The sequence below is a fragment of the Anas acuta genome, chromosome 10 (assembly GCF_963932015.1).
Source record: "Anas acuta chromosome 10, bAnaAcu1.1, whole genome shotgun sequence".
Classification (NCBI taxonomy): domain Eukaryota; kingdom Metazoa; phylum Chordata; class Aves; order Anseriformes; family Anatidae; genus Anas; species Anas acuta.
Window position 1 is genome coordinate 21,213,069 of NC_088988.1, and position 288,358 is coordinate 21,501,426.

Sequence of the window (288,358 nt, forward strand, 5' to 3'; positions counted from 1 at the left end):
ACCAAGATGACTGAAAAGAGTTTGAGACTGAGACCATGAAAAATAAACAGAGACCTTATAGTTACTATTTGTATATTGCTATTATTTAAAAAGTTTAGACAAAGTATATATTTTGCAAGTATTTACTTCAAGATAGCATCTTTGCTGATGTAGCTTCTAAATTTTCTAAAGACTATGCATTACTCTTTTAAATTAAGCCTATAATGTTTACCATAAAACTTATGCCACAGACATTCTGTACATATTTACAATAGTTACAAAGCAATTTTGTATAAACTTCTTACAAAAATATCAACATTCTGAACATATTGTGCTCAATACAACTGTCTCATCTCTACTACTCAGGGATAGTTGCCTTACCCAAATTTAATTTGATTTCATGTGTCCTTCAACTTGAAAGCAATGAAAATGAAAAATATGAAAAGAACTTTGTGAATTAAGAAGCTTTTCAAATTAATGTAAAAGTGTAAAATCTAAATCTGTTTTTGTTGTACAATCATACTTACAAGGAGAATGAAATCTTTAACTTAGTCTATCTTTAATTATAACAAAGATGAATAACAGAACACACAGAGACCGTTACTTATTATCAACCCAGTATTTTTAATCCAAACATGTCAGATCCTGGCATATTTTGATTGGATAAAGGAGGGTGAGAGTTCAATGTCTTCAAGAGTGTTTCAGTTCAGATAACTTGTTAATTAAACTATGACAAATACCTGTTATTTGTGGAAACTAAGATTTAAAGAAACAATGTCGACAAAAGATAATCACATTTCTACAGAAAGACCCCAATTAATACAGTAGGAAAAAGATGCAACAAGCTCCTACTTTTATTACTACTACATTTTGAATTGTGAACACTGTGCAGTTTCAGCTGTTGTTTTTTTTTTTTTTTCCTTTTTTTTTTTTTTTTAATGAAATGTATTTTGGTAGCTGTTAAGAAGATTGTGAGGTTGTATGCCTACATTTTCCCTCTAGAATTTTCTTGAAAAGGAGATCTTATTAAAATCTTTGTATTATTTAACTGCAGGATAGTGAAATGAAAATCCTAACTCTAAAACCAAGGTAGTTAAATAGCAGGAGAGGTAGAATTAATCTTGTTCTGCCTTACCACCAGCAGTCCATTATTCTTACCAGCTGGTTTACTTCACACACTCAGAACTGAACTGACAGATCCAGTTTCTGAAGTTGTCATTAGAGCTTCTCTACTGGAAAGTCAGGACCAGTTTTAAGCCTTGAGTTCTTTCCACATAAGCTGTTTTTACCTAGAGACCTCTCATCTTTAGACTCAAAGTTGTGTACTTGCTGAGCACAGCCTAAAACCCAACTGGGCCTGCACTCAGCACCAATATCCATGCACCTTCCTTAGCCCAGCTGTCTTTGCAACTTTACATTGTGCATGTAGACCCAAGCCTGTAAGTGCTAGTCATCTTCCAGTGCCTTTTCCAAATCTCTCAAAATTCCCTCCTTCCCAATATATGAGAGGACAGGTCACATGACTAGGAAGAAGAAAAGAGAAAGCAGTGACCTTTCTCATGGCATACATGTAAGAGAAGTTGCAACACCAGCTGTAGCAGCAGCAAAGCAGGTCTTTTGCACAGGTGTTTTTGGCACAACTAGCATATTTCTGCCACTCGGTATAACACCCTTCATCCCACCCTTAGCTGAGTCAGAAAGGCAAGATAATGGAAGACAGCGCTTTAAAGAGTTGATGTGTAGGTGTAGGGTGGGAAGTGCACAAAGTGTACAAAGATTTAGATTAGAATATTTATTTGAGGTAACAAGGGATGATCCTTATGGGTCCCTTTCAACTTGGGATATTCTATGACTTCTGAAGGTCATCTAGCACAACCCTTCTGTTCAAATCACCCGTCAGCTTTTAAGCAGACCTTGTTATTTAAGCTCCATTTCATTCACTGTACCTGTCAAAATATATATATATATATTCAAAAGAAGCAGTGGCTGAAGAATCATCCTTTCAGTATATTACTGACTGGGCAGAAAGAGACTAGATTGCTTTGGACCTCTGTCAGGAGATACGTAGGACTAGATTTGGGGCTCTGGATCAGGTTAAAGTCACAGACTGTAGGATAAGGTTTGAGATTTCCTAAAGCTTCATACAATAAAACAGAGCTTAAACAGTGAATCCAAACACGGTAACAAAATAAATAAAGACAGAGGAAATAATGCTTATTGAAAGCAGGGAAAAATCCATCTCTTGAACAAGTATTTTTTATTGGCCAGTATTTCAAATGCATATCCTACTCCTACCGAACAATGCACAATCATTAACAAAGCTACAATATGTGGAAGGAAGCAAACTTGCAAAAAGTTCCTACAATTTTATAAGGTACCCCCAAGTTCAACTGTAAACCCATCCATGTCAACACACTTCAAGTCACTTTCTGGGACCAAATGTTAGATTTCACTTGTCATCACTTAGCTGTGAACCACTGTTGAAACTCATTATTCACTTGACTTTCCATATGAAATATCTCAAATTCACAGCATGTAAAATTTTTGGCATGCAGCTTCTAAGGTTGTCCCTGACATGCAGAGTATGCTTTACAACTCTATCTTCATGCTAACTTAAATTACAAAAATCTTCTTGTCAGTTCTCTGCAGGTTATGCTTGGTAACATTAGCATTGATTTCTCGCTTAGGACCCAAAATATGGGTGTGGGGGGGAGTAGGTTTCTTGTTTTAACAACGGGTGTTTTTCATTTGTAAGTTTTGCTGAAAGTATCATCTGAAAGAATAAATTATTTCTTGAAGCACACATTGTGCTGCCTGGCTTGGCATCAGCCTGCACTGGAATGCTTATAAACTTATTATACAGGCAAAGGGCAGGCAGGACAGGTGAATTATGTAAAATGGGAGCCGAAAGGTAAACACCAATTATTTTGAGACAGCCTAAAACCAAATCAGCTGCACTGTGCTGTCAGAAGTGACCACGCATTGCTGTGGGGCTTCGCGCTGGTCGGAAATGTAAGACAAAAATATTAACGGAGCACCGATCTAAGCCCCTACAGCCTTTGCAAGAGGCCGGTGGCGCTGTGTGTGGAGAAGGTGACAGGGACACCACAGCACCCCAAGCCGGGCTTGGTGCAGGCTGACGGCAGGGAGAAGCTGGGCCGCGCCGCGCGGGCTGGAGGCGGCCCGAGGGTGGCCCGGGCCCGTCTCCATGGCAACGGCGAGGAGGCGGTGGCACGGCAACAGCGACCACCCGCCGGTCACCTGACCCGCGCCCGCCGGTCACGTGATATGATCTCCATCGACGCCATCTTGAAGCGGTGTCCGAAGGTGAGGACTTTTTAAATTTTCTTTTATTGGGTTTCTCTTTAAATTACCCCAAAACCTGTCCTTGGCGCTGCCGGCGCGAGCGGAGAGCGGCCCAGGAGCAGCAGCCGGCAGGGAGGGTTCGGGGAGCGGCGGCGTGCGGGTGGGCCCTGGACCAGCGCGTGGAGCCGAGCCCATGTGCTGAGCCTCCCCCGGGGAGCTCGCCGGCTGCTGCCCGCTGCCTCTTCCTCCTCCTCTTCTTCTTCCTTCGTCTTCTATTCTTCCTCCTCCTCCTCTTGCTCCCTCCTACCCGTTCTGGGCCGCGTCCGGTACCTGCGCGCTGCCGCGCGGGGACCGCGCGGGGCTTGGCGGCACCTCGGGGGGAAAGGAAGGGAAGGGGCAGCCCCTCTTTGCTCTCCCCGTTCCTCCACGGGGTCTCGGCTCCGAGCCGCAGGTCATGGGCTGGGGCTGCTGCCTGTCACATCGTCCCATCCCGTCCCCTTGAGGCCGGGGACCCGCGCTGCTTGGGGTAGGCATTGGGGTTCCGCGCTGGCCGTCTCTCTATAACAGAGCAGCGGTCTGCGTTAAACCTGCGCTAAACGGGGAGCGCATAACTTAACTAATGTGCATGTGTGTGCTGTAATTGCACAGCTGATAACACGCATCAGCTATAAGTATCAACAATCGGTGCATCTGAACGTACTCTGTTTTCTGCTTCGACATAGCAGTGTTAAATGGCAGTGCCTTTCATTTGTGGGCTTCCCTCTTAGTTCCTATGCTGCTTTCAAATGAAACAGGTAAGGAAAATATTTGCCTGCTTTGCATTACTTATAAAGGATTAAAATTACTAAGTTTGATTTAACGTAGTGCCATGTTCCTATAATTTTCTCTAAATGACTCTGAAAATATTTCAGCTTGATGTTATTCCTTGAAGGGCTTCATGTGATGGCAAGTCTGCGTTCAGGGGGAAGAAGCACATTTATTTACTTGTTACAATATTATTAAACGTGTTGTAGTCACTATGAAACAAACAGCTAAATATTTTTCTATAGCTAAATAGGATGGTTTTCAAACAATAGATAAGCGAAGTAAAAGAAGTGGTTGAATGGAAGGTCAGTCAGTATTAACTTTGCTATTGACATGTCACCCACTTGCTACTGCAACATCTTTTATGTATAATTGGAAATATATGAATGGGCTGTAAGTTTTCCTAGCCACATAGACACGAGTTAGTCATTCAATCTACTGTACCAAGCAGGCAATAGAAATTGAATCTGAAAATGCATGTCAAGGCATCTGTTTTATATTAAAAAGTTAAATAGCTGGATATTTCAGTTTAATAGTAACTGAACGCACATAACATTGATTCCTGTTAGTAAGATAATACTGAACTTAAATTAAATAAGCAGGTTATTTGGTATACTCATATGTAAAGTGATACTATCTTGTTTTAAATAGATTTATTTTTTAATTTGTATTTCCCCTAGTTGATTTACAATGGCAGTACAATATTGATAATTCTTAATCTGCTTACATGTATCCAGTTAAAGTCATAAGGCCTTAAGTTGTTTTCTTTTCTAATTATCATGAATCCAATTACCTTAATGGCTTCTTTTATTTTTATTTTTCAATTTTAATTTAGACTTCTGCCATTAACTGGTAAATATTCTTGAAACTAACACAGCAAAATACTAACACTGAAGACAGTAGTCTTGTCTCTCCTAATAATTCAGAATTGAATAATATTTTTGGATGTTCATCTAAAATACATAAGCATATCAAGTGTGAATGATATTAACATTGCTTACATTGATAATTATGATGCTTCTGTAATAGATTGCTTCAATTGGACAGATCCAACTGGGAATTAAATACTAAAAACTCTCAGAATCCATACATATTGGAACAATTATTTCAAGGAAATGTTCCAAATGTATTTCTCAGTGTGAATCTGCGTTTTCCAACAGGTACTGAACTTTTCAATTATAACAGACTCTGTAGATAACCTGAGTAGTAAGGTGAATGGCAAATAAATATAACTTGACTTATTCCTGCTTTGAATTCTTCTATAGATCAAAATTATGACATATGTTTTTGAAATGAAAGAAAAAAGTACAGTGGCCTTAAGCCTGACAAATTTTTATAATCCTGCAAATATTATCTGCACATAAATTAAACAATCAGTAGCTCTACCAAATCCATGTGGAAAATAAATCTGAGTTATTCTGAATGAGTACCTTCTGGGATTTGTTTCCGCTTTAAAGAAATTCTTAAATTTCTATCTATAATTCCTATTTTAGTACAGAAATGCTATAACAACCTGATTTTTATTGGTGGAAATATTTAACTGCTATTGTGGAATAATTACATGTTATTATATATGCTTATTTTCTTGATAGATCAAAAATAATCTGTATATGTGTTCAGACCTTTAATGTACTGCTTACCTTAAAAATGTTAAAATTATATTAAAATATTAGAGTAAGCAATGTATTATGCTTACATTTGAAAAGATGAGGAAGAAATAGTATCATAAAGTCCCATATGTTTTCTAACTAGTGTGTTTTAAGTAAAAATCTGAAAAATAAGAAAGGCATGTCTTAAGTAAACATCACTGGCTGTATCAAATAATAAGAAATTCTAATTCTATTTCTTTGCTATATTCAATTAAAACAGAAATTGTATGGTCTTGTGTCCAGTAGTAACAGATTTATTTAAAAATCAGAACACCTGCAGTGCTTTACAATAAATGCATTTCTTACAGTTTGTATTTAAGTTCCAGTAAGTGTGATTATTTTTTTTTTATCTTCAGAACATACAGTAACTGAAAGGTGCTTCATTTATATCACATGTGTTGCCTCAGCAAATAAGCCTGCACATCTTCTGCTGACACTGGGCAATCCCATGAAATCTTCCAGTGTTAAAACAAAAATCCAAAATTTCCCCAACGTTGTTGCATCTCCTGCAATGCAAAAATGTAAATACGTTTCTTACGTTTCTCTAAACAACATTTTGAAGTAGTGCCACATGTGGCAATAGATCCATGCTGCGGTTGCCTCTTTGAGAGGGCCACCCCACCTGACCATGCAGGCATGGCTGAGGCTTAAACCTGCCCTGAAGCATTATCATGGCGCTTCTGTCTTTCTTCCTTACACTGCCTATGGGCAAAGTAAGGCCAGTGGTGCTTTTTATTCCTAGTAGACTCCTGCCAGAGTCAAATTATCTAGAAATACATTCTCATTTTTAAATTACAGCTGTATACTACATCCACAAGTCCCCTCTTTTTTTTTTTTTTGTGGGCCTTTTGGACCAGTTCTGGAAGTTCTGCTTTGGCCAACATACCTTTCTTGAAAAAAAAAAAATAATTATTCCAACTTTTTTTTTTAATTTAAGGATAACTGATAAAAGAAATACCTGTCATCTCTCGATGTTCTACATTTTAAATACAGTATTAAATGGGTATTTAATATACTTCTTTTTTTTTGTGTGTGTATATATATATAGGAACCTGAATAGGTTATTTTCAGGCATTTTTTCAGAAGTAAATTCCACTGAAATTCACTGTCCAGCACCCCCATCTCTACCCCACAACTTTGCCCACATCACAAAGTATCCTTTCATGTACATTTATACGTATTGGCTAATTAGAAGCACTATACACATCTTCAACACTACCACATTATTGCCTGTGGTTTATGGTTAGATATGTTTAAAGAAAGTGTAAGTGGAAATACTATCTTTAGCTTTCCCTCAAAACAAACAAAAAAATGTATATATTGATTTTTCCTACAATTAAGGAACTATAGGAAAAGCTACAATTAGTAGCTTTTCTAGAAAATTACACTTTTAAGTATGCTTTGACATTTGAATAGTCTTTAATACAGTCAAAGCAAAGTGACTAATGTAACTACATACCAGAATTACTTATTTGTACCAACTTTTCAAGGGAAAAAATGCTTATTTTTGTAAATTATGTTGATGTAAATTGACATTTGTTTTAGGAGACATCAGTATATCAGAGTGAGTACATCAGGAATACATTTTCATACTGTATCATGAGTTTTACTTATAAATGTGCCAGTTACTATTGATTGGTTTATTTAAGTGTCTAGCATTCAAATGGGTAGTCCTTGTAAAGAAAAACAATATTTGTAACAATACTAATCAGCTTATGCTTGAAAAATATTTATCTTGCCAATATACAACTTGGAGGCATGCAGTTAGAGGCTGTCCTGGAAGTACTCTGTCCAGATATTTTGAACAGTATCTATACTATCTACATAGTCCTCAAAATATTTGGCTATTTAAATAGCCATTCTGAAAGTTTTTATGAAGTTGGTGGCTTTGGGCTTCCACATTTAGTAGATAAATACTACTGGTTTGTGTTTTTATTATTTTATTAATTTTAATATTTTATAAAACACTTTATCCTAGATATTATGGAAGAAGGAAGAAATGTTGCAGTACTGATGCCAAGTATTGGAGAACAGGAAGCTGTACTGATTTCTGAAACAGTCATTGGCCCAACACTGCAAGCCAGTGAAGATCAGAGGAAATGTAAAACTGATCCGCTAATCCATGTTATCCAGAAGCTAAGCAAAATAGTTGAAAGTGAGAAGTCACAAAGATGCCTTTTAATAGGGAAAAAACGTTCCCATCCTAATGCTTCTGCACAGTCCTTTGAAACGGATGATCTTTGTGAAATCCCAGCTAAAGCAATTGAGTTCTCTGTTATTGCTACTAAGAAGACTGAAGAGTTACAAGCTGATTGTTTTGTGACTGAATGTCTTCCACAAAGCAAAAAGAAGGTGACATGCTACCAGTGTAGTCTATGTAAGTTTCTATCACCTTCTCTCTTAATGCTACAAGAACATATAAAACAACATGGGCAGAAAAATGAAGTGATATTAATGTGCTCAGAATGTCATTTTGCTTCTAAAAACCAAGAAGAACTTGAATCTCACTTCCAAAACTACCACGAGAATGGTAGTAAAATGCAGACAAAAGTACAGCAATGTGTAAATGTCTCGAGTTCATTTTTGCAAGGGCCAGTGGAAAGAAGTGTCAAATCAGGGACTGATCAGACAGGAAATGTGGAATGTAAAGATATAACTCAGTCTACTCATATACCTGAAATGGGTAGGAGGAAATGGTATACTTACGAGCAGTATGGCATGTACCGGTGTTTAATCTGTCGGTACACCTGTGGTCAGCAACGAATGTTGAAAACTCACTCTTGGAAGCATGCAGGTGAAGTTGATTGTTCCTATCCTATCTTTGAGGAAGAAAATGAAACTGCCAACTTGTCAGAGATGGTTGTAACTCATACACCTCACAGCATGGATGCAGTTGTTCTTTCTTTGGAAAATAATGAACTAGATATCCATGGTGAACCTACTCTTCAACTTCAGATTTGCAATTCTGAGCAACTGTCATGTAAATCACCAGTAGGAACAAATGTAAAAGAAGAGATGATAAATCGGTCTGTAGTGCATTCTCCTACTACAGAGGTTTTAGAGGAGACTGTATCAGATACAGAACAGGATAATTTGGTAACTGATAGCCTACTTTCATCAGCACAGAAAATCATTAATTGTAGTCCAAATACAAAGGGTCATGTTAACGTAATAGTCGAACGTTTGCCAGGTGCTGAAGAAAGTGTCTTACAAAAGCCTTTCTTGATAAACACTGACATTGAAACAGAAAAAAAAATAATCTCAGAAGCATCCCATGTTACCGGTGAAGAACCTGATGAAGTTTATCATTCAGATGAAATCCAAGAAGTAATAATAGGATGGAATAATACCGAGAAGAAAGAGAATGAATTAAGCCCTATTAGAAATGTAGCAACTGATGAAAATGCACCTCCTGTACGAAGAAGGACAAATTCTGAGTCTTTACGACTACACTCATTAGCTGCAGAAGCTCTTGTTACAATGCCTATCAGAGCTGCAGAACTAACAAGGTCTAGCTTTAGGACTTTGACTGGGGAAGACACTGTGGTTGCAGATACGGGGCAGGGAGAGGCTAATGGCCTGTGCATGGCTCATTCTAAATTGGTATCCTCGCATAAGAATCCTTCAGAGGAGTTTAGTGGCTTAAACCAAAATGAATGTGCAATAGTTGAGATACAGAACGAAAGGCCAGAGTTATCAGAAACACCAATTAAAATGGGCATTAGTATGTCACTACTCACTGTCATTGAAAAACTGAAGGAGAGGACAGATCAAAATGCTTCTGATGATGACATTCTGAAAGAATTACAAGACAATGCACAATGCCAAAATGCAAATGATGCAAATATTCCAGGAAGTAACCTAGTAGAATATATACCCAGTGCAGATCGGCCCTACCGCTGTCGCCTCTGCCATTACAGCAGTGGTAATAAGGGCTACATAAAACAACACTTAAGAGTTCATCGTCAGAGGCAGCCCTATCAGTGTCCTATCTGTGAACACATTGCTGACAATAGTAAGGATTTAGAGAGCCACATGATCAACCATTGCAAAACAAGAATGTATCAGTGCAAACAATGCAAAGAATCCTTTCATTATAAGGTAAAGTTGTTTCCTGTACCTGTCTATAATTGCTAAATAACCTGTTTGTCTACTTTTTTTTTTATAATTGGTGATCCCTCTTTCTATCTTGATTCAGTCTGATATCCTGGTTTCATTGTCATTACAATTGAAGGTTATTGCTAGCAGTACTTTCTGAATATACCATTCAGCTATAATTACTCTGCCTTACCCAATGAAATAAACTTGCTTCTTCACATAAGTTATTTTCATGAGAACCATCTTATGAACATCTTAATATCCTGTTGTTCTGCTAACCTGTAGCAACTAAAAAAGTGGAAGCATCAGAGAACTTAATAGCAGAAATTTTAAGAGAATGCTCAGATGCACCCACTAGTTGTGAGTGTGAGCAAAAGCAATAGTAATTGGGGGTAACAGGAGAAACTGCAAAACAGATTATTTTTTAAATTTCTTTTTCTGTTTTTGCTTTAGGCTGGATGTTCTGTAGAACAGAGCTGAAAGATGAGTTGCCATAGCAGAATACTGTACTTGGGCCTTTTTTTATTGTCTCCATTTTAAGCATTGATACTGATGGTGTGTGTGTTCCTCTGTACTCAATTCAGTAGTTACAAATAAAGAATAGATAACAACAGTACCCAGTCTTAAAACTGAAACTCTTTTAGGCAGCGATAGTGCAAATTTTCCTGTATTTCCTGTTGTCTGGTCTTAGTTTGAAAAACTACACTGGTTGGGTAGAAAAAGGCTTTCTCTCCCTCTTCCTCCCCAGGCAAGTAGAAACCACAACACATTCTTAAGTCACAAGGCAAAAAGAAAATGGAGCCATTTTTACACAAGCCATCCTCTAACCTCTAATCTTATATTGCTTTTGGAGTATAATAATTCTGGAGGAAGAACTGTTTGCCACTTGTACATGAGAATGTAGAAGATGGAAAGAAGGAAGAAGGGGGAAGAAGGAAATAGGGAAAAGAAAAAGCTTGAAAATAAAAAAGTCAACATGACACATTACAGTTACAGATAACATGTAATGTATATAGTCATTTTTCTAATGAACAGTTTTTTTAATTAACAAAAATCACAATCATATGAGTCATTTTCATAAATCCTATCTGTTATTAATTAATGTTATGTATTTTGTTTTGTTTCCAGTAAAACTGAGGGATAATCTGTATATATGCTAACATATGTTTAATAACAGTTGTCATTAAAAGTTGAGTAGCAATGTCATAAATTTCTGAAGTCACCAGTGAATGTTTGTAGTATGTATTTAAACACGGGCAATTGTTTTTTTCAGAGCCAACTGCGAAATCATGAGAGAGAACAACACAGTCTTCCAGATATCTTTTCAACAGCCACATCTAACAAACTAACTGTTTCAAATGACATAGATGAAAGAGAAGGTACTGTTTATATTGTCACTTAAAACTACAAAAAATCATTCATAAAATGACTTGTTTGCTATACTTGCAGGCTTACTGTTTTTAAGGTCCTTTTCAGGCCAAAATGTTTTCACATCTATCCCTAACCTAAATGCGCGGCCTTTTCAGTGTGCAAACTTACCTAAATGATCAGTTTTGAGATCTCGTACTCACAGTTGTTAGTAGGTAAGACATTCTTTGCACATTTAATCAGATCCTCTATTTCTTCTTTTTGAAAAACAATTTAAATATTTACAGATAATAATTGTTATGGAGTATTATTTTGCATTTTTAAGAAAAACAATCCTTTTTATCTTTCTTCAGCAGCTATAGTATTTTCTAAATTTCCTAGAGTAAACAAAATAAAGCCCTTTTTTTTTTTAAACTCATTGTGGTTACACGCTTTTCTATCAGCATATACATACAATACAGTCTATTCTGCTATTAGAAGTTTTTTTAATTACGGTAATGTCCAAAATGAGTTTTAGTCCTGGAGAGGCAAATGTAGAACATTTAAAAAATGCAAGCTATATATGTAATAGTCACTAGGGTAACCAAAGGTATGCATTTCTAAAACGTTTGTATCTGCTTATAATCTGCTTATAATTTAACAGTATTCTTAAGAAAAACAAACCTGATGTGTAAAGGTAGTGAAATAGGAAGAAAATAGCTAATCCCTGAAGTTAAGGGAAATGTGATCCTAAAATCCTTTCAGTGCTCTTGGAGGCCCAGTATCTAATATTATAACTTCAATGCATCCTCTTTTCTGGTGAGATAAAGCTCCTGAAAATATTTACAAAGCTTCTATTGGCAGAACTGTAGATTTTTTTGTACTTAGCAATTTTAGAGTATTGTTGAAAAATGCTAGTAATTATATCACCTCTGAACAACTGTGAGATAAAATATTTCACATTTTGTGTTCATAGTTCTTTTCTGTCCTAACTATCTCTTGTTTGTTTATATAGCAAAATGTGTACTATAATAGTACTTAGATTGCAGTTGAAATATCTGGGTTCTACTCTCACCTCGTTGACGTTAGCACAGCTACTTGTGAAGAAAGGTACTAAGTAGCATGAGCCAGGTAGACGGTTTGAACCATTAATAGTTTGTCCAAAGCAACATGGTACACGTCAGAATAAAGTGAGATCCTTAACTCCTGACTGATTCTTAACTCTTGTTCTGTTAGTTCACACTGCCTCTTGTTTTGGCTTTCAACATACGTGATGGGAAATTAAAAATTCATTGCCTCACTAGCCTCAGGTAGAATGACCCTTCCTGGCTCCTTTTTGCTCTCATCAATGCAGAAGACATTAAGACATTTAAATATTTAAATTTGGGAAATTGTTCTGTAGTGCTTATTATATCCAGAAGACCTAAGCTTCAGATAGCCATCTGAATTCCAGGGGAGCAGAAAAAAACGCTGGGGAGGGTCTGCTGGTAGTGAGAACATTAAGTTTTGTGTTTTATTTTTCTTCAGAAGAAATAGCATAGTAAGAGAAATGATAGGAAAAACATTGTGAGTTTAGCTGGTTACAAATATATGGTAGCACAGCTTGGATTAGTAGTTCTGACACTGTTTTGACTATTTTAAACCAAGATTTTTTAAAGATGACCTAATAAAGCAGTAAGCACTTTGAGATGCCTGAATCATATCAGACTTGTGAATACTGTACCTTTCGAGCTAAAGTCCTAAGGTGACTGAAAATCAACATAGCTAGCTGCTTTTGAAAGTACTACATTTTAAAAGGCGTTGTTAGATGCTATATCCTGACCTGGTAATATAACTTCCACAAAGGAGGAACCTCTGTTTGTGAAAACTGTCTGCCTTCAATGTAGTTATTTCAGAGTTTGTTTTTTTTTCAAGTATTTATTGCTCATTACTGTCTTAGAAGTGTTACATCCAGGCACCTTAATTAAATGTTTACCCCACATGAAATTCAGTAATGGTGATTTGAATGAAAACAGTTTTCCTTTTAAACTTTTATTAACTCGTGCTTTGGAATGCTTAAATTATTTCAGAACCAATTTATAATCAAATTGCAACACCACTGCAGTACAGCAATCTCTTGTCAAACAGATGTCATCCCTGTAAAGCAACACAGAACAAAGAAGTTTATGGCATAGCATCTGTTTATGTGAAAGATGCCTGAGCTGGAACAGTTCCATTTCTTGTTTATGAAATAGTTAGTCCTAAAAGTCTCTTTATTCATCATGGTTGTACTATAAATTAAAAGAGAACATTATGAGACTGGATATGATTGGATTGTAAATGTCTAATAATGAGGGAATAGGGTAATAAGCAGAATTACAGGAGCACCTGTTACTGCTGTGAGAATAAAGATCTGTCATTCCATGTTCACTTTAAGAGACCTGATGTCCTCAATCCAGAAAGCAAAAAACTCCCACAACCTCAAGAAATAAGCTGCTGAAGGAGGCAGGGGACATGACTGCTATTTCACTGCAGCTAGAGATTATATGATGTGTTACATAATTCATGTGCATTTTGTTGAAAGGCTAAATCTAATGTAATGATTGATATAAATAATTGCTCTTAAGTTACTAAGTCACTGGGTGGTTAGCCTCTTAAAGCTATGCAATAGATAATATGCTTGCGTAACATTAAAAATCTCATTAGATACTGTTTGTTTTAAGCAGCCTGCCGAATAAAACACCAAATTCATAATATAAAATACGTTTAGAAAAGGTTTATTCTAAAGTTGTAGAATTTAAGAAGGAAAACCCGTTCCGATAGAGCATGCAATAGACCAGCCTTCACAAAACCCATGCTCTACCAAAGATCTGTAGTCCAGTGTCTTTGTGTTCATTTGCACTCTGCATAAATGTATATTCATAAATGAATAACTACAGAAATGTAAAATCTGATGTCTACAAGGGTGAAATTAAGATTATTTTTTTTAATTTGAATTAAAGATTTTTTAACAGTAGTAACTTTTAAAAAGCTATATGAGCATGTAGTAGGAAAAAATCTGATGTATTTTGCTTTAAGAACTTTAAGTTTGAACTGCAAATGGCTTGACTGTTCAGTCAGCGAACAAGAATTTGATGTAAAGTTGAAATGAACTCAAGCACCTACCTTACTTGCTCTTCGAAAAGGAAAAATCTAAAACCTTCAAATAGTGAAGAGGTTAGATGCAGAAAGCAAGACCTTAGATTTTAATTAAATGTTTCTTTTGGCAGTAGTCAAAGTAGTTTTGATTTAAGCAGCTCCAGATTGTTATTCCTTTGTGTATCTGCGGTTAACGTCATTTGAAGAGTGTATGAAAGCTGCTGTATGATGGGCTGGAGTGGGAAAATGACCTGCATAAAAAATACCATCCCTCCTCTTAAATGTTCATATTTAAACCCAGATCAGTTACATTATTCAGTGAGGGAGCAGGAATAGGGCTGTTAAAGTCTACAGAGTCACATCCCAAAAATGTTCAAACTGTGCACTTGCAAGCACAGATTTTCCTATGTTAAATTAGTCATTAGCCTTTGTCTCTGCAACCATTAATTTTTCAAGAGTCTCTTTTATTCTGGAAGGAGAAACAATTTTTGTTGCTATTGCTTTTCAGTAATTTGGTGATGTTCCAAATTATTTCTTTATACATCTGGTCAGTGTTTTGTTTTGGTTTGGTTTTTTTTGGTGGTTTGATTTTTGTTGTTTGTTTTGGTTTTGGAGGGTTTTTTTAGATAATCTCAGATCCTTCTGAAAATGGCTGTGAATATAGTGAGACTACAGTTAAAAACTTCTCTTTTCTCATTGCCCACCTTCTCATGATTTGATTCATTCTAAAAAACTGTGAAAAGTGATGGGTTCAGCAGCTCCCACATTTTTTCACCTTTTGCTGTAACTCAGGATTTTGACCCAACTGAAAGAAGGGAAGAGTTCATAGAATGTGTCTTGCTAAAATTTTAGTAATTCCAGTAGAAGGTAGGGCAAATGCAGAACAGCATGGTAAATAGAATGTACCTTTATTATCTCTGTCTATTGCCAGTTTGCTCCAGATACTAAAGTATTACTTTGAAGTGTTAATTCATGTTTCATAACTCAGCTGTGCTGAAATTATCATCTGAGAACTGACAATGCTGGATTCAACTGTTGAAAATGTCATGTTTTTTCATATAGGAAATAAGTCTTCACTTCAGAAACTGTACAGATGTGATGTATGTGACTACACAAGTACAACTTATGTTGGTGTACGAAATCACAGACGAATTCATAACTCTGATAAGCCCTATAGGTAAGAGTCTCAATTATTGCTAACTAATGCTAGGCTCTTAGTCTGCTTGTTTTAATGCAATTTTGAATATATATTAAAGAATCTCAGTACTATAATTTTACTGCAAATTTGAAGGAGCCTTGCTTTCTGTTTGACTCAACCCTGTGTAATTAAAATTTCCTAGTGTCTCCAGGATGCATTGTATGTGAAAACTGCTGGTTTTCAGTTTCAAGCATCCAGATGTGGAAAGGGAAATAATTATCTTGTAATATTGAACTTTGGCCAACAGCAATAATTTATTTAGCACTCATTAAATACATCATTTTATTTTGGATTTACCTTATTTCAAAGTGTTCTCCATTGTGATATTGCTGCTTTTAAAGCTTTGTTTCAAAGCAGCAAGGTAAACAGCAAGATTCACATTCCTTAATGAAGGAAGGAGGAGGAGTCAAGGTACATCCATAAAGTCTTGGCTCCTACAGTTCAGCAAATTGCTGCCCTTTGCCCTGTCCCCTTACCTTTTTTACAGGTTTCAAACAATATTAATACATTTAGGATCAAATTTTATAGCTTTTGTAGATGGATGTTACATGGATTTACAGAAAAATTGGATATCTAGAATTACTCTTAGTACTATAGGTTCTCAGAAGAAAAAGCAAATCATGCATTTTTCTGTATGATTCTGGTTGCTTTATACATGTAAATTCCTGCCATTTCAGTCTGTGCTCATTCATCTCTGGATCTCTGTCCCTCTCTAGTGGATAGGAATAGATCTGAGTTAATACAATTTTTGAGCTAATAAAGTTCTGTCTTTTTAATGCAAATTCTGGAAACTCATCTTAACGCATTGAAATGCTTAACTGAGCCAGTAGCTTTCTCTTTTAGCTAAAAAAAAAAAAGGACATGTTTTAATTTATGCATTATAACAATATCCATTATCACTAGCAAAAATTTGCAGGATATTTTCTCGGAAAGTAAGTGTGGAATACAAATAGATATTTTTTTTCTTCTCCAAATCTTCCCTATTTCCATTATTTTTAACTTTGTTCTGTTGGAACAGCAGATACTGTAGTATCATGGTATTTGGTAGTTTTCTGAGTTGGTGTTAGCCCACCCTGTTTGATTTAGGAATCTTTGAAAATTTTCCATTGATGATACAGACTGCTGCTTACTAAATTTAAGCCTACAGATCCAGCTTGCTTTTCTTATTATTTATGCATGAATCCTTTAGATACATCTGCAGACCTTGTAGGATACTCAAGACACAGCTTAAAAACTGTAAAGATTCAGTATTTATGGTATTTTTTTTCTTTTGGAAGATGTATTCTTCAAGCCTTTCTGCTTGATCAGATAGCGACCTAAGTACATTGTAGTGATTTTCACACTCATAAAGGTATTTTATTATTTGTTTAACAAAAATTGCTGGAAATTAAACTGTATAGCCTCTAATGATTCATTTGTATTGATTTGATACCTTCTGGACATTAATACTGCACAATTAAATCCTTTCAAAAATAAAGTTAGGAACTTCTAGATAAATATCCTGTAATCTCAACCTTTTTCACCCTATAGACCAGACTTAGTAAATGTTGGACGTTTTACCTTTTCAAAAAAGAGACAATTAAAAATCCTGATAAATATGCAAAGGTTTAGCTGATCTTGATGGCTTCCATTAGATCTGTTATGTGGTACTATATTTATGCGTATCTTAGTATTTTGTGTAATATTCTGTGGTCCAAATCCAGGGATCTCAATCTAGGATCTCATCTATATTGTTTTTAGACAACGATACCATGAAAAAAGTCATAAATAAATAAATAAATAAAAATTTAGACAGCATGATGCAACTCACTTGTCTTAGGGCACTTGAATCTAAACATGTTGATCTTGTCCCTGACTTTTACTTCAGCTATAATGCTCTGAAACTTAGATGTTTTATTACTTAATAGATAGTTTGGCATTTAAAATGTCATGAGAAATGCCTGTTGCATTAAGCAGAATACATATTCTTAAGGAACAAGACTCGCTTCTAAGTACATTGTGTCCCCTATAGCTTTTATGGCCATATTGTGCCTTTGCGTAACATAGCCAAGCAATCTACATCACAGCTATTGTAAGTGCATCCCTTACAGATCATGAGGCATACCAGCTTTAGTAGAGGTGCACAAGGTAGATGTAAGGATGGACCATGGTCAGTATTCATGGTGATTCTAGCTCGGATTCTAGTCGGAGTCTTCTTTGGAGTGCATGGTCCAAAAATTGAAAGATGTCATCACTTGAACTTCTGTAAATATTGTTAGCCTTTAATTGTAGTCTTTCCAGATACCTTTGCTTTCTCTTAAATTATATTTCTGGAAGTGTTAGTAGTTAATTGTCAGATTAGTTTACTTGTTGTTGTCTCTTTAGATGTCGAGTATGTGACTTCGCCACCACAAATATGAATAGTTTGAAATGTCATATGAGGCGCCACCCCCAGGAGCATCAGGCAGTGCAGCTAATGGAACAGTACAAGTATGTAACAGCTCTCATTTAGCAAAAAGCTATGATAGTACTGTTTTGGTTGTGTTAAGATATAAAGCAGAGTTTAGATTATATTCTTTTCCCTTCTATATTCATTCTTTGTTCCAGTGACTTTTTTTTTATTGAGAGGGAGAGAGAAAAGGAAAGAGATTTGATGTGGTGTTCCCAGGTGATATGTATGCTAGCTAATTAAATAGGTCCATGGCATCCCTCTGGTACAATATTCCGCTCTCTTTCCAAAATGGGGTGGTTGCATATAAAATATGTATTACAAGAGGCTTCTGGACCGTGTTAATTGCCAAAGCATGGCTGGAATTGTTGAGGAGAATGTATGTGCCAAAACCATGCCTGAGGCACTTCTAACACTGTAACAATACAGATTGTTAAATTCGAGCACCCAGGAATGTTCTCTGGCTTTGTTTAATATCCTAATCTAAGCACAGCCTTAGTATATACACATTTGTTAGAATCCAGATTGGAATCACACTGCCCTAGTTAAGAATGAGTATGAATAGTCATTGTTTAACTGGTGAGTGTAGTTTTTAGTCTGTCCATCTATGTTTATATACATAGAAAATTAATGAACTTCAAAAAAAGAGACTGTCATTAAAAAGGGTTAAGTCACTCAACTGTTGCTTCATTCACTGTGTACCAATCCACTGACCAAGCTGTGCTAGTAGTGCAGAAAAATTATATATCATCATATAATAAAAGACTAGTTGAATACATGCGCATACAGAATTAAGATTATTTTTTGACTCTTGTGTTTTGCAAAAATTCATTGTGACCTAATTTTATCTGTAATGTTAAGGTCTGCTTTTTATTTTTAACAATGGCATTGTTTTGAAAAAGTCTTATTTGAAATACTAAGATTCTCAATCTGAGGACGAGCTTGCCTATTTTTGAAAACATCAATTTTCTTTACAAGGCTCCAAATTAGAAGGAAGAGGAAAAAAATAGAGTAGCACATTACAAAACACGTAATAGAGACAAGTGAGCTAGAAAGTCATGCCTGTTCCCCAGCAGGACAGAATTATGTCACTACATAAGGAAGGAAGTCTACCATTGTAATTTTTAAACGCTGTTTTATGCAGGCCTTCTTGTGTTTCCAGGTCCTATTTCTGAAGAAGCCTTTCTTAGAAATTTACAAAAATTTACTAGTATAGTAGTAATTTTAATAGACTTATCATAATACAACTTATCAGGGGATCCCATTGCTCGGGTAGAAATCATTTCATTCTTATTGACAAATGAATGAGATAGACTGAGATGCATTCCTAGCTATAATTTGTTATAAACAGTTCGCCTTCAGTATCTAGAAAAATTGATCCTAGTCTTCTTCATGTGATTTGAAAAGCTTCCTAAGTAGCTAAGCAAAGCAGCTTTCTTGTCCAAAAGATGATGAGCTACCACATCTTTACCCTGAGTACTGTTCAGCTCCAGAGTGATGATATACGGTATTACTCATCTCCTTCATGCTCAGATAACTAATTTATCATCTCAGAAAACACTTGTTAAAAAAATAAACTCCTTTGTTGTATGTTCATGTATGAGAAAAGTCCTGTGGGATTTGATCAGTCATATTATTTGTCTGTAAATATACAGTATGTCTATGTAAATGGAATTTATTTTTCAATGCTTTTGAACTATCCAATCAAATTCTAGCAGAGGAAGAAACATTTTGTGTTCAGTTCTGAATTGTGCTGTGTATTTATCTGAGTGTCATAGAATTCGCAACTGTTTTTAGAAAAGGGATTGGACTATTGGGAGAAAGAGAGAAAGAAGTACCAAAGTATTACCTTTATTAAAGGTAATGGTGGACAGTCAGCTGAATATGAGCCAGCAGTGTGCTCAGGTGGCCAAGAAGGCCAACAGCATCCTGGCTTGTATCAGAAACACTGTGACCAGCAGGGCTAGGGAAGTGATCATCCCCCTGTACTCGGCTCTGGTGAGGCCACACCTCGAGTACTGTGTTCAGTTTTGGGCCCCTCGCTACAAGAAGGACATCGAGGCGCTTGAACGGGTCCAGAGAAGGGCGACGAAGCTGGTGAGGGGTCTGGAGAACAAGTCCTACGAGGAGCGGCTGAGGGAGCCGGGCTTGTTCAGCCTGGAGAAAAGGAGGCTCAGGGGCGACCTTATTGCTCTCTACAGGTATCTCAAAGGAGGCTGTAGTAAGGTGGGGGTTGGCCTGTTCTCCCACGTGCCTGGTGACAGGACGAGGGGGAATGGGCTTAAGTTGCGCCAGGGGAGTTTTAGGTTAGATGTTAGGAAGAACTACTTTACCGAAAGGGTTGTTAGACATTGGAACAGGCTGCCCAGGGAAGTGGTGGAGTCACCGTCCCTGGAAGTCTTTAAAAGACGTTGAGATGTAGAGCTTAGGGATATAGTTTAGTGGGGACTGTTAGCGTTAGGTCAGAGGTTGGACTCGATGATCTTGAGGTCTCTTCCAACCTAGAAATTCTGTGATTCTGTAAACATTCTCAGTTGCATTTAATTAAGTATGGGCTAAAATCTTCTTCCTACAAGAGATAATTGGGATTGCATACATAAAGGCCTTACTTCCTAAATACTAGGAGTATAAATTAAATTTAATGGGACAACTACCTCTCAAACTTGAAAAGCATTTCTCAAACCATTTTTCTTGAAAAGATTAAGCGTAGCTTAATAATTAGGATTATTTAGGCCGTGTTTTTGTCCATCCGTTCCCCCCCCCCCTTCAGAATTTTATGTATAAAATTCAAACTTGGTTGAAGAACAAGTCAGTATTTCTTCACTGTGTAAGTCAGTGTTTTATAGGGAAATAAAAGATTTAGCCTTCTACTACCTTGAGCTGCTGGAAAACTCTATGGACAAAATTACCAGTCTCAATCTGTGATCGTTTTCTAAACCTGGCTGGACACTGTGTGGGGAACTGCTCTAGCTGATCCTGCTTGAACAGCTGGGTTGGACTTGGTAACCTCAAGAGGTCCCTTCCACTTTCAGTGATTCTGTGATCCTCAAATAAACTACTATATGCTACAGCAAAAAAGGCTTTATTAGTTCAGTTAAAATTAGCACTGCTAATTATACAGCACCTGCTTGGTTCAGAACAATGTCAAAGAGAGCTCCCCACCTGGCTGCCAGATACCACACAGACATCTCCATGTTTCTGAACTATTGCATATTTGCAGTATTTAAACAGTTTTATCAGGCCAAACATAAGATTTCAATTAAATTATTTAAGAAGTCAGAAGAGCCAATTTTAAGTTCTCAGACTGTATAAATAGTCTTAAATTTTGGAATAACGATTTTACAAACTTTTTTGACCTAGTTACAAAACTGAACAGGGCGACTAAGAAGAGGATTGACTTGTGTCTTGCTGTTTACTCGTCGTTTTGGAAGAAGCAGTGAATTAGTACAATAGTAAAACTTAACTTTTAAATTCATCTCTTCCCCACATCTTTTCTCTAGATGTTCTCTCTGTGGATATGTATGTAGCCATCCTCCATCCCTGAAGTCTCACATGTGGAAACATGCAAGTGACCAAAACTATAACTATGAACAAGTGAACAAGGCTATTAATGATGCAATTTTGCAAAGTAGCAGGTATGTCTTACCTATTTTCAAGTCCTATTATCTAGAATTTTCAAAGGAGCCACCTCTAATCCAAAGTACAATTCCTGTCAAAAAGCAACAGCTGTATGTTTTGATAGTTGTTTCTTTTATTATTTCAGGTTTCAAGGACAGCTTCCTGACAAAACCTTGTTGGAAGGCACAGATGAAAGTACAGTACCTATACTAGGAAGTTCAGACAACCTGGTGTCTTTTACAGAGTCTATTAACCAGACTAATAATGAAATGTCAGGTTCTGATGAAAATGAAAAACCTAACTTGATGAATACCTCAGGTGGTTTAGAAAAGAACTCCACTCTACCCCATCTTGGCACAGAATACTGTGTTCTTCTCTTCTGCTGCTGCATTTGTGGTTTTGAGTCTACCAACAAAGAAAATTTGCTGGATCATATGAAAGAACATGAGGGTGAAATCATAAACATCATCCTAAATAAGGACAACAGCACAAATCAGAGCACAAACTAGGTGAAGCATTAAGTTGAAGAGGGGGTTTCCTAAAGTGATATTTTCTATCTTCACTAATTTTGCCTGAGAAACTTGGTAAAGAGAAGAATTGCAAGCAAAACTTGCCGATTTCCCATTCTAAGTCCTTGTTTCAATAAGAATTCAAATTTTTAACTAGGGACCGATTAATCATTTTAGAGATAAATATCAGGAGTAGGGAATAGAATGATCCATTTTAACCTGTTATTTCTCTGTATGGTGCCAAGAACGTGGGATTGTTGTTTTTCTTCTTTCCTTTTACTGTCTGGTACTAGTCAGTAATAATGACTTAGTACAGTATATTAAAACCTAAAGGCATGAAAGCTTTGTTGCTTCCCAAATAGTTACGCAAAAATATTTTTACCCTCTTTTTTGAAGATGGCAACTTACCAAATACAAATTTTACAACAGGATTTCATCAAACTCAGCCTGAATTCTGGAAGGTAGAAAGAGGGGAGATAAGGGCATGTGTGTGCTTGCATATGTATTCCCAATCTGTTGTATGTGTATTCCCAATCTGTTTTTAAGACCTTACAAACTCCAGGTTGTCTTTCAAAAAAGAGTGGTATCCTATCTGTTGATTTGAAGCACCAGGAACTGAGTAAACTAGAAGCATTTTGCTAATAATTGTCTCTAATTGGATCCTAACTATAAGCTGGTATCTTTTAATTGATGGTATGTAAAAGATTCTTCATAATAATGGCCTGCTGTTTCTTAAAGGCTTTCTTAACACATTCAGCAGAACTATTTAAGAAAAATAAATAAATAATAATTAAAAACAAATTTAAACTAAACCTGCAAAACAAATCACCTCATATGTCACTCTCAACTTGTGGTGATTGCAGTACCTAGGAGCACCATTTTTTATGAGAACAAGGTACTAACATTAATTGCCACAAAGATATTTTTAAATCTATATAGATTCCTAAGGATGCAGATAACGAAGGAAAGGGATTTTGAGGAACGTCTACATGTTCTGGAGTTCCTTGAAAGTTGCACCGGCTGTCTAAATAATCCCATTTGTGTGGCAGGGTTTAATTGTAGATATAATTCACAGAAGGATAAAGTAATCATAGCAATGTTCCTATAGAAAGTTATATTTCAAAAAATAAAATATGGAAACCATATTTTAAGCAAAATCATCAAAAACAGTCACTTGTAGAATAAATTTTACTAGTGTATATAATCCAGGCTCATAAGGGGAATTAGGGATTACTTTGTTTTCTAAAAAACATATAGAAATCTCTCCCTTGTAAAGCACCGTAAAACTACAGTGCTTTCTTTTTGTGTGTTAACAGCAGTTTGCAAAAGAGAACATTCATCAACATCTCAGTTGGAAATATATACAGGCTAATTACCTTGCAACTTTCTTAAGGTCATTCATAAAGTTGGCTACTTAAAATTATTTGAGATACAGGCTTCAATCTAGAGAAGCAGTAGCACTTCTAAAAGAAACCCTGTTGTAACCTGATTTAAGCTATCTAGTGTGTCTGTTTATTTCTGCTTTTAAAGAATGGCAGTTGCACGGATGCATACCTTGTTCCTGACATGGGAATGCAGTTACCTGATTTTTTAGAAGCTCATTTCTTAAAAAATGACTTACTCTTAGAAAAACAGTGTTTTACATTTATTTCATATTTATACATTTCTGCTAGCAGAAATGAGCTAGAACAGTAAGTCTAAGAAGGTGGTATGTGTAGCATACAGTCTGTTGTGCATTGCTGACTGTAAGTGGCAAACAAGTCAGGTTACTACTTTATGAAGCAGCACAAAATCTAAATGCCAGTGTAAAAGGCACTACATTCCACGTACATTCAGCAATTTTTGTTGTTAAGTGGTTTCCTTAACTTGTTCAAGTTAAATATCTGTAGTTTTTTTATATATAAAATTGGTATCAGAAAGTACACATTTTACTTTAAAATTGATATAATGTCAAAGCATTTGTGTCATATTTGAGATATTTTAAATACAGATTTGTAATATTTTCAGTTAAAAGTTATTTTTAATATTTCTACAGATAGATTTTTCATTTGATGAACAAGATTTATTCACATCTCAAAATCAGTTAGAGATAGTAAACTTCTAATGGGATATTCATACTGTCTTATTGACACCAGTATTTTATGTATAGATACAGAATTCAATATAGAATTCATGCAAAAGTAGTAAACTATTTGCAGTATATCTGATCTTCTTCATTCAGAGATCCTATTTGTTGAAAAATTAAAGGTAGGAAGAGATCCAAGGTAATGTTAAACTACCAGCCAGCATTCACAGAAACAGTATTTTGCCACTTTCCTTATTTTTGCATAAAGGGATAATTATTTTAACATTGTTCTGCTAGTGAAAGAAAAAAAGGTGAAAAACTTGCATTCATAAGCTAAAAAGAAGATGGCAGCAAACCAAGACTTAAAAAGCAAGTAGCTTTCAATCAAAGTTAAGAATTCTGGTGTACATGTTTGCAATATTCAATATAATGCACCGAGACTGACTATAATGGGATTCTTAAGCAGGATGTATCTATTTACATTTGCTCTTTGCCATCTCGTTGCTTTTTTTCTGCTTTGACCATGTGTTACCATAAAATAGTATAAAGTTAGTTGCCTCTAAAAACTGTTATCAGTCCTATCAAATGCCAACAAATAATTCTTTCCCATATGCACAGAGGTATATTTAACTGTCTCCCTGCTGCTTGCCATTAGTTACCCACTCACAGTTCTCATGGCCTTTATCAGAAGTTCTGCATGTGAAGTAATTATAGGCTTAGTTTCTGAAAGTAAAGTATTTCTCAGGTTATCTGCTTTAGAAAGTGTATGGTTGGCTTGGTTGCATGTTATGTAAGGGTTTTTCAAGCACATTTCAAAGTCACCAACTCTGCAGTCTCCCCCTTTCATATTTTCAGATCTTCTGTCACAGCACTATGAGCTGATCAGCTATTTCACTTGCTGTTTGTTTTATTAAGAGTTTGATCCATTATATGAACTGTAACTTGCAGCTTTGATTTTAAAGGCCTATACTTCTATTAAAGAGAAAACTTCCTTTATACTAGACAATACAGATAAATAGGTGCGTATTTCATCTTTCTGATTTATGCTTGGAGTGGGATTCAGTCAGTTATTGTATTTTCCTCTTTCAGAAGCACTTATTTAATCATTTTAAAAAATGTACGGTTGGTGCTGAAAGTAACGTTTAAGATATATTTAATAGAAATTTACATTTGCATTTGATATTCATGGACATGGGTACATGTATTTTTTTAAGAAAAGGTATTGTAACACTATGGCACTACTTTTATAGCCAAAGTACAAAAAATTTAGAAAACTGACATGTAAAGACTGCAGTTAATTCTGATACTGTATCTTATTAAATAGGATGACTTCCATTTTATAAAATTACCCAGCACATTAAGCTGCATGCCTTAAGCTCTCTCTAGGATTGTGTTCCTGATAGATGACTGTTCGGAACTATGAAGCAAAGTCTGTAGTACTACTTTAACTACCTTCTGAAATACTGTACAATGTTAGAATAATTTATTTTGCTTTACAGGAGTTTGTCACGTATTGACTTTAATAATGTATTTTGGTAATAAACTTTTTTTGTTAAACACTTCAGTCACTTTTATTTGACCTGTATGAAATAAGGTTATGAATACGGAAAACAGAGACAAGAACCAGTGTTTAGAGATGGGAATCTGTTTACATCAAAAAGTACTTGAAATACTTCACTGCCATTTCACACTCTTGTATCAAGATATTAGTTAACAATATTAATACAAGTTTTGTAAAAGTAATGGTAGTGATGAAATAGACTATTAAAACAAGTTCTGAATACAAGGAAGTATACAAGGAACTATGCAGTTACATTGGAACAATGCTGAAGGACAGAGCTGTCTTCAAAATTCACAGTGAAGCTAGTGGGACTTTTGTCCCTAATTTCAATGGTGTGAAAGCCTTACACAGCTTTTTTTCAAGTGATGGATTCATGCTTATCCATCATGTAAGCTAAATCTTGCAACGTAATTTTATATACACGCTACATTTCTTGGCCTTGCTGGAGCTTTGCTTCCCATCTTTTTCCAAAAATGGAACCAAAACTTTAAATAAAAAAAAAGTTCTAACTGCTGCTGCTGGCCAAGGAGAGAAAGTACCACCAGAGTGCCCATTCCTGGTATTAGCTGGCTTACACTAAAATAGGTTATTTTCTTTCACTTTATTATTGCTCTTACGGCCCTGGGCCAAATACGTTACAGTGCAAAAACTGGAACTTAATACAACAGAAGAGCCTCAGTAGAAGATACTGGGGGGAAAATAACCTCAGCAGAATTTATTTCCCCCCTAAGCATCCTGCTCCTGCGATCCTGCAGGTTTCCCCTGACCCATTTGCCGTGTTTTACACAAGAAACGCGTGGCTGCATTAGGTCAGTACGGGCAGCACCATCCAAACCGCCGCCTTCCCCCTGAGGAGCCCTGCGGCCAGTCGCTACCGGCAGCGCCCAGGACGTGCAACTTGGGCTGTAGGCGTCCCAAAACCGAGTTCTGGCGGCCTTGCCCCCGCGGCGGCTCTCACTCGGGGCCCGCAGGCTGACGAGGGCCCCACGGCGGGGCTCTTCCCCTCGCGGGCCTCCCCCATCCCGGCTCGCTCCTTGCCGCCCAGCCCTGCTCCCCCCGGCTCCGCTCCGCCCGTCGGAGCCGAACAGCTCGCACCGCGGCCGCCCCGCGGCCACCCCCACGCCCGCCCCTTCCCCTCCTCACGGCGGGGCCCTGGCGGTTCCGCGCAGCCGGAGCCGGCTCCAGGAGCAGCTACCGCCGCTCTACAGCAACCCTCGGCCCTCGCAGCGCCGGCAGGTAGCGGCCTCGCCGGCGGTGGGGGGGAGGCGGTGGGGAACCGGTGACGGGCCCAAGCGGGGCAGGAGCCGATCCCCAGGCCGCGCAGGCCGCAGCGCGCAGCCCGTTCCGGGGGGGAGCTGCGGCCCCAGGCCCGGCCCTCCTGCCTCCTTTGCCCAGCCCCGGGGCCGCTTCATCCCTCGGCCTGCCCGCAGCCGCCACCGAGCGGCCTCGCCCCGACCTCCCCTGACTGAGCCCCGGACCCGGCCGCAGGCCCTGCCCCGCCTCGTCTGTCCTCACCTCCGCAGGCCACTGTGGGGTCGGAGGCGGGACTGTCCCATTCCTTCCCTGAGCTTCTGGCTTCCTCGGGCGTACCTGGCAGAAAAGGCATTCATCCCGGCACAGGACGTTTTGAAGAAAGCCTGGCGGTGGGAAAGACCGTGGTTGCAATGACCATCTTGCCCCCTATTACGTTATTGTTGGATTTTATACAAACAAGCTACTTACAAACCGATACATGCTCACATAGTTCCCTCCACGTGCATGTTGTTTGGTGTGTGTGTATGTTTTTCCCCCCAGGAGTAAGGAAAAGAGTTGAAACTAATTCATTGCAAAAGCTTTAAAACCACAAACAGCATGCAGCTGAGGCATATTTCTTAGAGCAGCTCCATTATCACTCACTCACACCAGTGGTAACACAAGTACCCCTGTCTGCACTCTGGGAATGGTAATGTGCCTGCATTCAGGACTGGACATTGTTGATTTTCAATTGCAGAGTAGCAGGGTAAAGCAATTTTACTTCTGGCCTGCTCTCACAGAACAGAGAGAACTGTGAATTAATAAGAGAATGACTAGCTGTTTTTTTTTTTGTTTGTTTGTTTGTTTTTTAACATTTTCAAATTTTACAAGGCTTTGACAGTACAAAACATCAAAGATTTTTTAATGCAGTTGCTGTAGTCTTTTATAGTGCATGTTCTTTGGCAACGTGTCTGGATCTTATGGCCCACTGTGGGGGGATTTCCTGAAAGCCAGGATTTAAACAAATGGTTCTCTATTCTAGGTACCCAACTAAAACAGCTTAAAGAACATTTTTTTCTGTGAAGGGCTGACATTTCATACTGTTCAAAGAAGTGGAGCCTGATAGGCATTTTGAGTCAAGGACCCAAAAAGTGAGTGCATTCAAAGCTATGATCCGTTCTAAAACCTTGTCAGGAGTATGGAAAATTATGAATTTCATGAGTAGATTTAGGGTAATGTTTCCTATACTTTCAACTCAGGTAATTTAAGGTCTCTGATGGCATAAAATATGTTTCTGTTTTCAGACATTTCATACAGTATTAAATGAGTGTTGGGTAGGAAGATGCATTGCTTGTATGTTTCCATTTAGGAGTCAGACTAAAGAATAATGAATTAAAGTGACTGTCATCATGACAACTGTAAGACAGAGAAGGGGTGGAAGAGTCACAGAAGGAGCTGAAGATCAGCCTTCAGAAGAGAAGAATGTGAAGTCTGATGGGAATGTTCTGTCTGGTAGGTAATGATTAGGACATTATGACTTTGTACTAGTGTTCAGCATCTGGTATCTGTCTTAGACACAGGTTAGAAATAGGTAAGTACCTGTCCTGGTTTCAGTTAGAACAGAATTAATTTTCTTCCTAGTAGCTGGTGGAATGCTGTGTTTTGGCTTAGGATGAGAAGAGTGCTGATAACACCCCGATGCTTTAATTGTTGCAGAGCAGTGCTTATACTAAGCCAAGGACATCTCAGCCTTTTGCTCTGTCCTGCCAACGGGCAGGCTGGGGGTGCAGTAAGAGCTGGGAGGGGACAGACCCAGGACAGGTGACCCAAACTAGCCAAAGGGGTATTCCATACCATCTGACGTCATGCTAAACAATATATAGGGGTGGCTAGCCGGGGGGAGGGGGCCGGACTGCTCGGGGTTAGGCTGGGCATCGGTCAGCGAGTGGTGAGCAATTGCATTGTGCATCACTTGTTTGTACATATTATTATTATTTCCCTATTATCACCATTGTATTATTATTGTTATTATTGTTATTATTATTTTGTTATTATTATTTTCCTGTCTTATTAAACTGTCTTTATCTCAACTCACGGGCTTCACTTTCCATTTCTCTTCCCCGTCCCAGAGAGGGAGGGGGGAGGGTGAGCGAACGGCTGCGTGGTGTTTAACTGCCGGCCGGGTTAAACCACGACAGTACCGAATAAATTTTCATACTTGAATATCTATTACCAAAATTAGTTGGATGAGAGAGAGCATGCAGATTACTGCATGGCAATCTCACTCCATTTTAAAACTCTAATTTATTCGGTAAAAACATTTTTTTTCTGTTTACTAATGGTGGTGCATTGTCAGATTTCTTATAGTTGTCATCCGTTTTTAAAGGAATCACAGTTCAAATCATTGGTAACATAAAAAGATTTGAAAACCTCTAATTGATCGTACTTAAATATAAGCAGATTGCATATGAAATATTACTTGAACTAGAAACCCTTGCTTTTTGGCTGCAGGACAGACTGGCTAGCTAAGTTTAAAAAAGCAGGCAGATATATTAAGAAGTTTGAAGATTTGATATCTTTGTGATCTAACAGTCATCCTCTACAGCTTTGATTTAGAAAAGATGCCCTTGAGGATATTCCAATTTGGATTTACAAATTAGATATGATATATATCTAGATTTATGTAGAGTTGTGGTGTTCTTAAACTATAACTACATTTTCCAAGTAAGGCACACTTTATTTCATTTTGCATGTACTTGAATTGCTATGAGCAAAGAAAAAACGTAACTTTATAAAGAGCTCTCAAAACCCTGTGTCCTGATGCCAGAATGTAACCTGTACTAGCACAGGCAGTGTATCAATGCGTTTCCAAAATTCATTAAAATTGAATCGTGTGCTTCACAGTTACACAGTCAAATATTTCTCTTCCAAGATCATACAGGTGGAAAGCTGTGGAACATACTTTCAATAACTCTTGGTGGAATTGTTGCCATTGGTGTTGGACTTCTTACTTCTTTTTATGTTGCTACGCTGCATGAAAATGACCTGTGGTTTTCCAATATTAAGGTAACAGTCATCAATCATTTCATCAATCAGTGCTTTTGTAGAGCTTTAATAAGAATGTTAGTTGAAGTTTCATTTATTTATCTGTCTTGTAACTTGCTCAAAAACATAGAATATTTCAGGTTTTTTTTTTTAATTTGTTATGTAAAATCAGAAGTTGTGCTTCCCTCCCCACGATATTTTAAGTACTCAAGTCATTTCTGTAAATACCTTTCACCACTTTTTTTCGTCTAAATGCATTGTTATACAGCTGTGTGTGCCATTATTCTGCTGCCTGAGGGACAGCAATGGTTCTTCCAAGCACTGGTCATCAAGAAGAGAGTTTTAACAATCTGCTGTGTGTTGCTTTATAAACATATCTTGTAGCAAAAGCAATCCAAAACTACCACCACCAAAAAAACAAAACAACAGTTAAAAATAATACACAAGATCCTGGCACACAGTTCTTTAATTATATTTAAGCTGTGATCCTGTAATACAATTTGGGCACAGTCCCTTACTATTCAATACTGATCTTATATAAGACTATTCTAAATGCGCAAACCTCAAAATACATTTCAGACAATTATCAATGTAAAACACTCTAGGGGAATTTTTATTCCCAAGATCCAGAACTGACTATTTTTCTTCCCAGAATCATTGCATGGGAAAATAATACAGCTTTACGCACATCTAAATTTAACCAGAGAAAAGAAACAGGTGAGTAATTTTTCTTTGAAAATGCCTAAGATTGGTAGGCTCTGTTAGGTCTCCATGTATTACGTTATTCAAATATCTGTATTTAACTGGAACACTTGTATTGCAATATCATTCTTTCCTATAATAGGCACTTATCCTGTCCAAGACACATTTACATATTGAAAATAAAAATAGTTGGTACTTACTGAAGCAGTTACTGCTGTATTATACATATAATAGAGTTTTGTACCTGCTGTCATCTTTCTCTGAATGTAGAGATATATCGTATATTATATACGTATTAGGTGCACCTCAGATTTACCTTGTCCTTCCAAAAACAGGTATTGATGAATTCCACAGGTATTTTGAAGTACAAATATAAATGTCTACAAGTCCATGTCTGAACATTGTTTTCTTTTCTATTGAACTGATACACAGGGACACAGCACACTAAGAGAAGCAAGTCTGTAGTTGCAATTAAGTTGCCCCCCCAGTGGATGAAATGACCATTTTATTTGATCATTAAGTACAGAATGCCATTAGATTTCAGAACTGGAAAACACCCTAACCATATAGATATATTTTTAGTCTGTTGTCTTTGTAGCTCTCATTCCATCCTAAGGAATCGATGTGATATCTAGTAACATCGGAGTACGTTGAACAATTTTAGCTAATTTGATGGAAATATTCTTAGAAGTATTAAATTCATCTACCAACAGGTTAACTGAGAAAAACATACAGATACTCTTACTGAAGGTAAGAGGTAAGAAGGTATCTTAGTAAGATACTCTTACTATAATATGAGGTCAAAGATGTTAACTCCGCCAGAGAATCTGGGAGCCCCCAGGGCTAATTTTAAGCTGACAGCAACAGGAAAAACTTTAATGGGGTTTCATATACGTGTATCATTAGAGATAAAATAACCAGTTGTAACACAGAGCCAAAATCAGACAGGCTTTATACATACTGCTTTTTGGAGCAGTGAAAAGCAGTATGTATTCATGTTTGTATGAATATGTATGTATTATTCAGTGAAAATAGTCTATTTATGTTTTGCATGTGCACATTCTCAACTTACATTGGTTCTAAGGATATCTTTTCATGTAGAAGACTACCATTATACTTTGATCAGACAAATGCAATTTAGTTTTGTAAATGCTTACTTTCCAAGAAGGATTCAAAGATATTTCGAAAGACTTGTTCTTACATGATGTATTATAGGTTGAAAACAAACAGGTAGCAACCCCTGCAGTTTATTTGCAAATACAAAGAATGTTGAGAATGATACGAGTCTGATAACATCTGCAGTTGTCTGCCAGGCCAGAGTTTGAACGTGCTTTCACTTTGGTTAACACAAAGCTTTCTAAGGTTTTAACATTAACTTAAATATAGGCAAGACTAATTTTCATGCCAGTATGCACATCTCAGTATCCATATTTTATACACATTTTTCTTGCCAGTATACCTATTTTATGGTGAGAAGTCAGACTAGCAAGATAAGAAATCTAAGCTGTATGAGATCCTCGCAATTTTTTTTTTGAAAATAAATGAAATTTTTTTTTCATCTAACATTTTATAGTTTAGCCAAAGCATAAATATTTGCCTATCTTAAGCAAATATGAGAATTTTGAAAGATTTTTGGCTAAAAATTTGGACTTTTGGACTAATCTATACAGAAGCTTTTACATATACTGCTTAGGTAGAAAGGTAGATTTTTTTTTCTGAATTTAGACTACATTGATGCATGAACATCATAATTGCTTAGTTACAGAATTACACATTTTGCCAATTGTATTCAGCCCTAAAGACTAGAAGTAAAAATGACTTCATTGTGTGAAGTCATGAATTGTAACTTCAGTGTAATTGAAGTAACAACTTGTGTGTGCACTTGTAGTGATTGACTTTCTGTAATTTCAATTACAGTCAACAGAAAGCTGCTTCAGTTTTGGGTATTTTCCAGCACTGGTTCACCGGACTACCAAGAACTGTGGTCTGTGCTTGTTATACTGTTTTGTATTATTTTAAACATGGCCTTCAACAGTGTAGTGATTTCAGCTGGTTCAGTATGTGTGAGTCTTATTCCTAGTTGCTAATAAATATGCCTGCTATTACAAATTTGCCATCGTCATTGGAGAAGGCTATAATATTGTTTCTTTGTCAGAAAAACTGAAAAAGCAGATTTTGAAGAGCCGTTTATGCTATGAAAGTGGTGCATGACTGGTATTTTTTTTTTTTTTACTATTTTACTATCCCAAGACCTCCTGAAAAAAAATGCAGAAAAAAATTAGAATGGAAAATACCATGTCACATAATCAGAAGAGGTGTTTTCATGCACTTCTGCCAGGGATCACAGAAGATTACAATGACGTATCTTGGTCAAGCTATTTGAAGAAAAAAAGCTTGAATCTCTCATATGCATCAAAACAATAAACATTTCTCTTTGTGATGGTACAAGCCGAAACAGGTTTCTTAGCCAAAAAGCCTTTCTCAATTTTCTGGCAAGTCTATTTCCAGTATTTTTCAGCAATTCTGATTTTTGATTGGGTTTATTGATTGCTTCTCAAGTGTAGTGTCATTTTGGAAACATGCTGTTCTACAGAAATTAAAAAGGGTGGGAATTGCATCACCTTTCCTGTCAGCTGTTGTATTGCTTGTTCAAATGCAAACTCAGAAGAAATCTTGAACAGGCCAAGGCCACACAACAAATTAATGCTCTAACACAAACAGTTAAACATTCAGAGCTTTCATTTGTTCTTCATCCCCTCTGAGTAAGCATTTAGGTGACTGCTGTTTCCTTTACCTTGAATAAAGTTGCTGCTTGTAAGAAACCAGGAATAAAAATATCAAGCTTCAAATCTTTCAGACATACAGCATAAAAAGCCTAGGATTCTTTCTCTGAGTGCCTCTATTTTACCTCTTTACATTCTGAATATAAAATAAAGACGAGAAAAAGTGGAGAAACTGGCAGCTAGATAATTAGAACTTCCCAAAGTGAATATGTAAGCCATAAACAGGGGGAGGGCACTCCAAAACTTTTGTGGTATTTTTCCAAAGAAGTATCAATTGAGTGGCTGTTGGGTGCTTTTATTCCAGATCAAAAATCATCTGAGTAGGAGCCATGCCATCCTAACAGATGGGCATAAGGTTAACCAGGCAACAGACCATGTACGTGGATTAAATACGTTTGCTGAAGGCATGATTTGCAACCAGAAACGATGACAGCAGCCATCTGTATTGAGTTGCCACTTATACAGTTGAGGAGATTTTCAAATCTTAAATGGAACAGCTAAAGGATGTTTTCAGTAACACAAATTGTGCTTTAGTTTTGTCAAAAGGTAAAACAAATTAGAGCTTTGCTAGTGTTCTTTATTTGTAGAAAAGCTCAACTCAGACTTTGGCTGATTGTTCAGTATCTGGGATGACTCAGTTAGGGATCTTAAGGAAATTTGACTTCCAGAATTTTGTACTGCTCTAGAGAGGAAGAGTCCTTTGTATTTTGTTTTGAATGGTTAATACTATTAGACTACAATTGCATAAATAGAAATCATATGCCATACAATACTGGAGGATTTTTTTATAACAGTGATAACTTTGTTGAACACATACAAATTGAATATACAATAAGGCAAGTGTGCTTTTATAATGCTTACCCGTAAGTCCATATGTTTTTATTGTCATGGAATACTAGAAAAAGTATAAGTTGCTGTAGAACTGGAAAAATACTGCACGTGAATAAAACAGATGTTATCTTAGCATGAAACAGATGTAAAACTCACTAGTGTTTGTCTCATAAAGTATAGAATTTGGTTGAATACAGCTGGTGCCAGGATTACAATTTAATCACGTTTGAATGCATTTTTGCTAATTAGATCCCCCTCTGTGACTCTGCTCTCCCCCTTAATAAATTCCAAATGTTAACATTTCTTCTTCTTTTTTTTTTTTTAAAAAACACTTTGAATCATCTGCTTTTTGGTATTTTGGTATTAGAAGACTTCAGTAGTGATGAATTTGAAAATAGAGCTCATTCAAAATCCAGCATTCTCATTTTGCTAAGTACGTAGCTTTTAGTATGTAGTGCCAATATCAGTTTCTTCTGATGGTATTATAATTTGTATGCTGCAGAGCATCTGGAGAGTTTAATTGTGGACTTATTTTGAATCAGATGCGTTTTTATCTGTTGATTTTTCTCAGACCAGAACTAATATTGATTTATTCTGTCAATAGTTAACTTCAATAAAACATGTGTTTTGGTTTAAGATATGGTGTACTGGGCAGTAGAGAAAGGAGGAGCATGATTATGATTATTATTATTAACCCCATTTTTTTTATTATTATTTTTAACCCCATTATGGGTTCTGTGCCAGCAGAAGAGATGAGACTGTTTAAGAGAGGTGAAGGTCTTGAAATTCTGTGCAAGGTTGCTTTAACCAGAATGGCATTCATAAAAATATCAGAATCATATCATTCTGTTACTTCAGTAATTTTGTAAAAAACAAACAAAACATGAATTAATAAGGTTATCTTTAGAAATCTCACCAAAATTTCTTAATGTATGACTTCCTTACACCGCATATGGGGACCTCATTGGATTGCAAATTGGGATATTAACCTTTACTAATTAACTGCTTAACAGAGATAATTGAAGGAATGTGTTTATCAAAACTACTACAAAGATCACTACTAAGAAAATAATTTTGTATAAGATGCCTATTATTTCTCATCAAATTGGCTGTTCATGCAGTCTTATCTTGGTTAAATGTGGTCATCCAAGGCTCTGATTTTGTTTTAAATTTCATTAGGTCTTCATAACTAATAAGTTAACAGAAGGAAACAAATGCCTAAGCCTGTCTGAGAGCAGTTTTTTATCTAGGAGAGCTTTCACAGTTCACTAGACCTCACCTGCTTTAGCATCAGCTAATAAAAAGGTAGAGTTTGAAATGCACATAATTTAGATAATATAAACATTTTTGGATTAAAAAATAACTCTACCTGTGCCTAAAAACAAGTAGATAATCTTTTTTTTTTTTTTTAACGTATATTTTAAGTGTGAGAGTAATGATTAGCTGGCTTATTGCAAGAAACAGCTTTTAGGAAAATGGGCAGCAGATTACCCTGCCAGTTGAAATCTCAGAGTTGGGATAATGATGTAGTCCCAAGTATAGCACATTGATTTAATCAAGCCTTAAGGTGGCAAAACCATGGAGCACTACAGTGTAACCACATCTGGAAGAAAAGTTTAAATGCATGGAGCACGCATATGCAGTTTTAAAGTCCACCCCTTGGCCACTGCACCTATCTAAACACTGAATAATTCAAAAATAGTAAAAGATCCAAAATGTTTCAGAACTGCATATCAGAACCACCAAAGGCACATACATTTCTATAGTTAACAGAAGCATCAACACCTCAGCCCTTTTGCCTCTCACCCTAAGTTGTTCGTGTATTTTATTTAAACTAAGTTGCATAGAATACATAAATCCAAAGACTCAAACTACTGAATAGGCCGGTTCCCCCATTGTAGACAGAATTAGAATTTCATGTTTTTATTTATACTGAAATTTGAAATAAATTTTCTATTTTAAAATTGACTCTTTAGTAATTGTTATTTGGATGAGTATCTGATGAAATTAATTAGATCAGAATATTAGAAGTTTACTTACATAGGCAAGTTTAACATAATTGGTACCAAAATTCACTAGTTACCGTATCCATTGGGTTGACTTGATGGAAAAACATGGCAGCTTCATTTGACTGCAAAAAGCAAATAGAAAGTGAATTTATTATTGAACTTTAACTTGCAGGAAGTTGAAAGAGAAATTTCATTCAGAACAGAATGCGGACTTTATTACTCCTACTACAAACAGATGATTCAGGCTGCTTCCATCCAGCAAGGTATTGTAAACTGTAAAGTAAGTTTTCCTTTGTGTTGCCAGCTGACTGTTTTTAACATTTTTTCAAATATAGTTGAAGACAAGGAATACCATAACTGTGAAAGATGGTGTAACAGTTGTACTGGAGACATATTTGTTCTGTTCATCCACCAAGGAGCCACTAAGTTATGGATGTAATCAGTTTCACAGTGATATATTGGTTTCTGTCCCACACCTTCACCTTCAGAGGAAGGCAATGTCTTTGGGAGACAGCTTTCATATTTGTTCAGATTTCAGCCTTGTTGGTTTATTCAGTTTATTACTCTTATTTTTACTCTTCTCTTCTTGTTCAACTTAAACGATGAATTATTTGCGGGAAGGGACAATTTCTTGTTGTATGCCTATACAGTAAGTGACACAATGGCAGTTTTCAAAAGCAAACCATATACAATGACAGGGTTTTCTGTGATAGTGTCGTGTTTTCTAGATACTTAAATGTTGCTCCCTATCAATTTTCCTTATACTACATTTGTCAATAGTAACATCACCTGTGTTCAAAGTAGTGACAAGAATGGTTCGCAAGATCTAGTACATACCACTAACTCTATACTAGGAATATAAGTGTAAAAATAAATGTTTTATGTATTACTAAATATATAGTACTTGAATTAGCACTCTAAGTCACATTCTCAGCAGGGAAGCTGAGGACATCAGAAGGTCATAGTGATTTAGAGGTAATGTAATCTGAATCCTTGGCTCAACATATGCAGTTTTTGGTGAAAGATCCTAAAATACCTTTGAAAAAGTTATTCACTGTTCAAATGAAGATGGAGGGGGGAAAATGACCATCTCCTATTTCAATTTCTCTTTATCATTAAGGTTTACATGGTTTAGTATATGACAATAAAACTGAATCTGTGAGGACAATTAACATACTTGAAAGAATGAATGTTTACCAGGAGGTGTTTCTCAGCATTCTGTATAGGATTCTTCCAATTCAGGTAGGCATTTATTTATGGCTTTAGATTGTAAGTGCATTATGAAGTTTGCCCAGTGAATCATAGCTCCCCTTTTCAGTTATTTTCTAATTAGAAATATTTCTGATACCTTTTTAATTTATCAAAGCAAAACTTCATATATATTAAGTATAATCCTCTCCCCAAGTGTTTTATGTCAACATCAGTGTTCTTGTGTTTTACAGCAATACCTAGAGCCTGTTTATTTTTATATCTACACTTTGTTTGGACTTCAGGCAGTATATGTCTTTGCTCTGTATGTAACAAGCTGGCTTCTTAGTGGAACATGGCTTTCAGGGTTATTGGCAGCTTGCTGGTATATTACAAACAGGTAAGTGAGATTCAGTATTCAGTCTTCCAAAAATTTTTACCTCATGTCAAAGGTAGAGCATTAAACCTTCAAATGCATGATTAATTAGAAGAAAAAATAAGGTCTCTCTCCAGATTAGACACAAAATGGAAAAAATAATAGAAAATAATTAGAAAACAATCAAAAATGGGTTGAAGATGCAGAAGTTTCAAGAAATTGGAGTAAAAAAATTGTGTAAATTAGTCTCTGAAAATGGACTACAAATCTCAGATATGCCTGGATCTCCAGATGATATGTCCTGTATTTTCCAGCCTAGGGTCCCTTAGATGTTAAAGACATCTGCTAATATGCCCTTTAGGTCTCACCTTAGTATCCACCCACCAGAGATTATAAACAACCTAAGATCATCTTTTTATCAGTTGATTTCTCCATTCAGAGAGAAACATGGAGGAACTGGCTTTACATCAGCACTAAGCTGCTGGAATGAAGCTAAGACTAGTGACATAGACTGTTCTGTGTTGATGTTTTTTTTTTAACTTTTAATTGAGATTTTGTAATGACTGCCTATTGGAGAGCTTGTACTAATTCCTGTAACGTACCTTTTATGTTAGAATATTCAAAACATTACCTCAAGCTTCTGACCAGTCTAGTGGTTTTCAAATCCAATGCATTGGGATCACATTGAAGAACTTGATGTCTTAATATTCTGATATGCGCTTTACAGAAACCAAAAGACAAAGTGTAATTACCTGTAGCTTAAATTCCACATGCTGGACTCCAGAGGTGTTTTTCGGGGAGAGGGGTTGATTTTTTCATTTTTGAATTACTCAAGCTGTGTTTCAGAAGTAAGATTTAATCCATACTATATTCTTTTTCTCACAGTAAGTAAAGTTAAAGCACAGCAGCTGAGGTACAGAAACAGCTTGCAGATTTGCAGGACCTTCATAATGATATTTTTTCTAGAACCAGGCATGTTAAGTTTAGAGTCTTCATTTCTAAAACACCACAAAACATGCCTGTCATTGCAGCCTCTCTGTCACCCAAGTTAGTGTTCTGTTTGTTTTAAATTTATGAAACTGTTTGTTTTGTATAGAATAGATACTACAAGAGTAGAATTCACCATTCCCTTAAGAGAAAACTGGGCACTACCATTCTTTGCGGTTCAGATTGCAGCCATCACATATCTACTCAGAACGCATTTGCAGCCAGCTCAAGAAGTGAGTATTTCTTAAAAGTATGACACAGCAAAACTAGTATCAGAAAACTGTCTCTAAAACTTAGGAGAAAATACTTAAAAAGCATTTATAGCACTGGAGATATATATGTGTACACACACACACACACACAAATTGCTTACAAAGATTAAAATATCCTTTAGATTTAGTTGGAAAACAAACATATATATGCTCAGCATTGAAAAAAATATGCTGAAACTTTTAGCTTTAAAATTAAGCTCTATAGTGTACAAAACAGCAGCACAGGAGACAGGAAAAAAGCTTGTTGAAACTCAAGTAATAAAGCTTTTCCTTTGCTTTCATTTGTATTACAAAAATAGGAGGTTGTGCCAATCTGCAGCAATAAAAGTAAGTTGATGATAAACTCTGACAAACAGTCATTACTCCTCAATTTGTTCAAGTCAACTACTATTTATAGCATAATAAATCACATCGCATGTCAATCTATGGGCTGAACATATCTGAAAACTCACCATTTTCTTGCAGCTATTGTGAAGCAAATTAACTCAATCACAGCTGAAACCAGAACATATTACAGTGATAAAATACAGGTGTAAATACAAGAGCTTGAGGTCTAAAAATACTATCTTACAAGCAGTTACTGCAGAGAGCATGTATTAGCAATTTTAAAAATTAATTTAAAATAAATTAAATCCCTGATTTTTTTTCTGATGAAGGAAAATAAAGTTTAATAAAACTTTTTTCCACCCTCCCAGAGACTGACACTTCTCGCTGTATTCATAGCAACCTTCCTCTTTAGCTTGACTTGGCAATTTAATCAGTTTATGATGCTGATACAAGCATTGGCGTTATTCATACTGGACTGCTTTGATATGCTTCCCACAGCGAAGGTAAGAACCAAACTTTTCTCTTTTCCATCATCAAGCTATGGAAGCATTGCATGTATGCCTTTCAGCTTTTGAATAATCATAGTGCATATATTTTAAGTGGGAAAAGTGAACAATCAAATTTCTCATTTTTTTTAGCTGATTTTATTTCACTTCATGTATTCACTCCAGTTAATTTTAGTCTAGTTTTGTTTAGACACAACTATATTTTGACATTACTAAGGCAGTGCTTTTAAACACCATCTCAACAGTTATCTAGTACCACAGCTTGAGCATGTCCTCTGGAAGTGACTAGGAAAAAAAAAAAAAGGCACAAGAAATCTTTGCCTGAGCTGAAGTCATAACAGGCTCAACCATTCTGCATCCTTGTTTGAAAGTTAGGTTGTAGGCACTGTACCACAAAAGAGGAAAATAGACTGGAGGGCTCAAAAGAAGCAGTTAGATTTCATGCATTGAAATTCACCATGAAATAACAACATTATCACTGTTGCTAAACAGAAGGAGCTGAAAAGTCAAACAAATGTCACTAGGAAATTAAGGGATCATGTACTGTCAATCTTCAGAAATGGAAGCACATTGTAGAAGATGAAAACATTGAACTCAATATCAGTGTGAAATTCTACTGAGATTAAATCTAAATTTTTCATTATGTGTTCAAATGTAACCTGAGGTTAGCAATTAATGTGACTAATTAGCTACCTTAATGTTTGGCAATCACAGAATGTTAGGGATTAGAAGGAACCTTGAAAGATCATCTAGTCCAATCCCCCCCAGTTATACTATAATGGACTTATTGCACCACTTATTCCATGTTAATTTTTCAAAAGCGCTACTTAACACTACTGGAGTTTGATGGTCATTTGGTACTGACTTTGGCCACTGCAGTAGTACAAGACTAAACTTCACTTTTTGTAAGGTAAAATTTGTGTTTTGGTACAACTGTATCAGAACAGTTCTGTATTGTTTGAAAAGACATAAATGAAGTTACACAGAAATCAGATGTTTAATTGCTATACTGCACTGTGCTGTATGTCTTTGGTTGTAAAGACATTACAGAGGCTACAGATACAGTTTTATGACTAAAGAAAATAGATAACATAAATCAAAAAAAATTAGTTAGATAAATTCTAACTAATTAATATTTTCCTCACTCTGCAAGTGTTTAACTTGTCCAATTTATGACAGCATCAGATTTTCTTAGGAAAGGTATAAAATACTAAATCTATTTCAAGACATAAATATAGGAAGAGTATAGTAATGGATTTAGGTGTGATGATATAGCGCAAGACAACATATTTTTTGTAAAAGTAATTGATGTTGAAATAAATTATAAAACATATTCTAAGAAAAGCAGCTGACTAAAATTTTGTAGGCATAAAAGTATCATTATTTTTACAGGTTACACGGCTCTATATCATCCAAATTTCTGGATTACTGCTAGTCTGTGTCCTACAGTTTTTTAATTCTATGATTCTTGGATCATTACTTATAAGCTTTAATGCTTCTGTCTTGATAGCAAGAACAATCCAGGTATGTACTGAAATATGTTTGAAGTATATATCACAATATAATCTATATATATATTACACATTATGTATTATAAATGAAAAATTTGTGTGCATTACAGTCTTAAATTACTAATACAAATTACAGGAATTACTTTAGAGTAGAGGAACAAAAATATTGCGTGAACAAATAATGAATTCAGTTACACTAACTACAGTGTAACTGAGCACATTGAACACCATAATTCTGTGATTGCTATTAACATATGATTGTGCAAGCTTCAGTTTTGATCCTGCAAAAAAATTGCATAAATGGACTACACTTGTTTCAGCAGGACTCGTCTTAGGTTTACAGATCTGCCTCTAGCAAAATATTCTATGAGATCTAGATATATGTTAAATTCAGTTTACAGAAATCTATTGTTTCTTTCAAAGATTAGGATTTTTTCCTCTATTTGCAGTTCTTTTTTTTTCCTATTACTAGCATTGTTGATTGCCTCTAACCAGGATATATGAACCTGTAGAGTCTTTCCTGCTCTCTCTCACTATTGTGACTTTTTAAAATCAGGACTGTTTTTGTTTTTTTTTTTGGTTTGGTTTTATAGTTAATGTCTGCACCTAATGCAAGTTGTCTGTGAGCATGAGAAGTTCAGTTCTTGGATCTGGAGCTTTGACCTGGAAAATTGGTCAAAATCACATCAACTGATAGTTTTAGTCAGAATACACTTTTAATTTGACTCTCCACCTAAATGTGGCAAAAGGCACATAATGCTACTGAACCTGGATCACAACTGCAGTTTCTCTGGGTGCCAGTAATTGTGTAAATATTGCTTTTGGTGCCACCTCTAAATGAAGGCTATTTGGCTAGTTAAATAACTGTGCCAAAAAAATATGCTGGAGAGTTCTTTATGATGCTGTCCCTTCGGTTTCAGGGAAGAAATGTATCTTGTTTCTGGATACTTGGTTATGATGGAATATTTGCTTACAAGAGCCTAATACATATCCTGATAAAAGGCCTAACAAATAAGTGGTTTCAAATAGTCTTTGTTGGTTTTGTTCCAAATATATACGAATCCTGAATATTTTAAATATTGAAATACTAATATTTTCTTCTCTCTAGAAAAACTTAAAGAAGGGCAACTTATTTAATAGGCTTGGGAAACTTATCCTCCATGTATTATTAGTCTCAAGCTTGACTCTTCTAGTAAATAAATTCATTAAGGTAAGGAAATATTTTTTTAACACAGTAATACTACAAAATTTAATTTTGTAATATTGAAAGGTACTTGAGATCATCTACAATAATACCTTTAAATAAAAATTGCAAAGATATCACTGCATTTCTAAGAATAGGTTTCAGAAATTAAAAGATTGCTTTGCTAATCTTTTTGGTATACTTTAAAACATACAATCTTAAAACTCTTAACATAAAACTACAGGTGAACTTCAAGTTATGAATGTGTATTTGAATATGTAGTGTTAATTTATAAAAAATAGATTTATACTGCATTATGGTACTGCTGAGCATTTGCAAAATTTCATTTAATTCACTTTTCAGTGGATGCAATTAAAATAAATGCTTGCTGTAAAACTGATGTAGACTATTCCGTACTTTTATTTACTTCTTGTGCATCAAGAGATCTGCACAATAGTACAGACAGAAGCAGTTTTTTGCTTTTCAAGAGATTGTAAAACTGACATTAAAACTTAGTACATATCTAATATAAAATACCATGGTAAGATGTAATAAGTCATTGAAGTAAAACTTAAAGCTAAAACCAACCTGTCATGGGTAAAATTTATCTGTAAATAAGAAACCAATATATGTATTTTGAAAGGTAAATAACTTGTCCTTTGAATCACAGCACCAAATTACAGAGTGCTTTGCAATCAAATAAGCACTCGTTCTATCTCAGTAAGCCTGTGTGCTTCATAGTTTAATTTCAAAAGTAAAAAACAAGTTTACTAGGTGAAGCTTAATTTTTCAGTACTTAGAAATATTGATTGCTTTTTTTTTTTATTATTATTTCCTTTTGTAGAAAAGTCTTAATCTTGAATCAGATGAACATATATTCAAATTCCTGAAAGCAAAATTTGGATTCGGGTCAACAAGGTATGAGTTAGCTGCAATTTTACTTTTTGTTGTAAAGCTCCAATAACTGAAGTCTGCAGGTTGTTGCTTATTTAAAATCTTAGTAATGAATCATGAATTTTTACCATGTTTATGTCAGACTTTTTTTTTCCCATAAAAAGCTATACAACTGTGGCTGTATAATTGCTTGGAAAAAAGGAAACTTTGGTCCTTTTTGATATCAAGTTATGAAATACACGATGACAAGTATTATTCTTTTTTCTTTAGAGATTTTGATGCTAACCTCTATCTTTGTGAAGAAGCTTTTGGTTTACTACCATTAAATACTTTTTCAAGACTCTCGGATACATTACTTTTTTACGTCTACGTATTCAGTCTCTTCCCTTTGACAGTAGCAGCTCTCATTGTTGCCTTTCGGAACCTCAGGTAAAATATGTTTTAAAAATAATTCCCCCTTTTTTTTTAAATCAGTTTTCTTCAGCAGGCCAAGAAACTGACAGTTGAATGCAGCAGCATACATTACGACTTTCCACATGTGCTAAGGAAACAATAGGATGTACTACATAGAGATCAGGCAGAATAAGAGATTTCCTATTAAAGCTAAAAATACAATCAGTGTAACAGGTCTGAACAAAGAAATAATCTCCGCAAGATTCTTCCCAGTTCTTTTGTTTGCTGTTGAAGTTCTGCAGTATATACAGAGTTGTTTGTTGGTTAGGCTTTTTTTTTTCCTTCTGGTGAAAGGAGGAGAAAGTGTGCTTTTTTATTTTTTTTAACATACGTGTTAGTTTCTATAGTTCATCTCATTTTCCCTGTGTAAGGTACTCAAAGATTTCCCGGATGGGTGTCCTCAAGCTGCCCAGATAGGAACTAACATACTCTGACCTGAACTGTTGCAATCTGTGTAAAGAGGTGGCAAGAACGGTAGATTGCAACTGTCCATCACCTGCCACCAGGTAATTTAGATTAGTTCCTGTAGCTAAGGTGTAGGATTTGGAGGAATTTACAGAACAGTAGAAGAAAATTAGTACTAAATACAAATTTAAATTTATTTTAGTTTTTAAAGTAAATGATTAATTATAGACTACTCTGTTTTACATTTATACTGTGGGCAAAAGTTAGAAGGAATGATAGGAAACCTGATTAACCAAAAATTAAGGAGTATTATATTACTAATATCAATCACTGTAGGCTTTATGGAAAATAAGAAAAAGGTGTGAAGGGCAAAGGGGAGTGAGACAGGGTCTGGCACATAATGATTCTAAAACTATGATATGGTGATTGTGCAGTCCTCTATGAGGCATTTTGGTGGCATTCAGATGACATATTGAAAAACTAATTGCAGTAGTCAATTTTTAAAAACTAACAAAAGACTCTACAGCTATTTATTACTGTAACCCTTAATGTAATCTAAGACTTCACTGCAGTTTTTAATACTGACCCAGTTGTGTCAACTACCCCCTCAAAACAAACAAACAAACAGGGAAAACCCCCACATGCATTTAAGCAGCTTCTTTTTTGACCAGACCTCTATGAACATTCACAAAACTGGCCACATTAGACAATAACAAGTTCTTCAGCACTTCCTTTCTGTAAGCTTACTTTTCTGTAGATGGACTAAATTCTACAGTTTAAGTAGCATCCAGGTATACCAACAGAGAACCACAAAACACAGTAAAGTTTTTTACTGTCATCAAAAGCCTTGTGAATCCTGTGGGAGTAGCTGCTTCAAGCAATAGACCAAGTTGTTCAGCTATACCTTTCTGTAAATAATTGTGTCTCATTCTCAACGTATTTAAACCCACTGCACATGCAGAAAACCAAACATGAAAATGTTGCTCTATCAAGTTGGTGCTATCAGGCTTACTTATATCGCAGATGTAATACAAGATTGTGGACTGATAGCAACAGTATTGCTCTTTTGCATCAGGATTAAATGTGCTTTTTTTAAAATACTGCCAACTACTATATGATGTGTGTAACAGAACTTAATATAACACTTTGTTTCTTGTGTTCAATCAGTGGTTCAAATCAAGTTCAGGAAAAAGCAGAATATACAATAACACTGAAGCCTGATGCTGCTTACAACTTAATTCACACAGTTCTTTTTGGGTGTCTGGCATTAAGCACAATGAGGTACAACATTTTTTTGTTGTTATTCTTGTTGTTATTATTTTAAAGGTTTTTGTAGACAATATATTTTAGTAAGAGTGTAAAATGCTGACCATAACCTGATAGCGCCATGAATCTTCTTTTCTCTCCCTGGTGTATCACCTCCTCTTGACTGAGACATTTCCCCAAATTCTGCCAAAAACTATTGTTTGGAATTTGGGGAGCAGATATGTTTTCAAGAGCACATACCAAAGTGTAATGCTGATCTTTCATTAAATTACTTAAGAGTCCTGAAAGTCCAAGAAAACTGTGTTCAAAATGTCTGTAATATAACTGCTCTCATCAGTACAGCTTAGCAGAGTTCCAGATGATAAGCAAAAAAATTGTGTGCATTCTTTCAGAATGAAGTACCTGTGGACGTCCCACATGTGTGTATTTGCATCTTTTGGCCTGTGTAGTACAGAAGTATGGCGACTAATCCTGAAATGTGTTCATCTCTACACATCACAGCGGGTTGGCACTATACTTACTGGATTTCATGAAGTTAATTTTTGCTTCATAGCTAAGTCAATCAAGACTCAAAGCTATAAATATTGTTTGTAGTCCTCTTAAAATAGTTATTTCTGAAGTATATTTGTATAAGCTTATCAAGTAAAATACATTTTCCAGTATTTTATATATTAAACAATTCCATTTGAATACACTAGATGGCAATATTGATGTAGCTGTGAAAAATAACTACAATTTTACTAAAAAAAAGTCTTAATCACAATAATAAGAAAGCAGCAGTCTGAAGAGAACTTTAGAGTCTGTTAAACTCAACTGTACAGTGTTTTATCTTGGTAGAAGATTGATTAAAGAGATATAAATCCATCATTTTGTGGTAGAAGTATAAGGGCTTTACTTCAAAACAAAATGAGAATATGAACTTAAAATTCAAAATGTGTAAATTCTACCACATAAGCATGTAATATATATCAATATATTGAAAATGAAGTATAAAAAAGATGTATCATCAGAATAACCTTTTTTTTTTGGGGATTTCTTTTAGACACAAATGATTAAATATTCCATACCAATAATTACATTGCTATACATTTCATATAAGGTAAGTATTTTTCTCTCTCAGTGTTTTGGCCTTTTTTAATTGCATGGGATTTTCATTTTTTACTAAGGAGATGTTGTCTGTACATAATTGCATAGAAAGTTTTAAAAAAAAAGTGAATACACCTTTATTCATAAGATATTACATTATAATACATTATAATATATTCATAAGATATTACATTATAATATATTACATTATTCATAAGATATTACATTACTCATTTGATCCAAAGGATTGTTCATAGATACAAATGTTTGACTGCATTTATATGCATAAATTAGCAGGTATGATTTATTTGCCTTACTTACTGGAAATTTGTTTTGATTTTAACTAAGTTGCAGATAGTATGCAGATAAGATGCAGATTGTAAAATTGTATGATGATGTAGGAGTAGAAATAATCAAAACATTCTCTACTGCAGTGCCTCCTCTGACATTTTAAAATACAGAACAGACCAAAAAAACATAAATAACAGGCTAAAATAATAACTTTTACAAGTTTATTAGTCTGTCAGTCTGTCACAGCAGTGAGAATTATATCATTAAATTAATGGGCATATCATCCTTTTAATCTGCATTTGCAAAGAAAAAAAGTCAGAAGGCACTTGGTTGCAGACATTTTTTCTGCAAGACCTAGTATGAGATGAGACTATTTCTGTTAAATAATTACCTTCAGAGAAACTCCAGGTGAATTTGCGTTATTAAAGTTAAAAAGGTAGTAGTAAAGTGTAACAGTTAAGAAAGTTGCTAAGAGTTCACTCCAGAAGTATGTTCTTTGCTCCTCCACTTTAATAAAATGAAACAAAAAGTCAAAAAAAAAAAAAAAGGAAAAAGTTTATTTAGCAAAGTTACACTGATGAATTCTACTTAAATTTTCCTGTTACTCTGCTAGAGGATTTTCTAGGATTTTTTTCATTGGTGTGCTAGCTGAGAAGGAAGTTTTCTATCATGTTTTCCCTTTTTATCATCTCTGAAAATAATCAAAATAATGCCATTTCTTTTGACGCGGGTGATGCTAAGAGCATAACATTCTAATGACTTAATGTGACAGATTAGCCTGAAATACTTTTCCTCCTACTCTCCATGAAGAGATACAAAGTTCCTGAATCTGTCAGATTCAATTCTAAAGTCAACAAAAATCAATGATTTTCATATGCTTTAGATCAGTTGTAGTTGTGCTCAGTCTGTCTGAAAAGCCTTATTTTTTGTGTTTCTTCTAAATATAGGAAATCATTTTTATTGACATTAAAAATTAAATTTTTCAGAAGTGCTCAGTGGGAATAAAAATATACATCAACCTAGTATTTTTTTCTTTCAGAAGTCCTTTCTTCCAAGCACAGAGGAATATATGATATATTTGTGCTTTGTGGGGGAAAAAAAAAACAAAAACACTAATAGTGAGCTTTCAGGAAGGAAGCCTAGCTGACAGGTAAAACTTGTCACCAGATTCCCTGTCAATGACTGGAATAAATATTCTTAGAGAGAGTGATCCAGAAACTATCCATCAGTTCTTTGAGAAAGTATTTATTTATTATTCTTCCAGAACCTTTAAATGAAAACTGATGGAGCAAGGAGTATTTGATAAGACTTACTCATCTTTCTCCTTTCCAGTTAAGAATTAATCTGTTCATGCACAGTAACTTCTCAGATGCACAAATATCCTACATATTCACCACAAAGTTTAACTGGCCATCACAGCTTGTTTTCTTGTGCTAGTAGTGTCTGTAAATTTGTACTACGTTACCTGCTATACATACATTTGTCAGAAGAGCCCTTCAGTGCCATTTCTCAAAATAGGAGTTTTATGGGATTATTGACCTAATCCTAAATAAGCTAATGAAAGCCTCTTTTGAGGCTTGCGGTTACCAGAGTCCCAAATACATCACTTGAACAATAATTTATTCAGATACAGATTCAGCTAAAATGCTAGCTGTCTTTCAGGCTTCATATAAAAGTACTGTAATATCTCTGTGCGTTCTTTAGCTGTGTCACAGGTAAACACGTGGATATAATGCAGTACTAAATATTCTCCGTATTTCACTTCATATTTTTATAGATAGATTTTGGTTGTATCAGTGTCCACTGCATTTAACTTCTCAACAGAGTAATACCCATCAAATTGTGTTTGCAATGGGCATTCCAAGCTTTCAAAACATTTGGCTACCTGGGATAGTTCAGCAGTGAAGAAAGGAATTTTTGTTCTCTTATTTGATTCTAAAGTCTCATTTCACAACTGCTTAATTTATTTACCAATCTCTTGGGGGATCTTCAGAAGAGCGGAAATATGTTACAATACTATAGTACTTTCCAAAACACTACTAAGGCTGTGATTCTGCCACAACTGTCTTTTAGACGTTTCTCAATCTACCAGTCAGTATTACTTTAACAAATGTACCAAATGAACAGTTAAGCTAATAAGTGTCTTAATTGACCCAACTATATCTCCTGCTCACCAGCCCTCCTACATAAATACACTTGTAGTAAAAGAATGCATATTTTTGCTAAGTACCTCAGCAGCATCACATTCAAATTCCTCATGAACCCTTGGATGGAAGTTATCTAAATTGGATGATTTATGTTTTTTTAGATCATCAAGAGGTTTTTTGTATACTTTTTTCCAGTGACATTTCACTTTGCAAGCCAGCAATGCTTATTATCTAAGCAAACAGGTCTGGAATAGGTTTCACCACAATGTCCTCTGTAGTAAAGACAGATGTAAAACTATCAATCATTAACACTGTCATCATGTTTCTTAACTGCTCCCTTTTGCCCTTGAATATTCTCTAGCTTGAACAAGAAACCCTTCAAATAAATCTCTGTTCTGTTAGTTTGGTGGGTTGGTTGTTTCTTTTTTTGGTCAGCTTTCAAACATCTGTTTCAGTCCTTCTCATTTCCTTCCTCCAACTTTGATTTATGTACTGTCTTCAGTAAGTTTTAAAATGTTTTCCCCAGATGGGAAGTTACCATTCACTAATACTCTCCTTTTTTCCTTTAGTGGTTCTCTTAAACTTCTGAAATGCCATTAAAGGCATCCATAGCACATGTAATGATTTTAACTTCTGATACACATCTCCTACCTCTTTGCATTTAGTTGTAAGTTGCTTTTCTAACATTATTGTCAGGTTCTGGTACCTTTCCTTCTCCTGTAGTCATTGACATTATTTAATGGCTTGCCTGTTGTGTAGTGAACTGTTACATGATGACTCTTTTTCTTGTTCTTTTTTCTTAAAGCTTGCCCTGTCAAGAAATAACTTAAAATATTCCTATTCATTCTATAGTCCAGGGAAAGGAAATGGCTCATGTGTAAAGCAGATACAATGCACAACAATCACATCTGGTGACAACTTGTGGTTTCCCACAAGTATCAAGATACAAATTGATCTTAAACTATAACAGTTCTGAAAAACTCTCACCAGAACCACTCACTCCAGTGAGTTTTCCAGAGCTCTGAGAAAAGTTCCTGAAGCTTACCACAACATGTTATTAAGTTCCTTTTGGTCATCTAGCAAGAGCTATGTATCTATATAACTTTGAAACTGTGTATTTATGTCATAAGAACAGTCACACATCCTTCATAAGGGTAGATATGCTTAACTCTTGCAATCAATGAGCTGGACGAGATCAATTACCAACTGAGAGGAACATCCAGAAGTTGTTTTGTTCATTCTGTCTTCAGTTTATTTTCTTTTCATTGTAGTTCTGGCCAGGAATAATGGATGAACTGTCAGAGCTGAGAGAATTCTATGACCCAGACACTGTGGAGCTGATGAATTGGATTAAGTAAGAGGATTTTTTCTCTATTTAAGTTAAATGCTATTTATGTAAATCTAGTGTTCTTAGTTATAGTCCTCTGTTTTATTTGTCACAGGTCATGAGTGATCTCTGGTGACCCACAGAGATAGTTTCAGATGAATGGGGTATTTAGAGGTTAGCATATTAACAGCTGTGGTGGACAGCAATAGGCGAAGGCCCCCCAGTCTGCTTTTGTCTTCTGGTTCAGTATCATGCTACTGCACTGCATGTGTGCCAAGAAAGCTGTTGATTCCATTTGCTCCTGTAAGCACACAGTTTTCCCAACTGAAAGAGTCATTTTGGAGGTGTCAAGCTTCTTCCATCATACCATGTCTACCTCTTTACATTAGTAGTTCTTTGTATTGAAACAATTTTCTTTTGATTTCCCAGTCCTCCACCCATTCCCACACCCTTTCCGTTTTCTTTAAGAAAAAAATAGAATGTTTATAATTGTAAAAAACTGGCATATACAGTTGTAGGGCCAGGAAAGCTGTACCCTACAGTATGTTTCTTGACCTTTAAAATAGTGGAATTACTTACTAGAATGAATCCTAGCATACGTTCCATACTGTAAATAAAATATTTGTAATTGAACTTGACAAAGCTAAACACAAGTACAAAGTCTGTTTCAAGAGTGTGAGAATCATTTCAACCCCAACTCATCACTTCTGCTTTCTCACAAAGTATAGGAAAGTACTTTTTTGATTAAAACAGTTTAGAACACTCCAAGTAGACGATCTGATAAAAAGGGCCGAATAGGACATTCTCTGGAGGATTGTGAATTTAAGAGATATATTCTATTAACATACAGTTAACCACCGAAATCTTCCAGATTAAGTTCAGGTTAATATAGAGATAGTCCTGGGATTTTTATTTATTTGGAACATTTTTCAAAATCAGTTTCATGGTCTGGAGGAGACTATTCTAGGCCTATTACATTTAGCACTGACATAGTATTTCCTTGAAACCCTCTATCGTGTTTTCATATGCAGTGAATTTCAGGGAAGCCAGTCACCCAGCCCATTCTACCCATAGCAGCATATTTGTACTCCATAATCTTGTATTTTTAATCCATAAACCAGAAGGAGTAATTTAGAAGTAAAATGCATTACAAGGCTTCCCTGACTTATTTTGAAAGCAGACCATGTTTTTTCCATCATTTAGAATCTCTGCAGCCATATTGACACATTTTTGTGACTAATGTTTACCAGCCAGTTCAATTTAGCACTACTGTTTTATTAAAAGATTGTAAATGTCTGATAGTTCAGGTCTCCCGTGTACAATATATGGAGGTACATATAGATTTATACATAAAATATGCATGTGGAGTTATTCCCAGTCATGAACTGGATTTGACTTGATCCAATGCAAATAATTTTTCATATGTTCTTAGTGCTGAAAATGCTAAACCGGTGCTTGTCCTCTTTTCATGTTATGACAGACAATTAGAGGTAAATTTTCTATTTGGGATTTATTTTGTTTAGACATATTATTCATACAAAGCAGAGTTAATTATTAGTGACTTAAATACAAGCCAACAAAAAATAATGGTAAGTTTCTAAAAGTGAGACTGATTTTCTTCAGTTTTGATGCCTAAGAAGAGTATTTTATGATACTGACACTTGATAACTCTGCTACAATTAATGATCTGTCAAGGTTGGTATCAGGAACTAATCATTCATTACTAAAACTCAGCATAAGGTGCTCTAATTTGTCACATATAGCATTGAATTAGGAATAACTCATCTGTGTTTTAGTCTCTCCACATCTCTTGATCTGCTTAGATCTAAATGCATACTAACTTGGCCAAATATACAAATATATAGTCTGAATCATAGCCAACTATTAGTCTGTCCACTATGAAGGGTCTCAGGTGTATTAACTCCTTCCCTTACTAACATTAGCATAACGTTTTCAGGAAGATATACTGGTTTATATCTTTAAAATAAAGTGCCTGCATAGTATCAGACTGCATCTATTCTAGAGCACAATTTTTGACATAATGAGCTTGCATATCCCAGTCTTGTTGTTTCCTACCCTCCACCTCATTTTTCTAGTTAGTAAAGAAAAAAAAAAGAGGTCAAGGAGGTCCTACCAGTAACACAGGGATAGTTCATAGCATTGTTCCCAGATGGGAGGTATATTAAAATTCTTAGTTTTGGTCTTTCTCCCTAAGACAACAGGAACAACATGCTCATTTGTGAGATGGGGAAGAGTATCAGTAGAATGAGCAAATAAGTAGCGTGAACTTCCCTACTCTGTTTTCTTCTGGTAAGTGTTTAAGAAGCAATGTCTTCTGCCTTTAAGGGGGAAAGCTGTCTAGAACTATGGCATATTTTATCAACAGTTAATAAAAATCATAGGAAAGGTGGTTTGTTTGTTTGTTTGTTTTTGTTTTGTTAATTTAAGAAATCTCAGACAACAGCCAAAATAGAGGGGAAGTTAACTGAGACTAAGATTTGGCAGAGCTTAGTTGTGTGTCAAATGGATTTGATTCAGACATGGGGATCAATCGGGCAAATTTTATTTTAGTAGAGACCCCCCCAGATTTTGAAAGTGCAGCTAAGGGTACAAAAATAGAATGCCCATGATTTGATAGGAGTTATTTTATCCAGTAATTTGTATTAACAGTTATATTTTAATTTCAAGCCAGCTATAAATTTTAACTCTTCACTCTGACTTACCTACATGCCTGATTTTCAAGGGTAATCATACTGAAATCAACACATATTCCAGACTTTAAGGGCAATATTACACTTGTTTAAATTACTCTTTCCTGAAATTCTTGGGCATATCCTTTGCTATTGCCTCTGATTTGCCTGTAAAATTCAGGCACAAACTTGGTAGTGCCTGAGAACGATGTTTATCCCAGCAGTGTAGGTGCACTCCTTTATGTGAACAATATGTGCATGCAAGAAATTGAGGCTGGAACTAACAAAAATGCATCTTGTTGCTCTTTCTTTGTGGCTGTCATCTTCTGTTATTTTCTATCTTTCCAAATGAGAGGAGAGGGAAAACCATGATAGTCTCATTGCGTATGTTTTACTGCCTACCAGTTTCAGCTATATTTTAATAGAGCATTCTGCAATTAAAAATACCTTTGTTTTCAAGAAAAAGAAGATTCTGGATTGGCATGATTGAGAAGCTCTTTTCAGAATTTCCTTTTCTCAAGTCCCTTTGCTTTGTTTATTCATCTCACAGCCAAGTGCACCCAAGTGCTAAGAAAGGAATAATCTGAGATTTGCCTATTTTATACCTTTGAAAGCTGACTACTGAGTTTACTTTCAGTAAATAGAAATAGCTGTTTTTCTTTATAATGATATAACTGTGATTACATTTGCCATTTCATTAGGGCTTCCTTAAAACAAACTTGCAATAATTCTGTAGCAGCTTATTAACAGAAAGAATTACTACAACTTTTAGAGTCTGTGCAAGTTGAGCATAGACCTGTAATTCCTGTGAAGCCCTTTTCTTTTTAATGAGTTATTCTTTAGTATTTACATAATTCTCTACATTCTTAAATTTAGGTAAAGAAAAGCTTCACGCGTTATACTGTAGTGGTTAGTTTATGCCTTAGTTGAGCTGTAATTAACTTGTTGAAGTGTTAGAGCTTCAAAAATAAATGAAATTATTTGTTCAAAATGCCATCAAGTCTGCTTGAAATGACATTTAAATTACATAATGTAAATCAGTTTGACCTTTAAGTCCTTGTCATTATTTAGTGACATTTCATACAGAATAAATTGTTTGCAGGTTGGGCAGTGTGGTATGGAGCTTGGCGGAAAGCTATGGAAACAAATTATCCTTTCATTTTATACTTAATTTGTTCAGACATTTGTAAAAATTGCTTCATTTTTCTATAATAGAGAAGTGTCATTCAGTGGTTTGAAGCACATTTGCTGCCTTGGATACAGACCACAGCATTTAGTGACTGACGTAGGTAACAAGTATTAGAGAGGGATGCTTGCATGAAATGTAGAAATTACCCTGTACCTGAAAAATATTAGTTAATTGTTATGTCCCCGTCTAGTGGTTGTTTCAGAAGATAAAAGCTCAGTAGCAACTACCAGTTAAAGTTCTTTGAGATATAACTAGAGCTTAGAATCACATGAAGGTCACACTGGTTGTTGGCCTGAGAACTGTTGGAGCTGGCCCGGGTAGAATATGGGCAGTGGTACGTGTAGGTCTTCAGACACGTAAATCTGAGTCTTGGGGAAACATCTACCTTCACCTGGAATACCTTGTTCCCAATTCCATCCAGGACCAAGGCCTACAGCCAATTTTTTGGAAACCAAGAGAAGATCATTGGATTGCTTTTAAAATACAGCAGGAGGGAAAATGGTCAAAGCTCTTTACGCCCAATAAATAAAGAATGCACTGAACTGTATTTCACCCCTCCTGGGCAAGAGGTATTACTCTTAGAAACGGGAATTGAGCCTTGTGCATCTTCTACATTTTGGACAAGCATTTTAACCAGTGAGTAATTAAAAAAGGAAACTGTCGCCATTTCCTGAAGATTTCTTTTGTAAGAAAAGAGGCTGTAGGCTGCTTTTGTTTGCTTATGAGTTAGTTGTGTTTTTTGTTTTTTTTTTTTTTTAAAAAAAAAGTTTGATTCTGCAAGTTTGCTCTTGGGCACTTCAGGAATCAGAGGTGCCAAATTGCCTGGATGAGGTCAAGTCAGGAGATAAGTATTGCTGAGCTATAAAACTTGAACTAATCTGGAACTGAAACAGACTTCTCACAGTAACACAGACGTATTGAAAGCGTTCAGAATCATCATTTTCTATTTAGGTGTCTTAAGCTCTCTGAAGTTCCCATGTGAACTTAGTCCACGTGTTTTCAGCTTAGTCTAAAGAACTGTGCTTTCTTGCAGATGAAACGATGAATCTTAGCTGACAGCCTGTCAGTACCATTACATTTACATAATATTCTAAGATGAATTGATTTCTTTTAATAAAACATTTACTTCATGACACCTAATGACTTTCAATGTTTTAAGTAAAAGAAATTTTAAAGGAGATAAAATATTTGCAGAATTCCAAGTGAAGCTACTGAAGAACTAGTAAATCAGTAAAGTTAAATTATTGTATTAAATTATCATATCATTATTATCATATCTCTGCCCGTCCCATATGAGATCAACATAGCAATGCAAGAATCTGTAGGAAGGGTTTGTAGTTATTAATTCATTGATAAGCAATATCTTACAAAGCAATAGTAAAAGTTAATACTTGTCTCAACATTTTCAAGCCTATCATTGAGCATGAAGATGACTGAGTTTGTAGCTGCAATTTCAAAAGGCTCCCTAAGCACACCCTGAAGTGTCACACTTCTTTGACTACCATAGGTGCCATGCATGCATGCATTTGAATTTTAGGCATCTATTCATGTTTCCTCAATTTAAAATTAATTGGCTTAGTGTATGCTTCTTTCTGTTGTTTTAATCTCTTCCTAGAACATCCCTTAGTTATATACCCACTAAGGGCTAGAAACCAGTTAAGCAATTGGCATACTATCACCACTTTTATTAGCCTTAAATTATAGTAGCCTCTCTGGCATATTTAACACTTTTCTTCTACTGTGTCTTAATATATTTAGGTTCTAAACTTGTAGGGGGAGTATGGGCAAAACAGTGCTTTCCTGGGGAGGTGTTTAAACAATCCCAAAACACCAGGACTTATTTAGGTAACAATTCTAGGCATTGGTTTTGATTTTCAGATGAGATCACCGTATCACTAATCCTTTGTATTTCTGTCTGGCCTCTTCCTCCATGCTGCATCCCCCTGATCCTGCAACAGGAACCATGCTTTTTGCAACTAGGGTGACTTTCCTCATAACTTCTCTCCCACAATTGTGGGAAGTGTGCCCAGGTTGAAGAACTGCTCAGACAGGTAGCGGTGCTCCGGGACGAGGTGAACAGGCTCAGGAGCATCAGGGAATCAGAGATGGAAATTGACTGGTGGAGGTGCACTCTACCCTCTGTGAGGCAGGCTCACGAGCCTGCCACAGCACAGGCGTCTCCTGTTATGCAGAAGACGGAGGTTCCCTCCTCCTGCCAGGCAGCGGGAGGAGACCTAGATCAAGGGGGGAAATGGAGGCAGGTGCCTATTCGGGGTGGTAGGCGAGCCCTCTCTCTGCACACCTCACCTTCTCATCTACCCTTAAACAATCGATATGAAGGACTACAACAAGACAGTCTGAATGACAAAGTAGATAAAAACCCATCCCCGTTGGAGGGGGCACCTAAGACAAGGCGACCTACGCGTCACATTGCCACATCATCCTTCAAAAAAGAAAGAAGGGCTATTGTTATGGGGGGCTCCCTTCTGAAAGGGACAGAGGGACCGATATGCCGACCGGACCCAACCCGCAGAGAAGTCTGTTGCCTCCCTGGGGCTCGGGTGAGAGACTTTGCCAAGAAAGTCAAGCGCCTGGTACGGCCCACTGACTACTACCCGCTACTGGTCTTTCAGGCTGGTAGCGATGAAGTAGCAACGAGAAGTCCGAAGGCAATCAAAAGAGACTTTAGGGATTTGGGGCGACTACTTAGAGGATCAGGGGCGCAGGTTGTGTTTGCCTCTGTCCTTCCAATAGGGGGGATCGAAGCTGAAAGGCGTGCTGTTCACATAAACTCGTGGCTTCGAGACTGGTGTGACTGGCAGAACTTTGGGTTCTTTGATCACGGGAAGGTCTATGCTACACCGGGCCTGATGGCACCGGATGGGATGCACCTCTCTCGGAGAGGGGTAAGGATCTTTGGTCAGAAGTTGGCAGGGCTGATAGATAGGGCTTTAAACTAGAGTCGAAGGGGGAAGGGGCTAAAACCAGGCACGCCGGTGAAGACCTAAGGGATGGTACGCTAGAATCAGAGAGGCTATGTGCCAGTGAGGTCCTTCGGTCAGATCCACAAGGTGCTGAGTGTAAGGAGACGCACCTGAAGTGCTTCTACATGAACGCACGCAGTATGAGGAATAAAATGGATGAGCTAGAAGTCCTGGCCCAGTCCCGCAACTACAACATCACTGGCATAAGCGAAACCTGGTGGGATGAGTCCTGTGACTGGGGTGTTGTGATAGATGGTTACAGGCTCTTCAGGAGGGACAGGCAGGGTAGGCGAGGTGGTGGGGTGGCGATGTATGTGAAGCAGGGGCTGGACTGTGTGGAACTTCAGGTCGGTGATGGCAAAGTTGAGAGCCTCTGGGTAAGGGTCAAGGGACAAACGAATAAAGGGGATGTCGTTGTGGGAGTCTATTACAGACTGCCTGGCCAGGACGATAGCACCGATAAATTATTCTTTACAGAACTAAGAGAGGCCTCGAGATTAACTCCCCTTGTCCTTATGGGGGACTTCAACTTGCCTGACGTTAACTGGGAGTGCCACACGGCTGACACGAGCAAGTCCAGGAGGTTCATGAAGCACCCAGATGATAACTTCTTGGTGCAGGTGCTAACGGAGCCAACTAGGAAAGGTGCCCTCCTAGACCTATTGCTAGAAAACAGAGAGGGTCTGGTGGGAGATGTGGTGATTGGTGGCCGCCTCGGTCATAGCGACCATGAAGTGGTTGAGTTCAAAATTTACGGTGACAGAAGGAAAAGTGCCACCAACACCTCATCCCTGGATATGGGGAAAGCGGACTTCAGGCTGCTCAGGGAACTAGTCAGCAAGGTCCCCTGGGAAACTGCTCTTGAAGGCCTCAATGTCCACCAGTGCTGGTCATTCTTTAAGCGATGCCTCCTAGAAGCACAAGATCAGGCAATTCGTAAATATCGCAAGTCAGGCAGGCGGGGCAGCAGGCCGGCGTGGCTGACCAGGAACATTCTGATGGAGATTAGGCGGAAACAGAGAGTGTTTCGCTACTGGAAGGAGGGCCAGGTGTCCTGGAAAGAATACAGGGATGCTGTTCGTGTTTGTAGGGAGAAAATTCGTGTGGCTAAAGCACACCTAGAGTTGAAGCTGGCTGTGTCTGTGAGAGAAAATAAAAAGTTTTTTTTTTAGATATGTGAATGGAAAAAGGAGAGCTAAAGAAATACATAGGGCCGCTCCTTGATAGGGAAGGTCTCCTCACAGACAATGACATAGGCAAAGCAGAGACGCTTAACGCCTTCTTTGCCTCTGTCTTCAATGCCGATGATGGGCTTTGGGACCCAGGGTGCCCTGAGCTGGAGGACCGGGACGGTGGGGATGACAAACTCCCAACCGACCCCGAACGTGTGCGGGATTTGCTACTCCACCTGGATCCCTACAAGTCCATGGGTCCGGATGGGATTCATCCCCGGGTGCTGAAAGAGCTGGCGGACGTCATCGCGGAACCTCTCTCAATTATTTTTCAACGATCCTGGGAATTTGGAGAGGTCCCGGTAGACTGGAAGCTGGCAAATGTTGTGCCAATTTTCAAGAAGGGTCAGAAAGAAGACCCTAGCAATTACAGGCCTGTCAGTCTCACGTCAGTGCCTGGTAAAATCATGGAGAAGATGGTCCTCGAACTTATTGAGGCGCACCTGGGGGACAAAGCAGTCATTGGTCCCAGCCAGCATGGGTTTGTGAAGGGTAGGTCCTGCCTAACTAACCTGATTTCCTTTTATGATAAGATCACCCGTATGGTGGACCAAGGGAAACCAGCTGATGTGATTTTTTTGGACTTCAGCAAGGCTTTTGACACGGTTTCCCATAGGATCCTACTGGACAAAATGTCCACCATACAGCTAAATAAAAACATCATACGATGGGTGAGCAACTGGCTAACGGGCAGGGCCCAAAGGGTTATGGTGAATGGGGCTGTGTCAGGCTGGCGGGCGGTCACCAGTGGGGTCCCTCAAGGCTCCATTTTAGGGCCGGTACTTTTCAATATTTTTATAAACGATCTGGATGTAGTAATAGAAGGTATTTTGAGCAAGTTTGCTGATGACACCAAACTTGGAGGAGTTGTGGACTCTGTTGAGGGTGGAAAGGCCTTGCAGAGGGATCTGGATAGGTTGGAGAGCTGGGCGATCACCAACCGCATGAAGTTCAATAAGAGCAAGTGCCGGGTCCTGCACCTGGGACGGGGAAACCCTGGCTGCACATACAGACTGGGCGATGAGAGCAGCCTAGAAGAGAGGGATCTGGGGGTCGTGGTAGACAGCAAGTTGAATATGAGCCGGCAGTGTGCCCTGGCAGCCAGGAGGGCCAACCGTGTCCTGGGGTGCATCAAGCACGGCATCGCTAGTAGGTCGAGGGAGGTGATTGTCCCGCTCTACTCTGCGCTGGTGCGGCCTCACCTCAAGTACTGTGTGCAGTTCTGGGCACCACAGTATAAAAAGGACATGAAACTGTTGGAGAGTGTCCAGAGGAGGGCTACGAAGATGGTGAAAGGCCTGGAGGGGAAGACGTACGAGGAGCAGCTGAGGGCACTGGGCCTGTTCAGCCTGGAGAAGAGGAGGCTGAGGGGAGACCTCATCACAGTCTACAACTTCCTCGTAAGGGGGTGTCGAGAATCAGGAAACCTTTTCTCCATTAACACCAGTGACAGGACCCGCGGGAACGGGGTTAAGCTGAGGCAGGGGAAATTTAGGCTTGACATCAGGAGGGGGTTCTTCACAGAGAGGGTGGTTGCACACTGGAACAGGCTCCCCAGGGAAGTGGTCACTGCACCGAGCCTGTCTGAATTTAAGAAGAGATTGGACTGTGCACTTAGTCACATGGTCTGAACTTTTGGGTAGACCTGTGCGGTGTCAAGAGTTGGACTTGATGATCCTTAAGGGTCCCTTCCAACTCAAGATATTCTATGATTCTATGATTCTATAATTGCTGGAATAGGAAGATTGATGTGTGTGACACAGCAAAATTTTCATTCCATATGAATACCAGGAACAAGTTTTTGCATTCAGATTATCTGCTTCATGTAGAATACCTTGCATCATATACAAATGTATGTCACAATAAATTTCCTGATTTTTTTAAATAATTAGGATGTAGAAAATTATGAATATTGAGAGGTTCTATGAGCCCAAGAAACACACGAAATATGGAATTAGTTAACATTTTCAGGATCATGTTTTCCCTAAGTTTCCTCATAATGCATTTGTTATTTACAGTTCCAGAGTATGTATTTATTATTGAGATTTATTGTACACTTTCAAGTGTACATCATTAAAGGAAATATTGGACTTTAAGGCCTCATACTTGAGAAAAAACATGGTTGCTTAACAGTTTGGTCCCTGAATAATGAAGACACAAAAATGTTTTTCATTCCATTGGATCTGTAACAAGTGATGCAAAAATACCCCCACAGAGACTTCCTCAGACTTATCAACATTTGTTTAGGTCAAACACTCCAAACACAGCAGTGTTTGCTGGAAGCATGCAGCTATTAGCAGGAGTCAAACTGTGCACTGGACGGACGTTAACTAATCATCCACATTATGAGGATAAACATCTGAGAGAGAGAACAAAACAGGTAAGAGTATTGCAATGGCTTAAGCTAATTCCTATTCATGTCGCTGGCTCCATTCAGGAAAACACGTGCAATCTCTAATGGCATAGTGCAAGTGACATCATGTGCTTATGCATTGCTCTAACTTACTTTCAGATACAGTTCCAGAATATAATTTCATTTGTGAAACTCAGTGCTTTGAGCATCTGCTAAGTCACTTCTGACAGCTGGTATGTCTGAATAACTGAACTAGATGCTCAGGCTAGTTCTGAACAAACTGTTAGGTACTGTTGCCATTTACAGATCCTGCTGCCCAGTTGGAACACTCAGATGGAGCACTTTCTGATTTGCCCTTAAGTTCCCAGATATAACAGCACATGACATTTTACATAGAAATTTTATATAGAAATTACCTTGAGAAACTCTACACAGGGGGGACTGTTTTAAACTATCCTTTCCTATAGTTTAGACATTCTGAAAGTTTTACAGGCATCTACCAAGGCCTTTCTGAAAACAGCAGCAGTATCTTTCAGTTTCATAGCCAGCAGCAGCACTGTTGTGCATTACAGTATGCATACCATCTTGTAGAGACTGTAAATGGATACTGAATAAAGATGGGTTGGTTTTGTTGGTGTTTTTTTGTTTGTTTGTTTTTGAAATACCTAATTCACATCATGTGGATTATGAATCTAATTTCTTCCTCTGGTTCAAAATAACAGAATCATGAAAGATCAAACAAATAGGTAGTGATTATGCACTTACCTTACGACTCAGTTTTCTTTTATTATAGATTTATCAGATCTATGCCAAGAGATCTCCTGAAGATGTTTACAGAATACTGCAATCCTTTGGCACAGACTATGTGATCCTAGAAGACAGTATTTGCTATGAAAGAAGACACAGTAGAGGCTGTAGGTTACGTGACCTGCTTGATACAGCTAATGGTCATGTAAGTATTTCATACAATATTTATACAGAAAATATTTTGCTTAGCTTCTTGTTGAAGCTCAGCTAGGATTTGGAGTAGCTTTGGTTATTTCCAATTCATCATAAGTGTAGCAAGTAAAACTTAATGGAGCTTTTAGACATTCTCAAAATTGCCAAATTGAACCCTCCTTGCTTTTAATAGTATTTGATGGAATTCAACCTATGCAAAATAAGCAATCACTTGTGCTGAGCGTCAGATTAACAAAACGCAAATAATGGTCCCTTTCACAGGGTAAATCACTTCATAGCTTTGGTTCCCTCAGGGAAAGTGAGCAGTCATATTAGTCTGTTGTGCAAGTAGAATTGTCAAACATTTCTAGAGCTAACATGGAACTGTAGCAGACCCCATAACCCAAAGCAGATATTTGCCACTGACAAGTTAGCATTTTGAGAAACAATGATACTGTAAATCTTACTGGTTTCATGTTACTTTCTTCCTCTCACTTGTTTCACACAGTCACTGTTAACAAATCTGGCCAGTCTAACCCTGATTGTATCACCAAGGTTGTTTTCAGTTTCTTGTTATTTTATGTAACTGAATTGGCTACAGGTATTTCATAAAGCTGTTCAATTTCATTACAGATCATGGATGGTTTGGGAGAGAGTGAACCTGATTTGAAGCCTTCCTTGTATCCTCGCTTCTGTGAGGAAATTAAAAAAAATCTGCCTTCTTATACTTTACGCTTCATTAGAGTGTTTCAAAACAAAACATTCCATGTTTACAAACTTGCTAAGTATAAATAACATTTCCAACAATGGCTTCAAGTTCATTATTTTTTTTAATGCCAGAACCCACATTAGAAAATACAGAAGTTTACAAACATTTCACATTTGTGAGACATTTTACATTGATGGTTTCTTGTTTGATTTTTTGTTTTAAGACAGTTTTAGTTTTGATAACATTCTTGATGTTGCCAAAATTGTCAATGATTCATAAATGCTAACTGGGACCATATTGATTATAAAATCTGAACTTTGAAATACCTGTGAAATTGTTTTCAAGTTGTAACCAGCTGAAAGACGCACAAAATGAGCAGCCTGCATGACCACTGCAGAATAGCTAGCCTATGAAATTCTGCTCACCATTTTGGATTTTTACTATAAAGTTACAGAAATGCAATGAAAGTAGGCCATGCTACTTCTATACTGAGTATGTGTTATCTTTGTGAATCTTTAATTAAAAAAATAGGGTTTAGTCTTACAATGTGATCTATTTTGACAGATCCTTACGCTCTTTCAGTGCCTCTTTTTTGAATTCATTGGGAATGTATGTGGATATGAGTTTCTAAGCTTGTGGGTGTGATTGCAGAATCAGCAAACAAGTTTAAAGAATAAAACTTTAATCATTGTCCTGCATTTTTAGTGATAAAGAAACATACTGTTTTATAACATTATGCATATAACGATGGAGTGTTACCTATTTCTAGTGAGAGTTAAGGTTGGAGCATGCCTGATACATGTTGCATGTATCCTTGTAAAATATCCTTGTAGAATGCTCAGGACAAACAAAACACGAATTTCTCAGCTTGGACTCTTGCATTATTTTCTGTATGTAGTTTATGAACTATAGGGGGGCGATTTTCTCCCCACATGAATTCCAAAAGTAAGATACCAAAACTGAACACTGCCAACCTTACAGAAGAAACATTCACCCCTAAAATTGACAGGAACCTTAAGTATTTAAATATGTTTGGGTATTAGAGCTTTGCTTTACATTACTCCAGTCACAAGGCCATTTATTTTATTACAAAAATCACTGTATCCTTGCTCTTTAGCCTAAGATACCACAATTTTTTTTAAATTGGTTTGGAAGATTGCATGAAAGCAGTCCTCAATCCTGTGAATTTGTGATTTGTTTGTAGTCTTTGTCTTTTTACCAGGCTAGAATTTCGTGGATTGTATTGACTTTGTAAATGCTCAGTAGATAGTATGTCACTTTTAGTGTGTTTTAGGGTTTTATATTGAAATTAGAGATTAAGTCTGATTGAAAGTCTAACAGTACTCCAACTTTAATTAGACATCCACTGCGATCATTTGTTTCGTATGAAAAACAGAACTGTAATAATTAAGCATCTCTAGTTGAATTAACATTTGAACACCTATAAGAGTGTTTGTGGCCTGTGCAAATAACTCTGTTATAATAATTACCACTGCAATTAATTTCTAATGATGGGAAACTTTAAGTGCTACTGATAGCAAATTCCACATTTAATTTAATCAAGATGTGTAATAAGATTAGTTTCCAAAACTAGCCTGTGTTTCAATTCCAAACGATTTAAATGTTTTCCCTTTTCAGTTGTACTAAGGTAAATTACTGAAGAGATGGAGATGGTTATGTCACATGCTCAAACAATTTTATATTCAGTAAATACTCATTAACAGTGTTCAATATCCTTCTATACTTCCATGTTAACACAAAAAGAAAGCATGCTTTAATCAGACTGTATTTAAATCAAACATTGACAGTAGCTAGACTGTTAAACTGTGCAACTGAAACTCCTGAGTACATTCTATCCTGTATCTCTTAATGAGGTTGGAGACCACTGCAGTTTAACATAATACAATGATAAAACACTTTAATCAGTATTAAAACTTTAATTAGACTTGTAATGACGCACACCTGTTCTTGCTGAAAGCATGGGTCAGTGAATTCCTCAATAAGTGCCTTACAGTAATTGAAAACAAGCAAATGTAAGGTAAAGTGTATTTAGGCTGTACTGTCTTATTTTAAAATGTGGTTTTATCTTTCTTTAAAGGTGCAGTAACTTTCTTATGAGAGATTCCAAGATCCAGTGGTACCCCAAGATTTTCACAATTTATTTGTAGGTAACAGCTCTGACTAGAAGTCCAGGCTATAACAATTATTTTAAGTAGACTTTTTTCTTCAAAAACACAGCCTGTGATTTTGCCACAAGAGAAATAAAAATATAGAAAATAAAAAGGTCTATTTGTTTTTTAAAATAAAATCCAAGCTACCTTTGTTCTTGTGTACACATAAAAACCACAACTCTCCTGATCCAGAACTACCACAGTACCAATTTTTTGCATAACACTAATATCTCCCAAAGTAGCACACCAGAAATTTGAAGCATTAGATACAAACCACTTTTGAAATTTTTGCAGCTAGCAGTCATTAAGGCCAGGTAGTTTGTGACGCTTCCAAGCTATTCCAACACTTCTGTATTTGAAAGATTTAAGATGAAGGGTGTATTTCAATGACTGTATAATAAAGCATTCAGAAGAATGATCTTTTTAAAACAGTAAAATAGAAAATGTCAAGAAACAAAACCACCTACCAGCTCTGAGGAAAGGTACATACACTTGTCAACACAGCACTCAGACAGCAAGCAGCTGCTCCTCTGCCCTAATTTAAAGGCTTGCCCGCCACAGCAAGGCATGCTGGACATGGCGGCCAGTGGTGTTGGCCAACCTACTGGTCTGTGGGGACTGGTGGTACAGAGGGCTATGCTTCCTGTTCCTAGAGGTTGGCTCTAAATCCAGGTGGTTTCTAGGAGCTATGTGGTGTTTTACTTGACTGGATACGTTCTCTACTTTCTGTGTCTTACTATGGTATATATTTACTGCATTATACATGTGCATTTTTTTTTTTATAATAACTTCACCTGTTCCTGATCTACATCATCTTGATGCACCTTATTTCCAAGCGGCTGTAGTGATTTCACTGTTTCAAAGTATTAAGTATGATGTATCCCCATGAACAACACTCATGGCAATGCACTTACCAAAATCTGAAATAACTAGCTATGTGAATGACACCATCATGATTTCATGTGTGTTACATATTGTCTGGAAGGACTCAAGCTGTGCATTATCAGTGGAATGGATGGCGTTGAATGACATTTTTAGATCACAGAGGCAAAATGTTATCAAGTGGCTGGAATGTTTTTAGGGGAGAAAAGCCTTTGAGGACCACAAGTATATTTTCATTTTGTCTTTCACAATTCTGCTGGTGAGATCTAACATAGTTATTTTATATGTTGTTGTAAAGAGATGTAGTGACTCTTGTATACTAAATAAATTGAGTAATTTGAAAATCAGATATTTTGGGTTTTTATGGTGGGATGGATTGAAAAAGGTGCTGTTAGGGAATCTGCTGTTTGTCAGTCCATATGAAGGAAAATAAAAGATTTTTCAGCAGACAGGTTTTGAAGTTCTTCTGACTCCTTGGTTTACCTTATGTAAAAAAAAAAAAAAAAAAAAAAGTGTAACTATAGTTACAAACACAAGCAACTGTGAGGGTTGGCTTGTTTATTTGTGTATGTATGATTACAAATCACAACACAGCTGCAATTGGGGAAGTAGTTAGAGGAGCAACTTCAGCTTGGCTTCCAAATTGCCTGTTTGGGAATGGAAATCGGAGACATCTCAATCAGAGTAACTCTACAACTATGCTGAGCAACCCAGTTCCTCTAGTGCAAAGTCACCATGCTACAAGAATTGTGATCTGGCTTGCTTTTACTCCCACCCAGTGACCATTCAAGTATTTCACAGATGGTCTAAGCACTTAAACAATGTGGAGCTCTTCATGTCACAGAATACCCTATAATCAGGGCACTTTCCTGGGAAGGTAAACGTTTATAATTTTTCTCAGAAGCTCAGAAATGTGTTTAAATGCAGTGGAGTTGGAACAAAGCACTACTGACTCCTCTGTTTATTGCATTCTGTTGCAAATCTCAACCTTTTAGTCCTGTGGGAATGAATTAAAATTACAGGGTAGGGAGGAAGAGAAAGGAAAACAACTGGAACTTTATGAGATATATTAGTCTCCATGCCATTTGTCCTGCCTGTCGCACCTGACACTGTTAACCATCCACCTTTTGTAAGTGTCCTGTTGCTTGTGGTGAATGTAAGGCTCAGAGCAGCAGGACATACTGCATGTCAGCTTCTTAGCTCCCTATTCCCAGCCAGAGGGTTGATTGTAGAGTAAAGCCAATGGGGAACACAACTTGAGTAAATATTGCACGTAAAGTTAGTAATTTCCTTCTCAGAATAGTGGTCTGTCTGTTACAAAAAGCATTCGTATCTGAGAATAGTGCTGGCCTGTAGCCCCAGCAAGCTTGCAGCCATCTGTCTGGAAAACTCAGAGATATTAACAGTTGTGTGTGTACCTAAAGCTTGAGTCCACATGTCAGTCAGCTGCCTCCCTCAGCTTCTCTTCAGACAGAGCAGCATGCACGTTGTAGTCTGTGGAAGTGTCTGATCAAAGCTGAGAGGGAAGTAATTCAGCAAAATCCAAGCTTCAGTCAACCTTAAATAGATGCAAGGAAGAGACACCATATACAGAAGGTGTATTTATTACTCATACGGTGCTTTAGATATATATGACACTTCACAGGGAAATGAGATGACAGTCCTTGCCCCAAGGAGCTTACAAGCTAAATTAAATGAAAATGACAAAAATGACAGTCTGTCCATAGTTGTGGCAAGAACACAAGGAATGCACATACAATTAGTGCTGTCTGGGGAAATGCTAGATTTTTTTTTGTGCTGTGCAACTGCTAAAGTAATGAACTATAGACTCTGACATACCCAACTTGTGAACATGACACGGTACTTGAACCTGTGTTTCCTCCCAGGTAAGCATATAAGTAAAATCATAAAATCACAGCCCATGTACTGTCTGTGAATCAGAACTATTAGACATGGGTAAAAATGGCACATAGCTGTTCCTGATGAAATGCCACATCATCTGAAATTTGTAGCCATTAGTTGATTGAGTGCTCAAGGTTATTCGAAGTGTGTCACAAATGCATGCACAAAGAAGATACTGCATGGACATTTCTCACTTGGACAACATGCAAATTAATCCAACCTATAAAATGAAAATAAAAGCCAGACCTCCCAAACAAGCTACTTGTGTAACTGTAAGCAAAGCTATTTTAGTGGCTTCATTGTACAAGACCTCATATGAATGGTGCCTTCTTTATTCCAAATATTTTCTATTAAAAAACAAACAAACAAACAAAAGAATAATAGCTGAACATTAAACAGTCTGAAAAGAGGATTGGTAATTTAGAAGGTATTTCACCCCTAGCAACTGCTGTTATTTCCTCCCTCTCTTTGTTCCCAAACGATCATGATTTTCTACTAACATGTATCTGAGAGCTGCATTATTTTGTGCTGTCATACTGCTATGATACATTAGCAGCCAGGATAGTTCCTGCATAATTTTTGAAAACTACCATCTTTTAATTATTAACCTTTTGGCAGGATTTTGTTTATCTGAGAAATAATCAATTTCTTTCTGCATTAAGGTAATATCAAGCTCTTTGAGAGATGTTGTGTACATGAGCTAACATAAGGAATTCTCAAAGAGCCCATTATTACCTTAGTGACAGGAAAAAAATGTTTATTTCTCAGGTATTTTATGTGAATCACTTAAGTAGTCCAAGTTGTGTCTGTATTCTTTCCCTTTACTTAATATCCCCAAAAGTAAATGTCCAGAATGACTAAAGACAAGCTCCTGCTACTAAATACATCAATTAAGTAGGAATTTCAAAAAAATTTAAAAAATAAAAAATAAAAAGAAGGGTGAGAGCAGTAGTACACAATTATTGAAAGTAAGCAGCAAGAGCATGAAGTCCTTCACACTTGCTTCCAAAACTCTGAAAATAGCATACCTGGTAATCTACAGATCTTCTGCATCTGTATGCAAGTACAGTTCACTTAGTTTCTCAAACTTTGTTCCCCAGTCTTTAATGTCATCATACACTATACCCTCATCCAGGTCAGAGGAGCTCAGGGCACTGGACTGCTAGCAACTGAGCCTTCTCCTTCGGTGTAAAACACTTGCAGTGAGTCACAGGGTACAGCTTGGGGGTGGTGGTCAGCATTTCTAACAACATTTGACAAGTACTGACCAAAGTCTGCACTAGAAAAAGAGAGTTTCGTAGGCACCGATGTTTTGGTCTGCTCCTGCATGCTTGGGGACGCACCACTAAAGAAGCTGTTCAGTTTTGTTGCTTTTTCTTTCTTCTTGCAGAGGAAATAGGCTGGGCTGGTTTGAATAGACACCTGCAGTTCTGCCATGTTGTATGCATCCTGGAGTGAGAAACCATTCACGTTAAATTTATTATGTTCTCTATAGGTCCCCAAATTCCATGTTCTATTGGACATCAACGAGAAACAAACAATCCTGAGGCAGTCTGTTTAGTGTGAACACTACACAAGGATTGACTTGTTCAACCTACTCTGCCACCTACAATGAGCTATAAGAAAGCAAAAAAACACCATGCACCCTGCATTGCTACAGTCACGTTAAAAATCAAGTCTAATTTCCTATTAGAAGCCAAATAAGAATGACAAAAGTCCCAATTTTTGCTCTGAAATTCAGATCTGAGTGTTTTTCATCACTAAACCCTGACACTGTGTATAGTACCAAAGGTAAGAAAATACAGTTCAAAAGTAGCTATTTAATTTCAAACATCTACTATTATTTCTCTTCAAGATCTATCAATTTGAAGTAATTGCCAATTATCAAGTGGCATGATTGTAAAAACCAAATAAGAAGGATATTAATGTTATTATGGTATTAATGTTTATCTTTATTAATGATATTAATGTTTATTTCAGGTGCAGTAATTCAGCCTTCTTTCTTGTCCCAGTAGATCTACTCTCAGCTAACATTCCAAAGACAAAACTCTCTGTTCCACCAAAACTCTCTGTACCTTTGGGATCCTTTTGTTAAGATAACATTATAATATACCTAAATTATTGTAATTCTGGGTGTTGGTTGTTTTTTTTTTTAATTTAGACAAACAGTTAGGTATTAAAAATACTAGAGTACTGGAGCTGCAATCCAAGCAATTACAAAATCTGAATAATTTAGGATCAGTATATAGAACCTATAGATAGAGGCTTCACTCAAAACATTTCTTCAAGATGTAGTAATAGCCTCAGATTAAGATCATCAGGTCATTAATTTAGTTGATTCAACTGCTTAATATCAGGAGTGTATTTTAAGATCTCTCCAGAAGTAATTATATTGCCATAGAGTAACTATGTATTTCCTTAAGCTATAGACCTTCTGGGTGCAAAATTGCAAAATGCTGCAGAGAAAGTTCATTTTACTAAAGAAAATAGAATTTATGTATATAGCTGTATGTATCACATGGAAAAATGCCCCTGTATTTAATATGGTCACAGTAATTTATCAAGAAATTAAGGACACTCTACAAGAATGTTTTCTCACGTGGCCTTGTAAAACACTCTTAATATGTTATTACTAAAAATTCTTGAAGACATGTTGCATTTTGGGACACTTTTTTTTTCTTTGGAACTGGCTTTTTCGATCTGTCACATTAATGCCCTGACGATTATTTCCTCTGCAGTGTCATGGCACCTTTTGAACCGATGAAATTAACTAGTTCAAAGAAGGCAATACATATTTTTAACATGGCAAACATCTGTGGGTCAGCAAATAATCTATTTAAATTATTCATCTGTAATACCTGCAACTTCCTCTCAAAGTTATGGCTTAAAACGCTGTGTAGAAATCCCTAAAACAGTTTCTTCCACAGCTACCCCCATATACTTTAAGGCTTAAATGGAATACCTGAATTTCTTAACAAGTCAAGTCTGAGTAACTCTGAGGCCTTTGAGAAAACTAATATTCAGAATAGTGGACAAAATACTCTAACAGTCTCTAAGAATAGACAGCCTACGTCTAAGGAGAACAGTTCATGTTAGGCTCTTTCAAACCCTCAGTGCTACAGCAGCAATTACGGGAGTACCACAGCATCTCCCGAGTCATGAAACCAAGGACATCAGCTGTTGGTTCTTCACTTCTAAACTCACACTGCAGTAATTTTAAATATGCATATAAGATCACTTGTTTTGAGAGCAATCAAAAATTGATAGGCATTTATCTCTGCTTAAAAAACATGAACTCTTTTGTACAAACCATTGCAAATAATTATCAATTGCAGTAATGAATCAGCAAAACAAAGGCTAAGGTCCTCATTTTAAAGGAACAGCATAATACATATATTCATTAGCATGGTGAGCCCACAGTCCCCTTGTAATAGTAACGTAACACAATGATCCTTACTTGGTCTTGTTCCCCACCCCCTTCTTCACTGTAGTTGAGGATACTTTCTCTGATGTCCTCCAAATCATCGTGATGGGCCGATACATGGTATATGCCTCCATTCACACTCTGAAGTGACTCTTCCAGCAAGCCCACAAGAATATAGCACTGAACAGAACTGTGTAAACACACAGGAGTAAAACAACATAATTCAGAAATAAATATGACATTTACATAGAGAAGTACTGCAGTGTGGCTAAGACAGCAGCCACTCTTAATGAGGACTGCAGCAATGGCGTGCAATCAGAACCAGTAAGGCTGTAGTTTTGTGTTTCTCAACATGTTTGATTTTTGCACTCTTTGCATACTTGTAGTTACAAGTGAATACCAAAGATACAAGAAAAGGCCTTTAGAGAGTATCTTAAAATACCCTTTAAAGTACAGCTTTGGAGTTAGAAGCTTAACTGACTGAAGAACTGAATGCCGCAAGTGGTGTTCAGAGACCTATTTACTTATTAAACTTTTAAGAATTTTATTAAATCTTAATTTTAATCTTAAAAAGTTATTAAACTTTTTAAGAGAAAATATGTACAAAGAGATAACACATAAATAACAATGAGTTGAGAGTCACAGATACAATTAGACAGAAATGAAGCATAGGAAGACATGAGACTAAAGAGGAAATTACTATACATACTACTAGAAAAAAATCAGGCACGTTGTACCTTTAGCATCCATGAATATAAACACTTCTCTCAAATGTTTAGGTGCATTTTATACACAGAGTTATAAAACGTCAACATAAGATACTGAAAACTATGTAAATAGAAGTTTATGTACCAGTGTGCTACAAACTCTATAAAATAGATGAACATTCATAGTAAGACCTTAAACTATTGGGTACCATTAACTAACACTGCAGTGAATTAAATGGACGGGAAGATCCTACAGAGCACCTACTGCAGAGTGCAGTTCTATAAGAGCACCTGGATGAGCTCTGAACTGAAACCAGTGTACACTGAGGGCTATGCCCTGCACTGCGCTGTGTAGCTACACTTTTCAAGCTGAATCAATGCACTTGAGATAAATATTTACTTTTTCTTCTTCCCCCACCCCCGAATTACCAGAACCACAACACACGAATTTTTACACATGGTAATTTTTTGGCGGTCATTTAGCTGATCTGATTTTTAGATATTTGGTATCTTTTAATGTTCTACATCTTTCCTATTCAATTATTGTGACTGCTAATAAAAATCCAATTCTTAAAATGAATATAGCCCATGTTCTAAGACATAATGGATTCCAAACCTGAAGGATTCCTCCTGAGGATAGTACCTCTTTCATACAGATATCAACACTGTAAGTTCCTGCCTGATTCTCTGCTCAACTAGAAATGAATTTATGATCTCAAGCTGTCACTGCACGTGGTTGTTATTAAAAGCATGTGATAATCAAACCAAGGTGAAGCCACCTCAGTATCACCTTAATTGCAAACTGGTTCCATGTTTGATTTTCAAAGATGTAGTCTAATGTCAGAGAAGCAGTTTTTTTCATCTACTGGAAGCTAACAAATTTATACATAAAATTGCATGAATTTATCATTTGATAAGTGCATTACCAGTTTTTTGGAAGCTATATATGAGGAAGGGCACTTGAAATCTTGAGAACCGTGATTTTATTAAAAATTCTCCTGACAAAAGTTGCAGTTGAGTGATAACATCATAGTTAACCACATCTATTAAAACTTTCATAACAATGCACACCACTTGGTTAAAACCAACTCTTTCTAACATAATTTAGACCTGAAAGATTAGAAGGATTACTATTTAAAGTTCTTGTTGGTTTCTCAGCCAGACTCAGTCAAGCACAGGTAACAACACAAAACTCACATCAAAACTGCTATGACACAGGGAAAAAAAAAAGTCCTTTAACATAATGATCTCCTATCAACATTAAGTAACTCTGATTCCAAAAGATGCAAAACCAGTTAGCTTCCCACGTTACTTGCTATTTATATTTGCACAGCAAATATAGTACCCAGCAGACCTGGGGAAAGAGATAGTATTTCACGTAGCTACAGATCAATTCAAAATAGTCCGCGAAAAACTTTCATACTGTTACTATAACTTCTGACCTCAACTTAATAAAAACTGTAAAAGCTACGAGAAAAAAACGTGTCCTGACTTCATGAAATTTGAATAAACAAGAACTAGCAGATGTGATCCTTCCTGAATAGTGAGATCTTTCTTTTTCGCTTCCTTCTGAAATCAAATACCTGAAAACAGTTCAAGAAGCCAAAAGCGGCTGCCAGTTGTGATACAACTGGTTAAGGTGCAAGAAACTATTCTTGTCTGACCAAGTACACTTCTATCATGCAAGGTGTTTCTCCTGGACTGAAAAAATCTGTTTCATGATCAATAGTATTTCAAACTGCTTATTTTGTAGCAATTTTTCCTCATTCTGTTCAAATGAATTTGCTTCCCGCTATGTATCTGAAGAGTTCCTTAGCAAAGAAGTGAAAATCTGCATAAAATAAACTGCAAACACTTTTCATAGCTATCAAATGTTGATTCACTTAGTAATATATGCACATGGGGATGAGAAATAAGTTTGCTGATGGAGCTGAAAGCATGGCAAAGAAGTGAAGGCAGAGTCAAGTCTCCATTAGGAAACATTTTTTTCAGCAGGAGGATGAGATGATGACTATTCAGGACAAGATGGATAAATGAGTTCACCAAAAGTGGTACAATATGTAGTTGCCATAACTACCTAACAGTGCCAAAAAACAAATGCAGATAGCAAGCATGGAACTAAAGGTCAGGCTTGTGTCCTTGTGAAAGATTGCCAATGTGATTTCACAGTTACGTCCAGTATAGCCATCAGGGCAGTGACATTGGAACGTGGTTGGTGACTGCAAGATGCAGGTACCATAGTTACAGGGCCTTTTAGCACATGCAGTGTAGACACACCGTCTACCAGAGGCATTATCCATGATCATGTGTCCTGGAGGGCAACTGAAAAGATGAAGGCAAAATGAAACAATTAAACTTTGAGAAAAGTAGACATGAAAGAATATTAGTTTATCATTTAAGTCTTATGAATTATCATTTAAGTCTTTAAAACAGTCTTCGATGACTCTATGTAGTTTCCAAAGTATCTGCTATAAGTTACTTTTCTTAGAATAATTATAGGACTGTAGTCTTTTCTAAAGCAGTCATACAACAATGTGCTTCACAACTTGAAACCCTTACAGCTGGGGCTTTCAGAAGTCAGGTAGTTCTGCTGGCTTCTGCAAGATTATTCATATGAAAAAATAGTTGTATTAGGGCCATGGTCTGCAGTTCTGTTTCAGCTAAGCTATGTTCTTTGTGTTTTCACTACAGTGAATTTCCAGGGAGAAAAAAAAAAAAAAAATCTTCCTTTGTGTGGCTTTGTGTAGCCAGTGCCAGTCAGTAACGCTTTAGGTGTACATTTTCACTGCACAGCTATCTTGAATTATAACTGAAGTGGTTGTCCTAAACTCAGCCCCAGGCACACAGAACTCTTAGCTTAATCATAGAATCATAGAATCATAGAATATCCTGAGTTGGAAGGGACCCTTAAGGATCATCAAGTCCAACTCTTGACACCGCACAGGTCTACCCAAAAGTTCAGACCATGTGACTAAGTGCACAGTCCAATCTCTTCTTAAATTCAGACAGGCTCGGTGCAGTGACCACTTCCCTGGGGAGCCTGTTCCAGTGTGCAACCACCCTCTCTGTGAAGAACCCCCTCCTGATGTCAAGCCTAAATTTCCCCTGCCTCAGCTTAACCCCGTTCCCGCGGGTCCTGTCACTGGTGTTAATGGAGAAAAGGTTTCCTGATTCTCGACACCCCCTTACGAGGAAGTTGTAGACTGCGATGAGGTCTCCCCTCAGCCTCCTCTTCTCCAGGCTGAACAGGCCCAGTGCCCTCAGCCGTTCCTCGTACGTCTTCCCCTCCAGGCCTTATGATATGGTTCTTCTAATTCAACTCAAGAGGCCTGTAAGGGAACAAAGGTCATAGCTTAAGATGGCATAAGAAGTTAGATATTAACATAAGAAAGCACATTTACATTGCACAGCACAACCTTCAACTGAGACAGGCAGAAGAAATCATTACAGAATCAGTGGAGACACTGCTTTGCATCATCTAAGGTCACTACCTAAAAGGAGAGTGTTCTCTAAGGAACCTGATACAATGCAGACATCTAGCTCAGTGTTCTACTGCAGTTTGACTGATTTGGTAAGGTTGCCAGTGACAGCCTTCAAGTTGCACACTTCTCCAGCATCCACCCTTTCCCATCTGAATCTGGAGATATTCATTTCCACCACTTACTGGCATTCATGCATCATCAACAAATCAATACAAATAAATTCCTGGTTACAAGGGTTATTCCTGCAAGCCTCTGAAGAACAGCCTTCTTTGATGCTTTGGGCACTTAATACTGACACCAGCTCCTTTGTGTGAGTATCCAGTGGGATCCTGTAGTTATTGAATCTGACATCTTTCATACATCCAGAGGCAAGACATAAACAGATTATTTTACAAACCCTTGTAAGCTGTAAGCCTTGACATAATTTACATTTAACAAAGGACACAGGCTACCAAAGTTTAAATCTAGGACTGAATTTACCTAAGCTTCCATAGTATTGTCCTTCATTTATTGATCAAGATTCAAAATGTCTTCTACAAAAAACAAGTGCTGCTGCAAACCTCTATCTTCTTGTGTTCAAGACAGCAGAATACGTACCACCCCTTCACTGTGTTTTCAAAAGAGAAGTCCAATCACTGTGGAAATTTGCTACGTTCTTCAATGTGTACCAGTATAAATTCGGCTTGGTTGATTTGTAACTGTAGTTTACAGCTTAACTTTAAAGAAGAGCAAAAAATAACAGGCTGAGACAGCTTTGCATCACTGATAGAAATCTACTGAAGATGTGTGGCGTTCATTTTTTATGTATGAAATGCCTCAGCATGAAAGTATATACCTTGATAAATTAAGTACATTTTACAAATTCAAGACCCTTAAAGTTTCATATGCTTAACAGCAGCATTAATTGTACTAATTAAAATGATCTTTGTGTAACCTCTTAACTTCTTTAATCTATTTACTTCAAAACAAATACTACTAGTCCCACAAATAAAACTTCAAAACACAGTCCCTAGTTCTCATCATAAATTACAATTATGGGAATACTTCTAGTAAAACAATAGAAAACTTTTTTTTTTTTTTCTAAAAAACTTGTGATATGCTTACATTGTAAGTTGTAACAATAAACCTTCATTTTCACAGGCTGATATCCTGAACAGTAAGATCATGAATTCCTTACCTTGAAAACTGTCCTGTTTTGTCTAACTGTTTCAGTTAGAACAGAATTAATTTTCTTCCTAGTAGCTGGTGGAATGCTGTGTTTTGGCTTGTTTAGATTGAATGTGTAGGTGTCAATCACAATCTCTTTGTATATTCCTGCTGCTTTCAGAATTTCTCTCTTCCCACCTCCTTCATAAAGGCGAAGAGTAAATTCATTTTCATTTCTGTCCAGAGTGATATGATGCCATTCGCCGTTATCAATGTTGTAGGAAGGAAGCCTCACAGAATAGTCTCCATCACCCAGTTTATATGAGACCACTAAGAATCCCTGAACAACCTTGTGGATAATTAACAAGGTAGTAAGAAAGAAAAGAGAAGTTACCACCTAACAGTTTATGTTGATCTGTAAATGTCACATTACTTGAAATAAAATTTGTACGTAGTCATCAACCTTAAATAAAGCATTTATTTAAATTTAGGGTACATTTACACTGCACATACTGATATGACTGCAGTATAATATAAAGGTACTTTGGGTACTACTGAACTAGACAATCTAAATACTGGTAGCTGTGTACTCAGAGCAGTATGTAATTCATTCAGAGTAATTCTACCCTGCTTCTCTCTTTGACAAATTTACAGTGTTCAGATGGTTAAGAATCTGGTGTATCACTTCTACACTGACAGCCCAAGCCAACTTAGCTCAAGAGGTAACACATTCAGTGGTATATATAAAACAAACAGGATGTAATTTTCAACAACCAACAATATTAGAACTGCAACAGGCAACTTTCTTGGCAGAGTCTGAACTATACAAAACCAGCCAATTCTGGCCATGGCTGAACAGGACACCAGGGTAGACAGACTACTCATAGTGTTCTGCATAGCAAATGCTACTTCAGCGTCACAGGCAATAAATTCATTTTAAATCCAGCAGGATTTCATGATTGTAGAGTCAATGTCTTAAATGAAGGATCATAATGTCTTAAGTGAAGGATCCATAAGCATCTTTAAAAAGAACTCCAAGGGTTTTTGTGCTTGGCTTAAGGTTTTTGGTTCTATTTCCAACTCTTAGACTAGTTTCTCTGGGCTAGGTATAGGCTGAGATTGATTTAACTTTATGCTGTTACTGTCTGGGATGACTTGCTCACCTGCAGGGTTATATGTTCATCCTTATTTCGAGACAACATGCTTGTGATGACACTGTCAGGCTGCCGTGCCCTAATCACAGCTCCAAACTGTGTCCTGCAGGCAGGCACGCTGATGGGAAGTTGATAGCGAATGTGACTTCCTGGCCCAAACATATATTCTTTGGCAACTAAAAAGACAGGGGATAAAGACCTTTAAGACATTCTACAGGGAGAAGGAAATGTTATTATTTCCATTATTTTCATAACAATTAGAGTTGAAAGGAAAATAAATGATTATAGTGCAAAGCATGGAATCCATGAGACATAACTTGTACATGTCCTTTTTATCTATTTCCACAACTTCCCCACTCACTCTCCTACTTCTTCTTCCTCTGTAAAGAGGCAATTTCCTTCCTAATTTGATCCTGCTAATGATTCTCCTTACAATCTTCACAGGATGACAGCAGGAAAGCAGAAGCTCTGACCAAGACAAAAGAAGTGACTGCAGACAAAAAAGCTCAACCTATTTTCACAATCTGGTATTTTTTAAGTCATCTTTTGCTGTGAACTTGGCTCCATATGGGCTAAAGACATTAAAGAAGGATTCTATACTGAAAACATAGATCCCTTAAGGCAGTAGAGTCTATTTCAGACATTATCAGAGCAGTAACTTACGATTCCAGTTGCGTACTACTTCTGCACAGTGTGTGGTACTCACACATTCGCATTTAAGTTCTAGGTTGTTCTGAAAGTGTAAATAGATATGAATTCAAAAAATCGTAAACAGAACAAAGCATTTTTTTCACTGTTTCTTTGACATGCAATTTCCATTACACAGTAAATGCACAAACACCTTCAGAACTAAAGAAGTGATCTAATACCGAGAAAGTCATTATCTCACAGAATCACACAGAATCAAAGAATTGTCTAGGTTGGAATAGGCTTCCAAGATCATCTAGTCCAACCTCTGACCTAACACTAACCAGTCCTCCACCAAACCATATCACTAAGCTCTACATCTAAACGTCTTTTAAAGACCTCCAGGGATGGTAACTGAACGACTTCCCTGGGCTGCCCATTCCAATGCCTAACAATCCTTTCAGTAAAGAAGTTTTTCCTAATATCCAACCTAACCTCCCTTGGTGCAACTTTAGCCCATTCCCCCTCATCCTGTCGCCAGGAATGTGGGAGAATAGACCAACCCCCACCTCACTACAGCCTCCATTAATGTACCTATAGAGTGCAATAAGGTTGCCCCTGAGCCTCCTCTTCTCCAGGCTGAACAAGCCCAGCTCCCTCAGCCGCTCCTCGTAGGACTTGTTCTCCAGACCCCTCACCAGCTTCGTTGCCCTTCTCTGGACTCTCTCGAGCACCTCCATGTCCTTCTTGTAGTGAGGGGCCCAAAACTGAACACAGTACTCAAGGTGCAGCCTCACCAGAGCCAAGTACAGGGGGACGATCACTTCCCTAGCCCTGCTGGCCACGCTGCTTCTTATACAAGCCAGGATGCTGTTGGCCTTCTTGGCCACCTGAGCACACTGCTGGCTCATATTCAGCCGACTATCAACCAGTACTCCCAGGTCCTTCTCTGCCAGGCAGCTTTCTAACCACTCATCTCCCAGCCTGTAGCACTGGTTGTGCCCCAGGTGCAGGACCTGTCACTTGGCCTTGTTGAATTTCATACAGTTGACCTCAGCCCATCGGTCCAGCCTATCCAGATCCTCCTGCAGAGCCTTCCTACCCTCGAGCAGATCGACACACACACCTAACTTGGTGTCATCTGCAAACTTACTGAGGGTGCACTCAATCCCCTCATCCAGATCACTGATAAAGATATTAAAGAGGACTGGCCCCAGCACTGAGCCCTGGGGGACGCCACTAGTGACCGGCCTCCAGCTGGATTTGACTCCATCTACCACAACTCTTTGGGCCCAGCCATCCAGCCAGTTTCTAACCCAACGAAGTGTACGCCAGTCCAAGCCATGAGGAGCCAGTTTCTTGAGGAGAGTACTGTGGGGAACAGTATCAAAAGACGTACTGAAGTTAAGGTAGACCACGTCCACAGCCTTTTTCTCATCCACCAAGCATGTCACTTTATTATAGAAGGAGATCAGGTTCGTCAAGCAGGACCTGCCTTTCATAAACCCATGCTGACTGGGACTGATTGCCTGCTTGCCCTGCAAGCACCACGTGATGACACTCAAGATAATCTGCTCCATGAGCTTCCCTGGCACTGAGGTCAAACTGACAGGCCTATAGTTGCCCGGGTCTACCCTCCGGCCCTTCTTGTAGATGGGCGTCATGTTTGCTAGCTGCCAGTTGACTGGGACCTCCCCTGATAGCCAGGACTGCCAATAAATGATGGTAAGTGGCTTGGCCAGCTCCTCCACCAGTTCTCTCAGTACCCTCGGGTGGGTCCCATCCGGCCCCATTGACTTGTGCACATCCAAGTACTGTAGCAGGTCGCCAACCATTTCCTCATGGATAGTGAGGGCCACATTCTGCTCCCCATCCCCTTCCACCGGCTCAGGGAGCTGGGTATCCAGAGAACAACTGCTCTTGCCGCTAAAGACTGAGGCAAAGAAGGCATTAAGCACCTCAGCCTTTTCCTCATCTCTTGTAACTAAGTTTCCCCTCGCATCCAGTAAAGGATGGAGATTGTCCTTAGTCCTCCTTTTTGTGTTGATGCATTTATAAAAACATTTTTTGTTATCTTTAACAGCAGTATCCAGATTGAGCTCCAGATGAGCTTTGGCCTTCCTAATTTTGTCCCCGCACAGCCTTGCAACATCCTTATAACCCTCCTGAGTGGCCCACCCTCTTTTCTAAAGATTATAAACCCTCTTTTTTCTCCGAAGCTCAAGTCACAACTCTCTATTCAGCCAGGCTGGTCTTCTTTCCCTGCTGGCTCATCTTTGGGAACTTGGGGACAGACCGCTCCTGAGCCATTAAGATTTCCTTCTTGAAGAGTGCCCAGCCTTCCTGGACTCTTCTGCCCTTCAGAACAGCCTCCCAAGGGACTCTGCCAACCAGTATCCTGAACAGTTCAAAGTTAGCCCTCCAGAGGTCCAATACAGCAGTTTTACTGGTCCCTTTCCTGGCTTCTCCAAGCATGGATGTTCAAAGGCCTTAGACTAAACTGCCTTTCAGTGAATCTCCAGAAACATACCTTGCCCTTTGTGGAACAGACCCAAAGACTTCACAATTTGTATGATCTTCAGTAGACAGCCATTTGCCTACTCCTTCTATCTCTGAAACAACAGCCATATTGCAATGATCCAAAGTGAATCGAACATCCTACTGAATCTACTACATCGTTACTGAATGAGGAATTACTGTAAGTTTCAATAAGCGTGTGATATCGGATTTTCATCTTTTTTTTTCATCTTTTTCATCTTTTTTTTTTCAGAGCATCATCCAAAAAGTATTGTGGTTTCTTTTTCCATGTTTTCCTCCTCACAATAAACACTAAAGCCAAAATGGAACCATTCAACAGAAAAGACATTTACCTTTCCATTCAATTTATACCTCTGAGTAGTTTAACCACTTTTACAAAATATGTAACTGCATTTGCAAGTAAGTAATATCTGTTTTTTGTGCACAGGTAATGGATCTCAGTGTTCTTCAAATAATACCTGAGTGCACAAATTACAATTAAGCCTTTATGCACATTCCACATGTGCTAGAGCTTACAAAAAAAAAAAAAAAAGATTTCTCTGATCCCAGAAGAAGATTACAACATAGGTAGATTTGGAATTGACAATGCTGTCTTTCCAAAATTTGTATTACTCATCAAATCTACAAGCACAGTTAGAATAATACATATAATTATCCAGTCTCTTTTTTCTACCGTCCTGTTGCTACATAGGCAAATGCTATTGGAAATAACCAATATTCTGAGGCAGAAAACCAAATAACTGACCTGACCATGACTTGTATTATGCAGAAATACTAATTTAATATAGTATGTATTTTTATACTTTAGATTGTGGCACTTCTTCGTCAAAAGTAAAACACTGGAACTTATTCCTGGTAATCGATCTGTATTTTTATAATGCTCAAAATGCCCTGAGATGAGAAGAAGTTTAAGTGCATTTCCTTTCTCACTAAACTAGATGAGAATGACATGCGACTAAGACTGCATTAAATCATGTAATATCTATCTTCAAACTACCTAAATTCCTTTTATAGTACTAGAGTTTTCCTGGGGGACATTTTCTCTTTAACATACAAATCTGTTTTATTTTCCCCTGATTTCTACAACTCTGCAATGGACCAAAGCCATAGCTGCAGGCTACAAAATACATTACATCAAAAAAGAAATACCTATTAGAGAATGTTTCAAACTATTTTCCAACATTTTCAACCCAGAAAATAAATTATCTCATGAGATGGAAGGATAGAACTCATTGACTGCTACATTGTTCAAAACCCATGCATTCCCATATGTTTTTTTCCACACACTTGCTGAAGTACCTATTGCAATGAAGTTTTCTGTACTCCCAGGTTCTGGATTTGATAAAGGACCACTGTATAATAGAAGTCCATCTGGAACTGCAGTAATAAATTCTAGAGAGAGTGAGCTTTCGAGGCCTGATGGGATGAAACCATGCATAACCATTTCCATGGAAACTGTGCTTAGTCTGCTGGCAATCTGGTCCATGAAACGAAGCAGGGCAAAGACAACTGAAAGAGCACAAACAAAAAAACTGTTAGAATTCCCAAATGTTCAACTTTTTTGTGGGGTTCTATATGTAACAAATGTAGCACTTGCCACGCTCACAAGCAGAAGTGAAACAAGGATTTTAAGTATCTCAGGTATAGTGGTGCTCAGCAATTATTAAAATACTTTATGAGTACAAAGCATTTTTATCCACCATATTATCTCTATCCAGAAAGTATTTCTGAGTCTGTGACTTAAAGAATAATGAATTATTTCACTAGGTAAGTGACATGAAACATCAAACATCAATTGGCCAGTTTATTGCAGCAAAAACTCTGGGAGATAAATTCCTAGCTCGAATGAACAGTTTAATTTCACCAAAGGAATACTGGTACATGCCAGATGCTATAGTAAAGCAAGTTTACTATCTAATATTTTCTAAAGTCCTTACTGCCCATTCTTCAAACTACATTTTATTCCCCTCCACCCTGCTGCTATTTAACTCCTACTGAATTAAGTGGTCTTATAATGAGAGATGTTCATAAGGCCACTGTTTTTTCCCAGGGTTTTAATTCTTACACACACATAGTATTTCCATTGATTTCCAGACTAAAATGGCGTTACTGGGCCACTGGTAAAGGCACCACTGTCATTAAGTTTACACTCCAGTATACTTGTAGGTTCTTTGTTTTTCCTTCAGTCAGCATTGCACTCATTATATTTAAAAAGATACAGGTCTAGAAAAACATTAGACATTTTAAAACAAAAGGAAAAAAGTTAAGGTGCAATCCCAGTTTCCTCACCTGTAACCATTCAAAGTGTCAATACACATTCCACCATTGAGACAAGAGCTTCGAGAGTAGGAGGTCCCTACTGAGCAAGTGCAGACTGCGCTGACGGTGGTTGTTACAGTGGCAAATGAGACACTTCCAGTATCTATCACTGTGGGGACATCACTCACACTGAGGTAGTTCGTACAACCATTGCCCTCACTACAATTTGCACTCCTACATTCATTTACATCGATCTGTGAAATACTTGCTTGTAAAGCTGACTGGACCTAAGAGAAAACACAGTTTAACAAATTACCATTCAGTTCTCAATGAATGTTTTTATGTACTGCTTCATTTCTAAAAAAAAAATCTAAGTTATTGTAAAGTTAATGGAATGCTTTAGTTTTCTGATCATTAGTAACGTCTCTGACTATACAAGCAAAGTGATTTTATAAATACAGGAATCATTTTAAAAAATTCACAGTAGCAATATTTCCTGAAAACTTAAATCCCTGATACAACTGATATTGAATGTCTTAAATTGGTACCGGACTACCAACATTTTTGCTGAGGACCAAAGCTGTGTGGTCTATGTCACACTTCTTGCACTCTGACAGCACCATAATTCATACCCAGTGTTTCTTAAGTAACCTTTTCCATAAGGATGCAAGCACTGGAAAATGCAGTGCTGAGCTGCATTTAATAATAACATCCACAGAAAGTGACTTGACAGGTTTGTGGCAATTTGAATTCAGCCTATTCATTCACATCCTTTAAGTTTCCTTTTCATGTCACTGTATGTGGGTGTACACACAAATATATATACACTATATATACTATATATATATAGTTTTTGTAACACAGCAACAGTGTTCTCGCAGTTTGCAACTCCTAATCCAAAGAGGAAAAACAAACAAACAAACAAAACTATAATAAGGCACAAGGGAAGTTAGTTGTTCACAATAACCCTGAGGAAAATAACAGAGCTGTGACTATTTCACACCTCTTGTAATTCAGCCAGTAGCCTATGCACAGGACTACAGTATCACCACGTTTGTTCCCTAGTATAACACGTTTGTTCCTTTCACTTGTTTTCGGATTTTGCACAGGTGCCTATAAAGCTTCAAAATTTGATTTGTATTCGAAGATTCAAATACACTGAATGACATGCATATAGTGCCCAAACCTGAATACAAGAGGCCTCACTATGGTCTAGTCATGGGCAAGGGCGACATACAAATGTAAAACTAACAAAATGACATCAGACCTTTCTTTACACATTTAACAAGTATTTTTTTAAACGATAAAATGCATGACAAATATTTTAAAAGTAAGTTTTTAAAAGACCGAAACAAATGCATAAATACTGAAGATCTTTTTTTAAATTTTACTTGTACTGTCACGTCAATTTACCACTCTAAGAACTCTGACCTTTATAATCAATTGTCAATATACCCTCAAATATCATAACATATGGAAAACCATGTCCCCAAAGGCATAAAATATGCTTTATAATGACATGATGCATCCTGTCAGCACTTTTTGGTGTCTGCTGCCCACAACAATCACCATTAGCAGGAAGCAAACAAAGAGCTATGCAGTACAGTCACAAAAAAGCAGCATATATAAACATTAGCTCATTTGCACTGTTATGGAGGATTATTTTTGCTGCTAAAAATAGTTGTAAAGCTGTACCACAAGGAAGTAATGCAAGCATATTATTTATTTAGCAATTCAATGAATAATTCCAGTTCTAATTATTTATTTTCTCTATTTATATATAAAAACTACTGCAGAAATTGTTCAGTTATGATTGGTTTTCGGTAGACTGTTGGTGATTACTCACTAGAGCTATTAATTAAATATTGAAAGGCGATATATAATTGATACAAGCTTGACTTTTTCATTAAAATATGTGAAGCAATCCCTTCTTACCACTTTCATGAATTCACCTGCCATATCTTATGGCATAGAATATTTGAAATCTATGCAATTTGCCATAGTATTATTGCAGTAACTCTATAAATAAGCAAAAGAAGAAGTCATTTCATGAAGAACCTTCATGAATAGAATTTGCCTCTGTGTATTTCCAGCTTGGTCATTGTGTAGATTCTCACAATCCACACTATTTAAGATATTATAAGATGTGGGCATGTGGTAAGAAAGATACTTTTTGGTTCCAAGAATCATGGTATTTACACAAATGAAAAGTACTGTTTTCTCTTCAGGAAAAATCCAGCATAAATGCCATGTATTAAATTTAAATACGCTCCTGTAGCCGCACATAAAATGTCAAGAAGTGCCATCTTGTCCAGAGCAAGTTACTGCTAGTCAACTGAGCAGCAGCATCTTGCCTTTGTGCACAGCAGCAGCTTTTTGCCTACTCAATAGCATCTGCAGGACTTCAGCAAAGCCAAAATCTGGAAGGCTGCTGAAAATAGAAGAGTGGAACCAGCACAGACTGCATATAGGTAGCTGATTTAAAGGGCATGCAGAATGTGGTAAAATAGTACAAGAGTTAAGTGTCATCAGGAAGGGAAAGAAAACATCTAATTTCAAAAACTCTTTTACCCCTATCATAGAAAAAAAAAAAAAAAAAAGGAGGGGGGGTGTCACGTTGTATTTAAGAATTAACCTTTGGTGAGTTAAAAAAAAATGGTAAAATTGGTTGCCTACATCTCACTTTAACTGTTCTTCTAACCCAGCAGGATTATTTCTATGGACTATCATCTCTTTGTATAGCAGAATTTCAGTTTGGGTGACATCAAGCCTGTGGTAAGTGTCTAACCACAAGCACATGATTTGGTATTTCCATCAGCATCTAAAATGTCCGAAGAGCTGTCAATTTCAACACATTATCTGTATTACAGTACCACTTTGTCTTTTATGGATTCTTCTAATATCATACTCAAAAGTCTGATAGATTATACAATGAGACACTGACTAGAGAAGACACAGGCAACTGTATTATGATTAGGAATGGAGGGCCATCTTTCTGTGACTACAAGTAATTATATCTATTGAAACTAAAATGAGTGCAACTGTATGATAACAAAATGTATGGGATTAAGGAGAATGAAGACAACTTGAATTTAGCCATTGTTTGACAATTTTTTTGTCCTGAGTGAAGCAATACCTATCTGTAGGTCTTGCATATTCTTTCACTGAGGTTTGTGTGAGGTCTGGGATACATAACTTGCATCTATGTCATTTACCCAAATACTAAGTCTGCAGAACAGCCCTAGAGAACATACCTCATTTTTGAATGCTGCCATCTCAGCATGCAGTTTCTCAGGTCTGTAATACGCTGAGCCATCAAGGACCGCAAATCTTACATCTGCCTGTTTTCCATCAATGTTCATCAGACTGAAGACGATATCACTAAGCTGAACTGATAACATGTTTGCTAGTAATTCCTTGAACTTGACATATCTGTTTTTGCCGTGTTTATCTCTCTGTATGAACTCCTCTGCTGTGACATCTGAGTTTGGGATTCAAAAATAAACATGAAATAGTTAATTTCTCAACTGATTTCTTATTTAGCAATATGAAAACATACTGGAAAGTGCATCTGCCTCATAATGACATCTAAATCAAAATCATAAAATAATACCTACATCATGTAATCATTCAAATATACAAGCAGCTTATCTAAACTCTCAGTAGGTACTAAAACTAACCTGATAGACACACAGTGGCTGAGTTTTGTATGTCTTCATCTTCTAGCTCTTTGACATGGATTTGTAGTGTAGATATAACATCAGGCCAAACTCCACCAGAAACTGTAACTTTTAAACTGTGTATTCCTTCAGGAGCATTATGCACCATCATCAAAGAACCAGTCCTCTGATTTAATCTGAAAAATCTAGACATATACTTTCAATTAGGGAAACTTAATAAACCAAAACTGAGAACTTACATTATTCATTAACATAACTCAAAAAGCCTTAAATGTTGCTATGAAGGTTACAGGATTAAAACTTACAGCAATCCATGAACAACTTCAACATAGCACCAAAAATTATTTAGCTGAGAAGTGATGGTTTTCAGAGCTTATAAATAGATGTTTCTTCCACTCCCAGACCCCTATGCCTTCCCAATCCTGAACAAAAACAACCAGTCTGCAGGAGACAGTGTAACCAGGGGGTTCAACATAGCCATCATGTACAGGTCTATACAAAATAGAAAGTGACAAAAACACACAAATTCCTGAATCCCGTTTATCAGTTTGGAATAGGGCAAAGTCTGTATGAAATCTCTGATTTCATTTTTATGTGCCACCTCAAAGGGACAATAAACAGTAATTATGGAAATATTCCATGAACGCTACTGTGAAACAGTAACCTCCTAAAATGGAAACAGGCCTACTTATGATATGGACAAATACTATGTTAGTAGGAATTAAGGATCTAATTCGATATATGAATTTGCAGAAATAACTCCACTAAGTTAAAAGTTATGGCTTTCCCTTGCAATTCTAAATGTATTCATCAACAAAGATCATCAAATTAACTTCCAATTCTGATTAAATTATTATATTCTGCCCTTTTGAATTTGTGATTTGTATTGCATCAACTTTAACAGTTAGGGGGAGGCATTAAAAACTATGCTTATTGTTAAATTGGGTCTTACAGACCCAATGTTTAAATAAATTAAGGACAAAAAATAAACATCATGGTATTACCCTGCATTGTCTAAAATAAAATAAAATAAAATAAAACAAAACAAAATTAAAATTAAAAATAAAAATTAAAAATTAAAAATTAAAAATTAAAAATTAAAATAATGCACTGAAAGTTCTAGGACTTAGTTACCCAAGTTTAGAATCATAGAATCATAGAATATCCCGAATTGGAAGGGACCCATAAGGATCATCAAGTCCAACTCCTGGCACCACACAGGTCTACCCAAAAGTTTAGACTGTGTGACTAAGTGCACAGTCCAAGCACTTCTTAAATTCAGACAGGCTTGGTGCAGTGACTACTTCACTGGGGAGCCTGTTCCACTATGCAACCACCCTCTCGATGAAGAACCTCGTCCTGATGTCAGCCTGTTTAAAAACAAGAAAAAGCACATGAAAAGGTACATTCCTTCATACACTCAATAATGTTGTCTTGCGTGCATCCTGAACATAGAGAAATATATGGTGAGTAAAATAATTACAGAAGCGTTAAGTAATACTAATTTTGACACAAATACAATCCTCACTTGAGCAGTTTTCCTTCAAAGATAAATGTTTTATTGTCCCAGTCATCTTGATCTGGTGCAAACACTTCCCCAAGCACTGTTGTTGACCATTTTCCTGTTGAGATAAATTATAATAAATCTGCATTTAATTTTTTGCTTTTTGGTACACTTAATATTCCACAGCATTCATTACATTGTTTATTATTTTCAGATTGCTGCTTGATTTGGTGACGGTTATGATCCAAGATTCTTAACATGATTCACAGCTTGCCATCTGATTTCTGTCAGTTCTGGGAAAGTGAGTACATTGTGGATGTAACAGTAAGGCATAGAAGTCAAAACTGATCCAAAACAACACAAAGATGAATGCAACTCTATGTAAAATTCTCTGAACAAAAATAAATAAATAAATCACTGTATCAGGAGATAAACCAATTGCTACTCTGCTATTTCAGACAGCACCTGCTGGAACCCAGCATCAAAGGAAAAACATCCTGTGGACTGCAGCTGGGAGAGAAGGACATGGCCAGGAAATGGGCAAGAAGCCACTAAGTTGTGCCAGTTCTTGGCCCTTTTTTCAGGCCTCTGTGGACCATCACAAAAGCGGAACATCCACTAAAAATAGCAAAATAGTTCTACAATAGCAAAAGGAGCATCCTATAGGGAACTACTCCAGGGAAGGAGACCTTAGAACAATACAGCAACATATGAAATTCTCAAGGTTCATATGTGGAGCCAAACCACCCTAGAAAATTCATTCTCTCACTTCTATGCTGGAACTCATCACATCTTTTTCTAATTCAGGTGTTCTGAATTCAGCAAAAAATAACTCACTGAAAAAATATCTTCTGTAGATTAATATAACACTTGTCTGAAATTCTACCACTGCAATGATAACTGAGAATAGCCAAGTTTATCTGAAACAGAGTATCTGGGAAGAGGCTTAACAAACCGTACCTATAAAGGCCACCAAGGCTTTATTTACAGTCAAATTTTACACAGATAATTTCAGGAAACAAACAGTAATAGAAATTCAAGACAAATGTTAGAAAATATTATTCAACTGCTTACACATTGCTAAACCACTCCGATGAGAAAATGTTAAGATTTCACTTAATGGACGCATTTGCTCTGTTCTTTCCCAGTACAAGGTGAAACTCTTAGTATTGTGGTTGCTGTCACAGAGCAGATCTCATGCTAGTATTTCTTGAACTAGGTACTGCGCACCACTCAAGAAAACATCCAGAATAGCATCTTTTGTTTGTCAGTCCAAAGGCTCCATGTTCTAGAAAGTAGTTACTGCATCTCAAAGATTATTTTTCACTTTTTTTTTTTTTCTAAAAAGGCACTGACCCAGCTTTCTCTCAGATCCTTTCTTGCCAGCTAAAACCTCCCTCCTCCAGATTTATATCTTGCTCATCCATACAGTAGGTGTGGCATTGTAGGTCTACAATTTCTGACTCAAATATGAATCTCTGCTATTTCTCAAAATTGCTTCAGTTCCACCATTCTCATCTCCAGATCACTCTGTGTCAGATACTTTTTGAATCCCGTGTACACATAAAAGTTTTCCTCTGGAGAGGCAAAAATCAATGAATGGAAAACAGATTTTATTGATTTATAAAAATACTGCATTTTCTGTACATGCAGTATGTATTTGTTCATAGCTAACAGTCTTTTGGTAGATTATCTTTACACATCAGGGTTTGAACTTTGGAACTTATACTCTACTCTGATTTATTTAGTAGTTTATGGAATTGGAGCTTTAGTTTAAAAATACGTAAGCCATTAAAAAAATAGAATTTAGAACTGTTAGAACCATAAAATTGTTATATTAATGTACCTGATGTAATATCCAGACAGCACTTACCTTTGTTACTGTACACATAGATTTCCTTGTGGCCAGATTTATGGCAGTTGTCATTTTCATCACCAATTGTTATAGTTAGGGTGTTTGTAGAGCTAATAGCTGAAATCCCACTATCTGCTATAGCTATTGGCAGATGAAAAACCTTCTGCTTTTCTCTGCCAAAGGACCTCAAAGCAGTTATGGTTGCCATGTTATTTCTGTTGTCAGTAAGAGAAAAATCCAAAGAATTCTGGTAATCTGGTGGCAATGAAAATGTAAAAGGTGGCCCATTTTCCTCACTGTCTGGATCAAATGCACGAAGCAGCTTTGAGGTATGGTTCATATGCACTATTTCAGGCATCAACACATTTTCCCAAACTACAGGCAGGTATGGTACCTCACACTTTGATCCATTGTCATTAACATCAAGCAAGTTAATCAAAACTGTAACACTTCCAGTTTGGGTGGGCATCCCTTGATCTGAAGCTTGCACAATTAAACTCTTATTTCTGCATGACCTCATGATCTAGTTTATATGCCACAATCACGTGACCGTGTTTGTCAACTGCAAACTGTCTCATAGGATCTGAATTTGACTTTATAGAATATACAATGATCCCATTCAAACCAGAATGTTTGTCTGTAGCTCTCACTGTCATTACTGTAGTACCTATAGGCATATTTTCAAAAAAAGGTTTTGTCTGAATAAATTGAAAAGGGAAGACTGGGCTGTGGTCATTGCCTTCAATCAGGCAAACAGCAGTACTAGAAAAATCAAGATCTTCCACTTTAATAGTAAGATTAAACTGCCTTTCACGTACTTTCTCAAAATTCAATTTTTTTTTCAGTCGGATAGTGGCACATTGCCATTCTTTGTCACTCTCAAAAAACTTCCGATCCAGGTCGCCCCTGATGATACTGAATGTTAAGCGAGCGTTTTGCCCAGCATCTGCATCTACTGCAGACACTTGCAGAACTTCTGAGTCGATGGCACTGTTTTCAGGAATTGTTGCCTGCCACAACTTTTTTGCGAATCTAGGTACATGGTCATTGACACCTGCAATCCAGATAGTGGCAGTGCCAGTTCCTGTTAGCCCTCCCCATCTCTTGCTTCAACAGTAAGAAAATAATTTGCAGTCCTTTCTCTATCAAGCACTCCCCCCACTACATGGATTGTACCAGTATTGGGATTGATACTAAACATGTCAGTACCAAACTCATTTTTTACATTCCCTGTAATTCTGTAAGTCAGAACAGCATTAAGACCTACATTTGGATCATCTCGGTCAACTGCACTCGTTTCCATGACTAATGTATCCGCAGGAGAATTTTCAAAGGCACTTCCATTGCAATCATCAGGCATGTACATGAAGAAAGGTGTGTTGTCATTTATATCCCACACATTAATAATCACATCAGCAATACATTATATTACTACAATCATCTTTTATATTTTTTCTATGTATAGAATTAATTTAACTATACTATTCTGATAGCTACTTTAAAATGTTAATGATCTGCATTTTAGGATCACAAATGATCTATTCTGCCTATCCTGCTTAATATCTTCACAATTATGCTTCCTTAAAAGTCAATTTCTCTTCTTCAACTGACAAAAATACTCAGTAAAATTAAATTACAATAATATATCTGTGCTGGATTATTATTCATATAATTGTACCAGAGTAATCTGTGCTCTTTCATTAAAATATTATAATCTCTGAATGTGCATGAAAGTATACTACCTGAAGTACGAAGACTGGTAACCCATCCAGTTCCTCAATTATACTTCCATAGTATTCATTGATAGAGAAAACTGAAGACTAATCATTTTTATTCATGACATTGATGATGGTAACTGCATAATCTTCCCATTTCCCATCAGAAGCCAACAAGTGCATCTCATGTATTTTTGTTTCTTCATAATCCAGTGGCTGGGCAACAAAAATAGTTCCTGTTTCTGCTTCTGTATCAAGCTCTACTCCTGTGCTTCCAGCAGTGATCTGATAACATAACTTAGCATTTGTTCCCGTCAATTACCAACAGTGTCAGAAAACACACAATTTCTTAAGTACACAAAAACATGGGATGTTAAGATGAAGTACAAATCATAACTGATTTTTGATATTATGGTTTGTTAGTCTGTTAAAATCTGCAGCTATGTTAGATTACTGATTAGTATTTTCAATGTTGCTATGCCCAGTTACAGCTTGTGTCTAGTTATGAAATGTACCTTTGCAATTGTTGAGGGATTTTTTGAAATAGCAAAAATCCCATGGCTTGCTGTAGCTGAGCAAACCAAGCTACCAGGGCAACTATGAGAAGTTCCCATGACAGTGTTCCCACATCGCCGAATTGAGGAATTCAGAAAAATATTGTTACCAGTAGCTGGCTTCAAGGACAAGGTCTACGTGACTGCTAATCACAAGGGGGTTGTTTTCTTGCAGGTGGGGTTGTTTTCTTGTAGTTGTTTGTCTGAGTGCTTTTGACCAATAATCTTGTGTGAGACACTATCCGCTCCTGTTAAGTTCACTATAAAAGTTAGGCTATTCGGGCAATAAAATGGAGCATGATCTGACTCTACTGACGTCTGTCATGCTTTCGGCTGTGCTTCCTGCAACATGCAATGAAGTATTAATTTTGCTTTTACTTATGATCCCTTCAATTCACTTAGTAATCAGTATGAATGGCCAAGACTATGGTATCAAAAAGACAAATTGGTATTTGCTAACACCCAGCATGTAAGAATGAGTTATCATAAAATACTTCATAAAATAGAACCATTCATTTATTTATGCATAGATTTTACCGAAGAGGATAATTATGATCTTCTCCTCTGGCTTAATACTGAACAGAAGTTCACAAAAATTCAGATGCAATCCCAATTTGTCAATGGTTTCAGACCAAGTAAAGATATAGAGCCTTTCATTCTGAAAGCTGTACCTTGAAGTTACCATTCTTCTCTCCTTCTTTCATAGCTACACCTTTAATCATTTACATTATTAAGAGAACAGAAACGAAGGGTGGTATTTCTGTAATATCAGAACCCTGATCCAACATTATAGAGTAGATTTGCAGGCAGCGTAAGTAATAAACTAAGAGTTCCTGGTGCAAGTAAAACCTTCAGTACAGCTTAGCCACAACTGCCTCAATCTCCTTGAATGGAGGAGGCATCAAATGTATTCAGGATGTACTTGCACGTTACAGATGTGCTGACAGAAAAACCCTCTGGGACCTGTGCAACAACACATATGGTTTCACCATATAGCAAAGTCAAATTAGTAGTGCACAATGGACAAAAGAGGGAAGCCTGCACTTTCCCCTCTCTAATTTATGACCACTGGCTATGTAATTGTTTATACATGACTTACTGCTGAATTCCTGACTGATCTGTAAATCAACATAGCTAAGACTCAACATATGTCCTTAGAAAGTCTCATTTCCAATATGACAGCAGGTGCCAAAAAAATAAAGAATCTTACAACTGCACAGTCTGCAGGCAAAGTAAAAAAATCTCACTGAATATAAGTCAGATATATTCTAGTTAACCAGGACATTTTTATTGGTGCTTATTTGGGGAAAAAAAAAAAAAAGATATGATCTAAAATAAATTTGTATTTGCTGGCACATAAATTATTTCTCAACATCCCACATTGCTTCACGTAAGTCCTTTCACTTATGTGTCACAGCTCCATTATCAACTAGCATTCATGCATGAATGCACAATCAGTTCACACAAAAGAAGTTTTAAAATCTAGAGACAAGAAGACATTTTCCTTCCTAACCCCAACAAAAATATGTCTTGGGGTGTTGAAATTAACTCATTAATATTTTAAACACAGGTATGTGGAATTCCACTACTTTACCTTCGTCTTCATTCTTAGCACTGACTGTAATGATAGGTGAGCACACGTCCTGATCTTCATCCACATTTACCTCATAGACATGCTGAGAGAAGACAGGCTTGTTATCATTCACATCGGTGATAAAAACGCATACATAGGCCGTGTCTAGAGAGACAAGAAACGAGATTAAAATACTCATCTGTGCCACTAGTGTCAGCTACAATTCCTTAAACTGTCTAGCTGCACATTAAATGAAGACAAATATGAAGACAATACAGGAACAAACCCTTAGGGTTGTGGACAGTATATATACCAACATTACTCAGAAGCATTTGGATATCAAACAAATGTCACATCCAATTTGTTTAAGCAGATAGTATGTGAATACTTGATGCCTAATATGGCAATTGTATAGTTTTAAGTCATAACTTTTTGTCCTGAAACCACAAAAGCCAAACTTTTTTATTTAAGCACAACTGTCAATTGAGAATAGGAATTTCTGTCTTGAACTTTCATACTTCATAATTACTCTTGAATTAATACAGTATCATATGTAGTGCTTTGAGAAACTCCTCCACTACCTAAACAAGGTCTGTATTCTATGGATAATGGGTACATCTTTGCCAGGTAGGAAATGCTCCCTAAACTCTGACTATGACTCTCCAGTTTTCTTTCAATTTCAGAACAAACAGCTTGCCTGATTGTCATAAAAAACATCTCTCTCAGCTCTGACACAACTGTTGTGGACAACAAATTTTTAAACATATACTTTTACAAGTACAATTGAAAAAAAAATATATATTTTTGATTTCAGAGCTGCTGTTTTCAGATACCAACCCAGGTAAAATCATGCTTGTCACAGATATCTGTTTTTTACCAGAGTTTGGCCTCCCATGTTTTCCAGGTCGAGCTGATTCAGAGCCATCTACTGACTTGACTTCTAAGAGATAGGACCTCTTCTTCTCTCTATCAGATATTGAAGTAGTGTATATTGAGCCTGTCTGTGAGTCCAAGCGAAAACATGTGTAGTCTCTGCTACGGTCATGTAACAGCAAATAAATTATCTAAAGGATTAAAAACAAGATGTTAATCTGTACTTTTCTTTCATTAGATACCTCATAACTAAAGTAGTACTTAAAGAGAAGAACAGTGTTGTGGTTGAGAATTTGACGAGATCCAAGAAAACTAGGTAAAAATGCAAGTTTGATCAGTCTCTAGTTTTAAGTCACTTAACTTCCTTCTACTTCACCCATCTGTAAATATTTCTTCTTGTTTTCTATCTCATACCTACTAGTTTTAGTTGCATTCTTGAAGTGACAGGGCAGAGAAACCTGTAATTAACTACTTTATTTCACCTCATGTCTTCCTAGTAGCCATCCCTTTTCTATGCTGAAGACTCCCAGCCTATCTAGTCATTATTTATACAGAAGGTATTCCATTGTATGGAAGATGTAGGTACACACTTGCTTACCTCACCATTCTGACCAAGGTCAAGGTCGGTGGCAGAGACCTTAATGACAAATGTCCCAACATCAGTTCCCTCCGCCACTGAGGCTTCATAAACAGATGAAGTGAAGAATGGGACATTGTCATTGACATCTAAAACATCAGAACGAGCACATAAACAAGTATAAACCAGAAATAATAAGAATAAAAAATATGCACTATGGTTATATGATCACTGAACAGCTTACACACCTGTTACATTAATATAGACCATAGTGAATGCTGCCAAGGGAACTGCAGCAATATTCTGTGCTCGAACTCTCAGCAGAAAGCTCTTTGTAGTTTCATAATCCAATGGCTCAGCTAGCAGGATTGAAGCAGAACCATCACCTCTGTTTGGAGTCAAGTAGAAATGAACTGGCATGTTGGTTTCCGGAACAAGTCCCTCTTCTAGGTTATAAGTTATGTGGGGATCACCAAGGGGAGAAGTTGCTTTGATTGTCTGTACAGTTCAAAGAGTTTGTGTAATTAACAGGTTTCTAAGTAGAGCAACATTTCCAAAAGTTTCAGTGTACCAACTCTCTCAGATCTCCATCTCTCAACTGAAAACGGTAGGACAAGTATTTCTGGCTATCAAATTGTAACCCTACTCGATACATCCCCAGGCCACAAACAGCTGTAGCCAAAGTTTAACAGTTACTACAGGGTTGGTTACTCACTATTTTACTCTACAAACATTAATTTTGGAATTACTTTGTAAAGCTGTCCTGTTTACTTGTTCTGAGCCAAACCAATCAAGTCCAAGTATTTTAAATCTAATAATTACCACAGGTAAGATGGCAGCATTCAAAAAATTTGAATATCCAAATGGGAAGGAAATTAAATAGTGGTTGTACTCACATAAATTAAAGCAAAAAATGCTGGTTATTGTTAGCATTTTTGAAATAAAACTAATATCAAATCATTGGCCACTGCAATACACAAAATTATACAGCTCACTATATTTATGCAAATAATCATATTCAGATATTCTAGAGCCTCAAAAATAATCAAGTCTGTGCTAAACTTACCAAAATTGACATATTCTGTGTAGTATTCTCCAGAATAACAACTTCATAGCTGTCCCTTTCCCACTGTGAAGGTTGGCTTTTTGAACTTGTAATAGTTACCGCAAGTTCAACTTTACTGCTCCTATTACCTCCATCTGTAGCAATAATCTCATGAATTATAAATGAAGAGCAAAAGAGGGTTCATTACAGAGGGTTTTGATCAGGGCTCAGATAAGTTTTTTAGCAAAATAATGAAAACATGAGTTAAAGGCATACTTAAGAAAATCTGCATGAAAGGAAAACATCCATGAATGGAGAAGACTCAACTCAGAATATGAAGTAGGTGCAAGGTTGCTGAATAATCTGCTCTTTTTTTTTATTCATGATTGCTGGTAAACACTGACATTTGTCTCAAAAAATTAGAAAATTTTACACATCCTAAATTTAAAATAAACTATCAACAACAACAAAAGCTCTGTCAAATCCCTGAGTTCTTAAGTTCACCTATCAACCGTTTTTGTTACTAGGTCTCTAGTGTTCTTAGAGTCAATACTTTCAAGCTACTTTCAAGCTGAAAGCAGGGCTTGCTTGCATGCAATTCACAGTCAAGGAGCTCATCAGCTAAAAGCCTGAGACTCAGGTTTAATTTGAACAGAACGTACTAATCCTTTAAAATGAAGGGGTAACATGTCAATGAGAACAGTGTCATGACTTCCATGCCTCTTATGATATATTGAGATTGCCAGTTCAAAAGGAAAATAAGCACCATACCTGAGATATGGGTTGGTTGACAAACATCCAGCATGTAGTAGGGTTAATCTGTAAATAATCTGGTTCTTCATTCGCTATGGAGTATGTAATGACAGCATTTGAGCCGTAGTCATCATCAGGGGCTGCAACACGAAGAAAGCTGGTCCCAACTATTGTGTCTTCCCTTAGGAAATCTAACGTAAGGGAAGGTTATTTCAAGCTGATCATTAATTCACTAAAGTACCATGAACATCTTACTAAGAAATATGAAGAAATACTAAAGTAAAAATGTATGGAAGATACCACTTTTTACCCCTTGGAACAATGCCCATAAAATCAAACGATGTTTTCAAGAGCTGTTATGATTACCAGTTGTTTCAAGAGCTGTTACTATTACCAGTGCAAAAAGCCAACCTCCACAGTGGGAAAGGGACAGCTATGAAGTTGTTATTCCAGAGAATACTACACAGAATACGTCAATTTTGGTAAGTGTAGCACAGACTTGATTATTTTTGAGGCTCTAGAATATCTGAGCTATGGATCACATTTAACTTTGTATTATCACATTCATAAACTGGAATTCTTATTCAGTCTATTACTTTTTCCAGTTTTCTGGTTTTGCTTTTTTTTTTTTTTTTTTAAACTAAAGGACTAATTGCTTTGTATGAAATATAAGCAAATGGAATTTTAGCTTATTGCACAAAATCAGGAACTACTTTCTTGGATTTGTATATTATAACTAACTGAGAAATACCAGGTTTTTAATGAATATTATACATACAATTCTGCAATTAACTAAGATAAGTGCACCTCTGGCTTCAATCACTCAATTAGTCACAGAATTTACTGCTATGAAAGACAAAAATCCAATAATTTTAGACATCAGTTAAGCTCACACTCAAGGCACTGAAATTCTATCCAATGACTCTCAATTACATTTATAGTGGTTGTTTTCAAACCTGGGATCATTGTCATTTTGATCCAGAATGATAACATTTATCTGACATATTCCAGTGAGTGGTTCTGCTGCCTGGTCTGTTACCATCAGAGTGATAGAATATTCCCTCTGTTTTTCTCTATCAAATACTTGTATAGTTGTCAGAACTCCTGAAAACAAATTAAATACCAGAATTAAAATACTACGCACTTGAAAATACTGTATTTAGATGTTTATTTGATTGTCGATATATTGAGATATAAGCCAATAGGCTAAATATACATATAATGCAAATTTTAGGTTCAAGGCTTCAGTCACAAGATTTAACAATTTCAAGAACTTAAACTGTACTGCTCAGGCAGACACAATCTTCATAAGCACTCTTATCTATATACAGTTGATTTTAGTTCAGAAAGATAATACCAAACTAACTTTAAGAGACCAATTTCCATGTCCTTTATCCTCTAAAATTCTGCCTGCATTTAGTTTTGCCCTTCCAAACGTTTTAGTCTCTTGGTCATTTGTAAGACTACTCTGTCATATGGATAAGTCATTTATATACCATTAACAATGATACCAGATAATGTGCACCTAAAATATGTATTTTTAAAATCTACTTACAGATACACAGAAGTTATTTCACAATACAGAATTTCCACGTTTCAGGGAAAATATCAAATCTAGTTCTAGTTCTACTGGACATGTATGAAGTTAAAAGCAGAATGTTCATGCAGTTAAAACATCTTATATTTTGTCTGCTATCAAAAAACCTCAATGCAAAGCACAAAGTCTGATCTTATTTAAGCTTGTTTTCCATCAGCCTAATGCAGTGGTTTCTATGTGCCAGTATCAGTTATGATATTCCATTTACCTGTGTCAGGATGAATACTAAATGCTGGTAGGATACCATCTCTGTGCATCAAGCCATATTTCACTATACCATTGGCTCCTTCATCAGCATCAGTGGCTTCAATTTGCAGTACAACTGTCTCTGAAGGCTGGTTTTCCAATACGGAAGCATGTTCCCCATAATACTGACACTGAGAGGGGATACAAACAAAAACAAAAACAATCAAGCATGTAACTTGCCATATGATTTAATAATACATTAGAGGGAAAAAAATAAAAAAAAAAAAAACACTATTTAGCCACACTGCCATTCAGATATGCTGATGTTTTTATCTGTATCATGATTAACTTAAGCACTTTACTTGCTATTTTGTGGTTATATGAAAACTATGCAACTCCAACTGATTAAAATATTTGGACATATACCAGCTTTCTATTCAAAGTAAGTTTGTCAAGAACAGATTAATGATAATTTGCAAGACTTCATTGAGCAGTCATGGACTTTTTAAAATGTGCAACATTATTCATCAACGTATTAGCCATTAGCATCAAACTTGAAATTTTTTGACAACAGAATGTTAAATACAAGTGAACATTCTGAAAATACATTCAAGCATTTATTTTTACAGTACTTTACAATTCAAGCTAAAATACCTTCAATCTTTTCTTTCATCAATTCCAGACTTATAATCATCACAAGAAGACAATGAAATTTAGGGAGGTGTTTTGGAACACTTTGGAACAAGTCCACTGGATAGATACACCTATTGATCCCTCCTCATGTGTCATAATGAAACACCAAAAGTTATTCACCTAACCTAATCTTTTCTAAAATGACAGATGAGGTGGGGTTCAGGAAAAAGTCTGCTTACAGGAGCTGCTCTGCCACAAGAGAACAAACCATATAAGGCTCAGGAGAGGGACGGGAAAGATGGAGAAGACAGTGGTATCAAGAGGAGAAAAAGAAAGTGGATCACGTCTTGAATAACTTATCTGCTGCACCACTTGCAGTGGCAACAGTCTTAAACATGCACCACACAGTCTAATGTATATCATCTAGCCTCATGTATTCACCTTCTGAAAGACACATTTGTTGTTGTTGACATCATCAATTTTCACAATAACCTGAGCAGTACTTGGAAGAAAACAGGTCCCTCCAGGGGCATTATCATCAGTAGCTGTGACATTATGTACTCTGTCCCATGCAACTTTGGAAATGGACTTGAATGAAGTCTAACTAGCCCTGAAAAACAACAGGTTTTAGCTTTTTTTATTTTTTAGTACGTTAACCAATTACTGTTATTCTTCCAACCTTTCTAACTATTCACAAGACTGCTATATTTTAATTATTATGGTATTTTCCACTGCAGTCTGATAATAAAAGGAAGACAGCACAACATCAGGTCTGCACATATGCCTACACAGCTGAAAGAGACAACAGCTACAGCTCAGCTGACCTGCACATTATCTTCATCTGCTGCAGAAGATAACAAAAATAAAAATAAAAATCCAGAAACATTGTGGCAAACTTCTGTTTAACCTGTTTCAGCCCTACCAGGGAGCATGGGTACATTCCTTTATTATTGCAATGAAGTCTGTCTTCTTTGTGCTGCAGTCTTTCGTGTTAGCTCAACTGAAATTAGTAAGTTTTCCTTCCTGTAACACAATCACCACAGCATTAAGCTGTTTAGACATACCCTCAGAAACATGCATTTTGCTACTCTTCCAAGTCTGAGACCATGTAGAAAGAAGCTGTCATTCATCCACTTCATCATCCATCAATCACCACCTCACTTATTCATCAGGGATAACAGCAATTGTCATTACAACAGAGTATTGTCACAGCATCAATGTCACTCAATTTGCTTGCAGACGTACTGTTTTAGCCGCTTCACTTATTCTTGACATATTTCCACTTCTCCCTGCCATTTCTGTGACAAGGAGAAGACTATTCTTCTGATATCATTTGTGAAATTAAACTGCTGCAAGTCACTGCATAAACTTTTATTGGCTTACAAAAGCAACAAAAGCCAAAAAATGCTTTGGAAAAAAAAAAAAGTTAATTTTTCTGAATTAAGCTTGGTAGACTATAAAAACTAATTGCTAAAAGGTTTAAGTTTACTTATACACAGTCATCTATATAAAAAACAATGGATCATAACATAAGAGATGGTATCCAATCAACATTCGTCTCTTAAGTTACCCATTATCACTAACAATGCTCTCTATTAAATTACTGACTGAATTTTTGTCTGAATTATTATTATATATTCATAATTTGTCTGAATTATTATTTTGTCTGAATTATTATTTTGTCTGAATAATTGTCTGAAATCAGACAATAAATAAACAAAATAAACAAATAAGAGTTGTCAATTATACAGGGGTTTTAGGAAAATTATACAATTTTTTAATGTTAGGAGAGAGTCTAGAACACTTGCACCTTTCTCCTGCATTTTTTTATTATATTAGCACTAGCTCCAAAAATTGTATATGCTATTCAGTTTTTATAAATGTTGTCTAATAAAAAACAATCTTAATGTGCATCACAACAGAATCAACATTATGGCTCTGTAGCAGCAGAGAGCTAATACAGTATTACCTTTCTCAGGGTCAATAACAAAATTTCCTTTTTGACTCCCAGACAGAATACCATAGTTCACACCATCTCCATCAGGGTCAACAGCATTAACTGTAGCAACCAGTGTATTTGGGCCTGCATCTTCAGAAACAAAACTCCTGTAACTGTTAAATGAAATTATGACAACATACTTACAAATTTAGACAGAAAACAATATATACATAGAGGAATATTTTACAACTGATTTTACTGATTACCTATACAAAGGGTACTGCAGAGATCTGTAATTTATTAATGCAATTACACTGTTAAGATGCTACTTCATAAACCAAGGAAATTACAGTATAGATGACTTATCCAACCATCTTTCTGTTGCTCCCTCCCATAAATTTCCACTGTAAACTTTCAGCAGTGTTGATGCTTTCAAGCTGATCTTCATGACAACAATTACGCTAAATGTAGAATTCTTTTTTTTTCAATTTACAAGATTCACAGAATTAAAGTAAACATTTAAGAACATTGTTTGTTATAATGTACTTTCTGACACAAGTTGTCAAATGCTTTCAGTGTACTCTTTGCACCAGCATGACTAAGATGAGAATCAGATCCAGAGGATATGTGCGTAACTCCAGTTTTACAAAAAATCTCTTCTCAGGTCCAGACACATCACTGACACTGTAAGCTCTTAAGTGGCATTATCAGCCTAAGCTTAATGCTCTCAGGAGTAGAAATTCCTCTGCCTTAGTAAAGTCCCAAATATTTATTATTTTATCTGACTAGATCAGGCATAGGCCAGGCTAAGCATATGACAGTAGTAGATATGCCAAACCTCAGCCATGGCAAGGAATTACAGCTGGCTCTATCCAACAATACACATGGGTATCACTGGGCTCAGAGTACCTGAGTCTGCTCATGGGCCCACTTTTCATATTTCATTGCAAATACAACCCCAGTGACTGCAGCTGTTACATGAAGTCAATTACTATCACACCTCATTGTCATTATGCTGAGAAATGCATAAATATCAAAGGAAAAGAACATGGGTGCAGAGAAAACCTCTCCCTTAGCTTTTGCTGTCTAGATATCCATTTTCACCAAAACCTTTGTAGTGACAGCTTTTTTTTTTCTCCCTCAATTTAATATGCAATGAAGTAGGAGAGGTTTAGCTCAGTCACAAACCTCAGGACACTGTTTTAACTCTGAATCTGGAATGCAAATGAACAGCAGTTCTGGTAATTGTGAACATGAAATTTAGGGACAGAAGAGCTCAAGTCATCAGAAGTTGTTTCTTAAAAAGCAGAAAGTGGAAACTGACAAAATGAAAGAGCGATAGCCTTAGGCATTTCATAATTGAGACACAGGATAACTGATGAAAAAAAGCTCATGGCAAGGAATCTAGAGTTTACACCGGACTATAAATCTATTTAAACAAAGGATTAGAAGGACGTCATCATCATCTGGATTTGTATTAGCCTTGCAAATTAGTCTCTCAACAGGGGCCAATTTATGGGTGTTCATGATGATCTATCTCACAGAAAACTTCATCTAACTTATGTTTGAAATTTATCTTTTGAAATTTTTTTCATTACCTGAAAGATAAAGTAAAATTAAATCCTGGTTAACATGGTTAAGCAAACACTTGAAACAATTTGAACTGCAAGAGCTGAATTAACTTCCAACACCAATCTATATAGATATAACTTGTACTGCATAGGGAACAGAAAAGGTTCTTGTTTATGTTTGACAATATAAAATAATATTCATTTTAATCATGTTCTTCAGTAAGCTTTAAATATGAGCTGGTGGGTTTTTGTTTGTTTGCTTTGTTTGTTTAACTATGAACTCTGCTTCCAATATGTTATGGAGATGTTTACAGCATCTTTATGCTATCTCTCATTTCTGATTAAAAAATTGGGACTAGATACAGGACTAGGCATTCAATCACCTTGAATGTTAATACAAATGAATAAATGAAAAGTAGGCATCATCTGAAGAGTGATAAACTTAATCTGTTTTAGTATTTGAAAATATTTGGATATCCACTAACTATCAAACTAACAAAAGATCATTTTTTTCTAAGCCATATCTCCTAAGCAACATTTAGGAACAAAAGGAAGACATAAGATTTTGAAGCCCGAGGTTACTTTTACATAAAATGACTGTCAGCTTTGACATTTTGTTCAACTAAACCACACTGTTGAAATCTCTTCCAAGGTTTTGTTCTGAGCCTTTCCACTCTTGCCAATGCAGAAGTTCACAATGAATTTCATTACTAAGCTAACAACCTGAATGCAAATTTACAGCGTTTCTGGCATTGCTTCAGATACCTCTGGGTCCCGCATACAGAATAAAAATCATTACTGAGGTTTACGGAAAAAAAAAAGGAAACAAAATATCATTTAACTATAGTATATTGTATCTCCCATAGAGTAGCAGGAATAGTGGCTTCCCACTGCTAACCTTCCCAAGCATCCACACGGTAAATAGCAATGTAAGCCATCCATCTGATGTGCAGGAAAAAACTACTTAAAACACAGCAATAACTGGAATATACTGTTTACTTATTTATGTATTTAAACTGACAAGATCTTCCAATCAAACATCTTGACTTTAGCAGAGTAAGTGAATGGAAGATCATTAATTGGTAGGCTACTAATGGAATTTCATTTCTAATTAATCTAAAATTAATTGGAAGAACATATTGGAAAAACAGAAACACAAGATCTGCCAAAAGAGACTGTCTATATACCACCCCTTTCTACGCACAATTTCAATGTCTAAACCTTACAATTAACCAAATTTAAAGCCTTAAAAAAAACAACAAAAAAAAAAAACTATCAGTGACAAGATCTCAGAGCCAAAAGATCATCCTGCTTTAGTCAGACTAACTTTGAAATTTGATTGAACACAAACCAGTTAGCCGCCTATAATGATCAGCCTTCTGACCAGGATAAAAAACGCAGCAGTAAAAGACAGTAAAAAATAACAGAATTTTAAGAATATGCATTTACATTGTCTGGGAAAACTCAAGTGCTTCATCATTTACATTTGAAATATGAATCCTAACAGTTGCTGTCCCAGTCTTCGTCTCTTCCCCTTTATCCACAGCCATAATTGTGAACTCATACAGATGGTTAGGTCGCTCATAGTCCAATTTTGTTGCTGGAAATATAGTACCATGAGAAGTAATAGTAAAGTCTGGACTCAAAGAGTAATATAGTATTTCGGCATTCTCTTTTGAATCACAGTCAGTGGCTGTCACTGTTAAAAGAGAAGATAAAAACACTGCATAGATGCAAGTATATAAATTGGAACATTAAGTGCTTTAACAAAAGAATTAGTGCATAGCATAAAACTGTAATAGTATTTGTCTTGGCATATAGTGCTTGAAATAATTTATAAAACAGGTGAAGTCCTGTTACCTCAAAATCATATGAAGATTTGCTTACTTCAGTTCTCATCCTCCAAAATTATATTATATTTATAATATATATATATAATTATATATAATTATTATATAATTAAAATTATATAATAAATAAATATACATATATATATTATATGGCTGTGGCAATAGTAAGTAATTATGACCCAATTCTACAAGATGCCAATTGCCTTCAAAGAGTTGTGGCTACCCTTTCTTGGGGCAGGATTTTGCCTTCTTAATTGAAATCTAATTAATGGGGAGAGATTTGTTACTCCTGAAGAGTGTAACAAATGGTTTTAAAAGTACCAACCTTGTAGAAGTGCAGTTGTCATAGTAACTGTTTCAGGAACACTAGCTTTGCTGTAGATCGACTGATGAAATTCTGGGGAACAATCATTCACATCTGTGATTACAACTGAAACCTGAACAGAAATCAAGAGAGTGTTAAATGGCATCAAAGTGAATCAAGGCAATGACTTCATTGCTCTAGAAATAGTGAATGGAAGAATTTGTAAAACAAACCAAACCAAAACAAAACATTATTGTTGAAGTCTTTGGAAGCTGTAGCACATAGGAAAAAAAAAAAAACAAAAAAAAAACTTAGGTTGTTCTTTTCCTGCTGAGAATTGCTTAAATATTAAATTCCAAAACATTTGGAATTGTCAGGCTACCTACATCAACATTTTCTATTTTTCTTTCACCTCCTTTGATTATTTCCTATTATTAATTTAAAGAGAAATGGACTGTCTGCTTTCAAAGCATTCTTTTGCCATTATCTTATCTTCCCACACTTCTGTTATTTTTCATACTAAAAATTCTATTGCCAAGCATATCACTTTCTAGCAGTACAAATCTCCAAGACAAAGTTCGGAATTCAATTGCAGCAGTGTAAATCAGAAGTAGATAAAAGTAACTGTTCATGTTAAGACAAGTAAGAAATACAATTCTGCTTCTAACACCATTAAAAATGTTTTCTTATTTCTGTGTCAAATGAGAGCCCACTGTTGCACCGTTGACAATCCAAGCAGTAAGGAGTGTGTTAAATTAGCCTTTACAGCAGTTCATACTGCCACAGTTCATGCTGAAGTCTGAAGCTGGCTCACAATGCAATAGGTAGCCTTATACTCACTCTACTCTTACTTATGTTAGTACAAAATGAAAGTTGCCCTCTCATGACTGCTGAAGTTCTATTGATGTAAAGCATATAAAACTACATTTAGGCCAAATGTATTTATAAAATCATCTTAGAATCCTCTTTCAAGTCTTATTCTGTCATTCTTCATCTTGTGGTACCTAAAAGGGTCAATCTCTGGTGTGCTACAGTCACTGTTTTTAACACTGTTGTACTCTGTCCTCTCACCTGTTCCTAATAATTCTACCTCCCATTCCTTCTACCGCGTACATCATATTTCCCACAGCAGGAACAAACTGTTATATTACATGCATTTCCAAGCTTAGCAAATCTTTGAATTCACACAACTGTAATAGCTGTATTTAGAAATATTTTCTCCTGTCAAACAGCTTTCTAAAATATCATGAACTATCATCTTTCAACATCTATGACTTACTACCTCCTGTCTTTACAAGTTCAGTTTGTGTTCTTGAAACGAAACTAGCAATTGTCTTCATGTTTTCTGTTTTGCCTTTGTTTTAAATTGGAGTAATCACAAATATGCATCATTTATGAAGGCTGAGAGTAAAACAAAACTGCATGTTAGCCTTGGCTGCATCTACTCCCATCTTTTTGGATAAAGACGTTGGCCCTATGATGGGATGGTATTATCAATCCCTAAGCAACAGCTTTTTCAGGATCAGCAAAAATGAGCTCTACACAATAGTACCTAAACCAGCTCTCCTAGTCTATAGAGTTAAAAAAGACTTTTAAAATTAACAACAGAATATATAGTATGAGCTGGAGAAATGACAGCTCCTCATGAATCTGTGCAGATATTTGTGAAGACTCAAGAAAAATGCAAATACATACCGAATGGCAGAAGTGAACACCTACCTGAGCTGCGCTACTGAGCTGTTCCTCGTTTTCCTCTGCTCTGACCAACAGAAGATACTGGTGTTGGTCACTCTCATAATCCACATTCCGAGTTAAGCTGATATCCCCTGTTGACTGACCAATGCTGAACAGACCATTTGGATTAGTTAGCAAACTGTAGTTCAGGGATTTGTTTTGATATGATATAGCAGTGACTCGAAGAAAGCTGCATAAAAATTAAGTAATATAAAAAAAAAAAGGTCTCAAGCATGTAATACAACATAATAAAAAATAAGGCAAAAAATGCTACACAACAGAGCTGAAGGTGCAAGCCTGTAGGTCTGATTAGAGCAGTATCCACCAAAGTCAATGATAGCTATACTAAACTCCATTCAAATATTTTTTCTATACTGTATTTTTATCATCTTGAAGTTAAACAGAAAAAGATTTTTGGAAGCAGAACACAGAAATAGAAGATTAAAAACACAGAAATAGAAGATTTATTTTTTGTTGCAACTGAATTTGCTTACTCTAATTTTCTTTTAAGGTGGTGATGATTTTCAGGAAGGAAACTAAAAGATAAAATAAACTACAGAAGATTCCTTTTACTAACAGCATAATACAGTTCAGCATACTGTTCTAAAGTTTCAGATACCTGCAAAAGGAAAAAAGCCAGTCACTAGCAGTGTGCATGTAACAGCGTATACCAGGACATATTATTTTTTTTTTAGCTCATCTGGCACTTTTTTCCCATGAAAGTGCTTCAAGTAGGAAAAGTATTTGCAGAATGAAGTAAAAGAAATGAGTTATAAAACAATAATTTTAAGGGTTTAAAACAGAATACGAATTCCTCTAATGTTTGTTGTCTTATCATGAAGACTTCTTAGGAGAAAAGATTCTACTTCCCAGGAGAACCCAACAACACCTAAGATCCAGTGACAACTGCATTCAAAAAGACAAAACTCAGTTTGTCTGAACACTTCTTTTCCTTTTATTATTCTCATGCTGCTGTCTTCTAGCTTCCCTCAGGTGCAACACTGAAAAAAAAAATACTGCAAAAGGTTGCTGTAGGTCATTATCTTGCTTTATTCTTTTTCCTTATTTTTCTGTGATATGGTCTCACAGTCAGTTTAAGCCAGCACAAGTCAGTGTTCCTGCCAACAGGAAATACTTTGCCCTCTTTCTAACTCCCTACCCCAGCTGCACGTTCGTGCCACCTCTCCTCTCCTTCTGTCACCACGAACAATTACGAGGCCCTCCTGTGAACACATTTAACAACTCAACTGAATTTTTTTTTTTTTGCTTTGTCTTTCATTGGATCAGCCTGCCAACGCAGCTAGCGTACTAGAGCCAATGCCAGATGAAAGGAAAAGAAAGACTTGGTAACACTTCTTGTCAGCAGCAGTTTTAAATCTACCTACAATTGTGAAATCCTTACCCCAGAAATCCAGCGACTGTTTTCCTGCAGCTGGTCTAATATGAATATCAGAATTTCAGGATTCTGCATTAATTTTCAGGACCACACACAGGTTAACACACAACAGTAAATCACTTTTGCTGGGCACACTGTTTATATTCAAGCCTCTTATGGCATAGTAACAACCATACGAAATATTTAATTCCTTTTGGATATTACCATGTAACTTGACAAACTGATTAATCTACTATCACTGTAATGGTGCAAACATATTTTTAAATAGTGACAAAAAACATTTACAAAAAATTACACTATTTTTCTTCCTAAACATTATTGAATCCAATATAGCAATACCAGTTAGGTATTGTAGCATTCCACGGTTCTTTAATTTCTTTTATACCTGTGCTAAATAAGTTCATTGTAGTTTTAAAGAAAAAAAAGAAAAACCAATAAACAAACAAACTTATTTACTATTAACAGCTGCTGATTTTTTTTTATCTTAACAAACCTCAGACACTGTAAAATTGTTTGTTGTAGACTCAACAGTAAAACAGAATACTACAGATAACATAGCATTAAATAACAGTTGAAAGGCCACACAAGGAAGACATTTACTGGACAAAAGTATTCTTGATTCGTGGAAAAGGAAATGTCTGCCCTAAAACCAAAACAATTTGTGAAAGACAGAACTGAGTATTCAGGTAGACCTATGTTACTAACATTTTCCGTGATATTTAGATCGACATGGTTAGACAAAGGATGGAAAAGTAAAATGACAACTTTTGCGGCATCTTCATTTTTGCTCAGTTTGTCACTGTGATTAACGAAGACAGCAAAGACAGTCTCCCCTCTTCCCCCTACCCCAATATTCACTTGGTGGAGAAGGCACTTTTTAAATGTTGACACAGAGAACTCATACATGAGTTTACACAAGGTATCTTTCTTTATGATGTAATGGTTCTGATTTGTATTTTCTTTGAAAATTAGGACACAATCATCATCAGATAATACTTTTGGTATCATTTAAAAAGCATGAAATTATAATTATTCATTACCACTTTTCTTTATAAAAAAAGAAAGAATACATTAGATATTCCACTATACTAAGAATGCATCGATCAAATTATATTTATCACTTTAATTAAGATATCTAAATAGCTATTTACGATTCATAAACAGTACTGAGGCTTTGGAGAGATCATAAAGAAATTAAACTAAGAATACAATCCCACTGCATTATTTGTTACTGTTACTTACGATTTTCCTTGTGGCATACTTTCAGGAACGTGAACAAAGTATGACATGTTGCTGAACTGCGGTGGTCGAAATCCAGCAATTATAGAAACAGAGGCTGGAGACCCTTTGTTTCCAAGTTTATCTGCTGCCAGTACAGTCAGTAAATACTCCTTGCTCCTCACCAATGGCAAACCTGTTGTTTTAATCCAGCCTGTGTTCCTCTCGACTTCAAATCTGGCTTCTCCACCTAAGAAGACAGATCCACAAACTGCTGTCAGCAAGAACACTTTTACTTAAGTAAAACAGAGAAGAAAATAGGGTATCAATTCCTGAAGTGGTTTTCTTTTAGAATTGACAAGCACACAAAAATATCAAGAGTTTGTTTTGAACTCACTAACTACATCAGTGATTGCATTTCTAATCTCATTTTACTTTCCTGGGCAATTATTATTCTTCTTCATCCTCCAGTACTTTGCTATTATTTCACCCCTACCTGTCCCTTAGCAGAAAACTCTGTTAGGGTCCTGGTCAAGAAGAACAGATTCACCTTTGGAGTACATCACCACTCCCTTTCTGCTTAGACAGTTTTGAATTGTTATTGAAGTTTATTTTAAGAGCCTCAACAAAGAAAATCATCAGCAAGTCAACAAGTAGCTGTGCAAAAATAAGACATAAACCATACCCTTACAGATTTGTTTGGAATGATCCAGAAGCACAACTCCTGCAAAGGAGAAGGAACATTAGCTTCCTCCACCCAACAAACTCTGCTTCAGGTAGCGTCCTTTCCAATAAAGAGTCAGTGCAGCAGAAAGGTGCTGATTATGGCTCCCTTTGCCATCCCCTCACAAAGCCCTGCAGCCCAGTACCACTCCAGTCACCACTACCCCTGTGGGCAATAATCTGGGCAGGAACACAACTTTACAGAGAGAACTCACTTCCGATCTGGCCAATCTGTCCATACGCTCACTAAAAGTTTATTTTTTTCACACACAAAGCCAAAGGCTTATGAATCTTTTTGAGTAGCAAAGGAAGATTTTCCACTAAAGAAACTGAGGATAAGAGACAAAAAAAAAAAAAATTAGTGAAGCTAATAGTGAAGTTTCATACAACTGTAACAAAGAGATTTAAGTTTACCTTCCAAAAGAAAGTATTCTACAGTTCCATGGATCCCTTCATCTGCATCCACCGCAAGCAGCTTGTATACTTGAGTACCTTCGGCAGCTTGAGGAGAAACCATGGCTAAGAACGGGAAGGGCTCCATGGCCCATTCAGGTACATTGTCGTTTGCATCTTCCGCAGTAAGTGCAAATAAGTGCAACAAGTACTGATCTTTTCCTAATAGTAAGAAAAATGAATAAATATTTAGCTATTTAATGGTACTCAAAGTAGCAAACACATATCAACTCCGGAGGGTGTACTGTCTGCAATATGGTTGGCATTTAATTCAGAAAGACTTCTTTGGCTCTTCTCCTACAACCAACAGCATCCAGATACAACGGAAAAAAATAAAATAACCAGCACAAGTACTGCCAAACTGCAACACCAGGGCCACCCCATACTACTTCCTACCAATATCTCTTTTTAGGAAAGATCACACATTCTTAAATTTTCAAAGGCTAAATACATGTTTCCTGAAAGCACTTTGCTGGAAGAAAAAAAAATATTGTTTTGTATATTCAATGATTACAACAATTCTGAACATTGAAAGTAATTAAATTTTTGCTGTCAAAAAGATTCTAACCAATCTACCCTAAGTAATGAATTTCCTAGATGGAAAGTTCACTTAAGTCTTAATATGGTTTTCACTTCTATTAAAAATTAAATGCTGTTTAAAAAAAATCCATCAGAGAATGGAACTATTCAATTATCCAGAAATCAGAAACAGAATATCCTTAAAAATTAATGGAAAAGTACTTGTTATGCTGCTTCCATTATTAAACCAACCAGTGCGGGCAGCAGAGTTCCTGAACAAGTAATAAATAGAAGGCAGGTATCATTGAAAAAGTAACAAAAATGAAAAATGTCAGATCAAAGAAAATGTTCTGATGTCTCCAAGCATTAAGTTAAAAGAGGAAAAAGTAGAAACAAACCCTGGTTGAAAAATGAGACTTCACCCTGGGTGAAAAATGTTTCTAAATAAAAGACAAAAGCATTGACTAAAATCTTCAGTGTCAAAGAAAGCAAAATGCTGCTGCAGACAGAAAGCCTTTTTGTCTCTGCACTCCTTAATCAGCTTGCATATGCTTCCAACTGGTAAATATTTCTTCTAAATACACACAGCTAGCTCAGATTCTGAAGCAACTTCCTGGGAAGACATAAAACTATGAAACTATGATAAGACTATGACAAAGACTTAAAGACTTATTTATTTATTTATTTATTTATTTATGTAACTGATGACATTTTATTTACCAGTAAGACCAAAGAGCACAGTATAAAGAGATATAGGCCTTTTGGCCAGTTTGGCTGCAAGTGGACTGGCACCGTACTTGTAGAAAGCCACATTACAGAGGCCAACTTGAGTGTTTCTGCCATCCATGTTTAATGCTCCTGGTTTCAGAAAAGCAGTGAGCTCACACCCAATCTGACTCTGAAAGCATTACAGCTGCATGGACATGGCACTATGCCCAAGCTAACAAGCCTGGAGAATTGAAAGGGAATATGGCCTGTGCAAGAACAGCTGTCTACATTTACAAAATGGTTTATCCACAAGTTTAATAATGGATGAAAACTCAGAATTTTTTAAGATGATGGTGTTAATATTTTATTTCCCTCTGTATTTATTATACATGTATATACATACATATAAGCATCTACACACACACACATCTTCAAAATGGCTTTACAAGAACTGAAACAACATACCTGTAAGTACAGAGTGGAACAACTAAAATTCTCAGTTTTAATTTAATTTTAATTAACAATACAAAGTATTTAAGACTAAATACAGTGTTACCAAAGGGTCTACTCTTGTAAATATTGTTATCTTGCTAGGGAGGAATATTATTCCAGGAAGGTTTGCCACTTGGGTTGAAAGACTGTACTCTCCCCCTCTTCTTTCCTAATTGCAGCATTACATCTCTCCCCAAAGCACACCAATGTTCCATCTAAATTTTTTTTTAAAACTTTTAAATTTTTTTTATTACTTACACCAGATGTATGCATTTACTGATGTTATCCCTTAACTTCTGCAGCAGTAGTAACGCACCTTTTGTGTCTACCACTTGGAAGACTCAGCTTTTCATAATTAGTAACCTGTCTGATAGCAAGTGGCATATTTAGCACACCTTATCATAATCTGCAGTCTATAAACAACCAGTAAGTGGATTGTCGTAAAGAAAACTCCTTGGTGCAGTGATTAACAATGTCAAATACAAGTTTCTTAGTTCAGCTTCCACAAACTTAATCCATCATGACCTCTGAGAACTTTCTGTTCTTACCAAGAAAACTGTCTTAGTATAAAAATCAGCACTCACCCAAGACAACCACAGAAGTTCTTCTCCATTACACTTGTAAAACTGCATTCATTCATCTAAATTCTAGCATAGAAACTGAATTGATGGTAACTTGTTAAATTCAAATGAATTTCTTTATGATTATATCCTGTACTCAGAATCTAATGTTACAGCGAATTAATGTTAGTTTAAGATGACACGTATATAAAAGCAGAGGCTACAGCAAAAACAAGCTTCTGAATTAAGGAACAGTAAGTCACCGAAACAAACAGTTTCCTGAAAGAGAACCTGAAACATTTCTTGCATCACCATAGGCTATGAATACATACAACTCCCCTTTTTACATTTTCACCAAAAAAAAAAAAAATCCAGTTACAATATGCAGCCAATCTTACACATCTTCTAGACTCTGAAATAAACTGCAGAGCCAAAAGTGTTGAAAGTCCTGGTGTAAGGATGAGCAGCTTGACTTCTCTAGCATATAACATTGCACATGAAGCCCACATTTCCAAAGATATGTTGAGATTACCTCATCACTAGAAGAGACTGACCATGAGGTGAGCCTACTGACATCACAGGGTACTCAGATATGTCTCTTCGACGTTTAGAAAGACTCAATGAAAGCAGTTGCATACTTCCTCCTCTGCTTGCAGATGCTGCTGAAATGTTTATCATACAAGAAGCCAGAAGGAACATAAAAAAGGATTCAAAAATGAGGATGTAAAATGCAGCAGTACGGATATTCCTTCTGACTACCCTAGTAAATAAAACCAGATGTGTTTCAAAGAGACATGTTTCAGAAGGTGCTTTCCATCAATCCCATGACAAGCAGTCTGAGAAACCTAAAGAAAATGCAAAGGTGAAAATTTGTTCTTCGTTGATCTGCGTCTGAGGGTGAAATATACCACAACTCAGAACAAGAAGAGTTCGATATAAGAAGTACCAAATCAGAAGCAGATCAATGTCTGCTTGAATGTTCTGAAGACTTTAATTAACAGGTTTTCCAAAAAGACTTAAGTGTAAAGGGGAGAAGTTAGTGTCAAAATTGTCTGACTTTTCTCAAAAGAACAGGTCTTAAAGAAGCTGTCACATGTTTATCAACATCCACTATTGGCTTGGTTTGCCAGGGCACACTGCAGGTTTATGATAGCAAGCACTAAATTAGAAGCTGAGTAAAAAACCTCTGAAAATGTGCCTCCAAAACAGAAAGACCTACTGAGGATTTGAGTGCCACCTTGGTAACATAATCAGGAGTAGAAAGGTTACCAATTTTTGTCTTTCTGGAGTCTGGAAATCAGTATCCTAATAAACAAGTGAACTGACTTGATTTCAAGTTCTGCTGATGTTCTTAACATGCATGTATTCATCTACCAAAATTTAAGTCACTACTGAAAATTAACTAACTGTTTTGAATTGAACAAACCTGGATACAAAATCCACCCTTGTCGTGGTTGCCACATCACTGAACATTAATAAGCTGGTTCTTAGTACCTAATTATAACTGGGAAATACCTCTTGCAATACTGCGGAAATACCATGGAAAACTGCATCAAGACTGAGATTAATCCTCTAATGAACTAATAAGCTTTATTAATCAGAAACTGAAAGGACTTGGAAAAGTTCCTCCAAGTACCTGTGTTTTAATAGTTAAGAGACCTTAATGTAATTTGACATCTTGGCAAGATCAAAGCTTTCAGCAATGTGTTGGCTACTTCTGAAACATCTGAATATTCTTAAGAATCTCATTAGGATAGTGCATGAACCACCATGCACACCATCAGACAGATGGGCATAATTGCCTCTCTTGACCAGTATAAGTATCCACTGCATATGACCTTGCAGGTCTTACTGGTATGTTATTTTTCTCCATCAATCATAGGCAATCTGATTGTCAAGCAAAAATACTAAATAAATCATCAAGATTAGACATGATTTCACTTTCAGATAAAGGCAGACCAGAGGAAAATGACTATATGTAAGTGTTCCCTTGACTGCATACCATATATTAAAGCAAGAACTGTAACAGAACTGCACAGGACTGTTATTTTCTGCAGAGAGACCTACAAATGCAACCTGACATCTTCTAGAAACAACATCAGGGTGTCCAATGAAGCATGATCAGACAAGGACTTACCAGAGGACAACAAATGTGATGAAGAGACTGACATGTGTAATATAAGTATTTAAAGGAGGACAAAACATTAAGAATTCCAAAGTATAAGTACATGAATGTGATTTGTTTCAAGGATAACTTCAGACTCTTAATGACTACAGCATTTCATTTGTTATAATTGTCATGACATATACATTACAAAATGCAGTGTCTTGTAACTGTCATCTTTTTTAACTAACATAGACATTTTCCCACAAAATAGTTGATTTTCTACAGAATGGAGCTTAAGACAGGCCTTTAACTATTTTTAATATGGTACATGAAATTCATTTTCTCCCATTTTATGGTTAGACACTATCCTTTATGAACACTATTTGTGCTTCAAAGATAGTGGAAGGAAGAGAATTTTCCAACAGTACCTCACTTGATAGTTTAAGGTGTCTCGATGCTGCCTTCCATCAAAACACATATCACCATCCCCAATAATTACCCAACAGCTATACTAATTATACATGTACATTAGCATATTAACAGTAGTACTAAATTATTGTATTACATCTGCACTAGAATATTATGGTTAATAGTAATTTATTGGTAGTACTATACTGTGGGGGACATAATAAGTTACAATTCCACTCAAAATCTTAGCAGAAACAGCTTAAAACTGGTAATCCTCTGGATTAAGTCCTACAAGCACACAAACAGGTTCTACTTAAATTATCAGTTCAGAATACCAGGCCCTGACAGCAAGTATGCAAACCTACAACCACGTTCAGCAGTGTAAGTCCCACTACAGTGAGATCCAACCCACTACTCCAACCCACTACTGAGATCCCCATGAGGAATCTGACAAAGGCCTAATTATCCATAAAAGATTTGTCAAACTGTTCTGTAACACACTGACAATAAGAACTTCTCAATATTAAATACGGGATACTTGATTTTCAAGCCAGGCACGCTGAAGATATCTTACACAATTTCATTCTTTCAAAGAATCCTCCTTTAGTTCTGCTGATTATATTGGCACACAAGCAGATTTTGCATTTGACAGGTTTTTTTCCCTAGCTTCAGAATACAGAAAAAAAAATAATTGCTTCTTCATATAATGGGCAACAAGAGATAAAATTCGAGGTGCCTCCTGCTGCAAATGATGACAATTACATAACACTGTAACACTTAAAATTTTTTAGAAGTTATACTGAAAATATTGCTTCATATTCAAAATGATAAAATCACCTTTTTATCTGATCAAAAATATTTTTCCCTCTATTTTTCTTCCCTACTGAAACTAATGAAAACAGGTTATGCGAGCAGATTGCTTTTTCAATACATTTGCAAACACCACTTATTGGCCCTTTTGCAATATCAAAACTCAGCAATATCATAAAAAACTTTGCAATATCATAAACTCTTTTGAGTTTATGTATTAAAATAAATAAAACTCAAAACAGTAAAATTATAATCCAGAATCCAGAGGTTTCTCATGCTTTAGCTGATTAATTCCCTATTAGAGTCAATTTGTCATTCTCACAATATTTCTTCATGTAAATTATCTGCTGACTTCAAATTTGGGAAGATACATTTCCAGAAAAATTCTTAGTGTCCTAAGCCTCTAGCTGCAATCAGGAGAAATCTCTGTTCCCATTTTCATGCCACACCATGAGATAAAAGCTACTGGTTATTGTACCCAATCATACCATACAGTATGATTGAACAAAAAAAAAAAAAAAAGGAAAAAAAAAAAGAGCAATAATGTAGAAACATTTCTGTCATTTTGGAAAATTCATGAAGTATATGACAGGCCACTTTTAAGTACAGTAGCTTGCTCATTTATAAAATATAAACCTTCTAAACAGATAACTTTGATGGGCTCAATCTGTGGACAGCCCACATTCCCTTCTAATATGCCTCATCTTTTTTGTAGATTGCATAATGACAGTCTGTCATGTCCTTATCCTCATCTGGCTTTCAACACAGAAGTTAAACCATAAAAAAATGAACCAGAAAACAAAAGTAAAGAAAGAGTCAGAGATACATGACCATGGCAGGGTGGATCTTAACATAAATTACCAGTTAAAAGAGAGTAAAATGATAACCATTTTATCAGGGACATCCCAATGCGGTATCCATCTGTTGACAGCAGCAGGCAGAAAAACCAAGCATGCCCAGATGTGAAAGAAATTATAATCACAACAGACATCCTTAGATAACAAATCATGTGTCTTAATTAATGGCAACTGATTACCAAAAAGCATTATAATGAGAGGACTTTGCTTAACAGGTAACAGCTACTGGACTAGTAAACGGGAAAATCTCTTGAAGTTTTGTTTAAATTTTGGGGAAAATATCTGGCTTGGTTCTTTGTAGCCCAACATGTGCAAGAAAAAAAATGCCACTGAAATCAGCAGCCTTACAAGCCCAGCTGCTGTACTTCTGCATCACAGAAAATCATTTGAACTAGCATTACCTGATCTGCATACATGAAAAACAGGAAAACTTGATTAATTTAAACTTTAAGAAAAAATAATAATAAAAAAGAGAAAGATTATCATAGCATATCCTGTATCAAAATTTACATGTATCATCAGTAAACCGAGCCAGTTCATACCACTGATGTGAAAACTCCTCTCACTAGAGCTAAGGAAGTGCAATGAAGTGATACTTTCTCAGTGCACTGTTATTCCAGGGAGAAAGGATACTTCACTGTGAGACTTCACAAACATTTATTGGCATCACAGAAGAAAGACTGAAGAATCTCAGGTTCCATTACAAGCTATGGTGAGGAGTAAGCTGTCACATATACAAAGCCTTCCTATCTCTTTCAACTCTCTTCTGCTCTACCACCCCCAACTGTCCTTACCCAAAGCTGGCCCTTCCTTAACACTTATTCCAGTTCCCTCCATCTGCCCTCCACTCTGTTCCCCCAGATTTCCTGCTCTGTTCTCAGGTTCCCTCATAGCCCTGACCATCCATTCCCAGTACCACTTTTCTACACCCAAAACCCCTCACCTAATCAGCACCCGTTCTTTCTTATCTGGTCTGTCATCCAGTCCTGCTCTCTCCTGGACAGCCTTCAGGTGGACTCTTCACCATAGCCTCCACCACCACAGTCACATACACCTTCTTCCACCAGCCATTTTCCCAAATTCTTAGCCTTGAAAATGGGCTAGGAACGTTGAGTTGGCTCATCTTGCAGGAAACCCTGCACCTCTAAAAAAACGGCAGCAAACCTGAAACTGTGAAATACGTCCATAGCATAATGTATTAATAGCTACTGTTACACCCTGTATGGAAGTGTTGTAGGCCACACTATGTATCTTCAAATATCTTCAGTCAAACCAAATAGAACAGCTTTCTCAAATCTAATATTTTCATATGCAATTCCCATCTAACGGTGTAGAATTTCTTTATATGCATAAGATTAACCATCTAATTCCTAGTAAGGAATTATGACCTCTTATCAGAATAAGGAAAAAAAAAAAAGCGGAGTACATGCCTGAATACTCTATATTATTAAGTGAACCAAAAGAGTTCCGAACACTGAATTTGTTTCCTGTTTACAGCCAAACATTTGGAAGTCAAAGGAAAATTTACTATGTGTACTGGGTCTGGCTGGGATGTTAACTTTCCCTGCAGCAGCCCATACAGTGCTGTGCTCTGCACTTGTAGCTAGAACAGCCGTGTTATCACACCAGTGTTGTGTCTGCTGCTAAGCAGTGCTGGCACAGCATCAGGACTCTCTAACCCTCCTAGGGGGTGGGCAAAAAAATAGAAAGAAACATCACCAGGGCAGCTGACCTAAACCAACCAAAGGGATATTCCATACCATATGATGTCACACTCAGCAATAAAAAGTGGAAACATGAAAAAGAGAGGAGGGGTGGGCTCTCGTTGTGAAAACGTCTGTCCTCCTGAACACTGGCTATGTGCGTTGAGGCCCTGCTTCAAGGACATGGTCAAGCATCGCTCATTTGTGGGAAGCAGAGAGTAATTTCTTTCCTCTGTACTTCCAAATAGCCTTTACTTGTTTTGTTTTGTTTTTTTCTCTTTCCCGCTCTCTTTTTCCCTTTCCCTTTTTTCCCTTTAGTTAAATAAATTGTTTAATTAATAATAATCTTTCCTTAATATTTTTTCCCTTTAATTAAATTATCCTTATCTCAGCCTATGAGTTGTTCTTTGCTTTACTTCCCTTCATCTTCTAAGAAGGGGGACTGAGAGAACAGTTGTGGTGTTCAACTGGCTAGCACAGTAAAACCACCACACTATGAGATAAGTCTCAGCCTTTTTTATTCTAAAATCTAAACTTGAAAATACTAAAAAAGTTTTGAGACAGTCTTTTTACAAATTTGGGGATATCACTTCTGAGACTAACTGTAAAAGGAAAAGTCAGCAGAAACTGAATTAAAACTATTTCATAATCAAATAAAGTGTAACATAATTGCTATGTCAGTCATGGAATCAATATCCAGTATGTTATGCTAGAAACCAGCTTTAAGAAAGATCCTTTTCATATGCTCTATAATTTACTGCTTCCCTCAGATTAACATATTTGTGTAACTGAAATTCAGTTAGAACTTTAAAAAAAAAAAAGCTTATTACTTTTGTAGAAACTAAATGTTTGAGATGATAAACAGAACAGCCAGAAGAGCTAAACAGCTTCAGCACTCAAATCCCAGTAGTCTCATAAAGATATTTTTAATCTGACTGCTTGCCATAAGAAGGTACATAGCTTCAAAATGTTCAGACTGAATAAACATCAAAATGGTGCTTTGAAGCTTCCTGAGATATTCCGTTCTACCACAAATGAGTAACATTCCAAAACTGTAAACACCCATAGTTATGCCAAATGCAGACAGAACATACATTTTCTTTCAACTGCAAAGCATGAAACCTGTTGTGGGTTAAAGAAACACATCTGCCAGATGATAGATGATGATTTCAGCTTAAGCCCTGCTTGATGTATAACTGTCGAAATAATTCATAAAAGAAAAGGTAGTAAGAATCGTAGAAGAAAAAGATCCACCAGGAGTTACTTAGTACTTAGGGATGATCCAGAGAAAATTGATACTGCTAGTAGGGGACTAAGGCTGCAGATAGAATTAAAACAGACCATCCTCAGTTTCCAAAGATGAAAACCTTCAAGGTTTAAAATATACCCATCACTTAAATTGTTGGTACCTCCACTCTGTATGTTGATTTAAATGAGACAAATGTAAGTGACCGCTGTTAACTACTGGGAAGGCATGCCAAACATCACCCTCAGTAAATCCTCTGGTAAGAAAAAATGAATGACAGGGGATTACACGGCTAATGCCTGTGGATGAAGCAAGGTCAAAGGAGCTTGAGATGACAGATGATTAGAGAGATGAGATCTTTCATGCACTTCCTCCAAGCATTAATGAAATAAAAGTGGCTCCTTCTCAAATTAGATGTTAACTCAATGTTAAAATATTAATGTGCATAACAATCTAAGGTATTATACCTTCTATCTACCGAGTAAAAACTTAAAACAGTATTATGCTTCGGTGAAGACTAAATAAATTATTTGTGCCCTAATAATTGATATGGGATAAAAAATGAAATGCTCCAGAAAACATGAGCATAACCATCACTTCTTCCAGGAAAGGTTAACTGAAGAACATGGCTCAGGGATGGATGAGCAGTGGGGTCAACAAGAGGAATGCCCTCATCGAGGACCACATACCAAAAAAATTGCTCAGGAAGTCAAGCCCTGAAATTTAGGAATTCTGTTTAGCATCTGGTTGCACAAACTTATGTACAAGTTTTCCTGGTGTTTGGTTTTCCTGGTGTTGGTTTTGTTTGTATTTTAACAACATATTTGTAAGGTATGAAAAATGTAAATACTGTTGGTTCATATTTTAATTTCAGATTAGTGGCTTCAGCTCTCCTAAGATTACATTCCCATTCCTGTCCAGCACCTATACAAAGCAATTTAAGCTCTCAAGGCAGAGAAAATATTTCTCAAGGTAGAGAAAATATTTTATGTAACTGTATGTACGCTGCTGCTGAAGTTGCAGAATTCAACTGCTAAGGAGCAGCAAGGACAGGCTGCTCTGCCTGTTGAAGGTGGATCAGGTGTACAGAGTGACAGCAAGTCAGGCACGGACCTCAATGTCACTGAGCAAGAAGAGCCAAACAGGTCCTGTGATGTGAATCTGCTTCACCCAGCAGTTCAGCCATCACCAGACAAGAGTGCAGCGATGAGGTGCATCCGATGCCAAGCTGGAAAGCCAGTCAGCAAGGCAGCATCAGGGTCAGCAAGGTACACGGCCAGGTATAGCACACCGTGTCCTGGTGCAGCAGGGGAAGGGAACCCTGCTGCTTAAACACAGCTCCTGAGATGTGGGGCAGAGGCCACGAACTATGAAATCTATCAGGCTTGACTGATCTGTGATTATTTATTCCCTAACCTCTGCAAGATTTTAAGCCTGCCTTCTAAGAGTTCACATAAGGAACTCACCTGAAGTTGAACTACGCAACAAGATGGTATCTCCTCCTCTGCAAGTACAGCAGAACTCATATAGAAAATTGGCACTTCACACAATAGGTCCAGATTTCCTGTTGCTGCTTGATATGGTACGGTATATTGCTTTGGTATATTGCTTCCAAAAAAGACATAAACTATGTTAAAAACTAGGTCTACAAAATATCAAGTATCCATGAAGAGATATGCAGTGAAGTCGCCCTGAAAATTCACTTCTGTACTTCTGTAAACACTTTTTTTTTTTCTTCTCCTCGAGCTTTTGCAATCTTGTACACGGTCCTTATTTCAGTTTAATTGAAACTTCTAGTTCTGCTAGTCATCTTTCAGGAAAGAGGCACAGCATTCTGAATCCGTTTCAAATATCTATGTATTGTAACTCCTATAAAATGAGAAAGCAAGCATTCTGCAACTTGAGTTTTAAAGGTGTTAAATCATTGTTAACCATTATCTGAACAAAAAAGTTATTATTAATGATGTCATATTTTTCAGTTTAGGCTCTTTTAAAGAAACTTACAATCACTAGCATCTAAAGAACACCATATTTATGCTGTGTACAATTAATTGCTCTCTACCTAGTCTCTCATTTCTACATATTCTGTAAAGATTATTTATATAGTTGGTCCTACCAGCAGTAATATATCAGGATAGTGGAAAACACAAGCTATTTACTAGAACTTCAAGACAGAGGGAAAAAAAATCCCTAAAACGAAGTTAAAGTTTATTGGTCTTTTTTTTTTTTTTTTTTTTAACTGGGTTAGCAAACCTTGCTTCAGAAAACACATCTCTGGCATGACAGTGTGACAAGCCTTGTTCCAGGCAATCTCAGACTTCAATATTCAGACTAGATGAGAGCGAAAACGGTCACAAAGGTGAGACTTGTTGTAACCTGGGGCAAGGTTAGCTACCACTTTTCTAACATCTTCTTGATCCTGACAGAGGGAGCTGTGGCATCAACAAAGGGCTGAAACTTGAACTATATGACAGAGAAGGAGAAAAGCCCAGAAGCATGCTCAGATTGACCCGATAGATATTGTCACTGCCTCTGAGTAATGACAGTCCCATTGGCGTACAGCGTTGCTCAGGATTGAATAGCAAAGAGAGGACATAGCAAGCATCTGTATTCTGGAAATTAGTCCATCAGCCTCCTGGTTAGCAGCCAAAGCTCAAGCCAGAGCACCGTGCAAGCACAGTACAAAGGACTGACATCCATATGCTACGGTGATAGGCATAACAAAAGTCAAACATGAACAAGAGCAAGATCTGAGAGCTGTTGCTCAGGACCTGAGTGAAACAAGTTGGTGATCTTGCCCTGCTTCACAGGGAGATACATCCGTGTCACTGAAAACTGCCAGTGCTAATTAGAATCCCTGCAGGCATCCTCTGGGATTTAATAGGCACCAAGGAATGAACTGTCTCTTGCTCCTATGGCTTGCCCCTCAGTTAGAAAACCAAAAAAGATAAGGGAAAGGATTACTGAGGGAAGCTTTCCACCTCTCCTGCCTATGCGGCTCTGTGATTAACAAAAGTTGCGGTTACACAAAACAACAAAAAGACCTGAAAGGATAGAGATATTCACCATCCAGTGAACTGAAAGTAAGCTTAAACTAGCTGCATTTTGATAGGTTGAAAATATTAACCAAGACAATGCTTTTTTTTTTTTTTCTAAAAAGAAGTTTTAAAAATAACAAATGTAATCAGTCAGAGACAAATCAAATCAGCTATCCTATTTAACTTGAGTAAGCTCCTGCGAATGCTGATGGCATTTAAATCAGAAGCATGACATTTCAATGGTGCACATGGGACTTGTCTGATATTTTGTTTTAAAAGAGCTGCCATATAAATACAAAGGCACTAATGTTGCAAAAACTCACATTGTATCTGTGAGTCTGACATGCCTAACTTCAGCACCGACTCAAATCTCACCTTCAGCTGCATGCTTCCAGTCAAACGTACACAGGGTTGGGAAGGATTTTAGTGGAAGCCACTCGGGTGTAAACAGCAGGACATGCTTCACCTCAGCACGTGTATGACACAAATAACACTCTGGTATTTCACTGTCTATAAATTTGCTGTATGCTGCTCATGAACGACAAAGAACTTCAAGAGCTGAACAGCTAATTTCTGCTAACTGCCACGACACAGTTGCGGGTCTCTGCTCCTCAAACTGCGGTCCTGGGCACCTTTAGCGCTACCGGCAGGCGGACCACGAGGCTGGTGACCAAGAGAGGGGCTGACTGCAGGGACGGGGGCCCGGCACCCACCTTGCCGCTCCGGGAAGCGCCCCAGGCGCTCTCCACCGGCCGTCCCGGCGCCGTGCAGGCGGGCAGCCGGCCGCGCCACGCCGCTCTGCGTCTCCACAGGCAGCGCCGACTCCTCGACGGTCGGGGCCGCAGGCTCAAAGCGGCCCGGGGGACGGCCGGGGCGGGCGTCCTCGGGCACCGGCGATGACAGCGACAACGGCGGGGTCCGGCGGCGGCGCTGAGGGCCGTCGGCGGGGCCGGGCGCCGGGGGCAGACGCTTGGCCTGCGGCAGCACCTCGAGCTCGAGCGGGGCGCTGAGCAGCGCCGGGCGACCGCGGTCCCGCGCGTAGAGACGCAGCGGGATGGGGGCGCGCAGGTGCAGCAGGGAGCGGACGAGCAGCACGCTCCCGCTACGCGGCACCACGAAGAAGTGCTCGCTGGGCGGGCGGGCGAAGTAGCGCAGCTCGGCGTTGGCGTCCGCGTCCGCGTCCTCGGCGCGCGCCCGCCACACGGCGGAGCCGAGCGGCAGCGTCTCGTCCAGGCGGAGTCGCGCGGGGCGGGCGCCGACGAAGCGCGGGGCGTTGTCGTTGGCGTCCAGCACGCGGACGGTGAGGGCGGCCAGCGGCTCGGCGGGCGCGGCGGAGCGGCGGGTGCAGCGCAAGGCCAGGCGGAGGGAGTAGAGCGGGCGCGCCTCCCGGTCCAGCGGGCGGCGGGTGCGCAGCCAGACGCGGGCGGTGCGGGCGTGCAGCGCCGCCTGGAAGTGCGCGTGGCCTTCGCCCAGGAGCTGCAGGCGCCAGCGGCGGCCCCGCACCTGGGCGCACCACGGCAGGGCGCCCAGGCGCGTCAGGGGGACGCTGAGCCCCTCCACGCGCGTGCCCGCCGGGCGGTTCTCTGCCACGCGCCCGCCGAACGACGGCGTCCTCGGCGGGGTGGCGCGAGCAGAGCCCAGCGGCAGAGCGCAGCACAGCAGCAGCAGGCAGCCGGCTGCGTGCCGGGCCATGCCGGCGGCCGGATGGGCACTGAGGCGCTGCGAGGTTGCGCCGGCAGCCGCGCGGGGACTGAGGTAGGAGGGAGGGCGGCCCCGCATTCGATCGCCGCGCCCTCGGGGCCGGGCCGGCCGAGGGGCAGCGCCGCGGGACGGGGCTGGGGGTGGGGCCGGCACCGTGCGGCGCCCTCCTGCGGGCACGGCCCCGCGGGTGGTCCGGCAGGGAGCTGCACGCTAGCCACAGCTCCCACGAACCCAGCTTGTCACGCCTGCATCCTTACTGAAGCGTATGTGGGCAGCCTGAATCTGAATTTATATGAATTTATATGAATTTCATTTATATGAAATCTGAATTTATATGAATAAAAGTCCATAAGAAAGGACAGTAGGACAATAGTCAATATTTGTCATGAATCAAGCCAACAAATAAGCGATTCATCTTGCAGAAATTTTACAATACATCCAATACTATTATGAAAGAACATGATGATATGATTACAATTCAAAAAGTTGAAAAAGAAGTTGTAGTCCTCCCCTCACTTCATGTATGTGCTGATAATGCAGCGTTTTATTGGTTTTGCTGTGCTCCAGCTCATTAAAAACACCTGACTCATATGAGCACAGACACTTTACCCAGAAAGAGAATGAACAATCTAAGGTACAAGCCTTTGGCCAAAACCCAAAGCATTTATGCTTTAAATTCATGATAATGAAAAAAATATATAATGTTTAAAAAAATAAGCCATCAAAGATGGCTTCTTAAAAGTCACATGAATGACTTCAGCCAGGTTCCAGAAACAATTGGCACTTCTGTAGCATAGCAAATGCAAGGGTGAGAATCCTAAAGTAAAGAAATACTGCAAAAGGCTGAAAGTCAGGCATGAACTCAAGCACTTTACAGATGTTGGACTTAAGCCCTGATTCACTTCCTACTGAATTCTCTAGGACACTCTCAAGGATTTTACAGGCTTCAGCATCAAACAATTACATGCATAATATAAGAAGTTTCAGTGTGCTCTGCAGATTTGATGTCACCATATGGATTACATTCCTTCAAAACATTTGCTGTATATTGTTTCAGGAATGCCAGAGCTGGAAAAAAAAAAAAAGTAATAAAAAATCTAACATAAACATAATGAATAATGTTTTTCCTTTCTTTTATTCCTGTCTTTTATAGTCTGAGATTGCACATCTCTGACTCACATGTCCACGTCATTCAATTTACAGGACTATTCTCTTGTACTTTTATATTTTTGCATAAATATCTTTGTAAACCTGTGACCTCAACAGGGCACAATGTTTCTCAAGACTGGATTTATTGATTTAGAGCCCACTCCTCAACTGCCTGTTCAGATTGCTGAGTTGCAAGTAATTCTTATTAGCCTTAATGTGCTTATAGAATGTGAGTTAAAAGAAAGATTTTCTATGGCTTTCCTTTGGAATGGGCATGATGTGATCACACACATAACAACTAATTAGATAGTTAAAATTTAGTTCAGAAATGACTAAACAAGGAATTCTAGTTTATCTCCCAATCAGAATTACTACACAGATTTTGCAGTGTTGTCATACCTGTAGATATTTGATTTGATTTACAATTGCTTGAGGAAAGAGAATGTTTTGTTTATTATCTTATTCATTTGTTGCCATTCATTTGTTACTATTATACGGTGTAATTTTTAAGGATAATTATAAAGCTAATGTAAGCATTACTGAAAGAGAAGTATTTATTTATTGAGATCAAAACCTTGTGAAAAAAAAAATATATGTTTCTTGGGCCCTCCAGTGTCTGAAATAAAGTCTTGCCTTCTGACAATGTGAATTTGAACTCCATAGAATTTGCTGATATTCATTTATATCTGTGAAATTTGACCTGATATTTCAGGTAGGACAAAATAGTAGCCACACAAAGTGGTTTAACTACCACAACAGAATCCTGTTTTTCATCTTTTAAGCCCTCATTGTCCAAGCAACAAAGCATAAATTTTCAATAATTATTTAGTTTAGAAGCATTCAATAGCCCAGTTATCACTGGAAAATTATGTCTCTTAAAGTAACTCAAAACAGTACATACCCAAAGAAATCCCTAAAATCTTTTTCTTTAATTATATACAAAATACTCGTAGCTCCAAATATATTTATATTGCATAGAGAGATTATATGTAGTATGTATAACATATCTAATCTATATGTTATAGTACATAATTACAGCAATATGTGATTATATAGATTGTATATAGTAGTTAGCTATCTGTAACATTTATATTCTACACAGTATGTTTTATATCTAGTGGCACTTACATACAATTTAAAATAACTTGGCCAGTTTTGAAAAACCTGTATTTATTCCTTCATACTTCCACATATGCAACTGTTCAGCTTACAGAAGAGGTATTGATATATAATCTCCAAGCTGATGAAAAAGAAACTAGGCAGCTGACTAGACAAAAATGAAATACAACTCAAAGCACTGGGTTGCATCTGCCTCCAATTTTTTTAAATGCCTCCAGATTTTTTAAAGCAAACCGTACCTTCCTTTTTTGATTCCTGAAACTCATATTGTAATTGACAATAACTACAATGATACGTTCTCAAAACATAAAAACTCATCAACTGCCAGCTCACGCTAATAAACCCATTTAAAACAACTTCTTAAGACATAACCTTTAAGTGTGTGAGCAAACAATATGCAACTAAACACCCAACACAAATATCTGTAAAGATAGATGAAGTATTAGGATACTGCAGCTTTCTCTGAGTGAATCAAAGCATATGGTGGTATAACGGAGCATGAATTTACAGCAACAGAGATGTACTATGCAGATTAAAGCTTCATCTGTGAGAACATACTGCTCAGCAAAAAAACAATTGTGGTTTTTGCTTTATAGCATAATGCAACAAATACTCTGTTGTAGAACTAGGGCTCCCTCTGCTGCTAATATGGAAGTAAAAACCAAGACCTAACTAAATCCACATGCTCCTGAAACAGACCCTGATTTTAAATTTAGCAATAGCAAGGTATAAGCATGATGGAAAGGCTGCTATTTGGATAGACACAAGGTTTTAAGGTAAGACAGACAGGTTCATGTTACCTACATCGAACATGTGACTTGCAGAAAACTGACTCCACAATCAGTAAGATTGTAAAGTAGGTATGTTTATTCAGTGCTGGGCAGCACGGGGGTAGTCCCACCAAAGTCGTGCGCCCCTGACGCAGCAACTTGCCTGTGGTGGTGGGCGCTGAGGGTTGTGGGGATGAAGTAAGATGTCTTCATCAGGGTTGAACTTTTCACCTCATATCTTTGCACATGCTCTCTGAGGCCTTGGTCACAATCTGGGCCATAAGGTTGGTTTCGTCTGGTTCTCAGGGTCTTAGGGGCTCCTGTTATCTCGAGGCCTTGTATGTTTGACATTCTTTATCTCGTTCTTTTGTGAACAGTCCTCCTCATCTCTGAGCCCTTGGTCAAAGTCTGAACCATGAGGTTGGTTTGATCTGGTTCTCAGGGTCCGAGGGACTCCTGTTATCTGGAGGCCTAAGCGCAGCACAGGCACAGTACATTGCAAATATAGCACATATTCATTCTTAATCAATCGCTCCCTAATTTCTAATCCCATATTTCAGTCCCCCCTTTTCTGGAAAATCTAGTAAATTCTTTAACTTAATACAAAAATTCTTCCCAATCTCTATGGTATGTATCCCTCAATGCCTTGCCATGTACTTTCATCAAGAAAGCTAGTATCGCCATTCATTGTAACAACTTCCAATTCCAAACAAGTATTACAAAAGACAATATTAAACTTATACCAACTAATATAAATAAAACAGTAATTGGGTGACATAATGTGTTCAAAATCCCAGTTGCAGTTGATGACCATCCAAAGAGTGTGTCCCAGCAGTTGTGATTTGTGTCTTGTTTTACTCCACTGGTGCCAAATAGAGAAAGTCACACCTGACGATTCTAAAAAAGTTACAAATACAAAAGTTAGAATGATTTATTGATTTATTTATTTTTTGCTAGGGAGTTACGTTTTCCTTATCTACTTCTACAAAAGCACAAGCAGTTCTTAAATACACACAGCCTTGACCAAAATATACAAGCAGTCTTTTGACTAGTATTTGGATGAATTTCAAAGTGGCAAACACCTTGCTCAGTGTCAAGACATATATCCTGAGCATCAATTGTATTGCTTTCACACAAATCCTTGTTGTTCCTGGGTAACACATGATTCTAGATTTACAGACTGCCATTTCCCATTCACCATCCGTGCCCATGTTCTGTGCTCCGAACGATAGAGCACTGTCTCATGGTTTAATCCTAGTGCAATGATAGGGTGGATAACATAAACTGTAGCATTACATATAATAAGTACAAAGGCAGTAGCCATGTTAACAATGGGATCATAGGTAAAATTTACCAGAGTCCACCAAGACGAACTTCTTCTCAAAATCATTGGCATTGTCCCAAACAGTCGCCGGAAAAATGCTTCCACTTCCTTCCCTAATGATCAAGGCAGCCGTTGCCTGCAACCATAACTGTGCTTGCATACAACTAAGAGCCAAAGATACATTATCTTGAACCATACTAAGTGCATCTATTATTAGTTTGTAGTCTTGGTCTTCAGCCTTTTCCCATCTTGGTAACACCTTTGAAACTTGCCATTGGCTAGTTCCCAATGCCAATAAGGATGACTGTAGGGGCTGTTAATTATCTGGCACCCTATTTTAATTTCATCCCCTATGGTTCTTTAGTGTGTTCATTCTTCTCCTAATTTTTGCCATTCTGTTAATGTATATAAATGGTCACCATTTGTTCACCACATAACCACAACTGCTAACTTTCCATTAATTCTCTTATCCTCCATTGTTACGGCTTCAGACCAAGGCCACTCACCATCCTCTATTATCATAGAGGCACCTTCCAATTCTTGAATCACAATTACGACTATAAGCCACAAAAATAAAACAATTCTGTTAATGACATTTTCTGCAAGTTATATTACTAAATACTCCTGACTGTAATGTCCTCATTTTGCTCAACTGAGCTTTAGTTTCAATTCACTGTTACCCAGGTGAATTCAGGCACTCTGTTCCTTGATCTTAATTGCGGTGAAGGTAGTAAGAAGCACCTGGTATAATCCTTCCTGCTGTGTTTTCAAAGTTTTTTTCTACAAGAGACTTAGTTACCTCTCAGGCTTTGGCAGTCCTAGTGGGGAAAGCCTCTGGCCATCCTGAAAAGGTATCCGTTAACACCAGTAAATATCGACACCCCCCTTTTCTTGGAAGTTCAGAAAAGTCAATTTGCCACCGTTGACCGGGCCCATGGCCTTTTCCAATTTGACCCAGTTTTGGTTTGGGGGTGTTTTTGGGATTAGTCTGGAGACAAAGATCACATTGTTAAGTTATCTGAGTAATGGTAGCATATAAATTCCTGGCAACAATTTTTCCAATTAGATAGTTATACAAAGCGTGTATTCCCCAATGTGTTTTCCACTGTACTTCCTTTACCAGTGACCACAGTAAATTGGAGGAGATGACTTCCCCTTCCCTTCTTTGGTAACAGCCCATCCCTCTTGGTTATATTTTCCCTTCTGACTTTCGATTAATTTTCTATCCTTTTTGTTATATACAAGCTTACCTTCAAGAGGAATTTGCCTGTCTGGAATCAGGGCTCCCTCAGTAGCCACCTCACCTTCTGCTGCTTCTTTTGCCTCTCTGTCTGACAGATCATTTCCTTCCTCCAATTCTGAGCTCACCTTTTGGTGTGCCTTAATGTGCACGATTGCTACCTTTTCAGGCAGCTGAACTGCTTCCAATAAACTCATTATTGAGTCCGTATAGATGTTTATTTTCCAGATTCTATTACGTCTTTGCAAGTGGTAACTGCATACCCAGCATGTCGTTTTCCGCTGATGACGTAGCTGCTCCCATATTTCCACATCATCAAAAGGAGTGTCCTTCAGATCTGGACAGCTGGAGTAGGTAGGTAGCTCTTGGTGGTCTCCAGGCAGTCATGGTATACGGGCTCCCCTTGGTTTCTGCTGATTTCAGGAACCTTTGCGGGGAAAGCCAGTGACCTCCTTTCACTTCCAGCAGTGGGGACACTGTGAGACACTAGCACAGTTATTTTCTGTCCCAAGGTGAACTTGCACGCTTCCTGGATATTTAGCACCACTGCTGCAACAGCTCTGAGGCATCCCAGCCATCCCTTGGCAGCAGCATCCAGCTGCTTAGTAAAATAAGCAACTGCCCTTCGATATGGGCCCAGGTCCTGTGCTAATATTCCCAAGGCAATCCCGTTTCTCTTGGGAGAAGAGGAAGAATGATTTATTTACATCTGGAAGTCCCAGAGCTGGAGCTGACATGAGAGCTTTCTTTAGCTGGTCAAAGGCTCGCGTGGCCTCCTTTGTCCATTTGTGCCATTTGCAATGAGCACATACAGCAGTTTTACAAGCAGTCCGTAATTATAGATCCACAATCTGCACCACCCCATCATTCCCAAAAAAGTTCGCAGTTCTTTTATTGTCTTGGGTTTCAGGGTTTGACGTATCGCTTCTTTACGATCTTGCCCCAAGGCCCATTGTCCGGCACTAACCTCATAACCCAGGTAGGTCACTTTCTGCTTTACCACCTGAGCCTTCTTCTTCGATACCCTGTACTCCCAGAAAGTTTAGGAGGCTTACCGTCCAGGCCACACATGCTTCTTCTGTCTGGGTAGCTATTAGGAGGTCATCTACGTACTGCAACAGCCTTCTTCCTCCTGATGGGGCTTCCTAGGTCTCCAAGTCCTTTGCAAGTTGCTCTCTGAACAAGGTGGGTGAATTCTTAAAGCCCTGAGGCAACCATGTCCATGTGAGCTGTGTTTTGCACCCACTCTTAGGGCTTTTCCAATCAAATGCAAAGATTTTCTGTCTGGCTTCATGGAGAGGGAGGCAAAAGAAGGCATCCTTCAGGTCTAAAACGGTAAACAAAGTTAGCTCTGGTGTTAAGCCTGTTAATCAATTATCAGGCTAATTCCTTCCCTATCTTCCATTTCCAAGAGGTACTGTCTGTTATAAATGAAGATACAACTCAATCTGAATTTAGTAATATTTATAAAAGGCAATTAAACAGCGCTGGGTGCATGGGGAGTCTACGCTCTGGTTTCACATGCAAGCATGGAAAGCTCCACTCAAGGGAAATTAATCCCACTCTATTAACTGCATTAGCTGCAGCAGGTCTTAATTAAAAGTAGTAATGAAACAGGCCCTTGATACTTTTTGTTATTTTTTAAAACAAGACTAGAAATACTTGGTAATGTATTTCAATAGAAACCTCTATTTTTAGAAAATAGTGGCTTACCTATAAAAAAGCAGCTTTTGGTGTTTAGCTTGTTTCTTTAGTTAAGTAAAATCTTTAAGTATGACTAAAAAAAATACAGCCTTTAAAAAGAATGTGTGAATGATCAACATAAAAAGGCATAATCTCAAATATCAAAGTTGAACTCAGTGATCCAACTCAGGTCATTCTCCAATTCTATGATTCCATGACAGTTACCCATTTGATGTGATGGAAGCTGTCGAGGGAGTGTGTCTGTGAGAGGAGGCTGAAAGAATTTTAGTAGATAAGATAAGCTAATTGGCATGTGAAACGAAGCCCAAAGTTTAGTAAATAAGACAGGTAAGGGACATGTACTATATCTTCTGCTCCCTATTGTGCAAAGAAACTGAGTCAGGAAATTCTGGGATTCCTCATGAACAACAGTTCCTGATAGAAAACAGGAAACACGTTTCAAGTACCAAGTGAAACCTAATCTGCAGTTTAAGCAGAAGCTGAGAAGCTTATAAATCTGCACTGAGATGAGAGGTCAGCCAGCAGTGATGAGGAAGACTCACTAATCTTCATCCCCACGACCCCTGGCGACCACTACCAGAAAACATTGTGCAAGCGTGAATAGGAGGAATCTATGAAAATGACTCCCTGGAACTAATTTTAATACAAAGCTGGGATAGGTCATGCATATATATAGGCATCTTGAGAAACTTCATGCATATGTAACTCTTCACCACATATAACCAAGGCAAGTGCCGCATTGGGGTGTACACGACTTCGGTGGGAAAGTATGCCACCATGCCGCCCAGCACTGAATAAACATACCTACTTTACAGTCTTACTGACTGTGGAGTTTGCTTTCCACGTCACCTGCAACAGCCACTTTGACTAGATACTAGAGTGACTTTGTACCAAGATGAATGTACCAGTTTGATGAAGGCTGGCTCCTTTTGCCAATTTCCTACACCTTTGGTTTCTTTCCCGAGAGGGCCAGACCTCATGACAGAGGGGCAGGAAGCAGTATCATTTCATTCTTTTTTAGTCCTAATTGCCAACCACAGATTGAACTGGAAAGGTGTGGTAAAAGCATGGCAAGTTATTCCTTGGGGAGTCACAGCTGAACAGATTGTGGAAATAAGTCAAGGAAGAATGTGTGGGAATGAGAGAGGGAGTTTTGTGAAACTTCATACATATGTAACTCTTTACTGCATAAAACCAAGGCAAGTTGCCATGTCAGGTGTGCATGACTGGCGGGACTACCCCCCCGTGCTGTCCAGCGCTGAATAAACATACCTACTTTACAATCTTACTGATTGTGGAGTCCATTTTCTGCAAGTCAGGAAGCATAACCAAAGCACTGCCTCCTCCACTACCCCCCCCCCCCCCTTTTTTTTTTTGAAAACAGATGAAGGCGCTGCTGAAGCACTATGATATTATTATCAAGATACAATTATGACAAGCTGCACCAATAAAGACAAACAGGCACACCAAAGCAAAACTGTTTCTACTGGCCCAGTAGCAGCTTACCTGGTGTAATGTAAGCACCCCTCAAGGAAGAGGAGCCACAGGGAAGGCTGGCCTGGTCTGGCCTGATTTGGGCTCCCTGAGCATCGATCAGGTGTTCTCGAAAAGGGAGCTGTAATTCCCCACATGCTCTTCTCAGACCACCACCACTGCTACAGCTGCAGTCATGTTACAGAAGCTGAACTGCATGCAGGTTCACCAGCCAGACAGGTCTCAAGGAGATAAGCTCACTGACCAAGAGCTCGGGCAACGCTGCCCACGGCAACCTGCTGAAGAACCATCCCGCTGCGCAGCGGGAAGTTTTTTTCCCCCGTGAGCTGCTCTGTCCAGCACGGAACCTTCAATATCGGGGCAAAGAACCATTTCGACGTGTGGGGGAACGACGGGGAGCAACCCCCTGAAAGAAAAAGACCCCAGTGAGGGAACACAGCCCCCTCCACTGTCACTCTTGCCGGGGCCAGGTGGCCTCCGGGGCAGCCTCCGAGAAGGCCTCCGGCGTGGCCCCACACGGCTCCCCGAACCCCTCAGCGAAGCCCCGCGTTCGGCCGTGCATTGGCAGCGGTGGCGCAGGCGCAGCGCCTGGCGCCCGCCCTCAGCCATGGCGGACGACGAGCTGGAAGCGCTCCGGCGGCAGCGGCTGGCCGAGCTGCAGGCCAAGCACGGGGTAAGGCGCGGCCGGGGAACCCCGCTCCCTGCCGCCGTGGGGTCTCTCCCGCCGCAGCCCTCACCAAGGCGGGGACGGGCGCGATGTTCCCCTAAGTGACGGCTCCGGGCACAGGCCGGGTCAGGCGGCAGCGGCCTGGCGGTCCCTGCTCTGCGGCCTCGAGGTGCTGGCGGGGGGCCCCTGGTGCTGCTGCAGCGGGAGCAGGAGGTCCCTGAGGGGCATTGCCTGCCCCGCCGGGCCCCGCAGGCAGTCTTTGCCCGCCTTTGTCCCCGCCACCCGCAGCGGTGCGGGTCCCTGCCACCCGTCCTTTCAGTCACATCTGTTTTGTGAGTGTCTCAGATTTCCCGTTCTGCTCTCACACTTTGAAGTGTCACCTGTAAAATTTGAGGTCTAGATGCAACGTTAGGTTCACTTGAATCTCGTTATTACTTCTGAATAGTTACCTGCCAATTTAGTCCTGAAATTCTCTGATAGGATTGTGTTTTCTTCTGCATTGATAAATGCAAAGCATTGCATTGCATTTCTTGCTTTAAAGGATTTAATATCTTTGTTTTCTCAGCTTCAGGGAAGTTTATTGTCTTAGATCTAAACGTGAGGCATTTTAATGTCCAAACCTAGAACAATCTGTGGCTAGATCCAGTAGCAGCAGTCACCAGACTAGTTTGCATTACTGCTTTGTGAGGAAAGAAACAACTAGCGTGGCATGTGTATTTGCTAGGGCAGTAGATTTTTATTTTTAGGATCTAGTTTGTGGTCAGGCAGATTTGGCTGACAATGATTTCTACTAAAATACTTAAACTTGTTGTCCTGTGTCAAATGTTCTTGAATTACAGTATTTTATTCTGATCTCATTCTTTAGGATTCTTCTGCTGATCCGTCGCAACAGGAAGCAAAACAGAGGTATAAATGGGAACTGTTGACTTTCGGTAGTGTCTTAAATCTAATAGTTTTGAATCTTTTCTTCTTTTTTAATATTGTGTTTATTTGGAATGCTCATCTGATTTTTTTGATCTTGGAAAAACGCCAACAAAAGACCAGAAATATGAGAGATTTATGAAGGAAAAAAAAAAAGTAAATTTTAATTTTTCCAAAGTAAAATCATATGTTTAAAGAGCCAGACTTCTGTGAGAAGTTGAGGTGAGAGCACACAGTTGGGGCTTGTATTAACTGAAATACTGAAAATAAAACAAGTAAAATTCCATTTTTGTGAACACCTAGGCAAGTAAGTACATGAAGACTTACTGAAAACTGCTAAATAAATGATGAGGTTTAGTTCTGTCTTGGAGTTGCACAGACTGTTCATTATTCATGCTCTAACAAACTACCTTAGGTGAAATTCTAGATTGAAATGAATTTAGAATCTTTACAGGGGTAGCATGGCTTCCGTTTTTCTATCAGGATGTAATAATCAACTTTAATAAGGGGTAAGTAGTAAACTCCATCTCAATTTCTTGCAAGATGATGTCAGCTATATAGTAACTTTATTGCTGATGTATGTACAGCTCTCCATGACAGAAAATGCTATAGAAGAAACCATATAAATGTAGGGTTTGAAGGGACTTCAGAAAGTCACTTAAATGAATGGAAAGTCTTCTGTAAATTTTATTGTATTGCACATATTATTTTAGGTGTTTGAAATCCCACTTTTAACATGTAGCTAATTTTTTGTTACAGGGAAGCAGAAATAAGAAATACTATTTTAGCTCAAGTTCTCGATCAAGCAGCACGTGCGAGATGTAAGTATCCAATAACTTTCTAATAAAGACTTCTCACCTAGTGTACTCAGTGCTGCTCAAATCAAGAACATACATGCCTGTATAGAGGCTAGAATAGAAAACGTTGAGGTGAAAACCACTACAGCTTTTCGATCGGTGATACCAGTGAGGGGGGTGGTTAACTGATGTCTGAATGACATTAATCCAACTTTTTTGAACTAATAATAGGAGCTGTAGTGATTCAAAATTAGTTAAGAACAAGCATTTAAAGAAATAAATATTTAAAAAATACAGCTTTTTTTTAATCTGTCTTACACTGAAGAAGGGATTTTGATTTAGATTTCACTACCCTGGCATGAAGTCAGTTTGATAAGGACTTTTGTCACTTTTTAGTTACTAGTGAAGCTATTCAGGTATGAATGAATAGAGCCTGTTTTTATTGCAGTGAGCAATCTGGCACTTGTGAAACCAGACAAAGCAAAAGCAGTAGAGAATTACCTTATACAGATGGCAAGATACGGACAGCTACCTGGAAAGGTGAGTTATGGCATATTTTTTTTTAATTTTCTCACATACATCCATTTTCAAACCTAATTCCTTCAAAAATATTGAATGTTTTTAATGTTTGCAAATTAACTGAAAAAATGCAATTAAGAACTTCTGAAGGCTATTACAAAATTCTATCAAACACCTTTTATAAGAAGAGAAAGTGAATTCATTTTTTTGTTACTAAACATCTCTCAGAATGTATTTATATTACTTCTTTCCTAGATAACAGAACAAGTTTTGATAGAAATACTTGAGAAAGCAAGTCAGCAAACAGAAAAGACAACAACAGTAAAGGTAAGCTTCATTTCCTAAATATATTTTTAAATAGTTAAAAAGAAAGCAGAAAAACTGCATGTAGTGTACCACTTTGGTTCAGCATAGAAGTGAACTTCTTATTTACCATCACTGCTACACACGCTGATAAGTATTGGGATTGTATTATAGAAGTCCTTCTCAACAGTCTAATTTGCAGATATTAGCACTGGGATATTGGTGTTTTGTTGTGAGACAGACTGCTGTGCTTTTGTACTGTACCATTATGCCAGGTGGGGACTGGAAGGTTGTGATGGGGTGACTCTTCTGTTCCCTTGTAATATATTAATAGTTAAGTGGGCAGAGTTTGAAAGGCTTGTTCTATGTTGGGCTTACTGTGCCCCTTGTGTTTTCACTTTGTATATTTCATTTTAGTTCAACAGAAGGAAAGTATTGGATTCTGATGAAGAGGATGATTATTAAATACTACTGTTAGACTGTCTGCCAAGTAAATGGCCTGGAAAAGGGCAACAGTTGTCAGGCAGAATGGAAAACCTGAAAATGTTTACGTTTCTTTACCTTTTTTTTAATATAGATATATATAAAGGCCAAACAAATGAACTTGTCTTGTAAAATGGCGTGAGAAGGGGATTTTATAACTTAAACTTTTCTGGTATAAGAAGCCTGAGCAGTGTGGAGTTCCCCACTGCTTCGTTAGCATGAGCGTTTTGTTGCCCCTTACTCAGTGCGTAAGCTATGCTTTCAGCACCTGCACACCCTTAACTTACTGTTATTGGACAAACCTTAACATGAAGACAAGTTAAGTGTAAGGCTTGGAACAGCCAGTCCCTCTAGGAGTTTAAAAGACTTAGCTCCAGAGTCTATAAATTACAAACTGTTAGAAACAAGATTTTCTGAGCCCCTGAAGGAAGCCTCTCCAGCAACTCTGACTCTAAAGTCTTCACTGGAAATTTATAAAATAAAGTGAAAGTTTCAAAGTGGTGATGATTGGTGTGTGGATCAGAGGGCCATCTTCTCAGGTAGCCTGTGTAAAATTGTTACCAACCATAACTGAACTGTTTCCCTATAAAATAATCAAGCTATCTCAAAAAAAGCAAGTTAAAATTAACTGTGTAATATAGCACTGTTCAGACACTTGTTGTATATTCTTAAAACTACCTCCATTTTGTGAAATGGCTGGAGGGTTTCCTATCTTTAAAAAAAAAACAAAAAAGGCAGTTTTCCTAAATTTTCTGCAACTCTGCATGCATAAAGTAAAACTTGTGCTGTACACTTGTTCAAAAATATGGTTATGGAAAGATGATAAATACTGTAATGTTGTGCTGATAAACACTCTATTACCACAAAGCCTTTTTCTGACATAATTTAATAGAAACATGTATGATCTCAACTGCAGTGCTTTTTTTTTTTTTTTTTGGAATGGAATAAAATTTTTTCAAGTGAGCATTAGTGTGTGTGTGTTCTTCATCTAGTGCAAATGTGGTTAAAAAGTATTTAAACAATTATTTTTGTCTGGTTTGGAGTAGACTAGTTGTTCTTTGTTTGTGTTTGTTTACAACGAGGTTTCCTTAACTTCAGCAATTTCATGGGGGTATGCTAAATTACTTAGACTTTAAAATGACCGTTTATTAGTGAAGATTTTCACAGGTTGTTGAAAGGTTTTCTCTTTGGGTGTATCTTAAGTATCCATGTTTCATGTTCCTTTTCCCAAGTTCACTACTTGCTACTTCATTAAGTTTTATTGCCTTGCTGTTCTTCTAAAAGGGCTGGTCTGGAATCTCAGTTACCAAAAACAGAAATAAACTGGACTGTACAGTAACATGCTTTGCAGACAAATCATAACAAGGTTATGAAGTTGATTTTAGCATGTTTATACTATAAATTGATGGGTAAAGCTTCCAGGGGTGCTCCCTTCTAATCCTATTCCAGTTTAGCCTTTGGTCATCATATCTCTGAATGTTGTTTAATTGATAAGCTTGTTTAAGCATGTCAAAGGAATGTTGTAAACTATTTCATTTACCTGAATCAGTCGTTAGGCATTATCTGGAACTGGTCAGTAAGCAATCCTTTTTTATTTATAAACTATATGTCCAAAATGCTTGGAAATAGTCTTTATCCTAGACTGAACATTGAAGTAAAAGTGAGGCAATTGCCTGGTCACTTAAATAGGTGTGGGTTTAACAGGACAACTGCTTTGATACAGTAACAACAGAAAACACAAATTAATTCCTATGAATTTGAACTTTTTCTACAAAACTCTAAAGAAAAAATGTATTTGCATGTTTGCTATATTACAATACAGATTTTGTTAAAAGCTACCGTAGGCAATATGCACCAAGTTAGCATTAAGTTGCATTAGTAAGCTATTGTTGGTATGTGTGTAAATTTACTTCGTTTGAGGGGATAAAAGTTTTTCAAAGGTAAGTACTAGTTTAACATGTGGCCAGTTCCTGTAAAGTATATCAGAAGTACTCTTCCTAGTTAATGGAAAACCTGAAAACATTTCCTTATATTGGTATAGTTTTTGGCTTAGTGTTTTACACTTGTGTGTAAACTTGTGTGTACACTTATGTGTAAACTTGTGTGTAAGTGTGCCACTTTCATTGGCATCTGTACTACCCACAAATGTAATAGTATCAAGCTGACATGGAGATTGGTGGCACTTTGGAACATCGTTGTTCCTACATTCATGCTCAGTGACTGCTTATTGTGGATTATTTCTCTATCGTGTTTAGCTCCATACAAAAGCGAGTTTAAGATGACTAGAACCTTAGGTCTTCCTCAGGTAGGCAGTTGCAGGAGTATCCCTGTATAGCAGGTAGATGCATACTTGTCTAATCAGACTAAATTTTAAGAGTAAAATCAAATAATTATATAGTCATTCATATCGAGCTATTGCAGCTATTTCATTGCTTGCACAGAGTACACAAAACATTTTATGCTTCAAAGAATAATTTAACGTCTAGCCTTCCATAATCTATTGCAGTTAAAAGTTGTTTTTAATAGAAGGAAAAAAAAATCAGAGTTCACATGCTCTGATACTTACCTCTAACACTTTTCAAAGGTATTTAATAACCTATCTCACAAGTCATTCAAAAGCTCCTCAACTAGACTACCATTATTAGGGAATAAGAAAACAGACTTGACACTGAATTTACTGTCACTGTGCTGACTCGTAGTTAGGGCAGTATAATCTGTACTTAGTAGCATACTGGAGCATAGTCTCACTGGTATTAAAAAGCTATTAAGCTGATTTTTCTTATCTCTATTGCCAGGGAATCTTGATACAAGAATCATTTAGGTAAAAGATTATATAATTAAGATAAACTAATTTCTCAATATTTAGTTTGGAAATCAGATCTATACAAGTTTAAGTAAAATTTAGAAGTAGTATCTAGGCATTTCAAAAATAGCATTGCCTGGCTTTAAGGTAATAATTCTTGTTTTTATTGTAGGTAAGGATAAGTGACTTACTCTAAGACATTAGGAAGGAAAATCTATTTTTAGTTCAATCTCTTTTTCCTCTTGCTCTTTTGGCTTGCGATAGCTGAACATCAATCCTACCATTTTCTTTTTGTTAATGGGAAGGTGGAGCAGGAGAAGAAAGTTTTAAGTGCAAATGTTCAGTTTTACTAACAATTCTGTATTGTGCACCTCTATGCCTTAAATCCAAAACCATACAGCCTTGTAGCAGCAGTAACTATATATCCATTAACTAGTTGTAATACTATTATCTACTAGAAATCTATGAATGTAGGGCAGAAGAGGGAAGAAAGTACTATTGAACTTGAGAGTAAATTCCAACAGATTCCTCAGTTTACAGAGATGTGAGGTGAAATCTTCAACTGTCCACAAAAACAAATGGAAGTAAATCTCCATAAAAGATTCAATGCTTTAAATAAGCACTCAAAGAAAACAGTGGTTTTAAGTATTATTTTACTAGCTTTTTCTTCCCATCTTTTGGCACAAATCCAAGGCACATTAGAAAAATCAGATAAATTCATAAATATATAAACACATGACCTTCAACTACAAGTGTTTGTATGTGCTCTTAATGCACGTTTTATCTCTTCAATTAAAAAGTTATTTGAAAAAAAGCACTGGTATGTCCTCCAGCTTTGTACTTTGCCAGGCAGTTTACAGATATTGCAGCTAAAAGGAACAGAATTATTCATACAAATATTTTATGAAATAAAATGCAAGCTGGATGTGATGAGCCAAGAATGAAGAATACTGCACTTAAAACTGAACTTAGAACTTAGAACTGCACTTGTACAATTTACACATTCTCCTCCCATAATCAAACATTAGAAAATGAAGTCCAAATCTAAGCAGTCATCTCAGCTACGAGCTTTTGATTCTTCAGTCATCGCACCTAGGAATGGTGTAATACCTGACATATTCCAACAAGTGCATACTGATATGAGAGGTACCTTTCAGAAATGGAAGTCTACCTGTTAAAGAAACAGTCCATAACAGGTTTTTAAGCAGCATTTTTGTCTGCAGATGTTACCCAGGTTCAGAATCATGAATATTTGTGCATTTTTTTGAATGACTTGCTTTAGAGGAAGAAAAAAAATGTGTGTCCTTATACATGCTTGTTTCTGCACATTTTCTAATTAGGCTGTGAACAGTGAATCCAAAGTTCAGGTTCACAAGAGTTCTCTACTTTTCTCCACTCTTAAAAAGAACTTCATCTTGTAGATCCAACACAGGTGAGCATTACAAAGAAATTAGCAAGGATTAGTTCCCTTCACATTAATAGCATGTATAAATGTCTAACATGGTGTCACAGATGTTACAGACTACTGTTTTCCCAGCTACTGAAATATACAGAAATATATACTATAATGGTTTGTAATATTACAATAAAAATAGAGACATTTCATTTACCTCTGGCAATAAATAGTTTGTTATCCAATATATCTTTATATATATAAATATATATATATTTATATATATTTATCCAATGTAGTGGTAAAACCTGAAAATGCAAAAATTATTCAAAGACTTCTAAAAACAAAGGGGGTGGCTAAAAAATACAATACAAGATTTGGTTTGGTTTACTCTTACATGCAGTTTTTTTTAGTAAGTGCTAAGTAGAATAGGAAAGTAATTTTGCTGTCTACCTCTCAGTACTTCCCTGTTGAGATGAGTAATGATTTGTTTGTGTAGTTACCTCCAACATTAACAGTCTTTGAAAGTGCTAGGAACATTCTGTTTCTGTTGAAGAGTCATCCTTGTGTTCTGTTCTGAAGGCATAGCTTGCAATCGTCACTGAATTTTTTGATACGCAGCAAAGGAATATAGAAATTAACACCACCTAGTTCCTCAGCTTTTGACATCAAGTTTGCACTTCCTTGTCAGTGTTTGGAAAGCAAGTCATCACAGCAGTCTCTTGATTGTGAAATACGTGGATTTCTAGGGCCAGATAAACTATTGTCACTGACATTCTCTGCTGAAAGTGGTACGTTAACAGTGTGTCTTCGGTGCATTAATTTACTCCTTTGAGGAGCTTCTAGCATGTCATCACGTTTCACAAACCCACCAATCCATCCTGTGTCAGTCATTTTAACTTTGCTCTGGTCCAGTGTTTCAACAGATTTTAACTTGTTTTTGTCAAAGCTTTTAATAGCTAACTGTGAGGACAGAAAAATGGTACATTAAAAGCATTGTCTAGTTTCTTCATTACAAAAATGTAAATGAACATAGTGTTTCTTGAATATAATTACCACATTAATTTAATGGTATTCTCAACACTGAGAACACAGCCAAGGATTAGAAATAGCATACTTTGTAGGACAGATATTATCTTCAGTCTAGATGTGAGGAAACGAGAAGAGACCAGGCTACATATAAATCAGTACCAGAACTGAAATTGAAGCATTTCACTGCATTATGCCAGTATGATCCCTAACTCTTCTGAATAGCTTTTATAATACAGGTCTCAAGGTACCATAACAACCATTATCTGCATTAATAGCAGATAAAACAAGTATTAAACAAATAATTCAAGTAAGTGTTTCCTCTTACCTGATGCAATAATTCATAGTCAAAATTTGGGACACTTTTATCTCTTGTTATTGTTCTCCATAAATGGTTCCCTCTAAAACATATTAAAAAAATAAATTTATCTTTATAAAGAAACATACTTCCAAGTCTTTTCACAAGTCTTGTTCACTGAAAATCCACAAGGTGGCACTGTCTCAACATAGAAGGGCTACAATATTTTTTTCCTGCAAAATATCAGTGTTCTACTATTCCCTGTATTTTATCGCAGAATATACATTGAAGTTTAAAAGATCATAGCAAAACCCAACCTCTGAGTGAAGCACTAAGAAAATATTTTTAACAGTCTGGCTCAGAAATTCCTGATTTATAGTACACCAAGTACTAATGCAAAAACAATTTTAAAATACATTTGCAAGTACTCCTTCACGGGCCAGGTTTTCCCCTCCCTCAAGTACAATAAATGTATTTCTGAGGAAGTTTCTATACTTACTTGTTAAATCTGTTAATTGATTGGACCAGTTGATGTTGTCTGCTTAAGGGATCATTGGCTTTCTCACATGGCTTAGAATTCACTAGGGATTGAAAAGAACAAGTAGATAAAATTACAGGCACACTTAAGATTTTTTTAAAAAATCAGTTCTGAATGAAAAGTGATATCTCCTGACATTGGATTTAAACTTTTACAGTAAACCTGTAATAGTAGTAACTTGAATTTCTCATCATTTCTCTTTGGAAACTTCAAAGCATTTTAAGTTCTGTGACAAAGCATTCTTGATCAGATTATCATGACTGGCCAAGCCTTTGTAGACACTATATAATTCTGGACTTTGTGAATCTTAATTCCAGTTTTTACAAACCTGAACTAACATACATGTGCTATTCCACCTCCTCATTAATATTACTTACTCATGTTTTCTACTGGTCTTTTTAAAACTATTCCTATACTATTTGAAAGGACTGTCTCAGTCTTTGGCATCAGTATACAGTGATAAATTTTAACAAAATATTTACATTCTTTCTTCAGGAAGCAGACAACAGTTATTATGAAAAGTCTAACTAAAATGTGTGTATGCCAAAATGAGCACTACTTCTCCTTATTTTCCCTACTTCCTGGTCACACAGCCTCATTCCCTTCTTTCCACAGTTGTGGTGGCAGCAGACCGTTTGCTATGCTGAGTTATCTAGCTCAGCTCAAAACTTGTTACATCTATTTCCCCACGTTAGTGAACTATATCAGCTGGGAAATCATCTGAGAAACTTCCGAGGCAGCATAAGGAAGCAGTGGATAAAGAGAACCAGAAGCTGAGGGAGGAGGTGGTGATGGACCAGGAGTAACACCATTTCTTCTAAGCGAGCCATTGCATCAGCTCGGCTGTGCTGTCAAACTGGTACCATGTTTCTCAACGTATTTGCTTAGACTGTACTATATATGCTGCCATTTATAGAAATACCTTCTGCAAATCTTGCTTGTTGGCCTAGAAAGCTTTGTAGCTCTTAATTTCTGTCCTATAACCTGAGAGACAGTAACAAATTGAAGTATCGCTCCCTAATCTGTTTTAGGGCAATGTAAATGATAATTACAGGTGATTTAATCTGTTTTACTTTGCACTGAGATGGACAAAATTACATGGTTAATTATATCATCTCAAATGTGCCATGTTTTTTAATGTGAAATGCTTTTGCCTGTAAAATTCCACCCACCATGCACCAAACAAGTGAGAATTGAGTTTGTGGAAGAAAGTTTGCTGAGTTTAGTTATAGCATTTTAGGTGTTCCAGTAATAAACATGAAAAATAGTTTGTTGTTCTTTAATAATATATAAATCATATCGCCACATACGAATTCCTAAATCTTGTTATTCATACCAGTGGAAATTAGACATGTACCTTTTTTTCTTATCTTGATAGTAGCATGCTGCTCATAATCCTTTTCTCTTTCTGCTGATGTAGGTACATAGCTTGGTGCTGTTTCCAGCAACTTAATGATATTTGAATTCTTAATTTGAAAATTTTCACCAGTATTAAAAAAAAGAAAAAAGGAAAGAAAAAAAAGTAAAAATTAGAATGCTAGCCTATTCAAAGCATGTTAACTGCCAAAATGAATTTAACAAACACAAAAGTACCTCTTTATAAGTACAAACTTTAAACTGTATCAGTCTGACTAGGGACAAAACCAGTGTTCTCTAAGCTGCATTGTGCCAGAATGCTTTAGTAGTCCTGGATTACTATTTTAAATTACACTATTTACAACTAAGCTATTTATGATTAAATTATAATACACATACTGAAATTGATGCAATACAGAATTCCGTGGCCATTATGCTACATCTCAGAAGCTACTTAATGTATAAAGATAGGGACCATTCATCAAGTCAATTCAGAAGTCTTGGCTAATGATGGGCTGAAAATGTTGTGACAAACAGTTACATTTGTTTTCTTTCTTACATAATGTTTATGGAACATGAAAAAAATCTAACCTTGGAAACAAACTTTCTGCACTCACCGGCTCAGCACAGTCTGCAGGGGTACAGTTCCTTTCATTCCTTATGTGTGTCATGGCACCATTCTGAAGCAGCAAGTCTACCAGGGCTTCGTTCTTCCCTATCACAGCCTCATGCAGTGCTGTATTTCCTTTGGCATTAGAAAGGTTAACAGAAGCTCCATGCTGGACAGCAAAATAAAATAGAAGTTACAAAGAAAGAGCAGCATAAAATGGAGATAGCACATTATTATTCCTTCTCTCTCCCCTTTCATTTTCCATGTATCAATCAGAACAATACAACAGCAGCCTTGTGGCTGTATGCAAAAACAAAGCATATGCTAGCAATCACCAGTTCAACAATAAGCCACCTGGCCATATTATTTCCTACTCTCTCACAGCCACAATTTCATGGATAAACTCATTTCTTTTTTTGCATGTATATAGTATATATTCCAAGTTTAAAAGAGATAAAAAAAAAATCACACAATGCAAAAAACCCTATGCAACAGAATCCTAAGCAAGAAAACCTGCCATCTGCCACAGAGAAGTTCCATAAAAACAATAAGCTGTACAATAGCAAAGTAATATTTATCTAATCAAAAGATATGAATGGAGAGGGTTGACAGAAGTGCGAGAACAAATACTCTCCATTTTTTTCTGAGTAGTTTTGATGGAGAAATGCTTAAAGATATACTAATCCCGAGTACAACATAAACACAGATATCACATACAAAAATTCTATTCTGAACATTGTTTTCAGTGATCCTTCTCACCTGTAACAACAAGGCACTAGTCTCGTACTGACCATTCAAGCATGCATAAATTAAAGGAGTATTTCCATATATATCCCTTTTATTTTGTTTAGCATTGTAATCCATCAGACGCTTTACCACCTGTTGGAAGAAGTAACAACTTTTTAATTTAATCTAACCACAATCACACAATGGAAGTCCTTCCCACTTGTCTTATAATATAGTTATTTTTTAACTTAGAATGAAAAAAGAGATGGAAAAAAAAAAAGATTGGAGAAAAATCTCACCAAACAGATGGTAAATATAAGCATCTACTACTATCATACCAGTTTTCACTGGTATGATAGTTTTTAGCTCACACTTAAAAAAAAAAAAAAAAAAGGCTAGAAAATAATAATAAAAAAATACAATGAATATTCATTAACCTAAAAGTTTGTGTTGTATTCTTGTTTCCTTCTTGCTTCTGTAATGTTTTGTCTCCCCATTAGCTTCATGATTCTCACAATTTTTACTCCTTGCATTTCTCAGCTCCTTACTCTTACGCCACCTTTTCTGCATTTTCCTACTTCCAGTCTCCTATCTGCACCTGCTTTTTCCTGGTTGGTATTCTTCCTATCTCATGCACTTGGTGTCCTGTACTAATATCCTACTCTCAATAGCTCATGCTTCTGCTTCATTGCTATTGCCTCCCTGACCTCAAGTTAGGGATGAGGTTATCAGCTACCCTAAGAGCTCACTTGTCCCATAATCTACTAAAATGAGTTACATTATTGACAATATAGTAAATATTTAACGGTGTGGCAAACTGAAATTGCCAAGTCTATAGCATCAACAGATGCATACATACCGTCCTTGAAGAGGAAGAAGGGAGGAAGGCAAAGAGAAAACATACAGAAAGATTAAGCTGCACAATGTATGTTTAAGTGTTTGATGTAAGATGGTACCATTACTGGCAGCACCTTCATCAAAATGGTATTTTATACCATTAAGATAAAATGGTTGCCTACTGAAACTGCTTCATTGGAAAGAGACTGACAGAAGATTTTAGAAATGAACAAGAAAAAGCAAACATTAAATGAATTTTAACTGTTATTGGTTTAGTCTTGTTGCTAATCTCACAAAACAGCTTTTTGCTGGTGGTTAAGTGTTAAATAGCTTGTATTTAAAGAAGAGGCTTAAATACCTGGAAGTGACCCTTCTGGCAGGCTAAGTGAAGAGGAACTGCATGTTGAGCATTCTTGGCACTGACACTGGCTCCATGTTTCAACAAGAGAGAGACAAGTTCAGAGTGTCCATGCAGTGCAGCCATGTGCAGTGGTGTAAAACCATCTTGGTTTGAAACATTTACGCCAAGTCCATTAGTAGGGATCCTTGCAAATTTCTGTTGAGGAAAATATACAACAAAACTATATAATTAATCATGTTACTTTCTATTGACCAAAGAAACAATCAAATTCCTACTAAGTACACATCAAATGGGCAGACAAACATTACAAGAACTTCTGCTACAGAACCTAATTTGAGACCTTCAGGAAAACAGATGGTAAACCAGAGCAGCTCAGTAGTACTTCTCAAGAGAATAATGAGTTTTAGAATAATGAGTTTTATTTTTCTCTCTTTTCTTCCAACACGATAGCTTCTTATATAGAAATTCCAGAAATTCTGTTTCAGAACCACTGAAAAGAGGTTGGCCAAATCTCTGTCTCCCACACCTCAGGTATTTATACACATTGATGAGATCCCCTTTCAGTCTTCTTTTCTCCAGACTGAAGAGACCCAGGTCTCTCAGCCTTTCCTCATAAGAAGGATGCTCCAGGCCCCGTATCATCTTTGTGGCCCTCTGCTGGACTCTTTCCAGGAGATCCCTGTCTTTTTTGTACTCGGGAGCCCAGAACTGGACACAGTACTCCAGGTGAGGCCTGACCAGGGCACAGTAGAGGGGGAGGATCACCTCCCTTGACCTGCTGGCCACACTCCTTTTAATGCACGCCAGGATCCCATCGGCTCTCTTGGCCACAAGGGTACACTGCTGGCTCATGGTCAACCTGTCATCCACCAGGACCCCCAGGTCCTTCTCCTCAGAGCTCCTCTCCAGCAGGTCATCCTCCAGCCTGTACTGATGCACGTGATTGTTCCTTCCCAGGTGCAGGACTCCACACTTGCTCTTACTAAAACTCATTAGGTTTCTTTCTGCCCATCTCTCCAGCCTGTCCAGGTCTTGCTGAATGGCAGCACAGCCTTCTGGCATGTCAGCCACCCCTCCCAGCTTTGTGTCATCAGCATACTTGCTGAGGGCAGACACTATTCCCTCATCAAGGTGAAGATGTTGAACAAGACCGGACCCAGCACCGACCCCTGGGGAACACCCCCAGTCACAGATCTCCAGCCAGACTCTGCGCCGCCGATCACCACCCTCTGAGCTCAGCCAGTCAGCCAGTTCTCAACCCACCTTACTGTCCACTGTTCTATCCTACACTTCCTCAGCTTTGCTATCAGGATGTCATGGGAGACAGTATGGAAAGCCTTGCTAAAGTCAAGGTAGATGACATCCACTGCTCTCCCCTCATCTACCCAGCCTGTGGTATCATCATAGAAGGCAACAAGGTTGGTCAAGCATGACTTCCCCTTGGTGAATCCATGCTGATTACTCCTCATAACCTTATCCTCTTCCAATTGCTTGGAGATGGCATCCAGAACAAGCTGTTCCAACATCTTTCCAGGGACAGAGGTTTTTCACTCCATTATCAAGTAAGCCTTTGAACACTTAATCCTGTGCCAAAAATTTTATACAGTTTAGTTAAAAAAGAAATAACTTGATATCATCAGGTGAGCTCTGTTATGGTCTGTACATATTTTATTACTTTTTGGATAGAGATACAGAAGTGTTGGGCAATATGAATGCTATTTCTCTAGAGCTAGAAGTTGAATTATGTGAACACAAATTATTCTTTTTATAGAATGAATATTCCAACCTTTTGTGCTGGCCCACATTTTGAGCACTGGCATAATGGATGGCAGAATTCTGTTTTTGATGTACCGACTGTGTCATCTTCATCTTCCAACTCTTCTTCCATCCACTCTAATAGATAACGTACCTGGTATAAAAAGCAAGTCTTTCTTTATAGAGCCCAAAGGCTCCATAGCCTGATAAATCTGCATATCAGCATCTTACACAAGCAAGATTTACAAACATACACTTGTGAATAACTCAGGAAGACTATGTATCTATTTCCTGGTATCATCTCCCCAAAGCCAAATTACAAAAGTCAAATGTTATTGTTGACAAAGCAGCTAGAAAGTTCACCAAGTATAGCAGTGAAGTAAATTATAAATGACTTCCTGCTGCCTAATCAAGACTTCAGTGTTCACCTCTGCTCAAACCCTCCAAATCCTTTTAGCTGAGATAATGATTAGACCAAGATTGGTGTCAGCTCACGTCAACATGAATTTTGCTTCATCTTTTGCTTTAACAAACATGAGAAGTGACATGGATAATGATATTTAATGAATATCCAAACATTGCAGGGACACTGACTTTTCTTAGGCCTGTAACTTCACAGGAGCTTAACAGTTTTACTTCTTCCTCAATGTATAATGCCTCCTTTTTGTGAGAGAGGCCCTTCAGTGAAGCTAGTTTTAGGATTCAGAGCATTCATTCCTATGCTATCTTCCAGCAGTGATGCTTACTGCATTTCATTCTGACCTTAAATTCTACAATTCTACAACAAAAAAATTATACAACAAAAACAAAAAATTAAGAAATACATTTTTACACTGAAATTCATTAATCCACTGTAAACTAAAGACATCTCAGAATTACTAGTGACTGTATTAAGACCCCATTTATTGCACCATCTGACCATGTTATGCCCGACACCTATCTTGTGTATCATTCTGGGTTTGTACTATGCTCAGTGAGGCAAGACTCTTCAATAGCCACTTTCCCCCTCCTGTCACAACTCAGTACTGGTACTCTCATTATCCAAATGCACATCTCTCAATATACTGATATCAGAGTCTCGCCAAAAATCTGAACATGCTAATCCCATGCATTATCTCTATCATAACAGTGGAATTGCCCTTTTTTCTTTCCATTTTTGGTAAAAACATTGAACGTACACACACTGAAGTATCTCAGGAAATCATTCATAATCTCATTTTGCCAGTTAACTTTATCATCTAACACCTCCTCTATATTTCAAAATAACACAATTTCTGGAATATATAGCAGAGCCAAATTGTACCCCATGTGCCAGACTTTTAGCTGTTCCACAGGAGTTCTTTTATAGAGGAGACTTTTCTTTCTCTTTTTTTTTTTTTCCCCACAGTGTACAGCTGACCACCAAATCCAATCATTACAAATAAAAGACCAAAAATTGATGTTAAGCAGTATTGACTACTACTACACAATACTAACTTTTAGAGTCATATAAAGCTTTCTTACAAGCAACATACAGTGGGCTAAGGCAATTCTTAACAATCGCCACCCATAACGGATCTATAATCATCTACCAATTCAGCAGCCACTAAACATACAAAACGTATAGCTTGAGAACCTCCTCCCAAAAAACTGCTACATAACTCTGAAACACATTTTGAGAATAAAGCTTAACATACTCTAGGTAGATCCTTCCTCCATGCTGTCCTCGTATACTTTTTTCCCCACTAAAGACACAGAAAATTTATCAAAGCAAGCTAAATTTTACATTCAAAATGCAGAATTGTTTGTCATTGGGTCAGTTAATTAAGCTCACAGCCACTGATTAACATCATTATCCCCAATCTAAAGTATTAAGTGCTTTTGAAGTTCGCAGGTGCTATGATGATGACACAGGTTATTTTTTTTGGCTTCCTGAACAATCACAGCATATTTTTTTTATTTTATTTTTTTAATCTTCTGGTTCCATAGCACTTTTTTAAATGCCTGCTCTTTGTAAAGCTCAACTGACTGTCACAGTGGAAATCTACAACAGCACTAATGACCCTTCTGATGCTTCTGTTCCTATGAAGACAGACCTCAGGCCATCAGAACAAGATAAGAATTTTTAAATAACCCTTTTTTTAATAGATATGCAAGCCATAACCATGCCATCCAATTGGACAGTCCTCATTATAATGAACAGTTTTACATGAACTTGAGTAATGTGGAAAGTACTGTAGGTAAAATGACTTGGGGATATGGAGTGAAAATTCTTGGTAGAAAATGAGCTCTACGTGATTGTTTCTGAAGGAAGATACTTAGCAAAGCATTCTTCATTTACTATTATTTACAAACAGCTTCCTCAATTTGAATGACTTAAATTTGAATATTCAACAGCCATTCTAAGACTCACCATTTCCAGATCTCCATCAGCAACTGCTCTGAGGAGTTTTTCCACCTATGTATGAAGAAAACAATTTATTTGCTTTGTTAATATTCATATTAAGCTGTACATGGAAAATCCTGTGTCCTTTATTAACCCTCTAAGCTCAAGTAGTAAGATTAGTGCTGGCCCATTTCATATTTGTTAATAAAGTTTTAAAGAAAAAACTTTCTTCCTTTATGAAATATAAAAGATGTGAATATGCAGCCATTTGATGATCTCTTGACTTGCTCAGTTAAACAGCATTTACCCAAACAGAAGACATGTAAGCTAATATACATTATTATTCTGCTTCAGCAGGAACTGACCATACATTTCCGTTGTGAACGTAACACTGTAAAAAAATCTGCTCAGGATAAACTCCTACGCTGATGAACACTACTACTGTCTGGGCTCTTGCTGATATGCTACCAAAATCACAAAGGATGACAAGTTGTTTTATTTTACTAGATAACAAAGAACAGTTTAAGATCAAAAAGATGCTTTCCAGTTGCCCACTTCACATCTGCAGATTATTGGTTTATTCCTATGTTAAAAACAATCATTCATAAACCTGGCTTGATTGTAAGGAATAAATTTGTTTTCTTACTTAAAATGTTTGATAATTAAATATCAAAGGGTATGTTCACACCAGCAAAAGCCAAACCTCTTCTTCAGTAATGGCACAGTTGCCAGTGAAAAGTTATGGAGACTCCGTTAACATTATCACTAGGCAACTTGTTTAGCATCTGCAGATTGTTGAAGAATCATTCAATAAGCTTTGGGAAAGACTGATTCATCATTATAGCAAATTATTCTAGTACTGTGCCATTATCACCAAAGATGCTGCTGTGTGAGCAAAGTTGTTTCAATATTAAGGAACACCGTGCAAGCTGAAGATGTCATAGAGCTAGTCACACTTCAATCTTTCTCTGGAAATGACTGCTTTGTTCATTACAGCTGCATCTCAACATGCTTGTATTATCAAGTGTTCTGTATACAGTACAGAAAGATATAATTGAGAGCAATAAAATATTTTAACCTCCCACTGTTCCAGAAAGCATGCTACTATTCTTGGAGCTGTCCTTTTAGATAGCACATGTGACAGTATCACTCAGAGGAGGCATTATTATTCACAGAATAGAAATAAATGGACACTCCTTGAGAGTTCATAGCTCTACTTACGTTACTAATTGCAACTTGTACATCAGTAACACTGAGCTTGTGTTTCACCATTACAGAACTTCAAGCAGTCTTCACTTTTCTGGAAGGGTGGGGAGGAAGGGAATTGCTTATTTTTAACTAAGTTGAACGTAGTTCACTTTAGTACAAACTAGTTATTATTCACATTATAACTCTAGCATATCCTGTGAATCAGAAATATTTATCAGACAGCTGATGGCAAAAAAAAATATTGTTTTTAACTTTTTGAAAGGCATGAATGGACAAATTATTTATGATAAACTCTACATTTTGTGTAGAAACTATCAGCTGCTTTCTACAGCATTTCTGTAAAGAATTATATCATTTATTACTTTAATGTCAGGTTACAAATACCAATGATATTAAGTATATTTAATAATGTTACATTTGGATAAACAGAATGGTTAAGTAGGCCAGATACAGCTAACATATGCAGAGCAGCCAACTCTGCAAGAACAGAAAGTGACTTTTAAGGGAATTTAAGAATCTCTCTGCAACTATGCAGAGTAGAAAGGGGATCTCAGAGGATCTAAATCTAAGCCAGTCATCTAAACTCCCTCTCTGGTAACAAAAAAATAGAAGGCAGTCAACAAACACCTGAGTGCAACTCAGCTCAATCAAATATCTAAGGTGTCTGAGATGAATTGCTCTCTGGAGGTACTAATTTTTCTCTACTGGTTAAGGAAGAAAATAGGTGACTAAACTTAAGACGATTGTCTGTCAGGCATCTGAAGGTAGTTAAGCTGTATCCCAGCCTCTGCACATGTACACCTAAAATGGACAATATTTATTACAGAGTTCTGTACTTCCCACAGATTTCCCTTGATATGGCTCCCTAATCATACAGAATAATGTCACCAGAGAATGTGAAGTTCTTCACAATTTTCAGGAATCAGTCTTATCACACAGAAGATGCCTAAGACCCACAAGTTCCACTAATTTCTTTCCCAAAATAACAACTTCCTTGTTCTAAAACTATCTCAGGCCCTAGCAGTAGAGAAACGTGTAACAACTGTTATGCAGCTTACAGATGATTTATTATGAGTACTTAGGGTAAAATGTCTGCTACTTGCATTTCTCCATCTTTCCAGCTTGCTTTCTCCCTCCTGTGGAACAACAGAACCCTCCTTTAAATATAAAAATAGATTAAACAGAAAGCCACTTGATGAAATCTATTGCAATTCACTTGCGTACTCAGTTTTCCTGTTGCTGAACAGAATTTATGCTGAGAATTACTAGTTCTAACAAGAGGAAGTTCCAAATTTACATGCTTAGTTCTTTTACTCTCTGTTGTAAATAAGCCACATACAAGACAAGACATATGCCATGACTGACTCATTCAAGCAAAGAGTTTAATTCATACGCAGTATTGATTAATGAAGATTTCACTGCATTCCTTTAACTCATTATTTAAGCCTTGAAATCTGGAAAACCAACCTTACCAATTTCCTATACTTCCAGTGGCATTCCCTTTATGGAGATCTCTCAGGATTAGGTCGTTGTCTCTTTGCTTAGTAAGAATAACAGCAGTGAGCCCATGTGAAACTTGGCAAACAGAAATGACCTAAAGCTGGATTACAGGAGGAGGTCATTAACCTCAAGAATATAAGGTGTAAGCTGCTTGTAATCTTTTTCCCTGGCTTAAACTAGTCTTAGCTCTCAGGAGTGATAAATTTGTTCCCTCAAGGAAAAGCAAATCCTCGACCTAACAGGTGAACATTTATGTACATTAGACCTTATTTACAGAGCTTGACTCTGCACAAACAGGGAGGTACAGTCCTACATTAAGGCTCTCAGAGTAAATGACACTGAAGTGTGAATTAATATTGTCCAATCAAACTTTACATCTTTGAGTTTCTTGAAGATTTTTAGAAAACAGGAACTTTTGAAAAGGAAAAAAAAAAAAAAACATTTCAACAGAAGGAAGAATTTCAATGAAGAAATTATATGGAAAGAAACAAAAATACTGAGAAGGTCGTATTGGAAAAAATGGACCAGGAAGAAAAAATAAACAGAGAAGTATCAGGAGGAGTGATGATATGACAATCTTGGGAGGACATAAATGGAAAGTATGGATTTGAGGTCCCACACAAGAAAAAAGCCAAGACAGAAAACTCAGAGAAGAAACCTTGGTTGGTACAGACATAGCAAAACCAGCAAAAACATGTGGAATATATTCAGTAGATAGTCTGTACTTCTTCACATTTCACAAAATTGATATTCTATGCCTATTTTGAAAACTTGTCCTAACATTCCAGTTTGATACATTGTTTGCCAGTATGCTTCTATTAGTTTGTTTTTCCTGAGAGATTCTGTAACCTAACAATAGCATTTAATTCTTGGTCAAGACAGCAAGGTCCTTGGGACTATTGACTGCCGTTATAATTATTTTAAAACTCAACAAAATCTCGAAGTATGTCATTTACTGTGGTAAATATGACCAACTACTCCAAATGAGCTTTCAATTTTTCCCCAGAAATACACAGCAGAGCAGTTCATAAGATACAAAAATAAGTGTTGAGATACAAAGGTGAGAAGCACCTTAGGATAGCAGCATTTTCCAAGCCTGAGAAAAGGCTATTTTCTAAAGAACCAGTTTAAAACAGGGCTGCAAAGTATCACTCTCCCAGCTTCTTTCACATTTCTTATACCTCAGTCTTACCTCTTTATAACTGTTTTTTATTTCTTCTTGTCTTGTATCAATTGATGCTGATGACAAGCTTGAGACAGATGATCCTCTGCTAAAAGTTTCCGCAGAGTGCTGAGGAGACCTAAGTGGTAACTTCAAGTTGGCAAAAAAGCAAACAGAAAAACCTACATTATCAGATTAAGCATGTTAAGCACAAGCAAAAAAAATGAGCAACTTGTACTGGTTGTTACCTCAGAAGCACTCTGTCCCCTTTCAAACGTTATATAGTTTAATTCCATCAGTGACAAAATCTGCATAAAAATATTAATAAAGAAAACCAATGTAACTCCACTGACGGAAACACAAATTAGCTGACAACTTAATACTAGTAACAGATTATCACTGAGCAAATTAAAAGTACCAGTTTACAATGTTATGGTCTATAGTATAGAGAGACTGCATTCATGCTATAAGATTTAAAATATGACCCTTCTTCCTCAAAGGCAAGCATACATTTTCACTTTATTCATACCAGACCACAAAAACCTGTTAACAGGTAAGCATCTACATGCCTGTGGAATTGATCAGAAAGAACTCAAGCTGGAAGATAAACAGGAGTACCTTGGAATTTAATGCACACTGTAGGGAAGTCTCTTTCATCCGGTTTTGAATATCTGGATTTGCCCCATTTTGCAAAAGCACTTCTATGATCCCTTGATAACCCCAACGAGCAGCTATATGGAGAGGAGTATCTCCCTTTTCATTTCCAATATCTAATCTACAGGAACGAACATCATAGTAGACTAAAGCTTTGACACACTGGAAAAAAAAGGAAAGCCATCAATAAAATATAGTATCATCTCTCAATTCACGTAACATGGGCAATCCTAAACAGGCTGTTTTCACAGCTACTCATATAATCCTTTGCCTAAAAGATAGGCTTTTATGGTTCAGTGCCATTAACAAAAAAGTTAAAATCAAATAACTAAATTTGCACGATAATACTATCTTTAATATGAATGCATAATAAAAATTGTTATGAACTACTGAATAAAGTCTGAATTTACAGCATTAAATAGCTACCCTCCCAATCTCTCTTTTTTTTTTTTTTTTTTTTTTTTTTTTTTTTTTTTACAGTTTAGTGCAAACTGGCATCACAGTTTAATTCCATTCCATTAGGATGTCCATTTAGTTTGTCACAAAACAATTACTTACATCCTCATGACCATAAGTGCAGGCTAAATGAAGCGGAGTATTTCCATTATTGTCTTGAACGTCCATACTTGCCTTGTAGTGCAATAAGAGAAGCTTAGAAGACAAATGAAAAATAGATATCTAAGTAAGTAAAAAATTAATGGACAAACAATTGCTACTCTGTATATTCCTTTATATTTCTAGCATGATGAACCACTTCATGAAGAACTATATTTTTCTCCTGCTTCAAATAGTAACACAGTCCCCCTTGGCATTACAGCACTGTTTTTGCCCCACCCTGAGAACCAAATAAAAGCTGCTGCTTACATATTCAAAGTTGTCATTGACAAAATGAATCACCTACTGCAGCAAACACTACAACATACATGCTACGTGCTAATTTACCCTATATATTAAGAGCCTACAGAAGTGAAGATAAATTAATTTAAGCAATAGTAATTCAAGGATCTTAGATATACAACATTCAAGTATACAATAATTAACAAACACAGTCTATCCTAAAAACAATTTGAAGTCATTTAATTAATCACAATGACTGCAGTGGCTCTTTTGCCTTGATCAAGAGCAGAAAGTTAACAGGCTTTCCATTTGTACTATGTACCAGAGGTTTGTATTAATAAAACAGATGAATTATCAGGCATACATACCTGCCAATTACTTGGTTATTATGAATGGCAGAAAACCTTCTAATATAGGAAAAAATAAAATATGCAAATAAAGATGCTGAAAGATTCTCAATTCTGACAACACATACAATTCTAAGTAAAACTTCAGAAGGCCTAAGTGACAGTAACAGTAGAACAGCTTAGTAAAAGTCATACATTTATTATTTAGGTTAAGTATTTGATTTTATTTCTAACTAAGCCTTTTAGTGCTTACTGTAACATTTTGATATCCCTTCTGACAGGCAAGGTGAAGCGGAGTTGAACCATGGTAATCTGTAGCATTGACAATGGCTCCTTTTGCGACTAGTAAATCCACTAATGATGTTTGCCCTTGAAAAACATATAGTCATTAAAAGAGAAAAGTAAACTTTGCAAAAGAACATTGCTATTTTTCATATTCAAACATAATATCCTGCATTTTGCATACTATGTTTCTACATACTATATATTTGCTTCCTACTTCCTTGGTATTTGTTTTTCCTGTTGCATAGTAAGGTCAGAGCTCAAGGTCAGTGTTCTGTAAAAGAACCTCCAGCTAAAAGCAAATGACATTTGTAACTTATGAGTAAGAAAAGGATGGAAAATAAAGTCATGTCACACAACGCATTCTCATGTTGGGATTCAAGAAAACAAAAGAAAGGAGGTAGTTAAAAAAACATCAAAAAGAAAGTTAATGTATCTTCTAATAAATGTAACATCCATAGCATGGTGAACATTACAAGTCAGAAGATAGTACAGATCTCCCATGCATAGTCAGCTGCAGTTAGAAATTATTAATTCTTCAATCTGACAGTTCTTTAAAGAACAAGACTGTTTTCTGATGATACATTTTTACTCTTTTCACAGCTGAAAAACTTCTGTAGTAAACACTAAGGCAAAAGTAAACAGTCAGCAAACAAACAATAATCTACTCATAAGAAACTGAGCTTAAAAGAAAATTCAGTAACCTCAGTGTAGGCCAAGATACCAGTTCCCACATCTAATACGCAGAAAATAATTTAATGCAAAAATCACTGTATAATGCAATGTTGGAAATGATGCTAACATGAAGATAAAGATAATAAGGAAGAGAAGGTATTAATGAAAAAAACCAACAATACTCACCACAGATAGCAGCTATATGAAGTGGTGTGTATCCCCGGTCATCTCGGGAAAATGGGGTGATAATGGAAGGATCATTCAGTTTTCTGAAACGATTAAAACGTAAAACGTTTTAAAAGCAGCTCAGTTATCTATGCAGCAGGGGAATGAGGAGATAAAGAGACAAATTATTCTATACAGAGCTTTACACACTGACAAATTATTCTATACAGAGCTTTATATTTGTTGAAAGTGTTTTTCTCCATGATGTGTAAGTTAGTCTCAAGAGAAGAAACTTTCTACACTACACTCATCCAAAGACATATGTAGCTGGAACAGCAGTGTTATCACACCAGTGTTGTGTCTACTGCTAAGCAGTGCTGGCACAGCATCGGGCCTCTCTCTAACCCTCCCTAGGGGGTGGGCAAAAAGTGAGAAGAGAAACATCACCAGCGCAGCTGACCTAAACCAACCAAAGGGATATTCCATACCATATGATGTCACACTCAGCAATAAAAGGTGGAAACAGGAAGAAGAGGGGAGGGGTGGGCTCTCATGAAAACGTCGGTCCTCCTCCCGAACACTGGCTACGTGCGTTGAGGCCCTGCTTCAAGGACATGGTCAATCATTGCTCATTTGTGGGAAGTAGAGAGTAATTTCTTTCCTCTACACTTCCACATAGCCTTCATTTATTTTGTTTGTTTTCCTCCTTTTTTTTTTTTTCCCTTTCCCCCTCCCTTTTCCCCTTTCCCTTTTTATTTCCCTTTAGTTAAATTGTTTAGTTCATAATAATCTTTCTTTAATTATTATTATTATTTCCCTTTAATTAAATTATCCTTATCTCAACCCGTGAGTTGTTCTTTGCTTTACTTCTCCCCCTCCTCATCTAAGGAGGGGGAGTGAGAGAGTGGTTGTGGTGTTTAGCTGCCCAGCACGGTAAAACCACCACAACATACAGCCTCCATCACAAAATTTGCCTGGTTCCAAGGTATTCAGTACCCTCCTAATATTTCTTCTGCTTTTTCAAACCATATGAATGTATGATCTCTCTTATATTCTGAAGTGTTCCCAACATCCTCTGAAACTGAAAACAGCATACTTTCTAAAGGAAATCTTAGATTAACACATGTACATAGCTTTTCCTGTATTTGCAGAGATGAAAAGTGCTTACCCAGAAACTAGCTTCTCGCATTTGTCACAGTAACAAAGTGGATGACACATTTTTTGTACGGTGTCCTTGTCACTGTCACCTTGACTTAGTAATCGCTCCACTTCCTCCTGATTACCTGAAGCAATATGCTACAAAATGACAAGGAAAGAGAGAGAATGAGGAACCGATATAAAAAGAATTAAAAAAAAAAAAAAAGTAATTTACTAAAACACAAAACCAAAGGAACTGATTATTAAAGACATGTATTCAAGCATTAGAAAGCAGAAATTAACAATGTCACAGCACAAAACCCCTAACAGGCATTCAGTACTAAAAAGAATCTGTTCTTGGCATACTTCACTTTCTAGAAAAAAAAAAAAAAAAATTAAAACAATTCCCATTATTCTCTTTAGACTCAGTCACAAAATTGAGCTCCCCCTTTGCAAAAAACATTTCTATACAATTACTAAGTCTCTAGCCATAAGCTGCAAACACACATAATTAGAAGTTCTGCTTTATTTCCTTGTATAGGCAAAATTCCTTTAGAATGACAATGTGAGATTAGCATATAATATGAAGCAGCTGTCAGGTGACTGCATTTAAATTATTTTAGCAACCTCTTTAATTTTAAGCACTGAAAGTAGTGAGTGACAAGCAGCAATGTGTGCTTTAAATGGGCTGATCAACACCAACAGCAGTAGCATTTCATCCTCATCTGAGTCCAAATTTCTTAGGCATTGAAATCCATGAAACTGTTTTAACTTGGTAATGTTTTGGCACAGAAACACAAATACACTTTTAACAGCTACTAATATACATGTATATTTTGTAGTACTAACATAATTAACACTGCATTCGATTTCAGAAAATCAGAAAGGATGGTATACAAACATGAAATAAGTAGTACATACATAATGCCACCATTATTTACCTTAAATAAGCAATCTATTGGGGTAGCAGACATCTGGGACAACAAGTTCATCTTTTGTCTTAAAAGCAGCTTGTCACACAGTCTGTCAGATTCCTGAAGGTAAAATAAATAGATACATACTCACATGCAAGTAAAAATGAAGTAGCTTAACAACATTATTAGTTTTTAAAAACATACATCATCCATTAACCACTTTTTAACTATTAGTCAGTTTCACATTTAGGATTCTATTTCTAAGGCTTAAAGGATTGCACAACTGCTGTCCAAAGAAAAAATAAATGGATGTTCACTAGAATATTCCTTTACTGTAACTCTCCATGAGCTAACTAGGCAACTAGAAAAGACAAAGGCAACAAGAACTGTTGCCTTTTTTTTTAAGAACTGTAGACAAGCTTTCTCGTGAACACAAATAAGGTTTCTTCACTCTGGAAAAGATTTGACTGTGCAACAGTAGTCTATAAAATCACAGAAAGTCTGAAGAAAACAAAGAAAGAATGATTACTCGCTGTTCCGCAAAAAACTGTGACACCCAACGAAATCATCACGTTAGGTTTGGGAAAGGAACAGGGAAAAGCAAGAGAGAAGACAAAGTTCTCTTGCTATGGAACTCACTGACATGGGTGCTGCCAATGTCAAAAGTATAAATGGAGTCAAAAAGCCATTAGACAAATTAATGTAAGGCATGCCTACTGGTGGCCACTAAACAGGATGACCCAGTTGCAACTCTGACTCAAAGACACTCATGAACTCTCTGCTGGTTACTAGAAAATAAAAGGTTATGCCACGTGAAGTATTACTCTGCATCAGACTCACTCGTATTGCGTTTCCTACCAGTCTCTTGAAAACTGCAGATTCATCTAAGCAGACATGTAGTTCAACCCTCACAGTGGCAGCTCCTATTTTCTAAGAAATCTGAAGATATACTTTAGAAGAATATACACGTATATGCTTCCAAAAACAGTAGAAAATTCTCAAGTAAGATTTTGAAATGGCAGCATTGAACATGACATGAAATAAAACCTTAATCCAAAGAAAACACTTTTCTTCTCATAGATGAAGACACTGGCACGTAGTCATCACCCAAATATAACCAAAGAAATGGCATTCATTGCCAACCACAGGCAATGGTCGACTACAATCAACTAACCCCCTAAAACTGGCAAGACTCCCAGCATCCACCAAACTGAAGATCACTGCAGTTAAGAATGAACACACAATTATCAGATCAACTTTGATAGTTTAAGATCTATGCCATGGCTTCTGCAGTAAATACCAGATATAATGTCTGATTGAGCTCTTAACATGAGTAGCAAGTCAGCATGAACATTCAGAAACTAGTGAACTGCAACTAAACAAGATCACTTGGACACCGAAAATGAAGAGTTAAGATTTTCTAGAAATTTCATTAAGGAATTTCAAAAATCAGCACAGATGTCTCTTGTAAAACTGACTAAAAAGCCCTCCACTGTTAAAGCCAATAATGCTGTTAGAAATGCGTTTGTGAGGTCTACAGAGATAATAGCTGAGATCTGTACTTCATGGTAAATTGTCTGTAAACAGAATTTCTTTCAGTACTTCAAATATTCATACAGAGATTTTAGAATAGAAAATTATCCAAGATCACAGTAGAAACTGAGCAGCTACAAACAGAATAATATAGATCTGTTCCCTATCACAACATTAAGATCTCTTTCATAAAAGTCTCTTTGTAAATTCACTAGTCAAGTCAGCTTGTACATTCCTAACACATCTACACAGCCATGTGGTTGTATGCTTATAAGCTCTTCTTCCCTTATAATTGAACTGACAGTTTTTAAAGCATAAACTATTTAGGTAGGGGCATGCTATATTGGGCTATTTATGCTAACCTAAGAAACACTTTTTTCCTTGTACTGAAGGGTGAAAAAACATTAGCACATACCTTATCTTATTACGAAGAATAAGTTGTTAGCTGATCTGAAATTATTTTTACTGGTTTTGTATTTAGATGCATGAAGGTGATTACATTCACTGATTTTTCAAACCTAAGTACTTCAGCGAAAGCTATCTATACATTGTCTTTCCAGAATTACAAGGCGTGTGAGTGGTGATCTCCTTAGATAGGTTCTTCAGTGTGATTAGGAAGAAATATTTGATCAAAAATTTTTATTGACTAGAAAAAATGTTAAAGCTTTACTACAGATGTCAGTTTCTGAAAACTCTCATCAGAACTTCATGAGCTGCTCCCATGTTTTGCATTTCCCCCCCTCAGAATCCAAACAACCAGTAAAACTTAGTGTACTTTTAATATCCTCCCTTCCACAGTGTATTTTATACTAAAAATGTCCCCAGTGTGAAAAAATTCAGAGCGCCATTTAAGACAGCAATCCTTACACAGAGAGAAAGTCTTTATTACATGAATCAGGAAAAAGTCCATCTCAGGTGAAACCTTGTATCTTAAAAATAGTAAGAAGGTGGGAATAAAAGGAATGGCAGAAGAATCAGATATTGGTCAAAATATCAAGCAAAATAAGGCCTTCAAAGACAACATTGCTTGTAACTGCTTTACTTCAACTACAGGAGTTACATAAGGATTTGCTTAGAATGGGACTTTTTCTGGTACAACAGATTTTAAATCTGATCACCTAGATTTGGATATACAGCCAAATATTAATGAGCTTTTTATCTAACACTATTTTCTATAAATAGAAAAAAGATTTGTACCTATAAGGGTATATCTACACACAGACCTAATCCAAGATGATTTCTACAGGTAATTCAGGACTTGCAAAAAGGATCTCCCACTCCTCATCTCAAAAACTTTATTATCCTTGGCTTGTTAGTCTTCCTCTCCTGATCTTTCCTATGTGCACTTCTTCAGTTCCAACTTCATGGCCACCTACAGCTTTTTTCTATGCAAAAAATCTAAATACTACTGATTTTCTAGTGCATGGCTCTTACCAGCTCCCTGCCTCAACCTTCTGAGGTAGGTCTTGCTACATATTAGCTGTGCATAGAAATTTAACAAGGATCCAATACTCATTAACTGGAACCCCATTAAATAAATTTGGCAATTGACAAGCACCAGAAAATAACATGGAGTTCTCTTGTGCCATCAGTTACACACTTCTCTCCTCCTCTTGACCCCCACCCAAAATGTCTTTCCAAGATTCATATCATCTTGGGTAAAGGAATTCAGCACATTTTCAAGTGCTTACTTCATGAAGGTGATATGCCCATTATCCCACAGGGTACATTAGTTCCCTGCAGAGTTCTCCTTCTGTAGTTAGTTAGCTTCTTTAGGGATTGGAAAAAAGCATTCATCAGTGGCCAGAAGCTCCATCTGAAGCCATCTATGAAATTAAATGTAGCCACATGAGGGGCTGTAATGAAGGCCAAGGGCACAGCAATGTTCCTGCTCAGATCCCACAACCCCTTTGAGCACAACCTGGAGACAGAAGCCATGGGACATCAACCTGACAACTGCTGCCCCTTGAAGGTCAAAGCAGCTCTTTTACTATATAATAAAGGAAGTAGGATGTATCTCAACTAGTAAGTCCCTGAAGGGACAGCAATTCCATCAGAAGTTCCTGCCGTGTTCTCCCCCCTCCTCACTCCCCTTTCCCACTTTCTGTCAAGGAGCTACCTGCTACCTAGTTTGTCTCCTCATTGCCTGCCACCTTCTCCCTTTCTATTTACACCAGTGAAAAGGGTAGTGCAGCTCTTTCCTTTTCATCTGTGTTAGAGAGCAAAGGGTCGCTCGTTTCCTTGTCTTCAGGGTTCTGCTGTTTTTCCATCTAATCTTCAAGCCACACCCGGGAACTCCCCTCCTTTACTCTGCCTTTCACGTTGTTTGTTCCCTATACACTCACTGAAAGTAGAGAGCAGTAAACTAGCACCCCAAGACTGGAGCTCTTCCAGCTGAGATATGGAGGAAAACATTGCACTACTCTATTGTTCATAAGAGCAGGTAGACAGCAGCATGAGACTGCCCTTATGTCAACTGCACAGAGATATTTCATCTCTCATATTTCAAGACAAACACCTCCCAGAGAAATAAGTCCATTTTACTTGGCAGCAGCATTTATCAAGAAGCTATAGTCAGACGGCAATCCTAGTTTTTAGGAATGCTATCCTCAGCCATGTAAAGAAGGATAAGACCAGGCGTTTCACAGGAAGTAGTTTATTTTCTCCAACTTGCTCATGTTTTTGTGGAAGACAGTTCTACTTTGGCTTCAATTCTCCATCCAGACCATCAGCATTGCTATTTGTACATTGATAATTAATGACAGCCAAGTGACTGCAGGAAGCAAAGTTGACTGGCAGGTTTTCCTTTTCAACCAACATATATTTTTCTTAATCAGAATTCAATACCATACAAACAAGAAATACTACGGTCTCTTTACACACAAAAAGTGCCTTTTTTTGTGTACAAAAACTCATGCATTACAAGTTAATGGAAAGATTCCAGAAGAGAACAAAACCCACACCAGCAAAAGACTAAAATGACAAGTGTTTTTTCTTTAAAGATTATGTCCCATGTTGTCCCATCCCAAGCACTGCACACTGAGCCGTTGCCAGCCCCTGCTTCACAGTTGGGCAGACAGACATATTGAATTAATTCCAATTCTGAGTTCACTCCTTTTGATTTCCACATCAGGTCACAAAAATCTAGTTTTGCAATAGTAGTTTTTTTTTATATGAGTAGTTAAGACTGGATTCCTTTAATAAATAAATTAGATTACAAAAACTTTTAGGTTCTCAGATTACTTTTAGAAAACTTTTTAGATTACAAAAGTTTCTAAAGTCACATCAGTATCATCCTTGATTGGCCTGCAGGGATTTGACCTGATTAACAGAAGGTCTAGCTGCCCAGGAGCAAATAACTTATGCATCCACAAGCTTCCTAACCCTGCTACGTTAGAAACCCTAAGAGCCAAACTTGACCTTCAAGCACCACCTAATATCATAGTCCTGCGCTCCCATTAAACTATCAACTTGGTGCAGAGTAATCTACACTGCAAACACTTGGTATTTAGACACTATTAATATTTACTAATTTTACATTACACTGCAATCTCCATTCTGCTAGCCAGGTTTTTTAAAATTAAAAAAAGTGTGTGTAAGCTCGAGCTATGCCTACTCTGATGTACTGCATTGCTTTCACAACCACAACTACAGGAGGTATTAAAAGCTTGTTGAAAATTCAGCTATTGAAAGTAGGTCTGTCATTTTTTTCTGATCATATGAAGAGGCAAACTTAACATTTAACTACTTCCTCTAGGAGTAGACAGCGAACAAGTGTTGCTACAGGACTAGGACTTCATTCAAATATTTTAGATTCTGCTTCAGGTATAGTTGCCTCCTAACCAATTCCTTAAAGTGGGGAAAAAAAGGAGCTCATATTAGCTGTTTGCTTCTTTTGGCCAATTTACCCCTACAGTGGTGCAGTCCAACAAGCTTATCAAAAATCACATTTAACAGTCTTTAAGAGTAGCTTACTGTTGTTCTGTCAGAGAGGTTGCCTTGTCGTATATATTCTATTGCAGCCTCAATTGAGGTTAGACAGTATCCTAATTCATCCTTCACTGAACTGCAAAGCCTGAAGTTCTTGATGTAACTCAAGTTGGCCATCCTGAAATAAAAAGTTAAAGCCCCTAAAGATAAGATGTCACTATAGCAAGACATACTTTAATACAACTCATCTTAGGCAGTGCAGGCAGACAGTAAATGCAGGTTAAGAAAAAGCTTCTAAAGAAATTGTTAGGCTAGCAAAACCATAGCTGTTTTGAGCTTTGTGAATGGATTAGAGCACTACTACTTTTAACTGTCCAATAAAAATTTAAGAATTAGATATAAAGTACGTGAAGGATGGGATAAGGACAGTGGTAAGAGAGCACATCACAAGTTTCAAGCATCTTAAGCACCAGTGTAAATATCTAAATATTAAAGGAAAAAAAATCTAATATTTGAGATATGGGATACACCAACACAACTCAGTTCAGGTACAGATGAAAGGTTTAGGTAAGATTTTCCCTAGGAGTGGTGTGAGATAAATAGAAGGACATAAACTAGAAGCAAGCAATTAAGCATTCAAACTATTTCTCTACACAAAGTGTATCAGGCACATAGAATTTGCATAAAGGTTATAGTTCCATCATAGATGAAGTCTATATGGGATACATAGATCAAGTAAATGGAAGATCCTCCCATTAAAATTGTTTTCTAGACTGGGAATCAGAACATACAGCACTTCCTGAAAGCACTTCCAGAATTCCTGAGAGACCCTTAATTCTATTACATTTAACACATCTTTGCTGTTTGTCCTACTAAAAATAGCTTACAACATTACAGCAGCTCCTCTAACACTTTAGGTAGGTTGTTACTAAATATCCAGAAGCATTTGCCCCTACAGCACTGTTATGTAAAATACAATTGAGCTATATATAGCCAAAGAAGTTACATACCAGTTTGGGATTTCTGTTTTTACAAGTAAATAAAGCAAAACAGAGAGAAGATCATCTGCACACACAGCTTCCACGTTAACTAAAAGAAAGAAATTATATATTAGTCATGCCTCTTAAGATTAAGAATCAGCTCTCTTAGTAGAGAGTGTATTAAGTAACCAAAGCAGCCTTTCAGAAGTATGTTCTCAATCTCCCTTCAAAATAGACTGCCAGGAGCCAAAATAAATACAGTTGCAGTATTTGATTAGCATTTCCTCCTTTCTACACAGGAGGAGACAAAGCACTAGCTCAAAATTTCGTGATGACAAATGCTACCCTTTAAGTTGACATGCTTTTCCATATCCCAAGAGTCTTCCTGAAGACAGGAAAGGATGCTGCAAAGAAGCGCTAGTTTAGGATAATACTACTAGAGGTAAATGGAGTAGTATCTTCTCTTTCCAGGCTTGATGAAATAAATATCAGATTAGGAGGTCCATCACAGAAAGGCAAGCCTATCACAGAATGATTTCTGTGAATTCAGTGGCACTTTGAATACAACAGACGGAAAGCCTGTCTGACCACCCCCTCAATAGTGCACACTGCAGAAGATGCATCTCAACAGTATTGATTTCAAGATTATCACAGAGCACAGACAAACACTGAGCATCGCTGCTAGATCATTAAAAAGGATCACCTTCATTTCTTCTACATGAGAAAAAGTGTCCTAACACGTACAAACTTCTCAGATGCTCTAGCTAAAACACACACCTAACCAAGTATCTCATCTCACACCATGGAGAAGCATCTATCTCACATCCGTTTTGCTTTTTGGAACACCTGCGAAGTAGACCTCAATCTAAATGTTAGCCCACAAGACTAATTCAAACAGCTGTTTACATACCAAAGTGCTTTGTGCATACTAGTTACGAAAAATAAAGCTTAAAATCAATTATTTATTCACTATTTACTGACCTCTTTGGCTAGGAGACTGCATAATAATTTGCACCACTTTTCGTAGGCAAAGTAGCTTCTGTTGAGGGGAAGTACATTTGTTCAGCTGACCCAGTTCTCGTTTTGCGCGTGGTATATTAAAACTATGAAATAATTTGAAATAAATTGTTAGCATACATCACGGTTCCTATGCAGGATGTCCAAAACCAGAAGTTTGATCTTATTCAGGGCTGAAATGAGAAACGGCATTAAGAAAATTTCCATCCCCACTCCAAGTACATTTGCACTTTTGCACCCTGTAGAGTCAACTTCATGCACAAGAACACAAAAGAAAAGGAGATAAAAATCAGCACAACAGCTGCATTAAAATAAGAATTGCAAAGCTTTATTTTTTTTTTTATTTCAAATGAATAGAAAAATAAGTCTGCTATTGTCTGAAGGATTACACTTTTTGGCCTGCCTAAGACCTATTTAAGATAAGATCCCAGTGGCTGCTCAAAAATCCACTCATCTCTCACCTGAACTCAGGCTTTACTCCAATGTCTTTTTGCTGGAGGTCTTGAAGGCTCCTCGTGATTTTGTTGAAAGCAGCATCCTGATCAACAGAAAGGCAACAGGTTTTTAAAATGCATTGAATTAATGTAACTAATCTTTAGCAAAGAAACTCACCTCACTTGCCTCAATAGTCCCCACGTATTTAAAGACTAGATCATAAATAGCATGGTGGATATACATCTGTGGGGAAAAAACAGTAGTTTAAGCATGAAAGGAACAGTTAAAATAGTTTGCCAATTATTTCCCTTAATTTCAGAAGCTTACTTCAACTGCTTGTTTAATCATATTCATCTGCTCTTCTTGCTTTACAAGCATCTTCTAAAAAAAAAAAGCCACAAAAAATGGCAAAAGTTAGACAGTTGATTGCTTACATAACACCATGTACTGTGCATTAAATGAAGTATTTACCAAGTGTGAATCTCTTAAAAGATGCTGGAGACATTTGGTATAAAGCGCATTGACAGAATCCTGAGGAGGAAAAAAAAGGCTTTTAGATTTGGGTTAATCTGACTTGAAGCAACAGAGCATAAGTAAGCAAAAAAAGGAAATTTCTCCTGCTTTAGAAGTGTACAGTATCAACTACAGTAAGATAAGATTTTTAGCTAGAACAACTGCCTTAACCAGACAGTTAAGATGTAATTTGTAATTACAAATTTTCTCTCTTCCCACCTTTCCCACAAGTCTGGAAGATTGACACAGAAAATCTCAGGACAAAGATACCTAAAGCAGTGACAGGAATTATGTTTAGTAAATTAAACATTGAGCAACTAGATACTGACTATGTAGTGGCGGAGATTTTTCCTTTCATGTTCTTTAAATGTTCGGTAGAAAGATGCTATGTATTTATCAAATCTCTCACAGTGCCTTCCCAAGGATTCTCTAACATCTTCAATATTTTTAAGAGAATAGGAATTTGATGAAGCTGTAGATTCACCTAAAACAAAACCCAAGAGTTAACTCATTGAATATGTAAGCATGGTAAAGTACTTTCTGTCCCTAGATATCTAGCCAACTTGTGTGCAATGAAACATTAATTCAACTTAACATACTTTTAAAAACAACACCTTCAGTTAACTAAGAGAACTTAATGCAATTAAATAACCACATTTAGAGCTGGCTCTTTTGCCTTTTACATCAAGCATTGGTTCGGAATACCTAAAATTGATTTTGCGCGCTTTTTTGCTGTGTGGTAATTTATTGCTACATACACAACTCAACCGGCATTGCCCAGGCCTGAAAGAAAAGCACAGCAACGTATTGACTGAATACCCATGCAGGAAGTCAGTGTGTTCTAAGCAAGCTGTAAAAAACCCATCTTGGATTTTTACATAACCTGTTCTTTTCTGAAAGCTTTTCTCTGAATGGGAGGGCAAAATCGCTCCATGTAAACATTAAACCAAATCCCCTTTCCTTCTGAATAACACAACTGGATCCCTCACTTCAAATTCATGTGTTTTGTTTTTTGTGGTTTTTTTTTTCCACAAAAAATTTCTCTAGGCAAACCCTTCATTTGCAACCAAAGGCTAGCTAATAACATGCTTAGCTCTCATTCATTTCAAACTACTTTAATATTACAAATTACCTCATTTCTGAAAGACCGCTATACAACTACACTAAATAGTCAAAAAAGGAACTCCACAAGAATATTTTTATACATGCATTAATATTTACAGTTTGAGTCTATATGTATTCCAGGTATTTTCTCTAGAATAACTTTAATACTTCCCTCACAGTACTGTTTTCACACTTGTCTGGCATCACTTCACTTTGTCGTTATTCATTTCAAATGGACATTATGTATTAAGATCACATCCTTATATTTCAGAAGTGTGTTTTAAGTAGCTTCAGTTACTTTTAATTAGCTAACATAGATTTGTTATAAAATTTCACAATGAAACCCTAATACATTCAAAACTTTAATGACTTTGGAAATAGTGTTCCAGCCTCATCAAGAGGATTTTCAATGTTAGGCCAAAAAGTAACACATTCAACATAATGGGGAGACACAGTCACCAGATGCACTACTTTGTAGCTATGCAATACAACATTTAAACACTACAGTGACTGTGAAAGTTTATTTCAATCTAGTCTTGTGCATCCACCTTACATCTGAAAACAGATGTCACGTTTAAGAGATTAAATACTACTTTTAATTAGTCAACACTACACAGTCAACACTGCAAAAAAAAACCAGCTGGATCAGGTTTTCCACTTTTTTTTTTTTTAAACTGTGGAGACCGGGATGTGTAGACTTAAGTATGGCTGGCAGCAACTTCATATGTCTTTCCACCAACATACCAGCATCCACATCAGCACATTAGTAAATACTGGGAGCTTTCAACCAAGTCAGCCTTTTTCAGAATGAAGAAAATGTATTAAACAAAGACACTAATTTATTCACCATGCAAACAAGACATCACTTCAATACATACCTGAGCTTTCTGTTTTTTCCAGTGGATGAGCTATGCACAAAATACTAAAGCTCTCTTCTTTTTCATTGTAAAATGTTTCTTCAAAAAGTACAGGGACTGAGATATGGTGACTAAAACCAGTTCCTAAAACGATGAGGTTTCCTTGTATGAAGATCTCCTGAAACAAAAAAAAAGATAGTGTAAAGCTCCTGAAAAAAAATCATAATTACTCATTTCTGCATTGCCTAATTATATTTTCAGGGAAAGAAGAGGATCTTGCAAGACAAGAAAGCCACAGATTTGAGATTTTTTTGTATTCTCATGCTGTGTAGACAGAAGCTGGAATTCCTTCAGCCTGCAACAGGTAGCTTAACCTTGCTTACATCCATTTTCCTTACAACCTCACTATTACAAGAGGTTTCAGACATCCTACAAACTAAAGTGACTATTTGCAGATTTTTAAAGCACTTTTAGTAGAAAGGAAACAAAAAACAACTTATATTTGAAGTCTAGAGCCCAGCTTCAGAAAAATACCATATATCTTTGTCTACGTTTTTCATGCTTATCTTCTAAAGCAATTCCAGTGTGAATATCTACACAGTAGGAAGATCTAGATGACTGCTTGCAAACCAGTGCAAAATCAGACTATTGCAAAAATGACAAGTGAAAAAAATTCATTAAAAGCATATGCAGTGCTAGCATTGGTTATCATGCCTTGTCTTTAGAATAAGTCTCTACTCTATTTATTGAATTAATCAATCAGGCCTCAGATACAACTCAATACCATCCAAATTGTCTTAAGCATTAGTGAGCCTGAATCTGCGTACAATATAGGCAAGCTACTATTTGCCTGAAAGCTAAAGATCACTTAGTTATCTTAGTAATAATGGTCTTTCTGCCTCGCAATAAAATTCCTAACAGCCACAAGTGGGGATGACCCATTTTGTTCACAAAGATTGAATTGCTAAAAAACACAGACAAGCTTGAAAAAGTAGTAAGCTGAAAGCGAGAGGCAGCAACACCATCTAAATAGGACAACTACTCTTGTGTACATGCCAAGACACAGCTTTTGCTAGAAAGCAATGTAAACCTTAGAACCAGCTTAGATGGGCAGCATACTTCTTTTGCAAGTTAGCTACAATTCCTCACTAACTCCTGTAACCATTAGTTCACACTGTCAGTCACAACTGCAGCAAATCATTTCCTGGAGTGTCCCCAAGCCACATTTAGATATCATAACAGAACTACCTTTCCATTTAAGGTCTGAAAATTTTCCTCTAGTGGCCTCAAAACATAGGATTCAAACTGGCAGGTAGAAATACGGTTGCTTGAAAGGCTTCCTTTGCATGGAACTAATACCTGGGGAAAAAAAGAAAAAAAAACAAAAAACAACTCAGACAAATACAAGACATCACCAGCTAAACCCTAATCGCTTTTGCCTTTTACACTCCTTTAGAGGCATGCAGTTAAATCTGGCTTATACACATTTACCAGCAAGTGTGGCAACTGAGAGCTGTTTTCAGGTGTTTTTTTTTTTTTTTTAATAGAAAGGAAAAGCCATTCTTAGACATACAGCTAACAAAGTTTAATTTTTTGACTTATCTGAATGAGAACAGATGGAACTGAAGCAAACAAGGAGATGAAATCCCACATAAGTTACCTGCACCAGTCATCTGAATGATCTAAACATGGCAGCTAGTAAAATTGCAATATATTTTCAAACTAAAAGGAAATATTATCCGAATGAAGAATAAACCTAAGTTAAAAAACAACTTGGGCCTACTGTAACTAAAAGATTGGCAGATGGACACATTCTTAATTAGCACACAAGACACATTTTAACATTTGCATACACTACACAAGTCTAGTTTTCAACCTGAACAACCTGTTGGTACTGCCAATTTATTTCTTAGTGATATTTCAGGCATAACCAGATCAGAACTAGACTGTTTTGATACACAGAACAGCGCAAAAGGATACTAAAAACTTCATTCCTTTTTGAAAGTTTGTCCTTTTTGCCACATTAACCTTTAGTATGACTAAATCATAATGTAACATGCACATCTGATTTAATATAGTAACACGCATTTATTCATAATAGAGCCTGACTGAACTCACCAATTGTCTATTGAGGTAACCAAAATAACTACCACTAGCTGGCAATTAATGTTATCTTAAGCTTCTTGACTTCAGTGCAAAATCTACATTCTTATTATTAACCCAATCAGTCTTGGATTTTTCTTTTAGTCACATTATTCTCCACTCAGAGGAACTTATGTACTTTGGAGTATAGCACTGGATGGGCACTTTCTAATTACAGGAAAGTATAATGCAATTAGAAAAAAAGAGAAGGAAGCATGAAGTCTGTACTCTAACAGAAGAGTGGTGTTCCCTTCAATACAAGGTACACATTATACACGCTGTAAAGATCTCTCACTGATAACAAACATGAAGCAAACGTTCTTCCTGTACTTGGATGCTTTCAGAAATAGTGTCTTCAAGACAATTCTACTCCTAAACTAAGATACTTTTTTTCCTTCAATGACAATGACTCAATACAAATGTTTTTATCCTAGCAACGTACAACAATGCCATTATCAGTACCAGAATCACCAGCATAAGAGGTCAGACTTGAGAACAGAGACTATTTTTGAATATTAATTGCTCATCTGAGTTCTGCAAATATTTGACAGATTCTTGCCTTAACAAGTTAAGTGCTCAACCATTCATTGTTCATATTCCCCTGTATTCTTCTTAACCTATACAAATCACTATATTCAATTTTAGTAAGTATTTATAGAAATACGCTTGTTCTACATATGAACACTGCAATAGCCATACCCACTAAAAGCTAGCAAGTTCATACGAACCTGTAGTACAGTTAACACAAAGAATTAAGTATAAGATTAGGATAAGGACGTCAAGGATATTTGATAACAGCATACAGACAAGACCAGTGAACAGATTTTAGCATTTCTGCTAATCTACACCACCTTGGTAATAAAAATTGAGAAAGCCCTATCCAATTAAGACTTAAATTTATAATCTTGTAGCAATAAAACGGGGGTAGCAATAAATAATATTTATTATTTATTATATACATATTTTATATATATATATATAATATTTATTCCAAATATAAATATATATATATATATTCCATTTGGAATGGGTTATTTGGATCAAGACTTACTGCAGAATATTCAAATCAAGCTTCTTAAAGGACTGCATTTTTTTTTTTATTCCAGCTCAGTTTGTTAGCTTTGTTTTGCTATGTGAAATGCTGTCAAAAACAAGCGATTGTCTGTCCACTAACAATTTCAGGTGGTCAATCTTACCTTAAGCTTTACAAGCAAGTAGAAGGACACGCAACTCTGTTCATATCAAAGAAAAATAGTTTTGTGTGAAGTTTAGAAACAGTACACTCTTCCATCTTTTACTACCATGCATTTATTGGGAGGTCCATAAGCATGTCGTTAGCAGGTAGGCTTGCACTGATCATTTATGAGTCTTAGGAGACATGATTTAAATGCGTATCACTACTATTTATTAAGCAACTTTCAAATACACTGTATACTTACAATACCATGGAGCTCTGCAACTTTAGTACAGAGATCAGGACGACGCTTCTGAATGGCCAAATAAAAGGGATTTTTCAAGATATCTTCATCATACATAGCCATATGGACTTCAGATATTCCAAGGAAATTTTCTTAAAAGAATGGCATATAGAGAATGGTTAATACATCATACACGGTATCTGTGAAAGTACAATATACAGAAATACCACATGAGCAGTTTGATTCCTTGTCCAAACAGAAAAAAAGCAGTTTCAGGTCTTAATATGGACTGTGCATGGCATGCTTAACATGAATGTAACTACAGTCACACATAAGTTATTAGGAAAGAAGTTTTCACAAAAATTTCCTTTTACACAGCTATCCTTGTAATGTTTTCTTACCCCTTTCAGGAAAGAAAAGTAACAACATGTGATATGTTTAGACAAAGCTTACAGTAGTTTAGATCTACATTATTACCACTTTGATACACTAGGAAACTTGTACTGCTAATTTCTAAAACAACCCAGAATTGAATTTGAAAAACAACCCTCAATTGAATTGACTGCTCCTTTGTAGCAGATTAGACTGCATCACAGGACACTGATGCTTCCACAATAAGCTCATTTCAGTCATAAGACTTACCTACGTGAGGATTACTGACTCACACAGATCAATGAGACACCCAGACAGCATAAAAGGAATTTGTGTAAAATGAATATTCAACTTTTCAGGGGAACTTATAGGAAAAAAGTACAACAAGAAAATATGAATATCCAAGTCGTAATTTAAAAGACACCATGAAAACAGATGTTTGTGGGCAATTCCACTCCCATGAAAAAGGTCTCAGTGATCTGAAGTGAGTCTGACACAAAATCTGGCAGAACAGTAAGCAAAAGTGCCTGGAGACAGAAAACCAAATATCTAGGCACTGGAAGAGCTACCACCAGGTGAGCCACAGGACAAAGATGACTTCTAGAGGCACTAAACCCTTTGTTTACTTCCTCAATTTTAATTCTCAATAAAAACTATGTCCTAGACACAAGGGCAAGAAAAATCCTAATAGGACTTTTCTGGACTAACTTCAAAATTATTTTCTTCAGAAGAATGGAGATTAACAGGTTTACAAGTGCTTAAGTAGTCTGTATGTTTCCCCCTGGAGTCAAGGAACAGAAATTGGATGATTTCCTCCTGCAATTTCACCTGTATGTTCTAGGAATAGGTGAGAAGAGCAAGAAAACTTTAATTTGAGCAGGTCATCCTTAGACAATTAGTATTTTCTTGTTTTCTTCAACAGAGTTATACTTCACATGTTACTTGCTCAGTGTGAGCTTCTAATGCTTATTCTGTTGTGTTTGTAATATTGACTACCTCATGCTGCACTTGTACCAAAAACCACATCCTTCTCCATAGATCAGGAAAGAGACACAAAACCATTGCATGGCAGTTTAATAGGGCAGAAAAAAACATCTAAGAATCTGTGGGATTGGTTGTAATCTTTCAGTTTCAGCTGTGCTGCTACCTGATGCACAGTCTGTTAACTGATCTACATACAGTCTGAAGGTTCCTTATAATTATGCACAAAGAGAACTCAACACAAACGTGATCAGATAAGCCTGCATGCAATTTCCACTGTGAAGTTATCAGCAGTTACAGCCTGAATAACCACAGTATGAACCACTGAAGTCTGGCAGTGACAGATAACTGCCTCAAGCAAAGTTTTCCTGTGAAGTTCTAAACAAAATAGTTCATCCACTTTCAAAAAATAATAACAGTAAGAGCTTCTGTGGAAGAATATTAAGTTAGCAGTCCCAAAACCATTTTGGAACACAGCTTTGAAGTTTACTTAGAGGATTGGAGAGAAAAGGATTATCCTTTGACACCTTCAGAAGACTAGCTAAGTTCAGCAAGTAAAAGACATCCAGCCCTGTAAAAGTACAGCTTCATACAAGGTCTGTCCTATTGCAGCGCATGGGTCAACAGTATTATCTCTAGCAATTCCACAGCTGATTGCTGTAAACACTTCCATCAGGCAGCTGCAAGGCAAGTTCCTAGACCAGCGGTGTGGGAAGAAAGAAAGGCAATGCAGCACAGCAGCAGGTCTGCTGCAGGAACACAGACATCTCAGCACTGATACTCCACAGGTGTGTGATAAGACAGACTTCACTAAGCAGTACTCATCAGCTATGGAAAACATTTATCTGAACAACAGGCTAGGCAACAGGCCATAAATGACTACAGGTTGGAGTCCAAACATGAATCAGCATCAACTTCTTACAAACAAGTTGAACACTGCAAAGGGCTGTATAAACACACGCACAGCCCACAAAATAGTCTACTGTGACAAGACTTACTTCAGAATCCTGTGCTCTTTTTTGGGTGCTACACTTCAAGGGAGATGGAACTGACTGAAGAATCTTAAGCAAGAAAGGCAAGATGCCTTGGAAGCAGGATCTGAGACATGTTCCTTATGGTGAAGAAACTGCATGAAATAGGTTAAAAAAATCCCCAGGTGCATCAAGGTCTCAGTAAAGAACTTTTTTTTTCCATATCTGCAGATAAGAGTTTTTTCTTAACATATCTGAAGAAACAGGCCTTAGCTGTTTCTTCAGTCTCTTTATTTAGCTCTAAGTAAAGAGACTCAGATTACAGATCAGGAACACCTTTCAAAAGAAGGTGAACATGTTTTAGATAGCTTTGCTAAGCAATCAAGTCTCTGATATGGTAAATCTTTAAGAACCTGCTGGACAAACCTCTACTAAAGGTGATCTGGATATAGTGAGGCTAGAAGGCTGGATTACATGCTCTCAAGCTTTCTAACTCAAGCTTTTATTAACATAGTTAGCCCACTAACACATCTTCACCTACCTTTACTGGTGAATTCATGTTCAGTATCTGGTCAAGTGGTAGATGAGACTGCCAAGACCTTCTACACAGGGAAAAAAGACGATTTGGATGCCATGCACTGGGCAGCAGAGGAGATGACGGAAGAGCACATTGACACAAAAAAGCAACTGAGTATCAGACTGCAGAAGCAAAACCGTGCAAGTGCTTCCAATCGCAGTAGCTATAATGCCAGTTTTTCAGTTTAATGGATCTTTAAGTCCAAGGAGTTCTTCCCATAGCAGAAAAGGGGAAAGATGAACACTTTCTATAAACTTCCCTTATCTAGAAACCTGTACCTCATTATCAAAAAACAGGAAGAAGCTTTGTCTAAGAAGAAATTAAGATCAACATTTAACACCTTGACAAAACAGGTGGAAGAGATATATTGAGGGGTGGAGAAACTCCCAGAGAAAAGCCTGCTCTTATGAAACTAATTATTTGATTCACAAAGCTCTTAAGTCATCACCTGCACCTGAAAAAAAAAAGAGACTAGAGTCTTCAACTTAAGAGACTTAGAGACCTGAAGAACTGTTTCAGTTCACAGATCACCACAGTAATTTTGAAACAATCTTCAGTTCTAGTTCATGAGTTACCACATATAACCAGTTTTAAAACACTCAGTGGTAGGTATTTCTTCTACTACACAACTGTTGAACAATTGTGTTGAATCGTGCTTGAGAGCTCCAAAAAGAAGTCAAGTCACAAGAAACTGCATTGAAACATTCAATTCTGGCACTTTAGCTACTGTAATGCAACTAAGATGCCACCAGCATGCTATAACCTCAATAAAGGAGCTTAACTCTTAGTTCATCCAAGCGTTTGTCACTCAGCTTGAGCAGAGGCAGACTTTGAAGACTCAACTACTAGCTTAACATGTGAAGCTGCACACAGCAGCAAGTAAGTACCAGTAAACAAACAAATACTGATTTGAGAATCACTTCTGAATATCCCTCTCTTAGTGCTTCATCTGCTCAGTGCTACATTAGTGGATGGCTATATTATACGATTATAGTGTGGGTATGCAAAAGGAAAGAAAGTGCTCATTAGCTTGAACAGTTGCTATCTTCACCTGGACCTCCTCTTCACCTATCCACAGCATTCTTGATGGAGAGGCAGAAATGGGGATGTATAAGCTGTATACAATGTAAGTAATTAGAGTAAAGTCAAGTCCTTTATGCTACACTTCAGTAAGTCCACAGAATCAGAAGAATACATTAGATTCCCCAAATTTTGACTCAGGCATTTTTGAGATTAAGTCAAATTTCTTTCCACCTCAAAAGTTAAGTGCATATGAAAATACCAGTTAATGCATTGCAGTAATTCTAGGAATGCATTAGAACACTCCACTGAGGATTTGTTGGCAGAACACAACATCCAACTTCAATCTAATTTCACTGAAGTGGCAGGTGGTAGACTTATTCCTCTAGTTGCACCTTGGACAGCTTTAGATTTACTAACATTAAGAGGGCAGAAAAAAGCACAAAACCATGTATACGTTATCAGAACTGTTTAATGCTTAAGTGAAAGTCCATTAAAAATTGTCAGAAGCCATACACACTAAGTTTCTTAAATTCTATCATGCTGAGCTGTAAAGCAATACACAAGTACTAATCTCAGCATGTTTACATGGAATCACTTAAATGTGAGGCTTCATTCCTGTAAACACAGAAAAAAAAATTGCTAGAAGAATAAAAGCTAGCTGATCACAGAATCTAATGGGCATTATGTTACTCTCTCAAAAAAAAAAAAAGCATAACCTTAGAACAGCCAAATCCTTTATAGGTTAAGAATAGACTGATAATTCTAATGACATATATGTTGATTTTGTTTATTTGTTTGTTGTTGTTTTTAACTTTAGCTATTCTTTGTGCTATACACCATGGAATCCAAGCATGTCACTTTTTCCCAAAAGACTGGAAACAAAGTCTTACAACCTTTGGTACTGAAAGCAACGAGCAAGACTTAACTACAAAAGTTTATTTTCTCACTGATGATTTTTCCTTCAGAGATGCTCAAGTCAGGTACATTTACAAACCTATCAGTCTTCAGATCCTTCTAAGAAGCATTTTGAAATAGGTAGTCATTAACATAGATACCACTGCATTTACTTGACAGCTACATCACATCCACACCCTACAAGTTATATATCACTATTTACTCAGTCCTTAAGTTCTTCTGAATATCCTGCTATACCATTAAGGACCTACAACACACTACAGAGAAAATACTTTTAACATAACCAAGGATTCTGTATAGAAACACTTCAGATTCGGTGTTGAACAGCACAACGCTTTGTTTGGCTTGTTCATTTCACTACCAGGGCCAGTTAGGGAGGAAAAAAACAACTTCTATTCCTTTACATTCAGCTGCAGCTTATAGAGATTTCTGTGAAAGTGAGGTAAGTCAGAACACCACCTCTGAATTATCAGACTATAGAGCAGTGAATTTGCATCAGTCAGCTCAAAGCTTCCTAAAAAACAGGGAAAAATTAAGTTTAGTTATGCCAGACTGAGTGTGACAGTGATGCAACAGGTTCTGGGAAGGAGGGGACAATGTTATTACAGGAAGGTGCTCCTTTCTCTCAGCATCTCTCCCGCAGTCACATTTTTCTTCAAGTGGAAGGTAAAACATCTCCAGTTCCCAGCACCAGCTCTTTATTTTTTTGTCTGTGCCCCACCCCTCCCCATGCAGACACCACTTCCCTTTTTAGGGTCTAGCAGCTCTGTCTCTCCTACCACTTCTGCTACCACTGCCCCCACACTCTCACACAGGACTCCCACAACCCTACAGCATCTGTCAGCAGCAGGGCAACACCATGCAAGCAGGTTTCTTTCAGTTCTTCATGCTGCTTTTCATTATGAATCCCCCTCCTGTAACCTAAAACAGAGCTCATTCTTAAAGTTCACCCTTTCAATTTTAACAGTGTATTTGCACTATAGCTTGATGTGGAAACCTTATTTGCCTCAGACTTGAGGCCAAAGAACACACGGGCTTGACTCTTAAATCACCTATTTCTTTCCTCCAAGGAACCTGTTTTATGAGCAGCTCATCCTTTACCAGGCGAGCTTTTAACCAGCCACCTACCCTGATTTTGGAGATCATCTTGCTCAGTGTTAGTCAAGCGTTAAGGAACAAGCTGCATTCTCCACAAAAGAATAGTCCAGATTCTCAATACTTCATTCTAGCAGGTTTAAAAATATACTAGAATAGCTACAAGTCCACCACACATATCCCTTCTCTGGCTTATCATTACTAAAGCTGCATTTAAGTCTCAAATAGGAAAGCCTGAGCTATTCAAAAACAAGCTGTGGAAAAAGAATGCAGAAAATGCTGACCAGTGAGCCACAAACATTAAAAAGGAACGCGTTTACAGGAAAAAAAAAATAACAGAAGGTACAAAGTTCCCAAAACATTATCAAATATGGATGCTTCCTCCAAGTATTAATGAATTGTATTTACCTCATCAGGCTTGTAGAGGTTGCAGCTTGCACACACGTTTATTTGGGGGTCACCTGGATGGACCGCACAAACACAAGCTGAGATGAAATATGAGGATAAGCAGTATTTTACTTAGGCCAGTTATTTTGATCCTTTAGTTCCTGAGGCAAGACAGTGGTAGAATTCCCCAGCCTGTGTACTTGCGCCTGAACACTGAACATACAGGGATGTGAGGCACAGAAGTTTATGATGTTTCTTGACCGCAGAATTATAGACCACCACTGTTAACTGCATATCATATACAGTTCATATTTAATGAATTTAATCCATTTTCTGCACTTCTCAATAGGAAAACCAAGTTGCTGCAGGCCAGCTATAGTCTTACCTTATCACTGCTAGAAGCTTAGGGAGGAAAAAAAAAAAAGACCATTACTAGACACATTACTGGCAAAATGCTTAAAAGAAAACTAGTCAAAGGAAAGCTGCAGTGTTATGAGACACAACCAGATTCATTTTCACTGTATCCAATTCTTATTTTCTTTCCTTATCTCACAATGGCTTTTGCTTTCAACTTTCTCATACCAGAGCACAACTGAATTCAGTTTGTGAGCTTATTCCAAAAGCAACACCATCAGACAAAGTTTACGAGCCATTTAAACAAAACAGACTTGTATTTACCTAAAATACTGCTTCAGTCTATTACAGTGACGATATAGGATTAAAGAAGTAGTAGTGTTCAAGATGCACCACTGAAGACTTTGCAAATATTTAAGAGCACTGGAGTAGGAAGAATATGGTCATCATTGTCTGCTGCAAGGAAGCCTTTCCACAGAGCCAGTAGGAACATTTCTGTTCCTACTCATTATGCTGCTCCTAATAGTTTTTCCAGGACAACACTTCAGCTAGTCAGCACATTGTATCAAAGTAGTAGCAAGATCTAGATTTTCTTAACATCATGCCTGGCAAACTACAACTTGAGTTTTAGGAGTTTCCACAATCTACCTGAACTGGATAAATGCATACAGCTGGACTTAATTTAGAACTAATCTCAAGAACAGCCTCTTCCTTCCCACCTAATGCTTCAATACATCTTTAGGAGTATTATCTGATACAGATTAAACCCAAAAGGTACCAGCAATTCTAAGTAGTCACAAGTGGCTGAAATAATATCCCTTTTCCTTCTCAGATACTTTCAGAGAAACTGAGCTCCAAGATCCTTGTGTGCTACAATGAATAGCAGCTTCAGTGAGGTGTAGCAGACTTTGAATGTGGCTACTACACAAATGCATTCTTTAGTTGGGATTAAATTTAACGCAAGTCACACAGGACTCCAGATTCAAAATTAGAGCTAATCCTTCTTCCACCTGACAATAATTAAGCCATTACAAGACCTCACTTACAAGGTCAAAATTATCTTGTATTTCTTCATTCCAGCAAGGAGCCAGACATTATTGACTCATCACTTCTTGACTATCAACACACAAATTGGCAGAGAGCTGCTCAGCACACACTCTGTAGTAACTTGGCAGCCTACCATGGAAGTTAAAAGGTAACTTCTTCCACAAGTGGCAAACCTGCAGCAGAAGCTACCTGACTTGTAACTAGGTCCAAAAGTAATGCAGAACAAAAAGTTAATGGAGCAAGTAACTGATTTCCAGAACTACTGAGATCCAGAAGAGAGTGTAGTCTAGACAGACTCTCCAAACCAGGCTCAGCACCTTAAAGCTGGTTTGCCTGGAGCCTGCTCCTCACAGCCAAGTATCTTGCCTACAGCATGCACAACACCAGCATGACATGGGAGTGGGTCACACTCCCCCTTCTTGTAAAAATAAGTTCTCACATCTTTTAAGTTACTATCACATCAGAAAACCATTCTGTTAGCCACAATCATCAAGGCACATGTAGTAGCACATGTTATGACAAGAAAGTTCTCCAGAAGTCTGCTTTGGCAAAAGCACATCAAGGATAATAAAGACAACATAATTTCATCTGCTCTGCAGTGCTCAACATCGGTTATATTTGTTGTTCTAGAAGGCTCAGATGTACAATAAACACACAAGAGCTCACTGCTCTTTGCAGTAACAATTTCAACATATGTGCAAGGGCAGTCTGTGAAATATCATTTTCACTGGTAAGAAACTTCAGTGTTTTCTACCCCTTCTGGCATATGGTTATTTGACTCCAGCTATCCACAGCCATTCTGGACTGCATACTCACATTTCTTATCGGCCTTCTCAAAACAAAACAGAACAAAAAAAAAAAAAAAAAAAAAAAAAAAACAGAAGAGGCGAGAACAACGCAAACTCTTTTCCTCAAGCACCTGCGACACTCGTGCATACCCAAAGCACACACCACGAAGCAAGGCAGGAAGCGGGAAGCGCACATAGCACAAAACCACCGCCCGCACTGGCGTTAACCCCACTTCAGCAGTGCTCCGTGAGCCTGGGAACGGCGGGATAACCGTGGTCACCCACTGGGGCCCTGGGGCACGGGTACAGCGCTCTCCCACCGCCTCTTCCTCCTGAGGGAGGAGACTCCGGCCCTGGAGCAGGCCGCGGCGGACGCCGCCGCACCCCCCGGCCGCAGAGCGACTCGCAGGCCGCTCCCGGAGTGGCAGGGCCGGGGGGGCTGCGGGCACGGAGCGCGGCGCCGCCTCGCCAACAGCCCAGACTCGGAGCGCCGCCGCCGGCCGCCCCCCTCCCCCGGCCGCTGCACGCCTCAGCCGAGCCCTACCGGAATCCAGGGCGGGCCGGGCCCGGCGCGGCGACGCCGCACGAAGCCAACGGCCGGGCGGTGGAGAGCGAACGAGGAAGCGGGCGGGCAGCCTCGGAGTCGGAACCTCCGGAGGCGGAGTCTGTGAGGGCTTATAGGGCCGGGCCCAGCAGGCCGCGGGCGTTCCCTGCGCCGCGCCATGTGATGAGACAGCCGCCGGTCGTCCTCCGGAGCTTTGGCTTTTCCTTTCATAGGCGGGATGAGGCGGCCTGGTCCCACTGCACGCCGGCGGTAGCGGGCAGGGAGCGATGCTGCCCGCTTCCCCGACTCCCGGAGGCGCCTGAGGAGCCGTAAGGGGATCCGGAGGAGGGCGCGAGGGAGCCGCCCCTCGCCATGCCTGGTAGTGCCGGGCTCCGGCAGCTGCCCGGTCCCGGTCCCGGCAGCGGGTGAGGGCGGCGGAGCCATGGTGAAGGAGGAGTGCAAGGCGTTGTTGGATGCGCTCAGTAAGGTGACCGCCTGCTACCGGCACATGGTGCTGACCATCGGCGGCACCTCGGACTCGCAGAACCTGCGCGAAGAGCTCAAGAAAACCCGGCAAAAAGCCCAGGAGCTGGCGGTGGCCAACAGGAACAAGCTGACCGCGGTCCTGAAGGACAAAAGTGTGAGTAAGGAGGACAAAGCCGAGTTCGAGAGGCTATGGGTGATTTTCTCCACGTGCCTAGAGATCCTGGAGATCGACATGAGGAGGGCCCTGGAGCTGGGCCACGAGTTCCCGCTGAACGTCCCCAAAAAGCACCTGATACAAACGGGCATGAGCGGGGGAACCTCTGGCGTGGCCGCTAGGGCGATGAGCATCCAGAACATGAAATATGAGGCTGAGCACAATATAGATGTGGTGGATTTGAAAGACCTAGAAAACGAAATCAATCAGGTAGGAGAAATGATGTATGAGATGGAAATGAAGGTCAGTGTCCCTCAGTGGACGGTAGAGGCTAAGCAAGACCCTGGGGCTGAACTCAAATCCACCATCAGCATGGGCGCATCTTCTATTGGCATGATCTCTGTGGAGGAAAATAAATCCTTCTGTGATATCAGCAAAATTCTAGCTGGGATTATTTTCTCCGCTGTCCTCATTATTGCCATTGTCCTGGCAGTGTGCGTGGTAAAGCTCTCTTAGGCTGGTGCAGGCTCTGACAAGCAGCCCCCATGGCTGCCTGTGAAGCGCTTCATGCCTCACATCTTCTCAAAACGGGTCACCCGGGTGAGCTGAGAATTGAAACCTAACACTTGAAAAAATAAAGCAAAACTTTTGTCTCTCAAAATCCTAAAATGCACAGTTTCTTTCTGCGTGCTTTTTGAAGAAAACAGATCTAAATCAGCCTGCAAATAGGATGTATTCGTTTGCTGGACTTGTAACAGTTAACTATGAAGTATCAGGGTATTATCACTACTGGCTGTAACAGGGATTTGTCTGCTATTAATAGATCACTAGTCTCAGAAGCATGTACTTTTTGTTCCCGAATAGGCTTTGCTGTTTGCTGCTGCTCACTGTTTACAGTATTTGGGAGTAACACAAATTTGGAGGCTAACAAAGTGAATAGAATGCACTGAGATTTTTTTCATCAAATACGCAAGATATTATTTCAGTGGACGAAAGGGGAAGGATGAAAACCCCAATAAATGAATGTAAGTGTCTATTCTGGATAAGTTAATGATTAGGGAAAGAGAAGGCGAGGAGGAGGACTGAGAAAACAAAACAAGCAATGTTCAGAAAATACTGATGGGAGATTTAGACTGCATTGTACAGAACCCAGTTACGTGGGTTGGCACAGCGCACACTAATGACTAGTGGCTTTCCACATCCAGAGAGGAAAAAGGGAGAGTTGCATGTTCAGAAAAATACCAGCAAGCCTCATGGTTCTATTCCATGTTTATCATGATTTTATCTTCCCCTGCAGAAAGTCTAATTCCTGCTACTGTTTCAGATTCTTTCTGTAGAATGAAACTGTCTGAACATCACAGTTAACTATGAGGACAGGAGCAGTGAATCCACCCACAACAGATGCAATAATTTTTGAAAGTAGTCTGGCAAACAAAAATGACGTAGAGCTAAAGCAGACCTTTCTAATCGTCCCAAAAGAGATTCTCTCTTACATTGACGGGCAGGGATTTTTCCCTTTGTATGTACAGTCACATTTCCACAAAACCTTTGAGTTCTTTGCAGAAATACAGACAAAGCTAAAACAAGAAGTCTTGGTTTCACATTTCATTCATGTCTGATTAATCATGTGGGAAAGAGGAAGTCTGTAGGATTGGACCCATAATTGGTCCCATTTAATGCACTACAGGTTTGGGGGATAAATGCAAGAGCAGCAGAAAACTTTTCCAATGCTTACCTAAAAATTGTCAGTGATGAAATGTAGAACTGGGGGGGATACTAACTTTGCAGAGAAGATCTATTATTGTCTTGAAAAAAGACCCATGTGTTGTGTTCCTTTATTATGTAACCTAAGGAGATTTGTTCTGTTCATCTAAATACACACTATCAATTCCAAACTCCACAGGCAAATAAAGGACCCGAAGACGTGGGGGCTTTAATAGATAATTACTCTGCCGCGCTGACTATTATGGGCACATTATCAAAAAGTAACAATCAGATGTGTCTGGTGATGTTACTAGACAATAATCTGTAGGTTTGTTAAATAAAATTATGTTGTCAACACTTGCGAACAGCTGATCTTTTTGAGTTGAGAACTAACCAATATTAAAAACTGTACCAGTTAAGTTTTTAGAACTTAAGAGAACTGTATTTGTGCAGAAAAGGCGAGTAACAAATTTGAATCTAGTCACTTGCAGGTGAGAAAAAAGAATGTGAAATAGAGGCCTGATTTAAAGGCTAACGACTATCATTTCTGTGAAGGATAATGTGAGTTTTGCACATTGATCCAGTCTAAACCTTCTTCTCATGGAAATCCACGGTTTTGTAAAACTCCACATTTTTTTTTATGTATTTCATTCATTCCATAGGATGTGTTTTGTAAATAGCTAACTTAGGTTCTTAGAGATCCCCAGCAGCACTCTTACCAGGCAAGTCTGTTTCTATCAGTGCTACTGCTTTAGTCTGTCTAGACATAGACTAGATGTAAAAGCTGTGCGTTGATTTAAATGTCAGGATCTCCTTCACAATAATATTGAGTAAACATGTTTATGGAAAATAGAGCAAAAGCTGCAGAAGAATGTACAAATTTTGACTGCCACCACTAGTCACTAAGGATTCATGGATATTTTCACTCTTTGCACTCTCCTGTTACTTAGTTTACATGCAGGTGGATCAGAAGTTGGACTTTATTCTGCACTTCTTGAAAAGCTCATATTCCTTTTGAAATCAGATCATTTAACAACATTTCTGAAAATCCAAGTAATGCAAGTCTAGTTTCTGGTGGATAAGTAAATGGTAATATCTACAGCATTGATTATCTTGTATTTTGGTATCCTACAGTGGGTATACTGTTTTAAAATGGCTATTTTTGTAGAGCTGTTTTTAAGACTAGGTAATATAATCTTCAAAAGCAAGACTCAGTGAGTTCAGAAGTTGTAAATTTTCAGTCCATGGCATTTTGGGGTGGGGAGGATCTTGAGTAATACAGGACCCAAAGACTTCATATAAGTAGCCTATAATTATGCAAGTTGTACTTCATTTGAGTATGCACATGATTAATATTTAAAGGATTGAACCTTGGAAAAATATTGTATTTTCAAATCTTTAGACAAAGCTGATTGTGGATTTATTCATCATAAATTTGTTCCTAAAAATCTGTATTATCTCATATTTCAGCTATGTGAAATTAAAAGATGAAGTAGAATTGTAACAGAGGATTGGCACCATCTAAGTGGATAGTATTCCTGCTATTAATTTACTAATAATAAAAAAACGCACTTGATACACACTTGATACAAGTGTACATTCAATGTGACAGGGTTCAGGCACTAGAGCACAAAAAATCAAAATCATATGAAGCCACTACTGCTCAAAGATATTTATGTTTCTTTTAAACTAAGAAGTAAAGAAATGTGCTAGATTCACAGCCTTAGATTTTTCCCCACTGGAATGCAACTGGAAGGAGACTAGAAATGCTGTTTTTGTAGGTGAATAATGTGAAGTCAAACTTCAAAATACTCTATATTTAGCATGATGAGAATACAGATACTCCGGTGCTGAACAGTGAACGAGAATGATACTGTATTTTCACTACAAAAGAAGATGCTGGTTGCTTAATTTGAATCTTACTCCGGTTCTTTTGTCCTTATTTATAGGATACATATGTTAACTTTGCTATATACTAAAATCTTATTACTGACATGAATTACTTTGTGTTTTTTTTTGTTTGTTTTTTTTGCCTGTGCATGGGTGGTATTTTCTACACTTTGAATAAAACTTGTTACTGTCACCATTTAACTTAAAATAAAGTACATTCTTGTAGCTTATTTGTCAGCTTGCAGCAGTAATTAAAACCAAACAAAAACTGAAATATTGACACAGCTTTTCAATTAATTCTTCTAAAGAAAAAGTTCCTATTTCAACCAAAGGAATCAAACTAATGCACAAAGTCCTCACGCTAAAGTTTTCTTTAAATAAACATGCCCTTTTCACACACCTGCAGATGAATATATTAATATATCTTAATTTATACTGCAGGGAAATTGGACATTTGAAAGCCAAAAAATCTCTGTCTTAAGAAACAGCTACAACAACATTCAGGATAACAGGCATGATGTTGCCTTCGGCACTGCTTGCTCAGTATTGTTGATTAAAAACAAGGAAACGTTGGCTTTGGAAACTGAAAACTAGAGAACAGACTAGGCTAGACTAACAGAGGCTCTTGTATTAGGATCCAAACTCTATTCTCATTCATCCAGCAAAGCGTGCATTTGCTTTAACAGAAGATATACACAGTTGAAGGAGTGATATACATAATTAAAGGAAAGTGAAATTTGGTCCTGTGGTATTGATAGCAACAAAGATAACAGTTGTATCAAACTATCAGAACTGAGTCTGTTAAATGCAGCAATGTGTGATTTTATTCCAGGACTCCCAGTCTATCAATGTAAAAAAATTGCACACAGTTTTTTAATTTGCTACTAAAGTGAACACAGAACCAAAAGTAAAGTGACAGTCTTCAATGGAATGTCACTTTAAACTTAACAGCTTTATGAATGTGAAATAAAATTAGTTTCAAAATTCTTTGCATAAAGCATGATTTTTTTAATGTGAATGTAGTTATTTAAAAACTGAGTAAACTGGTTGATGTCATTAGCTTTTGGATTCAAAATGAAATACATGCTTATTGTTTGCAGTCTGAAAGGATTGATTACGGGCTTTCCTTTTCATCTTATATAAGGTTTCTGTTGTTTATGTATAGTTTCCAGAAATACATTAAGTGCTAATGGAACTCCTAGTAAACATATTTACCCTTCACAGATTTTCATTATGTAAAAAGTCATTCTGAAAGACCAATGGATTATAGATCTCTAAGTGCTCTCTCTCAATGCGATTATGTAAGTCTTTTAATGCAGGAAAGGATCTAGACAAAATAGCAGTCTACACGTGAGCAGCATTTGCTATGGTAAGCATACAGTAAAAGTGGGATTAGAAAAGAGTGTTTTTTCTAATATAAAATTATCCATATGTGTTGAGGGAGGGACAAGCTAATGAAAAGAGATGGATATATGCAAATAGTATCTTCATCTTATGTTAGCGAAGTATGCTTTTTGTTAAATAGGACATAACTGTATCAAAATATTAAGCTATGGCTTCTCTATAAGAAGGTAATGTCTTAAATCTAGTGAGACCAAGAAAATGTAGTATCTCTAACTGGAACTGGCTACCTGTTCTCTGATTAACTCAGTACAGAGTAGGAGTAAAAATATTTTGACTACAGTATTTTGACTCCTTTTGATACAAGTTGATATCAGTTCCAGTCCAAAGACAGCCCCTTTTCTCTCTGTTTCACACTATTGGGATAAAGTGGTCACAGAAGGCTGGATTCTGCCATCCATTCTGGCAGCTAGCTGTTGCAGTGTTGTGATGCAGTTGGAAATGCAACTTAATCATCTATCACTGATTAAACCTTTAAGAAGGTGAAAAGTCATGCAGCATTTAACCAGTGTGAAGTCTCCTCTGCAATCTCCTATATACAGCCATGGACAAACATTGCATGCTGGAAGCTGTGTGACTAGAAGCCATGTAGGCAAATATAAATAAAATTATGGCATTTCTGAAATTCTGTGAACTGCAGAGGCTAGTTAGCAAAAGCAATTGTGTTGTTCTGTTCTAGTAATTCTGTAAGAAAATCTGCTGTGGTTTTCCTAAGCAGTAGCAATGTGCTTCCTGAGCCTCTACAGTGCTGTTTGTTTTTTGTTTGTTTGTTTGTTTGTGTTTGTTTGGTTTTGATTGAATAGTGTGTTTTCTTTTATTTATACTGTTATTACATAACATTGTTTATCAGATACTACTAATAACGTCTCCACCAAATTATACAAACAAATCCTCTAAAAGCTAGTTCTAATTCAAGTGCACTGTAAGGGAAGTCACAATCAGAATAAATACATGAGCTGTGCCTTTCACCTCCTTGGAACTTATTTTGGTAAATTTTTCAAGACGTTAAAAAATTCAATGAAGTATATGATCAGGCAAGTCTGTCTCTTGCACACAAACGTTCAAAGAATATGTACAGTAAAACTCATTGATGTGTCACCATGAAGGAATTACACAGCCTAAAACATGACTTTGAAAATCATGTTGTTGTTGTTTTGTTTTTAATAAGAATAGTACATGACATCATACAGTCATATAATTGTCTTAGGAAAAAATAATTATTTAAGAATTCAAATGCAATTCCTTTGTACAATCTTGAAGAAGCCATATATATATACAGCATAATCCTTGGGGGTGGAAAGAGCGAGAAAGATGGAAATGAAAAAAGACAAAAGAAAATATTTAACTATTTATACCATATAAAGTGACTGAGTACCTGACACACCAAACATGATACTCTCTTCACAACTTAATCTAATACACTAACTGGATATGTAACTTTATATATAAATACATGTTGCAGGAAGCACGGCTGAAAGCACGACAGACACCAGTAGTCAGATCATGCTCCATTTTCTTGCCTGAATTTTGCGTCGCATTGTGATTACTTCCTGCTTTTCCAAAAAGCGCTGTAATAAATCTAGGGCTACTTCGTCCTCCATTTTCCTGTTATTCCTGCACTATGGCAATATCCTGCACTATGTCAATATCAAAAGGAAAGCGTGCCTTACCCTGTAATCAGTCTGCAGCCTTTGCCCTGTAGCCCACGCAGATGGCGAACTGTTTATTTCAGGTCTTCGGAGATGACACACCAACCGTTGTAGTAGTGTTCGGTCGCTCTTGACCCCCCAGTTGCTGCGTTCTGGTGCCCCTCTGCTTCAGCCACCCTTTGACAGGTCCATGTTCGGGCGCCACTTGTCAGTTCACGGCTGAAGGAACAATGCAGCCAACTCAATATGAGTGATAAAGCATAGTTCAACTTTATTGTCCGGATAGCCTAACTTTTATAGTGAACTTAACAGGGGCGGACAGTGTTTCACACAAGATTATTGGTCAAAAGCACTCAGACAAACAACTACAAGAAAGAAAACAACCCCACCTGCAAGAAAACAACCCCCTTGTGATTAGCAGTCACGTAGACCTTGTCCTTGAAGCCAGAGGCTGGTAACAATATTTTTCTAAATTCCTCAATTGGGTGATGTAGGAACACTGTCATGGGAACTTCTCATAGTTGCCCTGGTAGCTTGGTTTGCTCAGCTACAGCAAGCCATGGGATTTTTGCTGTTTCAAAAAATCCCTCAACAAATACACACTGGAATTCTAGGTCTTAGAAGGAGTGGTCTGAATGATTACTTATATGTGCCATCACTACTCATCTGAAATTACATGTGCAAAGACTACTCATGTAATTAAAGGCTGCAGGATTAGAAACATAATTTCAGTTTCACAAGAAATGTAATCCATTAAGCATCTGTTGGAAGTAAAACATTTGCAATTGTTAATACTATCTTTACCCTAGTTTTCTGATCTGTTTTGCTTTGTTGGTATTTTTTTTGTCTGAAGGTAGCTATAAACCTTATAAGGGTGCTATAATTACCAGCCTGCATCTTCTATATTTGATATTTATTCATGTTTTGGATAATACTTGGAAAAGTGTACAACGAATTCTTTATTTTTTTTTTTATATTATTTTGTGAGTCCACCTATTCAATCTGTTACACGAGCTTAAACAATCTAAAAGTCTCCTGTATTCCCTGCCTACATACTGCCCATAATGCAGGAAAGCCCAGCTGAACACAGAATGCCCCTGTGCTGGAATGGTTTTACTCCAGCAGTGGCATAAACTAGTATCCTCATGTTAGGACTGGCATTCCTGATAACAGAGTATTTTTCTAAGTACAGTTGAGATGAGCTCAGCATTTCAGCAGAATATGTTGAAGAAAGAAGTCATCCAAGTTGGAGATGAAAAGAAACATGCCTTATAGATAACCTTAAATCTAGTTTGGCTTTAGGACTTTTTCCATACTCCTTTGAGCTTTCTCCAGCAAGTTAAATATAGCTCTGAGAGAGGAGATGGATGCACATTCACAGCACTTCGGTTTTGCCTTTCTTAGTAGAAAGGGGACAAAACATCCCTTTGCACCATAGGCTTTTGTTCAAGGAGTTTCTGAGTGTCAGTTGGTTCATCCTCAGAACCTCCTGCCACCCCCAGTACTGATAACTGTGTCAATTAAAGACTTATATGCTCATATACTTCTGGAACTTTGCTTGAGATGGTTTCATCTTTGTCATGAAAGAACACTGAGCTACTTCTTCTAAGACAGTATGAAAGGAAGATTAAAAATTGCCATCAATAGTGTGAATATGCTTACCCTTAGGCAAGGGATGTCACCCTGCTTAGGGGGAAGAGGTACCTTACACACCCCAGGACTGTCTGGAAAAATGCAGTAACTGGAGTGGAGAATAATCCATTTGTCTTAACCCACACTTGCACTTGGCTGTCTGGTCCCAGAGGACTGCTCCAGATGCTGACGACAGACATAAATAATGCTATAACCACACAACTATTTTTCTGCTGCAATCCTTGTATTTTATATGTTTGAGGGTGCAAACAGCACTGTGTATGCCATCCACAAACTGCATTTACCTCTCCATACAAGAATGCCTATGAAAGTTGATCTGTCAAATTTTTTGCTGTATAGCAGTGAAGCTGGAGGAATTGTCCAGGATATTGCTGCTTGACATACATGTATGAGCACTGGCAAGACTTTAGACTTCTCTGAGCTTAAAAAAAAATAAATAATAATAATAATAAAATATATATCCTGTATAGAAACTAAACAACATAATCACTATTCTCTAGTATCAGATATTCCTAGATGTTGTGAAATACTCTTCCAGAAATATTATACATCACATTTTTGCCATAGCAAGACAGATTTGTGTATGTGCTGGTATTACAGCTGATTTTAAAGTAATGCTGTTTGTTATTACACAACTACTTTCTACTTAAAATGCCTTTATGTGGTAATTACCTGACATAACGGACCTTAAATCTTTTTGATCAGCAGTCAAGCTCATTGGACATTAAATCTTGGAAAAGCTCAGTAGTTTATTAATATTTCACCATTAAAGCAGCTTTTAGACAAAGCACATTCCTAACAAGGTGCATATTTAACTCAATAAAATAGACTACAAGTACAGAATACAAGCAAATGCAAGGCAGACTCCATGATTTTGGGTTCAAAATGCCTTACAATAGGAAATAGGAGCAGCAGTGGACCTCACACTTCCATTGTCTAAGGTTGTAATCACCAATGAGCAACACTGCTTAAGTATGAAAAAAGAGGCCACAATTACAAGATGGTTTTTGCATGTACGTTCATGAGGAAGGAAAGGGGAGACAGAGGTTGAACTTGAATGTTGTCTGGCTGTTTCACAGATGGTGTTCTGCCTCAGTTTTAGTATAATCAGCTGATTATACTAAATCAGCAGAGTCAACAGTTTCTTGTCACACTTGGTGCTACGAAGCGGAATAGTGGAATAACTGTGAACTGCAAAGTGCCCCAACCCCTACTTTCCCAAATAAATTGCCAGCGGCCGCCGTCAGCCGCATACCTGAAGCTCGTCCACGTTACCCTCAGCCTGTGCCCCGTGCCACCGCCCGGCGAACCCTCAGCTTGTGCCCTGTGACACGACCCCGCGGGTTAGGACCCGGGGCGTTGCTGCTGCCGCCTGCCCTGCCCTCAGCCCGTCCCCGTCCTCTCGCCGCGCTTTGCAGCGGCTCCTCCAGGCGCCCAGGCGGCGCCTCAGCGCCCCAGCCGCCGCCGCCGCCTCCCACTCGCCGCCGGCCCCGCGATGAACCCGCGGCTGCGGCACTGGCGCGAGGCGGCTACACTGCTGCTGGCGGCGGGCACGGGTGCGCGGCCGGGGCGCTCCGCGCTCGGTCCCTGCGACTACGAGGTGCTGCTGCTGAAGCGGAGCTCCCGCAGCGGCTTCGCGCCCGGCGCACACGTCTTCCCGGGCGGCCTGGTGGAGGCGGCGGACTTCTCGGCGGCTTGGTTGGGGCTGCTGCCCGCCTCGCCGCTCTGCGGGCTGGGCTCCGTGAAGCCGCCGCCTGCGGGCAGCGGCCGGGCGCCGATCTTCGCCACGGACCGGCGGCAGCTGGGCTCGCCGCTGCCCGGGGAAGTCGCCTTCCGTATCTGCGCCATCCGGGAGACTTTCGAAGAGGCGGGGATCCTGCTGCTGGCACCCGGGAGCGGGCCGGGGGAGAGCGGCGGGGCCGGGCCGCTGCCCGCGGAGAGCCTGCTGTCGGCCGCCGAGGTGGGAGAGTGGCGGCGCCGGGTGCGGGAGGATGCGGGCTGCTTCCTGCAGCTCTGCCGGCACCTGGGCTGCGTGCCCAACATCTGGGCGCTGCACGAGTGGAGCAACTGGCTCACCCCGGTCGGCAGGGCCGGCCCCGGCGGCCGCCGCTACGACACGGCCTTCTACCTGTGCTGCCTGGGCGAGCGGCCACCCCACGCCTCCGAGGACGAGCGGGAGGTGACGGCCTGCCTGGTGAGAGCGCTCTGCCACCTTCCCGGGGCGCTGCGGCGGCAGGGGTCCCCTTGGGGCGCAGGCCAGCCGCTGTGCTCGCTTCCAGTACAGGCAGGGCAGGTGAAGAGGTGGTCAGATGGTGAAAAGGACTAGCCCTCACCCTTCCCTCCCCCTCCTGACAGGGATCCCTTAAGGCGTGAGGAAAATAAGTGTCTCCCTCTTCTGACAGTCCTCTCCCGCTTGCATTCCTACTTCCATTAGTAACTTCGGTTGCCCCCTTTAATCAAAAATGCTGACAGACGAGGATTAATTTCTTGAGGACCATTTCACATGAATTTCCTTTACATTAAACTGTCTTGTCTTGTTTGTTTGTTTTTTAAAGTGTTTCATATCGGAACATTTACACCTTGAATTACTGATTTTTTGAAAACAGATGACATCTAAATCACTTGCTACGCAGTCATTTGTGCAATACCAACAGAGTGCTGACACCATACAGTTAACACTCAGTAGGCCTAGAGAGATCCGAGTGGTATGTGCTGTGTTTCAGGGCTACAAAAGCGCCTAATTTTGTCTTTTGTAGAGTTAGTTGGAATACTATAACTAACATACGAAGTTGTTAAGATAATTTGTATTATTAAAACTGGTTTCAGAGCTATATTACTTCTGACTTTTTTATTTTTTTAACGGAGTAAAAGAGTAAAGACTGCTCATGAAGTAAAAGACAGCTCAGAGTCAGGTACATTTGGGTATTCACATTTTAAAAAAAAATCTAAAAAGTATGAAGGTAAGTTAAAAGAGAAACCTGAAACTTCCATAAAGCTTTACCTAATCTTTTTGGTATTACTAATGTTTCTATGTTTATGTTTCTATCAGATCTTGCTATATAAATTTGAAAGCACCTGAGATCTTATCTTTGAGAGAGTTCATGGTATAATTTTTTGTTAATAATGGCAGAAATGTACTGCAACTGTTTTTGCACATATTTAAATTATCAGAGTCATCACATGAGATGAAATGAAGATTAATAGTTTATAAACCCCATGTTTATTAAGCAGGAACAGTTGAGTATCCGTGCTCTAAAAACAATGTGCACTGGAAGTACTGGTAATTTTAATTAATCCTTGAAGAAGCCATAGCAAACTTTGTTGATTGAATTCACATTGAGCTTAGGGTTTTCTGTTGATTTCAGTAGACTTTTAATCAGGTCCCAGAAACCAGACTTGTAGTCTCCAAATTTTGCATGCCTGCATTTAATATTAAACGTTATTTATTCTTATAGGAAAAACTTTTACAAACTGCTTTCATTGTGTTTTGTAAAAACTTTTTGAATCTCTTCATGGTTATGTTCTGGTATAGTTTATGCATGGCTCTTATTGTGTTCAGATAACTTAGACTGTTTCACGCTCTTTTTCTATAAAGACTTCCTTGCAAACAGCTTTTAAAGTTGCTGATAATTGCCATCTGCTTACGGTACTAATATTTCAATGCTTACTTTGCTCTTACAGTGGTCATCACCTCCAGAAGCCATTGAACTCTTTAAATCTCGAGAAATATCACTTGCTCCCCCTCAGTTCTATGAATTGTGTAGGCTGTGCAACTTCTCTTCACTTCATGAATTACACAAGTTCAGCTCTGATCGAGCTCTAGAGGGATGTGAATGTTGGATGCCTATAATGTTAACTGCTTCAGATGGCTTAATTCAGCTATTACCAGGTAAGAAAACAAATAAGAGTTCTTTTAAGTACATAAAAACTTTGGAATTGATACATACTCAAGCCACGTGACAAACTAGTCTGTAAAGGTGAGGAAAAACTCTATTAGAAGTCAAGTCACTGCATTTTTGTCCTTCATTTTTTTCTTCCTCTGATACAGTTGGTAACAGCTACCATCAGAGACAAGCTACTGGACCACCTGGGCAGCACAGTCTTTTCTGTTCTTGCTCATAATTTCTTTGTTTCATATGTTTGATATTAATATGTTGATTTATGAACAAATTCTGGCATTTCTCCTTCTGTAGCCTGCCTTTGTACATTCAGAAAAATCTTTGTCTTGTTCTCCATCTATTATACAATCATATATATATATAAATTCCCACCTGACAAGACATCATGTTAGTATTAGCAAGAGCACTGAATATGTGCCCTGTGTGTTTGACAGACACTTTATCAATTTGTGGCTGTATCTTTAAATACTAAAACGTTTGGAGGCAATTTACTTTCATATTGTCAAAATCTATTCCCACTGATTTTCACGTCTTAATAAATATTTTAAAAACTGATAGTGTCACTCAATCAAAGGCTGAAAAATAAGGTAGGCATTGTATATATAAAAGCTGGGTTTATCTTTTTTGTTGTTTTTGTTAACAGGAGATGAATTATACCCAGAAGATCCAGATTATACAGGGGAAATGAACACAGTCATGTCAACAGATAAGATGGTTGAAGATCTCATGAAAGAGGGTAGTACGTTTCACAGGATAGTAATAAAAAACATAAACAGTCTTGCTCTCTATGTTAACATTCAGGCAAAATATAAGCATATGAATCCATTGATGATAAACACTGATTGTTCAGACTACAATAGTAGATTGTAACATTTTGGTTTTAAGATAGAATATATTTAACTACATGCATATTCACTGTGTTTCTCATCCTTATTAACGGTTGCCAAGTAGTTAGGACAAGAGACAAATATACCATTGCCCTGCCACAGCATTTCATATCGTTGTGGGTTGGAGATTTATGTGTACTTCAATCTTTGAGTCTTTGAAACTTCAAAGTTGTGTCAGGTATGGTGTAAAGAAGCTACAGAAAAATTAACACAACTATCAACTTAATTAACTGAATAAACTTTAACGTGATTTGACAGTGATTATACTGAACAATTAGCATCTTATTCTACTTACATAGGAATAATGGAATATGCTGTAATGCCATTCTGTTGGGTCACACAGGTCTTTTTCTCACTGAAAATTAAAGTACATCTTATGTTCAGAACAAGTATGTTTTGAGTTCAAAAATTCTTTTACCATGCTTCCTAAAGTTACCTGTTTGGCAACTGTAATCTGTGTCTAGAAATTAATGAAATTCATTCATTTTCTGTTAACATATTCCAGTCTACCTTATTTTAATTGAAAACCAGTGTATATGTGTATATATAGATGTCAGCTAACATTCACTTATTACAAGGAATATTTATATTTGATAAAGCTAAATTGTTTCTATTAATGGCAACTTATTAAAAACTTTACAGTTTCAAAGGTAGTTGTGATATTTTTATTCATGACATTTTTTTACCTTCAAGCTGATAGGAATTTAAAAAGAAAAAAATAATTTTTCAGCTCCAAAAAGATGCCACCAACTTCAGAAAAATAAAATACTGCCTTGGAAACGCCTAATTCCACAATTCAGTATTCCACATTTTGCTTCTTAAATTTTTTACCTAACGTATCTGTGATATTTAAAGACTTAAGAGGAAGGACTGCTATTTTTTTTTTTTGGTCTTTTTATTTTGTGGCTGGTGCAATAAGTGGAATATATGGAGCTGTGATGTGGTATCTTCCTTATCTGGAAGAATAAGAAGGAATTATGACTTAAAATTATCCAATAAAGCTGTTCTGAAAGCTATGTTCTAACTTTTGTTCTGTAATTTAATTCAAATAAAATCATCTGTAATATTTTCACTAAGTTGAATTGGTTTGTAGCATTCATTTCTGTTAGAAAAATATGTACCTATTTATTCTCTTCTTTCTGAATGTGCTCAGATGGTTCTTGGTTGCAGACCCTTGCTGAAACTTCTATACATCTGCTATGTATGGGTTCTATGAAGTAGTGTATTATGCTTAATATCTCCTTCACAATACTCTGGCTGATTCTTCTGAACATGAAGACAGGAAAATTAGAAAAATGGAAAGTGGAAGAAGCAAATATAGTATCCTGTATACTATCTTATATGATTTTTAGCTTTTGGACATAAACACTGGCCACTGTAGTACTATAAATATAAGAGGGAGAAGCATGCCTAGGACCATAGTTGCTGGAGAGCTATCTTGATCATTATTTATTGGTCTGTACCTTGTGGTTCTAACAGGTTTTTGTTGTTTTTGTTTTGCTTTGTTTTGCAGCAGAAGGTGGCTACTAAGAAAATATTTTGTGGAAATAAATGATTCAGCAACTTAAATATAGGTTGGATTCTTAAATAAGTGTTCTACAAACCAGCATGGTCCAATATTTATTCCTATACTAGCCGTATATAATTCAAGTTCTGCTGTGTGTCGAAAGCAGTTACTTCAATATTAAATCTATCTTCTAGGTCAATACTCTGCCTCTCCATCTTCAGATAGGCTGCTGTCACTTTTTTTTTGTCACTAATAAAAGCAAAATGGTCCAGCAGGGGGAGCTTAAAGGCCGAAAAAGAGCTTGAAGGATTTATATAAAAAAAAAAAAAAAGCAACTAAAAGATGCTCTTTTACCTAGAAAATGAAGCTAATCATCAAATAGAAGCATTTATGTTTTATAATGCACATACTGTAAATATCTTATATTATTAACTTTAAAATATTGATCATTAAAGCTGTAGTTTCAAAATAATGAGCCCCTCCAAGTATGGGCTGCTGCCCAAGAGGTGGGCTTTACTTTCCAGCTTGACGTTTCATCCGCTTGAGTTGGCACCTTGCATAAAGCTAAATCAGGGCCGAAAAAAACATTAAGCCTGAATGGAAATGGGAGTGTAGGAGAGGAATAATAATAATGTTGCTACTTTGTCACAGAGCTTGATATAAGAATGAAGTAACACTTCCGTAAGGGCCTGAATGTCAGCGGACATTTCGAACAGCTGACTGTGTGGGGATGCATGTATTTTTTATCATTAGTAGAACACCAGAGATGTGCCTGGTGCCATTGTTCCCCAGCTGCCTCCCTTAGACCTTTCAGACATACACTGCACTTCGGACTCGGGGTCTGGGAAAGCCCACCTGAAGCAGGAGCAGCAGGAAAGCACAGAAAGGCAGGACTCTCCCTGCTCACGCCCACTGACACTCCTCTGCCCTGAGCGAGCCGAGGCCGGCTCCGCGCCACCCCCTACCCGCGGCCTTTTCCCGCCTCTAGCCGCAGTACCTCAGCCAGGCGCCACCGCCTCCCCCGGAGCCACCTGCGGGCGGCGCACGCGCACTGGGGGGCCGCGGGCGGCTTCTGGAGGCTTCTGAGGAGTGCGGGCAGCGCGCTGAGGGTTGCGCTCGGGCCTCGTGGCTGTGGGGATGGTGGCAGTGGCTCGGGTAAGGCTCGAGTGGAGCTGGTTCTGCCAGCTGAAGAGTACTGCTTTGACTTCTGACTTCTGAGAACTTCTGAGACTTATGTCTTCTTTTGTTAGCTGCTCATTTGTGGTGTGAATTCTTTGAAGCGGTAGGCTAAGCGCTGCTGTGATGAGGGGTGTTGTGATGTGTGAGGCTGTATTGAAATGGCACACAAAAGATCTGTTCTGCTCCAGTATAAGTGTGCTGTGAAAAATGAGTAAAAATTTCTGTTACATTAAGCTTATTGGTGAATGTTGGGATTCGTGTCTTTGTTTTTTTTTTTTTTTTTTTTTTTTTTTAAATTATGTAAGTTTTTGGTGTTTTGCTGTCTATTTGGTCAAGTAGCTAGATTGTAGCAGCCCCAGTCTTCAAGATATTTCTGTTGGCCTGTGGATGTAAGGTAGTGGGCTATGAGACAGGAGAACAAGTATGTTGTGGCATGCTGAAGATGGGTGTGGTTGTATGTGAATAAATACGGATGGTGAATCCTCATTGGGATTCAACATAGAGCCCTATTAAGAAAGCTGGCTAGAAGGCTTCCATACATGTAAATCAGTTGTCTGTGCTAATGCTGCTTACATAAGTAGCAAAAATATGTAGGCCTGCTTTAGAAGTACACTTCTTAGATGTGCTTTAGAATAGTTACATGTCTGTTGCTTTCCCTCCAGTAGCGTCAAAGAAGACTCAGTAGCTGGGCAGCATGGAAGTCTTCATACTACAGGTATGATGGTATTTTTAAAAGTTGAAAGGCTTGGTGTTTATTTCAGTAAAACTATAGAAGTCAGATTTACAAATAAGATTATGCCTTCATTTCTGTTCAGCAGTCATTTCTTACACATTGTGGGGTCATTGACAGATTATATACATTTTCCCATTCTTTCTATGTGTTTATCTTGGTTTCCTCTCAAAAGAGATTAGTAGGGATGCAGCAAAAATCTAAAATGGAAGATACCTTGTGTAATCTTAAATTGAACATGGTAATAGGTTTCTAATTTTAAAGAAACTGGCGGTTTTACACATCCTCTGAGACTGAAGAAAAGCCTGTCAGTGATTTGTTTTTTTTTTCATTTTCTGAAAATACTGTGAAAGTAAAATGTTTATATATGTGCACTTAAGTCACTATATTTAATTTAACAAACTTTTAAAATAATGATTTTTACCTTTCAGAATGCATACGTCATTAATTGCAGTGCTAAAGAAACAAGTTTAGAAGTCATTTATTGAACTGTCTGAACATGAAAGATGTATTATGCCTGTTAACATTCTTTATGCTGAATATCTATTCCTATAATGTAAGGGGCCATGCTGAAGGTTTTAAGATTCCTGTTTACTGCTCAGATGCTCATGAAAATACTCTATCACTTCAGCAGGGGATAATACTACTTGTTTTTTTTTTTTTATCTACTGTTTGCACCAGATTGAAGATCCAAGCTGCTTTTGGGTTACTATGAAAGGATGTGGGCCGTACATAGTTGATGAAATAGAGTATAAAAACTTGAATGCAGAAATGAATCAGTTCTATGACAAATCTTGTGAAAATGTGGACGAGGTAAAGCCAGTAACATTAGAAAAAGGCCAGGTAAAGACATTGCTATGTTGTGTGCATAAAAAGAATAAAAAGAGATTTTTTTTTTTTTTTTTTTTGGTTTGGAGGGTGAAGTATCCAAGTGTATTTTTTTTTTTTTTTTTAAATATTGCTTTGTAGTAGAAAAGGACATCTATGTGGTTTATATCATATCATCTTGTCTGTAAGCTTTATCACTAAGGAAGCTGCAGTACTTGCAGTTTATAAAGTAAACTGGGGCTGTATTGTAAACACCGTTTTCTTGCCTCTAAGAAAACTGACAGTGATGTTTGTTCCATTTACAAGAAACTTGTTTTGTTCTTTCTTTTTCAGATTTGTGTGGTTTTCAGTGAAGAACTGAAATGCTGGTGTAGAGCAGTTATTAAATCAATCATGTACTGTGCAGGTCATTATCAAACAGAATGCTTTCTTGTGGATTATGCCAAATACACTATTGTTAAAACAAAGGAGTAAGTGTTTTTTTTGAGAGTGTCACTGAAATGTATTTTGTTGGCTATCAGTGTTTATTTAATTTAATAGTCACAAGGCTTTGGTTAAAGTGAAGTGTGGGTCTACAAGAAACTGCTAGATGTGTGATGGGCTCTGGTCAGTGTGGATGCAAACCAGTCTTTGTTTTGTTAATTTTTTAAGATGTTTTCTTTCTATCTTTCTTTTCCTTAAAGACTTGAAACTGGAATAGTGTCAGTTTAATATGATTGAGATTTGTGGTTATCAGTTAACGTTACCGAAACACACCTTATTAAGGGATAAATAAATAAAACCACTATGAAACCATAGGTTTCTAAAATCTTAAAATGTGTCTTAAAAAATCTCTTCCAGCTTTCAGACATGTTTAAGGTTCATTTCTTTACTAAAATATTCAACTTCATGTACAAGGATCTTTACCAAGTATTTTTGTAGTATTCAACAAAATTAAGAAATCTTATTTAAAATATTTTAGAATAAATATTTTAAAATCTTAAGTTAAATAACATTTTTAAATAGATTGTGCCTGTATCAGAGAGCAACTTTATAATGCCAAGTTTAAAATACGTTCTAATAGAATTAAACACATGATATACTGCTTTTTCGTTATGAAATAACTTGGAACAAAAATGATAATTATATGGATCTTAAAAGCTTGGTATAGGTGGTGTCCTGCTGGTTACTAAATGTCTCCCATCAAACCATTTATAAGGGGTAATTACATATGGATCAAGGCTATAGTGATAGCTATACAAAGATTTATTATTATTTTTTTAGGGAAATGAGTATAGTTAGTATATTAGTTATGTTAGTATATTTATTAATTTCCTTCTTACTGATTTTAGTCATACCTGGCTTCTCACTTAGAGGTAAGAATTGCCAGATTGTGTATATATAGTGTATGAGGTCTAAATATCATGAAAAGACTTTAAACTGTACTGCAAACCTTTCTGAGGTTTCTCTACTAAATGGGAAGTGCAGTCATATTCAGGGCAAATGTGTTTATTAATTGCTCCTTACAGGACCTGTCTTAGATAAACAAATAAATAAAACAGGGGTTCCAGGGCGTTTCACTGTAGGAGCCAGGCTTCTAGAAGAAATGTGTTGTTGCATACAGGATAATGAAAGCACGTGTTTGAAACACCACTGCAGAATAAAGTCTGCTCTGTAAAATGAGATTATTTCTGCTTTGTTTTTAAGTGTTCGAGTTGCAATGAAAGCATTTATGCAAATCCCATACAGAGCAAAAAAATGTAGATTGCATTGCACAAAGCCAGTGACGTTGCGTGTCAACTTTTGTGAAGACACAGCAAAAATAGTGTAAGTAGAGTTTAATAATTGTATTCTAGTCATAAATTTCTTAGGTGTGAAATTTCATCACAATGTTTTGTTTGTTTTTGTTTTTTTTCTTCAGAGGATACTGTTTGAATAAGAACATAGGAGATAAGATGTGGAAAACAATTTATTTTTTACAAGAGCAATTCATAAACAGAACTTGGCTAATGATTTGGGTTTTATTATTCATCTATTTGAAACTTCTGATGTTTATTTAGAAACTAAGAAATTCAGACAAATTTTTGGCAGTTAATGCCCTTCATCTGCAATCCCAGAACTGTGATTCCAGCACATGAGCTTCTCTACTAATTGATCTGTGTGCAGTTTCTTACAGGTGCTCATCTTATTTCTTACAATCCTGTTTGTGGCCATTAGACATTCTGCCTGAACTGAAGTTCTGTTCATGTATAAACATTATAGATAGCTTTGGTTTTCCCCATTATATCTGTCTCCTTGAAATACTTAGGATTCTTGTTGTACTTTCCGTATCATGTTTATGCCAGTTTTGAAGGAGTGGAATAAGGTTTTCCCTGGGATGTAGTGGTAAAGAAAAGTGCTTGTATGTCCTTACTTCGAGTTGTAGGATGTTATTGTCAAAGACCTGCCACAACGTGGCATTATAGCAAGTAACCTATCTTGATTTATGTTGTTAAAGAATACTGAAAACTACATGTAGTTTGACTGTTACGTTTGTTTTTTATACTGTCCTTTGTAAGGAGGAATCAGTATTTTACCTAGATACTCTAACAAAACAAATACTAGTTTAGTTAGGATGGAAATAGCATACATCTTGAGTGGGCCATCTTTGTGAATTATCAAAAGATCACTAAGTTCTCTACATATATTTACTATATTTTATATTTTTGCAATGCTGTACATTTGATTCTTTCTTTTTTTTGTATTTGCAATTGCTGAAGATGGTAAAGAACTTAATTTTCTGTTATAGACATTAAAGTCTTTACAACGTTTGTAAAGTGCTTGTTCAAAACTGGTCAATACTTATTTAAAGTAATTAATATGTTCTACAAATGGGTTCCCACTCTATTTCTAGTTAATCTGTTTATTTTTTTTATTTTTCCCTGACTGCCTTATTTTATGTTGGGTGTAAGCCATCATACTTTGACAAATCAATATCTAGTAATTTTCAGGCAATTCATTTTATGAATGAACTGAAACATCAAAACTGAAATTACATTCAAAGATCATGCTGATGTTTCTGTTAGAGACAGTTTTTGAGACTTAGCATGAACTGAGAACATTTTTTTTTTGAATGTGCCTCACTTTTCAGATTATTGTTTGAAGTTTTGATGCTGTGGGATAACTGGTTGCGTTTATTTTCCTAGGCCAGCCCAAAGATGGGATAATGCTGCTACTCAGTATTTTCAAAGTCTTCTGAAAGGTAAATATGCTGTCAAAATCATAATTGGCCCTTCTGTTTTGGGAAATAAGTTGTCAGAGAAATATAGTACTGGAATATATATTTGATTGTACTTCCTTTTTAATTTTCACAGCATTCTAAAGAGAAGGGAGTAAGTCAATTTTTTTTGGTGTGATTTGACTTAGCCAACAATGTGTGTAGACTTGCATCTTTACCACACTGCATAAGTTGTTAAAGTTGACTAGGTGGTTGCCAGTTTGGAATAGTTTCTTTCAAGAGCCAGTTTGGAATAGTTTCTTTCAAGAGCATTTATCTTGGAAGAAACTATCTTCTGTTCAAAGTAGTTACGTAGTGAAGTAGAAATGCTTGTTTTCCAGTCTGTTGTCCTTTCCCATGTGTGGTGTTTCAGCAGCTCATGTAGTCTTTTCCATATCCAGCATTCTTTTTTGGTGTGAGAGTGCTTGTTGGCGTTGCTAGAAAAGCAGCCCTTTACTGTTCTTGTCTAACCTTGTTTATGTGCCTCTACCTGAAAAACAACCTACCTGCTTATTTGCAAGTACAATACATAGATATTTGAGGAGGAGAGGATGAATTTATAAAAACAGTAGAGTCTTTAGGCTCTTAATTTCCCATACTAACGGAACATGGCACTTTCATGATTTACAGGTTTTCACACATCTAAGTGTAATGCATTATTATGCAAAGTAAAGGTCAATAGGAAGCAATAACAACATGGAACTTGATTTCACAAATACGCATAAATATATAAATAATTTCAGTGTATGACTAAGTCTAGTTTCAGTGGACAGGTCATGAATGCTTTTCAGTTCTCAATCTTCCTTCAATGACTGAGGACAACTTAATTTTTTGAGCTCTGTTAATGCCTTGTTAGATTCTTGTTTCATTTAAAAGTTACAACATTTGTATTAATTTTTCTTCAAAATAATAGGTTGCATTCATTTAATCATTATTTCTGTTTTTGTATAGCTTGAAAAATACTGATAATTGATGCAGGGTTAATATTTCTCCTTCTTACTACTACATTTAGCAACTACGCAAATCAAAGCCAAGTTATGTGCTGTAGAGGATAATACATTTGATGTTATTCTTTATGTGACAATAAAAGATGAAAAGGTAAGATACTTCTTTATCTGCAAACCTATTTGTATGCTTTATTATGTAAATAATAACTTTGTAATCAGTTTAGGACTGAAAAGCATTATCTGCAAGTGAGTTTTGTCATTTGCCAGATGCAGTAGAAGCTAAATCATTAACTTATTAAAGGTATTGTTTTATGATTGTGTTGATGTAACTCTCTGGAGGTGTTCCAGGAGGTAGAAATTCCATTTTCATTCATGTGTACCTTTATTTTGAAGGTATTGGCAGGTAAGCGAAGTACAAGTCTGTAGCATTGCACAAAGATATCTTGCATAACAAAAACTACACGTTCTCATAAGAACTGCAAATTTAGGTTATTTCATGCAAATTTCTTTTTGCCCTTTCAAGTTTTTCTTTCATTTTTAGGAACTTCTGATGAAGGTAATTTATTTTATGAATTTATCATTTACAATTTGGCTTGTTTTAGGTCTAATTACAACTGTTAGAATTACAGGACAGGGTACAAGAAAAATCACAAATGAGGCTCACAGAAAATGAATGTTGTGTTCCCAAAGCACTTTTCCTGCTAACTTGGTCTGGTGAAAGGCTGAGCAGCAATGGATACCAGACAATTCTACTCACTGCAAATTCATTCATCTTTTTCCTCATTGTCCTAATCACATTTATTTCAGCGACGTGTTAAAATTTGAAGTAATACATTAAGTTCTTCACTGTTTAAAATAAATATATTTTTTTAAAGAGCAGATAACAAAAATTTTAGGGCTATTAATATTTTATGGAACTTGAATTTAAACAATTTGGTCCAAACAATGTATTAAATATGTAAGAAATGTGTGAACACTAACATTAGTGTTAAAACCAGAGCACTTTCGTTTTAAAGTGGAATTGTTGGAGATAACTTTAAATGAACTAGAATTATCCTGGGTGAGGTGTTCTTGTATGGTTTGGTTGGTTTTTGCTATTCCATTTGATTACCTGGAGCTGTAATGCACAGCTGTTTTGGAGGTCGTGACAATGAACCGCGCAGTAAAACTGTATGTCTTCTAGAATCTGGTATCTGTTTTCAAGCATTATAATATTTTCTTTGCTTAAAACAAATATTGTCTTGAGGTTTTTCAAGAAATATTTGATGTTATTTAAGCTGAATTACTCTGCATTCTACTATGAGATGTTCCTTTAAAATTATAAATATACAGGAAGCAACTCAAGTGGACAGCTATGTGAATTATTTACTGCATTTTCACACCTTTTGTGTTATATTTAGAATATTTTGCAACTACTTCATTCAAATGTCATTAAATACCAGTTCATACTTGCTTTGGATGGGGCTTTGAGCAACCTGATACAGTGGAAGGTGTCCTTGCCCATGGCAGGGGGGTTGGAACTAGATGATCTTTAAGGTATGTTCCAAACCAAACCATTCTATGGTAAGACTGAGTCCTCAAACCTTCAGGGGAAACAATAGCTCCACTTGTCAAAATATCTAACTTCTGCCAATAATCTGCTGTAGTTACTGTCAGACTTAAGTAGCTGTAATGTAGTTATGAAATAATTCACTTGCATCTGCTTGGATCACTCCATGTTAAAGGCTGTTAACGCTGTGGCTGTGGTCTTTGCCATAGGCAATAACTTTGAAGGTACATATAAAGTCTAATACCTTCTATCCATTCAATTCTATCAGCTTAAACGTTATCATAGTTTAAAACTTCAGATATACCCTTAAATAGTATGCAATATTGATTCTGGTCGATAAGGATTTTTTTATTATTTTTTTTTAAGGTATGCATTAATGATGATCTTGTCTCAAAGAACTTTGCTCGCTTTGTGGAAACTGAAGAGGATACTGGAAGTCCTGCAAAAGATCAAGAGAACCAGACATCATTAAATGTTGAATCTTTTCCAGTAAAAATCATTGATCCTACGCTTGCTTTTAGGCCAGTTCTGTTTGAGGAGAAAGTACCAATGAATCTTGAAACAGGTAGGAACCATGTATTTCAGAAACAATCAAATAGACAATATGCTAAGTTTCTATAATTGGATATATTGAACATGAAGCTACTCTAATGTCTCAGTTTGAATCAACAATTGTATCAAGTGGTATCCTAACAAAGGGTGCTTATGACTTCACAGTCATCAAATCACCAGATGTAGGAATACAGGAATACTTTTTTTTGTAGTATACAAGACAAGTGAAGGCTGAGAGGTGAGTTCAATGGGCATTTGTTGATCTGTTTAATAGCATTAGATACTGCTGAAATTACTTGTGTAGTGTGTTGCTGATGTTTTTGAGTTCGGAGGGTATTATTTGATCAGAGGTACTTGTACAACTGTAGGATTTACTGTAACTTGTCTCAAGGATTCAAATCCTTGAGATTAGCAACTGATAGAAGAAACTAAACTGCAAATCAGTGGCAACTCACTGTAAATAACAATATTAGCTTTTTATGTGTTCAGATAATTTAAAAATTTCTGATTATCTCCTTAGGTCATAGTGTTTCTAGTTCTTCTCCTGAAAAGACGTACCAAAGGTCAAGCACAGATCTAAATGAAGGTACCAAATCTGTAAGTATCATGTTGTGTCAACGGTGAATTCGATTAAGCATATATGGGACATATAAGGAATACTGTAGTCATCTAGCTGTTTCTTCTATGTAACAGATTTGCGGGACCGTTGTAATTATTGATAGAGCTAAATTGGAGTGGAATGTTGTCCTTTTACTTTAAAATGCAGAACATTAAAAAGAACAACACATCCTAGGAAAGGTTGTGTCTACTCTTTCACTCCTTTGCTATGGTTTTATGAAGATAGTAAGGATCTACAGTGGGATGTTCAGTTTTCTAAATATAAAAGAAGGTAAACTTTAACACTGCCCTGAAAACAAAATAGTCCTTATGCTATAGAATGGTTAACATTTATTGGAGTTTCTTCTTACTCGTTGAGCAGTCTAATGCCAAATAACCTTTATCAGCCACCTCAGTGATGCAGGTCTTTGACCAAGTCAAGCCTGTTGGTTTCTTGTGATAAAAGATGATTGTTAGGAAAACCCTAGTTCAGAACTGAGGATCTTTTGGATAAGTCTGGATATAGTGTCTGCTATAGGTTATTCCATTGAAGATTTTCACTGTTGTTCAATTTACCTTCATGTGCATTCACTTTGTTAGTTTGCAGGAGGGCAACCTGTTTCTGTTTTTTCCTCCAGTCTGATGAGTGCAGGCTTCTCATGATTTGTTTTTAAATAAGATGTTTAAGAACTAAGCAGTGTGTGTTAATACTATTTCAGATCCTCATTTAGGGCTATTGCTTGAGATATGACCATGACCTAATATTTCTTTTTTTTTGTGTGGGCAATATTCTTGTTACGTGCTTGAAAGAAAATACTGTTCCGTAAGAAGTAAGTTTGCTTCATTAAAACTGTTGCCTCAATCAGGCAAACATATAATTTGGTACAAAGAGAAACCCAGAATACTTGGAAAATCTTAGAGTTAAGTAAGAAAACTTCTTTTACCTTAGTAGGTGGAAGAAATACTTCTCTTGAACATTATTTTAGTGCAAAGAAATAGTTTTCACCTTTTCTTGATAGATTGTCAAAGTATTTCCGGGTTTGCCTTGCAAGGAAAAGTCAGCTGTTCACACAGACAGGTATGGTGCATTGTGATAAATATTTGAAATAGTTATGTAATCAGAGATTTAGGTGGTGATGTATGTTCTGAGTTACTATTCTTGAACACTTAAGAGAAAAAAAAAATGCATATGCACACTTTTGGGGAAGAAGGGAGTTTGAAGCTGTTGATATTTATTCAGAGTACAATAAAAATAGTTCCTTCTCAACTATGGTTTGGCAACAAATTTGATGGGGAAATATTTTTCTGCACTCTAAACATGTTAAGTTGCTTTATTATATCAATTGTTAGTGTGATTTTATATTTTCAAACTGAACTAAATATGAATTGATTTGTGCTGTGCTTTGATTTACTGTGATGCAGATCAGATGACCCATACTTAATATGCCTGAGTTGTTTGTCTTTTAAATTCACTATGTAGCTGACGGAAAGGACTGTTGTTTCATTCCTTGAAACTCTTAAGAAATCTTTCTACAGTGATGTTTGATTATTTTATTTTTTCCTCTGGACTTGAGAAAGTTACTAATTATCTGTTACAAAACTTTGTTTGGGGCTATATGCAAATACTAAAAAGCTAATGCTAACTTCAGTTTTAAAAACTGTTTTCTTTATTTCTGTAATCAAGGTGGGGGTTTTGCTCCTCAGCATAGATAATGCATTAAAAGTATTTTGAATTGTGAAAAGTGAATTGCTTCTTGAGATTTTAGAAATACTGGTGGTATTAATAAATTGTACTTTACTTTTGCATTTGCTATATTTATTATTTTTCCTTTTTTTCAGGTTCCTACAGTTCTTAAATTCTGATCCTCTGAAGACTCCTAAAATAGAAGATAACCAATGGGTATTTCGAACGTTTAACTTCAATTTACCTTGTTCTATGCAAATGTACTGGATGTGCCTGGAAGGTTTTGTTAGTGGAGGGAGAGGACACAGAGGTGGTCTTTTAGAAGGAAGTTAGGGGCTGATGCTTGTTGGTTCCACATCAGGCCCAGTTCAGGCCAAAGCTGAGCCAGTCAGCAAAATTGGTGGCACCCTTATGAATGTATACTTAAGAAATGGTAGAAGACACCAGAGGAGGAGGAGTAAGGAATGGAAAAAAAAAGTGAGAAACAATACAGGGAACACCGATATAAGAGCAACAGGAGGTGTTCAGTGCTGGAGCAGGTATTTCTGAAGGGTCTGTAACTAGTGGAGGACCCACACTGTAAAGAAGTGGGATGGAAGGAGCAAGGAAGGCAATCTGCTACATTCTGACTGCAGTGCCTGCCTTTTGCTGATAGCTGCCTCAGTGATGCAGCTTGTCCTAACCTGTGTTCACTTAAAAAGGGAGAGGAGCTTGGAGCGAAGTTGAATGGAGGGATAAAGGTGTTTTTCCATCAGTGTGCAAATGTCCTGTTGTTTTTCTTTCTTAATAACCAAAACAGTACTCAAATATTTACATTACTTAGCAACAAATTAAGTGACCTAAAGTTGAGTGTGATTTGTGTGCATCAGTAGTTAGTAACAACCCTGACTGTATTTTAACATGTCTTGCTCTCCTGCTTCTCCGCCAACCCTATGGAAGGGGAGAGTTAGCAAGTGGCTGTGAGGCCAAGCCACCACAGTGGATTTTACTAGTAATTTATAATTAATTGTATTTTTGTTGTTGCAGTTGAGCACTAAGTGTGCATCCAGCTTCTAATGCTTTCTTTTGAGTATCTTAATAAGAATAGCTCAGTCAGAAGCTCAGGTTATCGAGACCAACTGCCTGACCCCTTCTGGGATAAACAAAAGTTGGAGTACATTATTGAGGGCACTATCCAAGTGCATTTCAATCACTGACAGTCATGGAGTATCAAACATCTTGCTAGGAAGCCTGCTGCAGTGTTTGACTACCCTCACTGGAAAAAAAAATTCGAATACCTAGTCTGAACCTTTCCTGGCATAGCTTTGTGCTATTCCTGTGTGTTCTATTATTGGTTACCAGGGAACAGAGATCAGCTGCTCCATCTCCATTTATCCTCAGGAAGTTGTAGAGGACAGCAAGGTCACATCGTAGCCTTCTTTTCTCCAGACTAGACAAACCAAGTGTCCTCAGCTTCCCATAGAACTTGCCTTCAGCCCTCTTACCAGCTTTGTTGTTTCTCTTAAGACAGTTGTGTTATGAAGGTCTTTATAAATCATTCATTAAGAAAGAAATACCGAGTATTTGTCTCATCACTTCTCTGTGTAGCTGAACAGTATGTATGAATCGCATTTAAAATGTATTTACAACTTGTTTTTCCTGTTGTTTTTTTTTATCAAAATCTAATTTTTTTAATACAAGAAATGCTCAAGTCATCATAAGTAAACTATTTTAAACTATTTAAACTATTTTAAACCCTTTTATTTTGTGTTGCCTTCAATACTATCTTCTACTTATGGTTTCAGAGTTCTCACAGGGTTAGTGAAGAAGGGAACTTTGTCTTTCTTAGCAACAAAATTGAGCCATCTTCAATTCTGGAAAAAGCACCACTTTATGATGATCTGAAAAAGGTAATACTAATATTTGATTTTACACTGAATTTCTTCTAAGGATGATATGTTTCAGCCTTAAATACTAAATATGTTATTTCAATACCTTATTTTGATCGAGGAATGTCTAGGATGTTTGTCATGTGATTGAATAAATGAAGAAGCTTTAGAGAGATGCTGACACAGATGCCTGTAAGAATTTCTTACAGGCTTCTGTAAGGTTTCTGCAGGTATGTCAACTGTTGTCATAAGTTGAGTGACTTTAATTTCAATGTCATAATTTAACTCACTGACCCCAAGGAATTTGTTTTCATATTGCACGTTAAGAATATTAGTCATGAAGTGGGTCAAAAAAGTTCTTAGGTCACATAGTGTTTTGTCTTTTTTTTTTTTTTTTTGTCAGTATGTAAGTACGCAGTTTTCACATGGAACTCTTTATTATCTCTTTCTTTAGGAACTTACTCGGGAAAAATTCTTAGGCCCTACCTTCACAGAATCTTACTGTTGGCCACCAGTTGCTCGAGGATGTGATGTAGTTGCCATCTCACATCAAGGAAACGACCCTTTCTTATATATTCCACCAGTTCTTACGTTCTTGCAGTCGGGAAGTTGCTACAAAGCCTTGCCGAACAGAAATGGAGTATGTATATATTAGAGTAGTATCAGGTTTTCTGTTCTAAAGTGCAAAATAGAGTAATAAATCAAAAAATAGTGGGGGTTTAGAATGTATGTTTCTAATGTGATCTTAGTGTATCTTCGTGATGTTTGCCAGTTTCGTGATGTTTGCCAGTTTATAGGCCTTTCAATGTAAAGGCTTATGGAGATGAACTGCATGAATATTGGAAGTCTAAAACTTAGTAAGTTATGTCTAATAAGTGCTTAATGTTATAGCACTTTGATTCTTATGAAGGTTCCTTTTAAAGGACTTAGTCTGTTTTTGCTAAATTCAAATTTGTATTAGCTGTTTGAAATGTAACTTGTTTCATAACTTGTATTAGAGCACAGAACTACAGAATTACTGAGTTTGTAAGGGACTTTTAGGTGAAGATCTTAAGCTACTTGGGGTCGTAGTAGACCACCATGCTCCTGCTTCTGTTAAATTTCTGGACCTTTTACACTATGTTACTGCATGTATCCTTTTTGTCTTCAGGTAGCCTGCCATAGCATTCCTTGGGTCTGTAGCATCTACCTTAATGAGATGATACAGTACTAAAAGATTCAGTTTTTAAGCACATAAATACCTGTGTTGCAGACCTTATTTTTTTTACTAAATGTTGAGATGTTCAGAATTGTAAGAACTGTACTTCTTGTCTATTGCTATGGTGTAAAATTGTCTGTATGTATGTAGCCACTAGCACTTATTTTATGTCCTGGCTGGAAGAAGGCACAACTTGTTTTTGAGTTGTTGAAAACTTACGGCAGATGTTCCAGACAGCTTCATCCAATGTTGATAATACTTGGGCAGAATAAAGAAGAAGCTAAAAGAGTGAAAATCCAAGGATGTAAGAATACTTTCTATTTTCTTAATTATGCTTGAGAACAGCGTTACTGGCACTTAGTGTGAAGGAACAGAAATAGATATGTTTTTGTTCCATTGCTTGAGGTTTGACCTATGTTAGTGGGCATTTTAACCGCCTCCTCACAGACACTTTTCAGTATCTTACTCTGCCTGAATGTATGTAGAATCATACGATTTTAAAGGGGACCTCAAGAGATCATCTAGTGGTCTCTTTAATAAAATTGACCTGCCCTACAGTGTTTTTTACTTGTATTCTTTAAAATCATAAAAGAAAAATGTTAAGTCTTTTTTTTCTGACTTGTAGGTGATGTAATTGTGACTACACCATACAGCTTCCTGAGACTGTATGAACATAACTGCTTATTGTTTTGTAGACTTTGCCATCTTGTTTTTGATGAGATTGAGGTACTGTTTTCTGAAGCTACTGAACAGGTAATTGGGCTTTGCATTCAGATGGTAAAATGTTGTTCTAGTTGTTCTGCATGTGGCAGTCTTGAAGACAGTGGAAAACAATGCAAATACTAATCTTGAATCCTTGGCTAGAGTATAAGTTGAGAAGGAAACGGAATTCAAAATAAAAATTTTATCTGTATATTTCTGACAGAACAAAACACTGGAGAAGTAGAGCTTTGGTCTATTAATCTAACTTTTTCTAACTATGAATACTTGAACATTCATTTTTCTAGTAGATTTTATTGGCAAGGGGTTTACTGAAGCTGCTTCTTCAGGTGTTAGCTGTGATCCTTGATCAATTAATATAGTCAGTTCCAGGGAGGATGTTTGTGTGCATGCATGCACACAGTTCTTTCATGTTCTTCTGGCACTTTCTTCTTGCTTCAGAGGTATTCAAATAATAGGGCAAAAGTGCACAACACTTTCTTTTGACATACAACATAAAAGATTGAAGTTTTATAATGTGGAAAAAAAAAAAAGTGTTCTGGAGCAATATACACTCCACTGTTTTTACAGATTCCTTGGAATAGGGTAAGAGGGTGATAGATTTTTTTTCTTTATAGGTTTTTACTATATTAGATTGCTACAAGAAGACCATTATTACTGAAGAATGGGAATATTTACCACATCAAATTATTGCTGTTGGAACTCACTGGAATAAACATACAGCACGTTTAATAAAGGAATTCATGAACGATCCTTACGTTGTGATAACAGCTATGGAAGAAGCTTCTATTTATGGAAATGTACATCAGGTAAAAATCTGGGGCTGATGTTGCTATTGGTTTACCAAGATGTCTTTCTTCTTGTCTGTACTGATCAAGCTCAGTGTGTGTGCATTTATATATATATATATATATAAAATAAAACTGTTTTTTGTTGTAACTGAATAGTGCAGGAATTGTAAATCAGGTTGCTCAGGTCTACTTCCCACATACAAACTGAGGTGATTCTTAGAAAACCTTACTGAATGAGGTGATGGTCATTTACCTTAGTTTCTAGGACTGGGTGAAGACTCAACTAGTTCCATGATCCTGCTTATAAGTCTGGATTTTATGTGAGCATTACCAAATGGTATAGCTTGTGACAAAATTACTAGAAAGTTGTTTCAACTATTAATTGTATATGGCAAAACTACAGAGTAAGTTCTGCCACAACAGAGCTATTAAAAAACACCTTGTTCTACTGCAGTGCGCCATGCAACAAAATACCTTTTTTCTGGAAATCTTAGGTCAAGATATGGAGTGTTTCAAACTGTATACTTAATTTCTAGTAAATACAGTGTAGCCCTTGAGAATAATACAAAATGTAAGTATGATCTGAATTCGTCTGTGTCTAAAAATAATTTATAATTTATGCCATAAATTGGGGATTGAGCATGTTGGGATACTTGAAAGACTAGATGTTCTAAGCTTCACCCCAAATTGAAAAACGTACCACTCCTTGTGAGAAATCAAGTTAGTAGTTAGGCAGGACTGACAATGTCAGTGTTTTAAATACTTTAGTGTTTCACCTGGAGCAGGACATTTTTTGTAGTGTGAAGGTTTTCAGTAGTTCTTGAAAATGCCAAACTTAGAACAAAAGATTGAAAAATCATCTAAAATTAAATGAATGAAAAATCGTGTCTGTCATTTTAATGGAGCATTTCATCAAATTCTTAACATGGGTGTTTGATTATGTGATGTAAATAAATGCTTCTGGAAGGTATCAAGTGGATGTCGACACTCTGTGAGAACTGTATATCTTGTAAGCTTAACAGAAGAGCTACCATTTACTCTTTTTTCCCTTGATTCAAGCTGTATTGTGTAACAATGCATAGTGTTCATTAAAATGAAGAATTATGTTATAAAGTATGTTTAGATTATATGAATTATCAGTCATCTATTTTGTGTCAATTTCTAGGTTGTGCAGCATTGTGTGAGCAGTCAGAGAACTGCTATATTACTCAAAATGTTGGATTTTACCCCTAATCATCTTCAGAAGGTGCTGGTTTTCACAGATTCAGTAGATGAAGTAGAAATGGTACATCAGGTAACAAAACGACCAAACTTAGCTTGTAATATAACAGTTTTAAAAAAAAAAAAAAGATGCTTATCTATGTGTACTCAGCGTTTCAGAGAGGCAGACCAGTTGTTCTTTTTTCAGGTAACACAGCAGTAGAGACCAATGGAAAACAAAAAATATCCTTTGTACATTCATTGTCTCTGCTGGTCCTTGAACAGTATGAAGCAAGAGAGGAGAACTGTTAGATTTCACTGGGAAGCAAGAGATGTGAAGTAGTGCTGTTAAACCTCAACAGCATGGTGGAGATATAATTTTTTTTTTTACTAAAGGAGGCAGGCTATGAGGATATGAGAAAGAATACATTTAGCAGTAGTTTCAAGGGTGGGATAGCAAAAGAATATATGGCTAGACTTTCCAGATCTAATAGGAATAGTCCTAAAACACAGAAATATATTCTCTCCCAGAAGTTGGAATAGATCCTGTGTTCTTTGAAAGATTCTTAATATGTAATTAGTGTATCTGGAATGCTTAGTCCTTGAAGCCTGGTAACAGAAACCAATCTGGTTTTGTCAAGACTTTGTTTTCCTTGAGTGTCTGAGGGTTAAATTTCTTCAGGAGTATCAAAAACACCCTCTGCTCAAATACCACCACTAAAAAAAAAAAAACACAAAAGTTTGTCAATACTACAGAAGTACTGAAGCTTTTAGTGGGACTTGTTCGTAGTAATCCTTGTGTACACCAACTTCAAATACCTTAAGTGACATGGAAAAAAAAACACTTCATTACACATGCTTTCTTTCTAAATAACAAAGGCTTTAGTAGTGATTAATTTCTAAACAATTTTGAATTGACAAATATATAAAGCCTTTTTGAGACTTCTTCATTCATGCAAGTGCGGGAGATCAATGAGAGTTTTTAGCACTTTTTGAGAGTCTGAAATGTGAGCCTGCATGATACTAGAAAATAGAATCCCTTAAAACAGAGAGGTCATCTTAATGGTGGGAAAAGCTTCAAATTGACTTTGTACCTTCTTAAACAGATGCTTAATGTATTAATCTGTAGGAAGTTGGGCTTTATTAGTTTTCATTTTATACAGGAAATGAGTAAGCTTAAGTATTTTTCATATAAATAACCTAAGAATTCTACTCTTTTTTTTTTTTCCCATATACTTAAAATAACTCCAGGGTATGCCAGATACTAATAAGATAGACTGTTAGAGTTTCTCAGAGCTGTTATTGTTGTATTGCAAGAATGTGTAACTTTGTCCTTAGGCACTGAAGAGCAATTCAATATTTGCCTTGAAAATACATAAAGAAAAGGAGTTTAATTTCACGTATGTCCTAGAGCACTGGACAAAAAGCTATGCTTCTGGTAATCATGTTGTGTTAGGTGAGTATCTTCTCATTTTCTAGTTGTCTATTGTTTATTTCTTCATGGTGACCTATGTTCTACATTAAATACTTAAAAAGATTATTTTGTCACTTCCGTGAGGCCAATCCCCTATGAATTACTGTTGGTTATCTCTTTACTTGTTAGTGCTGCATCCAGTCTACCTTTTTTTTTTTTTTTTTCCCCCTGGGTCTCAAGGTTAACTGCTGATAGGGAAATCATCAAGAAGCCTTACTTATTAGATGGAGCTTAAAAGAGTTGTTTGATTTATTAGTTACAAGAACTATTAGTTCTTTCAAAGAACTTCTACAGTTTCCCTCTGCTAATACGAAGGCTATTTTCAGTTTGAAATTCAGAATGTCTGAAGCCTTAGCATAATCATTTCCCCGTGTTCTGGTAGATTTTTTTTTTTTTTTTTTTTGAGTTCTTTACCAGGCAAAGCCTTAAGCAGTTTTAAACTTCATTTTTTCCTTTTATCTGTCAATTGAAGATTAATGTAATTGCATCTATAGGTTCAAGGTGTTAGCATTTCTGCATTACTGGAAGTGTTTTCTATTTTGTGAAGTATTTGGCTGTGGCCTATTCTTTCTTTGATATTGTTATGAGATTGAGATTTACACAGATTAGAAACTAGCATGTGATGCTTTCTGCCATACGCTTATGAAATGTGTTGAAGAAACCTAATGTAAGTGTATTGGGAAAAGATTGTCCTCGATTCTTAAGTGGATGGGGAGAAGGAAACAGGCATTGCAAATGTGATCTAATACTCCACATGCTTAAAGTATTACAGTTCCCTTACATTTGTGTTTAAACCACGTGTTCAGTTTTAACAGATGACTGCATGCAGTTTTTGGGAATTACAGATGCATCTTGCGTGATACATTTCAGTTTTCCTTCTTCTCCAAGAATCTTTGGTCAACGTCTGTACAACATGTCTGACAACTTCCATAATGTGATAGAGGTTTGAATAAATCTTCAAAAAAATTAATGTTAACATTTGATAACTATTTGGCGGATAAATAAAAGCTTAGAAATGGATACATATGTTTTAGGAATCATCAGTAGATCAGGAACATACAAAGGCAAGGTCAGTCGTACTGCTAACAGAAAACAACACATGTCATGCTCTTGGGATCCTGCGCTATTTGAAGCGTGCTAAAGCTGAAATTCCCCTGGAACTGCATGATTTTACAGCCAGGGTGCTAGAAGCTGAAGAAGAAAAGAAGTTTGCAAGGCCACTGTGCACCTATCTTAAAGCATTTGGAATTTGCAAGTAAGGAAATAACACATTTTCCTAACATTCATACTCATGAAAGAAGGAATTGTGTGCCTTGAATGATGACTGCTTCTACTTCATAGATTTTTCTATTGAGTACTTTCATTCATATCAGATATTGCTCATGATTTTTTTCTAAAACTTTTTTTTAATACGTAGGAATAGAACTGTGTGTCCAGACCGTCATCAAATTAATTTACAAATAGACATGCTCCAGAATATGCCAGATAAAATTACACAAACGTCTGGATGTGTGACAGTAAGTTATTGTTATTTATCTTGGTTTTGGGTACTAAAAAGGCAGGTCTTAAATATTACTTCAGCATATTACATATTTTTTAACATTTACGTTAATACTGCTGTAATATGTGTGCTATATTTCAAAAATGTTTGTTCATGTTTAGCTTTTTTCTTCTCTCCCTTGAAGGGGTTGCAGCATAAATATGAATTGTGCCAGATTTGCCCTTAAATTTGCCCCTTTGAACTGCTTGCATCCTCTTCCCGTCCTGTCTTTTGCAGAGTTCAGGTGCATTCAGCTCACGCAGTTAATGGGCACTATCAGTACCGAAAGGTCGATGGCTGCAAGAATAGAAAGGAGAACTGGGTGTATTTTTTATTTATTTTTTGTCACTCCACTTCTGCCTAATACAGAAGTTTTTCTTGGTAGGTATGAATTCAGACTATTTGACAGGCTGTATCTAGTTTTTGTAGTGCCTAAGGTCAGGACTGACTTCATGATCTCATCTGCTTTCTTCTGCTGACTGCAGCATTATAAGTATTCATTAATACATGAATACAATAAGTATTCATTTTCCTCTTTGTTAGGAAATATTGCAGTGGGTTCCATTTAGGAACTGAAGTCATGTTGTGCTCTTTTGGGATTTTTATGAAGTGGAAATCAAATGTCTGGTCTTCTTACTATCTGCGTTGTATACCTAGCTGTATTTCAGTATTTCTATGTGGAATGACATTTAAACAGTACACCCAGAATTTTATGTGTTGGAGTTGCTGGTAGTATATTCTTTGTTTTGTTTTTTATGAAACCAATTTTTAGTGCAAAATTTTCAGAGTGATGGCCTAATAAAGAGAACAATAATGCAATGCCATTACATGTTTCCCCAGTAAGCTGTTTTAAAATTCATCATAAAGTTGGAGAACATAAAGAGTTAAGCTAGGATGGTGTGGAATGCCTTAGTAGTTAATAGCTTCACAGGTAATAGCGTAGCTCGCTGGGATACCACCAACTGAGGTTTGATGGTTTTTGTGCTATATATTTCCATCGACTGGAATATGGTCAGTTAATACTATTTATTATCCTAAGAATAATATAGTAATAATAAATGATCTCCTGAAATGTGTGTTTACAGTAGTCTCTCTGCCTCCTCTGTGGGTTGTGAATAGATGGCTGGCCTTGAATATGAAAACTTAAACATCTCCACATCTCATTAATTTGAGACATCATCAGTCCTTTTTTTTTCCTTCCCTAATATGTTTTGTTCTTTCAGATACTGCCTCTCCACATTGTAAATGCAACAAACTACTTCGGTCGTATAGTAGATAAACAACAGGACCGATATACTATTCTTGCTGAAGAAATCAATGAATATTTTAAGGAGACTAGTAATAAAATTCCTATTAAAAAGGCAGAGAAGCTAGCTCTGTATGGATTATGTGAGGAAACACTTTTTCACAGGTAAGTGTTGTGTGTTGTTTTTTTTAATTTACTTGTGCACTTCTATATAAGGAAAAAAAAATATCTAAACCTTTCATTGCTTGTTTTTTAAAAACAAAAAATACAGTGTCCACCTCCCCATCCTGCCCTGAAAACAGCAAAAAAACACTGCTATATTCGGATCAGTCTTTAAAATACCAAACAAACACATACTTTTTAAGTTACCAAATGGAAAATAAAATGATCCCACATGCACATATGCATATGCCCACACAGAATTCAGTATTATACTGTGAATTTTTTTTACACATGCAGATTTAAAAACAAACAAACAAAGGCTTCTTACAATTGATTAGATGAATACTAATTCTGTTATGTTCTCCCACTATATGAAGAGTTCAGGTGGTAGAGACTCCTCCAAAAGAAGAAAACTTATTCTTTAATGTCAAAATCAAATACATAGATGAAGGCAGAACACGTCAAGTTCAGAGCTCTCAGCTTCTTCACTTACCTGCAAGATTTCAGCATCTGCCACCTCAGGCTGTGGAATTTATAGTTTGTAGAGTGAAACCCGTTGATAATGAAATTGAATGGAACCCAAAGGTAATATTCATTATCCCTTATTTCCCTTAGGTTCTTTAATTTGTGTGTTTGTTTTCTAAAGGAAAACAGTTATGAATTCAAACTTAGTTATCAAATTTAATTGTTTTTAGTCTTATCAATAAATATGTTAGTGGTCCAGATTCTGAGAAGTTAACTTTTACTTTTTGTTTGCCTGCAAAATAATAAAGTGAAATTTATGGGATTTTCTCCTACGTGATTTAAATGCTTTCTTCCAGAATGTTATTGCTACTTTTAAGTCTGTGGGGAGTAATGGGAGGGCAGCCTCTGTAAATTGACCTGTGCTTGGGTAGTCTTCTATTAATAAATTCCTTCCTTAAAGACTTAACTACTTTAATCCATGGTAAAATTACAGTACTTCATTAGTTTACTCAAGCCATTTTGATTTATTGAATTGAATTTATTGTTAAGCTCAGATGATATTTCATTAAAATTCAAATAAATGCAAAGTTACCTTGCTAAACATCTCAGAGGTGGTGTTTTGTTTCTCCTAGGTAACCCATTATATTCATCACAAAATTAAAGGAAAACCACATGAAGCAAAAATAGTACTTGCCCTAGGAAATACACTTTGGATTGACCCAATGGTAGGTATGGTGTTGTTGAGTTAAAAAAGGAACACAGACAGAAATATATTCTGATTTTAATCTACATAGTATTCATGTGTAACTAAGCACTGGAACAGATTGCTCAGAGAAGTTTTATACTCTCCATCCTTGGAGATACTTGAAGGCCCATCTGGATGCAGTCCTGGGCTGCTGGTTCTAGGTAACCCTGCTTGAAAAGGGAGGTTGATTGACATGACTCCCTCCTCACAGCTTCAGCTGTTCTGCAATAAACATGAATGTTTGTTTATAGATGGAATGTATGTGAGTGATTAAAAATTGTTACTGGCGTATTTTCAGCTGTCCAGATTTACAGTTCAGAGTATCAAATAAGTTATGTCATCCAGACTATTTCATGAAGTTAATAACAAAAGTGTTTTGTGGAAATACTACTTAGCTTTTTATAAAATCATTTCTGTGGTTTGCCACACATACCTCTGAGATAATGATGCTTTGATCCTCTAACATTGTTTGCTAAACTCTAGGATCTCTTACATTAGGCTTTGTTTATTCTGTTTATATTTGTAAGCCTTTGCTGTCTTCTGGTTCTTGCACCAGTGGGAGTGGGACAAAAAGGACATGACATATGTTCACACTGAGAATGATGATTATTGTATAACTAACTGTATTGTGTTGCTGCTGCTGTTTCAGTGATGACGATGCTGTTGCCTTTTTATATTCGACGATCTTTTCAAATTACCTTCTTGTTCTTTTGCTTTTTTGCGCTTTTTTTTTTTCTTGCAACTCTCTTTCCTTAGCCAGTTTTATTCCAAGCTTTTCTGCAAATTAAAAGAACCCTTTAAAGTTTTTTCCTTAGTTTTCTTAATCCGAATAGGAAGAATGAGTGCTCTTGTTTGTGTGTGGAGTTTTGTTTTTAACACTTTTTAACACTGCCATTAACTAACATCTGGAAGATGTCTTAGTCTTGTGGAGCATTAATGGGTAGTATTGTGAGGTTTTTCTTCATCAGCTGCATTTCTTTCTATTGGCATTCAAAAGAAAACCAATAAACATCAATTGGATATAAAGGCTGCCTCTCATGCTGAAGATGCTGAAATTTTTGATTTTGTTATGATGTCTCATTATAGTACTCTTAGACATGATGAAATCACTTTAAATATTGTTTGTGTCAAAGCTGATTTCTTAGGTTTCCTGAAATCGGCATGTTAAGGTCAGTGCCATGTTTGTATTGTTTTGTCAGTTCCCTGGCCTGTGAAGGTAACAGAACTGGGCTGGTCAAAGTATCCATATTAGAGGTGCTGACTGGAAGGTGATAGGTAGGGAAAAGTGAGGAGGAGAAGAGTAGGTCATCCATGCAGTGATGTTTCCCCTGAGTATTTTCCTATTCTCCCAAAATCTTGCAGGTAGGAAACTACCTTAAGGCTGTGTTTTAATTGAAAGGGTTTGGGTTGTTTGTTGTTGGCTTTTTTGTGTTTTGCTTGTTTGGAAAGTCAGGAATCTATTCTGAAAGTGAAGTCAAAGGACAAAGAAAAAATCAAGGTGCATTTCAAGTCTTCATTAATGACCTTAAAAAGCTAGTTGTGTTTTTATAATGTCTGTGTCAAAAACAATTTTATGGGCAATGAGTTTTTTTTAAGAATTGCTGTCAAAGATAAAAATGATCCCCCAACTTATGAGTTATGGTTGAAACAAGTTGATCAGAAAGGCTTCCCCACATACCAGGATCACCATGCATTTCTTGTGTCGGCCTGGTCCTGTCCAAGTAAGGTATTTCTGTGCTTTGGAATATATCATGCTTTATTTTCCTGTCTATTCAATCAGATGAAAAATAAAGTGGAAAGAGAAAATTATCTGAAAGTAATTTTCTTACTTAGCTTAATTTCTGATATGATCTCAATCTTTTCTCTTTGTTTGCTAGCTTTTGTTTTTATTCCTCTCAATAAAACTGGGGCCCCACCCACAGCAGTTTTATTGTGATTTGGATCTAGAAGTTATTCTAACTCTATGGTGTATATATTGGCTGTAATTTTTGTAATTGAGGCTAGGATTTTCTACTTCGTTTCCACATTGGTTCTTTTAGATGAGGCTAGCTACTAGGTAATTGAGTTGTTACAACAATTTAAAATATGGTGATCCTTTGAAAACAATTGAACATGAGTAAGTTATTTCATGTTTAAACACATACTCGTTAATTTTCAGATTTTCGAAATTTTATCTAAAGAACAGCTTAGAATTGTAGAGAAACAACTAATGAGCTATGGTTTTCATTTAGAATGTTTTGTAATTCAAGGTCCGGGTTACCAGGCTTTCGGATTTGAAGATGTATGTCAATGAATACAGTGTGCGATCTGAGATACTGTCTACAGGTCTGGGAACTGACAATCCAGAACACGTAACACAACTCCAGAAGTTATATGTACTAAATCACACGAATGACTTGGAGCCTTTGTGAGTGTTTCCAATTATTTGGAATATGTATTTAAAATATGTATTATTTTCAGCATATATTTTACTAGGAAAAAAGTAACTTTATGAACAGGATATTTACATTATTGCTACTGAGTATTATTTTCGTTTAAATAGAGACAGCTGTGTTTGTGACATCTGCTTTCCTCTTTCTTTAGTTACATAAGCATCATGGAAAGAAAAATAGAAAGTCTTCAAGATGTTAAACTAGCATTTGATGCAGATAGTCAAGTTTGTCATAAAAATGTGTAAATTCAAATTTTGTTGTCTTACGATCAGTGGCTTCTCACATAGCTTGACTCTGTTGCAATATTTCCTGCATCTTGAGTACAGCTAGTAAAGCCCCTCAGTTGGCCAACTGAGTTGATGTAATTTACATAGTGTGTCCGTTAATACCTCACTTTCTTACAAGCATAGAGTTCTTAAAATTGTTATTGCAGGTATTATTTGTAATCTGTAAAGCCAGAGGTTTCTTACTAATATGTGAACTCTTAAATATTCTAAAACGTTTATTTTTTCTGAGTCAGAACAAAATATGACCAAAAAGCCCCCAGAACAACTGGAATTCTTTTTTGAAAGGTAACCAGTTTCCTATCCAGGTCCATCAGACACACTAACAGATTTTTTGACTCAAAGAAAGTACTGCCAGCATCAGAAGTTTAAATGTTCTTCTGACTTGGATTACTGTAGAAAAGCTTCTTACTGTATCAATAAACTTAAGTAACCCTGTGGGTGAGACTTCAGGATTGCTAGAAGTGCATTTTAGAAGTTCCATGTTTGTTTGTGGTTTTGTTTGTTTGTTTTGTATATGTTAGAATGAGAAACATAACTCCAATAGGACTTCCAACTACGATTTGGAATTCATTTAATATTTAACATTCTTAAACCTTTTATTTTATAAACCTTTCATTTTAAAAACATTTTTTTTCTGTGTTCAGAAGCATAAAGGAGGATACAGACCATTCAGAGAACATGTCTGATCCTCAGAACATGTCCATACAAGCAAATTCTACTGAAAACTGTAAATCTTCTAAAATGACTATGGGGAATCATCTATGTGGTAAGCATTCTCCTTGTTAACAAAAAATTTAAAGCTTTCATTCAAGCTAAGCCCTGAAATGTTAACATGAAAGTCATTTTTTTCAAATGCAGCCTTTTTTTCTGAATATATGGAGTAGCACCATATGTTGTGGCTTAACATAAACATTGTATGTTTATTAAATGTTTATGTTAAGTCATGTTTATGTTAAGTCACAAATACCTTATAGTTAGTAGCCTGAAGATGCTATGTGAGTAAGCCACATGAATACATCTGTTTTACTGTTTGGGACGTATTCTGTCCTTGAAACATTCAGTTGTTTGGCTCTATTTGGAATGGTGAGCAGGAAATAACTCCCAAGGAGAGGAAGAGCATTTTACTTCCAAAAGCTGTAAGGTTGAAGGAAGTTAACCTATGTTGGAATATCTGAGGTGAAAAACAGCATCATTCACTGGGAGGTTATGGTTTTTTATTATTATTATTTCCCCAGATTCCGGGTGGTAGAAAACAGCTTTTTTTTTTTTTTTTTTTTCTTAAGCTAATGCTCAAGGTTTTGGTATTCAGTCAGCAGAGAATTTAAAAGCACATGACTTGATGTCAGCCATGAAGAGGACAGAAGATGGTCTAGCTCTAGTTAGCATGTGAATTTGGAGAGATGAGGGCTGAATGATTAAAAAAAGTTGCAATGTCATGTAATACTTACCATGGAAGACTTTTTATTTTTACTTGGTATAGTAGAGTGACTGTAATGCTGTGTTTCAAGCTCTGATGATAATATCAATTTTAGCTGTTTAATGAACCCCTGAAACATGTACTCAGTTTCTAAAATTACATGTTGCAGGTTTCAAATAATGTCTGGAAGACTGAAAAAAAAATCCTTTATATGACCTGGAAAGTGTGATTTTTATTTTTTTAATACCAACTCTAATACTTTTCATTTGAAATTTCAGTTGAATTATTAGCTTAATAGAATATTTCCAGATAGGAAGTATCTGATGTAAGTACCAAATACATGCTTGCAGTAGTGCTTGCAGTAGTAATCTGATTGCTGTTGAATTATTTCTATGATGGTACAGGCCTATTCTGGAATCTGGTTTGTGCATTATAGATAAATATAAACTATATTCCTTGATTTCTTATTTTTAGATGGTGTAGCTCAAAATAAGGAAGCAGAAGACTCCACCCTGCATCAGCACAAATGGTAAAAAAAAACAACTCAGAGCGATTTTGCTATTATGCTTCTTTTTAATGTGAACTGTCAAACAGGACAGTTATCCTTACTGAGATTATCTGTTTTATGCGTAAATAGATACAATACAGGTAGAAGTATCCTGTAATTTTTAAATTGATATTGAGCATGAGAGACCAGTGGTGATGTTGGATGTGTCCCCTCTTGAGCTAACAAATACACTCCTCCAAAGACTGATACCACATTGCTTTTGTAGCAAGTGTGGCTGACAGTCTGTTTCCTGACATAACGGTTTCCTGATATTGCTACTTAGAGTCAAATTATTATGGTTTGAATACACATACAGGTGCTGAAACTCACCTGTTTGTTGGCAACCTAATGGGAGAATTCTAGTTGTATGTAAGACAGTTTATTTTCTGTTTGGGCTAACTCCAATTAATCTTTCTCTATTCTAGCTTTTATCCAGAAATAAAATGGTTTCAAAATGAAGTGACTATTACAGTGAAGGTAAAAATAGCAGGTATTGCTGACTATAAATGTGACTTCTCTAAAGAGAAAGTAATTTTCAGGTAGGTTTATGAAATTCGAGTTTAATAAACCTGAAATTTGACTGTTAGTTTGTATTTATTTTTTAAAAACCTTTTTATAATTTAGTGCTTGTTCAGGAGACAAACTTTATTTGGCTGACATGGAGCTACATCAGTACATACTTACAGAAAAGTCATCGTGTGTGATTAAGGATAAAGAGGCTGCTATTATCCTCACAAAAGAGAAAAAAGGACCATGGTGCAAGTTACTAAAGAACAAGGTGAAGGGAAAATTGATTTGAGAATTACTGAATATTTCAAACATACTAGCTGTGTTTTGGTACAGATACTTCAGACTGTTTTTTGTTAACAGAATCCTCATGTGTCTTTTGATTTCGAACACTGGGAAGATTTTGAAGACAAGGGTCCTTTTCCAGTTGGTAAGGATAGAACAAGTCAGTGTTTCTCATGTATGAAATGGTTATCATCCTAATTTTTATTGCATAGATTTTATCTGAAATATTCAATTGTTTTATAAGTATGACACTAAGCTGGCTTGCCCAGCTCCTATGAAAACAGATAAGAGGACCTCTAGCAAAGTATGTGCAGACAGGTGTTTTTCAGTCAGAATAGTACAGACAGTTTGGTACAGAAGTTTTTAGTGTTTTGGTCTAGTTTGTACCCTAAAGGCTTTTTGTGTTTCTACATATGTGTTTTGAAGCTCTTGTCTTTTCTTGCTTTATAGATTTTATACACTTTGTTAATTACTTCTAGGTACTAAAAAGCTGCATTGCACTTCTGCAGTAACCGAAGATCTGGTTGAGTCTTCAGATGACAGTAGTGTAGAAAGTGATGAGTAATTTGGAGATAGATCTTTGTCTGTTAAGGATAATGTTGCAAAGTATTGTCTATTGCATGCCCCTAAAATTGTTGAAACTGAACGTATAGGTTGCAGAACTGTGTTTAATTTTTGGAGAAAAATAGTAAGTAAAGTCCTTATGTTCTAAGCATCTGGAAAAAAATACTCTCCAGAAGAACTCTATTGTCTAGTGCCTTTGCTTCAAAATTGTTGGCTTTAATGATGATGTGCACATCAGTACTTTTAATTTAAGAAATTAAAGAGCTTTACTTACCTGAGTTTGCTGTGTTAACAATAGTTAATAATTTCTGCAGTTTCACAAACTCTGATGGTCTGTCAATGATTTCTATATTATCCTTCATACGCATACAGAATCAGTTTTGTATCAATTGCCTGTTTCAGTTCTGCATGAATAAATGATGCCTGAACTCAGATAGCAATCTTTACCTGACTGGATGTACGTGGACTTGGCATGAAATACTGTACTGTGCAGCTAACTAATAGCAAACTGCTGCATAGTGTTAGCAGAATGAGCATTGTAGAAAATTCAGCGTTTGTTTTCAGTTTGATGTTTGCATGTGTTGTGAACTCTTTTCCTTATCCAATTTCCTCTCACCTAGCTAAAACTCTTGCCTCGTATGCTAATAAAGGACAAAATCTCGTCTGCCTAGCTCAAAGGCTTTGAGCTTTCATGTCATCTTTCAGTAAATAATTTTTCACTGTTACATTTGTACACACCAGAACATCTCACAGTGAAATAACGTAATAGCTACTCAAAATAAATTAAGCTGGTACTAATCTCTTCGCAGCTGTAGATCTTAAAACATGTTAATCTCTCTAGTGGAACTATATGATGACTTAAAATAGAGATTTAGCTTTACAGATTTATTTTAAGAAACCTAAAATTTTGTTGTATTTTTAACATTATTCAAAGAACAAAGCCGAAATTTTTAAGTGACGAAGTATCCTTTATTGTCAGCACTGGATGCACGGGGGATCCTTCCGCCTAACGTGCATGTTTGAAGTGACAGTGTCTCATATTTATACAGCAAAACAATGAATATTCAATTAATACCTTTACATATTCATCACCTAAACCCACCTACTCTCACTTCGTATGCTAACTAGCTTATCAGTCCTTGCGCGAAGCCTCCCAAGAATTGTGGGCAGGGGTCTTTGGGATGTGGGCAGTGGTCTTTGGGAGGAAGACTGCAGGTCTTCCTCATGGTGTACTTTTCACTTTTTGCTAAAGAATGCCAAGTTGTCTGAATCAGTTGTTTTCCAAGCTGCAGGAATGCCGAGTTGGCTCAAGTTAGCTCAAGTTTCAGCATAACTGAAAGTTGACAGATAACGGGATGTTTCAATTAACTAGATGCTTCAACTTAACAGAAAGTCGACAGAAAACAAGATGTCATATATTTTGTTCTCATTAAATTTTTAACTGCAAGATTTATTCTATCCTAAAGTGAGTTTAGGCAATATCAATGTGAAGAACGTACTTGCCACTTGGGAATTATTCTTTCAAGAAACATTAGGATGCCTTTGCTAATCTCTTTGGGGAGAGGAATGTTTTACCTTTGTACTAACAGTTACATCAGTTACATTGTAGACAGAGGCAAGGAACAAATCAATTCCCAAGATTATTTTAAGGACATGGAAGGCAGTAATCCAAACCACTCTGACTGCTTTCTTTGGAAGCTGTACAACAAAAAGCCTCTGACATAAATCATTCTTGCACTTCTCTGGATGGCGAGTAGTTCCAGTCAAGGCTGCAAGCCTGCTGCTTTATACCTCCCAAGGACTGGCCTGATAAGGGTTTTCAGTCTAATCCTACTCTGCATTCATCTGAACATCACATGATTCAGTGCCATGTAATGCAAACTGATTTCGCCCAAAGATGGGCTTGGCAAAGGAGCAGGCACAATCCTGTAAATCAAGATTAGCATGCACTGGCAAAGTTTATTAGAAAAGCCTGCTCAGCGCCTTCCTCTACATGTATTGTATCTCTCTGGGCAACTAACTTGCTTGTCATCAGGAACATCACAATCACTTCAACACGATGGGTGATTTAACCAGACAGATAATACACAATACTCCGTTGTACATTAAATCCTTAATGTTTTACACACATACACACACCCCTCCCATGAGCTGCTTCCTTCTGCCTGAGAACCACTTCAGTGTTCTCACTGGTATTACAACTAGTGTTCTGGAAGTGCTTATACAATCCTAGAATTTAAAGAAATCTGATACCTTTCCATTTAAAAACAAGGAAGTTCATTCTCAGGCAGAGAAATGCCTTGTCAAGTTTCAGAATGGAACAGATTTTTACAGCTACATTAAAAATTCCAAACTGGATTTGTGATGGAAACACCGATAATCTAAACCATAGCACAGTTAGCTGTGTGCTGCTGCACTATCAATTTTTTTTTTTTGTTTGCCAAATCACTTGTTTATTGGTAGAGGAAATCTAACCACTATTTTTAATCACACTGAAAAGGCAATGGGGATATTAAAAACATGAAAACAGTGCCCTAGGGGTTTCCTCCTTCACTTATACCTTTTCTCTTACAGATCACAGAATCACAGAATTGTCTAGGTTGGAAGAGACCTCAAGATCATCGAGTCCAACCTCTGACCTAACACTAACAAGTCCTCCACTAAACCATATCACTAAGTTCAACATCTAAATGTCTTTTAAAGACCTCCAGGGATGATGACTCAACCACAACCCTGGGCAGCCCATTCCAATGCCTCACAACCCTCTCAGTAAAAACTTCTTCCTAATATCCAACCTAAAACACTCCTGGCGCAACTTTAGTCTGTTCCCCCTCGTCCTGTCACCAGGCATGTGGAATAGACCAACCCCCACCTCGCTACAGCCTCCTTTAAGGTACTTATAAAGAGCGATAAGGTTGCCCCTGAGCCTCCTTTTCTCCAGGCTGAACAAGCCCAGCTCCCTCAGCCGCTCCTCGTAGGACTTGTTCTCCAGACCCCTCACCAGCTTTGTCACCCTTCTCTGGACCCGCTCAAGCACCTCCATGTCCTTCTTGTAGCAAGGGGCCCAAAACTGAACACAGTACTCGAGGTGCGGCCTCACCAGAGCTGAGTACAGGGGGATGATCACTTCCCTAGCCCTGCTGGCTGCACTGCTTCTTATGCAAGCCAGGATGCTGTTGGCCTTCTTGGCCACCTGAGCACACTGCTGGCTCACATTCAGCCGACTATCCACCAATATTCCCAGATCCTTCTCCACCTGGCAGCTTTCCAACCACTCGCCTCCCAGCCTGTAGCTCTGCTTGGGGTTATTGTGCCCCAGGTGCAGGACCCGGCACTTGGCCTTGTTGAACTTCATACAGTTGACCTCAGCCCATCAGTCCAGCCTATCCAGATCCTCCTGCAGAGCCTTCCTACCCTCGAGCAGATCGACACACACCTAACTTGGTGTCATCTGCAAACTTCCTGAGGGTGCACTCGATCCCATCATCCAGATCATCAATTGAGATTTTAAAGAGGACTGTCCCCAGTACCAAGCCCTGGGAAACGCCACTAGTGACCGGCCTCCAATTGGATTTGACTCCATCCACCTCTTTCATCCACCACTTCATCCTCTTTGGGAAAGCCATCCAGCCAGTTTTTAACCCAACAAAGCGTATGCCAGTCCAAGCCACGAGCAGACAGTTTATTGAGGAGAATGCTGTGGGAAATAGTGTCAAAAGCCTTGCTACCTTTGACTACCTTTGAAGTCAAGGTAGACCACATCCACAGCCTTTCTCTCATCCACCAAGTGCATCACTTTGTCAGAAGGAGATCAGGTTCATCAAGCAGAACCTGCCTTACCAAAGGGTAAGGGCTAGGTTAAGGGTAAGGGTAAGAGTTAGGGTTAAGGTAAGGGTAAGGGAAAGGCTAAGGGTTAGGGTAAGGGTAAGTGGAAGGGTAAGGATAAGTGGAAGGGTAAGGGTTCAGGTAAGGGTAAGGTAAGGGTTTGGTTTAGAGTAAGGGTAAGGATAAGGGGTAGGGCTAGGGTTAGGGTAAGTGTTAGAGTAAGGGTAAGGGTAAGGTTTAGGGCAATGGTAACGGGAAGGGTAAGGGTTAGGATAAGAGTAAGGGTAAGGTTAAGTTTAAGGTTAAAGGTAAGGGCAAGGGTAAGGGTAAGGGCAAGGTTTAGGGTAAGGGTTAGGGTAAGGTTAAGGGTAAGGTTTAGGGTAATGTTTAGAGTAAGTGTAAGCATTAGGGTAAGGTTAAGTGTAAGGTTTAGGGCTAGGGTAAGGGTAAGGATAAGGTTATGATTGTTAGGTTAGGCTAAGGATAACGGTAAGAGTTAGGGTAAGGGTAAGTGTAACGGTATGGGTAAGGGTAAGGGCAAGGGTAATAGTAAGGGTAAGTGTTTTGGTAAGTGTAAGGGTTACGTTAAGGGTACAGGTAATGTTAAGGGTAAGGGTAAGGGTAATGGTAAGTGTTAGGGTAAGTGTAAGGGTAAAGATTAGGGTAATGGTAAGGGTAATTGTTAGGGTAAGGGTAAGGTTAAGGGTAAGAGTACGGGTAAGTGTCAGGGTAAGGGTTAGGGTAAGGGTAAGGGTAATTTTTAGGGTAAGGGTAAGGTTAAGGGTCAGGGTAAGGGTAGGGTTAAGTGTAAGGGTAATTGTAAGAGTAAGATTTAGGGTACAGGTTAACGTAAGTGTTAGGTTAAGGTTAAGGGTAAGGGTTAGGATAACGGTAAGGGTAAGGGTAACGGTTAAGGGTTAGGGAAAGGGTTAGGATAAGTGTTATGGTTAGAGTAAGTGTAACGGTTAGGGTAAGGATAAGGATTAGTGTAAGGGTTAGGGTAAGGGTAAGAGTAAGGGTAAGGCTAAGGCTAAGGGGAAGGGTTAGACTATGGGTAAGGGTAAGCGTAATGGTTAGGATAGGGGATATGGTAAGGGTTAGTGTAAGGGTAAGGGTAAGGGTTAGGGTAAGGATAAAGTTCATGGTAAGGGTACGGATAAGGTTAAGTGTAAGTGTAAGGGAAGGGTTATGGTAAGGGTAAGGGTAAGGATTAGAGTATGGATTAGGGTAAGCATAAGGGTAAGGTTAAAGTTTAGGTTAAGGGTAAGGGTTAGGATTAGGGTAAGGGTAAGGGTTAGTGTAAAGGTAAGGGTAACGGTTAGGGTAAGGTAAGGGTTAGGGTTAGGGAAAGGGTAAGGGTAAGGATTAGGTTAAGGGTAAGGGTTAGGGGAAGGGGAAGGGTTAGGGGAAGGAATAGGGTTAGGGTAAGGTTTAGGGAAAGGGTAAGGGTAAGGGTTACGGTAAGTTTTAGGGGAAGGTTTAGGGTAAGGGGAAGGAGAAGGGTTAGGGGAAGTTTTAAGGGTAAGGGTAAGGATACGGGGAAGGGGAAGGGGAAGGGTTAGTGTAAGCGTTAGGAAAAGGATAAGGGTAAGGGTAAGGGTTAGGGTACGTGTAAGGTTAAGTGTAAGTGTAAAGGTAAGGGTAAGTGTAAGGTTTAGGGTAAGGGTTAGGGTAAGGGTTTGGGAAAGGCTATGAGTAAGGGTAAGGGTAATTGTAAGGGTAAGGGTTAGGGTAAGTGTAAAGGAAAGGTAAATGTAAGGGTTTGGTTAAGGGTTAGGGTAAGGGTAATGGTTAGGGTAAGGGTAAAGGTAAGTGTAAGGGTTAGGGTAAGGTTTAGGATAAGGGGAAGGGGAAGGGGAAGGTTTAGGGGAAGGGGAAGGTTTAGGGGAAGGGGAAGGGTTAAGGTCAGAGTTAAGGTAAGGGTAAGAGTAAGGGTAAGGTTTAGGGTAAGGGTTAGGATAAGGCTAAGGGTAAGGGCTAGGGTAAGTGTAAGGGCAAGGATAAGGGTAAGGTTAAGGGTAAGGGTTATTATAAGGGTTAGGGTTACGTTAAGGGTAAAGGTAAGGGTATGCTTTAGCATAAGGGTATGGGTACAGGTAAGGGTAAGGATAAGGGTTTTGGTAAGCGTAAGAGTAAGGGTTAGTGTAAGGGTAAGGGCTTGAATAAGGATAAGTTTCAGGGTAAGGGTAAGGGTAAGAAGGATTAGAGAAAGGGTTATGTTAAAGGTTAGGTTAAGCGCTAGGGTAAGGGTAAGGGTAAGATTAAGATTAAGTGTAATGATAAGGGTAAGGGTTAGGGTAAGGGTAAGTGTAAGGTTAAGTGTAAGGGAAAGGGTAAGGGTAAGGGTTAGAATTAGGGTAAGGTTTAGGGTAAGGGTAAGGTTAAGGATAAGGGTAAGGGTAAGGTTAAGGATAAGGGTAAGGATTAGGGTAACTGTAAGGGTAAGGTTAAGGCTAAGGGTTAGGATAAGTGTAAGCGTAAGGGTTAGGGTAAGGGTAAGCGTATGGGTAAAGGTAAGGTTAAGGGTAAGGGTTAGGATAAGGGTTAGGGTAAGGTTAAGGGTAAGGGTAAAGGTAAGGTTATGGGTTAGAATAAGGTATGTGTATGGGTAAGTGTTAGGGCAGGGGTAAGGGTAAGGGTTAGGTTTAGGGCAAGGGTAAGTGTTAGCGTAAGGGTAAGGGTAAGGGTAAGGGTAAGGGTAAGGGTAAGAGTAAGTGTTATGGTAAGTGTAAGGCAAAGGGTAAGGCAAAGAGTAAGGGAACGGGTAAGGGTAAGGCTAAGGGTAAGGATACGGGGAAGGGGAAGGGTTACGGTAAGGGGAAGGGGAAGGGGAAGGTTAAGCATAATTGTTAAGTGTATGGGTAAGTGTAAGGATTAGGGTAAGGGTTAGGGTAAGGGTAAGTGTAAGGGTAAGGTTAATGGTTAAGGTTAAGGTTTAACATAAGGGTATCGGTAAGGGTAAGGTTAAGGCAGCTCATTGGCTGGCTTAGTTTACTTCTGAGGTTCTGAGGCAAGGGGACTGCTCTTTTGAAATGATAATATTGTAAAGGGGTTCCTTTGTGTTGATGAGGGATGGGTGCTATTGCTGGCAGCTGAATGATTATCTTGTGACTGTTTTCATTTGATAAAGTTGAAACACTGTACAATCTGGGACATCACACCCAGAGCTGCCTCTGGCAAGGTGAGTGAGGAACAGATGTAGCAGTTGTTGTGTTTTAGTTCTCACTGTTACTCTAAGCATCCCCTCTTTGTCTTTTAGAGATGTTGTAGCTGTTTAAAGGGGGTAGATTGAAGCATCTGCCTCGGGGGCTGGTAAGTGGGCAGTGGTAAGGGAGCAGATGAGAGTAACTTACCTAGTTGTGCTGTGTCTTTGGATGCTGCCTCGGCCTATGCTTTTCTTTTTCTTTCACAGGTGTCTCATACAGGCTCAAAGGAGCAAACTGCACTCTGAAGAGCTGTGTAAGAAGAGGGGCTGGTCATGATCTGGGTTGGAGCAGAACAGCCAAGTAGCACAAGGTGACTATGAAAGGTGTCCATCTTGCTTTGCAGGTGCTGTGGCAGGCTCTCAACAGAAGTGACTGTGGATATGAGATAAGGCCAGAGAGCAACAAGGAGCGGCATGTGCAGAGATGGTTTCCAAACGCTGCGGTGGCTTTCTCTTCTGTTCATCAGGTGCCACAGGCAAGGTGGGTTGTAACATCAGTCTTTATATTCGCATGAAAGCAGTTCACTTGAATGCCACAGTGCATCTGAGTAGGGTGTTCTAGCAGAAAAAGCTTGTCTGGCATGGCAGTGCCTGATGGCAGTGTGTTTCCTCAGGTGAAGAGGTTCCTGGAGCTCCATCTCATGTAGCCTGTGCGTGCCTTGAGGAGGAATCCTGCTTTCCAGTCATCCCTAAAGCTAAGTTTGGCTTGAAATGCCCTGTCTGTGTGTTGGGTGGGGTTGTACCTTGACATGTGTGTGGTATGTGCATGGGAGTGGCTTTTAAATCAGTGCAGCAGGGAAATGGGATCCAGTAACAACTGGGTAAAGAGGCCATGGATTCATCTTTTTCAGCCTAGCGTGTGCTAGTCGGGGCAGTTCCAGTATGTGTTCTATGGTGTATGGTTGTTTCTGTGTACTATAGTATCCATTACCAGGTCTTGTTCCCATAGTTGTTGGCTTCTGCAGTGCTTGCTGAGCACCATATCATGGGTCTTAAATGTGTTGTTGGCAAGAGGATAGTAATGTAGCAGTTTTTGTCTTTCATTGGGACTTGGAAAGGCTGATCTCTCTCAAGAGCTTGTTGTCTGCTTTTCTTGATGGTAGCCATCATGGCCCTCAGTCTCTGGCTTGTGTGTGTTCGTGCTCATGTATGGTTAGGGAGCCTGGCTCCATGTGGTTTGGGGTCCCGTTTCTGTAGTTTTTGACTACTGTTTCTGGTTTGGGGGGAGGGATGGCTCCCTGCATTGCTCTGGCTGCTTATATAGGGTAGGGGGCCTGCCTTGCAGGGGTTGATAGCTCCTTGTAGAATTTGGGGCCCTGTGTCTGGGGGGGGGAGGGGGGGGGGCTGTGTCTCAGGGGGGTTAGGAACTGTTTGTACACCTTTGGGGCCTGTGTCTGGGGGGGAGAGCTACTTGTACACTTTTTGGGCCTGTATTTGATGGGGGTTGGGAGCTGCTTGTACACTTCTGGATCTATGTTCAGGGGGGTTGGGAGCTGCTCATGCATTCTAGGTGCCTCCCTTTTGAGAGGGGTTGGGGCCTGCATCTGTGGGTGGTTGGGAGCTGCTTATACACTTCAGGGGCCTGGGTCTCGGAGGGGGGTCTGGGCTGTTTGTACACCTTTGTGGCCTGTGTTTGGGGGGGGTGGGTGCCTGTGCCTGGCGGAGTTGGGAGGTGCTTGTACACTCTAGGGGCCTCCATTTGGGGGTCTTTGGGGCCTCCCTTTGAGGGGGAGGGAGTTGGGAGTTGGTTGTACACCTCTGCATCCCATGTCTTGGAGGGGGCAGGGGGTTGGGACCTGTCTCTGAAGGGGCGGGTTGTGAGCTGCTTGTACACCTTTGGGACCTGTGTCTGGGGGGGGGGGGAGGGACCTGGGTCTGGGGCCTGTGTCTGGGTGGAGTCCTTTTCTTGGGAGGGGATGGGGGGGTGGGAGCTGCCTGTGGGCAGTTGGGGTCTGCATCTGGGTGTGGTTGGTGCCTGCTTCTGTTGGCAGTTTGGGGCCTGCTTGTAGACTTCTGCAGCATGGGTTTGGGGTCTGCATTTTTGCTTTGGGATGCATCTTGAGCTTTTGAGGCCTAGCTGTAGCATTTGGGGCCTGTGCCTTTTCTGTAGCGTTTTGGTCACGTGTTTGTGATTTGGGACCTGTATCCAGGGTTTTGCCTTTTTTGTAGCTTCCATCTTTGTGTCTGCGTGTTTCGTTGTTGGTTGTCTGGGGTTAGGGGCAGTTTGGGGTTTGGATTAAGGTTAGTGTCATTAGTGTTAGGGAGTTGATAATAAGGGTTAGGGTTGTGGTTAGTGTTATAAGTCTCCCCCTTAATTAATTTTTCAGAGAGCTTTGTATTAGAAAGGAATTTATTGAATAAGCCAACAGCAAGCAAAACAGCGCTGGGCGGCCGGGGAGTCTCAGCTCCGCCAACGGCACGCACCTCACCCCCGCCAGGGTCCCTTTTTATATCTTGGTAATTCCGGGATTACGCAGCACATCCTGGTATATTCTGCGACTGCACGCACTGTTGGTAGGGGGTCGTCCCTGTCCCTCTGGTGGTCGTGAAGATGAAGGCCGTAGTCTTCCTCAGCGTTGTGGTTCAACTTCTTTTTTTATTTGGTCATGTTGGCCCAGCGTGAGACAGGAAGGCAGGATGTTGATACACTAGTTTAGCAACTTATCAGGAGATGGTTACATGAGCTTTGCAGCAGGGTCTTTGAACAAAAGAGGCAACAGAGATGCAGAAGGAGGGGGGGGGGTCTCTTTTTTGTTACATTAAGCAAAAGAATTTTCATAGTGTCTAGCCAAGTATTATACAGCTCCTTACTTCAGCAGGGAGCTTTCGCAACTCCCGCTCCTCAAACAGAACTCCTTGTTTTTATAATACAAAAGACAATGAACAAACATTTATTGTGTATTACAGTTAGAGTTGTTAGGTTTAAGGGGAATAAGGATTTCAGTGTAAGGGGATCAAGGTTGTGGGAATAAAAATGTTGTTTTGCGCAGTTACATCCTTTAGAGGGAAGGAAGATGGTATTGAGATATGCTTGCAGTGATAAGAGAGCTTAACAGTGTGAAATGTGTTCATCTGATTCATGTCAATATGGAAAAATGCTAAGGCCACATGATATGATGAAATGTGACCTTCTGTCTTACATACCCTTGTATAACCACAAGTCTAAGAAAACCAGAGTGGTTAATGTATATAGTTCTTGTATCTTGCAAGGGAATGGTCCAGCAATTCGGGTCAATAAAGGATAAGAGAACAAAGGGGTTTCAGAATAACTGCTAACTATTACAACTGCTGCATGGGACACTATGCAAGTCTCTGACATCCAGCCAAGATGGACGAAGGAGAAGGACAAGGGAAAAGCCTGGGAGGAAGACTACGAGCTTTCAGCATGAGAGACCCCCAGAGGGACCACCAGAGACTGATAACGCATGCACCAGTGGGAGGGTTTGGATTCCGTGAACTAATTATAATAACCCTGCCTTTTCTAGAAGTAGTAATGAATATGTATTAGCCTAGGAGCATAAAAACCTGGAGCCTGATGTAACTTGTGTGCATCTTGGTGGAGCAGAGACTCCCGGTGCACCCAGCGCTGCTTGCTTACCTCTATTCATTTAATAAATTGTAAACTTCAATTGCAATCCTATTTGAGACCCAGTCATTTATTACAATTTTGGGCTTGTCTGGGAGGGCTTTGGTTCCTGAGTTCTGATTTGATCTAGGAGAGGCGCCCCACAATTTGGTGGCTGCTGTTCGAGTCAGGTCGGGACTAATGGCATCTTGAACCTGAATAAAGGTAAACAAAGGTTTTGATTTTTTTTTCATCTCCCTTGCCAGCTTCAGCACTATATTTTGCCCGTAATTCTGCATGTGAAGATCTGAACGCAGACGACAGAGTCGTAAGCATTTAAAGTGTATACCGTTCAGTTGGGTGGGATTCGGTTGCCTGTGTGTGTAAGAGAGTGACTGAGACGGAACTTAGTTCTGAAGCGATTGTGGAGGTCTTTTAACCGTGGTTCCAATCTCCCATGAGGGACTTGGCCAGTGAAGGACCGAAGTGATTCCTATAGGATTTGGGGGTGGGTGATAGGTCCTAAACCCCCTGCAAGACACTCTTACTAAGGTAACCAAGGGCTGTGGGAATTGCCATAGTAAAATTCTGAGATGGGTCAGACAAAATCGAAGACCAGGGACCAGAAGAAAAGGAGCAAATTAGCAGACATACCACCAGAAAGTCCATTAGGAATAACGATTAGAAATTGGAATGATAGGGGCCCCAGAAAAGGAAAAAGTAAATTAAAAATGGTCCAGTATTATGTGATAGAATGGCCAAAGGAGCCTTTGAGACCACATGTCTTTCGGCCTGTTTTTGGATCCTTTGAAGACTGGATTTGCTGGGCCTTAAATATCCATGTTAATTCAAAGGAACCTTTTAGCCAGGAAGAAAGTGATTATGCAGGATTATGGATCAGGAGGACTTCACGTCCTTTTCCAGCCTCAATATTTACACTAAAAGCAGATAAGAAATTTGAAGAACAAGAAGAACAGGAAAAAGAAAAATATGATAAACGGGAGCCGTTGGATAACCTACCACATCCATATCCTAATAATCCACCCCCAGCGGCTCCCCCTCCGATGGCTGTATGCCTGTATAGCTGGCATACTGCCTGTATAGCTGTATTTGGAGTACTTTATATGGACAGTAATTGTACAGGTAATTAACTAAACCAGATTCTACTGTGATGTTATATATCTTGTAATTTACAGAAGTTCACAGTCATTGTTTCAAGTCTCCCAAAATTTAAGCTAACCTTGCTTTAGAAAACGTCCTTAAAGGAGCAACCCAATAGAAGGACAGAAAGTAGCATTGGCTAATAATCCTCCCACTCACAAGCACAATTCATTCATTACATTGAACTATGATATATATTCAGGAGTAAGAAAATCTGTGCAGATAGTTTTGCATTATTTCAGGAATTTGTGACTAATGATCCCATTCTGTACATACACGCTAGATATCTCTATTGCTATAAAACTCTGCAATTACATTTCTTCTTAAGTTATTGTAAAATTCTAAGAATAGGGCTAGAAAAAGGAATATCACCAAATGAATTTTTGATTTATTGCTGAGAAAAATCCATCTGAATACATATCCTACTTTCTCTGACTGTTTTAAAATAGAAAAGTTGAAGAGCTAGTTTGATTGGATAAACAAAACAGTTTATAGTCTCTGAGTAGATGAAAACAACAAGTATCACAAATTTAAAAATGTTATCCTGTTTCTGAAATACTTCTTTATTTTAGGCTAGATTTTTTATTCTTTCAAATCTTTCAAATCAGGGAATGATCCAAAAACAATTTTACCAAATGAACAGACTTCTCATTTCCTTCAGTGGGTTTTGTATCACGTCTTCAGTGCAAAATTTCACTGTCCAAAGAAGTGCACATCTAAAATTTATGATTTTGTAAATTCAGTGCATTATATGGTATTTAGATAGGGTACTTGAATGTATTTCTTGGAATTACAGTATACATTAGGTTACTGTACATCTGACTACCATGGGGATCTCAAGTATTGTTGAATTCAAGTTATTAACTCAAAAAAAAAGTTTTACTGTTAAATGTTGTAATCTGTCATTCCTAAAGTAGGTTAGGAGTCATGTCTGTTTTGTTCCTCCTGACAAGGTTACAAATGCAGGAACAATCCAAAAGTTACTCAGAAAAATGTTTTCTGCTAAAATGCAGCACACAATTTAACATTTTGATGTTGCTGTTTTTGTGATCTGATATTTCTAAAAATATAGAAATAGTGTTAGGTGGCAAAAAAATATATATTATTTTATGATGTTTAGGGAATTTTATAGCAAATGAAATCACATACTTATTTTAAAATTGTACTTTAAATATTGAATGGAGTCGCCCAGAGAACCACAAATTCATAATTTTATTTTCATTTTCTTACATTTCCTTAATTCAGATTTCTCTTATAATGCAGTTAAAAACAAACAAAAACACACAAACCCAGTATGACAGTAATTTTTATATAGAATAAAATACCAGTATTTTCTGGTCTATATACTTCAAAATGATACACACTGTGACTTAGTGATTCCACTGATTTTAACAGAGGCCTCCATTGCACCAAAAATATCTACATTCAGTCAAGTCAACCTTACAGAAAGAAGCTGAGACAGATACTGCATAAAGCAAGGAAGAGTCACTGTGAAACACTTCATGATTCTGGTAGCACATGCAGACTACCACAAAAATAAAGCATAATATTTAATGAGGTAAAATCTAGAATTTATTTCCTTCATGGGACTGGTATAGTGGATGGATAGTGATTTCTGTTCTAAGGTTCATTTTTTACAGTAGACATCCCACTCAAATTAACTTTGGACCTAGCCCCTTCTGGATCAATTTAAACCAGCTTGTAGACCCAGAGGAACTGAATGCTGATTTCTGAATAGTCAATGGCTGGAAGCCTGACTTCCATGCATAGCAGTTCTTTCTCAGGTTCAGTTTTCTTCACAGTGTTGGAATATCCATGGATGTTTTCCTATCAAGGAACTATTGTCCTCACCACTTATTATTTTCTAACATAGGTGGCCTTGTTGTTCGTGTTTGCCCCAGGCTAACTTGTTTGATTTTCTCTATTAACTAAAGCTATGTGGCTGTTCATATCTGGTCAATTATCACTTTCTGATCTACCAGTCCAAATGTGTTATACAGATGTAAAGTGTTAACCGTTTATCTATGTTTCCTTTTTCGGTCCCACATAGAAAGAGGTCAGTTGTAGTGCAGAGCTTTTGGCAAGCCTCCTCCATAACAATTATTTTTCTTTTATTTTTTGTTTTCCCATTTTGTTTACTGTAATCATCTACTGAGTTAGAACTGCTCAGATGAAGTCAAGGTTTCACTTATCTCAGCAGTGATTCTGTTTGGGTAGGTTTCAACCTGTGAAACAGTGTATAAACAGGCTATGAAACACATACGTTATTGTGAAACTATTGTGTTTAACTAATTTTCATAGGTGCAACTAGATAAGACATTTGCTATTTGAACAAATTTAAACCTTATCACATCAACCTGTTTCCCTGAACATGCTCTCTACCATAAAGGTGTGTACTACGATTAAAATATGGTAAAGGATGTATAATCCCTGAGGGATTTGGAGTTAATAGTGTCATCAGGCAAGAACAAAACTGTAGACAAAATCAGTACCGGGCAGTTACATATTAAAACAATAATAGGCAAAGTGTTTGTTTTTGGTTTTGCTTTTTTTTTTTTATTAATTATCTCAATTTCAATAAAAATGCAGAGTAAATAGTATTGTGTAACACTACCGTAAATAGATCATAAAAACCTGTAATAGAGCATGTCTTCCAACTTCTGACAAACATAAATTAGTAAAAGACCTTCAAAAAGTAATTGTCACAAAAAGTACAGATGTTGCATAGGATTGATGGGTATATTTCATTGTCTAATCTCATGCAAGTAGTTAATCTGAACTTTTCATTGGCCAAATATCAAATTTTCTTCCTTCTCCTTTTGTATAGAAAAAAAGAAAATCCTTTAAAAATATTTCACAAGTGTTTCTTTTCAAATGGATAATTAACAAAGGCCTCTAACACATTCACCCATTGATGTCTAAGAAAATCTCATTGCTTGTTTTTTTTCTTTATAATATAAAGTGACATCATAAAATATGTCAGTTTAATAATATATCATTTTTTTTAGTCATTCTTCTGCTGTGTTTCTCAGTCTGTATATTATGATAGTTTTTACATTTTCTTTTAATACAAACTCCACTGCAGGCATTCCAATGAATTGACAGCTAAGTCAGCATAGCTGATTATAGAAGTATGATGATTTAATTCTGAAATGCAGTATGTTGTTACTGAGAGTGATTTAAGATCTATAATTAGATTATCAGATGATCAAGCAGATATTTTTATTACTATTTTGTAAGATTCTGAAATTTATATGACTATTTCCCTATCCACAGGGAAAAAAAAGTGAGGTTACAACAAAATCAATAATACACTATAGGTTTCTAAATTTTTCTTAGAATGTAATATCTAAGAGCACTTCAGTAGGTATCAACTAAAAATTTTGACATTTTCTACATAGTCTTGAAGAAATTGTATCGTCTAATAGTTTGTGGTTTCTCATGAATTGCTACTGATGGTAACAGACAAGTAAATGCTATAACATAACAATGTAGATCACATAGACTGTACCTACTTCCTGGGTAAAACCTGAAAACTTGTGAAGATATACGTCATTAAGTGATGTAAGTCACAGATAAGTCATTAAGTGTTGCAGCTCCTGTTTATCTGTTTTTTTTTTTGTTTGTTTTGTTTGTTTTTTTTTTTTTTTTTATCTGAGAGAAACATCACAGAATCACAGAATGTTTTTGGTTACGTGAACTTTATATCACAGAATCACAGAATTTCTAGGTTGGAAGAGACCTCAAGATCATCGAGTCCAACCTCTGACCTAACTAACAGTCCCCTCTAAACCATATCCCTAAGCTCTACATCTAAACATCTTTTAAAGACTTCCAGGGATGGTGACTCCACCACAACCCTGGGCAGCCTGTTCCAATGTCTAACAACCCCTTTCGGTAAAGAAGTTCTTCCTAAGATCCAACCTAAAACTCCCCTGGCGCAACTTAAGCCCATTCCCCCTCGTCCTGTCACCAGGCACATGGGAGAACAGACCAACCTGCACCTCGCTACAGCCTCCTTTGAGGTACCTGTAGAGGGCAACAAGGTCGCCCCTGAGCCTCCTTTTCTCCAGGCTGAACAAGCCCAGCTCCCTCAGCTGCTCCTTGTAGGACTTGTTCTCCAGGCCCCTCACCAGCTTTGTCGCCCTTCTCTGGACCCGCTCAAGCACCTCCATGTCCTTCTTGTAGCAAGGGGCCCAAAACTGAACACAGTACTCGAGGTGCGGCCTCACCAGAGCCGAGTACAGGGGGATGATCACCTCCCTAGCCCTGTTGGTCACACTGTTTCTTATGCAAGCCAGGATGCTGTTGGCCTTCTTGGCCACCTGAGCACACTGCTGGCTCATATTCAGCCGACTATCAACCAACACTCCCAGGTCCTTCTCTGCCTGCCAGCTCTCCAACCACTCATCTCCCAGTGGAGGACCCGGCACTTGGCCTTGTTGAACTTCATGCAGTTGACCTCAGCCCATCGGTGCAGCCTATCCAGATCCTCCTGCAGAGCCTTCCTAACCTCGAGCAGATCGACACACGCACCTAACTTGGTGTCATCTGCAAATTTACTGAGGGTGCACTCAATGCCTTCGTCCAGATCATTGATGAAGATATTAAAGAGGACCGGCTCCAGCACCGAGCCCTGGGGGACGCCACTAGTGACTGGCCTCCAACTGGACTTGACTCTATTTACCACAACTCTTTGGGCCTGGCTATGCAGCCAGTTTCTAACCCAACGAAGCGTGCGCCAGTCCAAGCTAAGAGCAGCCAGTTTCTTGAGGAGAATGCTGTGGGAAACAGTGTCAAAAGCCTTGCTGAAGTCAAGGTAGACCACATCCACAGCCTTTCCCTCGTCCACCCAGCGCGTCACTTTGTCATAGAAGGAGATCAGGTTCGTCAAGCAGGACCTGCCTTTCATAAACCCATGCTGACTGGGCCTGATCACCTGCTTGCCCTGCAAGTGCTGTGTGATGACTCTCAAGATAATCTGCTCCATGAGCTTCCCTGATACTGAGGTCAAACTGACAGGCCTGTAGTTTCCCGGGTCAGTCCTCCGGCCCTTCTTGTAGATGGGCGTCATGTTTGCTATCCGCCAATCAACTGGGACCTCCCCTGATAGCCAGGACTGTTGATAAATGGTGGTAAGCGGCTTGGCCAGTTCCTCTGCCAGTTCTCTCAGTACCCTTGGGTGGATCCCATCCGGCCCCATCAATTTGTGCACATCCAAGTACCGTAGCAGGTCACCAAACAGTTCTTTGTGGATAATGAGGGCCACATCCTGCTCCCCATCCCCTTCCACCAGCTCAGGGTACTGGGTATCCAGAGAACAACTGGTATTGCTGCTAAAGACTGAGACGAAGAAGGCATTAAGCACCTCAGCCTTTTCCTCATCTCTTGTAACTAAGTTTCCCCCCACATCCAGTAAAGGATGGAGATTGTCCTTAGTCCTCCTTTTTGTGTTGATGTATTTATAAAAACATTTTTTGTTATCTTTAACAGCAGTAGCCAGATTGAGCTCCAGATGAGCTTTGGTCTTTCTAATTTTGTCCCTGCACAGCCTCGCAACATCTTTATAGTCCTCCCTAGTGGCCTGCCCACTTTTCCAAAGATTATAAACCCTCTTTTTTTCTCCTAAACTCAAGCCACAATTCTCTGTTCAGCCAGGCTGGTCTTCTTCCCCGCCAGCTCATCTTAGGGCACGTGGGGACAGACCGCTCCTGCGCCATTAAGATTTCCCTCTTGAAGAGCGCCCAGCCTTCCTGGACTCCTCTGCCCTTCAGAACCACCTCCCAAGGGACTCTACCAACCAGTGTCCTGAGCAGCTCAAAGTCAGCCCTCTGGAAGTCCAATACATCAGTTTTACTGGTCCCCTTCCTGGCCTTGCCAAGAATAGTGAACTCCACCATTTTGTGGTCACTCTGCCCAAGACTGTTCCCGACAATCACATCCTCTACCAGTCTTTCTCTGTTTGCGAAGAGAAGGTCTAGCGGCGCGCCACCCCTGGTAGGCTCACTAACCAGCTGCATCAGGAAGCTGTCTTCCACGCTCTCCAGAAACCTCCTAGACTGCTTTCTCTGGGCTGTGTTGTGCTTCCAGGATATGTCAGGGAAGTTGAAGTCCCCCATGAGAACAAGCGTTGAAGATTTCGCAACTTCTGTCAGCTGCCTGTAGAACTCCTCATCCGTCTCCTCATCCTGGTTCGGCGGTCTATAACAGACCCCGATCAGGATGCTAGCCTTGTTGGCCCCACTGATCCTAACCCAAAGAGACTTGACCTTGTCATTCCCAGCCTCGAGTTCTACAACATCGAAAGACTCTCTAATATAGAGAGCCACATATGTGCTGCCTGTCCCTTCTGAAGAGCTTATAGCCAGGCATTGCAGCACTCCAGTCATGAGACTGGTCCCACCACGTTTCCGTGATGGCAACCAAGTCGTAGCCTGCCCGCTGCACGATGGCTTCCAGCTCCTCCTGTTTGTTACCCATGCTGCGTGCATTGGTGTAGATGCACTTCAGCTGGGCCCTTGCCTTATCCCCTGGCCTTGCTATTGTTCCCCCTGGCACAGCTCCAACAATCCTTGCTTCAGCCGCCTTCTTACCTAGTTTAAAGCCCTCTCAATGAGCCCTGCCAGCTCCTGGCCCAGGATCCATTTTCCCCTAAAAGATAGGGACCCGTCTGCGGCCATCAGGCCGGGTGCCGAGTAAAGTGCCCCATGGTCAAAAGACCCAAGATTTCTGCGTTGGTACCAGCCCCTGAGCCACGTGTTTAAGAGGTGGGCTTTCTGTGTCCTCTCTGTACGCCTCCCTGCCACTGTAGGGATGGACAAAAACACCACCTGCACCCCCGCTCCATCCACTAACCGTCCCAGTCCCCTAAAGTCTCTTTTGATAGCCTTCAGGCTTCTCTCTTCAGTGTCATCACTACCTGCCTGGACTATCAAAAGAGGATAATAGTCAGAGGGGTGAACCAGGTTGGGAAGCCTCCTGGCAAGGTCCCTGACCCTGGCCCCAGGGAGGCAGCAGACTTCCCTACGGGTAGGGTCAGGCCAACAAATAGGGCCCTCTGTTCCCCTGAGAAGAGAGTCTCCCACAACAATAACCCTTCTGTCTTTCTTTGTGGACAGAAGAGTTATTGCTGTGGGAGACTCTCTTCTTCTTCTTCTTTTATATGTGCCTTGTTTCTTAAAATACATATTTCCCAGATCCCAGAAGTGCACAGAAATCAGGATCCAACATTATACAGAGCAAAATACATCACATCCCAGAACAGGATTCAATTGACTAAATATGGGTACCTAGTACTAGCTGAAACACCTTAAGGTATGCCATCTTCCCTCTGGCTATTATGCAGGAAGACATGGCTTTCTGATTGGTTCAGTGTCCTCTTTGTTAGGCTCATGTAGCTGTTCTGAATGCCCTAAGGCATCTCAGGTAGTTGTACATTCCTTTGTATGGACAGAAAAATAAAGCCCAAGAAAGCTGTCATTTAAAAGTTAGAAAAAAAAGTTAGTTCAGGTGCCTAAATATTTCACTAAATATATTTTCATCTGAGCAAATATAATAAAATGATAGGAAATAAAATATGAGTGTAAACCAGCCATATATATATAAAAAAAATATCATTACATTTTATAAAACAGAATACAGATTAAGTTTGATTAAATGTTTATCATTTTTTCAGTAGTACTTTATATTGAAATATCTCATGTGGTATTTTTTATGGTTTTCTCTTATATTGTTTTCCAGAGCATCTTAAAAATCAGAAAAGAAACATATTTTAAAAGATCATCGATCATATATTCTTGTCACTCCAGGTAAAATTGCTTTTTCATTGAGGTGTTTTGTTATGGTTTCTTTTATTTATTTATTTATTTTCAGACTCTGATATATCCAATGTCTGCTGTCTTTGGTTCATAGGTTTTACACAGTCCACTGCTCTGTGTTGCGCATTGTAATATAAGTATTCAGCAAAGATATAAACTTCAAATACAAGTCAAAAATCCTTAAAAAAAAAAAAATAAAGATCTCCACTCAACTCTGATGAGGCCACATCTGGAGTGCTGGTCTAGGTGTTGGCTTCCCAGGGAGAGACATGGACAGAAGGTCCAGCAAAAGGTCACAAAGATGTTCATGTGAGCATTTGTCATATGAGAAGAGGCTAAGAAATCTGTGACTGTTCAGCCTGGAAAGAAAATATTGACCTTACCTATGTATATAAATACCTAATAGGGGACAGAAAAGAAGAGGGAGCCAAACTCTTCTCAGTGATGACCACTGACAAGACAAGAGACAATGGCTACAAACTTAAATACATGAAATTATATCTAAATTGAAGAAAACTTTATAACGTGAGGGCAGCTGAGCACAGGAACAGGTTTCCTGGAAAGGTTGTAGATTCTCCATCCCAGAGTCAAAACAAAAAAGGACATGACCTAGAGCAACTACTTGACCCTCCTCTGAGCAGAGGATTTGGCTGAGAATATACCCAGAGATGCCTTTCTGTCTCAGTTTTTCTGCAATCCTGTGAAAAAGAAACTGTAGTACAGTTTTCACAGCAAAGAATGAAATTAAAATGGCTAATTCTTGTAACCACCTCTCCAGTTTTTACATGTAGTCATATATATGTATAACATGATTATTGTGTAGAACAGTATTCATGCTTTTCTCATTCTTTTTAATATGTTTTGAACAGAAAATTAATATCATATACATATATTAAAGACAATTAGAAAGTGACTAGTACAGTTCACAAGTGCAGTGAATTTTCCAAATGTTCTGCTTTGGTCTTCATTTTGTACTTTCTCTATAAACAAATAATAATAATAAAGTGATCAAACAAAAACAAGCAAAAAAACCCCTTTGTGTTTACTCATATTTAAGACATAACAACACAGAAAAATGTACATATATGTGAAATCATAAATGATTAAAAAGTAGTTAGTGAAAATTAATGTAAAGGAAGAATATCAGATAAATAAAAATTCTGTCTAACTGTAACCTCAGATACTCTAGCCTCAGAAGATGACTAGATAAAATAAATTATCAGGAAAAAAAATCTTTAACTAAAAATGTTTTTATTAAACATAATGTCACTGGTAAAAGTTATTAAGTGGTATCTTGAGAAAATTGTTTTCTCACCCTCAGTTTTGAAAGCTGTATGATGTATAAATTTCAGTAAAAACATCATTTGGGAGCTTAATAAGACTATTCACAAGTTACTGCTAGTGTCAGAAGATGTCTATAAAATCTTAGCAATATTTCTAACAGTAGCTGTGTATCAATCCTGACAAAGTTCTAAGTGGGCTGTAGATACGCATCACCAGAAGGAAACTTCATCCAGCAGTGCAATATGTTTCTAATTTAGTTTGAAAAAGTGTCTCTAAAGGTGATTTAGACAGATCATAAAACAAATTTTGTCTACAGTTCGTTATAATTAAATGAAAATGCTAATATACTTTTGAACTGACATTTTAAACTTAATTCAATAACATGGTGATAGTGATTAAATGACAGGTAGATTTATAGACCAGCTATATGAGGTTTTCAAATGAATGAGCATTAAAGTGAAATCTGAAAAAATCAAATTGTAGACAAAAAAGATCCACAGCAGTAACCCACTTTTAGTTTTCTAAGAGATTTAAGATGAGACATAAAGAGGTAATATACTTTTTCTAGCATTTATGTTAATTGAAAAAGGAAAAAAAAAAGTACTAAAACTACTTAGAAAGCACTTAGAGTTTTAGTCAATAACTTTGAAACTGTGCTTGAACATAGACTGTACGTTCAGCAATTCAACAAACCTAGTTTCTTCTCCCAGAATTTATGTTCTGTTCCTCTCTCTTTCTCTCTTTCTCTCTTTCTCTCTTTCTCTCTTTCTCTCTTTCTCTCTTTCTCTCTCTCTCTATTTCTCTCCCTCTCTGTCTCTTTCTCTTTCTCTCTCTCTCCCTCTCTCCCTTCCTTCCTTCCTTTGATGGCCTAATACATGAAATATTCTGCTTTTGTTATACATGTAAAAGGTCTTCTGAAGCTATACACAATTTCTGCTAAAAAAAAATGCCAGAAACTGGCAATTTTATATGCAGTGTTTTCAAATCGCAGGAAGCAAAAATTCCTTCACTTTTCTAGCTTTGTAGTGAGGAAATTCAGTGTCAAAATCATCTGTTTGAGATGAACAATCTTTACACTGGTTAATTATTATGAGAAGTATAAATGCCTGATTTAATTATACAACTTTGGAAAATAGGATAATTCCTTCCGTCTATACTGATAATACTAATATTGAAAATATGCCAAGCTATTTTAGTGTGGGATTGGCCTCTTGTGTTTACTGCAATGCACATCTGTGAGAGAAAGAGAGACCATCATTATAATTAAATATATGAGAAACCAAGAGGAGATACCCTATGTGGCAAAAATTGTGTTGGACCTATATGGCCAAATGCAACAGGGAACATTGTATGAGGTGTTATATCGTACAGATTGTTAGTGTCAGCCCATCTTTTCAACACTGCAGAGAAATATAAAATATGCTGCCATCAAGGATTAGGAGCCTGAGACTGGGCTGGTTTCATTTGTTTATTTATTTATTTATCTATTTTTTCCTGGGGAAAAAAAGATACGGGAAAGGGGTTGAAGACCTTGTTATTGATGGTCCAGCTGGTCTGCAGTGTGGGTTAGCTGTATCTTCAGAGCACAATAGCAAGTTTTTTTAGTCACCATCTCTACCTTTCTTGTTGGTAGAAGCAGCAGTGGCCTATGGACTATGCAGAAGTCTGCCACATACTTGATAAATGTTTAGTGTTGTGTCTCATCATACATTGACCAATCCCATGGAAAATTATGACATCTGTAGATGACAGCTTTCTCTGTGATACCATGTGAGAATTGAATATCTCTCCCTTCAAGTTTAACCTGGACAAACTAGGCGGTAATATACCCATTGTAGAATAATATAAGTGACTTTTTGTTTGTTTTGTTTTCTCATTACATAATTTTGTTTGAATGTTTTTTTAAATAAAATTATCCATTAAGTTATATTCCTAACCAATTCTCCATTTGTCTATATGTTGCAAATATTTTTTCTAAATTCAGTATTAAATCTGGGTTGCAACATACTGGTGCAAAACTAGAAGCAGTAAAAATGTTACATAAAATATTTAAGGCAGAATCTAGTTGAATAATGCCCCAAATCTTACTGTTTGTGTCTGACAGCATAATCTTACTTTTCACAAATGTAAGTGGGAATGAGAAGTGGGTATAAACAATAACAAAACATCAAAAGTAGATAGAAGATAAAAGTCTTTGAAATACAGACATTGTATCTAGAACTTCCAAATACTATGTTGGTGAAACACAGTTATTGGAACCACAATAAAATATAAATAAATAAATAGATAGATTAACTTATATTAACTTATATTGGAAAACCCGTCATTACCATTTTGCAAAAGACATTATGCTGACAAGTGTGGAAAGAAAACAGATCTAAAGCAAATTGATTTTTTTGGACCCCATACACTTGAAAAGGACCACATGCACTTGGAAAATGCCAACAGCTGCTTTGATGCATGGGATTTTCTAGCTCCCTAATTCTAAAAGTGACAAAATGCCAGTGATCCTTATAATCCTTTAACTATACTGCAGATATTTTTGGCAGAGCTCCTAGTTTTGAAGGAGTAGATTTCTACGAGTGGTGAATAATTTTTGTGTTGCATGGTCAGTTAGATCCTTGAGACCAGAAAATAGAGAGCAGATATTTTGAAATAGATTTCCAATAAGGGAAAAAAATTAGTCTTACAAAATCTAAGGAAGGATTTCCCTTGTTTAGCCGAAGAGTAGGGTCAGTAGTAAGGAAAAGATGCTTCCAAACTAGTTAATGCGATTTGAAAAATAAATAAATAATTATATATATATATATATATATTCCACCACAGAGTAAAGACCATGTTAACTACAGATTTTTACCAATGACAGGTCAGTCTGTGCTGTGGATTCACAGTCTTGAAATGTATCCTCAGAGCTCAAATGCAGCCTCCCTGGGCTACAGCTGCCAAAGTGGATGAACAGAGTTGCATCCAAAATCAGATATGAAGAACACTTTTGGAAAATATAAACTGTGAAAATATGAAAGTTCAGACACTTTTTCATATTAGTTTTAGGAATTTTCTTTCGTGTTGGAAAGAAGAAATGTGAGGAAAGCAAATTGTTTATCTGAAAGATATTTAAAACAACAAAAACAGGGAAGTGTTCCCTATTTCTCTACTTTATTCTCTGCATTAGGAAAGTTACTCTGACAAAAAAAAAAAAATCTGCGATTATTATATATAGTAAGATGAAACAAATCTAATTATTAGAAGTTACTAATATCAATTTTAGTAGTTTTATCAATAAATACATAAAATTGAATAAGTTATCTACTTGATTTGAAAATGACAGATTTTAAAAACTGCATGGAATTTCTAGAGCAGCACCTTGCTTTTATAAATACTGGTGCCATTTATAGTGCTTGAGTGCTTTGAGTTTCAGGATGAGGAATATGACATTTGTAAGTGCCTTTTCAGAATTCAGTGAAAATGGGTTCACATGACTTTGCCTATCTGCTCTTTCTATAGAACATGAAAGATCTGTTCTAGTAAGGACACTGGAGTCCTGCGAAAGCCCAGAAAAGAACTCCCTAGAGCTATCAGCCAAGCAACAAGTAACTACAGCAAGTGTCTTAGCCTAGATGTCACTCTCCAACCTATTGCATTCTGTGTAGGTGCATCTGTAAGTATTGGTGGCACCATAGGCAACCAAGAAAGCAGTACCAAACTTGTTCTTTTAAAGTAGAACATGCAGAAGTCATTTGGTAAGCAAGAAGTCTCTCTATATATAGCAATAAATGGGTAGTTACCAAAAATATTTCCTTAAAACATTGTGCTATTAGCACTGTCTTGGTCACAAATTTAAAACATATCACAAAATGGGCTGCTATGAAGAAAATTAACCTCATCCCAGTGAGACTCAGTAGTCTGAGTTTAGAGGTAAAAGGCCCCCCAGTAGGGCCTTTTACCTCTAAACTTTTTGGAAGAATTGTATCTTACAGTTGCTATAAATGTCTTTCTAGCATGCCTTCTTGGTATTTTCTGATAAAAGCTACATTTTACTAAAATTTGATTCTACTGAAAGAATGGACTCTCTTGGTATCCATTATCTACTTTGTTCCAGTATTTTTGATGGAATTCTTTATGCTACCCAAATCTTCTGCTTTTTATATTTCTTTATTGGGTTACTTTACTTCCCCTTTGACTCTTGATTCCTCCTCAAGAGAAAGCTGGGGTTATTGAAGATTACTACTCACACCTTTGAAAATGATTATAGTATGGGATTATACCTGTACACAGAAGCAATAACATTCTCTGTTGTACATCCTACTTCATATATGACATAGCAACCCTTATGATGTCATGCAGCTTGCACTATGTGTGTGAACCAAGACTGATGAACTTTGCTTTGTAATTGCACAGAGAAATGTAGTAATTACCCAAGAATACTAGCTGGGAAAAAATAAAATAAAAGAAAAAAAAAAAAGTCTTATTCCCAAAAGATAGACCTTAACAAATATTAACTCACATACTGTATGTGCATCTTTCATCTCATCCTGTGACTTCAGTATTTTTGCACCTGCATCACTGAGCAGCAAAAGAGCAACTGGAGAAGATTCCCATCTGTAGACACATCCTCAATGAATTAGGAAACTCTCAGATAAATTGGAAGCTATTATTGTAACTTGTGAGGAAGAAGCTGAAATTAATTTGTACACATCTTAGGTGAATGCTTCAATTCTTAGACATTATTGTTGCACTATTAAGAATGTGAAACACATGAAGTTACACAGTTCCTCTCATCACTTGACTAACGGCAGCCTAAAGGATCACTGTAGTTCTCTGCATAAAAGTGAATTTAATCTAAAGCCATCTGAGTCAAATGTGTTCTTAAATTCAGAACAGATACTATAAGGTGTATTGAAACACAGGTTGTTCTCAAGATTTTTCAGTACTTAGTGATAGAGTTATCAGTTTGCCTAGGGCGAGGAGGTCGACTCCACGCATCAGGACTGCCTCCACCAAGAAAGAAAGAAGGGTGATTGTCGTGGGAGACTCTATTCTTAGGGGGACAGAGGGCCCTATTTGTCGGCCTGACCCTACCCGTAGGGAAGTCTGCTGCCTCCCTGGGGCCAGGGTCAGGGGTGTTGCCAGGAAGCTCCCCAACCTGGTACCCCCCTCTGATTATTATCCTCTCCTGATAGTCCAGGCGGGCAGTGACGACATTGATGACAGAAGCCTGAAGGCTATCAAAAGAGACTTTAGGGGGCTGGGACGGTTAGTGGACGGAGCAGGAGTGCAGGTAGTATTTTCGTCCATCCCTACGTTGACAGGGAGGGGTACGGAGAGGACAAGGAAAGCCCACCTGTTAAACACGTGGCTTCGGGGCTGGTGGCTACGCAGAAATCTTGGGTTTTTCGACCATGGGGCAGTTTACTCAGCACCTGGTCTGATGGCCGTAGACGGGTCCCTATCCTTTAGGGGAAAAAGGATCCTGGGCCAGGAGCTGGCGGGGCTCATTGATAGGGCTTTAAACTAGGTAAGAAGGGGGATGGGGCTGAAGCAAGGACTGTTGGGGCTGTGCCAGGGGGAGCAATGGCAAGGCCGGAGGATAAGGTAAAGGCCCAGCTGAAGTGCATCTACACCAATGCACGCAGCATGGGTAACAAACAGGAGGAGCTGGAAGCCATCGTGCAGCGGGCAGGCTACGACTTGGTTGCCATCACGGAAACGTGGTGGGACCAGTCTCATGACTGGAGTGCTGCGATGCCTGGCTATAGGCTCTTCAGAAGGGACAGGCAGCACAGAAGGGGTGGCGGTGTGGCTCTCTATATTAGAGAGTCTTTCGATGTTGTAGAACTCGAGGCTAGGAATGACAAGATCGAGTCCCTTTGGGTTAGGATCGGCAGGGACAACAAGGCTAGTGTCCTGGTCGGGGTCTGCTATAGACCGCCGAACCAGGATGAGGAGACGGATGAGGAATTCTACAGGCAGCTGACAGAAGTTGCGAAATCGTCAGCGCTTGTACTCGTGGGGGACTTCAACTTCCCTGACATTTCCTGGAAGCACAACACAGCCCAGAGGAAGCAGTCTAGGAGGTTTCTGGAGAAAGTGGAAGATAGCTTCCTGACGCAGCTGATTAGTGAACCTACCAGGGGTGGTGCCCTGCTAGACCTTCTCTTCACAAACAGAGAAGGACTGGTGGAGGATGTGATTGTCGGGAACAGTCTTGGGCAGAGTGACCACAAAATGGTGGAGTTCACTATTCTTGGCGGGGCCAGGAAGGGAACCAGTAAAACCACTGTATTGGACTTTCGGAGGGCTGACTTTGGGCTGCTCAGGACACTAGTTGGTGGAGTCCCATGGGAGGCGGTTCTGAAGGGCAGAGGGGTCCAGAAAGGCTGGGTGCTCTTTAAGAGGCAAATCCTACTGGCACAGGAGCGGTCTATTCCCATGCGCCCAAAGATGAGCCAGCGGGGAAGAAGACCAGCCTGGATCAACAGAGAATTGTGGCTTGAGCTTAGGAGAAAAAAGAGGGTTTATAATCTTTGGAAAATTGGGCAGGCCACTAAGGAGGACTATAAGGATGTAGCGAGGCTGTGCAGGGACAAGATTAGGAAGGCCAAAGCTCATCTGGAGCTCAATCTGGCTACTGCTGTTAAAGATAACAAAAAACACTTTTATAAATACATCAACACAAAAAGGAGGACTAGGGAGAATCTCCATCCTTTACTGGATGTGGGGGGAAACTTAGTTACAAGAGATGAGGAAAAGGCGGAGGTTCTTAATGCCTTCTTTGCCTCAGTCTTTAGCGGCAAAACCGGTTGCTCTCTGGATACCCAGTACCCAGAACTGGTGGAAGGGGACGGGGAGCAGGATGTGGCGCTCACCATCCACGAAGAACTGGTTGGTGACCTGCTACGGCACTTGGATGTGCACAAATTGATGGGGCCGGATGGGATCCACCCAAGGGTACTGAGAGAACTGGCAGAGGTGCTGGCCAAGCCCCTATCCATCATTTATCAGCAGTCCTGGCTATCGGGGGAGTCCCAGCTGACTGGCGGCTAGCGAATGTGACGCCCATCTACAAGAAGGGCCGGAGGGCAGACCCGGGGAACTACAGGCCGGTCAGTTTGACCTCAGTACCAGGGAAGCTCATGGAGCAGATCCTCTTGGGAGTCATCATGCGGCACTTGAAGGGCAAGCAGGCGATCAGGCCCAGTCAGCATGGGTTTATGGAAGGCAGGTCCTGCTTGACGAACCTGATCTCCTTCTACGACAAAGTGACGCGCTGGGTGGACGAGGGAAAGGCTGTGGATGTGGTCTACCTTGACTTCAGCAAGGCTTTTGACACCGTCTCCCACAGCATTCTCCTCAAGAAACTGGCTGCTCTTGGCCTGGACTGGCGCACGCTTCGTTGGGTTAGAAACTGGCTGCATAGCCGGGCCCAAAGAGTTGTGGTAAATGGAGCCAAGTCCAGTTGGAGGCCAGTCACTAGTGGCGTCCCCCAGGGCTCGGTGCTGGGGCCGGTCCTCTTTAACATCTTCATCAATGATCTGGATGACGGCATTGAGTGCACCCTCAGTAAGTTTGCAGATGACACCAAGCTAGGTGCGTGTGTCGATCTGCTCGAGGGTAGGAAGGCTCTGCAGGAGGATCTGGATAGGCTGGACTGATGGGCTGAGGTCAACTGTATGAAGTTCAACAAGGCCAAGTGCCGGGTCCTGCACCTGGGGCACAATAACCCCAAGCAGAGCTACAGGCTGGGAGAGGAATGGTTGGAGAGCTGCCAGGCAGAGAAGGACCTGGGAGTGATGGTGGACAGTCGGCTGAATATGAGCCAGCAGTGTGCTCAGGTGGCCAAGAAGGCCAACAGCATCCTGGCTTGCATAAGAAACAGTGTGACCAGCAGGGCTAGGGAGGTGATCGTCCCCCTGTACTCGGCTCTGGTGAGGCCTCACCTTGAGTACTGTGTTCAGTTTTGGGCCCCTCGCTACAAGAAGGACATCGAGGTGCTTGAGCGGGTCCAAAGAAGGGCGACGAAGCTGGTGAGGGGCCTGGAGAGCAAGTCCTATGAGGAGCGGCTGAAGGAGCTGGGCTTGTTCAGCCTAGAGAAGAGGAGGCTCAGGGGTGACCTTATTGCTCTGTATAAGTACATTAGAGGCTGTAGAGAGGTGGGGGTTGGTCTGTTCTCCCATGTGCCTGGTGACAGGACGAGGGGGAATGGGCTAAAGTTACACCAGGGGAGTTTTAGGTTAGATGTTAGGAAGAATTTCTTTACTGAAAGGGTTGTTAGGCACTGGAACGGGCTGCCCAGGGAGGTGGTGGAGTCACCATCCCTGGAAGTCTTTAAAGACGTTGAGATGTAGAGCTTAGGGATATGGTTTAGTGGGGACTGTTAGTGTTAGGTTAGAGGTTGGACTCGATGATCTTGAGGTCTCTTCCAACCTAGAGATTCTGTGATTCTGTGATCAGAAATGCACTATCTGGGAACATTATCAAGTTCTAATCTTGAATGAACAGAGCTTCCACAAATTAATGTATCATTCCACAGAACTGAGGAGAGGCCCTGTACTATGAAAGACTTTCAAATGTGTCACACAAATTAGAAAAGGACAAATAAGTCTTAAATATGTCTCTGAAACATAAGAAAAGCTATAATTTCCCAAATATGCAGTGTATTAAAGTGTATTCTCACTGTTTTGATTATGAGAAACAAATATCTTCACAGTCGTGTGTGACAGCTTGTAGCAACTTCTGTGCTCTTTTCAGAAATTGAAAGGTTTGTGTGTGGTTTTTTTTTGTTGTTGTTGGTTGCCATTTGTTTTTGTTTGTTTGTTTGTTTTAGTCATGTTAACAGGAGGATCGATATTCGTTCTTTTAATAGCAAGAGGCCTGCCCTTAAAATCTTAATATAGTTCTTATCTCAGCTTGGGTTCCGGGTACTGATGGCCTATAGAAACCATTCAGTTTGTGCTTTTCACGCTTTTCAGTAGAAATTATTTTCTTGGGTAAGAAGAGTAAATTGGTTTAATATATTTATGCCTAAATCCTGGTCTATAACCACACAGAGCTGTAATACACTCTTGCTGTTGCAAGGAGCAAGTCATAAGCTTTTATTGAATTTGCAAGGTCTTGGGACTGAGGCTTATCGAGCTTATTCAGTCTTAATTTTTCTTCACGTGCCTGCATTTTCATTTATTTGTTTTAGCTGTGACTAAAATTTCTCTAACTGACCAGGTATCTAAGGTTAGTTTGTTTTAACTTTTGTTTCTCTTTGCGTGGTACAAATATGGTTTCATATAGATAACAGTAACTAGCAGTTCTATGCAGAGTGAGATATTTATGATTTTCATAATGATGCAATGTAGAGGAAGCTAGACCTCACCTAACAGCAGTCCTTGAGAAGTGGAGGCACAGGGTTTGGTCTAGAGAGGCACAGGCATAGGGGTACATGTGACAGAACATGGGCTTGGCACTATGAATGCCACAGTTTGTAAACAACTTACCCATGATCAGCTAAAGATTAGGAGTGTAGGAGCTGGACAACCAGGTTTAAAAAGAAAAGAACAAATAAATAGTCATGAAAAAAAACATAGTCATGAAAAACAGACGCCAAGGGACTGCAGATGCCAACAACCTGATGTAACACCCATCCCAACACCAAAATAAAATTACGAGCCACTGAGACTCAGGGAAGTTGTGGAAGGGTGAGCATAATCTAAATTATGCTCGGTCCCCGAGCCTCCAGAAACCATACCGGAGTCTACCGAGGTCCGACCAGGATCCCTTTGCGGCTAGCACACACGTCGCCCAGGACTTGAGCGGGGGAGTTCGGGACGGACGGCTGCCGCTCCGGAGGGGACAGAACCCCAGGTCCCCGCGACTGCCAGCCCACGAGGCGGCGGATGACAGCCTCACGCTTTGCGGCAAGTCTGGCTCCCATGCTGCTCGTGGCCGGACTACCGTGTCATGGGATCGTTGTCCCCAGTCCGCCCGAGAAGGGATTCTTACCCCTGCGCGGCTAGCATACACGTCTCCCAGGACCGGAGTCTAGGCGTTCGGGAAGGACGGCCGCCGCTCCGGACTGGACAGAACCCCTGTCTCGGGGACAGACAGTTCCCGAGCGAGCGGACCACAGCCTCCTGCTTCGCGGCAAGGCTGGCACCCACTCGGCTTGTGGCCGGTCACCCGTGTGGTGGGATCACTTTCGTCGAGCCGCCCAAGGCGGGACCCGGACCCCGGTGCGGCTAGCACACAAGTCCCCCAGGATGGAGCCTAGGCGTTCGGAAAGCCGGACACATGCTGCCCGTAGACGGACACCCGTGTCCTGTGATCGCTTTCCCGGAGCCGATCGACGTGGGACCCGGACCGCGGTCCGGCTAGCACACACGTCGTCCAGGATCGGAGCCCAGGGTGTTGATACGGACGACTGCCGCTCTGGACAGGAAAGAACCCCGGGTCCCCGCGACTGCCAGCCCACGAGGCGGCGGATGACAGCCTCACGCTTCGCGGCAAGTCTGGCTCCCACGCCGCGCCTGTTCGGACAACCGTGTCCTGGGATCGTTGTCCCCAATCCGCCCGGGAAAGGATTCTTACCCCTGCGCAGCTATCACAAACGTCGCCCAGGATAGGAGCGTGGGTGTTCGGGACGGACGGCTGGCGCTCCGCAGATGACAGAACCCCAGGTCACCGCGACTGCCAGCCCACAAGGCAGCGGATGACAGCCTCAAGCTTCGCGGCAAGTCTGGCTCCCACGCCGCTCGTGGCCCGACAACCGTGTCGTGGGATCGCTGTCCCCAGTCCGCCCGAAACAGGACCCGGACCCCGGTGCGGCTAGCACACAAGTCCCCCAGGATGGAGCCTAGGCGTTCGGAAAGCCGGACCCACGCTGCCCGTGGAGGGACACTCGTGTCCTGCGATTGCCATAGCGGAGCCGACAGATGTCCAACCCGGACCCCAGTGCGGCTAGCACACACATCGCCCAGGATAGGAGCGCGGGTTTTCCGCGACTGCCAGCCCACGAGGCGGCGGATTACAGCCTGACGCTTCGCGGCAAGGCTGGCACCCACTCGGCTTGTGGCCGGTCACCCATGTCGTGGGATCACTTTCGTCGAGCCGCCCAAGGCGGGACCCGGACCCCGGTGCGGCTAGCACACAAGTCCCCCAGGATCGGAGCCAAGGAGCTCTGCACAGCCAGTCCCACAGTGCCCGTAGACGGACACCCGTGTCCTGTGATCGCTTTCCCGGAGCCGATTGACGTGGGACCCGGACCGCGGTCCGGCTAGCACACACGTCGTCCAGGATCGGAGCCCAGGGTGTCGATACGGACGGCTGCCGCTCTGGACAGGAAAGAACCCCGGGTCCCCGTGACTGCCAGCCCACGAGGCGGCGGATGACAGCCTCACGCTTCGCAGCAAGTCTGGCTCCCACGCCGCTCGTGGCCGGACAACCGTGTCCTGGGATCGTTGTCCCCAATCCGCCCGGGAAGGGATTCTTACCCCTGCGCGGCTATCACACACGTCACCCAGGAAAGGAGCGTGGATGTTCGGGAAGGATGGCTGGTGCTCCGCAGATGACAGAACCCCAGGTCACCGCGACTGCCAGCCCACGAGGCGGCGGATGACAGCCTCCTGTTTCATGACACGGGTGCTACGCATGCAGCTCGTGGCCGGACCACTGTGTCGTGGGATCTCCTTCCCCGAGCCGCCCGTGACAGAACCCGGACCCTGGTGCGGCTAGCACACTCGTCGCCCAGGACCGGAGCAAAGGAGCTCTGCACAGCCGGTCCCACACTGCCCGTAGACAGACACCCGTGTCCTCCAATCGCTTTATCGGAGCCGATCGACGTGGGACCCGGACCGCGGTCCGGCTAGCGCACACGTCGCCCAGGACCAGAGCTTTGGGGCTCGTGAAGCCGGACCCACGCTGCCCGTGGAGGGACACAAGTGTCCTGCGATCGCTATAGCGGAGCCGACAGAAGTCTGACCCGGACCCCAGTGCGGCTAGCACACACGTCGCCTAGGATAGGAGCGCGGGTGTTCGGGACGGACAGCTGCAGCTCCGGAGCGGACAGAACCCCAGGTCCCTGCGACTGCCAGCCCACGAGGCGGCGGATGACAGCCTCACGCTTCGCGGCAAGTCTGGCTCCCACGCCGCTCGTGGCCTGACGACCGTGTCGTGGGATCGCTGTCTCCAGTCCGCCCGAAACGTGACCCGAACCCCGGTGCGGCTAGCACACACGTCGCCCAGGATCGGAGCCCAGTGTCCACATAAGGACGCCTGCCGCTCTGGACTGTCTGAATGCCCTGTCCCCGGGACTGCGTAATTCCGAGGCGGTGAACGACAGCCTCCACTTCTCGACATGGCTGGCAGCTACACCGCTTGAGGGGAGCCTTTTTGCAGCCCCACATGCAACTGAACCCTCCGTGTTCGCACTTTCACAGCAAGCCTATATATATCCCTAGCTGGTATGGGAGACGACTGAAAAATAGGGCACAAGAAAATGCGTTACAAGTCCCTTTTGCCCATCCAAAAGTGCCCCCTAAGGAAGGCTTTGGGAACAACTGAACTCCCCAGGGGAGCCTTTATGCAGCCCCACATGCAGCTGGACCCTTCGTATTCGCTCTTTCACAGCAACACTAAATATAGCCCTAGCCGGCATCGGAGACGACTGAAAACTCGGGCCCCAGAATACGTGTTATTAGAATCTTTCGCCCGTACAAAAGTGCCCCCAGAGGAAGGCTTTGGGTACATCTGAACTCCCCAGGGGAGCGTTTTTGCAGCCCCACATGCAACTGGACCCTCCGTGTTCGCACTTTCACAGCAAACCTAAATATATCCCTAGGTGGCATGGGAGACGACTGAAAAACAGGACACCAGAAGGCGCGTTACAAGTCCCTTTCGCCCATCCAAAAGTACCCCCAAAGGAAGGCTTTGGGTACAAGTGTACTCCCCAGGAGAGCCTTTATGCAGCCCCACATGCAACTGCACCCTCAGTGTTCGCTGCTTCCGAGCAACCCTAAATATAGCCCTAGACGGCATCGGAGACGACTGAAAAATTGGGACCCAGAAAATGCGTTCCGAGCCCCTTTCGCCCATCCAAAAGTGCCCCCAGAGGAAGGCTTTGGGTACAAGTGAACTCCCCAGGGGAGCCTTTACGCAGCCCCACATGCAGCTGTACCCTCCGTATTCGCTCTTTCACCGCAAGCATAAATATAGCCCTAGCCGCAATGGGAGAACACTGAAAAAGCGGGCCTCAGAAAACGCATTTCTAGTTCCTCTGGACCATCCAAAAGTGCCCCCAAAGGAAGGCTTTGGAGATAGTGAACTCCCCAGGGGAGTCTTTACGCAGCCCCACATGCAACTGGACCCTCCTTATTCCCTCTTTCCGAGCAACCATAAACATAGCCCTAGCTGGCATGGGAGACAACTGAATACTCAGGCCGAGAAAACGTGTTCCAAGCCCTTTTCGCCCATCCAAAAGTGCCCCCAAAGAAAGGATTTGGGTACAAGTGAACTCCCCAGGGAATCCTTTATGCAGCCTCACATGCAACTGGACCCTCCGTATTCGCTCTTTCACAGCAACCCTAAATATATCCATAGCCGGCATAGGAGACGAATGAAAAATCGGGCCAAAGAAACTGCAATACAAGACCCATTCGCCCATCTAAAAGTGCCCTCAAAGGAAGGCTTTGGGTACAAGTGAACTCCCCAGGGGAGCTTTTTGGAGCCCCACATGCAACTGGACCCTCCGGGTTCACTCTTTCACCGCAAGCCTAAATATATTCCTAGCAGCAAAGGAAGAAGCCTGAAAAAGCGGGCCTCAGAAAACGCATTGCGAGTCCCTTTGGACCATCCAAAAGAGTCCCCAAAGGAAGGCTTTGGGTACGACTGAACTCCCCAGGGGAGCCTTTATGCAGCCCCACATGCAACTGGACCCTCCGGGTTTACTCTTTCACTGCAAGCCTAAATATAGCACTACTTGTCATGGGAGATGACTGAAAACTTGGGCCAAAGAAAACGCGTTCTGAGCCCCTTTCGCCCATCCAAAAGTGCCCCCAAAGGAAGGCTTTGAGTACAAGTGAACTCCCCAGGGGAGCCTTTATGCAGCCCCACATGCAACTGGACCCTCCGCGTTCGCACTTTCACAGCAAGCCTATATATATCCCTAGCCGGTATGGGAGACGAATGAAAAATAGGGCACCAGAAACTGCGTTACAAGTCCCTTTCGCCCATCCAAAATTGCCCCCAAAGGAAGGCTTTGGGTACAACTGAACTCCCCAGGGGAGCCTTTACACAGCCCCACATGCACCTGGAACCTCAGTGTTCGCTCTTTCCGAGCAACCCTGAACATAGCCCTCGCCAGCATAGGAGACGACTGAAAACTCATGCCCTAAAGAACAAGTTCTGATCCTTTTTCGCCCATCCAAAAGTGCCCCCAGAGGAAGGCTTTTGGAACAACTGAACTCCCCAGGGGAGCCTTTATGCAGCCCCACATACAACTGGATCCTCCTTATTCACTCTTTCACCGCAAGACTAAATATAGCCCTACTTGGCATGGAAGACGACTGAAAACTCAGGAACCAGAAAAGACGTTCTGAGCCCCTTTCGCCCATCCAAAAGTGCCCCCAAAGGAAGGCTTTGGGTACAAGTGAACTCCCCAGGGGAGCCTTTATGCAGCCCCACATGCATACTGGACCCTCCTTATTCGCTCTTTCCCAACAAGCCTAAATATAGCCCTAGCCGGCATCGGAGATGACTGAAAATTCGGGCCAAAGGAAACGCGTTACAAGCCCCTTTCGCCCACCCAAAAGTGCCCCCAAAGGAAGGCTTTGGGTACAAATGAACTCCCCAGGGGAGCCTTTACGTAGCTGCACATGCGGCTGGATCCTCCTTATTCGCTCTTTCTCCGCAAGCCTAAATATAGCCCTACTTGTCATGGCAGACGACTGAAAACTTGGGCCAAAGAAAACGCGTTCTGAGCCCCTTTTGCCCATCCAAAAGTGCCCCCAGAGGAAGGCTTTGATACACGTGAACTCCCCAGGGGAGCCTTTACGCAGCCCCACATGCAACTGGACCCTCCGTGTTCGATCTTTCACAGTAAGGCTAAATATAGCCGTGGCCCGCATGGCAGACGACTGAAAACTGAGGCCCCAGAAAACGGGTTTCGAGGCCCTTTTGTCCATCCAACAGTGCCCCCAGAAGAAGGCTTTGGGTACAAATGAACTCCCCAGGGGAGCCTTTATGCAGCTCCACATGCAGCTGGACCCTTCGTATTCGCTCTTTCACAGCAAAACTAAATATAGCCCTGGCCGGCATGGCAGACGACTGAAAACTCATGCCATAGAAAACGTGTTCCGAGCCCCTTTCGCCCATCCAAAAGTGCCCCCAAAGGAAGGCTTTGTGTACAAATGAACTCCCCAGGGGAGCCTTTAGGCAACCCATATGCAACTGGACCCTCAGTGTTCGCACTTTCACAGCAAGGCTAAATATAGCCCTGGCCCGCATGGCAGACGACTGAAAACTCATGCCCCAGAAAACAAGTTCTGAGCCCCTTTCGCCCATCCAAAAGTGCCCCAGAGGAAGTCTTTGGGTACAAGTGTACTCCCCAGGGCAGCCTTTATGCAGCCCCACATGCAACTGGACCCTCAGTGTTCACTGTTTCCGAGCAAACCTAAATATAGCCCTAGCCGGCATCGGAGACGACTGAAAACTCGGGCCCCAGAATACGTGTTATTAGAATCTTTCGCCTGTACAAAAGTGCCCCCAGAGGAAGGCTTTGGGTACATCTGAACTCCCCAGGGGAGCCTTTATGCAGCCCCACATGCAACTGGACCTTCCGTGTTCGCTCTTTCACCGCAAGCCTAAATATATCCCTAGCCGCAATGGGAGAAGTCTGAAAAATCGGACGAAAGAAAATGCGTTTCGAGCCCCTTTCGCCCATCCAAAAGTGCCCCCAGAGGAAGGCTTTGGGTACAAGTGAACTCCCCAGGGGAGCATTTACGCAGCCCCACATGCATCTGGACCGTCTCTATTCGCACTTTCACAGCAACCCTAAATATATCCATAGCCGGCATGGGAGACGACTGAAAACTCGGGACCCAGAAAACTCTTTCCGAGCCCCTTTTGCCCATCCAAAAGTGCACCCAGAGGAACGCTTTGGGTACAAGTGAACTCCCCAGGGGAGCCTTTACGCAGCCCCACATGCGGCTGGATCCTCCTTATTCGCTCTTTCTCCGCAAGCCTAAATATATCCCTACGTGGCATGGCAGACGACTGAAAACTCGGGCCCCAGAAAACGCGTTCAGAGCCCCTTTCGCCCATCCAAAAGTGCCCCCAAAGGAAGGCTTTGGGTACAACTGAACTCCCTAGGGGAGCCTTTATGCAGCCCCACATGCAGTTGGATCCTCCGTGTTCGCTCTTTCCGAGTAACCCTAAACATAACACTACTTGGCATCGGAAACGACTGAAAATCGGGCCAAAGAAAACGCGTTACAAGCCCCTTTCGCCAATCCAAAAGTGCCCCCAGAGGAAGGCTTTGGGAACAACTGAACACCGCAGGGCATCCTTTACGCAGCCCCACATGCAACTGGACCCTCCAGGTTCACTCTTTCACAGCAACCCTAAATATATCCCGGGTCCGCATGGCAGACGACTGAAAACTCATGCCATAGAAAACGTGTTCCGAGCCCCTTTCGCCCATCCAAAAGTGCCCCGAGAGGAAGGCTTTTGGTACAAGTGAACTCCCCAGGGGAGCCTTTATGCAGCCCCACATGCAAAAGGACCCTCCGTGTTCGCTTTTCTCGAGCAATCCTAAATATAGCCGTAGCCGTCATCGCAGACGACTGAAAACAAGGGCCAAAGAAAACGCGTTACAAGCCCCTTTCGCCCATCCAAAAGTGCACCCAGAGGAAAGCTTTGGGTTAAAGTGAACTCCCCAGGGGAGCCTTTATGCAGCCCCACATGCATCTGCACCCTCCGTATTCGCTCTTTCACAGCAACCCTAAATATATCCCTAGCCGTAATAGGAGACGACTGAAAACTCGGGACCCAGAAAATGTGTTCCAAGTCCCTTTCGCCCATCCAAAAGTGCCCCCAAAGGAAGGCTTTGGGAACAACTGAACTCCCCAGGGGAGCCTTTATGCAGGCCCACATGCAACTGGACCGTTAGGGTTCGCTGTTTCCGAGCAACACTAAATATAACCCTAGCCGGCATCGGAGACGACTGAAAACTTGGGCCACAGAAAATGTGTTCCAAGCCCCTTTCGTCCATCCAAAAGTGCACCCAGAGGAAGGCTTTGGGTAAAAGTGAACTCCCCAGGGGATCCTTTACGCAGCCCCACATGCATCTGCACCCTCCGTATTCGCTCTTTCACAGCAACCCTAAATATATCGCTAGCCGGCATCGGAGACGACTGAAAACTCGGGCCAAAGAAAACGCGTTATAAGCCCCTTTCGCCCATCCAAAAGTGCCCCCAAAGGAAGGCTTTGGGAACAACTGAACTCCCCAGGGGAGCCTTTATGCAGGCCCACATGCAACTGGACCGTCCGGGTTCCCTGTTTCCGAGCAACACTAAATATAACCCTAGCCGGCATCGGAGACGACTGAAAACTCGAGCTCCAGAAAACTCTTTCCGAGCCCCTTTCGCCCATCCAAAAGTGCCCCCAGAGGAAGTCTTTGGGTACAAGTGAACTCCTCAGGGGAGCCTTTACGCAGTCCCACATGCAACTGGACCCTCCGGGTTCCCTCTTTCACAGCAAGCCTAAATATAGCCCTAGCCCGCATCGGAGACGACTGAAAAATCGCGCCAAAGAAAACGAATTATAAGCCCCTTTCGCCCATCCAAAAGTGCCCCCAAAGGAAGGCTTTGGGAACAACTGAACTCACCAGGGGAGCATTTATGCAGCCCCACATGCAACTGGACCATCCGTGTTCACTGTTTCCGAACAACCCTATATATAGCCCCATACGGCATCGGAGACGACTGAAAAGTCGGGCCAAAGAAAACGCGTTACAAGACCCTTTCGCCCATCCAAAAGTGCCCCCAAACGAAGGCTTTGGGAACAAGTGAACTCCCCAGGGGAGCCTTTACGCAGCCCCACATGCGGCTGGATACTCCTTATTCACTCTTTCACCACAAGCCTAAATATAGCCCTACTTGGCATGGGAGACGACTGAAAATTCAGGCCCCAGAAAATGCGTTCTGAGCCCCTTTTGCCCATCCAAAAGTGCCCCCAAAGGAAGGCTTTAGGAACAAGTGAACTCCCCAGGGGAGCCTTTACGCAGCCCCATATGCACCTGGACCCTCTGTGTTCGCTCTTTCCAAGCAACCCTGAAAATAGCCCTAGCCGGCATAGGAGACGACTGAAAACTCATGCCCTAAAAAACAAGTTCTGAGCCTCTTTCGCCCATCCAAAAGTGCCCCCAAAGGAAGGCTTTGGGTACAACTGAACTCCCCAGGGGATCCTTTACGTAGCCCCACATGCGGCTGGATCCTCCTTATTCGCTCTTTCGCCGCAAGCCTAAATATAGCCCTACTTGGCATGGCAGACGACTGAAAACTTGGGCCAAAGAAAACGCGTTCTGAGCCCCATTTGCCCATCCAAAAGTGCCCCCAAAGGAAGGCTTTGGGTACAAGTGAACTCCCCAGGGGAGCCTTTATGCAACCCCACATGCAACAGGACCCTCCGGGTTTGCTCTTTCAGTGCAACACTTAACATAGCCCTAGAGGGCATGGGAGACGACTGAAAAATCGGGCGAAAGAAACTGTGTTTCGAGCCGCCTTCGCCCATCCAAAAGTGCCCCCAAAGGAAGGCTTTGGGTACAAGTGAACTCCCCAGGGGAGTCTTTACGCAGCCCCACATGCGGCTGGATCCTCCTTATTCACTCTTTCACCGCAAGCCTAAATATAGCCCTACTTGACATGGGAGATGACTGAAAATTCGGGCCAAAGAAAACGTGTTACAAGCCCCTTTCGCCCATCCAAAAGTGCCCCCAAAGGAAGGCTTTGGGTACAAGTGAACTCCCCAGGGGCGCCTTTACACAGCCCCACATGCAACTGGACCCTCCTTATTCACTCTTTCACCGCAAGTCTAAATATAGCCCTACATGGCATGGGAGACGACTGAAAACTCAGGCCCCAGAAAATGCGTTCTGAGCCCTTTTCGCCCATCCAAAAGTGCCCCCAAAGGAAGGCTTTGGGTACACCTGAACTCCCCAGGGGAGCCTTTATGCAGCCCCAAATGCAACTGGACCCTCCGGGTTTACTCTTTCACCGCAAGCCTAAATTTAGCACTAGCCACAATGGGAGAAGTCTGAAGAAGCGGGCCTCAGAAAAGACATTGCAAGTCCCATTCGCCCACCCAAAAGTGCCCCCAGAGGAAGGCTTTGGGTACAAGTGAACTCCCCAGGGGAGCCTTTTTGCAGCCCCACATGCAACTGGACCCTCCGGGTTCACTCTTTCACCGCAAGCCTAAATATAGCCCTACTTGGCATGGGAGATGACTGAAAACTCAGGCCCCAGAAAACGCGTTCTGAGCCCTTTTCGCCCATCCAAAAGTGCCCTCAAAGAAGGCTTTGGGTACAAGTGAACTCCCCAGGGGAGCCTTTACGCAGCCCCACATGCAGCTGGACCCTCCTTATTCGCTCTTTACAGCAAGCCAAACATAGCCCTAGCCGGCATCAGAGATGACTGAAAACTCGGGCCAAAGAAAAAGCGTTACAAGCCCCTTTCGCCCATCCAAAAGTGCCCCCAGAGGAAGGCTTTGGGTACAAGTGAACTCGCCAGGGGAGCCTTTACGCAGCCCCACATGCAACTGGACCCTCCGTGTTCGCTGTTTCTGAGCAACCCTAAATATAGCCCCAGACGGCATCGGAGACGACTGAAAACTCGGGCCAAAGAAAACGCGTTATAAGCCCCTTTCGCCCACCCAAAAGTGCCCCCATAGGAATGCTTTGGGAACAAGTGAACTCCCCAGGGGAGCCTTTATGCAGCCCCACATGCAGCTGGACCCTTCGTATTCGCTCTTTCACAGCAACGCTAAATATATCCCTGGCCCGCATGGCAGACGACTGAAACCTCATGCCATAGAAAAGGTGTTCCGAGGCCCTTTCGCCCATCCAAAAGTGCCCCCAGAGGAAGGCTTTGGGTACAAGTGAACTCCCCAGGGGAGCCTTTATGCAGCCCCACATGCAACTGAACCCTCCGCGTTCGCACTTTCACAGCAAGCCTATATATATCCCTAGCCGGTATGGGAGACGACTGAAAAATAGGGCACCAGAAAATGCGTTACAATTCCCTTTCGCCCATCCAAAATTGACCCCAAAGGAAGGCTTTGGGTACAACTGAACTCCCCAGGGGAGCCTTTATGCAGTCCCACATGCAACTGGACCCTCCTTATTCGCTCTTTCACAGCTAGCCTAAATATATCCCTAGCCGGCATCGGAGACAACTTAATATTCGGGCCAAAGGTAACGCGTTACAAGACAATTTCTCCCATCCAAAAGTGCCCCTAAAGGCAGGCTTGGGGTACAATTGAACTTCCTAGGGCAGCCTTTACGCAGCCCCACATGCAACTGGACCCTCCGGGTTCGCTGTTTCCGAGCAACACTAAATACATCCCTGGCCGGAATTGGAGATGACTGAAAACTCGGACCCAGAAAAGGCGTTACAAGCCCTTTCGCCCGTAGAAAAGTGCCCCCAGAGGAAGGCTTTGGGTAGAAGTGAACTCCCCAGGGGAGCCTTTATGCAGCCCTACATGCAACTGGACCCTCCGGGTTTACTGTTTCACCGCAAGACTATATATAGCCCTAGCCGCAATAGGAGAAGTCTGAAAAAGCGGGCATCAGAAAAGGCATTGCGAGTCCCGTTCGCCCACCCAAAAGTGCCCCCAGAGGAAGGCTTTGGGTACAAGTGAACTCCCCAGGGGAGCCTTTTTGCAGCCCCACATGGAACTGGACCCTCCGGGTTCGCTCTTTCAGTGCAACCCTTAACATAGCCCTAGATGGCATGGGAGACGACTGAAAAATCGGGCGAAAGAAACTGTGTTTCAAGCCCCTTTCGCCCATCCAAAAGTGCCCCCAAAGGAAGACTTTGGGTACAAGTGAACTCCCCAGGGGAGCCTTTATGCAGCCCCACATGCGGCTGGATCCTCCTTATTCGCTCTTTACAGAAAGCCTAAATATAGCCCTAGCCGGCATCGGAGATGACTGAAAACTCGTGCCAAAGAAAAAGCGTTACAAGCTCCTTTCGCCCATCCAAAAGTGCCCCCAGAGGAAGGCTTTGGGTACAACTGAACTCCCCAGGGGAGCCTTTTGCAGCCCCACATGCAACTGGACCCTCCGTGTTCGCTGTTTCTGAGCAACCCTAAATATAGCCCCAGACGGCATCGGAGACGACTGAAAAATCGGGCCAAAGAAAACGCGTTACAAGTCCCTTTTTCCTTTCCAAAAGTGCCCCCAAAGGAAGGCTTTGGGTACAAGTGAACTCCCCAGGGGAGCCTTTATGCAGCCCCACATGCAAAAGGACCCTTTGTATTCGCTCTGTCACAGCAACACTAAATATATCCCTAGCCCGCATGGCAGACGACTGAAAACTCATGCCATAGAAAAGGTGTTCCGAGCCCCTTCCGCCCACACAATAGTGCCCCCAGAGGAAGGCTTTGGGTACAAGTGAACTCCCCAGGGGAGCCTTTACGCAGCCCCAAATGCGGCTGGATCCTCCTTATTCGCTCTTTCGCCGCAAGCCTAAATATATCCCTACTTGGCATGGCAGACGACTGAAAACTCGGGCCCCAGAAAACGCGTTCAGAGCCCCTTTCGCCCATCCAAAAGTGCCCCCAAAGGAAGGCTTTGGGTACAACTGAACTCCCTAGGGGAGCCTTTATGCAGCCCCACATGCAGTTGGATCCTCCGTGTTCGCTCTTTCCGAGTAACCCTAAACATATCCCTACTTGGCATCGGAAACGACTGAAAATCGGGCCAAAGAAAACGCTTTCCGAGCCCCTTTCGCCCATCCAAAAGTGCCCCCAAAGGAAGGCTTTTGGTACAAGTGAACTCCCCAGGGGAGCCTTTATGCAGCCCCACATGCAAAAGGACCCTCCGTGTTCGCTTTTCTCGAGCAATCCTAAATATAGCCGTAGCCGTCATCGCAGACGACTGAAAACAAGGGCCAAAGAAAACGCGTTACAAGCCCCATTCGCCCATCCAGAAGTGCCCCCAAAGGAAGGCTTTGGGTACAAGTGAACTCCCCAGGGGAGCCTTTATGCAGCCCCACATGCATCTGCACCCTCCGTATTCGCTCTTTCACAGCAACCCTAAATATATCCCTAGCCGGCATAGGAGACGACTGAAAAATCGGGACCCAGAAAATGTGTTCCAAGTCCCTTTCGCCCATCCAAAAGTGCCCCCAAAGGAAGGCTTTGGGAACAACTGAACTCCCCAGGGGAGCCTTTATGCAGGCCCACATGCAACTGGACCGTTAGGGTTCGCTGTTTCCGAGCAACACTAAATATAACCCTAGCCGGCATCGGAGACGACTGAAAACTCGAGCCCCAGAAAACTCTTTCCGAGCCCCTTTCGCCCATCCAAAAGTGCACCCAGAGGAAGTCTTTGGGTACATCTGAACTCACCAGGGGAGCCTTTACGCAGCCCCACATGCAACTGGACCCTCCGGGTTCCCTCTTTCACAGCAAGCCTAAATATAGCCCTACCCGCATCGGAGACGACTGAAAAATCGCGCCAAAGACAACGCGTCACAAGACCCTTTCGCCCATCCAATAGTGCCCCCAAAGGAAGGCTTTGGGTACAACTGAACTCACCAGGGGAGCCTTTACGCAGCCCCACATGCAACTGGACCCTCCGTGTTCGCTGATTCTAAGCTGCCCTAAATATACCCCATACGGCATCGGAGACGACTGAAAACTCGGGCCAAAGAAAGCACGTTACAAGACGTTTTCGCCCATCCAAAAGTGCCCCCAAACGAAGGCTTTGGGAACAAGTGAACTCCCCATGGGAGCCTTTACGCAGCCCCACATGCGGCTGGATACTCCTTATTCACTCTTTCACGGCAAGCCTAAATATAGCCCTAGCCGGCATGGGAGACGACTGAAAATTCAGGCCCCAGAAAACGCGTTCTGAGCCCCTTTTGCCCATCCAAAAGTGCCCCCAAAGGAAGGCTTTAGGAACAAGTGAACTCCCCAGGGTAGCCTTTACGCAGCCCCATATGCACCTGGACCCTCTGTGTTCGCTCTTTCCGCGCAACCCTTAACATAGCCCTAGCCGGCATAGGAGACGACTGAAAACTCATGCCCTAAAAAACAAGTTCTGAGGCCCCAGAAAACGCGGATCGAGGCCCTTTCGTCCATCCAACAGTGTCCCCAAAGGAAAGCTTTGGGTACAAATGAACTTCCCAGGGGAGCCTTTTGCAGCCCCACATACAACTGGACCCTCGGTATTCGGTCTTCACAGCAAGCCTAAATATGGCCTAGCCGGCATCGGAGATGACTGAAAATTCGGGCCAAAGAAAAAGCGTTACAAGCCCCTTTCGCCCATCCAAAAGTGCCCCCAGAGGAAGGCTTTGGGTACAACTGAACTCCCCAGGGGAGCCGTTATGCAGCCCCACATGCAAAAGGACCCTCCGTGTTCGCTTTTTCCGAGCAAGCCTAAATATAGCCGTAGCCGTCATCGCAGACGACTGAAAACAAGGGCCAAAGAAAACGCGTTACAAGCCCCTTTCGCCCATCCAAAAGTGCACCCAGAGGAAAGCTTTGGGTTAAAGTGAACTCCCCAGGGGAGCCTTTATGCAGCCCCACATGCATCTGCACCCTCCGTATTCGCTCTTTCACAGCAACCCTAAATATATCCCTAGCCGGCATAGGAGACGACTGAAAAATCGGGACCCAGAAAATGTGTTCCAAGTCCCTTTCACCCATCCAAAAGTGCCCCCAAAGGAAGGCTTTGGGAACAACTGAACTCCCCAGGGGAGCCTTTATGCAGGCCCACATGCAACTGGACCGCCCGGGTTCGCTGTTTCCGAGCAACACTGAATATAACCCTAGCCGGCATCGGAGACGACTGAAAACTCGAGCCCCAGAAAACTCTTTCCGAGCCCCTTTCGCCCATCCAAAAGTGACCCCAGAGGAAGGCTTTGAGTACAACTGAACTCCCTAGGGAAGCCTTTACACAGCCCCACATGCATCTGGACCCTCTGTATTCGCACTTTCACAGCAACACTAAATATATATGCCTAGCCGGCACTGGAGACGACTGAAAACTCGGGCCCCAGAAAACGCGTTCCGAGCCACTTTTGCCCATCCAAAATTGCCCCCAAAGGAAGGCTTTGGGTACAAATGAACTCCCCAGGGGAGCCTTTATGCAGCCCCACATGCACCTGGACCCTATGTGTTCGCTCTTTCACCGCAAGCCTAAATATATCCCTAGCCGCAATGGGAGAAGTCTGAAAAATCGGACGAACTAAATTGGGTTTCGAGCCCCTTTCACCCATGCAACAGTGCCCCCAGAGGAAGGCTTTTGGAACAACTGAACTCCCCAGTGGAGCCTTTATGCAGCCCCACATGCAACTGGACCCTCCTTATTCGCTCCTTCCCAACAACCCTAAATAAAGCCCTAGCCGGCATCGGAGATGACTGAAAACTCGGGCCAAAGGAAACGCATTACAAGCCCCTTTCGCCCATCCAAAAGTGCCCCCAGAGGAAGGCTTTGGGTACATCTGAACTCCCCAGAGGAGCCTTTATGCAGCCCCACATGCAACTGGACCTTCCGTGTTCGCTCTTTCACCGCAAGCCTAAATATATCCCTAGCCGCAATGGGAGAAGTCTGAAAAATCGGACGAAAGAAAATGGGTTTTGAGCCTCTTTCGCCCATCCAACAGTGCCCCCAGAGGAAGGCTTTGGGTACAAGTGAACTCCCCAGGGGAGCCTTTACGCAGCCCCACATGCATCTGGACCCTCTGTATTCGCACTTTCACAGCAACCCTAAATATATCCCTAGCCGGCATGGGAGAGGACTGAAAACTCAGGCCCCAGAAAATGCGTTCCGAGCCCCTTTCGCCCACCCAAAAGTGCCCCCAAAGGAAGGCTTTGGGTACATCTGAACTCCCCAGGGGAGCCTTTATGCAGCCCCACATGCACCTGGACCCTATGTGTTCGCTCTTTCCGAGCAACCCTGAACATAGCACTAGCCGGCATAGGAGACGATTGAAAACTCATGCCCCAGAAAACAAATTCTGAGCCCCTTTCGCCCATCCAAAAGTGCCCCCAGAGGAAGGCTTTGGGTACAAGTGAACTCCCCAGGGGAGCATTTACGCAGCCCCACATGCAACTGGACCCTCCGTGTTCGCACTTTCACAGCAAGGCTAAATATAGCCCTGGCCCGCATGGCAGACGACTGAAAACTGAGGCCCCAGAAAACGCGGTTCAAGGCCCTTTCGTCCATCCAAAAGTGCCCCCAAAGGAAGGCTTTGGGTACAACTGAACTCCCCAGGGGAGCCTTTTGCAGCCCCACATGCAACTGGACCCTCCGTATTCGGTCTTTCTCCGCAAGCCTAAATATATCCCTACTTGGCATGGCAGACGACTGAAAACTGAGGCCCCAGAAAACGCGGTTCAAGGCCCTTTCGCCCATCCAAAAGTGCTCCCAAAGGAAGGCTTTGGGTACAACTGAACTCCCCAGGGGAGCCTTTATGCAGCCCCACATGCAGTTGGATCCTCTGTGTTCGCTCTTTCCGAGCAACCCTGAACATAACCGTAGCCGGCATCGGAGACAACTCAAAACTCATGCTTCAGAAAACAAGTTCTGAGCCCCATTTGCCCATTCAAAAGTGCCCCAGAGGAAGTCTTTGGGTACAAGTGTACTCCCCAGGGTAGCCTTTATGCAGGCCCACATGCAACTGGACCGTCCGGGTTCGCTGTTTCCGAGCAACACTAAATATAACCCTATCCGTCATCGGAGACGACTGAAAACTCATGCCCCAGAAAACAAGTTCTGAGCCCCTTTCGCCCATCCAAAAGTGCCCCAGAGGAAGTCTTTGGGTACAACTGAACTCACTAGGGGAGCCTTTACGCAGCCCCACATGCAACTGGACCCTCCGGGTTCCCTCTTTCACAGCAAGCCTAAATATAGCCCTAGCCCGCATCGGAGACGACTGAAAAATCGCGCCAAAGACAACGCGTCACAAGACCCTTTCGCCCATCCAATAGTGCCCCCAATGGAAATCTTTGGGTACAACTGAACTCACCAGGGGAGCCTTTACGCAGCCCCACATGCAACTGGACCCTCCGTGTTCGCTGATTCTAAGCTGCCCTAAATATAGCCCTATACGGCATCGGAGACGACTGAAAACTCGGGCCAAAGAAAGCACGTTACAAGACGTTTTCGCCCATCCAAAAGTGCCCCCAAACGAAGGCTTTGGGAACAAGTGAACTCCCCAGGGGAGCCTTTACGCAGCCCCACATGCGGCTGGATCCTCCTTATTCGCTCTTTCGCCGCAAGCCTAAATATATCCCTACTTGGCATGGCAGACGACTGAAAACTAAGGCCCCAGAAAACGCGTTCCGAGCCCCTTTCGCCCATCCAAAAGTGCCCCCAAGGAAGGCTTTGGGTACAACTGAACTCCCCAGGGGAGCCTTTATGCAGCCCCACATGCAGTTGGATCCTCCGTGTTCGCTCTTTCCGAGTAACCCTAAACAAAACCCTACTTGGCATCGGAAACGACTGAAAATCTGGCCAAAGAAAACGCGACACAAGTCCCTTTCGCCCATCCAAAAGTGCACCCAGAGTAAGGCTTTGGGAACAACTGAACACCGCAGGGCATCCTTTACGCAGCCCCACATACAACTGGACCCTCCAGGTTCACTCTTTCACAGCAACCCTAAATATATCCCGGGTCCGCATGGCAGACGACTGAAAACTCATGCCATAGAAAACGTGTTCCGAGCCCGTTTCGCCCATCCAAAAGTGCCCCCAAAGGAAGGCTTTGGGTACAACTGAACTCACCAGGGGAGCCTTTACGCAGCCCCACTTGCGGCTGGATACTCCTTATTCACTCTTTTACGGCAAGCCTAAATATAGCCCTAGCCGGCATGGGAGACGACTGAAAATTCAGGCCCCAGAAAACGCGTTCTGAGCCCCTTTTGCCCATCCAAAAGTGCCCCCAAAGGAAGGCATTAGGAACAAGTGAACTCCCCAGGGGAGCCTTTACGCAGCCCCACATGCACCTGGACTCTCTGTGTTCGCTCTTTCCGAGCAACCCTGAACATAGCCCTAGCTGGCATGGGAGACGACTGAAAATTCAGGCCCCAGATAAGGAGTTCTGAGCCCCTTTTGCACATCCAAAAGTGCCCCCAAAGGAAGGCTTTGGGTACAAGTGAACACCCCAGGGGAGCATTTATGCAGCCCCACATGCAACTGGACCCTCCTTATTCACTCTTTCACAGCAAGCCTATATATATCACTAGCCGTTATGGGAGACGACTGAAAAATAGGGCACCAGAAAATGCGTTACAAGTCCCTTTCGCCCATCCAAAATTGCCCCCAAAGGAAGGCTTTGGGTACAAATGAACTCCCCAGGGGAGCCTTTACGCAGCCCCACATGCAACTGGACCCTCCGGGTTCACTCTTTCACCGCAAGCCTAAATATAGCCCTAGCACGCCTGGCAGTCGACTGAAAGCTCGGGCCACAGAAAATGTGTTACGAGCCCCATTCGCCCATCCAAAAGTGCCCCCAAAGGAAGGCTTTGGGTACATCTGAACTCCCCAGGGGAGCCTTTATGCAGCCCCACATGCAACTGGACCCTCCGGGTTCACTCTTTCACCGCAAGCCTAAATATAACCCTGGCCCGCATGGAAGACAACTGAAAAATCAGACCCCAGAAAACGTGCTAGAAGCCCCATTCGACCATCCAAAACTGCCCCCAAAGGAAGGCTTTGGGTACAACTGAACTCCCCAGGGTAGCCTTTATGCAGGCCCATACGCAACTGGACCCCCCGTGTTCGCTGTTTACAAGCAACCCTAAATATAACCCTAGCCAGCATGGCAGAAAACTGAAAAATCGGGCCACAGAAAAAGCGTTTCAAGCCCCATTCACGCATCCAGAAGTGCCCCCAAAGGAAGGCTTTGGGTACAAGTGAACTCCCCAGGGGAGCCTTTATGCAGCCCCACATGCAACTGGACCCTCCGTGTTCGCTGTTTACAAGCAACCCTAAATATACCCCTAGCCACCATGGCAGAAGACTGAAAACTCGGGCCACAGTAAAAGCGTTTCAAGCCCCTTTCGCCCATCCAGAAGTGCCCCCAAAGGAAGGCTTTGGGTACAAGTGAACTCCCCAGGGGAGCCTTTATGCAGCCCCACATGCAACTGGACCCTCCGGGTTCACTCTTTCACCACAAGCCTAAATATAGCCCTAGCACGCCTGGCAGTCGACTGAAAGCTCGGGCCACAGAAAATGTGTTACGAGCCCCATTCGCCCATCCAAAAGTGCCCCCAAAGGAAGGCTTTGGGTACATCTGAACTCCCCAGGGGAGCCTTTACGCAGCCCCACATGCAACTGGACCCTCCGTGTTCGCTCTTTACAGCAACCCTAAATATAACACTAGCCAGCATGGCAGAAGACTGAAAACTCGGGCCACAGAAAAAGCGTTTCAAGCCCCTTTCGCCCATCCAGAAGTGCCCAAAAAGGAAGGCTTTGGGTACATCTGAACTCCCCAGGGGAGCCTTTATGCAGCCCCACATGCAACTGGACCCTCCGGGTTCACTCTTTCACCGCAAGCCTAAATATAGCCCTAGCACGCCTGGCAGTCGACTGAAAGCTCGGGCCACAGAAAATGTGTTACGAGCCCCATTTCACCATCAAAAAGTGCCCCCAAAGGAAGTCTTTGGGTACATCTGAACTCCCCAGGGGAGCCTTTACGCTGCCCCACATGCAACTGGACCCTCCGTGTTCGCTCTTTACAGCAACCCTAAATATAACCATAGACAGCATGGCAGAAGACTGAAAACTCGGGCCACAGAAAAAGCGTATCAATCCCCTTTCGCCCATCCAGAAGTGCCCCCAAAGGAAGGCTTTGGGTACAACTGAACTCCCCAGGGGAGCCTTTATGCAGCCCCACATGCAACTGGACCCTCCGGGTTCACTCTTTCACCGCAAGCCTAAATATAGCCCTAGCACGCCTGGCAGTCGACTAAAAGTTCGAGCCACAGAAAATGTGTTACGAGCCCCATTCGCCCATCCAAAAGTGCCCCCAAAGGAAGGCTTTGTGTACATCTGAACTCCCCAGGGGAGCCTTTACGCAGCCCCACATGCAACAGGACCCTCCGTGTTCGGTCTTTACAACAACCCTAAATATAACCCTAGCCAGCATGGCAGAAGACTGAAAACTCGGGCCACAGAAAAAGCGTTTCAAGCCCTTTTCGCCCATCCAGAAGTGCCCCCAAAGGAAGGCTTTGGGTACAAGTGAACTCCCCAGGGGAGCCTTTATGCAGGCCCATACGCAACTGGAACCCCCGTGTTCGCTGTTTACAAGCAACCCTAAATATAACACTAGCCAGCATGGCAGAAGACTGAAAACTCGGGCCCCAGAAAAAAAGTTAAAAGCCTAATTCGCCCATCCAAAAGTGCCCCCACAGGAAGGCTTTGGGTACAACTAAACTCCCCAGGGGAGCCTTTATGCAGCCCCACATGCAACTGGACCCTCCGGGTTCACTCTTTCACCGCAAGCCTAAATACAGCCCTGGCCCGCCTGGCAGTCGACTGAAAACTCGGGCCCCAGAAAATGCGTTAAAAGCCTAATTCGCCCATCCAAAAGTGCCCCCAGAGGAAGGCTTTGGGTACAAGTGAACTCCCCAGGGGAGCCTTTATGCAGCCCCACATGCAACTGGACCCTCCGTGTTCGCTCTTTACAGCAACCCTAAATATAACCCTAGCCAGCATGGCAGAAGACTGAAAACTCGGGCCACAGAAAAAGCGTTTCAAGCCCCTTTCGCCCATCCAGAAGTGCCCCCAAAGGAAGGCTTTGGGTACAAGTGAACTCCCCAGGGGAGCCTTTATGCAGCCCCACATGCAACTGGACCCTCAGGGTTCACTCTTTCACCGCAAGCCTAAATATAGCCCTAGCACGCCTGGCAGTCGACTGAAAGTTCGAGCCACAGAAAATGTGTTACGAGCCCCATTCGCCCATCCAAAAGTGCCCCCAAAGGAAGGCTTTGGGTACAAGTGAACTCCGCAGGGGAGCCTTTACGCAGCCCCACATGCAACTGGACCCTCCTTGTTCACTGTTTACGAGCAACCCTAAATATACTCCTAGCCACCATGGCAGAAGACTGAAAACTCGGGCCACAGAAAACGTGCTACAAGCCCCATTCGCCCATCCAAAAGTGCACCCAAAGGAAGGCTTTGGGTACATCTGAACTCCCCAGGGGAGCCTTTACGCAGCCCCACATGCAACTGGACCCTCCGTGTTCGCTCTTTACAGCAACCCTAAATATAACCCTAGCCAGCATGGCAGAAGACTGAAAACTCGGGCCACAGAAAAAGCGTTTCAAACCCCTTTCGCCCATCCAGAAGTGCACCCAAAGGAAGGCTTTAGGTACAAGTGAACTCCCCAGGGGAGCCTTTATGCAGGCCCATACGCAACTGGACCCCCCGTGTTCGCTGTTTACAAGCAAACGTAAATATAACGCTAGCCAGCATGGCAGAAAAATGAAAACTCGGGCCACAGAAAAACTGCTAAAAGCCTAATTCACCCATCCAAAAGTGCCCCCAAAGGAAGGCTTTGGGTACAAGTGAACACCCCAGGGGAGCATTTACGCAGCCCCACATGCAACTGGACCCTCCTTATTCACTCTTTCACAGCAAGCCTATATATATTACTAGCCGTTATGGGAGACGACTGAAAAATAGGGCACCAGAAAATGCGTTACAAGTCCCTTTCGCCCATCCAAAAGTGCCCCCAGAGGAAGGCTTTGGGTACAAGTGAACTCCCCAGGGGAGCCTTTATGCAGCCCCACATGCAACTGGACTCTCTGTGTTCACTCTTTCACCGCAAGCCTAAATATAGCCCTGGCCCGCCTGGCAGTCGACTGAAAGCTCGGGCCACAGAAAATGTGTTACGAGCCCCATTCGCCCATCCAAAAGTGCCTCCAAAGGAAGGCTTTGGGTACATCTGAACTCCCCAGGGGAGCCTTTATGCAGCCCCACATGCAACTGGACCCTCCGGGTTCACTCTTTCACCGCAAGCCTATATATATCCCTCGGCGCAATGGGAGAAGACTGAAAAAGTGGGCCTCAGAAAACGCATTTCGATTCCCCTTGGACCATCCAAAAGTGCCCCCAAAGGAAGGCTTTGGGTACAACTGGACTCCCCAGGGGAGCCTTTATGCAGCCCCACATGCAACTGGACCCTCCGGGTTCACTCTTTCACAGCAACCCTAAATATAGCCCTAGCCACATTGGCAGAAGACTGAAAACTCGGGCTCCAGAAAATGCGTTTCAAGCCCCATTCACCCATCCAGAAGTGCCCCCAAAGGAAGGCTTTGGGTACAAGTGAACTCCCCAGGGGAGCCTTTATGCAGCCCCACATGCAACTGGACCCTCCGGGTTCACTCTTTCACAGCAACCCTAAATATAGCCCTGGTCCGCCTGGCAGTCGACTGAAAACTCGGGCCCCAGAAAATGCGTTAAAAGCCTAAATCGCCCATCCAAAAGTGCCCCCAGACGAAGGCTTTGGGTACAACTGAACTCCCCAGGGGAGCCTTAACGCAGCCCCACATGCAACTGGACCCTCCGTATTCGCTCTTTCACAGCAACCCTAAATATAGCCCTGGCCGTACTGGCAGTCGACTGAAAACTCGGGCCCCAGAAAATGCATTAAAAGCCTAATTCGCCCATCCAAGAGTGCCCCCAGAGGAAGGCTTTGGGTACAAGTGAACTCCCCAGGGGAGCCTTTATGCAGCCCCACATGCAACTGGACCCTCCGTATTCGCTCTTTCACAGCAACCCTAAATATACCCCTAGCCACCATGGCAGAAGACTGAAAACTCGGGCTCCAGAAAATGCGTTTCAAGCCCCATTCACACATCCAGAAGTGCCCCCAAAGGAAGGCTTTGCGTACAACTGAACTCCCCAGGGGAGCCTTTATGCAGCCCCACATGCAACTGGACCCTCCGGGTTCACTGTTTCACAGCAACCCTAAATATAGCCCTGGCCCGCTTGGCAGTCGACTGAAAACTCGGGCCCCAGAAAATGCGTTAAAAGCCTAATTCGCCCATCCAAAAGAGCCCCCAGACGAAGGCTTTGGGTACATCTGAACTCCCCAGGGGAGCCTTAACGCAGCCCCACATGCAACTGGACCCTCCGTATTCGCTCTTTCACAGCAACCCTAAATATAGCCCTGGCCGTCCTGGCAGTCAACTGAAAACTCGGGCCCCAGAAAAACTGTTAAAAGCCTAATTCGCCCATCCAAAAGTGCCTCCAGAGGAAGGCTTTGGGTACAAGTGAACTCCCCAGGGGAGCCTTTATGCAGCCCCACATGCAACTGGACCCTCCTTGTTCACTGTTTACGAGACACCCTAAATATACCACTAGCCACCATGGCAGAAGACTGAAAACTCGGGCTCCAGAAAATGCGTTTCAAGCCCCATTCTTCCATCCAGAAGTGCCCCCAAAGGAAGGCTTTGGGTACAAGTGAACTCTCCAGGGGAGCCTTTATGCAGCCCCACATGCAACTGGACCCTCCTTGTTCACTCTTTCACCGCAAGCCTAAATATAACCCTAGCACGCCTGGCAGTCGACTGAAAGCTCGGGCCACAGAAAATGTGTTACGAGCCCCATTCGCCCATCCAAAAGTGCCCCCAAAGGAAGGCTTTGGGTATATCTGAACTCCCCAGGGGAGCCTTTACGCAGCCCCACATGCAACTGGACCCTCCGTGTTCACTCTTTACAGCAACCCTAAATATAACCCTAACCAGCATGGCAGAAGACTGAAAACTCGGGCCACAGAAAAAGCGTTTCAATCCCCTTTGGCCCATCCAGAAGTGCCCCCAAAGGAAGGCTTTGGGTACATCTGAACTCCCCAGGGTAGCCTTTATGCAGGCCCATACGCAACTGGACCCCCCGTGTTCGCTGTTTACAAGCAACCCTAAATATAACACTAGCCAGCATGGCAGAAAACTGAAAACTCGGGCCACAGAAAAAGCGTTTCAAGCCCCATTCACGCATCCAGAAGTGCCCCCAAAGGAAGGCTTTGGGTACAAGTGAACTCCCCAGGGGAGCCTTTATGCAGCCCCACATGCAACTGGACCCTCCGGGTTCACTCTTTCACCGCAAGCCTAAATATAGCCCTGGCCCGCCTGGCAGTCGACTGAAAACTCGGGCCCCAGAAAATGCATTAAAAGCCTAATTCGCCCATCCAAAAGTGCCCCCAGAGGAAGGCTTTGGGTACAAGTGAACTCCCCAGGGGAGCCTTTATGCAGCCCCACATGCAACTGGACCCTCCTTGTTCACTCTTTCACCTCAAGCCTAAATATAGCCCTGGCCCGCCTGGCAGTCGACTGAAAGCTCGGGCCATAGAAAATGTGTTACGAGCCCCATTCGCCCATCCAAAAGTGCCCCCAAAGGAAGGCTTTGGGTACATCTGAACTCCCCAGGGGAGCCTTTACGCAGCCCCACATGCAACTGGACCCTCCGGGTTCACTCTTTCACAGTAACCCTAAATATAGCCCTAGCCAGCATGGCAGAAGACTGAAAACTCGGGCTCCAGAAAAAGCGTTTCAAGCCCCTTTCGCCCATCCAGAAGTGCCCCCAAAGGAAGGCTTTGGGTACAAGTGAACTCCCCAGGGGAGCCTTTATACAGGCCCATACGCAACTGGACCCCCCGTGTTCGCTGTTTACAAGCAACCCTAAATATACCCCTAGCCACCATGGCAGAAGACTGAAAACTCGGGCCACAGAAAAAGCGTTTCAAGCCCCTTTCGCCCATCCAAAAGTGCCCCCAAAGGAAGGCTTTGGGTACAAGTGAACTCCCCAGGGGAGCCTTTATGCAGCCCCACATGCAACTGGACCCTCCGGGTTCACTCTTTCACCGCAAGCCTAAATATAGCCCTCGGCGCAATGGGAGAAGACTGAAAAAGCGGACCTCAGAAAATGCATTGCGATTCCCCTTGGACCATCCAAAAGTGCCCGCAAAGGAAGGCTTTGGGTACAACTGGACTCCCCAGGGGAGCCTTAACGCAGCCCCACATGCAACTGGACCCTCCGTATTCGCTCTTTCACAGCAACCCTAAATATAGCCCTGGCACGCCTGGCAGTCGACTGAAAACTCGGGCCCCAGAAAATGCATTAAAAGCCTAATTCGCCCATCCAAAAGTGCCCCCAGAGGAAGGCTTTGGGTACAACTGAACTCCCCAGGGGAGCCTTTACGCAGCCCCACATGCAACTGCACCCTCCTTGTTCACTGTTTACGAGCAACCCTAAATATAGCCCTGGCCCGCCTGGCAGTCGACTGAAAACTCGGGCTCCAGAAAATGCGTTTCAAGCCCCATTCACCCATCCAGAAGTGCCCCCAAAAGAAGGCTTTGGGTACAACTGAACTCCCCAGGGGAGCCTTTATGCAGCCCCACATGCAACTGGACCCTCCGGGTTCACTCTTTCACCGCAAGCCTAAATATAGCCCTAGCACGCCTGGCAGTCGACTGAAAGCTCGGGCCACAGAGAATGTGTTACGAGCCCCATTCGCCCATCCAAAAGTGCCCCAAAAGGAAGGCTTTGGGTACATCTGAACTCCCCAGGGGAGCCTTTACGCAGCCCCACATGCAACTGGACCCTCCTTCTTCACTGCTTAGGAGCAACCCTAAATATACCCCTAGCCACCATGGCAGAAGACTGAAAACTCGGGCTCCAGAAAATGCGTTTCAAGCCCCATTCTTCCATCCAGAAGTGCCCCCAAAGGAAGGCTTTGGGTACAAGTGAACTCCCCAGGGGAGCCTTTACGCAGCCCCACATGCAACTGGACCCTCCGTATTCGGTCTTTACAACAACCCTAAATATAACCCTAGCCAGCATGGCAGAAGACTGAAAACTCGGGCCACAGAAAAAGCGTTTCAATCCCCTTTGGCCCATCCAGAAGTGCCCCCAAAGGAAGGCTTTGGGTACAACTGAACTCCCCAGGGTAGCCTTTATGCAGGCCCATACGAAACTGGACCCCCCGTGTTCGCTGTTTACAAGGAACCCTAAATATAACACTAGCCAGCATAGCAGAAAACTGAAAACTCGGACCCCAGAAGAACAGTTAAAAGCCTAATTCGCCCATCCAAAAGTGCCCCCAGAGGAAGGCTTTGGGTACAACTGAACTCCCCAGGGGAGCCTTTATGCAGCCCCACATGCAACTGGACCCTCCGGGTTCACTCTTTCACCGCAAGCCTAAATATAGCCCTAGCACGCCTGGCAGTCGACTGAAAGCTCGGGCCACAGAGAATGTGTTACGAGCCCCATTCGCCCATCCAAAAGTGCCCCCAAAGGAAGGCTTTGGGTACATCTGAACTCCCCAGGGGAGCCTTTACGCAGCCCCACATGCAACTGGACCCTCCGTGTTCGCTCTTTACAGCAACCCTAAATATAACCCTAGCCAGCATGGCAGAAGACTGAAAACTCGGGCCACAGAAAAAGCGTTTCAATCCCCTTTGGCCCATCCAGAAGTGCCCCCAAAGGAAGGCTTTGGGTACAAGTGAACTCCCCAGGGGAGCCTTTATGCAGCCCCACATGCAACTGGACCCTTCTTGTTCACTCTTTCACCTCAAGCCTAAATATATCCCTGGCCCGCATGGCAGACGACTGAAAACTCGGGCCACAGAAAACGTGCTACAAGCCCCATTCGACCATCCAAAAGTGCCCCCAAAGGAAGGCTTTGGGTACAAGTGAACTCCCCAGGGGAGCCTTTACGCAGCCCCACATGCAACTGGACCCTCCGTTTTCGGTCTTTACAACAACCCTAAATATAACCCTAGCCAGCATGGCAGAAGACTGAAAACTCGGCCCACAGAAAAAGCGTTTCAATCCCCTTTGGCCCATCCAGAAGTGCCCCCAAAGGAAGGCTTTGGGTACAAGTGAACTCCCCAGGGGAGCCTTTATGCAGGCCCATACGCAACTGGACCCCCCGTGTTCGCTGTTTACAAGGAACCCTAAATATAACCCTAGCCAGCATGGCAGAAAACTGAAAACTCGGACCCCAGAAAAACAGTTAAAAGCCTAATTCGCCCATCCAAAAGTGCCCCCAGAGGAAGGCTTTGGGTACAACTGAACTCCCCAGGGGAGCCTTTATGCAGCCCCACATGCAACTGGACCCTCCGGGTTCACTCTTTCACCGCAAGCCTAAATATAGCCCTGGCCCGCCTGGCAGTCGACTGAAAACTCGGGCCCCAGAAAATGCGTTAAAAGCCTAATTCGCCCATCCAAAAGTGCCCCCAGAGGAAGGCTTTGGGTACAACTGAACTCCCCAGGGGAGCCTTTATGCAGCCCCACATGCAACTGGACCCTCCGGGTTCACTCTTTCACCGCAAGCCTAAATATAGCCCTAGCACGCCTGGCAGTCGACTGAAAGTTCGAGCCACAGAAAATGTGTTACGAGCCCCATTCGCCCATCCAAAAGTGCCCCCAGAGGAAGGCTTTGGGTACAAGTGAACTCCCCAGGGGAGCCTTTATGCAGCCCCACATGCAACTGGACCCTCCGGGTTCACTCTTTCACCGCAAGCCTAAATATAGCCCTAGCACGCCTGGCAGTCGACTGAAAGCTCGGGCCACAGAAAATGTGTTACGAGCCCCATTCGCCCATCCAAAAGTGCCCCCAAAGGAAGGCTTTGGGTACATCTGAACTCCCCAGGGGAGCCTTTACGCAGCCCCACATGCAACTGGACCCTCCGTGTTCGCTCTTTACAGCAACCCTAAATATAACCCTAGCCAGCATGGCAGAAGACTGAAAACTCGGGCCACAGAAAAAGCGTTTCAATCCCCTTTGGCCCATCCAGAAGTGCCCCCAAAGGAAGGCTTTGGGTACATCTGAACTCCCCAGGGGAGCCTTTACGCAGCCCCACATGCAACTGGACCCTCCGGGTTCACTCTTTCACAGCAACCCTAAATATAGCCCTGGTCCGCCTGGCAGTCGACTGAAAACTCGGGCCCCAGAAAATGCGTTAAAAGCCTAATTCGCCCATCCAACAGTGCCCCCAGAGGAAGGCTTTGGGTACAACTGAACTCCCCAGGGGAGCCTTTATGCAGCCCCACATGCAACTGTACCGTCCGGGTTCACTCTTTCACCGCAAGCCTAAATATAGCCCTAGCACGCCTGGCAGTCGACTGAAAGTTCGAGCCACAGAAAATGTGTTACGAGCCCCATTCGCCCATCCAAAAGTGCCCCCAGAGGAAGGCTTTGGGTACAAGTGAACTCCCCAGGGGAGCCTTTATGCAGCCCCACATGCAACTGGACCCTCCGGGTTCACTCTTTCACCGCAAGCCTAAATATAGCCCTAGCACGCCTGGCAGTCGACTGAAAGCTCGGGCCACAGAAAATGTGTTACGAGCCCCATTCGCCCATCCAAAAGTGCCCCCAAAGGAAGGCTTTGGGTACATCTGAACTCCCCAGGGGAGCCTTTACGCAGCCCCACATGCAACTGGACCCTCCGTGTTCGCTCTTTACAGCAACCCTAAATATAACCCTAGCCAGCATGGCAGAAGACTGAAAACTCAAGCCCCAGAAAATGCGTTAAAAGCCTAATTCGCCCATCCAAAAGTGCCCCCAGACGAAGGCTTTGGGTACAACTGAACTCCCCAGGGGAACCTTAACGCAGCCCCACATGCAACTGGACCCTCCGTATTCGCTCTTTCACAGCAACCCTAAATATAGCCCTGGCCCGCCTGGCAGTCGACTGAAAACTCGGGCCCCAGAAAATGCATTAAAAGCCTAATTCGCCCATCCAAGAGTGCCCCCAGAGGAAGGCTTTGGGTACAACTGAACTCCCCAGGGGAGCCTTTATGCAGCCCCACATGCAACTGGACCCTCCTTGTTCACTGTTTACGAGCAACCCTAAATATACCCCTAGCCACCATGGCAGAAGACTGAAATCTCGGGCCACAGAAAATGCGTTTCAAGCCCCATTCACCCATCCAGAAGTGCCCCCAAAGGAAGGCTTTGGGTACAAGTGAACTCCCCAGGGGAGCCTTAACGCAACCCCACATGCAACTGGACCCTCCGTATTCGCTCTTTCACAGCAACCCTAAATATAGCCCTAGCACGCCTGGCAGTCGACTGAAAGCTCGGGCCACAGAAAATGTGTTACGAGCCCCATTCGCCCATCCAAAAGTGCCCCCAAAGGAAGGCTTTGGGTACATCTGAACTCCCCAGGGGAGCCTTTACGCAGCCCCACATGCAACTGGACCCTCCGTGTTCACTCTTTACAGCAACCCTAAATATAACCCTAACCAGCATGGCAGAAGACTGAAAACTCGGGCCCCAGAAAAAGCGTTTCAAGCCCTTTTCGCCCATCCAGAAGTGCCCCCAAAGGAAGGCTTTGGGTACAAGTGAACTCCCCAGGGGAGCCTTTATGCAGGCCCATACGCAACTGGACCCCCCGTGTTCGCTGTTTACAAGCAAACCTAAATATAACACTAGCCAGCATGGCAGAAAAATGAAAACTCGGGCCACAGAAAAACTGCTAAAAGCCTAATTCGCCCATCCAAAAGTGCCCCCAGAGGAAGGCTTTGGGTACAACTGAACTCCCCAGGGGAGCCTTTATGCAGCCCCACATGCAACTGGACCCTCCGGGTTCACTCTTTCACCGCAAGCCTAAATATAGCCCTGGCCCGCCTGGCAGTCGACTGAAAACTCGGGCCCCAGAAAATGCGTTAAAAGCCTAATTCGCCCATCCAAAAGTGCCCCCAGAGGAAGGCTTTGGGTACAAGTGAACTCCCCAGGGGAGCCTTTACGCAGCCCCACATGCAACTGGACCCTCCGTATTCGCTCTTTCACAGCAACCCTAAATATAGCCCTGGCCCGCCTGGCAGTCGACTGAAAACTCGGGCCCCAGAAAAACAGTTAAAAGCCTAATTCGCCCATCCAAAAGAGCCCCCAGAGGAAGGCTTTGGGTACAAGTGAACTCCCCAGGGGAGCCTTTATGCAGCCCCACATGCAACTGGACCCTCCGGGTTCACTCTTTCACCGCAAGCCGTAATATAGCCCTCGGCGCAATGGGAGAAGTCTGAAAAAGCGGGCCTCAGAAAACGCGTTGCGATTCCCCTTGGACCATCCAAAAGTGCCTCCAAAGGAAGGCTTTGGGTACAACTGGACTCCCCAGGGGAGCCTTAACGCAGCCCCACATGCAACTGGACCCTCCGTATTCGCTCTTTCACAGCAACCTTAAATATAGCCCTGGCCCGCCTGGCAGTCGACTGAAAACTCGGGCCCCAGAAAACGCATTAAAAGCCTAATTCGCCCATCCAAAAGTGCCCCCAGAGGAAGGCTTTGGGTACAAGTGAACTCCCCAGGGGAGCCTTTACGCAGCCCCACATGCAACTGGACCCTCCTTGTTCACTGTTTACGAGCAACCCTAAATATACCCCTAGCCACCATGGCAGAAGACTGAAAACTCGGGCTCCAGAAAATGCGTTTCAAGCCCCATTCACCCATCCAGAAGTGCCCCCAAAGGAAGGCTTTGCGTACAACTGAACTCCCCAGGGGAGCCTTTATGCAGCCCCACATGCAACTGGACCCTCCGGGTTCACTCTTTCACCGCAAGCCTAAATATAGCCCTAGAACGCCTGGCAGAAGACTGAAAGCTCGGGCCACAGAAAAAGCGTTTCAAGCCCCTTTCGCCCATCCAGAAGTGCCCCCAAAGGAAGGCTTTGCGTACAAGTGAACTCCCCAGGGGAGCCTTTATGCAGCCCCACATGCAACTGGACCCTCCGGGTTCACTCTTTCACCGCAAGCCTAAATATAGCCCTAGCACGCCTGGCAGTCGACTGAAAGCTCGGGCCACAGAAAATGCGTTTCAAGCCCCATTCACCCATCCAGAAGTGCCCCCAGAGGAAGGCTTTGTGTACAACTGAACTCCCCAGGGGAGCCCTTATGCAGCCCCACATGCAACTGGACCCTCCGGGTTCACTCTTTCACCGCAAGCCTAAATATAGCCCTAGCACGCCTGGCAGTCGACTGAAAGCTCGGGCCACAGAAAATGTGTTACGAGCCCCATTCGCCCATCCAAAAGTGCCCCCAAAGGAAGGCTTTGGGTACAAGTGAACTCCCCAGGGGAGCCTTAACGCAGCCCCACATGCAACTGGACCCTCCGTA

The 288,358-nt window shown here is 39.5% G+C and overlaps 8 protein-coding genes across 36 annotated transcripts; 6 read left to right on the forward strand and 2 right to left on the reverse strand.

The window, feature by feature from the left end:
• Window positions 1-3,204: 3,204 nt before the first annotated feature.
• On the forward strand, window positions 3,205-25,675 carry ZNF507 (zinc finger protein 507). Of its 11 annotated transcripts, XM_068693959.1 has the most exons (9): window positions 3,356-3,811; window positions 4,008-4,079; window positions 5,119-5,249; window positions 7,717-9,839; window positions 11,110-11,215; window positions 15,363-15,477; window positions 17,863-17,967; window positions 21,427-21,561; window positions 21,690-25,675. In XM_068693959.1, the coding sequence occupies exons 4-9, from the start codon at window positions 7,722-7,724 to the stop codon at window positions 22,051-22,053; spliced, it is 2,943 nt and encodes a 980-aa protein (XP_068550060.1). In that variant the 5' UTR covers window positions 3,356-3,811; window positions 4,008-4,079; window positions 5,119-5,249; window positions 7,717-7,721; the 3' UTR covers window positions 22,054-25,675. The 11 variants fall into 11 exon arrangements, with proteins under 11 accessions (XP_068550059.1, XP_068550056.1, XP_068550057.1 ...); XM_068693955.1 differs by lacking the exons at window positions 3,356-3,811; window positions 5,119-5,249 and adding an exon at window positions 3,261-3,306; XM_068693956.1 differs by lacking the exons at window positions 3,356-3,811; window positions 5,119-5,249 and adding an exon at window positions 3,273-3,306 and having other exon boundaries at window positions 4,011-4,079.
• An 871-nt stretch (window positions 25,676-26,546) lies between these two features.
• DPY19L3 (dpy-19 like C-mannosyltransferase 3) lies at window positions 26,547-65,997 on the forward strand. 7 transcript variants are annotated; one of them, XM_068693968.1, is made up of 20 exons: window positions 26,549-26,915; window positions 27,955-28,063; window positions 28,282-28,424; window positions 29,845-29,978; window positions 36,455-36,545; window positions 37,403-37,524; window positions 37,725-37,870; window positions 38,943-39,066; window positions 39,801-39,935; window positions 41,331-41,462; window positions 42,558-42,659; window positions 43,477-43,550; window positions 43,797-43,955; window positions 45,552-45,665; window positions 46,043-46,154; window positions 46,693-46,749; window positions 50,446-50,528; window positions 60,844-60,976; window positions 61,743-61,901; window positions 64,696-65,997. In XM_068693968.1, the coding sequence occupies exons 3-20, from the start codon at window positions 28,322-28,324 to the stop codon at window positions 64,702-64,704; spliced, it is 1,989 nt and encodes a 662-aa protein (XP_068550069.1). In that variant the 5' UTR covers window positions 26,549-26,915; window positions 27,955-28,063; window positions 28,282-28,321; the 3' UTR covers window positions 64,705-65,997. The 7 variants fall into 7 exon arrangements, 6 of the variants coding, with proteins under 6 accessions (XP_068550069.1, XP_068550068.1, XP_068550065.1 ...); XM_068693964.1 differs by having other exon boundaries at window positions 26,550-26,915; window positions 62,522-65,997; XM_068693965.1 differs by lacking the exon at window positions 26,549-26,915 and adding an exon at window positions 27,660-27,678 and having other exon boundaries at window positions 62,522-65,997.
• A 1,241-nt stretch (window positions 65,998-67,238) lies between these two features.
• LOC137862111 (neural-cadherin-like) lies at window positions 67,239-133,985 on the reverse strand. The gene is given in 40 exon segments (XM_068693791.1): window positions 67,239-68,710; window positions 68,713-69,001; window positions 71,010-71,120; window positions 71,123-71,166; window positions 73,761-74,005; window positions 75,348-75,536; window positions 76,428-76,660; window positions 77,475-77,664; window positions 80,623-80,750; window positions 80,963-80,981; window positions 81,434-81,461; window positions 81,876-82,042; window positions 82,044-82,139; window positions 82,920-83,176; window positions 86,144-86,370; window positions 86,570-86,754; window positions 88,098-88,191; window positions 89,947-90,430; window positions 90,432-91,027; window positions 91,030-91,348; window positions 91,671-91,956; window positions 93,794-93,935; window positions 94,648-94,834; window positions 95,242-95,369; window positions 95,469-95,718; window positions 96,287-96,454; window positions 97,037-97,209; window positions 97,952-98,122; window positions 98,824-98,992; window positions 99,876-99,991; window positions 99,994-100,044; window positions 101,404-101,546; window positions 104,394-104,643; window positions 105,120-105,231; window positions 106,818-107,022; window positions 109,471-109,696; window positions 110,584-110,784; window positions 123,784-128,706; window positions 130,384-131,700; window positions 133,584-133,985. Coding segments are annotated over 38 exon segments (8,067 nt in total). The 5' UTR covers window positions 124,850-128,706; window positions 130,384-131,700; window positions 133,584-133,985; the 3' UTR covers window positions 67,239-68,588.
• Window positions 133,986-134,093: 108 nt separating this feature from the next.
• PDCD5 (programmed cell death 5) lies at window positions 134,094-172,279 on the forward strand. 3 transcript variants are annotated; one of them, XM_068693974.1, is made up of 7 exons: window positions 134,095-134,244; window positions 135,104-135,144; window positions 135,919-135,980; window positions 136,405-136,496; window positions 136,731-136,802; window positions 170,845-170,947; window positions 172,200-172,279. In XM_068693974.1, the coding sequence occupies exons 1-7, from the start codon at window positions 134,179-134,181 to the stop codon at window positions 172,262-172,264; spliced, it is 501 nt and encodes a 166-aa protein (XP_068550075.1). In that variant the 5' UTR covers window positions 134,095-134,178; the 3' UTR covers window positions 172,265-172,279. The 3 variants fall into 3 exon arrangements, with proteins under 3 accessions (XP_068550074.1, XP_068550075.1, XP_068550076.1); XM_068693973.1 differs by lacking the exon at window positions 172,200-172,279 and having other exon boundaries at window positions 134,094-134,244; window positions 170,845-171,072; XM_068693975.1 differs by lacking the exons at window positions 170,845-170,947; window positions 172,200-172,279 and adding an exon at window positions 137,196-138,225 and having other exon boundaries at window positions 134,101-134,244.
• On the reverse strand, window positions 140,701-190,687 carry ANKRD27 (ankyrin repeat domain 27). 7 transcript variants are annotated; one of them, XM_068693945.1, is made up of 30 exons: window positions 183,198-183,293; window positions 180,486-180,677; window positions 174,165-174,295; window positions 171,832-171,942; window positions 170,605-170,761; window positions 168,952-169,106; window positions 168,581-168,640; window positions 168,437-168,490; window positions 168,287-168,352; window positions 168,136-168,212; window positions 167,639-167,760; window positions 166,688-166,766; window positions 165,723-165,855; window positions 160,242-160,334; window positions 159,332-159,459; window positions 158,185-158,267; window positions 157,295-157,410; window positions 156,416-156,508; window positions 155,822-156,019; window positions 155,452-155,511; window positions 155,234-155,353; window positions 151,360-151,404; window positions 148,999-149,121; window positions 147,210-147,407; window positions 146,048-146,167; window positions 145,296-145,457; window positions 144,680-144,788; window positions 143,284-143,365; window positions 142,815-142,887; window positions 140,701-142,420 (listed from the first exon to the last, which is right to left on the reverse strand). In XM_068693945.1, exons 3-30 carry the CDS (start codon window positions 174,264-174,266, stop codon window positions 142,145-142,147), a joined length of 3,195 nt encoding a protein of 1,064 aa, XP_068550046.1. In that variant the 5' UTR covers window positions 174,267-174,295; window positions 180,486-180,677; window positions 183,198-183,293; the 3' UTR covers window positions 140,701-142,144. The 7 variants fall into 7 exon arrangements, with proteins under 7 accessions (XP_068550046.1, XP_068550047.1, XP_068550049.1 ...); XM_068693946.1 differs by having other exon boundaries at window positions 180,486-180,538; window positions 183,198-183,276; XM_068693948.1 differs by lacking the exons at window positions 180,486-180,677; window positions 183,198-183,293 and adding an exon at window positions 190,503-190,687.
• RGS9BP (regulator of G protein signaling 9 binding protein) lies at window positions 183,317-187,661 on the forward strand. The gene has a single exon (XM_068693972.1). The coding sequence runs from the start codon at window positions 183,640-183,642 to the stop codon at window positions 184,351-184,353; it is 714 nt and encodes a 237-aa protein (XP_068550073.1). The 5' UTR covers window positions 183,317-183,639; the 3' UTR covers window positions 184,354-187,661.
• Window positions 190,688-193,564: 2,877 nt separating the features above from the next.
• Window positions 193,565-198,002, forward strand: NUDT19 (nudix hydrolase 19). Its single transcript, XM_068693970.1, has 3 exons — window positions 193,565-194,328; window positions 195,816-196,023; window positions 196,677-198,002. Exons 1-3 carry the CDS (start codon window positions 193,630-193,632, stop codon window positions 196,901-196,903), a joined length of 1,134 nt encoding a protein of 377 aa, XP_068550071.1. The 5' UTR covers window positions 193,565-193,629; the 3' UTR covers window positions 196,904-198,002.
• Window positions 198,003-198,908: 906 nt separating this feature from the next.
• On the forward strand, window positions 198,909-227,853 carry TDRD12 (tudor domain containing 12). 5 transcript variants are annotated; one of them, XM_068693938.1, is made up of 31 exons: window positions 198,913-199,582; window positions 200,269-200,321; window positions 201,018-201,179; window positions 201,498-201,634; window positions 202,851-202,970; window positions 204,329-204,384; window positions 205,412-205,497; window positions 207,262-207,460; window positions 207,968-208,044; window positions 209,064-209,122; window positions 209,884-209,944; window positions 211,513-211,617; window positions 212,051-212,236; window positions 212,945-213,098; window positions 213,420-213,547; window positions 214,132-214,323; window positions 215,471-215,599; window positions 216,844-216,961; window positions 217,786-217,922; window positions 218,014-218,234; window positions 218,397-218,496; window positions 219,743-219,930; window positions 220,305-220,512; window positions 221,025-221,117; window positions 223,387-223,544; window positions 224,501-224,622; window positions 225,748-225,802; window positions 226,246-226,359; window positions 226,445-226,598; window positions 226,691-226,757; window positions 227,092-227,853. In XM_068693938.1, exons 2-31 carry the CDS (start codon window positions 200,301-200,303, stop codon window positions 227,175-227,177), a joined length of 3,693 nt encoding a protein of 1,230 aa, XP_068550039.1. In that variant the 5' UTR covers window positions 198,913-199,582; window positions 200,269-200,300; the 3' UTR covers window positions 227,178-227,853. The 5 variants fall into 5 exon arrangements, with proteins under 5 accessions (XP_068550043.1, XP_068550042.1, XP_068550039.1 ...); XM_068693939.1 differs by having other exon boundaries at window positions 200,272-200,321; window positions 217,825-217,922; XM_068693937.1 differs by having other exon boundaries at window positions 198,914-199,582; window positions 200,272-200,321.
• The last annotated feature ends 60,505 nt before the right edge of the window (window positions 227,854-288,358 follow it).

What these genes read in the sequence shown, in the direction of transcription:
- ANKRD27 (XM_068693948.1), bottom strand. Translation starts at nt 174,266, where the DNA reads ATGGCTATGTATGATGAAGATATCTTGAAAAATCCCTTTTATTTGGCC. An exon ending in TCATATAGCTGCTATCTGTG is followed by an intron (nt 157,411 to 158,184) that starts GTGAGTATTGTT and finishes ATGTTTTTCAAG; the next exon opens with GGCAAACATCATTAGTGGAT. An exon ending in CTGCAGACTGTGCTGAGCCG is followed by an intron (nt 144,789 to 145,295) that starts GTGAGTGCAGAA and finishes TTTCAAATTAAG; the next exon opens with AATTCAAATATCATTAAGTT.
- TDRD12 (XM_068693938.1), top strand. Translation starts at nt 200,301, where the DNA reads ATGGAAGTCTTCATACTACAG. An exon ending in ACCAATGAATCTTGAAACAG is followed by an intron (nt 207,461 to 207,967) that starts GTAGGAACCATG and finishes TTATCTCCTTAG; the next exon opens with GTCATAGTGTTTCTAGTTCT. An exon ending in CAAGGGTCCTTTTCCAGTTG is followed by an intron (nt 226,758 to 227,091) that starts GTAAGGATAGAA and finishes AATTACTTCTAG; the next exon opens with GTACTAAAAAGCTGCATTGC.
- DPY19L3 (XM_068693964.1), top strand. Translation starts at nt 28,322, where the DNA reads ATGACAACTGTAAGACAGAGAAGGGGTGGAAGAGTCACAGAAGGAGCT. An exon ending in TTTGGATTCGGGTCAACAAG is followed by an intron (nt 43,551 to 43,796) that starts GTATGAGTTAGC and finishes TTTTTTCTTTAG; the next exon opens with AGATTTTGATGCTAACCTCT. An exon ending in TGCTATACATTTCATATAAG is followed by an intron (nt 46,750 to 50,445) that starts GTAAGTATTTTT and finishes TTTTCATTGTAG; the next exon opens with TTCTGGCCAGGAATAATGGA.
- RGS9BP (XM_068693972.1), top strand. Translation starts at nt 183,640, where the DNA reads ATGGTGAAGGAGGAGTGCAAGGCGTTGTTGGATGCGCTCAGTAAGGTG.
- ZNF507 (XM_068693955.1), top strand. Translation starts at nt 4,058, where the DNA reads ATGCTGCTTTCAAATGAAACAG. An exon ending in CAGCTAATGGAACAGTACAA is followed by an intron (nt 17,968 to 21,426) that starts GTATGTAACAGC and finishes TCTTTTCTCTAG; the next exon opens with ATGTTCTCTCTGTGGATATG. An exon ending in GCAATTTTGCAAAGTAGCAG is followed by an intron (nt 21,562 to 21,689) that starts GTATGTCTTACC and finishes TTATTATTTCAG; the next exon opens with GTTTCAAGGACAGCTTCCTG.
- NUDT19 (XM_068693970.1), top strand. Translation starts at nt 193,630, where the DNA reads ATGAACCCGCGGCTGCGGCACTGGCGCGAGGCGGCTACACTGCTGCTG. An exon ending in GGGAGGTGACGGCCTGCCTG is followed by an intron (nt 194,329 to 195,815) that starts GTGAGAGCGCTC and finishes TTGCTCTTACAG; the next exon opens with TGGTCATCACCTCCAGAAGC. An exon ending in CTTAATTCAGCTATTACCAG is followed by an intron (nt 196,024 to 196,676) that starts GTAAGAAAACAA and finishes TTTTGTTAACAG; the next exon opens with GAGATGAATTATACCCAGAA.
- PDCD5 (XM_068693973.1), top strand. Translation starts at nt 134,179, where the DNA reads ATGGCGGACGACGAGCTGGAAGCGCTCCGGCGGCAGCGGCTGGCCGAG. An exon ending in AGCTGCAGGCCAAGCACGGG is followed by an intron (nt 134,245 to 135,103) that starts GTAAGGCGCGGC and finishes CTCATTCTTTAG; the next exon opens with GATTCTTCTGCTGATCCGTC. An exon ending in AAAAGACAACAACAGTAAAG is followed by an intron (nt 136,803 to 170,844) that starts GTAAGCTTCATT and finishes TTATATTTTCAG; the next exon opens with GGAAAGAAGAGGATCTTGCA.